The 288,358-nt window shown below is 46.0% G+C and overlaps 1 protein-coding gene across 1 annotated transcript; it reads right to left on the bottom strand.

Annotated features, from left to right (window-relative positions):
- Positions 1 to 172,146: 172,146 nt before the first annotated feature.
- On the bottom strand, positions 172,147 to 284,009 carry CMPK1 (cytidine/uridine monophosphate kinase 1). Its single transcript, XM_086952398.1, has 6 exons — positions 283,720 to 284,009; positions 261,876 to 262,022; positions 227,820 to 227,972; positions 204,859 to 204,935; positions 204,684 to 204,780; positions 172,147 to 173,478 (listed from the first exon to the last, which is right to left on the bottom strand). The coding sequence occupies exons 1-6, from the start codon at positions 283,861 to 283,863 to the stop codon at positions 173,437 to 173,439; spliced, it is 660 nt and encodes a 219-aa protein (XP_086808524.1). The 5' UTR covers positions 283,864 to 284,009; the 3' UTR covers positions 172,147 to 173,436.
- Positions 284,010 to 288,358: the final 4,349 nt, after the last annotated feature.

The following is a 288,358-nucleotide window of genomic DNA, read 5'->3' as shown; positions in this document are numbered from 1 at the left end:
TGCACCATCAGGATTCAAGCAAACCGGGCCGAAGACGGCTGTAATGCCAGAAACCGGTCCCCGGGAGCTTGTTTCCTTCCCAGTGTAAGAATTGGCTTTTGTAGTTTGGTTTGCCCTGTTCCCATCATGCACTGGGACAGGAACAGACTAATTTGCCTACAGCCAGGTTCTGAAACTGGGATGGTGCAGTGAGCTAAAAAACGGTGTTGGATCTAGCCCTGATCTCTTGACTGGGTGAGAGCTTTCTGCTTAATTCAGAGACTCTGTCCCTCACCACCCCTTGTTGTAAATATTTTTGTCCACCCTAAGCGTGGAAGGGTATTCTCAGATGTGAGACCCTTGCTCATTGCACCATCAGGATTCAAACAAACCGGGCCGAAGACGGCTGTAATGCCAGAAACCGGTCCCCGGGAGCTTGTTTCCTTCCCAGTGTAAGAATTGGCTTTTGTAGTTTGGTTTGCCCTGTTCCCATCATGCACTGGGACAGGAACAGACTAATTTGCATAGAGCCAGGTTCTGAAACTGGGATGGTGCAGTGAGCTAAAAAACGGTGTTGGATCTAGCCCTGATCTCTTGACTGGGTGAGAGCTTTCTGCTTAATTCAGAGACTCTGTCCCTCACCACCCCTTGTTGTAAATATTTTTGTCCACCCTAAGCGTGGAAGGGTATTCTCAGATGTGAGACCCTTGCTCATTGCACCATCAGGATTCAAGCAAACCGGGCCGAAGACGGCTGTAATGCCAGAAACCGGTCCCCGGGAGCTTGTTTCCTTCCCAGTGTAAGAATTGGCTTTTGTAGTTTGGTTTGCCCTGTTCCCATCATGCACTGGGACAGGAACAGACTAATTTGCATACAGCCAGGTTCTGAAACTGGGATGGTGCAGTGAGCTAAAAAACGGTGTTGGATCTAGCCCTGATCTCTTGACTGGGTGAGAGCTTTCTGCTTAATTCAGAGACTCTGTCCCTCACCACCCCTTGTTGTAAATATTGCTGTACCTTTTTTCAGCATCTTTGAGTTCTCTTGATTTGAATGCAATATTATTCTCTGATTGACCCAGTCTTTGGCATAAAACTGCACCACTGCCTATGGCACCAGCAGCAACAGTAACAATATACTTATGTCCAGAAGCATATGTTGTAAGTGCAGGAACAGTAGAAAGAATAGACTTAGGGCCTAATTATGAGTGACTTGTTGACTGGTTACATTTTGTCCCGTGCGTACAAGCTTGGTTTTATTTAACGCATACAATAACTATCGGATGTGTTAAAAGTTAACAACATTTGTTAAAGTTTGGTAGGTGATACCTGCCGAAATGTAACAGAGAAACTGTCACAAACAAAGTTGGGTTGACTAACCTTGAAAAGCCGGGTACAGCAAAAGCAATGCTAGTTCTCTCCTTCCCTATATGTGGCGCCTCCTGTGAGTCATATATATATATATATATATATATATATATATATATATATATATATATATATATATATATATATATATATATATATATATATATATATATATATATATATATATATATATATATATATATATATATATATATATATATATATATATATATATATATATATATATATATATATATATATATATATATATATATATATATATATATATATATATATATATATATATATATATATATATATACTCTACAGATAGGACCTCACAAGGGGAAGGGGAAAAAGGGATAAATAAAATATAACGTCTGGCAGCCAGAAACCATCTACAGCCCGTGTTCAGAGAGAGTAGAGGATCACACTCTATGTCTGCATTCAGTTTCCTGCATTGAAGACACAAGGACATGCATGAGAATTCCATCTACCCTATAAGCAAAGTGTATTATGCAATGTATATCAATACCCACTCACTTTTATGGCTGCCACAAGCATCCTGAATATCAAAGGCACAAAATGAAAAAATAAATCAAAGAAAAAAGAAAAGTACTGGTAATCAGGGTCTGGATAGCTCTAGCCTTGGCTATCGGACGCTAATAGATAAAGTTATAGCAGGAGGCTACTTATCTGCAGACGTCTTCTCTTCGAATCCATGAAGCTGTTCGGGCCTAATATCAAAAAAGGTAAATGTCACCTCCAATCCTCTTGCCAATCTAGCTACAGAAAGTAATCCGAGCCTCTCAACAGCTCCGACTCGTTTTCCCAAACAGCGTGTGCTCCTCCTTATCTCATAATCGTCGAGCACACCGTAAAGTCATAAATAATAAATGCGCACTCTAGTTGGCTTCACTAGCGTGCACCAAAAGGTCTTTACGAATTTCCTAATGAAATTAAATAGACACAGAAGTATTACCGCGCCTACACAGCACTTCAGCGAGACTCGCGCTGCGTGTCCAAAGCTGTATTTTTAGTTTAAAGTGCACGGAAACGCTCCGGCGCGTTTCATGAACTTTTTCAAGTAGCTGTAAAGTTCGGAAACAACCCGCGGCTTCTGCCAATGCCAGGGGATGGTTTTGCTTCAATCTAAGGAATCCAAAAAGGGGGGGCGAAGGAAGGAAGGCAATTCGGCTTCTCTTCAAATCCACTGGGACTGCATCAATACACAGGTGACAAGCACCGAACAAATCCCAGGGAGGAGCATAAGTAGGAAGTAGAAACAGCAGAGGGTGGGAGAGATAGAAGACAGACCATTCTCCAGGCATTCTGGGATACGTAGTCATGTATCCTTCACATGTATCCCTATGTGGCTGTGAGTGTGACAGAACCCCCTCTTAATGACCGACGTCTCGGCAGTCCACCAGGCTTAGAAGGGAACAAAGCGTGGAATCGCCTTAGAAGCCCTGGACAATGCAAATTGGTGCGTGGTTCTCAGGAGCGTTCTTCGGGCCCATACCCCTTCCAACCAATCAGGTAATGTTACCTACCCCGCACCTGTTTGGAATCAAGGATAGACTGGACCTCATATTGAACATCGCCCTCAACTTCCACAGGCTGAGGTCTCACAGAAGCCCTAGTTCCTAGTAGATATGGTTTCAGCAGAGACACATGGAACACAGGGTGTTTGTGCCAGGAGGAGGGGAGTTTCAACTTCATGTCCACTGGGTTGATAACCGCAACAATGGGATAGGGACCTACAAATTTAGGTTGCAGCTGTGTATTCCCCTTAAATTTTAGATGTTTGGTACTCAACCACACCTTATCACCGACTTTGAATCTCGGTTCAGGGGTTCTCTTTTTATCTGCTTGTAACTTGTCACGGTTTCTGGCTGCCTCCAAATGTACCTTAGCATTTTGTAACATTGTTGTGAGGTGAGCATGGTGTTCCTGAATTGTGGGAAGGTTAGAAATTCTGAATAGTTACCAAATAAAGAGACGGGCGCTGGAAGCAGGAATCACAAGAACAGGATTTATTACTCATGAGGAGAGCCTGTCATTTCGGACACGAAACACAGTGTCTTTCGGGAGGTGCTCTGACAAGTTCTCAGAGGCATCGCCTTTTATTCCTTACCAAACATTCCTTATTGCAACAACGGCATTGCGAACAAGAAAACGACATCCCCCTAATCCTCATGTCAATCCCACCCCACATGCATCCACAATAGAAGCCCTTGACCTGCTGATAAGAGGAGGGGGTAATCAAACAGCTGAGTGTTCCGCCGATTCTTGGGATATGTGCGCCTGATCGTATCCCAGGGGGTGGGGAGGCCAGGATCAATAGTGGGTCCTTTGAGGAGGAGCGATTTCATACAATAAGGGGCAGTAAACAGTGTCTTCCGGCTTAGGCGATGGCCTTGGACACGTGTGGACAGTCCATTGCGGAGGGAGGGTTCACTAACAGAGGGGTTATTCATGAAAGGAAAGGAGGTGTTGGTCAGGCGCGGCCGTGACTCCCAAGGACAGGGTCTTGCAGAAGAAGGAGGTTTATGACTTGTCTATGTGAGGGAGGAGGGGAGAGCCAGGGCGCGCACAGGGACAGAGTCGCACAGAGAGAGAGGTCTTATGACCCGCACATGAGAGAACGGGGGCAGTCAGATACAGCTGGAGGGGGTGTTATGTCAGCTGAGGCGAGGGATGCTTCTTCAAGAGGGAATGGGGGACTTTGCGTGGGTCAAGCAGGAGGGTTGCTTTTCGTAGCAGGGTCGCGCAGAGGGAGAGGGTTTCATGTTCTATGTATGTGAGAGGGGGGGGTTCAAATACGCGCAGGAGGGAAGCCGGGGATTCCGATGAGCGGGCAAAAGGCCATGGTGCCTAAAAGTGGCTATCAGGTACATGTGGGCACAGGCTTTTACTGGCAGAGTGGTGTGGTTAACGTACAGGGAAGGGAATGGGAAAGGGCAAATGAACGCTGCTTATGTACATCAATTTCGTTATTTTCCACAGTCGCCGCTTTTTACATAACAAAGTTCATTTTCCGTGTAGCCATTTTTGGGGACTTCAACTACTGGTATTCACATCAGGACGCTGGCCCTCAGGCCACTGAGCTCTTCGAGGCCCTTTCGTCCCTCACCCTAAAACAACACATTGACGTCCCCACACACACCGGAGGTCACATTCTCGACCACATCTGGACCCATGGGGTCAAGCTCTCCCATCCGGTGATCACTCCCTGTATCTGGTCCGACCATTTTCTGGTCGACGTCACCCTCACCATTACTGGCCATATCAGGGCCCCTCCCTCAGAGGGCGGCATGGCACGAAAATGGAGGGCTGTAGACTCTCAGGTCCTTCTTGACCTCCTCTCGAAATCCCGCCCTTCCCTCACGTCCGACCTCAGCACTGACAAGCTAGCTCATGATATCTCTCACTGGCTTGTCTCGGCTAGCGACATCTTAGCCCCCCTCACCAAATTCCCTCGGTCACGGCACAATCACTCCCATAAGTGGTATAACCCCGATCTTAAAAAGCAACACCTTGAACTTCGCCAACTGGAGCGCAGGTGGAGAAGGGACTATCACACCTCAAGCAGGGAGTCTTACCTGGTCGCGCGCAACAAGTATAAGAAAGCCATCATTGCGGCCAAATCTGCATATATCGCGGAAAGAATTCTCTCTGCACCCATTCAATCCAAAGAAATCTTCAAAGTGATTGGGGAACTCACTACTGACACCAGGACTCTCCCTACCCAGGCCCCTACCCAGGAATCTTGCAATGCCCTTAGCTCCTTTTTTGTTGAAAAAATTGTTATGATTAAGGACTCTATCACCACCCCCTCTCCTGACGCTGTCACTACTCCGGTCCCTCATAACTCTTCCTCACTTTTGCACTTCCCTATTCTTGACTCGACCACCCTAGCAAAACTAGCCACCCGGGTCAAGTCTGGTTCCCCGGACGACTGTTGCCCCCCGTCTATACTGCGAGACATCTGTCTCTCTCTTCCTGAAAGCATTCTTCCATTGCTGAACTCGTCTCTCTCTTCGGGCACGGTGCCTGGCTCTTTTAAGGAGGCCGTTCTAGTTCCTCTCTTGAAGAAGCCGGGGGCCGACCCATCGGTCCCAGCCAATTACCGACCCATTTCCCTCCTTCCCTACCTCTCCAAAATCCTGGAAGCCCATGTCACGGCTAGCCTCTCACAGGTCGTCGAAAACTCGAACTTCCTGGAGCCTAACCAAGCCGGTTTCCGACCCGGCCACTCCACGGAGGCAGTCATCTTAGCCGTGCTCGACACTCTGAGAGGTAATGCTGACAAGGGCATTCCCCAGGCCCTGGTCTTGTTAGATCTGTCGGCCGCGTTCGACACGGTGGATCATGACATTCTTATCCGCCGTGTCGAGCAGGCCGGCCTCCAGGGCCCGGCGCTGGCCTGGATCCACTCCTTTCTATCCGGTAGGTCTCAGACGGTTAGTCTGGGGACCTTTCGCGGACCCAAAGTCTCCTCCACTTGCGGTGTCCCCCAGGGTTCTTCTCTGTCCCCCCTCCTTTTCAATCTCTATCTTCGCCCCCTTCTTCTTTCTCTGAGGCAGTGGGACGTCACCGTCTTTAACTACGCTGACGACCTACAACTCATCTTTCCTCTCTCCACCCCTTCTGCTGTCTCTAATTTCCACTCTGTTATGTCTCATATTCTTCTCTGGATGAGCCAAAATCAGCTTAAGCTGAATCCCGGAAAGACAGAGCTACTTCTCCCTGGCAGGAGCTCCGTCTATTGGGGTCCACACTTTTGGCCTTCTGGACTCGGCCCTCCCCCTGTCCCTGTGACATCTGTGAAGAGCTTGGGTGTCATCATTGACTCCGAACTCTCTCTCAAGGCCCAGGTGGGGGCAGTGGTCTCTTCCTGCATGTATCAGATCCGCAGGATCAGGAAGGCTGCTTACCTCCTGTCCCCCACAGTCCTACTTCAAGTCACTCTGGCCTTAGTCCTCTCCCGGTTGGACTTTTCCAATTCTCTTTATCATGGCCTGCCAAAAACCCTGCTCTACAGGCTACAGGTCGTGCAGAACCAAGCGGCGCGTCTTGTATTTAGGACCCCTAAATGGCAGTCGGCCAAGCCCCTCCTTGCTAAACTGCATTGGCTCCCTATCAATCTTAGGGCAGCCTTCAAGATCGGCTGCCTAGTATTCAAGTCCCTCACTGGCCCTTCACCTAGTTTTCTGAAATCTCTTACCACCCCTTACCGCCCCCCGCACTCTCAGATCCTCTCATCTTCACCTCCTGGTCATCCCACCCTTTAAGCTTACAAGGATGGGAGGCCGTAGCTTCTCATATCTTGCCCCTACATTCTGGAATTCTCTTCCCTTTTCTCTCAAATCTGTCACATCACTCATCCTGTTCCGTAAGTCCCTTAAAACCTGGCTTTTCCCCCAATCTGGATAAACTCTAATCTGCCTTTTTCAGTATCCCAATCAGCGCCAGGAAACCTACGGTGATAGTGCGCTTTACAAAAACCTCCTAACATAGCATATTCTTCCTAGTAAATGGGCGTACATATAAACATGTGTGGTTGACGAAACGGCATTTGTCAATACTAACATATTGCATATAATCATGAACAGTTGGTGTGATTGGCAGAATGCAGCACATAGGAAATTTCACTTGTTGGGTTCCTAACGTTCAAACGTACTACATAGCATAAATGCTTCTGACTTTCTCAAAAATGTGACCAATGAACATTTTGACCAAGTAATTGAGGGAGGAATTCAGTCCAAATAAGATCTCTTCGTCACAGTGTCTTTTTAACAGTGAGCCATCACTGGTAGGCTCTAGTCCGTGTCCTTTCGTTGGCGCTGTTGAGCACCGGCGGTGGAGCTATAGGTCCAGCTCGGATCCATCCTTACGCGTTGCAGGGTGCGGTCAGTCCTCTGCTGTTAGACCACAGTCCTGTTCCCTAACCAATCCTTTTAGTGGTGCCTTATGCTCGGCACCTATTTCCTGTGGCGTAACCCCATTTTCACCTAAATGCTGTTCTTCCTTTCGACAAAAAGTCACGTGGAAAAGGGGGTATGGTTCAGTAGTCGACGAGAGAGAGAGAGCGGAATGGGGTCAGATTTCCTGGGACACACCAAAGGGACCAAGGGAGCAATGGATAACAAGCGGGCAGGCCCATCAACCGGGCTTGAAAAGGGGGGCGGAGGCTTCAGGCACGTGTGGGTAGGCGGACAGAAGGCTTCAGGACAGCCTTTCATCCTTTCGTTTACCACATTGGAGAGTGCTGCCTCGTCCCGTATTCCTGCTGTGCTCTGGCTCCACCTTTGGTCGAGGTCGCATGTGTCCCATGATCTGCAGCCAGGCTGTGTGTCACGTCCGACCCTTCTCCTCCGATGGTCGTATATCTTTGAAGGGGTAAAAACAAGTTTTAGGGAACTGACAGGAGAAGAGATTTTTACATTCGAATTTCACCCGCAATCCTAGCACCTGGGTGTTATGCTCATTGGTCAAAATCAGAAGTCTATTACCATGAAGTAAGTATGTGGGTATTTCTACTGTGTTTGTACCAAGTCTAATCGGCGTTCATTCATGACACATATGGACAGAGGTCAGACTCCTATCACTTGCGTATTTCATCAAAAATAAACATTCAGGGGAGACTGGTCCTTCCAACCCGAGCCTTAGCAGTCTTACTTTACTTACTTCCTTAAATTTCCCTTTTTAGAGCCGGCTAACCCTTTAAGCAGAGCGGGGGTGCAATAATCAAAGGGCAGTGTTAGCGCATTTTTCTCGAGGGGCAACAGTTGGTCATGGTCATTAGTTATGTATCGGGGACAGCAGCTGGGGTCAATCAGGTGGGGCGAGGACGCTTCGGGCATTCGCGCTTTGAGTGAAAAAGGGGTGGGGCAATTTGGGCATTGGGGTCAATCTGGACATTGGCGCTTGTTTCTAATGAACGAAGAAATAGGGTGCCATTGACATATAGTTCCCCTTTTAAGAAGGCCAGATTAGGGGACCTTAGTCGTCTCACCTGTCCTTTCTTTCTTGGCCAATTCGAGTTCCTTCATTTTGCAGAAAGGAGGGGTAGTAATATGGCAAGTTACAATCGTTTAAGTTTCTGTCAATTTCGCTGAACACCTTCGCGTTCAATAAGTATCCAATCAGACTGGTGCCAGCGGGGCACAATTTTACCACAAAAAGGAAGATGGAACAGGGGGACTCTCACAGAGAGTGAGAGTCGTTCGCAACCTAAACGAGCCATTCAGTACACGTATGACATGTAGAGAGAGAGAGAGAGAGAGAGAGAGAGAGAGAGAGAGAGAGAGAGAGAGAGGGGAGATAGATAGAGGGGGAGAAAGAGAGAGAGAGAGAGACGTGTACGAAAATAGGTCATTTAGTGTGCTCACAACACAGGACAGCAGGGATTAGGTAGCACAGAGACGCGAACAGAGGGGAGACATAAACTCATACAGTACATACACACAAAACTTCAGACGAAGGAAGACAGTACATGTATTACATACAAAGAAATTCATGACAAGACATAGAACAGTTATTGGCCAAAAAGATCTCTTTTTGTATGCTGCGCATCTCTAATATCCTATTTATCTACAGGCTGAGTTCTTCTTACCTATTCCTCCTTGTTCCTCTCGCTTGCTATTTTTGCGAGCGCTCTCAATTACTAATACTTACACCTCGGTCAGCCGGTCGGAAATTAACCTGGTCAGGCTATTGCCCACGGTTGGATCTTAAACCACTTTTGAGTTTCTTCTTTTGGTGGGAAGTTCTCCAGGCTGAGGCAACAGAGGGTATTGATCAGGAGTATAGTCGGATAGCTTGGTTATATCTATAAGAGTGTGAGAAGGAGGTGGTACATTTCGAACATCAACAACATTTCTACCTTCCCAGACGGGTGGTGCCTAGGTAACCCTTACTCCGGGACTTTTCCTTTGTCCTTTCCCTATCTAGTTAAACGTCATAGTTGTATTATCTAACGTGCTAATTTCGAGTCAATTTCCGTCATACAGTACCCGTCAAGTTTCTATGTCAGTCCATCCTCCCAGTCGCTATGTTCTAAGGAGGAACAGTCATATCTAAGTCTAGCATAAGTACTATGCTCAAATCCCCTCCTTCCCTTATCGTTGGTCGTTCGATCATCGCTCTTCCATTCTTCAGCCGACGTTCCGACGCGACCTGCAGAAAGGAGGAGAAGAAGGGGGTGGGGGCAGCATTCAAAACACACCAACGAGCATAGATCCGAAATTTTTTTTACCTACCACATACTCGACCTATCTCCACGGGGTGCATTCTCTACCATCTCGGCGTTTAAGCCCAGAGGGACCAGTAGTGTTAGATAGATAATCATCGATGGTCTGCGTATCTACATGAATCACTTGATCGTGGCTTTTTAGGTCATGTGCAAGGGTGGTGGTCAAGCGGCATTTCTTTGGTATCGTTTTAAGGGCGTCTGGAACACTTTTCCGGCCGTCTGTGACACATAATGTAGCTGCTAAGTATCGGGCCTTTTTAACCTTCAACCTTAATCGTACTGCATGTATTTTACTTATGTCAGTGACAGTAGCCATACATTTCAATAACACTCATAAATACAAACGCTACGATAATATTTGCGTGTTCAAAAATTTTAATGAAAAGGTTGGCGCACAAATACGGGCCTACAACCCAGTGGGCCGGCTACGGAGCAGACTGGAACTGTGCATAAGAGGAACAAAGTCGGTGGCCATTTATTTCATAAAGTGCAGCAGTGCAATGAAAATCATATCGAACTTTCTTAAGGGGCAAGTATAATGCGTGTCAAGCTTTCAATAATATCATCTCATTATCCTACTATTTTACTCAAGACTTAACGTATATCAATTCATTGTTCAAATGCCCAATCGGTGCCTATTTCATACCAATTCATTGCTTCCAACACATAATCAATATCCATCTTATATCGCCTTCTTTTCCAAGCACATACTCAATATCCATCTTATCTACTTTCATTGTCCAAAAACTGCATACATATCTTGGGGCATCAAAGCTGAGCAATCAGGGTGCAACAAGGATTTTTTAAAAGTCTCATTTTGTATCGGCGCCATTTTGGGCGAGGTCAGGCAAGTCCCAGTATAGTCAGATTGCCTCCACTGACTCGTAGTAGGACCAGAACCTTCCGTTGGTAGTTCAGAAGTTTTTCGCAATGGGGTAACAGTCTAGCAATATGGACCATCAGTCAAAGAGTGGGGAGGGCGGCAACAATCTTTCCTACCGGGTCATTCTGGTGTTCCACCGGAACTGAACAAGTCTGTATCTTTGCTGTATTTTAGCCATTTCCAAACTGAGGCTGGTGCCGGCAGGAGTGCGCCGACATCTCGTGGCTCCATCGGAGGACGGGGGCGGGGGGACGCCTCGTGGAGAGGTCGGCCCCCTGGCTCTTTTAGAATCTTCAAGGTTGAGGAGCACAGGGCGTGTGCCCGTCCCGGGCAAAGAACCGCTTTTTGATATGGACCCTCTTTAAGCAGGAGCGTTGGGGTGTCGCTGGAAGCCTCCACCTGGAGGGAGGTGGGGGAGGCTCGTTCGCGCCGCCTCCCCCTTCCAGCGACCCCGTGCCGTTCTTCGGCTCCAGCACTTCGGTATCGGCCGTGCCAGGTAATGAAGATGGGGGGGGGGGGTCGGTGGCTGAGGCAAGACATCCCCCCCTTCATGTGGCGGGACTACCTGCAACTTTCAGGGGTTGCCGCTGTGGCGGGACTACCTGCAACTCTCCAGAGTCGTCCAAGACATAATTGAAAAACGCTGCCGACCTCGCCTTTTGCTCCGGTCTTCGATGATGGCCGGATCAGGCAAGAGAGGGGGGGGGGGGTCGGTGGCTGAGGCAAGACATCCCCCCCCCGTGGCCTGCAGGGCGGCAGAAGAGGGGAAAAGGAGAGACCTTTACGATTTTTCGGGCCGTCCGCCCTACATCCTCCCCTTCCGATGGTGGCCAGCCAGGCCCTGCTCTGCACGCGCTGAGGCCTCGCCTTCCGGATGGGCGTAACCGCGGACCTGTTGCACTTCGGGAGCTTCCGGAATGGGGGTAGGTGTTTTATTGATTTGTATCTATTTCATGTTACCGTTATTTGGGCGTGGCAGACAATGAGGCAGACATGTTGGGAGCAGGAATAGGCAGTGGAGCCTAGCTACCTCGTGGCTGTCTTGTTGTCGAGTTTTCGCCATTTTATATTTCTTATTACGAACTATTTCTAATGTTTCTTATTTTTGGTGAAGTCGAAAGCTCATCAGGGGGTTACTGACTTAGCCCGATTTCTTTTATTTTTCCTTCCTTTCCTTAGCGTGTTTCGAGCTAAAGTTTTCTGTTAATAGGGTACGGTGATCACTTCATTTTTATATGTCCTTTCATTAGGGGTACTCCTGGACGGACCAGATGAGTTACCTCCAATAAATGGTCCGGGTGGAACTAGATTATCGATCAGTGGGGAACACATGTCCCTTCATTATGGTATCATCCTGGACGGACCGAATGATGTACCTCCAATCACTAGGGTAGCCTCCTGGACGGACCAGATGGCCTACCTCCAATAAAAGGGTCAATGAGTGGGGAGCATATGTCCCTCCAGTAGGGCAGCCTCCTGGGCGGACCAGGTGAGCTACCCCCAATAAATAGTCAATCAGTGGGGAGTGGGTAGGCCTGACAAATCATAAAGGGGCATAACCTACCCTTTACTACTTGCAAAGACTAGACAGAATATTTCTATTCCACGTTGTTTGCAAACAGAAAATACCTCAAACGAACAATTCCTTGGACAACAATGTCCAGTCAATCAATCAATCAGTGGGGAGAAAAACAGGCATGACGGATTACAACGGGGACAAACGTCTGCATTACCTGCCCTTCGCTATCTGCAAAGGGAGACAGAATATTTCTATTCGTCTCTGTTTGAGGACAGGGAAGATCTCAAAGAGCAACAATCGATTATTAATCGATATCAAACAATCAGTGGGGAGAAAGGTAGGCATGACGGATTACAACGGGGACAAAAGTCTGCATTACCTACCCTTCTCTATCTGCAAAGAGAGACGAACGTTCCTATTCGCCGCTGTTTGCAAACAGAGAATGTCTCGTTCTCAAGAAGAGAACCAATATTTCAAGTAGCATCCAAAGCTAAATGAACCAATAACCAAACAATATCAGTATTTAAATACCGATTCCAATACAATCAATCAAACAATCAGATGGATAAAACCATCCTACCAATCAGGCGTAAAAACGCCCTACTTAATCTTACCCGGACCGGACCATACGGACAGTTCTTTGTCTTCCTCCTCCAGCGCCCGATCGTTCTCTTACTCTATGCAGCATTCCTGTGGGATTCCAGTCAGGACAGTAGGTCACTCGAGAGAGGTCCGTTCAGAATCGGTGAAGTTCATTCGATCGGCAGCCGGACGAGGGCCCTCTCAAGGGAGGTATACTCCAATCATTTAGATGTTCGCCTCATCGTCTGGATCTCTCTTACTGGACCTTATGTCACTGATGGACCCCGCGTTGGGACGCCAATTGTGGAAAGTGAGCCCATATTACTATCGATGCCTGGGCTGCTGGCGCAAGTCGCCTCTCAGTTCCCATTCTGAATAGTTACCAAATAAAGAGACGGGCGCTGGAAGCAGGAATCACAAGAACAGGATTTATTACTCATGAGGAGAGCCTGTCATTTCGGACACGAAACACAGTGTCTTTCCGGAGGTGCTCTGACAAGTTCTCAGAGGCATCGCCTTTTATACCTTACCAAACATTCCTTATTGCAACAACGGCATTGCGAAACAAGAAAACGACATCCCCCTAATCCTCGTGTCAATCCCACCCCACATGCATCCACAATAGAAGCCCTTGACCTGCTGATAAGAGGAGGGGGTAATCAAACAGCTGAGTGTTCCGCCGATTCTTGGGATATGTGCGCCTGATCATATCCCAGTGGGTGGGGAGGCCAGGATCAATAGTGGGTCCTTTGAGGAGGAGCGATTTCATACAATAAGGGGCAGTAAACAGTGTCTTCCGGCTTAGGCGATGGCCTCGGACACGTGTGGACAGTCCATTGCGGAGGGAGGGTTCACTAACAGAGGGGTTATTCATGAAAGGAAAGGAGGTGTTGGTCAGGCGCGGCCGTGACTCCCAAGGACAGGGTCTTGCAGAAGAAGGAGGTTTATGACTTGTCTATGTGAGGGAGGAGGGGAGAGCCAGGGCGCGCACAGGGACAGAGTCGCACAGAGAGAGAGGTCTTATGACCCGCACATGAGAGAACGGGGGCAGTCAGATACAGCTGGAGGGGGTGTTATGTCAGCTGAGGCGAGGGATGCTTCTTCAAGAGGGAATGGGGGACTTTGCGTGGGTCAAGCAGGAGGGTTGCTTTTCGTAGCAGGGTCGCGCAGAGGGAGAGGGTTTTATGTTCTATGTATGTGAGAGGGGGGGGGTTCAAATACGCGCAGGAGGGAAGCCGGGGATTCCGATGAGCGGGCAAAAGGCCATGGTGCCTAAAAGTGGCTATCAGGTACATGTGGGCACGGGCTTTTACTGGCGGAGTGGTGTGGTTAACGTACAGGGAAGGGAATGGGAAAGGGCAAATGAACGCTGCTTATGTACATCAATTTCGTTATTTTCCACACTTTGTTCTGAGCATCGCTGAATGTGTAGGTTTATGCATCATGTGTTTCCCTTGTCTTACTCCTCTGAATGTATATTTATGCATCATGGGTAATGTGTTCCTTCTTAGACCCCTAAACGATGTGTGATACTTAGGTGGTTGTCCTTACTACTCCTCTGAATGTATATTCATGCATCATGGGTAATGTGTTCCTTCTTAGACCCCTAAACGCTGTGTGATACTTAGGTGGTGGTCTTTACACCTCTGAATGTTTTAGGCATCATGTGTTTCTCTTTATTACTCCTCTGAATGTGTTTCATGCATCATGGGTAAGGTGTTCTTGTTTATACCCCTAAATGTATTTTATTCTTAGGTGGTTGTTCTTTTGTAGTACAGGTGGTCCTAGTGAGGTCCTGGTTCCTGTTACCAGTGGATACTGGTTGTGATCTTTTGATTACCATTTTATTCTTCATTATTCTAAGTTCTAGAAGTGCTATATCTGATTCTGACAGGCGCCCACGTGGCCTTGTCCTGTGTAAATAATCCCATGTGAATATTGCCCGTGCCAGTTGGCACAATGTATATGTGTGATTTTATCTGATGTGTTTTTACAATACAAAAGTTATTTTTATATAACCTTGTGTGGAGTTCCTTTTGTGGTGTGCCTAGTATGTTGTTGCTGTTGTGTGCTGGCGCAAATGCTTTACACATTGCCTCCAAGTTTAGCCTTACTGCTTGTGCCAAGCTACCAAGGGGGTGAGCAGGGGTTATCTTGGCGTGTGACTTCCTTGCCCTGACTAGAATGGTGGTTTCTGCCTAGCTTTGGCGTCAGCCTTAGCCTACCAGAAATAGCCAGTTCTAACAAATGTATACCATTACCACGCATACCATTACAACGCATAATACTTTTGGGGCAACAGTGGGGTAAGTGTTGGATAGTGCAGGGGTAAAAATTCCTATTCCTATTCCCCCTCCATTGAGTGCAACAGTAGGGTAAGTGTTGGATAGTGTAGGGGTAACATTTACTATTCCCACTCCAGTGAGTGCAACATTAGGGTAAGGGCTGGATAGTGTAGGGGTAAAAATACTATTCCCATGTACCCCAAAACCCATATGACCCTAAAATTAAACAATCCCCATTACTTACTTCATAATACGTTGTAATGGCATGCGTTGTAATAGTATGCATTGTAATACCATGCATTGTAATGGCATGCGAAGTAAAGGCAGTTGCGTTGTAACAGCTGCGATGTAAAGGTAGCGCGTTGTAATGACTGTGTTGTAATGATTGTTTCCCACCCCATAGGCATATTTTTGATTTCTTAATACCCCAAGCACATGCTAAGGATTCTCTCTTGATGCTGCTGTACCTTTTTTCAACATCTTTGAGTTCTCTTGATTTGAATGCAATATTATTCTCTGATTGACCCAGTCTTTGGCATAAAACTGCACCACTGCCTATGGCATCAGCAGCAACAGTAACAATATACTTATGTCCAGAAGCATATGTTGTAAGTGCAGGAACAGTAGAAAGAATAGACTTAGGGCCTAATTATGAGTGACTTGTTGACTGGTGACATTTTGTCCCGTGCGTACAAGCTTGGTTTTATTTAACGCATACAATAACTATCGGATGTGTTACAAGTTAACAACATTTGTTAAAGTTTGGTAGGTGATACCTGCCGAAATGTAACAGAGAAACTGTCACAAACAAAGTTGGGTTGACTAACCTTGAAAAGCCGGGTACAGCAAAAGCAATGCTAGTTCTCTCCTTCCCTATATGTGGCGTCTCCTGCGAGTCATATATATATATATATATATATATATATATATATATATATTGAAAGTACTGGATCCCCTCAAATGGAAGGAAGCAGAGACGGCACACCAGGAAACCTTGCACAAAATCCCTTTATTGTGCACTCGTTAACCCAAGACGACGCGTTTCGGCGTAAGCCTTTTTCAAGTAACCGCCATTTTGTTTTTTGCCACATTTATAGTCCCACAACTATTTTTGTAAACAATAGACATAAAAGAAATACTTAAGGTAAACCATTTACGATGAACGATTAAATTTAACAGAATAATTTCATTATGCTCATAATTCAACATTCAATGTATGTCCGTTGATGTTTATGTACGTTGTGTGGGAAGTGGACGATGTTTGCCTACCCCACTGCCAAAATTAAACAGTGGTCGTAATCATAGTAGACTGTGTGCCCTGCCGGTAACATTGACAATTAAATGTTTTAAGCAATAAAACTCGCATGTACCAGTGTCACGGTAAATATTACTCGTAAGGTGGTGCTAGCGCCGGCTTAAAGGCCGCTCAGTATCCTGGGAAGTGTAGTTTGGTACAGCGGATCGGGACCATAGTCCCGTGATCAATAAATGGGAGCTCCCTGATTTGAATGCGTGGTAAATGTCAACCGGCGGGGCTGTGTCAAGTAGAGGAGAGCTCCCCTCATAATTTGACCATCATATAAGATTTGACAGGGGGTGATGGGCGGTAAAAGTCAAGGTATGAGTGCTTTAATTAAGGATGAGTGTAACGTGAGAAATTTCGATCCAAATGCATGTGTATATACAGTGAAAATTCAAAGAAAAACATAAAATTAAGTGACATCCAACTCATATTTAAATCCATTATCCTGAGTATGGGGTCATCTTCCTACGTTCAGCTGTTAATGCCTTACATACAATTCAAGCTGTGGGGATAATGCCATGCAGTCTCCCAATTCCTAGAGGCTGAGCCACCCCACTCATTGTCTTACGCATATCTAAACATAGGAAAAAATTTTATACAAATAAAACGTGCAAAAGTGTAACATACAGATCATTCATCACAACGCGGGTCTACTTCTGCTTAGTCCTGAACAGTTTTAAGAGCCTATATGAGATGCTAATTCCTCCCCATAGTTAAGTCCTTTTGGGGCCTTACTCTCCATATCAATGATTCTTCTGGACTCTCTCATCCTAAGCTGCGTTTCACGGTCCCCACCTCTGATGGTTCTAGGTATCTTATCTATTCCATAGAATCTGAGGCTGCCATTATTACTTTCATGTTTTTCTTCATAATGGCGAGCCATGGGATAATTATGGTCTTTATTCGAAATGGCACGGAGGTGCTGCAGGATCCTGATTTTAAGTGGATGCTTGGTGCTTCCCACGTACTGGAGCCCACATGGGCATTCCAGTACGTAGATGGCAAAATCGGTATTGCAGTTAATGGGGTGAGTGATGGTGCGTATTTGACCTGTTCCTGTTTTATAATTTTTACAGGATTTCCCATTGCGGTCACATTTACAGCTCCCACATGTAGTGAAACCATTGGGAATTGGGGGCCATTTCGTATTCTTTTCCTCGCCGGGATAGCTTCGAACTAGTTTGTCTTTTAGGGATAGTGCCCTTCGGTACGTTATCTGTGGTCTGTTCCCCACTAGTTCCCCCACTATGGGGTCAGATGTTACTATATTCCAGTTAGCTCGCATTACTCTTTCCAAAGCCCAGGCTCCCCTACTGTAGTTAGTAATCATTCTGGGTGGATTGGGTCGGGTACTGTTCTCCAATTCTTTCCTTCTAGAGTCACTTCTAGATGTACTGAAAAGGACTTCCTCCTGTTTTAGACCTTGGACTTTGGTCCGAGCACTGGTTAGTACTGCCTCATCATAACCCCTTTGGCTGAACCGTTCTATCATGGCCTTTTGTTCCAGCTGAAAATCTGCCTCGGTGCTGCAATTGCGTCGAGCCCTCAGAAGCTCCCCGTAGGGAATACTTCTCTTCAGGGGAGTCGGATGGTGGCTCGACGCATGCAGGACCGCATTCCCAGCTGTAGCCTTCCTGAAAAGGCGTGTTGTCAAATCCCCTTCCTTTACCTCTACTGCCACATCCAAAAATTCACAGTATGTTTTACTGATTACGTAAGTGAATTTCAGATTGAGGGTGTTGCTTCCTAGATGACTAATATACTGTCTCGCTAGTGTTTCCGGGCCGTTCCAGATTAAAAATAGGTCGTCGATGTACCTGACCCACATAAGAATGTGGTCAGTGTACATCTCAGATCCTTCAGCCCAGACAACCTGTTCCTCCCACCATCCTAGGAAAAGATTCGCTAGGCTGGGGGCAAAACAAGTCCCCATTGCGGTCCCGGAGAGTTGCCGGTATACCGCCTTTTCAAACAGAAAAATATTTTCTTGGAGACAGAATAGCATCATTTTCTGTAGCATGTTGTTATGTCTCCAACAATCCACATGGCGGCTCCTTAGGTAGTGCATGCAGGTTTCCACACCCTTCACCTGATTAATACAAGTATACAGAGAGCATACATCCATACTGATCATATAGTATCCCTCCTCCCATTTCACATCATGCAATCTTCTAAGAAAGTCTGTACTGTCTTTGCAAAATGAGTTCAGATTTTGTACATATTGGTTCAAATACAGATCCAGGAATATGGATGTGTTCTCCAATAACCCTCCATTGGATGAAACAATAGGACGCCCTGGTGGTCTAATGGGGTCCTTATGGATCTTGGGGAGGAAGTATATACAGGGGATGCGTGGATTCTCTGTCTTTAAAAATTTATACTCGTCAGTGTCTAATAGGCCAGTGTGGTACCATTCCCCCATATATATATATATATATATATATATATATATACTCTACAGATAGGACCTCACAAGGGGAAGGGGAAAAAGGGATAAATAAAATATAACGTCTGGCAGCCAGAAACCATCTACAGCCCGTGTTCAGAGAGAGTAGAGGATCACACTCTATGTCTGCATTCAGTTTCCTGCATTGAAGACACAAGGACATGCATGAGAATTCCATCTACCCTATAAGCAAAGTGTATTATGCAATGTATATCAATACCCACTCACTTTTATGGCTGCCACAAGCATCCTGAATATCAAAGGCACAAAATGAAAAAATAAATCAAAGAAAAAAGAAAAGTACTGGTAATCAGGGTCTGGATAGCTCTAGCCTTGGCTATCGGACGCTAATAGATAAAGTTATAGCAGGAGGCTACTTATCTGCAGACGTCTTCTCTTCAAATCCATGAAGCTGTTCGGGCCTAATATCAAAAAAGGTAAATGTCACCTCCAATCCTCCTGCCAATCTAGCTACAGAAAGTAATCCGAGCCTCTCAACAGCTCCGACTCGTTTTCCCAAACAGCGTGTGCTCCTCCTTATCTCATAATCGTCGAGCACACCGTAAAGTCATAAATAATAAATGCGAACTCTAGTTGGCTTCACTAGCGTGCACCAAAAGGTCTTTACGAATTTCCTAATGAAATTAAATAGACACAGAAGTATTACCGCGCCTACACAGCACTTCAGCGAGACTCGCGCTGCGTGCCCAAAGCTGTATTTTTAGTTTAAAGTGCACGGAAACGCTCCGGCGCGTTTCATGAACTTTTTCAAGTAGCTGTAAAGTTCGGAAACAACCCGCGGCTTCTGCCAATGCCAGGGGATGGTTTTGCTTCAATCCAAGGAATCCAAAAAGGGGGGGCGAAGGAAGGAAGGCAATTCGGCTTCTCTTCAAATCCACTGGGACTGCATCAATACACAGGTGACAATCACCGAACAAATCCCAGGGAGGAGCATAAATAGGAAGTAGAAACAGCAGAGGGTGGGAGAGATAGAAGACAGACCATTCTCCAGGCATTCTGGGATACGTAGTCATGTATCCTTCACATGTATCCCTATGTGGCTGTGAGTGTGACAGAACCCCCTCTTAATGACCGACGTCTCGGCAGTCCACCAGGCTTAGAAGGGAACAAAGCGTGGAATCGCCTTAGAAGCCCTGGACAATGCAAATTGGTGCGTGGTTCTCAGGAGCGTTCTTCGGGCCCATACCCCTTCCAACCAATCAGGTAATGTTACCTACCCCGCACCTGTTTGGAATCAAGGATAGACTGGACCTCATATTGAACATCGCCCTCAACTTCCACAGGCTGAGGTCTCACAGAAGCCCTAGTTCCTAGTAGATATGGTTTCAGCAGAGACACATGGAACACAGGGTGTTTGTGCCAGGAGAAGGGGAGTTTCAACTTCATGTCCACTGGGTTGATAACCGCAACAATGGGATAGGGACCTACAAATTTAGGTTGCAGCTGTGTATTCCCCTTAAATTTTAGATGTTTGGTACTCAACCACACCTTATCACCGACTTTGAATCTCGGTTCAGGGGTTCTCTTTTTATCTGCTTGTAACTTGTCACGGTTTCTGGCTGCCTCCAAATGTACCTTAGCATTTTGTAACATTGTTGTGAGGTGAGCATGGTGTTCCTGAATTGTGGGAAGGTTAGAAATCCCAGGTTGCTCGAATGGTAGTAAGTTGGGATAAAACCCATTGAGACAAAAGAAGGGCGAACAACCCAAAGAAGAATGGGTAGTGTTGTTGTAGGCGAACTCAGCCGTCCACAAAAGCGTTCTCCACTCCTCACCCTGTTGCAGAGTAAAACACCTTAGGTACTGCTCTAAAGTCTGATTGAGCCTCTCTGTTTTGCCATCTGTCTGAGGATGGTAACTTGTTGACAGACGAGCATCAATCTTCATGATCTCACACAGACCTTTCCAGAACCTGGAAGTAAATCGAGTTCCCCTATCTGTGATAAGGATGGAGGGAATACCATGTAAGCGGACCACATGTTGCAGGAAGATTGTGGCCAATTCCCCGGATGTAGGCAGCTTGGTCAGTGCTATGAAGTGACCCATCTTGGTCAGATGGTCTATTACTACAAGAATAGTGTTGTTACTAAAACTGAGAGGCATTTCTACTATAAAATCCATAGACACGTTGTGCCAATGAGCAGGAGGTTCAGGTATGGGCCGTAGCAGTCCACTACTCCGTTAATGCTGTACTTTAGCCTGCGCACAGATGGGACATATGGAAACGTATTCCTCTGTGTCTTTTCGTAATCTTTCCCACCAAAAGTATCTGGATACAGCCTGTAGTGTTTTCTGGACACCCATGTGAGCTCTTAAGGAGGAATCATGAGTCCATTGCAAAGCTTGCTCTGTAAAGACTCATCAGGTACATACAGCTGCTTGTCTTGGAATAGTAACTTGTTTTTTATCGTTCTCTGTAATGTTTCCTTCGCGATCCAGGCTTGTTCGTCCAAAGATTTCGTTTTCCTCTCTACTTGCTTCAAGAAATCAGATGAGTTTGTTATAGCCATAACGTTTGAAGCAAAAGAAGCCTTGTGGAGAATGATAGGAGGTTCTTCCGTGATGGAGGGACTGTTCTTGAGTATAGACTCTGGTCTTGAAAGGGCGTCAGCTTTGCCGTTTTGGGGCCCTGGATTTGATCACAAAATGAAAATCCGAAAAGAACAAGGACCACCGTAGTTGCCGAGGAGTTAAGGCCTTTGCACTCTTTAAAACAGGAAGATTACGGTGATCAGTGTATATTTCCACTGTATGTCTGGTCCCTAGAAGATGATGCCTCCATTCCTCACATGCCCTCTTTATTGCCAATAGTTCCTTGTCCGTTATGCTGTAGTTGATTTCACAGGCTGACAATTTTCTAGAAAAGTAGGCAACAGGATGGAGTTGTCCTGTTTCAGGGTTTCTTTTCGAGAGAATGCCTCCTATGGTGTAGTAGGAAGCATATGTTTCCATCACAAAGGGCTGACTGGCATCAGGATGTCGTAAGATGGGAGCTGTTGTGAAACAAGCTTTCAGAGCTTGGAAGGCTTGTTCGGCAGGGTCAGTCCACTGGAAAACATCTCCTTTCTTGAGGAGGTGGGTTAACGGCTGTATAATCTTGGAGAACTCCTTAATGAACTGTCTGTAAAAGTTTGCAAAGCCTAGAAAACTCTGCAATGCTTTCACACAAGAAGGGGATTCCCACTGGATGATGGCTTGTATTTTCTTCTTATCCATGCGTAATCCATTCGGGCCGATAACATAATGCAGAAACTCTGCCTCCTTCGCATGGAACAGACACTTCTCTAATTTGGCATATAATTCATGCTTCTGTAGGCGTTCCAAAACTTCCACCGCATGCCTGACGTGTTCTTCTTGTGTGGTGGAATATATCAATATGTCATCTATATAAACGATACATGATACATCCAACAAGCCCCTCAACACCTCATCCATAAAAAACTGAAACGCGGCGGGCGTTACAGAGGCCAAAGGGCATGACCTGATATTCGTATAGCCCAAATTTTGTTTGAAAGGAAGTTTTCCCCTCGTCTCCTCTTTTTACTCTCACAAGATGATACTCTCCCCTCAAATCCAACTTGGTAAAGATCTTAGCATCTTTCAACTGATCCAGCAGTACCGGTATCATGGGAAGAGGGTACCTGTTCTTTCTAGTTACTCTGTTGATTGCTCTGTAGTCTATACAAGGTCGTAAACCCCCTTCCCGCTTTGGGATAAAAAACAGAGGCGAAGATGCAGAGGAGGTAGAGGGTCGAATGAATCCAGACTCTAATAGTTTCTTCAGATATTGCTGTAAGTAGATAGTCTCGGCTTCTGTGAGGGCATATATCCTACTACAGGGAATGCTAGCACCAGGTCCCAGCTCAATTACACAATCATATTCCCTGTGTGGGGGCAACTTATTGGCTTCTTTCTCGCTGAATACATCCTGGTATTGTATGTAGGTCTCTGGAAGTGTGGAGACAGCACAAATGCTCATTTCCCTTCCTCCACTGGCTAGCAAACCGCAGAAGACTCCTCCTTGAATTGTTTGTGTACTCGACTCTGAGTACAGTGATCCAAACAATAAGCAGAGCAGAGGGTAATAGTACGAGCTGCCCATTTGACGTCAGGATCATGTTGCGTCAACCACGGCATTCCCAGGATCAACTTCAATTGTGGAGCGTCTATTAAGTCAAAGTATATATGCTCGTAATTATTCTGTCCTACTTGCATGATGAGTTGACGCGTATGAAAGCATACCAGCCCAGACGTCAGGTCAGAGCCATCACAGCTTTCACAGGTTCAGACATCTCTTTCTTTATGCACGGAACTCCCAGCCTCTGTGCCTATTGCTGGTCAATAAAGTTGCCAGTAGCCCCGGAATCCACCATGGCGTGCACCAATACAGGCGTTACACCTGGCCAAGTAATCGTGACAAACAAATTCATGTGGGTTGCATGTTGTTAGCTACTGCGTGACAGACCTCTTCTATATCCAACACTCACACAAGGGGTCTCTAACTTGTCTGAGCAAAATCGTTTCCTGATGCATTAGAGGGTATTTCACCACTGGAATGTTTCTAACACTCTTGTCATTCTTATATGCAACCTTGGTTTTGGATTTACAGTCTTTGAATAAAATGACCTGCTTTTCCACAGTACATGCAGAGTTTTTGAATGCTTCTTCTATTTCTTTCCTCAGAACTCAAAGGACCCCTGAATCCTCCTATTTGCATAGGTTCCGAGCCGTCGGTTGATGATGAGGCTCCTTCCACGACAGCTCTTGGTCTGGATGTCGATAACCGTACTTTATAAAGTTATTTATCTCCCTTCCGTTCCTGTAACCGATGATCCAACTGCACCGTAAGATCTATTAGCTCTTCGCATGTGGTAGGCATATGTACCACCTGGGCCAGGACGTCCTTCAATTCTCCTCTCAAACCTTGATAATACAAGGAGACTCTTTTTTCAGTAGGCCAATCAGTTTCGATAACAAGGTGATTAAAATTAGTGATGTAAGACAAAAGGTCTTGTGAGCCTTGTTTGAGTGTGATAAGTTCTTTATCTAAGGAGAGCATATGTGCCTTGCGCTCGAATAATTTGCGCATTTCATCACAAAAATTCGCAAAATTATTTAGCACAGGATCATTTCTCTCTATTAGAGGTAAAGACCAGCTCGCTGCGTTGCCTCCTAGGTAGGACAACATGAAAGCTGTCTTTGCCTGGTCATCATGAAAGACGGTGGGTTTGCACATGTAATGCAGTTTACACTGTCCTACAAATGTGGCAAACTTTTTAGGATCCCCTAAAAACTTCTCTGGAGGTGCCAAAGGCAATTGCACTGGCTGAATCACATAAATGGTAGCAGGTCCTTGACCACCCTGGAAGGAGGTGGAGCTAGACTGTCCAGGTGGAGGTAATATAGGATCCCTAATATAATGAGCCCCTCTAGACCCAGTCGGACTGGTTCGGGATAAACCTGCTACCTCACGGCGAAGGGAACCCAATTCATTCCTCATATCCTGGTTCTCTCCTCTAAATGCATCTACTTCCATTCTTAATGCTGTAAGGGTTTCTAATACAGAAGTTACGACTGTATTCGTATCCATCGCTCGGGCTGTAGTTAACCGTGGGCTTGTCACTCTGTCACAAACAAAGTTGGGTTGACTAACCTTGAACAGCCGGATACAGCAGAAACGATGCTAGTTCTCTTCTTCCCTATATGAGGCGCCTCCTGTGAGTCATATATATATATATATATATATATATATATATATATATATATATATATATATATATATATATATATATATATATATATATATATACTCTACAGATAGGACCTCACAAGGGGAAGGGGAAAAAAGGGATAAATAAAATATAACGGTCTGGGATCAAGAAACCATCTACAGCCCGTGTTCAGAGAGAGTAGAAGATCACACTCTATGTCTGCATTCAGTTTCCTGCATAGAAGGCACAAGGACATGCATGATAATTCCCCCCTACCCCTATAAGGAGGCTACTTATCTGCAGACGTCTTCTCTTCAAATCCATGAAGCAGTTCTGGCCTAATATCAATAAAGGTAAATGTGTAGAGATAGAGACCACTTTGGTTGATGATAGGGGGCGGTACGCCGCCGTGGCTGGGAGGTGGGAAGGGCGTTCCCTTACGTTGTTGTCTGTGTACGTCCCCCCAGGGCTCCAGTCTAGTACCTTTCAGGACCTTGGTGGTGCCATCTTGTCTATGCCGGCTGGTCGTTTGATAGTGGGGGGTGATTTTAATTCAGTTTGCTCTGGTCTGCTTGATCGTCAACCGCCCCGCGACCTACGTGGACCACAGACGTGGCTGCCGTCTTTCCTTGAGTCTACTGGGCTGGTGGACGGGTGGCGGCTTTTGCACCCCACGCTCCGCCAATTTTCTTTCCTATCGGGCGCGCATGGGAGTCTCTCGCGTATTGACTATGCCCTCACGTTGGCTTCGGACGCACTTGCCGTCTCCGAGGCCCGCTTTCTCGCGCGGGGCATCTCCGACCACTCCCCGCTATGGGTCTCCTTTGACTTTGGAGTGACTCTGTCGGAACGCCCGGCAGCGGTCAATCCCTGGTATTTCCGCGATTTCAAGACCCGCTCCCTCCTGGCCAAATCTATTGATCTTTACTTCTCCGAGAATGTGGGCTCGGTGGAGTCGGCCGTTACACTGTGGGAAGCCTTTAAGACGGTGCTCCGTGGCGAGGCCCAGGCGATCATCGCTGATACCCGTCGTACCAGAGACTCAGACATGCTGACTATTGAGCAGGAAGTGTTACGCCTTGAGGCCCAATTGGGGTCTGATCCGGACCCCTCGGTCATCCACGCACTCTCGCTGAAACAGGCGGAGTACCACGACCTGGCCACTAATGCCGCTCTTGTCCTGGCCAAGGAACAGCAAGGTCGCATCTATGATGTGGGCGATAAGGCCGGGAAGTTGTTGGCTTGGCTAGACAGAAGGGAGATGGCCAGCCGTGTGGTGCCAGAGCTTGTTGGCGACGACGGTGCGATCCTAACGGATCCTAGCGCCATTGTTGATTCTTTCGAAGATTACTTTCGGGGGGTCTATGGGTCTGCCACCGGCTTTTCGGAGGCGGACTCGTCGGCCTTCCTCTCTGATATCGACTTGCCCAGCCTTTCCGAGGAGGAAAGAGAGGACCTGGATAGGGACATCACTGCGGACGAGGTCGACCTTGCGATCCGCTCACTTAATACCGGAAAGGCCTCCGGGCCTAACGGTATACCGGTGGAACTGTATAAAATCCGCTCGTACGCATCTCCGTAAGATGTTCCTGGAGTCCTTTGAGAGAGGCTCTCTCCCCCCAGACCAACGACTGGCCACCATCGTGGTCATCCACAAGGAGGGTAAACCACGGGACGTTTGTCGTTCCTATCGTCCTATTTCCCTCCTGAACGTGGAGCCCAAGGTCCTTGCCAAACTACTGGCCAATCGTTTGATTGGAGTCATTAGCGAACTTGTGCACCCCGATCAATCTGGATTCATTCCCCACCGTAACACTGCCCTTAACCTGCGCCGCCTCCATGGGGTCATGGCCCGGGCCCACACTCTTGAAGAGCCGGCCGTGTTGGCGTCCTTGGATGCCACTATGGCCTTCGATTCGCTCGAATGGCCTTACCTGTGGGCGGTTCTGACCAAACTCGGGTTTGGCCCCGTCTTCGTGAGCTGGGTGAAGCTCCTGTATGCGGACCCGATGGCCAATGTCACAGTCAATGGCCGCCTTTCGGCGCCATTCCCCCTCCGTCGTGGTACCAGACAGGGTTGCCCCCTGTCCCCTCTATTGTTTGCCTTGGCCCTTGAACCCCTGGCAGCAATGTTGCGTTCACATCCTGACTTGAGAGGCATTACATGGGCCCCTGGATTTGAGGACAGGGTCTCCTTGTATGCTGACGATATACTGTTGTACCTGTCTTCACCTGGCAGATCCCTTATCGTAGCCTGTGATGTCATCAAACTTTTTGGGCGGTACTCTGGCCTGGTTATTAATTGGGCCAAGTCCTCTTTATACGTCCTCAAGGGGGACACTCCGCGTCTCCCTAGAGGCTGCGGTATTCAGATTGCCTCACGCGGTTTTAAATACCTAGCCATTTACATCTCTGGTAATGCCAAGCTTCGGTATGACAACAACCTGCTCCCTCCTCTTCAGAGGTTGCGACGTGACATCGACAGCTGGCGCCACTTGCCAATCTCCCTTCTTGGCCGCGCCGCTCTGTTCAAGATGATGGCCCTGCCCAGATTCCTGTACGCACTTCAGAACGCACAAGACCCTGTCCCAGCCCGCTACTTTCGTGAGCTTGAAGGCCTTCTCCGTAACCTCCTTTGGGAGGGTCGCCCTCGCGTCGCCCTCCACAAACTCACGCTCCCCTGGTACGATGGGGGCATCGCCCTCCCCGACGTGCGCCGTTATTACTGGTCTTCGCAGCTGGCTGCCCTAAACCATGGGTTTTACGGCCAAGTGGTGAGCCCCGGCTATGCCATGGATAGGTGGCTGGTGGGCGACGGTAATTACTACCGGGCCCTATATTCCAAGTCTATTGATCGTAAGTTAACGGGCCCCACCCGCACGGCAGTCCGCACCTGGAAAGCGGTTACTAAGGCACAAGGATGGCAGGGCAGACTCACGAGGTTCACCCCCCTCTTTGATTCCGACATCCTGGGTAGACTCTGGCACACCAAGGGTTTTGATAGGTGGGACCTCATTGGCATCAGCAGGGTTGATGACATGCTCTCCAAGGGTCTGATTAAGACCTTCCCCCAGTTACAAGCTGAGTACCAGCTGGGCGCGACGGAGTTCTTCCGCTATGCGCAGCTGCAACATGCGCTGATTTCGGCCTCTCCGCCGGACGGCGTCATCCCCGAAAGTTCCCCACTGGAAGATAGGATCCTGGATGGGCATATGCCAGACAGTGCGATTTCACTCTCGTATAAGAAGTTGGTCAATACACGCACGGACCTCCTACTTAGCTTGAGAGACCAGTGGGTAGCAGATGGCCTTGAATTGGACGACGAAGATTGGCAGGGTGCGGTTTCCTCTCCTAAGGTGGTTGCCATTTCTTCCCGCCTTCGCCTTGTACAGTTTAAGGTCTTACACCGGGTATATGTGACGGGGCCCCGATTGATGCGTATGGGTTTCTCACCTGACGGTCTCTGCCGCAGGGGCTGTGGAGCTCCTGCCACTTTCCTACATATCATCTGGGAATGCCCGGTGATCGCCTCCTACTGGAGAAGGGTCCACCGCGTTATGGAGGAGGTAACTGGCGTGGCCTCCCAGGCGGAGGCCCGTCGATGCCTCTTGAATGTATGGGAGCCTTCCGACCACAACGTTGCACAGACTAGGTGGGTCACCCTGGGAATCATGGTGGCGAAGAGGGACATAGCCCAGAGATGGGGTGCGACCGAGGCCCCCCTATTGGTACAGTGGAAGGCCAACATGGACTGGTGCATGTTTAGGGAAAAGACAGTCTATGTGGCCAGGGGGAAACCTCGGACTTGGACGAAAATTTGGGGAGCATGGAACGAATACAGGGGGGATGTGTGTTTACCGCCTGAGCCAATTGATCAACATGACACCGCCTTTCCCTAACCTGTGACGCCAACTGAGCTCTAATGTAACTTACTCTCCTGATACCTTCCCCCTCCTGCCTCCTTCCCATTCTGCAATTTGCTTTTAATAAGTGTTTCCCTGCCTTATTCCCTACCCCTCCCTGACACCCGGCGTCACGTTTTCTACACTGCCACTTTCGCGCCCACGGGCGCTTGTTGTTGTATTTATATTATAAAATTAACCTTCGGTGAATATGCCTCAACTGTTTGACACTATTTTTCTCCTTTATTCCTGCTGCCTTGCCTCCGGGATGTCAGGCTGAATAGCTGTGTGTCCTGGTATCAATAAAGGTTTTCAAAAATTTTTAAAAAATAAAAATAAAGGTAAATGTCACCTCCAATCCTCTTGCCAATCCAGCTACAGAAAGTAATCCGAGCCTCTCAACCGCTCCGACTCGTTTTCCCAAACATCGTGTGCTCCTCCTTATCTCATAATCTTCGAGCACACTGTAAAGTCATAAATAATAAATGCGCACGCTAGTTGGCTTCACTAGCATGCACCAAAATTAAATGAAATAGACACTGAAGTATTACCGCGCCCACACAGCACTTCAGCGAGACTCGCGCTGCATGCCCAAAGCTGTATTTCCAGTTTAAAGTGCACGGAAACGCTCCAGCGCGTTTGGTGAACTTTTTCAAGTAGCTGTAAAGTTCGGAAACAACCCGCGGCTTCTGCCAATGCCAGCGGATGTTTTAGCTTCAATCCAAGGAATCTAAAAAGGGGGGGCCAAGGGAGGAAGGTGATTCGGCTTCTCCTCAAATCCACTGGGGCTGCATCAATACACAGGTGATAAGCACCGAACAACTCCCAGGGAGGAGTATAAGTAGGAAGTAGAAACAGCAGAGGGTGAGAGAGATAGAATACAGACCATTCTCCAGGCATTCTGGGATACGTAGTCATGTATCCTTCACATGTATCCCTATGTGGCTGTGAGTGTGACAGAAACACATACGGTATTTACTGCATCATGCAGATTTTTGTGCTTTAAACACCAAAATCTGCATGTAATTCTCCCTAAACTCATTATATGCGTTCTTAATTGCATCCAATAAACAATGTACCCTGTGGTATTGTTATTTATCAGGGACTATGAATAACGCCTCAACTCTTAATTAGGCCTTAAACGTTCTCAAACACATGTTCCCTGTCAGTCCATAAATAGTTCTGGGCGTCATTTATGTTTTTTTTGCCGTAGGGCAGCACAGCCGGCCTTGCTGCTGCGCTGCCCTATAGCAAAAGAAAAGGGCAGGAATGCGCTGTATCTATTAGATACTGCACATTCCTGTCCGTTTCCCCTGTGTCGGTGCACAATGGGCTGCCGTGTGCCAACGCAGGCACCTTTCCTCCATGGTACAGGGTGCCTGCATTGCCGGGATGATGGTTGTCGTGCAGGAAGGGAAACCTTCCTGTAGAAAAACAATCACAAGAAGCTTTTTCCTCTTTCTATGTGTGCTGCATTCTGCAGTACACATAGAAAGAGGAAAAGAGAGGAGAAATAAATACATTTCTCCTCGTTGTGTCACCCCTAGGCCTCCGCTGGGGAGGCATCAGTTTTTGTTGCTGCTTCAGACTTACGATTTCTCGTAAATTTGGGGCAATGTCAAAAAGCCATGGATGATGCTGGGAACTTCCCCAGCAACACCCATGGAATGTCCCTTTCACACAGTTTTCTGTGTGAATGGGGCACATATTTATAAGGCCATGGAAAACTATGTAACATGGTTTTACATGGCCTTATAAATATGCCAGTAGCACATTGCACCATGGAATGTAAAAGAAGTGATGTTCTGGCAGCACGAAAGTGCCAGTGCAGCCTTAAAAATGAGAAGGTTAACCTACACTTGCCACCGCTAGGGTCCACCTGCTGGTGCTAAGACACCAGGGCTGCTAAGGTCTAGCTGGGCTTTCTAAGGTCTTGCATGGGAATCTGCTCCCTCAGGAGAGTGGTCTGGTCGACCAGTCATGAAGGCTAAACCTGGCTCCCAGTTCCAAATTCGGCAGCACTGGCCATAGTGCAACATCCTCTCGCACACTGAACATGTTACTACCCCACTGAGAGAAACTCTCACTGTCTTAAGCTACAACCCAATTGTACCCGCTATAAAAACATTAATACGACTCAATTCAAACTATGCACTAGAAAAGAGTAATATGCTGCCTGAAAAAAAAAGTAATAACATCCTTGTAAAAGCAAACACTCATAGGTAATGCAAGACTAAGTAAAGCATGTGAAATGTAAGCAGGAACAACATAGTTACCTTAATGATTTTACACTCATTATACAGAAGTCAATTATTGTTTTTGCCTGAAAAGTTAAGGACATGACTACAGGGCCTGGAAAGGACCGTTTCAATGTCCATTGCTTATATCCTTTCAAAATGTAAGCAGTATGGTTTAAAAAGACCACTTCCGTAAACAGAGAGGCACAGTACACATTTTTGATTTCCAATCCACCCATCATCCAGGTATTGCAGTACCTCCAAGAATGGTGCACTTACCCACCTGGGGAAAACAATGTTGTTCTGGCCACTTTGTGACCGCTCTGTCTTGCTTTATTTAGTTATTTTTTATATATTAAACCTTTTATTCCTCTTCATCCCGAGGCTGCACTTTTAAATAGAACGACATCTCAAGTAAAAGTATTTTTCTTTTTTTTGGATCCATTTCACAGAGGAACAAATAAACGAAAGAAGAGGAAGAAGAGGGTAGGAAGAGTTTCTTGAAGTCACGTTTTTCAGCAAAACAGAAAGATAGGGAAAAAGAGGAAGAAAGAGACGGGCCGCTGCCAGCAGCAGAGCAGGAGAAGTGGACACTGTCCTTGTCTTCTCTGGGCAAGAATGTAAAGACACAGGGGCATATTAACAAGGCAGGCAATTTGAAATTATCACCGTTTTTGCAGCTGTTTTCGGCCGAAACGCTATTGCATGTTTTGCTGATTTTGCTCCCTTGTTAATAACGCCCAGTTTTGCATCTCTAATGAGATGCAAAGAGGGCGTTCCAGGGCAAAATAATAGGAGAAATGTCGCTAAGCGAAATTTCTCCTATTAACAAGCTGCTCGCTAATAAGCTGAGCGTTTGGAAAAGTAGCGCTAACCACAGTTAACGCTACTTTCCTAACGCCTGCTTGTGACCTGTTCTTAGCCATGTAATCCAACGGGAGGAGGATTACATGGCTAAGATTGTCCTGCCCTATCAGCACGGTTATCGCCATTTTCAATGGAATATCGCTGCAAAACCAGCGATATTCCATTGAAAACGGTGATAATCCCCGCTATCGCTGGGATATTTATCTCCCTGGCATTAAGCGTTGTTAATACAACGCTAACATGGAGATTATCGCCAGCGATAGCTGGCAATAGATTTCCTCACTCTAGCAGCAGTCAGCGATAATTATCGCTGCCGCTTGCTAATATTCCCCAGAGTTCTCTTCCTTCTCTGCCATCCCGCCTGTCCTCGAATGTCCATGATTCCTAAAAATAAAAAGAAGAGGAATGGATTCCACTAAATTAAAGTAGGGGCACGCCATGCCCTGCCGATTCCGCCCACTTCGACCACTGGGTTTGGAGGTTTTTAGCAAGGAGTTGAGGCCCTATTTTTCCTAGGTCTGCACTGCCATTATTCGGAGGAAACTTGTAATTTAATGTAAGTGAATGGAAAAGTCTATATGCAAGTGCTCTTGGCAGGTAACCGGCCCGAGATCCCATGTCAGGTGCGGCACTGCACTGTAAGGTACCAGGCGCTAACTCACCCATGTGCGTGGTAGACAATTTTTTTTTTTTTAACTTTATGTGTCTCTTGTTTGTCCTTTTTTCCTTTACAGGTACAAACTGAGAGGAAATACCTCTTATATATATATATATCAGCACCTTAGCACGTGCTTCACATACAGGGCACTGATAATCACATAGCTCCCTATAACACTCCCACACATAGGTCCTGAAGAAAGCCAGTTTAATAAAAAGGCCTGGCTGAAACTAGTCAACCACACTGGACGTGGGCGACCATAAGTCAACCCCTACACGTCCCAAGCCTTTGTTTTTAACCTCTGCCTGGGGGCCACCAATAAAGTAACCGTTAGGGACCCCAAGGATAGAATTTTAAATCTCACGCAACACACCTGCACAGCACACTCACCTTCCAAAAAACCTGCTCCACAGTAATCTGGCGTCGCAGCACACCTGAGGCACACTCGGTGCCTCGGGTGGGGCCCGATGATGAAGCATGTCACCAACTAGGTTGGTGGGTGAGGACCTACATACTAAACCAAACGGTTTCCCATGTAGACACATAGCACATAGACATAGCTAGTTCTCTTTGATTAACCACTTTATCCCAGGGGAAACGAACTAGCTACTCTAGTTCCTCTCTCTCTCCTTGATTAACAGAACTGCACTGTAAGCAACATATCTTCACAAGGCCAATCAGAAACTAAAATCAGTGGCAAACAAGATGGCCGGCTAACGCTAGAGCTCTGCATCGCGGGTGAAATGTTGCAGTGATTTTCATGTCTCTAAACTCTATTTGGGCATTGAAGTAGAGAGTTTCATGCATCAGAACTGCTCCTGAACACCCTCATATGTCTGCTATGGGTGTATTCGCTGTTTTTTTTAGGTAAAACCTCCTTTACTTGTATTCACTCCTTTGTGGCCGCCATTTTGTTTTTCTCTGTAAGGCTTTCCCTGCTTCTCACCGCAGACATTATGCTGCATTCCTGATTTTTGATGACAATTACTATTTTCCTGCTATTCTTTGCCAGATCAGACCTATTTTTTAATTTTATTAAGAGGTTTCCTTGTGTTTTGAGCTGCTTGCGCAATCAACTGTGGAACCTACCTCACACACTGTGAGACATTGCAGCTTTTTGCTGGTGTTTTTCTTTGCTCTCACACAGTTTTTCCTTCCCTGCTCTATGGGCAGGAGCAAGAAATTATTACTTACACAAAAGAGATCTACAGCTAATTCTCCAGTGTTAGTATCTTCTTCCTCTGCTCCTGTATCTAGAGACACTGCCATTATGGTGCAATCCAGCTCCTCTAAATCAACTATTTTCATGCCCTCATCAATTAAATCGCAAACTCCAGCTTCTGCTAATAAACGCCTCAAACAGGACCATTCCTCCTCCACCAAAGTCTGTTTCTCTGATATCGCTGGATACCATCTTTGAAGAAATGTGCGCTGTGCGCCCTTTTATTGATGAGACTGATTCCCACTTACAGACTATGGACACCAAATGGGCCTCTATGGATCTCGCGTTTCCACAGTGGAACAGCAAGTTGATGAACTTCAAAATGTCTCCACAAAATTAGTTGCCCCATAGATGGAGTTCCTTTGGTTGAGGAAATCGGAGGACCTTGAAAACAGGAATAGGCGCAATAACCTATGCTTATATGGTCTTCCAGAGAATTTAGAAGGTGATAATCAGTTCTGTTTTCTCATAAAACTTCTGGACCTTCCTGCATCTACAAATTTGAATATTCAGAGAGCCCACAGGTAGGGTTCACGTCTGTCTTCATCAACTGCTCCCACCAAGCCACGAGGTGTGATTTTTCTGTTTTTGAAATTTACAGACTCGCCACTGGTTTTAAATGAGGCTAAACACAAAAAACAACTTGTCTGGTCAGGCACGAAGTTATTTCTCTCTCAGGATGTCTCCTCTGCAATGAATAAACGGCTGAAAGAATTTTTGGATCTTCGACATTCTTTGCGCACTCTTGGAGCTTGATAAGGACTTTTTCACCCGTGTTTATTCAAGGTTACTTACCAGAACAAGACTTCTACCTTTGAGGAATCTGCAGAACTGAGGAAATCCATTCATTCGCACTCTTCGTCGTCGATGGATGTCTCTGGTTCTCTCTCTTCCACATCTTCCATACCTTGACTCTTTTCTCTTCTGCTTCAGATTTAATTCACCTGGTTTTTAGTTAATGCTTTTTATCTCTGCAGGTTATTGTTCATAATTGTATTGTATCACTGTGTTGTAGAATTTTGTTTTCATCTCATTTCTTCTCTTCTATCCTTCTATTTTTCTTGGTAATTTCTTATCTTTTAACGCATCTCTCTCTTTATTTCCTATTTATCGCATATTTTACCCGCTGTGGTGCTCCTCTCCCGGTCGGTTGTACCGTCTTCCTTGTGTCGCCATTCCCCGCACTTCTTTCTTGTCTTCCTGTAAAAGGCACGTATCACAGTCGCCACCCCCTTTATTTTCCTAATTTGAATTCCTATATTGCATTCAGTGGTGTCATGTGCTGTCTTCTCCTATTATCTTTTTTTCCTCTCCTTTCCTTTTTCAGTCCTTCTCCCCTTTCTTCCTCCTTCCTCCCTCTTACCTCCTTTTCTCTAATGGTGTACTTATGTATGGCTTGTAAGTTTGATTGTAGTATTCATTGCATCTTTGTTAAAACTACATGTTTTGTTTTTGTTCTTTATGTATTTTTTACGTTTTTACATTCAGAGTTATCTCTTGGAATGTGAAAGGTTTCATTAACCCTATTAAGAGACAGAAAATTCTATCACATCTTGCCTCTTATAATCCTGACTTGGTCCTTCTACAAGAGGGGTTGGGTGGGTTCTGTTTTGTTCTCTCCCACTTCTAAAAATGGTGTTATAATTCTATACCATAAGAAACTAAAATGTAAAATTATTTTGCAAGAAATTGATACAGAAGGTAGATGGTTGTTAGCTAAGTTGTTAATTATTAATATTTCCTTGACAGTTTTTAATGTTTATGGTCCCACTCACCCGGATTATTCCTTTTGGCCTTTGATCACACACAAATGTATTCAATTTAGAGATGATTATTTTATTCTGGGAGGTGACTGCAACCAAATTGTTGACCCTTTTCTAGATCGCCAATCACAGACACGCTTCACCCCTCATAAGTCTTATAAACATTTTCTTGACACTATTTCCCACCTTGTTGACTCTTGGAGACTCACTCATCCTGATTTTCTTGACTTTTCTTTCTTCTCTCCTCCTCACAATTCCCTCACTCATTTAGACATTATTTTTTTTCCTCAGTCTTTATCTCAGAACTTGTTATCCTCCTCTATTGAACCTATCTTTATCTCTGACCATGCCCCAATTATAACTGACCTTGACTTACTTCAACCACATCCCAGGTACTCCCGTTGGCATTTCAACAACTCTCTCTTACTTGACCTACTTTTCTCTTCTTCTTTCGTCACCTTTGCTAATGAATTTTTTGACCTAAATAATCATACTAGCTCCTCACCCTACATAGTTTGGGATTCCTTTAAAGCCACTGCAAGGGGTTTCATTTAGAAATGTTTTCTTCAACAAAATAAAGCTACCCCGGCCCACATCAAAGCTTTAGAGCACAAATTCTAAACTTCATCAGATAAGAAGGTCCTGCTGGCTCTAATTCGCGCTAAACTGGAATTCAATAAAACCTCAACTGATAATGCCTCTTTCATACTTCTCCATAGTAGTGCTCGGTATTACTGAGGCCGTAATAAAGTTTGAAAACTTTTACCAAATTACCTTAAATCCCATAAAGATCACAAGGTTATTGATTCCATTTATTCTTTGGATGGTTCTCTTCTTCATTAGGATCAAGATATTCTTAACAAATTTAAACTATTCTATAAGGATCTTTATACCCCGGAGTCCCCTCCCTCTAGCTCCCTTATTCAAACATATCTGATATTTTACCATCCCCATCCAACTCTCTCCTTAATCTTTCTGATCTTGAGGATGGCCTATCCCTTAATGAACTTTCCTCTGCTTTAACCGCTTTAAAGAAAGGGAAAACTCATGGCCTGGATGGTTTTTCAAATGAATTTTATCTGAATTTTTCCAACTTACTCCTTTCTAAACTCTTAAATCTTTTTTACTCCTTCTTCCTCTCTGGTAAAACAGAAGGTACTTTTCAAGAAGCCACAATTTGCCTCATCCACAAAGAGAGACGAGTTCCTATGTTTTGCAGAAGTTAATGACTGATTTCCCTGGTTAATGTTGATTATAAACTTTTCGCCAAAGCACTTGCTTTACGTTTAGATCCCATTTTACCTCATTTAGTTGGTAAGGAGCAATGTGGTTTTGTCAGAGGCAGATTGACCTCGGATAACTCTTGTCTCTTTCTTAATGTTTTAAACAAAATTCCTTCCTTTTCCACATCCTTAGTGGCCATTTCTGTTGATGCTGAAAAAGCATTTGATAGAGTAGATTGGTCCTTTTTATTTGCATCGTTGAAATGGCATGGTTTTGGTCCCAAATGTATTTCTCTCATATCTTTATTATATTCTGCCCCCAGAGCTTCAGTATTAGTTAACGGCGGTATTTCATCCTATTTTCACCTCCTACGTGGAGTCCGTCTAAGTTGCCCTCTCTCTCCTCTTCTTGTTGTTCTTGCTCTTGAACCCTTCCTAACCTCAATCCGTAATAATGTTTCCAGCTCTGGTTTCCCGCAGATGACATCCTACTCTTCATTTCTGATCCAGAAACATCCATTCCCCCTTTATTACATTAATTTACTTCCTTTTCCCTTGTCTCTGTCTATAAAATCAATTCTGATGAAACAGAAATCCTCCCTTTCACGAAATGTTGTCTTCCACATTCCTTTTCTTCCACTGGGTTTGCATGGAATAGCTCTTAAATCAAATATCTAGGTCTATGGTTCGCCAACTCTACTATCAAATTAAGTATGGCGACGATCTTGTCTCGAATTGACAAATTATTTTCCTCTTGGAATTCTCTCTTTCTCTCATGGTGGGGTCGATTGGACTCAATTAAGATGATGATTACTCCTATTTTGATTTATACTTTCTCTATGCTTTCTATCCACATTCCCGCCTGCTATTTCAAACAAATTGATTCTCGTCTTTCTAAATTTCTTTGGCAAAATACAAAACCTAGGATATCCCTCTCTTCTCTTCGAAGGACACAACCTAAAGGGGGGGGGGGCACATTTCCCTAATTTTCACTTGTACCATCAATCATTTTGTCTTCGTCAGGCCTCCAAATGGCTCTTCTCTGACCTTTCCCCTTTTACTCCCCTGTGGCTTTCCATTGAGCGTACCTTATCATTACCTTTCTCTTCAAAAGAAATGTTAGCCTTTTCTGCCAAAACACTCCTTACCTCCCTACCTTTGTTCAAACACACTTGTTCCCTACTGAAACCTTTGATACACCCCAAACCTTTATCTAGAGAATTCTTCTTAGAATCCCCTTTCTGGCATAACTCCCTTATTATCATTAGTGGCAGAACCATTTTTTGGAACTCTTGGAGATCACAAGGTATAATCTGGGTCAAAAACCTCTTTGATGGTCTCTCTCCTTACCTATTTCCCCAATTTCAGAACACTTTCAAATGCCCCGCTCCTTCCTACAGAAATTTACCACTCTAATGGCGGTCATTCTTGATATTTTCTACTCTCTCCCATCCTCAACTCTTCCCCCTGTTTCTAACTCTCTTCTCAAGATTCTTTGCTGCCTAAAGCATCTCCTATATATATTTACTTCTCAGCTCCTAATCCAGAGCATCCTAAAACTAAGTTGGAACTATCATGGGAATCTGACCTGGGATGTGAGTGGTCTATTACCTTCTACGACAAATTTTAGTCCCATTCTCTCAAAATCTCTCACTCTGCTTCTTTTGCTCAATCTATGTTCTTTCTCTATCATCAACTTTATCTTACTCCCACCTCTATCACTAAATATTCTCACTCCACAAACCCAAATTGTGGGACCTGTGGCTCCTCTAATGCCGACCTTCTTCATCTTCTCTTCCTTTGCCCCTCGGTCTCTTCTTTGTGGGAGAATGTGTGGTCCTATATTTCTCGTCTATTTAATATTTCCATTCTCCATTCCATTCCCCTTCTTTTCTCTGGAAGTCTCTCTGATTCTTTATGACCTTCTTTCTCACAAAAATGGTCTTTTTGACCTTAAGCTTGCTTTAGCTTTCCAACACATCACTTTCAATTGGAAAAAACTCACGAAGCTCTTCATCCAACACTGGTGGAACAGTCTTTGTAATTTCCTTTTTTTCCCCTCCCTCCCCTCACTTCCTTAAAATATAAAAATAGCTTTCTCTTCTTCTTTACATTAACCTCTCATTTGATATGTTTATGTATCCTGTATTGCATTATTTTATATGACTGTTTTTCTGCATTACTTAATATTCAAATAAAGCTTTCAAACTTTAAAAAAAAAAAAAAAAAAAAATCAGCCTTGCCAAAAATGTCTTGAGTAGCCCCACGTTGAAGGAACTGCTTCTAGAATACGGCAAGAGGGACGTGATTTGGTCATGGCAGCCAAGCCTTTTCTGAAAGACGACCCTTTGCCTGCAGCCTACCGGGAAATGCCAGAGTGGCACAATTACCAGCCCAGCCCTGGCTCCTTACATTCTGAGACCCTTCCCATTATAGGTGTTGGTTCAAAATTCCAACCAGGTAAAATGTTGTTGGATGCATAGGGCTGGCTGAAGGTGTCACGTATAACATGGGACCACTTGGTAGCAATACAGACAATGAGGAACAGGGAGACCTGGCATTGCCCAATCCACCCTTTTTCAGTAGAAACACCATGCTCCTAAAAAAAGCCTTAGCAAAGCCAATAGACCTACTTATAAGAGGTTAAAGCTTGAAGACCTTATTTGTGCATGTCTAGCTTTTCTTGTTATATATGGATACTACACATCGTCTTCCCCTAGAATTTGTTATTTTTCTTAGCATTTGCATTGTTTAAATGGCAGCAGTTGATGACCCACACCAATCTGAGTAGATTTATCTTAAAGATATTATAATTAAATACATCAGAGCCACAAGCTGTTGTTGGCTGCAGTGGCCAGCGGCTTTGGCAGAGGAATTCTGCCCCCCGCCAGCACTTAAATGTTTGAAAAAAGAAGCGATAATAAAAAAGGTTTATAACCCATTTTTATTTTCTTGTGCTGAGTCTTGGTGGTAGGGCTAGGGTGGTGACAGGCTGGAGGGAAAGTGGTAGGCACCGCCTTCACAGCACATGTGGGTTTGGCCGGCCATCTCAGATCAGCCAAACCCACATGCGCAGTGACACTCCCGCCAGCCCTTGCTGCATTGCTGGGGTTGGAGAGAGCAGGCATAGGCTCCCAGCAGGCGCAGCCGGCACAGGAAAGAGCAGTAGATTGGTGGGGTGGTGGGTGGTGGCAGGTGGTGGCGGGGTGCGGTGGGGGGAAGTCAACAGATGACAGGGTAGGTCAAATGAAATTAAAAAATGAATAAAACCATTTACCTTGAGCTTACCGCATCGCTGAGCCAGTGATGCGGAGAGTGCAAGGTAAGAGGTTTTATTTTTTTATTTAATTTTAAATACCCCGTCATCTATCGACTTCCCTCATCCCACCGGGCCTCGCCCCCACCCCGCCCCACCGCTCTTATTTGTGCCGGCTGCGCCTGGCTCCCAGTCTGTCCTGAAGCACAAAATTATTCACAAGAGCAGCTTCAGGATTGGCCACAGGGCAGGCTGGGAGCCTGTAGCAGCAGAGAGGAGAGGAATAGAAGAGCGCAATGCGATGCTGGAGGGCATCATGTAAGTTCTTCATTATGTCAAGATTTACCTCCATTGTACCTCCAAGGCTTTTAAAATCAATCACTCAATCAATCAAGAACTTGTAGAGCGCACTACTTACCCGTGAGGGTCTCAAGGCGCTGGGGAAAAAGGGGGGGGGGAGCCGCTAGTGGTCGAACACCCAGGTCTTGAGTAGCCTCCTGAAGGTCAGCAGGTCTTGGGTCTGTCGTAGGCTCAGTGGGAGGGTGTTCCAGGTCTCGGTGGCAAGGTGGGAGAAGGATCTGCCACCGGTGGGTATTCTTCGGATGCGAGGGACTGTGGCGAGGGCGAGGGGGGCGGAGTGGAGCTGGCGGTTGGGGATGTAGAAGAAAAGTCATCTGTTGAGGTAGGCTGGGCCGGTCTTGTGGAGTGCCTTGTGTGTGTGGATGAGGAGCTTGAAGGAAATCCTCTTGTTGACGGGGAGCCAGTGCAGGTTTCTCAGGTGCGGGGTGATGTAATTGTGGCATGGTACGTCGAGGGTCAGGCCTGCGGAGGGGTTTTTAATGCGTTGCAGTTGTTGGATGAGCTTGGCCGGGGCTTTGGCATAGAGAGCATTTCCATAGTCTAGTCTGCTACTGATGAGGGCCTGGGTGACTATTCTTCTTGTATCTGTCGGGATCCACCTGTAGATTTTGCGGAGCATGCGGAGGGTGTTGAAGCAGGAGGAGGAGATTGCGTTGACTTGCTTGGTCATGGAGAGTGTTGAGTTGAGAATGACTCCCAGGTTGCGTGCATGGTCGGTGGTTGTCGTGGCTGCACCCAGTGCCAGGGGCCACCAGGAATCGTCCCAAGCTGAAGGGTTGGAGCCGAGGAGGAGGACCTCCGTCTCGTCTGTGTTCAGCTTCAGTCGGCTGATCTTCATCCAGTCAGCGATGGCCTTCATTTCTTCGTGGAGGTTGGCTTTGGTGGTGAGGGAGAGGATCAGTTGAGTGTCGTTGGCGTAGGCAATTATGTTGAGGTCGTGCTGTCATGCAACTTGTGTGAGCAGGGCCAAGTAGATGTTGAACAGTGTCGGGCTGAGGGATGATCCCTGGGCTTGCGATGGCGGGATGTCGTTGGTGTTGGAGCTGGGGATGGAGAGTTCTTTTACGATGTTGAAGTGCATTGTTGTCGAGGCGGTCTTTGAAGGAGGTCCTCTTGGCTGACCTGAACAATCAATCATATAATTTGTAAAGCGCACTACTCACCCATGAGGGTCTCAAGGCTCTGGGGTGCGGAATGCTGCTACTGCTCAAAAAGCCAGGTCTTGAGGAGTTTTATGAAGGTCAGCAGGTCCTGGGTCTGCTGTAGGTGGATGGGGTGATGGTGTTTGCGGATGGCGTCTTTGTGGGCTGCGAGGCTGTCCGATGTCTTTTCATTGTGCCGTTTTTTCTCTAGTTATCGGCATGTTCATTTGGAGGCTAGGAGTTCTGGGGTAAACCAGCTGGCTCTCTCGCTGGTGTCTCTGTGGGTGGGTTTCTTCAGCGAGGGTGTTGGAGCAGTCGTTGATCCAGTGTCTGAGGATGCGGGCAGCGTCATTGATTTAGGAGGGGTGGGTGGGTGGGCTGAGAGCGAGGTTTGGGCGTAGTTGGTCTTCGGTGATTTTGCTCCAGCAACGGCAGGGAATCTGTTGGGTACGGTGGTGCGTGGTGGTTTTCTGGAAGGTGATATGGATGCACCCACCAGTGGTCGGTCCAGTGGAGTTCGGTGGTGTTACTGAAGGAGCCGTGGGAGCTTGAGGAGAAGACGGGGTCGAGCATGTGGCCGGCAGAATGGGTTGGCGTTGTGACGAACGGCCTCAGTCCGAGGTTGGCTAGGTTGTCGATCAGGGTGGTGGAGATGCTGTTGTTGTTCTCAAGGTGAAAGTTCATGTCTCCGAGGAGGGTGTAATTGGTGGAGGTCAGGGCGTGTGTGCTGATGAAGTCGGCGATGGAGTCGCTGAACTGGGGTTGTGGTCCTGGGGGTCTGTGGACGAGGGTGCCCTTGGGGTCTGTGTGGATCTGGAAATGCATGTGTTCGGAGGTGCTGAGAGTGTCGTCGGTGCTGGTGTAGATTCTGATGCTGTTCTTGTGGACAACAGGTGCCCACTATGCTGAAAATCTATGCAAATATGCCAGGGCTAGCATTTTTCCATGGGTCGCCAATAAAACCAAAACCTATCTCTAGAACACCAGTTCTGATATTTTACCATGGATTCTCATTATGCCAAAAATTACCTCTAGCATGTCATTCACAATATTTTTTCACAGGTGCCTATTATACTAATAATTGCTTCCAAAATGCCAGCACCACAGTTTTGCAATAGGTGCTTCTATAAGACAAGAAGTACCTTAAATATATCAGTGTCATTTGGTAGACTCACAAGCAGATCACTGTAGTAGCATTCAGTTCTTACTCCGTAATTCTTATGCAGTCTCACTCGCTCATTCTTTCACTCACTCTCAGCCACATTCACTCTTACTCATAGATTCTCACTGGCTCTCACTAGCAGTAACTCTTACTCTCACTCATTCTCACTTATTTTCACTCACTCACACTAACAATCACTCACTGCCACTCACTCTTACTAATTCTCACACTCTCTAACACTCCCTCAGACTCCTTTTTATTCATACTGACCCACTCTCATTTGCAGTCTTCTTTCATTCATTGTCACTCACGCTGACTCACATACAGCGAGTCGCCTCACTCACTGTTACTCGCTACCCATCTCTTATTCTCACTATCTCACTTTCACATGATCAGGCTTAAAGACACAGGGGCTTACATATACTCATGCTTTCTCTCCTACAAACCCACTCTCACCTGCAAGGACACCCACAACATACATTTAAAAGCATCATTTACTTACCTAAGTTTCCTTCAAAGGTTTAATTCTACCTCCTGATGCTCCATTATTTAGCACACTAATAGTGAATGATAGATTATTACTCACTATTACTGTAACAAAATAGGCTGGAAACAGGGAGAGTGGTGCCCTGACGCCCACAAGGACGAGCCTTCTCTGTGTTCATGGCACTGTTTTTGCCACCTCTGAGGCCAGTGTCACAATGGGAATTCCAAGAGTTATAATGTTTCACACAGGGGTCCCAGATGTGACTCCTGTTGACCTCTAAATGATGTCCATTGTTCTATTCACAAATGTTGTATATTTACTCATGCATAGTAACTTTTTTTTTTTTTTTCATGCTACAAAGGACATAATCTATCCAACTTTGGTTACGACCGTTGTCGAATGTGCAGGCACCTTCCCTATCACTCTTCGTTCTCCCATTTAAGGCTCTTAATCCTTGTGCCAGACAAATGGCATTCAGTTGTAATATATCTTTTGTCCACCGCTTAACCGGAGCAAGATTTAATATTGGAACACCCCATTGCATATCCTCCTCTTGCCCCAAGGGATCGTCCGAGCTGTCCAACGGCTCGAAAGTCCTATTTAGGTCGCCAGCTACTACAACTTTATTTCCCAAGGACTGTATTTCCAAAAAAGTGGACAAAGCCTCTAAGATGGGTGAATTCCCTATGGTACTACCCCTGGCATAGATGTTATAAATATCTATCCCTCCCCCATTGTCTGATGCTATTCTTAACATTTGGATGTCCTTGTAACCCAGATCCACTACTTTGATTGTTACTTGTAAACGTTGCCGTATCCAAATTGTAAGGCCTCCCATCGGTCGACCCCTGCCACCTCTACTAGCCGGGATTGAAAAATTTAGATAACCAGGAAGAAATATAGGGTCTCAGGCCCATGTCTCCTGGAATAGACATACATCAAAACCGTTAATGAAGTCTATCCAGTTTTGGGTTGCCAGCTTGCTACTCAACCCCGCGATGTTCCATGAAACCAACTTCCCTAAACAGGAGCCATCCATAGGTACTGCTCCTACAGAGGACATACCAGAGTGGCTTGTTGGGATTCCTTCGTACCCCTCCTTATCTCGGTTTTTACCTTCATTATTGTGCTCAACCTCCTGGGTTCCAACAGTGCTAAATGTAATTAGATCCTCGTTATCAAATTCCCCAGAAATTGAAGTAAACTCCCCACATGTTGCCTCCACATTCACAGTTTCCCAACTAGTTCTTATTTCATTTGAATCCACATTTTCAGTCAAAGGGGTCAATACAGGCTCCCCCACGTGTATCCCAGAGATTCATATTTTCCCAGTTGTTCATGGAATAATCAAAATTTGGTCAATAGACCCACCCCGGATCTGTCAACACTTCAAAACGATTATACGTTGGTACATTACAATAGTTTCCCCGTTGTAAGGGTACAGCGAAAGGAACAAATCCTGGGGAGGGGAGATTGTTATAACAACCTACTTCAGTGATTGTGCCAAATTGGATACCTGTTGGTCTTGGATAGAAAAATGTGAGATCACCAACACCAATTCCCCCACTGCTTATGCCCCAGTTTTGCCTCGTAATCGAGCGTACCACCCTGGGATCTTGGAAATTGACAACTATACAGTCCCCCTCCAGGCGCTTAGGAGTACAGCCTATCCAGTTTGTCCTTCTTACTCCAATAATCAACCCATCCACTTCCCTGGGCAATGGTCTGTTTGTCTTTAACCAGTGCATTGCCTTGTTTTTTAGCATCTGGAAAGATTCTCTTTGCCCAGCCTGCAAAGGCGGTACGTTGGTAAGGATAGCTACGAAAGGGTAAGAATCTGGGGGGAGATTCATAGGAGGTATCCTACGGGGTGCCCTCATAGGGAGTGTATCAGGCAGACTAGGGGCAGAAACAACAGGACGGGATGTTGGATTGCTTGGAGGGGGTTGGGAACTATTCAATACAGGATTGCCAGTTTTGGAGCTATCTTTGGTACCCTTAACTACAGCATCGGGTTGCTTTTTATGTTTAGGAGTATTGCTACTTGGTTGGTCCGATAAATGTAAATTAGTCTTGGGGATTTGTCCCGTTGGTCGAGGCCTATTTGTAATAGTAACTAGGGGGACGCAAGCCTCTTCCAATTTTCCTTATTTTTTTGGGATGTTTGGGAAGATAGCATTTCTTCGGGGCAGCACTTCTTTTCCTTTTGGTACACGGTTTATTAATAACCACGGGAGGTGACGCACTCGATTGAGCAGTGTTTACCTCACCAGTGGATAAATCCGTTGGTATAGTAGGCGAGGTAGGGAACAGAATGGTCCTATCATCTCCCACAAAGGAGTCAGCCGATAGGCCGGATGACTGGGAAAAAGCATAAGGCGTTTCTAATACAGCTGGCAGGGTTAGGGATGATAAAGGAGGAACCAGTGCCGGGAAACCCAGAGGTGGACGTTTCTCCAAGGAAATTTTAAGGAGTTCAATAGATAACCTACGCTCGGCGCGTTTCTCCGCCAAAGCGATCCCTTTATCAATATCTTGGGTAGCCCGACTAAAGTATTTATCTAAAGGAACCAAAATTGCTGACCCCGCCACGGGCTGGGGGGAGCTTTGGGCAGTGGTATTCGGAGGGGAAGGCATACTTAGCAAACAGTATACTTTAAGAGAGATAGTACTATGTAAGCCAAAAAAACAGCAATCTCTAAACACAGGAACAAATTATGACAATAAAGCAAAAGACACAATGTCAGAGAGTGGGTCCAGCCCAGCCTCCTTCGGCCCCTGATGGCCACAGACGGTCCTGCCCTTGTCCCGGGCTTCTCCCGGCACACTCCTGCGTGCTCTCGCGTCACGGATAGTGGCTGATTCTTATAGAGTGTGGTCAATACAGGGGGCGGGGCTAGCAGGGAGAGCGGGCCAGGTGGATCCAATCGGCCAAGCAGGGACTCCTGGGAGATGGAGTCCCCGCACACACGCTCGCAGCCCTGCCCTGCCCCTGATCACCCCTGAAGCGACGGTGAATTCCTCCTCAGCAGCGCGGGACCCGCGAAGCGGGTACCGCTAGCAGTGACTGAAGATGAGCACAGCAACCAGCCCAGCAGGACGGACAGGGAATCAGCAAACTTCCAAGGCACAGAACGCAGTGAGAATCCCGCCGGTCAACAGCAGAGTAAAGGTTCTTATGGCCCTGTGTGCAGGGGGCGGGGCTAGCAGGGAGAGCGGGCCAGGTGGATCCAATCGGCCAAGCAGGGACTCCTGGGAGATGGAGTCCCCGCACACACCCTCGCAGCCCTGCCCTGCCCCTGATCACCCCTAAAGCGACGGTGAATTCCTCCTCAGCGACGCGGGACCCGCGAAGCGGGTACCGCTAGCAGTGACTGAAGATGAGCACAGCAACCAGCCCAGCAGGACGGACAAGGAATCAGCAAACTTCCAAGGCACAGAACGCAGTGAGAATCCCGCCGGTCAACAGCAAAGTAAAGGTTCTTATGGCCCTGTGTGCAGGGGGCGGGGCTAGCAGGGAGAGCGGGCCAGGTGGATCCAATCGGCCAAGCAGGGACTCCTGGGAGATGGAGTCCCCGCACACACGCTCGCAGCCCTGCCCTGCCCCTGATCACCCCTGAAGCGACGGTGAATTCCTCCTCAGCGAAGCGGGTACCGCTAGCAGTGACTGAAGATGAGCACAGCAACCAGCCCAGCAGGACGGACAGGGAATCAGCAAAACTTCCAAGGCACAGAACGCAGTGAGAATCCCTATAGTAACTACTATAACTAGCTGTAACTCTGCACTTTTATGATGTTCACCATTTCAAGGTGTAGAGATATGGCTCCACCCCCTCAAGTCAAGAGCCTCCTATAACAGGATTTAAGAGTATAATGTTACAATGAGTAACTTTGCACATATAGTTGGGGATCTCTGCCACTGTGACAAGGATCTCGCTTAGAGAAAGTATTGGAATAAGTGTTAACGTTTATTAATATTATAAAACAATACAAATACAGTAATGCTAAATATACATGTATATTAATTTAAAATATTTATCTTTAGCCTATGACTAATAAAATCAAACGTGACAGCACATTAACTCATCATACTAAATATATATCGAAAATGTAATTGGTTTAAATATAGTAATTTAATGCATAAATTCGAGATGCCTGACTCTCTGGTCAATTCTTGTTTGTTTATTGTAGAATGCTAGCTATCCAAACATTTTTTCAAGCTAAATCCCAAATCATGAACTCTCCTGACGAACATCGAGCACGTCAGACAGATTCTGGTTTCTCACTGGAAGCTGAAAGCTTCTTTTATGATTGGAAACTGAGAAACTTCTGTCGTACTTATCCATCTCCCATCAGGTCACTGCTGTAAAGGCATTGGGCCCGATTCACAGAACTAACTTAAGACAAAGTCCTAAACTTACTACTTTTGGTATTCACAGAAGTTAGGATTTTGTCTTAAGACAGACTTAAGACAGAATCCTAACTTAAGTCTGTCTTAAGTCTGTCTTAAGACAAAATCCTAACTTCTGTGAATACCAAAAGTAGTAAGTTTAGGATTTTGTCTTAAGTTAGTTCTTTGAATCGTGCCCATTGTTTCCAGCACGTGTTGGTTAAAGTACCATCACTTATTTGGTGTACAAAGCTTGAATACAATTGATCCTAAAATAGTAAAGGTCTGATACTTATGTATTACAAGTTTTAATATAGCACTATGTGTCTCCTATTGGTGACACCAGAGTCTTTGGTGGCTTGTGTGCATGCAAGGTAAACCATTGGGGTGTCCAGTCAATGAAGGGAAGGCCCTGAACCAACATTGTTCACTTGCTACCCCCAAGGAGGTGGAGTTTAGTGTAAGATTCTCAGAAAACGTCAGAGTTCAGTGTTTGGTCCTTTCATGAAACTAATGTAGTTTCATTCTGCCTTGAGGTTCAGTAAGGGCAACGGCCTGGGTTTATGCATGTCCGCTGGAAGGCTTTCTGGGAAACATAGAATTTGCTTCTGCAGATTACAGGCTTCTGCCGGGCAATCAGGGAGGACGCCACCCCACGAATATTCTCTACTCCAGTAGAAGCCTTGGGTATCCAAGAACTTTAAACTGCATTCTGCCCTGCACTTGGAGGTTGAGCTGTGATTTTCAAGCTGGTATCATGTGGTGTAGCCTATGCAGGCTCAGATATGTAGAGTCCACTTGACTTTGGTGTTGTTGATGTTAGCCAAAGTGCTTCTTTGGGAGCACGGTGTAAAGGATCTTACAACACTACAGAAGACATCACCAAACCTCTCCACCCAGAGGACAGGTCCCCGGGTCCTCCATAGTAGGGTGGGATACAAGTTGCCACTCTTTGACCACTGCGGTGACCTGGATAAGAAAACAAGCTCAGAGTGAAATACGCTTTCAGGCTTAAAGTATGGATCAGCCCAGACAATGGCGGAGCTTCTAGGCTGGAGGCTACTCTCAAATGCCTAACAAATGGATCCTGATTTTGCCACAGTCAAGATTTATGTCCAGGCTCAATTCATGGACATGGAACACGCTTTGCCAGAAAACCTAGGTGATCCAGGCAGGTAAAGATCACCCACTGATTCGACAACCTGTTCCAGAACTAGGAGTGGATTTGGGAGTCATCAGCATTCATTCTAGGTCCAAGGTGTGAACACTTGGAGATACACAACCCTCACCATGTGCAGGGAAAAGTGCCAAAGAAAGCTTGAGGCAAAGCTAGGCTCACTGACTGGGCACATTTTAAGATGCATGCAGGGCTTTGGAATGACCCACACACGTGAAGCAGACAAACATTACACCTGCATGTATTTAATATATAATCTTTAAGGGTATCCTGAAAACAAGACTATGTTTTTCTATTTAGTGGGTTGGAATGCCCTACCCCACCTTAAAGATTTGAGTTTAACTAATACGACGCGTTTATTCTCTAGGCACAAATCTACCCCCATTAGTATCAAGAAACCGAAAGTAAAGACCCGCGTGCAGCTTTAAAGAAAACGTACAAGCAAACCAACCATGGGAACAAGCTGCAGCAATAGCAAGAAGCCAGTAGGTATTGGACGACTAGTAAAATGGTTGAAGCAAAGGCGCCCGGCTGGTTGCTGTAAATATTCAATAACAAAATTAAAATGTATGCTATGACGAAATGTACAAGACACACCACACAAGAGCAAACACGTTTTGAAAATATAAACTGTTATGTGAAGACAAGTGCCTAGATGCATCAACCTTTTTAGGAAGTGCAAACGGTGCGAATCGCAAAAATCGGCCGTTTGCACTTCCTAAATTGGTTTCTGGGATGCATCAAGCATTTTTGGAAATTCGCTATTTTTTGCGAGTTCCAAAAATGCGATTGCTTTTAAGGAATCGCAAATTTGCGATTCCTTAAATGCAATGCATCATCCTCACAACATTTGCGATTTTACAAATTGCAAATGCAAATTACCACGAAGTTGAACTTCGTGGTAATTTGCAAAAATGTGTAAAAACGCATAAAAATGCATTTTTTAAACGTCTACGTTACAGACACACATGTCCTTAGGACATGTGTGTATGTAACTCACATGTAAAAGTGCATTTCATGGGTGCAGGGGGGGTCCTTTGGACCCCCCTCTCCACCCTTGAAAGGCTTTGCTGCATTCCGATTTCAAATTGCGAATTCGCAATTCCCATTCATTCCTATGGGCATTTCAGCCCATAGGAATGAATGGGAATTGCGAATTCGCTATTTGAAACTCGCGATTTTATTGGGATTCGGTAAAAATTGCGATTTTTACCGAATCTCAATAAAATTGCGAAATTATTGATGCATTGCCATTTGCGATTCCTTATTTGCGATTCCTTATTTTTCGCAAATAAGGAATCGCAAATGACAACTTTGATGCATCTACCGGAAGATGTATAGAAGGAAAAAAACTATCAGCCAGATTCATGAAGGAAAATCGACTGGCAAAGGGCCAGATTCTGCAAATCTGGCCCTTAGCGAGCTCTTTTATTGCATTTGGGATTCTTCATCCCAAATGCAATATTCGCAAAATCTGAAATCGCTAAATTGCGAAGAATTGAATTTAAGGAATCTCTATTGGAGACTCCTTAAATGCAATTCATGAAACCATTTTAGAATTCGCAATTTGTGGCCGCTATTTACCGCGAAGTCTGACTTCGTGGTAAATAGAGAAAACTTCGAAAAATGCTCTTTAGTGCATTTTTCTAAGTTGGATGTTACATACACACACATGTCCTTCGGACATGTGTGTGCGCAACACCAGTGTAAATCACCATTTCCTTTGGGCTTTGGCCCATAGGAATGAATGGGGAGTCAATCCTTATTTGCGATTTGCAATTAGCGAATCGCAAATAAGGAAGATGTAGAAATCGCTATAAATTTTGCGATTTCTACATGCATCCCGTTTTGCGAGTCTTTAATAGCGATTCCTTAATGATCGCTATTAGGACTCGCAAAAGAGGAGCATGATGAATCTGGGGGTAAGTTCCTTAAATAAAATAAATAAAAAAAGAAAATGTATGTATCGCAGCCTACAACATTTATGTGATCGCGTCTTATAGATTATAACACAAGTGCACAGACTCAACCCTTTTTGTTTGATAACGTATCCTTTATCAGAAGGACAATGGCGTTAACTCCAATTAAAATGCTTTCTTGGTGCATGAACCGTGTTTGCCCTCTACTGGCCGAATTTAAGATTGAACTTTTCTTTCCAGGACGTGCAACTAAAATACTAGAATGGCTTTTGTTTGGGCGGTGTCAAGGAACCTTTATACGACTGTGGATTTGTGCAGTTTACTGAAGTAAACACACGTTATCCCCAGTCAAAGTAAAATGGGAAGATAGTTTTTAAGTCGTGTTTTAAACAAAGTAGAACACACACTGAAGTGATCATAAATGGTCATCTCTTCAACGGTCTTGGATAAAATCCTAACAGCGAATACTTAGCAGATGCTCGAGGAATGTATCACCGACTCCAAGTAGGAGAGACCGACGGGGTCACCTCTTTACTTTGGCAACACAACACCTGTGACTTGTGGTACAGTAGAGGGTCTGAAGACAATATGGAGTTGCAAGTTCTGGATTACCTAATAGGCAAAGTAGGCACCGGCCTATGGGCCGCACTCCTTTTAGGGACCCTGTGAGAATGGATGAAAATAATATTGACTTGATCTGCAAAGAAAATTACAATTAAGCTTTCTTAAATTGTTTCCAAAAGATAGAAAAACATAAATCAACTCAAAGAAACGAAAACTTTACCTTAAAAACTCTATAGAGAAAATACTGTATTCCTTTAAGGTACCCAATGACAAAATAAAACACATGAATCTGAGCCATCAGATTTACATAAGTTTGTCTCTTAAAAGCTCATCTTCTGCCAGCTGTCATTTTGTAAAAAAAAAAATCCAGTGCAAACTATGCACGTGTTAATTATTAAAATAGTTGTTGGTAAAATTAAAAACGTATTAGGAGATAATTTGTGAGGGGGGTTCAGAAATTTCGACTGCCCAGTGGCTTCCACAGAGTTTAATCCGGTGCTGTGGAACACTGCGCTCCACATAAAACACCCTGCAAAAAAACACAATTTGAATCACTAGCAGATTCACTCGGGGGCATATTTACCAGGGCCTTATCTCCGCTTTTTTGGCTTTTAAAGCCAAAAAGCGGAGATAATCTTTTCGCCCTATTTGCAAGCTGGTGTTAACATGCATTAGGGCAGGTTAGCAGCCGTTTAGCCGACGCCTCGCTGTGCATCTCTAATGAGATGCAAAGTCGGCGTCACTGGGCGTACCCCTGACGGACTACCTTTTAAATTATCGCTAAATGCACATAGCAATATTTACAAGGTAGCCCTCAGGATTTTAGCAGAGGTTAGTTTTTGTCGAAAACCACTGTTTTTGCCGAAAACTAACGTCCGATAAACTCCTGACTAATGTATGTTGACAATGGAAGGTGGATTGATGTGTTACGACCACAGGGGTCGTATCATCATGCATATCGACGTTTTGCAGGGAACATCGCTGGAAAACCAGCGATGTTCCCTGCAAAACTGAGATTTCCCAGCTATCGCTGGATTATATATCGCCCATGAGTTATGCGTTGATGATAACGCCGTAACTCAGAGATTTAATTCAGCGATAGCCGGTGTTTGGGGGAAATCAGCGCTAGGGGCGCTAGGCGATAATTATCGCCGCTCGTTGTTGATATGCCCCAAAGGCATCCAAACATTTCCCCGGGTGCAGTTTACGCATATTTGCTTGACGGTAGTTTATTGTGGCACGCCAGGTAAAACACATTTTTTAAGCAGATGTATCGACTACACCTGCTGACGCAGGACTATGACATTCACGTCCATTGCTGGTTAGACCTGGCATCCTACATGCCCGCGTGCTGGTGTGTGCATTCGTGCATATTCCTGTCAATTAGGGCGCGCATACTTTATGCAGGCATTAGGAATAGGACACTTGTTGAATTTCCTAATATTTTCATGATCTAGTTTTCACTCACGGAAATTATTTTTTTCACTTGAACGTCTTTCCTCCCTACAAACATTGCGACGGTGGAGCACGTGCCTATATATTTTGGAACGCATGTTCCTTGCCATTCCGATACTAGTTATATGTGCACATAGTTCTCTGAAATGCATAGGAAAATGTTCCAGCACCACCAAAGAGTCACGAGTATATGTGTGTGTTCACCCAGTTAGGAATGTGATTTTCTGCCCCCTCCTCTGATTATACCATGCACAGGGGAATATCTCTCAACAAAGCTGCAGATGTGAGGGGCCCTCTGGTGTCAGGGGCCCTCTGCAGGCCATCTTTCTTCCCTTTCTATACCTAACCAGGGAATAAGAAGGTCCATTACCTATCTTCTCCGTCTTCGTCACCACAGGTCTACATTGAGTAAAGATTGTGGTGATGAAGACTATGTCTCAGAGTAATGAAGATTACTGGTAAGTAAATGAATCATTACCTACCTCGTCTATTACCTCGCCACAGTCTTTACTCAATGTAAGACTGTGCTGAGGAAGACTAGGGCTCGGAGTAGTGAAGATTACCAGTAAATAACCAAGAAATGTCCGCACTTGTGATAGAACTAGTGGTAGGCCGTGACCCTCGACACCAGACAGAAGGCCGATAGACAACCCCAGTGGGGAGGGGGCAAAGAGAGAATTTGTTTCTGATAGATACATCTGCCGTGTGGATTCCTCACCTTGTGAATATCCCCCTTGCGTCAGCAACATTCGGAAATTCTTTTCGTAGCCTCGCGCCGACGTGGACTTGGACGTCATAGAGACACGGCCTCACACGTGACTCCGCTGACGTCACCGACGCCTATAATAGGCCCACGCCGGCATGATGACATCAGTTCCCTTTTTTCCGCGTCGTCGGCGTCGTCGTCGTTGTTTTAAGTACTTACCAGCATTTCGCTCAGCATTTTCTTCTTTCTTCTGGGGTCAGCTCGAAGGCATCTCGTGGAGACTAAGGTGACCCCCTTATCCAAATCCCAACACTGCTCTCATGCTGCAGACGAGCAGCATGAGAGCAGCACCAGGATTGGCTGGAGAAAGCTGCCGTGACGCTCCAGCAGGCACAGGCTGTCCGTCGCAAGACAGCTGGCCAAAGTTGCTTGCGCAGTGTAAACTGGTGGAGTGAGCACCACTCCCCTGCTGCCAGTCAGCAGCATCCCGCCAACAAACACTGCTCGGGCTGGGAGCAGCGTAAAATAAGACAGTCATTCATTTTATTACCGTTTTATTTTTCACTTTTTCTGCACTGGCAGGAAGGGGGCGATGCTCCTCTGCCCTAATGGGGGGGGGGGGGGGGGCAGCCACTGAATAAAACCCATGTCACTCTTGCTATACTACAGCCCATGGGAACGTACACTTAAAAAATGTGTGCTCAGTGTGCACTTGCGTGGCTGGCTGACTGGCAGCATTGACATAGCACTTAAGGCTTAAACTAGCACTGGTATGACAACAGGTGGCATGGTCACTATGTAGGTCTGCTGGAGTGGCAGTGTCTTTTAATTCAATTCATATTTGAGAGATGAATATAAAGAGGAGTTTTAGAGAATGGAAGTAGCCAGTGATATTGAAATGCTAGGTAATAAATCACAGACTCTTATTTTATTTACTCATAAGGTGCGTACATGTCAGAAACCTAGCTGGAAAGCTTAAACAAGCTAATGGTATGACCATGGCCTGAATGTCTCTCTTAAGTTTCCTCCCACTTCCATCTGGATCAGAAACGTGCTTCCGGTGATTTTGAATGTCAGCAAACCAAATACCAAGGCTGAAAAGTCTTGAATTGACCTCACAGCCCTTCCCCCCCACCCCTAAGCCCCCCCCCCCACCCCCCACTATCAGACCCTCCCGGCCCCTTAATCTCACTCCTGCAGATTCCTGCTTTCTCTATTTGCAACGGTTTTTCTTCCTTACTCGTCCTACTTCTTTACCCTTTATGTGCTATTCCATCACTTACTTGGGGTTAATATCTGGTGAGGAAAAATAAGGGCTGGTCCCCAGAAATGAGTGCCGGTGGCCCCCGCCAGCAGCAACCGGCTCAAATTAAAACTGATCTGGACCAGGAAATAATTCTTGCTTTCTTTTTCACTAACCCTTCCACAGAGATAGAGTTCCCTTGGCACATTGTGGCTATGCGTCCATTAGCAGGAGTGCATCTAGAGAGAACGCAGGGAGTTATTTAGAATTTGGTAGAGAGGATTCTCTGCCACAGACATGTTGGACTACCCTGTTCACCGAACTGATGGCCCATCCATTCCATTTACTGTCAGGTAAACCATCATTTTCTGCAGGCAGAGCACCTACTGGCTCAGTCGACAGAAACTTTACAGAGATGGCCCCATGGACATTGGGCTGGCTGCGCAAGTACCTCATTCCATCTGTAGCCTTACTGATGTATTTTATTCCTGGTCCTGACCACCAGAAAATCCCTGGCAGTCCCGATCAGATAAAAAAGTTACCCCCACGCACCCTAGGACAGAATTCTTAGGGTGCCAGGCTCATTAATATTTTGTTTTTCAAAAACATTCTCCCAGTTTGGGATCTTGTTTTTGAAAAACAATTTTTTTTTCTCGAGCGGCTTTATGAAACATGGGGGCCACTCAGCAAAAGTAGAGTGCCTTGAGAGGAGCCAATGGCGCTGCAGCTCCTCTGATGGCTTAGAAATCACTGCCAAACAGGCATGAATGCCTAAATATGGCTGGCTGTCAGGTCAGTAGAGTACATGCCTGTGCTGCCCTAGCAGCACAGTGAACAGAGAACAGTCTGCCAAACTTACAATAATCCTCTTAGTTATTTTACCAGGCATAGCCTCCTATATGATCCACAGGATAGTGGGAGAGGGTAAGAAGACAAACACTCACACCCCAACCCCTTGCGGCTGGGCTCTTTCTGCCCTTTGCAAGATACCCAAGGTGGTAGGTTAGGTGATTCCTCAGGGAATCCCAGGTAGATCAACGATAAAGAAGTCTGCTCCCTTGGCAGCTGCCACCATCGAGTTCCCCCCCCCCCCCCCCCGCAATATAATGCTGTTTTGTTATAACACTTTGTGCTATGCGACTAAATATGCCCGCAGAAGCGACCTGCTGCGTTCGCTCATGCCCCTCTGTGTTGAGATGGGTTGGGGCGGCTGGCATCCTACAGGTACGTGTTCAGTTCTCACCCCATTCCTCCAACTCCCTCCTGGCATGGAAGTCGGCGTTTATGACAGGTGGGGGGCGTTGCCGGTATCACAGTTGGCATTGCAGGGCTGTTGCTGCAGAGGATGTAGGATTCAGAATGAAGATGGTGCCGGTTTGGCTAGCAGGCTGAGGGTTGAGTCTGAGAAGCAACTGCAAGGTTCTGGGGGTGCTGAGAAGTGGAAACTTCAGAAGCATATTGGCTCAACCTTTGGATAACCGTATAGAGCTGCAGAAGGTGAGGAAGCAGAAGTTCAGGGGCTCCCCAGTAGGTGTCACAAAGGAGCATCCGGTTGTGAGTAAAAGTGTCAACGTGGACAACAAAGATGAATAACTCCATTCTCAGCATAGACTGCCTGGCAGCTTACACGTGCACGTAAAATATGAGTAACTGCAGGCAGAGGATGCAAATTTAGTCCATTCGCATTGGTGTTGGTGCTGTTAGGTTCTGACACGAAACTCTGGTAATCACAGAAAAACCTTTGTGAGCTTCGTAGTAAATAAACAAACTTAGGAAAGAAACACATCTGGGGATGTTGGAGACAGACTTTTTAGTTCTACTAGGAAATCATGATGTCACGGCCTTGGCGAAAGCTACATTTTCAATCAAAAACATGCTTACACCGTCACTAAACCAGCCAACATGAAAGAAATTATCAGCAGAAGAAAGATGCTAACGTCACAGCTAAGGCCCACGACCTTCATTATAAGGTGTCCCCGTGACAAACGCTTCAAGTGACAAACGCTTCAAGTGACAAACGCTTCAAACAACAAACAATACAAGCTAGTTTCCCCGGTAGCTAGTACTGGGAATCTGTCTTATTCATGGAATTAATTAAAATCACATACTCCAATCACCACTGTATCCCAAATGAATATCCCTGGTGCCTCTTGACCAACAATGGGCTCCAAGACACACTCTATTTATGGCATAGATGATTTGGGCGACTCGACTAATGCAGCTCAATCAGAAAGAGGAGATGCCAGGTCTGTTTTGAATGATACCAGAGATGTACCAGACACCATCACTGAACTGGACTCAATACCAATTAATCAAGAGACCATTGGTACACAATTAACTGACAAACTACACACTTCTGCAATACAGTGTTCTATTATTCAAGCTCATTCCCCACATTCGGACAAGGACGAAGCACCGCCACATTTTCCGATCCTGACCGCAATGGGTGCTATCAGTAGGAGGCTAACAAAAATGTCAGAAACCCTCCTCAGTCAATCTACTTTACTATCTGAACTGGTGTCTTTATCAAAAACTTCCTCCATGGAACAAAAGTCTATCAAAGATGTTCAACAAAAAAAAAAAGATGCCCAGTGATCTACTGTGACCTTTTACACTTATTTTCAATCTTCGTTTCATATTGATGATTTAATCGATCAAATACTACTCCTAGCAAAATGAGCATATCAGCTACAAACAGACAGGGCGAGCGCAAGGTAAGTTGTTTAATTTATTTATTTATTTATTTTCCCAATCCCATCTCTGTCGACTCCCACACAAGTCCTCCTCACCCCCCACCCTGCCCACCGCTCTTACCCGTACCCACCGTGCCCAACCATAAATAACCTAAAAACAATGAAATATCCAACAAGGAATCTCAATCTATAGCATCAGCGTATAATCTCCCTAATAGCAATGCTAGCATGGGGTCTACGGGCAACAGCTATACCAGAAACCAAAGTACAGAATTTTACTCTTTTACACACAACTAGGAGATTTCAGTTGCTGAACTTAGGAAGTCATAGGCATCAGTAAGTGAGCATCACAAAGGGGGATATTCACAAGGAAGTGGCTGAGAGAGGCGTTGGCCTTCTTGGCTTAAAACCTCTCTCTGGCACTTTGGAAAAGCAAGGCTGCACAATATTCACAAGGACATGGTGCAACCTTGCTTTTCCCTCTGCGATGGCGCTAAGTTTCACAACTTAGCGCCAATGCAGGCACCCTTGCACCAGAGTGCAAGGGTGTCTTTAAGCAGTGAGGTTTGTTTAGGTAGCCCGGACACCCACCAACCACGAAAGCAACCTGGGAATCATCCTCGACTCAACTATCTCAATGACCAAGCATATCAACGCCGTCTCCTCCTGCTTCAACACTCTCCGCATGCTCCGCAAGATCTACAGATGGATCCCGACAGATACAAGAAAGACAGTCACCCAGGCCCTCATCAGCTGCAGACTCAACTACGGAAACGCCCTCTATGCGGGAGCCCCGACCATGCTCATCAAACGACTACATTGCGTCCAAAACGCCTCGGCACGACTGATCCTCGACGTACCACGCCAGAGCCACATCACCCCCCACCTGACAAACCTGCACTGGCTCCCCGTCAACACGAGGATATTCTTCAAGCTCCTCACCCATGCACACAAGGCACTCCACAAGACCGGCCCAGCCTGCCTCAACAGAGGCTCTCCTTCTACATCCCCAACCGCAAGCTACCCTCCGCCGACCTCTCACTCTCCACCGTCCCGCGCATCCAAAGAACAACCACCGGTGGGAGATCCTTCTTCCACCTCGCCGCCAAGACATGGAACACCCTCCCACTGAGCCTACGACAGACGCAAGACCTGCTGACCTTCAGGAGGATACTTAAGACCTGGCTGTTTGATCTGTACCGCCCCCCTCCCCCCAGTTCCTTGAGGGTATGTAGCGCGCTTTACAAATGATTGATTGATTCATTGAGACACAGGAAAGTGTCCCTTCCTGCACATAAACAAACCTAAAATGCCAGTTTGTAACTTACATGTGTGCTGCTTCATGCAGCCCACATGTAAGTTACAAAACTGCATTTTTAAACAAAGGTTTGTTTATGTACAGGAAGGGACACCTTCCTGTACATAAACAAACCATGGCATTTTGCATTTTCCATGTGTGCTACACAAGGCAGCACAAATGGAAAAAGCATAAACGAGGAGAAATAAAGCATTTCTCCTCGTATCGCCAACTTAAGACCAGGGTTTTCCTGGTCTTAAGTTTGGCGTTAGCACCTATTTACGCTGTCCTTGTGAATAGGGAGCAGCGTAAATATCAATGGGTGTTGCGGTGGAACGCCTACACAACCCCACTGCACGCCTAAACACAGCGTGAAAGGGGGCCTATTCACAAGGCAGCATAGCGCTGCCTTGTGAATAAGGCAAGGCCCCTATCGCCACCACAACGTCACTGAAAGTGACGTTGTGGTGGCAATAGGGGCTTGTGAATATGCCCCAAAGCATTTACAACCAACAACTCTGTCGAGCCATTTTTACAAAAGCCTCGCTGCTCTAGTAACAGTAACTCTGATTGATTTAATGCATGACAACCTCTCTACAAAAAAGATCAAGGACTTTCAAAAACACTAGACAAGAATGCAGAATTTTCCACAATACATAAGTAAATGCATTCTTAAAAAAAACTAAGAAAGTTAAACAAAAATGTTGTTTTTCAAAAAGTTGAAAGAAAGACACAAAAGTATGTTCATCAAAAGCCACAAGTAGTTCCAATCTTCCAACACAAGGTAAACCAAAGCAAACATCAGCAAGGCACTGTTTTGGAGAAGAAACAAATGAAGACAAAATTAGACAGTCATAAGGAAATCCCAAAAAGACAAACATTTTTACAGCAGTCAATAAGGATTGTGGAAGGTCCAAGTGTATTATTAAGAGAATCAACAGAAATATCCCCCATTTCAACTGGAGGCAATTACGTCGCTCATAGTGTTTTTAGCACATGTAGGTCTGATGAACACACAAACAAATCAAATATTTAAAGGGATTGCAGAATGTATTGTAACAGTAAGATTAATCAGTAAACCAACGGAAAAAGCCGTCTTAGTTAAATCACAATAAAAGAGTATGAGTTGCAACTGACAGCAGAAAGAGGTAATATTGGTAGGACGGACCAGTGCACAGACACTGGCATTTTGACTAAATCCAGCACCTAAATATAGAAAATAAGGACAAAACTATTTCTTTACAATGTGATACCAATGATCCAGCCTTAAACTGTAGGACTCCACAGTCTCATCCTACTACTATTTAAAGAAAATCAGAAACATATCACATCGGTTACACTTTATCTGCATCTTGGGGTCCACATGATTTATTCAACAGGCAAAACGTCTTGAAATTAGGACAATCATTCAAAGACTTCAGTAACATCAAATTACAGGAACTAATAGGAGTGAACTTTATCATGGACAATAAAGAAGGAAGAATATTTATCCCGACAACTTGGACCTCTTGAGGTTCCGTGACAATTGTAAGCGGTGTTTTCGACTCGCACGAATATGTTCGAGTCTGGTATCTATGAACCGCAAATGACGAGTTTAGTAAGTGTGCACAGTTTCGCTGTGCTAACTTAAACCGTTCGTTTGTTATGCGGGTTTTTCATCTGTACCCACGGGTTCCATCTTAGATACGGCATCCATTTTGTCTCTTGCCCTCAAGTAGCCAGCGAACGGACGCTGTCCGCTTCGCGACCCTGGGACTCCCAAGATATTTGCGGAAGACACATGTCTTTTGTAAGTGTCTTTATGATGAGGGGGATGATACTGTAAGGCAGATGGCCCCGCTCGAGGCTCATCTTGCCGTGCCGGTTTATTGTCTCAGCCGTGCATCTCATTAGGCACGTCCCTTTGATGCCTGCATCTCGTGTTTCCCGATACCTCCCCTTTTACACCCTTTCCGATCTCCCCACTGTCTCCATCTTCCTCTGCACCTGTCTTTGTTCCTATTTCGATCTGTTTTACTGCCGATTGGAATGCACTAATGTTGGGAAGATGGGTTTTTACAGTTGGGAACCGCCAAATGTTTCCGCACTTATGTTCCGGACCTTGTGTGTATCAAAGTGACCAAAGCGACCCCTCTGGGGGATGATTGTGGGAACCGGGTTGTAAGCCTTTGTGTATCATGTTGTCCTATGGGTAAATTCTGTATAAAAGGAGCGATCCACAGAACCAATTTGAAGCAGTCTCCCCAAGTTGCACGTGTTGTACTTGTCGTGACTTCTGTGTTCCCTGCAGTAAATAAACCTTGAATCTTTGACGCCGAAGGAAGTGTCCTGTGTCTCTGTCATTCGTACGCCGGAGCAGGTTACCCACGAAGGTTTCAGGTGTTGTGCCCTGGCACCGCTGGGTTCTAAATAACCCAGTCCTTCAGTTGGCGCCCAACGTGGAGCTGCATCAGTGGTACCGGTCCAAGCCCGACGATCGTGAGGAACTTCGTGTGAAATCTCCGAGGGAAGGTGCACTCCGCTTCATCGATCCTGTTGTCGAAATAAGTGGCCCGAAGACTTTTCCCGCGAAGATTCCCGCCTCCTGACGGCTGCGACGGACTGCTGCCCTGACTGTAGACCTGTTTTGGCGCCTGGCGTAGACCTTGGTATAGCGAGACGATTGACGGGCCTTCCTGGTGACGCCATCGATCTTTGAGTTAAGTATTTGTGGGTCGCTCCCAGAGTCCTTAGTTGTTGACACTTTAGCGAGTGTTTTTGTTGTTGACGCTGTGTGAGTGTTTTTGTCGGTGACACTTTGCTAGCGTACTTTGTTGTGTTATTTGACGACTGCAGCCGCCAAAAACCGAGGGTTTTTGCTCTTTGCTGGGACTTGGTAAATCCCGTAACCCTTGAAGTTTGTGAAACTCGGCTAGTGTGCAAGATGCCTGGTCGTAGTACTTTGTTTAGTTGTTTCAGACCTTGTGGTGCGGATTCCCGACTGGAGGACTCATGTCCGATACCTCCGGTTGGAACTCCGACTTATGAACTGTACAGTAAACATGGGCTAGGCCCGATTACCTTTAACGATTACTGGATTCGCTATACAAGGAAGGATGGTGTCCTTAGTTGGCCACCTCATGGTAGCTTTGAGACCCCGATCCTAGATAACCTAGAGGCGAAATTGTTCGAGAAAATGTCAAGGCCGGCCATGTTTGATGCCTTTCGGTTGTGGCGTAAAGAAGCCCGACAGAAAGAAATCAGACAGACTAAACGAAATCAGAGAGATAATGTTGCTACTATTGTAAAGAAAGCAGAGCAATTTCAGCATGATAAGGAGGTTAAGGAGAAGGAAGTGTTTGATAGATTACAGCGTATGACTATAGATAAATGCTATCCTACTTTGCCTACGGAGTCGGAAAAGAAGGAAGAGGCAGTTGAGGATCCTTTAATGTCCTATCTTATGAAATCGCCACCTCCGTATGTACAGGGTGTCGCAGCTCCTGTGATTCCCCCTGTACCTGTTCCTGCACCTATTCCTCCAGTGCCTGTTCCTCAACCTGCACCCGTTCTTCCAACTGTTCCTGCTCCTTTGCCTGTTGCTATCCCTACTGCTCCTCCGCTTCCACATACTCCCGCCCTTTTAACTCCTGCTGTTGCTTCTGTTTCTACTCCTTCACTTGTTAGTCCTGTGTCCTATACTTCTCCCTCTATTCGTAGTCATAATTCTCCTCTTGCGGCTAGCTTCTTTCATTCGCTCGGACCTGTTCTTGGGTCTGCTGGTTCAGATGGTCCTCAGAGACGTAGTCAGCTTCCTGGTAACAGGGAACGCACTTCGCTATATAATATGGCGATGGGTTGGATGACGCATCCCCTTAGAAATCCACCACGTATTGTACTCGATACGTTTTGTCAATTCAATATACCAACCCAAAGGTTTGTGTTCGAGGAAATGTGTAAGGTCCTTCGCGATCAGATATCGGCCGACGCACCTGACGAGGTGCTGACCGCTTTGTCTGATTTACAACTTCAGTTTTCGGCTGGACTGATAGTGGATACCAATGTTCGACGTGCTGTCGAACGGTTGCTATCTTTCCGTCCCACTCCCATACCTCAAGCTTTGTTTGTTGAGGATATTGAAAGACAGCCAGATGAGTCTGGTCAATTTCCTATGCGTGAAGTTCCACCAGTATGGATGCCAGCTGATCCTAATGCTCAACCTCCGACATTGGCACATTTCCAGAGAGTGTGGATACATCTCCCATGGAAACGTTCAGAAGTGTTACAGGTGAAGCAATCTTTGCCTGACCCTCGCAAAAATCCTGCAGGGTACTATAAAGAATTATCGCAGCTCGTAGACGCTACGATAATGAATCTTGCCGATATCGACATGTTGTTCGGCAATGTTGTGCCTCAACCGGTATGGGCTAAGAATCGTCAGGAAAATCATCCGAATGAATTAGGTGGTGCTTGGGCTGCCATTGTTGCGGCCGATACGCGACAAGTTGGTGGGGCTAAGCCTGAACAATTGATTGCTGATCTTCCTCAAAGAATAATAACGTTGATGAAAACTCTTATGCCAGCTATGAGGGTAAATTGGGACAAATTGTCAGCTTGTAAACAGAAAAAGGACGAGAGGGTCTCCGACTTCTTTACGAGGTTTGAGGAGGCATTCATTGATCATAGTGGTCAGGATATGAGCACTGAGGGTGGTCAAAGGCTGTTTGTGGATAAATTTGTTTCGAACTTATTGCCCGATTTGAGCAACAAATTGAAGAATTCAGAAAGTGCGTGGGCCGTTTCTACTTCAGCTCAGATATTGGCCACGGCACAATATTATGAGAACAGAGAGAAAGAAGAGAACGACCGTGCTGATAAAAAGACGAAAGAGCTTAAAACTAAAGTGTTGCTTCAGCAAGCGTATCCTCCACGTTCGAATCAGAATACTTCGCAACAAAATAGATCGCAGCCGCAATCGAACCGATCACAATCTCGTAAAGATTCCTCTTTCCAAAGATCGTCATTAGGATGCAATCAATGTGCTTATTGTAGACAGGAGGGACATATCAAATTCAATTGTCCTGTTCTAAACGAACGTAATAGTGGTAATTCATCTAGAGGAGGTCGTGGTGGTTCGCAGCAGGCACCACGTGGTAGAGGTCGTGGTGCTCAGAATGATCGTTCAGATAACTCATCAAATTCCGATAACTGTTTTGATCAACGTGGATCGTCGCAAGGACGCTCTGCGCAGTACAATGTAGACGATTATTACGTCGATCAGGGAACTGATGACAGTAATTACTAGGACAGCCATAGACAAGGAGAGGGAGTGGTATCAGTTCCGGTTGATCAGAGAGGGCCTTACGTCGCAGTTGCTACATCGGGCGTCGTTGAGCCTTTTCTGTTGGACACTGGTGCAGCGAAAAGTTCCATTAAGCATTCGAAACTCCCTGGCGCACCTTTGTCTGGCTTAACAAATGTTTCCGTTGGAGTTTCTGGCGCCCCCGTTAGCAATCCAGTTTCGCGCCCTTTGCCCCTTATAATTGGGCCTCGTGAACTAGAAGCTCCGTTGATTTTGACTACTGGCTGTGGTGAAAATCTTTTGGGCCTGGATTTGCTTAAACGTTTGTATGCTACTCTGTATTGTTCTCCTGCGGGTGTAAAGCTTACTCTAGGAGAGAGGGTTGTCTCTCCTATGTACTTGTCTCTCGATAAGCTTCCACCGGAATTGAGTTCTCTTCCTGCATCTTTGTGGGCAACAGGTCCCAATGATGTGGGCCTGCTTGATATCTCACCTTATGTTGTTCAGTTGAAATCCAATGTGCGACGTATTCCCCAGTATTGTATCTCTCTTGATGGTGAACGAGCGTTGTTAGCGATCGTCTATGATTTGATCGAGAAAGACGTTATTGAGGAAACACGGGGAAACGTGTGCAACAGCCCTGTACTGCCCATTCTAAAACGTACTGATCCTTCGAAACCACCTGTTTATCGTTTTGTTATCGATTTACGGGAGGTGAATAAAATTGTGATTCCTCAGTTCCCCGTTGTGCCTGACATCACGGCACTACTGACTCTGATTCCAGCTTCTGCATCGTGGTTTTCAGTGATTGATTTGAAGAATGCGTTCTTCAGCATTCCCATTGCAGAGGAGAGTAGAGACCTCTTCGGTTTCTCTCTTGGTGGACGCAGCTTCCGGTTTAAACGCGCTCCTCAGGGCTACTGTGAAAGTCCATCGATTTACAGTCAAGCCTTGAAGGGTCAACTGGATCCGTTTAGGTTGCCGGCTGGTGCGGCCTTAATCCAGTACGTCGATGACCTATTGGTGGCTGCTGATACTCAGGACATTTGCAAAATTGCTACGGTGTCGTTGCTGCAACATCTCTGCGAATTAAATCACAAGGTGCCACCTTCTAAACTCCAATATTGTTGTCAAGAAGTAACCTATCTAGGTCACTTATTGTCAAAGGAGGGAAGGCGGTTGACCCCAGAGAGAATTGCAGCGATTGCGCGAATGGCTGTGCCAACAACCCAAAGAGATGTGCGTGCCTTTTTAGGTATTACGTCGTACTGCAGGCAATGGATTCCTAATTTTTCATTGCTAGCGAAACCATTAGTGGCTCTTACGTGCAAGGATGTTTCGACTCCTTTACCATGGACGGAAGAATGTCAGAAAAGTTTTTCTGAATTACGTGATTCATTGTGTTCGGCTCCTGTGTTAGGTACTCCTGACTATAGCAAGCCGTTTACATTATATGTTCACGAGAGAGAAGGTTGTGCGTTGAGTGTCTTAACGCAACCTTTTGGTGGTAAGCAACGTCCATGTGCATATTTTTCCTCGACCTTGGACCCGGTAGCTAGAGCATTGCCGAGTTGTTTAAGAGCAACAGCGGCAGCCGCGGTCTCCATCCGACAATCAGCAGGATTGGTCATGGATAATATGCTTACGGTGATGGTTCCGCATGCAGTCGACACTCTTTTGAATCGTACGAAAACTCAGCACTTGACGAGTGCGAGGTTGTCTGGGTACGAGTTGACGCTGTTGGCAAGCCACATTCAAATAAAACGTTGTAATGTTCTGAACCCGGCAAGTTTGTTACCAATTAGCTCAGAGTCAGATGAAATAACAGAACACGATTGTTATTTGAGGACAGAGGAGGAAACAAAAGGTCGAGTGGACCTTAAAAACACCCCATTGGAAGACCCAGATGGAACACTGTATGTGGATGGTTTATGTTTTAAGTTGCCGAATGGCGATGTGACTACTGCTTATGCTGTTGTAACATTGAATACTGTTGTTGAGACTGCGAGAATAAATCAGAATTCTGCCCAAGCCGCAGAGCTGATCGCTCTCACTAGAGCGTGTGTGTTAGCGAAAGGGAAACGTGTGAATGTGTTTACCGACAGCCAATATGCCTTTGGCGTCGCACATAGTTTTGGACGGTTGTGGAGAGAGAGAGGTTTTTTAACATCGCATGGTACGAAGATTCAGCATGGCCAGCTTGTGAATGATCTTTTGGATGCACTTACGTTGCCTAAGCAAGTGGCGATTGTCAAATGTAGTGCGCATCGTAAGGTGACGGATGATGTTGGTCGTGGTAATGCGTTTGCAGATGAGACTGCTAAGGAGACTGCCCGAAACCTTAGCACTCGAATGTATGTGACGAGTTCGGTTAGGTGGCCTACAGAATCGAGTATGTGTGAGGACACTATTGAGAGTGTGAAAGCAATTCAGAATGAGGCCACCGAGACTGAAAAGACGAAGTGGAAAGAAAGTACGGGAAAGTTGGATGCAAATGGTTGTTGGATTGATTTATCGGATCAGAAAAGGTGGATGTTGCCCGATGCGTATGTGCTGGCCGTTGTGACAATGGCGCATGGGTTAGCACATATTAGTGCGAAAGGTATTTGTAAGTTGCTGTCCCCTGTGTGGAAGAATGATGGTATTACGAAATGTGCTGAACGCTTGGTTAAGAATTGTATGGTGTGTATGTTGTACAATCCTGGTAAGGGAACCCCAACTCCTCCTGGTAGTTTTGCTCCCCCTTCATGTCCCTTTGAGGTGATTCAATTGGACTTCATTCATATGGAGCGATGCAATAACCTGAAATACGTTTTAGTTGTGGTTTGCGCATTCTCCCGATGGATCGAGGCCTATCCTCTCAAAGACAATACTGCTTTGTCTACTGCGAAAATCCTACTGAAGGAATACTTTCCTCGGTACGGAATGCCTAGAGTTGTGTGGTCAGATAACGGAAGTGAGTTTGTGGGGAGTGTGATGAAGAGTGTGTGTAAGGGCCTTGGAATTAATCAGAAATTCCATAGCGCCAACCATCCCCAGTCAGCTGGTTTGGTTGAAGGGTATAACGGCACCCTTAAACTAAAGTTAGCAAAGATTCAGGCTACGACTGGTCTCTCGTGGCCTGACGCTTTACCCTTAGCATTACTGTCAACTAGGGCGACTGTAAACTCCCGAGTAGGGCTTAGCCCCTACGAAATAGTGTTCGGTCGTCCTGCGAATGTTTGGGGGGTTCCTAGGCCAGGTGCTTTCTGTGATCTTGAGTATCCAATGTTGATCGATTATCTTCATGACTTGACTGCTAAATTGAGGTTAATTCACCAACAGGTTCACGAAGCACTGCCGACGCAGACGGAGGGTCCAGGCCACCAGCTCCAGCCCGGAGATTGGGTGGTAACGCGAAACCTTTCGCGCAAGAACAATTTGGATCCCAGGTTCACTGGACCCTACCAGGTCCTCCTTGCCACGAGAACTGCAGTTCGTCTTGAGGGACGGAAGAATTGGGTGCACGCCACCCACACCAAAAAGGTCCCTATTCCGTTGCCGGCAGACTCGTGGGTGAGGAGAGGCATTGCATCAACTGAAACCGAAGGATTGCCGGCGTTTGTACCTTTCAGCGACGCACAACCTGTCGGAGAATCCTCAGTGCAGCAAAAAGACATTGTTGAACATTTGTCATCAAAAGACTCAAGACCTGAACATTCAGCTGATCAACAGGACGCTGTCCTTTCAACGGATCCTTTGTTTGACGAACAGACACGTCCTGGGAAAACCCGATACTTTTTGCGATCCAGCACTAAAGACTAATAAAAGATCTTGTTCTGTCCCTTGACAATTGCATTATCCCGTTTTCCACGATCAGTTTGAACATTTGTATCGTTATGATTATTTTTGTATATATTCATTGAGTTTCGTTCCTTACACTTTTTGCTTCCACAGCTGAGAAATATTGTTTTCGCATATATATATATTTGTGAAATAAAGGCCGTAGGGCCGCGCGCGTACTTCCTTCTGGTTAGTAGGTCTTGACACTAGGTTAAAGACCGTCGGTTCCTGGGAACTCCTAGGGATTGACTACTGCTACACAGAACGAAGTGCGTCAAGAAACGTTGCGGACGGTCGTAGGGGATGGCATTTTCTAAGCTGATGGACTTGGAAGGAGCTCAAGCGCAAAGATTCAAGCTGCAGCAACTTAGTCGTACCAAATGTTTTATGTTCCAAATATTCGTATTGTTTTTGACTGTTTCTGCATTATTGGCGGGTGGGGTGTATTACACGATGTCTTACTTCTTACCTTCTGCCATACCTACTCCTACCCCTGACCCTAAACTCACCTCCACTGTTTCTCCTCATTCTTTTCATATCTTACCTGAACACGAACAGGCTAGACGTGCAGAATTCCGCAACAATTCCTTTATTCAGCTCCTTCATCAGCATCAGTTAGTGGTTAACACTACTAATTGTTGGGTGTGTGGGTTGATGCCACATACTACGGATAAGGGAATTCCATATCTGGTGTTACCGTATAGTTCCCAAGGGTCTGCTCGAGCATTTCAAACAATGTTTCGAAGCGCACTGGGTTTCCACCCCATTCGAGAACCACGTTCCCCCTACTCTGGTCCTACCTCGTACCAGAAACCTTTGTCTATAGCAATTGAAGATTTAGATAGCGATATCTATGATCCCTCGCTTATTCCTGAAGAAGAGGTACAAGCCTATAGGGTCCTGAGTAGAGGCGAGTATAGTGTGTTCACTAGTGAAAAACAGCTTAAAAGCTCGCCTCCGATATGGGTCGTACCCCACATTGGTAATTTTTGTCTAATAGGTCGTGGCCGAAGATCGAAAGCCCGACTTGGAGAGAGTGCTTGCACTGAAAATTACATTCTGCCGATGGTCTCGTCCCCTGTGTTCCTGGCTGCCAAGGGTACATACTTTATCTGTCATGATCGTGCGTATGCATGGTTGCCCTCTGACTTTATGGGCTCATGTTTTATCGCAAACTTGTTGCCTCCGACGTTTACTGTAGATGCAGATTATCACAAGACTAGAGTTGTGAGAGGCGTAATTAGCGAAGAGGATACTGCCGGTCAAGAGGCAGGAGACTTTTTCAAGGGTTTCCTCCCGTTTTGGGGACCTATGGTTAATAGTAGGAACCTGAGACAGTTGACTCGAGTGGTAGAATCGACAGCTAATATTACTGCCAGTGCCCTTGGTAATATCACCACTGAACTTCAGGCGGATAGACTTATGACGTTACAAAACCGTATGGTTTTAGACGTGATCTTAGCAGATCGAGGTGGGGTATGTAAGGTGATCCATTCGAGCTGCTGTATTTTCATTCCTGATAACGCTCCGACTGTCTATCAAGCCATCTCGAAGTTGCATAAGATCTCCGAATCCATACACGTGGATGTAGGGGATTGGACGCTACTTGGATGGTTTTGGGGCCTGATGTCGACTTGGGGTTGGAAGATTCTGATGATCATCGGAGTCGTTGTGGCGTTCCTGTTCACGTGTTGCCTTTGTGTGCAGTGCGGTCCTGCCTTATGTGGCCTCTGTGCTACAACGTGTATGAGACAGCCACCTGTTACCAAGGGGACTCGGTTGGACAGAGCTATGCTACAACAACATCTAGATGGTCTGATGAATATCGAATATGATTCCGACTAGTGCTTGCCTACACGAGGGCAAAAGGAGCGTCTGAGGTTCCGTGACAATTGTAAGCAGTGTTTTCGACTCGCACGAATATGGTCGAGTCTGGTATCTATGAACCGCAAATGACGAGTTTAGTAAGTGTGCGCAGTTTCGCTGTGCTAACTTAAACCGTTTGTTTGTTATGCGGGTTTTTCATCTGTACCCACGGGTTCCATCTTAGATACGGCATCCATTTTGTCTCTTGCCCTCAAGTAGCCAGCGAACGGACGCTGTCCGCTTCGCGACCCTGGGACTCCCAAGATATTTGCGGAAGACACATGTCTTTTGTAAGTGTCTTTATGATAAGGGGGATGATACTGTAAGGCAGATGGCCCCGCTCGAGGCTCATCTTGCCGTGCCGGTTTATTGTCTCAGCCGTGCATCTCATTAGGCACGTCCCTTTGATGCCTGCATCTCGTGTTTCCCGATACCTCCCCTTTTACACCCTTTCCGATCTCCCCACTGTCTCCATCTTCCTCTGCACCTGTCTTTGTTCCTATTTCGATCTGTTTTACTGCCGATTGGAATGCACTAATGTTGGGAAGATGGGTTTTTATAGTTGGGAACCGCCAAATGTTTCCGCACTTATGTTCCGGACCTTGTGTGTATCAAAGTGACCAAAGCGACCCCTCTGGGGGATGATTGTGGGAACCGGGTTGTAAACCTTTGTGTATCATGTTGTCCTATGGGTAAATTCTGTATAAAAGGAGCGATCCACAGAACCAATTTGAAGCAGTCTCCCCAAGTTGCACGTGTTGTACTTGTCGTGACTTCTGTGTTCCCTGCAGTAAATAAACCTTGAATCTTTGACGCCGAAGGAAGTGTCCCGTGTCTCTGTCATTCGTACGCCGGAGCAGGTTACCCACGAAGGTTTCAGGTGTTGTGCCCTGGCACCGCTGGGTTCTAAATAACTCAGTCCTTCACTCTAATAGTTGCTTAATTCTTCTACAGAACAGGGAATCGGAATTAGCCGATTAGGGCATATTGCTTTAAAATCAGTCCCTAAAATCAACTGTCCTAACACCCGTAGACAAGCCAGAGAGTACTGTAACCACTTTAGTCTACTCTGAGCAGGACAAAGCTAAAAATGTACTTCACATCAACAAAGCAGATAACTTAATTATCACATTAGCCCGATTTCTTTCTATTAGAGAAATAATCTATTTAGAAACTGAAGACTTACAGGCAGGGAACTCCTTGGAAAGCGGAACAATGGTTAAGGGACCATTAATAGTAAAACGTATGCAGGATTCCTGACATACAAACTCATCTTTTTTTAACAAAATGCCAATCTGCTCTTGGAACACTGCAGGAATAGAAAAAAAGTTAAGGTTAAGTTGCACTGATGTAATAACATATTTTATTAGATATCATAATAGGTTGTATGCTGTGAGCACCTATGTGTTTAGCATGCATGACTTTACAATGCCGGCATTAGTTCCTTTAGCATGCAAGTCGTGACAGCGATTCACCTTAGGGGGCGCTGGACTTCAGAATAGTATCATTTACTATTCTAACTCCAGTCTGCACAACAGTAGGGAAGGCGTTGGATTTATAATCCAACACCACTCCACAAATGAGCCATCTAAAGCAAGTTGTTGTAACAAGTTGCGAGCTAAATGAATGCTTGGGAACGACACATTTGTTCTATTGCCGGCGTTGTAAAGGTGAAGCGTGATTCCGGCTTCATTATAAAGAATTTTTTCTATCATAATAACAGTCTCCAAGAAACATGGAAAACTGAATGTTTTACTTCTCCAACCTTGGGGTTCAGGAAATACAAGCAATCAAATTCATAATGGAAAGATAGTGAGAAGCTAGCAGTTTTAACTATCAACAGTCACATAGTCGATTCCACAGCTATTTCAAAACACTTATGCTTAGCATTTCCTAATAAAAGGCAGCTTCTACTTAACATTCATATATAACTAATTAACATTACACATACACTAGTAGTCTATTCTCTGCTAGGAGAAATTAAGGCTATATCTGAAATAATTGTAGATGTCAAAATACACATGATTAGCGACTTTAACACCAACTGGCTTTACACAACAAGATGGCTACCTTCGTATCATTCAGTAGAGCTACTTTATTCTATTTTATCCTCAACCTTTATCTAGCACGATACCAACAAAAACTGATTGGGAAGACTTTCAGATCCCTGCTTCATAACCTAGGTTTTCATTCTCTGGATGACAGGTTGGAGAGTGGTCGACCCACTCAATATAATACCTACCAGACCTTGAAATTCAATAATATTACTGAGTGCACTTTAATTCTTGCCGGTGATTTCTGCTCACTTGACGACTTCAAAATCTTGCACAGGACCGAGAGTGGCCATCAGCCTCAAGATTTTATTTTGAAATGGATTCAACACCAGCTCAATAAATGAAGAATAATTATTATAGAAGACACTACAGTAATTGGTGCAAAGAAAATGGTTTGGAATTTTGCCTTTAACGAGAAACCTAACCATTAATGGGATCAAAACATTATGCATGGATTTATCTAATTTCTTATGTAAAAGAGACAGTTCATACATTGTTTTTTCTTTTTACAGCGTTTTATATAGCGCAAACTGGACCTGAATCGGGTATCAGAGCGCTTTACAAAGCACCACGTGCATCACACGAGGACACAACTGGATTCCAGGAATGGGAAATTATTTTAGAAATTTTTTTTAACTCCTTACCTCTACATGTATTCAAAAAGGAACAACACAGATGAATTAAATATTTCAACAACTAATATGACATTTGAATATTCTCTGAGAAAATTAACTAAAGAAAACAACTAAGACAACTACTGAAAGTCTACCCATCGGCTGACAGGGACCGAGAAACTAACAGCCTGATTCATGAAGTGAAATTGCGCCCGCAATCGCTGCGAAAACGCAAATGCGGGCGCTATTTCCGTAATCGGCATTCAACAACAAAATAGCGAATTCGCTAACACATATTTGCGAAGTCGCTAATATAATCGCAGAATCCCTGCTGCTGAGCATTAGCGATTCGGAAATTGCGACACACCACGGAATCTTCGAAAATAATAGCGAATTCGCAATAGAAAATCGCTATCGGCATTCAAGAACAATCGCAATGTGCGAAAAACCCAAAAATCGCTATTTGCACGGCGCAAAATAAGGACAACTCAAAGCAGGTGGTAACCATGAAAGGCATTGAAAAAAAATTTCAAAAAACCGTTGACCTATCACCAACAGGGCCAGGCCTGACCAATCACACATAAGGACATTCAGCAGCAGCATTAGGCTTTCCACAATGCCAGGGATGTACATGGTGGTGAGGCGGCGAAGGCTACAGCGAGCAGCACGGAGGAGACGCATGAGGCAGGCAAGGATTTACCGGCTGCGGGTCACCTTGCTGGGCCAAACCAGAGAACAGATTTATGCTAAATACAGGCTGAATGGGGAAATGATCACCTGGCTGATACAAGAACTCGACCCCATCATGCAGCACCCAACAAGGCGAAACAATTCTGTGCCCACACATGTGCAGGTATTGTGCAGCCTGCACCTCCTGGCCTCCGGCAGTTTCCAGGGCATAGTAGCCGCTGCTGGGGGGATATCCCAGCCCACCATGTCACGCTGCCTCCACACTTTTGTTGACGCCATGCTCAGCCAGCTCCACCGGTACATCACATTTCCCACGAGCCAACAGGAATTGGACCTGACTAAACTACAATTTTATAATGTTGCCCATTTACCCCATGTCCTCGGCTGCATAGACTGTACCCACGTCGCCATCTGCCCACCAGCTGGCACGGAGTATATGTACCGCAACAGAAAGTGCTACCACTCCCTCAACATACAGATGGTCTGCAATGCCAAGAGCATCATCACTGACATTGTGGCCCAGTACCCAGGGAGTACCCATGACTCCTTCATCTTCAGGCACAGCGGACTCCACACACGACTGATCAGGGGAGAGTTTGGGGAAGGACACCTACTTGGTAAGTACACTTTGCCGACAATGTCACATTGCTATGAAGTAACTGCGCTGCACAGGCAATCAACATCTGCTCCTCTCATTCAGGTGACAGTGGCTACGCCCTACGGGAATACCTCCTGACCCCTTACCTCAACCCTGCCACACCTCAGCAACGGCGCTACAATGTTGCGCACATCCGGACAAGGAACTGTATTGAAAGGACATTTGGCCTGCTCAAGAGCAGGTTCCGTATACTGCACAAGACAGGTGGGGCCATGTATTACAGTCCTGCAGCGTGCTGCCGCATTGTGGCTGTCTGTGCAATGCTTCATAACATTGCTACCAAGCGGCGGATACCAGTTGACATCTCAGGCAGTGAATCTGAGGGGGACGACCGGCCACCAGCAAATGCGCACCATGCACGCGGGGAGAACCCAGCTGAAGGCCACAGACGTCGCAACCACATCACAGATAACTATTTCTAGCCCACCCCCTTCCCCCACCCCACATATCACAATTGCATGCTAAATATAATGATAACACAAGGCAGATGTATGCTCCAAAATAAATGTATTTCTTTGATTCACAACAGAAAAGGGACATGGAAATAACTATTTACAAAAAAAAGTACAGTATTCCAGCATACTGCATGTTATTTTGCTTGGCAGGCTTATCCTCAGCCTGTGCCTGTGTCCCTGACACAATGTCAATGCTGCTTCCTGCGCACATTTCCCAGCCGCCTTTGTGGCTCCTCATCCTCATCCTGGGCAGATGGACCAGGCGTAGCCCTGGTGCTGCGCCTAGGTGGGGGGGCCTGCGTGGCAGAGTTGCTGCTCACGCTGGAGGCAGCCTCACTCCCATCGTCTCCCCCAACGACAGCCGGTACCACAGGTTGGAGCAGTGGGACCACGGCGGTGGTCAGGTGCTCTAGCACTCGGGTGATCTCTTCGCAGCACTGGACCAGCTGGTGCTGCTGGGTCATTGAGCGTCGGGAGAGCTGTGTGGTGGCATTGGCTGCCACATAATTGGAGCGACTATAGGTTGCCATCTGGCTCACCAGATGGTGGTGGCGCCTGCGTGCAGCACTGCGCTGCTTCCCCAGCGCAGCAGTGTTGGCCTCCATAGCCACCGCCATGCGCTCAATGGCCGCCGTCATGCGGTCCACCCGCTGGCCCACTCCTGCCACATTGCGGCCGATCTTCTGCAGCTGGAGCTGGATGGCTCCTTGCTGCTGCGACTGCCTCTGGTGGAGACGGAGCATTCTCCTCTCCACGGACATGCAGGCATGGAGATGCCCTTTGCCCCTCCTGCTCTTTTGCCGCTGTGCTGCGGATGTGGCTGGGCCAGATCTTGGAGGACGAGCTGCAGGTGTTGTGGCAGCTGGCGTCGCAGGTGCGGCAGGCACTGGAGGCACATTGGTGGGGGGCCTGACCTTGGCTGGCGGTGGTCCTGCAGATTTGGCTGCAGGTAAGGTGGTGGGCCTGGCTGCTGGTGTTGCCGCAGCGGCAGGGGATGGTGGCAGGGTGGCGGGTAGGGATACCTCCTCCTGGGCCTCCTCGACGATCACCAGCCTCTCACTGTCACTGCTATCGTCTGCACCTGTGAGGGTAAGTGGATACTCATTAGGTGCATGTGACTGTCAGACGTGCAGATGTTACATGCATGCTGGGTGACATTCCCTGGATGGCTGTGGATATGTGCGCTTAGGAACCTTTCAGGCCGCATAGTGGTACAACTACATTGTGGACATACTACGTGGCAGATTTATGAAGGGCTTGCGCCACGTTTACGCCGCCGTTGCGTGACGCAACGGCACGGAAACATGGCGCATCCCTGCACCCTATTTACAACGTGACGCATCTAGGAGATGCGTCACGTTGTACAGCACTGCGCCATGAGGAGGCGTTCCTGCGCAGGGGGGGCGTTCCTGCGCAGGAACGTCTCCTGAAAGTGGCTGAGTGAAATCTATAAGATTTCACTCAGTCACTTTCAGGGCAATGCTGCGTCAAAACCCTGCGCCTGCTTGAAGCAGGCGTAAGGCTTGAGGCAGCATTGAAAGAATAGGCCCCCCCAGAGCATTGCTGGAGCTGCGTCGCGCTTGCGACGCAACTCCAGCAATGCGCCACATTTCCGGCACAGATGCGTCACGCATCTGTGCCGTTTTTGCCCCATGGTGCGCCGCATCATAAATGCGGCGCACCATGGGTGGCGTAGCTGTGGCGCACTGTGGCGCATGTTAACTGGCGCATCCCTCGGGATGCGCCAGTTAACATAAATCTGCCCCTACGTCTCCCACAATGCACAACATAGGCATGATTAGGGGCCAATGAGTGAGCCTATTTGGGCAGGGACGGTCATAAGGGACAGGGTCGCAGTCGCATGCCACTTACCTTGGGTGTTGTGGGTTGGGCGGGAGGAGTCCAGGGTGGTCACACCAACACAGGCCTCCATCTCAAGGGTGTCCTCAATCCTGTCCTCCAGGGGGGTGTTGGGTGGGACAGTCGGTCCACCACCTCCGGTGCCTGATGACTCTCCGAGACGCGCCGCCACCCTCTCCTTGGCACGCCCTCGGAGGTCGTACCAGCGCTTCTTTATCTCTTCCGCCGACCTTGCCGCAACGCCAACTGCGTTCACGCTGGAGGCAATCCCAACCCAGATCCTCCTCTTCTCTTGTTCGGGGACCCTCCTTGAGTTTGCACCGAACAGCTGGGCGTGGTGGGCCACCACCCCTTCAATCAGATTCTCCAACTCCGACTCGGAGAATTTCAGCTTGCGCTTTCGGCTAGCGCTGTTGCTGGGGCCGGGCAGTGGTTCTTCAGCCATGGCGGGCGCAATTTCTGCCGGGTCGGGAGTCGCTGTCGGCGGTTTGGCGGCTGCTTTCCGTCGTGTCGAGTCGGATGTTTGCGTCACTGTGGTGTTTGCAGGTGGGATTTGGCAGCTTCCTGGTTGTGATGTCATCACGGTGCTCGGAATGCGTAATCCCGTATTTCCGGATCCCGCGATAATGCGACACGCAATCCCGATCGCACGGGATTGCGAGTCGCTATCCCGTGCGATCGGGATTGCGTGTCGCAATCCCGATCGCTGGTGGGCGGAAATTGCGATTTTTCTGCGTTTTTTGTAGGTCGCTAACGGCTTTTGCGCCCGCGTGCGAGTCGCTATTTTTTCCCGGAAAAATACATGAATGCCGTTTTGCGTTTTCTCAATAGCGAGTCGCTATTATTCGCTATTAGGGACACGCAAAACGGCCCGTACATGAATCAGGCTGTAGATACCTGCAACATTGCCTAAAAAAGAGTATGTAAAATTTACTGGAGCAAAGCAAGATGAATTCTGGATCAGACCTAAAGGCTCCCTGAAATCCAATGTCAACCCCAACATCTGTTCAATAGATAGTTGAGGAACATTTTGTTATTTAAAGAAATGCGTGACTACAACATCAGAGACAACAAATCGAGGGCAGGAAAATGTAAAGCATTCCACAAGTCGATGGCATACACATGGTGAAAGGGTGTAGATCACCTCACTCTGTATTCAAAGAGTTCCCATAATAAAAAGATCCAAACAGCTGGAGCTTCATACTAACTTCACAATTTACAGATATTTTTCTTAAGGGACACATTTCAACCTCTTAGAAAGGTTATGTTCTATAACCCATATACAAACTTTGTCCAAAAACTGAAGCGAACAGCTATGGATGAATTGCCCTGATAGATGAAGATGGAAAAGACACGGGCGTCTGATGCTCATTTAGGGCCTAGAGATGCAGGTGAGAACCCCCCCAAAGCCTACCACTCAAAGATTCGTTTTTGAAATCACAGTTTAAGAAGTCGGTGGGAAAGGGCAGTGAAGAGAATTTACGCCCTGTAGTAACTTTGGGCAAGACTTGGCATACTGGAGAAATTAAAGCTATTCCATATCTGCTAACCTCTGAAGGCTGTATGGTACCCTTAGGTATCCATAGTCACTCCCTCCCTCTCATCCGTCAACCGTCAACCAGCATGGGGAAATGAGAGGCAAGTCTTGGAAGAAGTTCCAACTGCCCAACTGCCCTTACTTGGCATCAGATAAGGAATAACTGCCAACTCACATGGTGCCACCGTGTGACACACAATATCGGCTCCCTTCATACGGTCTCCCAGAGAGGAGCTGATATCACATGGTGGCAGGGAAAACGAGCTGAAAACAACTGAAAATAGTGTTTTCCAGCTTGTTTTCTGAGGCTTTGAACTACGGATGTCCATTAAGGGGTGTAAAGACACCTCAGGATATCAGCACCAGCCTCAGCAAGCTTTGTTTTTTCTTTGGAGGAGGATGCTCACTTAGGATTTGTTTGCTAGGTGATGTGTAAGATTGGAAAAATTAATTATCTGGTCATTTTTTTTGTTTAGGCAGTTAGTTACAGGACCCAACCCTTTGTTTCAGATTGTGGGTACTTTTCAGCAAGAGGTCCTGCCCCTTCAAAGCTCCGCACCCTCTCCTCACATGGTGAGATTCTTCTTCAAGGTGGCAGGTATGTAAGGCAAGACTAGTTCTATCCATGCTAAAAATCAACCTGGGAAATATTGAGAACTTGGACAAACTTGACTCAATCCTCCAACCCATAGTCGATATGAAAACTGTGAAATTGGCTCGGTGGCAATAGACTTACGTCTTTTATGAGTGGATCAATGTAACTTGTCAGAGGGAATTACTCAAACTGGGGCAAATTTTGCTGATATTTCCCCGGAAAGAGCAGATTTCAAGACACAAATGATTGACATACTGGTAAGGCTGTGTTGCTTGAATACTGCACAAAAGGAGCCAAAGGGAGATCTCAATGAAACATTCTCAAGATTGTAGGCTGACCTGAGGGTAAAGAGAAGAAGAATATGTAATTGTTCCTTGCGGACTGGCTTAAAGAACAAACATTGATAAAACATTAGGTTTCTCCTATATGGTTAATATTAAGCTGTTTTTGTTGCAAGTTGTAGCTTGGTGAGCAGTTGTGCAATATAAGTTACTGAAACTTTGTTAAAGTGTGAATACCGGTGCAGCCACACCAGGCACTTACTTTGGTGCGGAGCACCTTGTATAAAAATAATTATGGTTTAAAAACTTCCTTGTGCATACAGCATTATTTAGACAATAATAAAAAGGCAAAGATAACTCTGGTGACTGGTGAGAGATCAGAATTTTGTCTAGTGGCAGTTTTGACTCTTCCTGGAGTAGTGCAGAGGGTTAATGTGCCTGCTGCAAAGAACAGGTACCATGATGTTCAGAGAACTGAGTGCAAGTGAAATATGAGTAGCGCTATAAAACAAGCATTGGCCATGCCAATTGGTCTCGGCATGTTAATGAGCTTAGTGGTGTAGTTGCTATTATAAATATATTAATATACTGTGTTTATTAGCAGATGAATAAGTTAGCAGGTTAGCAATGACTTCAGAAGTAGTAGAATAGTAATGCAGCAGTTTTACTAGTGAAGCAGTAAGCATGAGCAATAGAGTAGTGATAGCAGTTAAGTTACCAGGAGAGCAGTGATAAACGTTAGCAAGACAGCATTAATAGTAGTGTTAGTAAAACAGCAGTGATAGTAGTGTGAGGAGTACAACAGTAACAGAAGTGTGAGTAGGACAGCGGTAACAGAAGTGCCAGGAATAGCAAACACAGCAGTATTAGCAGTTAACAGGATAGCAGTAACAGTAATAAAGGAGAAGAACAGAATAGCAGCAGGAGAGCAGTAATAGGGGCGTGAGTAGCTTTGTGACAGCAGCATTAGTACATTAGTAGTAACAGTATAATTTGTAAAAAAAAGTAGTAAGAGCAGTAACATAACATTAGTGTTAGTAGTATGAGAAGCAACAGAGTAATCACAGCAGTGACTGCAGAGCTAGGAGGATAGCCGTAATAAACTCCAAACGAGTTTAAGATACTGGCATTGCAAATGGCAAAGCCTTTTATTTAGGTTTCAAAACCAAAAACAATAATAAAAGGCATTGTCATTTGTAAGCTGTGAGACCATAGTACAATGCCAATGCCTCTGGGCTGCAAATGTAGAAGCCAGGAGGGGAAACAAGAGCTCCTCCTGTAGACGAAACAGCGTACACATGCATAGTAAAGCACATATGGAAGGATATGGAAGGCTATGCAGAGCCTGCAATCTCCTCGGATGTATGACGGTACCACGCGTACTTTGACAACGCGTACCGTTACAACGCTACTTTTACCACGCAAGTCGTTACAACGACTTGCGTGGAGGGGCGCTGGATAGTAAATTATTTAATTTACTATTCCAACTCCAGTCCCCGTGGACTCTAGGGAAAGGAGTTGGATAGTAAATTAAAGTATTTACTATCCTGGAGCGCCCCCCAGCGCATTTCGTTGTAACGACCTGCGTGGTAAAAGTAGCGTTCTAACGGTACCGCGTTGTAAAATATGCGTGGTAACCGTTGCATACCATCTCCTCTGACCTAAGATGGTACATGAGAAACAACATATGTTGTAGTCTAGATTAAAACATTTGGGCCCACTCAAAAAAGATCAACGTAGAGTGGATGATAGTACGAAATCAATGTCTTAAGCAAAGTACATTAGAAGTATGGCAGGAAATGTACAGCTTCCGTTGTAGGCACAATACGGCATGTACACATGCCATGGTGATGTGCAAACGACAGGGCTGAAAAACTCTGCACACCCTGAAAGCTTCTTCGGTTGGGAGAAAGTGGATGAAATAATGCACAGTTTTATCCTAGACTCAAACATGAGTAATGTAGAGCTGCCATGTGCTTCGCTAATGTCTCAACCAATGAACCACAAGAGAGGAAAAGAGGGCTCCTTTTGCAGAGTGAGTAGCAAAACAAGTCCACCTGCCCAGTCACAGCAGCTGAGAGGATCTGCACAGTTCTGCACCTCCTGCCATCTGCTATTGACAGAGAAAGTAAATGAAATAGGACGCATTTATAATCTAGATTGGACAGCTTAGGCAAGAACATATATAACTAATGGAAAGCCAACCACCATGGAGTCTCAACCGACGTATTTCATAAGCAGAAGATACAGAGGGAAATACATAGCTCCCTTGTAGATGGAGCAGTGAAAAGCAGAACACACGCCATGCCCCACTATGCATGGGTGAGATGATCCATAAAGCTTTGCGCTGCCTGGAATCAGCTCCAACTGGCGAATGTAAAAGTAATTAGACACATTTTTAATCCTCACTAATAGATTTGGCTCAGATCATATTACTGTAACTGATCATAGGGCACTGCACAAAGCGTCCAAAGCTCACGTCTTCTGTTAGTCTGCCTTTCTGTGTTTCCTTCCAGGTTTCTCTTGTCGAGTGTCACTGTGTGCCTCCCAATGTTTTCCTTCTTATCTTTGTCCTTGTATTAGGATCTATCTGTTTTGTTTAGGGCCATGATCAGTGTAACCCAAAGTTAGAAGTACAGTGTACTCAATGGACGTAAGAAGACATACTGCAGGATGAATCAGAAAACAGTAGCGTGTGCCCCGTAATATGCAGCACTGAGGGTTTGCAAAGATTTGCAGACCCTGCGGTCAGCTCCGCTAAGGAAAAAGTAAATTAAATGTGAATGCTGTGCAGGCCAACTCAGCGAATACCAATGAAGAGGGGCTCGAAACAATAGGCTGGTGTTTCTAACTAATGGGCCTCCAAATTAGCAGCTTGCAAAGGAAACAAAGAGCGGATGATACAGACTATTGGAAAATGGAGTAAATAGGTCTAGTAACATCTAGAGAGCACAGGGGATTCACACACCTGCCTATCGAACTGCGGGGAACGGGATTTTGATATCAATTTATGATTATGATAAATTTAATAAAGAATCCCATTCATCTGTTTTGGACCGCTATTATCTGTCATTGAGGAAAGGACCACCCCCGCATTGGTTAGACAAACCCCATTAACTGACGCCACTCTGAAGAACCACTTACAACTGATGAAGTTTCAAAAAGTTTATATAGAGATTAAGTTGAATGCGATACAATCCACTCAGGATAAAATCTCAAAGAATACAAAATACAAAATCAATTAATATCTCAGCTGCTTAAGCTTCGCTGTGAAGTGGTTCCTTCTGCGTCATCTGCAGTAAGACAAAACAATAATCAAGTTAAAACTGTCCCTACTCTATGCTATGTGACGACCCTACTTCGCAAGTTTCTCTTCCCTAAAAAAGGTGTCAGCAGTTTGACTCCCTAAGAAGTTCAAACTCTCTTTAGCCTCTAAAGGAAAACTTAAGTTTCAGAAGCAGTACCCTATCTGCCTACCCATCCGCTCTCTAAGGGTCCTCGGCCTACTGCTCCCTTGCGCTTCTGATGTCTCAGCGCATCTGCTCAAGGCATCTACCCTTCGCCCTTGCTCTGAGCAATTCGTCTCGCTGTTCCTAATCTCCCAATTGCTACCTCCTCCCCGGGGTGCTGTCCCTAAAATACACAATCACCGTGTGAATGGAACGCCCCTTGACGCCCACCACGGACTTTCCCCGATGATGTCAACTTCCTGCTTCTTCCATTGGTCACTCCTCGCGTCGTCCGTTAAGTTGACCCTTCTCCTTTGGATGTCATCTTCATCATTTCATCGTCGACATTTATCGATTCTTTCAGATCATGTAACATGTGAATTTTAGACAAGGCCTTAACTTTATGTCTCTTAACTTGACCCTGCTAGGTCCTGTGAATGGTCTTGTCAAAACATAGTCCACCTAAAAGTGTCTCTACTCACGTTCGAGCAATAAGCTCCGTCCGGCATTGTCACCTTAAATCTAACAAGTGCTAGACTTCTCGGCTCTCATGTCCACATCAAGCTATTTACGACCTTCACAAGACCACTAAATTACATTTCATGTGACTATGCTCCTTCGAGCTCTTGACCAGTTAGGTTATGTATACAAATGACCTAAAACTCTTCTAACAATCCTACAGAAACCCTCTACACAGTATAACCTTTGGCATACATTTATATGTTCGTATTTTAGCAAATCCTTAGTTATACTTAAACATTTTACAAAATATATACTACATTGAATACGACTGCATAGAATACAACTTATGCATTTTCGTTGGTTACATCTTTATATGAGTTTTCTTATACATTTATCCACGTTTCTCCACGTTTACGCCTTTCCATGTTACATTTCTCTCGCCGCTTTTCCCAATGCAAAGTTACACATTTAAAGTTGCACACGTACACGAATTCTACTGTGCACGTTCTATATTTCATGGGCATTTATACACATTTCTATACATTTACCCTTCATGTATGCGGGTCTTCTGACTCTAATGCATTTTAACGTGTGAATACATTTACATTTCCTATATCATGTTATCACATCCATTGGCCTTTATGCTATAGTCGCCAACTTTACATTACGATACACGTTTCATTCCTACGTTTATAACATACACGTCTAAATATGGTTACTATATACTTCCTATTCAAATTGCGCTCTCTCAGTTCCCCCCTTTGATGACTTTTAGGAGTCATCACTAAAAGCAATTTGAATACATCACTTATACTGAACTAGTTACATCTGTTCCTCTTCTTATCGATTCAAGCGTTCTCAAACTTTTATACTGTTGATCTTGTAGAACAGCTAGTCTCCTTTCTTGTTCTCTCATCGATCTTTGTAACTGGTTCGACCTATACCATTTATACAATTTTACTAATCCTAATAATGTAATTATACAAATTAATACTATTAGTACAGGCTTTAATATGTACCAAACTATACCTTTGCCTATATTAGCAAACCAACTTCCAACCTTTCCCACTCCATTTCCTACTTTTTCCCAGACATTTATTTTTGATAAATCTTCAATTTCTTGATGAATCCGTGTAATGTTCTGTATGACTTTCTCAAGTGGTTTTGAATTATCAGGAATATAAGTACAACATTCCTGAACTTTTAAAGCTTTACAAACTCCGCCTTCTTTTGCTAATATTACATCTAAAGCAAGTCTGTTCTGTAAAACCATTGCTCTAATCGACTGCATCTCACCCTCTACTAACATTAATGATCTTGCAGTGCTGGCAGACAATCTATCCACGACTGTCGCTAACCTTCTAATCTTAACATCGTTAAGAATCAAACCTAACAATGGAAACATCGCTCCAAATACATCTCCTACTACTTCTGCATCTCCTACTTCCCTTTTCGTTCTCCTCGAAGCCTTTCCTTCTATTATCGCCAAATCCTTTGCATGATATATTTTGGGGAAGACAATTGCCAAGTAACACGAACCATACCAATTATCTGGAAGTTTTACATAGGCATTTCTTCCACATACAAAATACACATTCGGAATAGCTTGCATCCCTTTCATAAAATCCTTCGTGTAGTGCTCTAACCTAAAAGAGTGCTCACAACTAACTTCACCTACAAATTCGCTCTCGTAATACGTTTTGCTTCGAGTTAAACATAGCTTTCCTTTCTGCGTTCTATCCAATGCTATTGGACCATTGCTACCTTTCTTTTTGTGTGCTTTCTCTTCTTCGGTCCAATCTGTTTTCCATTGCCCTGACATTTTTAGAATCTTCTGCCGTCTGCATCGATCATCTACTTGTGCTATAAACCTTTTCTCTACTTCTGATACTTTGCAAGTCAGATTATTTCTACGTGCATATGATGTATCTAATGTGTCCCAAGGAAGAAAGAATTTAGCTAGTCTATCTTCCTTTTTGTAATAGTCCCACTTATTCATTTGTTTATAATTCGGAACTTCAGGCAGTACCGAATCATAATTTGAAAAGTAGTACTCAAACCCTTCTCTACCGTAAAATATACTAAGCAGTAAACTACATGTTATCCCATAAGTCAATGGGAGATGGTGATATCTAATGCCTTCGTCTACAGAAGCCGGCAATTGCATACAAACGTAGCAATCTTTGGCCTCCATGGCATCGATATACTCGTACAATAATTTGGCATATGCATTTGACCTAAAGTTTCCCTGTGACTCGTCTATGTGCAATCTACGAGTTTCCTCTGCAAGTAACGCCTTTTCACGTGTAACAGTGCTCTCCTCCTTCTTTCCCACAAGAGCAGGTTTCAAGGTCGTTACAATTTTTACATTTGCTATTCTTCTATCGTTTTCATGTCCTGTCATGTAAGATATCGTTACTACTATGATTATGAGGAATATCACTATTGCTATAAGTGTACCTACTATACATCTAGCTTTTCTGTTTGGGTTGCCGTTCTCCATGTTATCAAAGCAGCGTACCTCGTTTTCCAGCGAAAGTTCTCTTTCCGGTCTTTGGTTGCTTGTTTGCTTTCACAGTCTTTTAAAGTGCTTTTTATCAACAGGTATCTTTTCACCACAATGTCTTTTTCTCTCCTTAGCAGCAGACAACCCTAGCCCTTCTCCGTCCTCTAAATGTAATCCCTAATTTTATTCTTCTTTCCACTCGGCGCTAGGTTATCTTCTTCTTTATAACATAAGTACAAAAAGTCTTTTATGCATCAACAATTATTGTCGGACCTGCAGCTTTCACAACAATGATCAATAGTTCAAAACGAATAACTTTTTCTTCTTCTTCTGTCATTTGCCGACCAACTGTTGGAAATTGTAGTCTTTTTAGCACTAGATCTTGAATTTTACTCAAACGTGGGGGTCGGGGAAGTGTGAAAGTCAGTAACCCCTCAGTCTCAAGCCCAGGCGCCACCATCCATATCTCCACTGTCACGACTGGATCGAGAGTGGTTACTTTCACACTCTTCACTCTCCCAGATTTCTGTCCCCAATACATCTGCTAGATAAGTCCACTCTGGGGTGGCGTACCTTCTGCAGGGCACACGTACCCTTCTCGATCTTCGTGGACTCTCAGTTCCTGAATCTGTCGTCTCTTCCTCCTGATCCGATTCTTCAGCGATCGGGGCAAGAGTTCTTTCCTTCTTCCTTTCCGAACTTGGCCTTTTCCTTCTTTCCGGCCAACTGGCTTCTTTGCTTTCCGTCTTTCCGCTCTTTGTTCCAGGACCTGTCTCTTGGTCCCTCTCAGTTTGCTCGATATCTGTGTCGGATTCCCAATTACTTTCTTCTCCTGAGGCAACTTCGGTCCCACTCGTGTCCTGACCTTCGTCGCCCTGTTCCAACACAGTTTCGGCTTCTTCGATCACCTCCACAGCTTGGCTTTCCCCCTCTATGGCTTCTCCGCTTCCCGTCGGATTCTCATCCGAGAGAGGAGCTGTGTCTCCTGGAGGTGTTGGCACTCTTCGGGTGTGTGAGGCATGTATCCAGTTTGGCAGCCCTCCACACTTCACTGCAGTATTCGTTACAAGTATGACTTGAAACGGTCCTCGCCAACGCACGTCTAAGCAGTTCTTCCTGACGTGTTTCTTCACCAGGACCCAGTCTCCTGGACTCAGATCATGGCACAAGTCTTGTACTGATGGAACCTCTGCAGCCTGGACCTGGAGGGACACAGAATTTACGGCATCAGATAGTCCCTTGCAGTAGTCCAAGATCAAATCGTCTGTGATGTTCACTAACGCTGCAGTCGGAACCGATGGCAATCTCATAGCTCTCCCCATTAGCACTTCATGTGGAGAGAGGCCTGTTCTTCTATCAGGGGTGCTACGTATACTCATGAGAACTACTGGAAGTGCGTCTGGCCAACTCAGGGATGTCGATGAACAAACTTTAGCCAGTCTGGACTTGATAGTACTGTTAATTTGCTCTACGATCCCTGAAGCTTCTGGTCGATAGCTGCAGTGTAACTTCTGATCGATGTTTAAAGCTGAACACAGCATCTTCACCACTTCGCTATTGAAATGAGTTCCTCTGTCCGATTCCAAAGAGGATGGCACCCCAAACCTCGGTATCAACTCTCTAAGTAACAATTTTGCTACTGTAAGTGTATCGCACCTACGTGTAGGGTAAGCCTCAACCCATCTAGAAAATATACAGACAATCACTAGCACGTATCTGAGTCTGTTGCATGGAGGCATTTCTATGAAGTCAATCTGCATCCTATTGAAAGGCCCCCCAGACCTTCCTATGTGACTCAAGGTAACTGGTGTTCTTTTACCCACATTTAGTTGCTGACAGATTGTACATCGCTGACACACTGCTTCTGCCGCTACTCTAAATTTAGGGTTAAACCACGTTTGTCTGAATACTCTCACCATAGCATCTCTTCCTATGTGTGCTGATCCATGCAATTTCCTTGCCATGGGACTAATGAGTTCATTTGGTAATACTGCCCTTCCGTCGGCAGACACCCAAAAATTCATTTCACTTTTCTCGCACCCAGCTGTTTCCCAGCCCTTTTTCTCCTCATCTGGTGCGTTTTCCTGTACTGCTCTCAATTCATCCCACGTATCTACAGTGTCTAATAACATGGTCAATTCAGTCATTTCCTGGATTCCCCCCACTTTTGCATCAGTGTGAGAATATCCCTGCTCTGCGCAATAACGCGCTACCTCATCGGCATATTTATTTCCTAGTGATACAAAATCCGTGTTCTTTGTATGAGCTGCACATTTGACCACAGCTATGGCCAAAGGTTTTTGCAAAGCCTCTAACAGTAGTTTCACGAATTCTCCATTCCTAATAGGAGAACCCGAGGAAGTCATGTAACCTCTTTGAGACCACAACTGCCCGTAATCATGAACTACGCCAAATCCATACTGACTATCGGTGTATATGGTGACTCGAAGTCTTTCGCCTGCTAAGCAAGCACGAGTCAAAGCCACAATTTCAGCTACCTGAGCGGAGTGTACTCCTTCCAGGCAAGCGGCTTCTATAGCTCTGGTAATCGTGCATACTGCATAAGCTGCTCTCAGCTGACCGACATCGTTTCTTACACATGAACCATCAACGAAGAAAATTTCGTCTGGGTCTGTCAATGGTTCATCTACGATATCAGGTCTCGGTTTGGTACATAGTTCAGTCACATCGAGGCAGTCATGTTCTGTACAGTCATCATCATCCACTTCATTCGGAAGTGGCATCAAGGTTGCAGGATTCAAGACAGAGCATCTCTTTAGGGTCACATTCTCGGCAGCCAGTATGACCTGCTCGTAGCGTGTGAGCCTGCTATTCGTCAGATGCTGAGTCTTAGTCCTTGTCATTAACAGTTCTACAGAATGTGGTACATACACCTCTAACGGATGACCCATAACTACACTTTCAGACCTTTCAATGCTGACACCCGTTGCAGCTACGGATTTGAGACATCCGGGCAACGCTGCGGCTACTGGATCTAATGTAGCCGAAAAGTACGCCACTGGCCTGCGCGCATCTCCATGGACCTGTGCTAATACCGCTAAAGCGCATCCCTCTCTCTCGCAGCAGTAAAGCAAAAAAGGTTTCTTATAATCTGGCATTCCTAAGGCCGGGGCACGACATAAGTCCTCCCTCAGCTGCAAAAACGCCATCAAACAATCTTTGTCCCATGGTACCGGATCACTTACTCCTTTGTGCGTCAGCTGTAATAACGGTTTTGCCTTCAGTGAAAAGTTGGCTATCCACTGTCGACAGTAACCGACCATGCCTAGAAACATCCTGACTTCTCTTTGTGTCGTAGGCGCGTTCATTTTCATAATCGCCTCTATTCTGTCTGGAGACACCTTCCGCTTTCCCTTTTCGATCCTATGGCCCAAGTATTGCACCTCGGTCTTACAATATTGCAATTTACTTGGAGACACCTTGTGTCCGTTTTCAGCCAAGTGATTTAACAAGGCGATGGTGTCTTCTCTGCAAGCTTCCTCAGTTTCTGACGCAACAAGGAGGTCGTCTATGTACTGGACTAGAACTGAATTCTTGGGCAGTACCAGACTCTCAAGATTTCGTTTCAATAACTGGTTAAAGATCGATGGGCTTTCTGTATACCCCTGAGGGATACGACACCATGTTAGGACGCGATCTTCCAGCTTGAAAGCGAAAAGATATTGGCTCTCCTCATCTAACGGTATCGAAAAGAAGGCCTGACACAAATCTATCACTGTGAACCATTCAGCTTGGAACGGTATCTGAAACAATATCACTGATGGATTCGGTACCACTGGACAACATGAGACAACAATGTTATTAATCTTTCGAAGATCCTGCACTATTCTGTATTTTCCACTAGGTTTCTGCAAACCCATGATCGGGGAGTTACATGGACTACCCACGATCTCCTTCAGTATTCCCTGCTTAATCATGGATTCGATCACAGGCTTTATTCCCGCAATCGTCTCTGGCGTTAGCTTATACTGTGGTGTTCTTGGATACTCAGCATGGGGTCTTACCAAGATTTTTACCGGTTCCACTCCTTTGATCAACCCTATTTCTTCCCCAGTAAAATCCCATACCTCAGCTGAGACTTTCTCCCTCAAATCTTGTGGAAGCTCCTCCACTGTCAAAGTAGGATAAAGTTCCACACATTCTCTTGAGTTCACAACTTTGAAATCTGCGTCCTCATCATTTGTCTGCACTTCTACTCCTTCAGGTGTGCAATGTATCGTGCAATTCAGTTTGCACAGCAAATCTCTCCCTAATAAGCACACAGGACTAGAATCGCAGATCACGAACTGGTGTTCGTCACTGTAATTCCCTATTCTCACTAACACTGGTTCGGTCAGAGGATTCGTCATCCTCTTGTTTGCAACTCCTACCACCTGGACCATTTCTCCTGATATTGGTAGACCCGGGACTACTGCAGATCTCAACGTGGATCGAGTGGCCCCTGTATCCACCAAAAAGGTTGTGGGACATCCCGCTATTTCAGCCTCTACGTATGGTCCTCTCTGATCTACCTCCAAGGCGGCTCCTAGAGTACAGTCTTCGTCCCTACTCGCCCGCTGCCCTGTAAGAGGATCAACGTAGTAACATTCCTCTCCTCCTACAAACAACGGCATCTGTCTGTAGGTTTTCCCTCCGTTTGAGATGCGAGGTGGTTGAGGAAACGGGGCTCGAGGAGTCTGAGTCCCCCCTTTGACAAATTTGCCCTTCGAGACTGTGGCTCCCTTAACCACGTTGTTCTGAACCTCTTCCTCCTCCTGCTCTAATTCCCCTGTCTCAACATTGTAAGGGCACTCGCGTCGCCAGTGTCCCACCTCATTACACTGATGGCATCTCGTCGTCTTTTTCAGTGTCGCGATATCCATTCTCGGTCTCGGTCTTTCTTCCTCGTCTCTGCTCTGATTATTCTGTTTCTTTGCCTGCGTTCCTGTTCCCTGCTGTCGCTGTTTATCCTTACCAGCAGCTTGCATTTGTACTAGCATTAATTTTTCTTTAAGCTTCTTTGCTTTAGAGTCTATCTCGTCACTACAGTACCTTGCATACCTCAGAATCTCGTCTAAAGGTTTGTTCTGCCAACAGATCAGATGCTGTTGGATCATTAGGCATATTTCTGGTCTTAATCCTAAGACAAACTTTGAAACAAACTGTCCTATGTCCTTGGGATCCATCACATCTAACCCGCTGTATTGCTTGAATGCTTTCAGCAATCGCTCGTAAAACTCATGCACTGTCTCTTTCGGCTCTTGGGTAGTTCGATCTATCTTTACCCAGTCTATGTCTTGTACCGGCACTTTCTCTTTTAGCCACGCTATTACCCTCTCGTACTTTTCCATGACTCTATGAGATGGACCATTCGTCCTGGCTTCTCTCGTTGGCTCACAAGTGGGCCAGTCAACACTGAGCTTGCACGCCGTCCACAAATCTCCGGGTACTACGATGTCGAACAGTGTATTCAAATCGACCCACAGTACCTTTGAGATCTTCACAAATCTTTCTACCTGTTTATACCATTCGACAGGATTATCTCTAAGCTTTGGGAAGGAATTGGTGAATGCCGCCAAATCCCCCCTAGTCCAAGGCACATGGACGTAGCTTCCATTCGCGATCTCTCGCAAAGGGAAGGCTTCCATTCTCATCAAGTCTGTGTCCTGGGAGCCCTCCAGTACACTCCGTCTAACAGAGCCCTTTCTGGACCATCTTTCCTCCCATCTATCTAGATCTCTCCATATTCTGATACTTACGATCAGTTCCCTTATGTGTACTTTCAGCGCGATCGTTCTGCGATCGTCCAAATCCTGATCTGTGCAAGTCAGCCTGTGGTTACTCTGCAAAGCCTTAGTTCGTGACAGGTCTACCATGTACCTGTTTGCTAAATTCGATAAGTTCTCATGAACTGACCTCGCTCTTCGAGTGATATCTTTGGATAGAAACAATATCTCATCTGGTGTATATGAGTTTAATCTCTCTAGTTGCACTGTACCGTCAATCAATTCATCCAGATCCGCCTTCAAACTCATCACATCAAGCCGTTTCGCTTTTATTTCAGCTTTCAGCATTTCAGTTCTATGTTCTTCTCTCATGTCCCTCTCTCCTCCACTATGCGCCCTACGCCTGAACACAGGTGAGTTATGAGGAGTTTTACTTCCATCTTTTCGTTCCCACCCTTCGAGATCCCAAGCCTTTCCATCTCCACGTGGGGTATGGTGGAATAATGCTCCGTCCCCCAACCCTACGTTCCGATTTCTAAGCTCGGTTTCTCCAGATGTGAGATAGGATCCACCGTTCTGTTCTAACCCATTATAGCTTGCCTGCTGTCTGGTGTCGCTTAATAAACGATAGGGTCCGTCACGACCCTCCATGTTCCCGTGATCTCTTTCGCGATCACCGGAAGAATGGCGAGACGTTTCGCGACTCCCTATGTTTTCGTGACTCCGACTACTATCACCGGACGCATGTCGAGACGCTTCGCGACTCTCCATATTTCCGTGACTCCAATGTCTCGCATTCTCACCTGGGGCATGGTGTGTGCACCTAAAGGTATTCCGGTACTCCTGTGTCCTATGTTCCCCTTCACTAAAGGTGACACGAGGCACTTCGCCACACCCTGTACTCCTGTCTTCGCACATTAGCCTATTGCTATTATTTGTAGGACAAATATCTCTTCTGCTTTCTTGGCTTCCTCCCTCCCACTCGGGGCTGCTTTCGCCAGCTCCACAATGAGAGAGAATCCTGTTATCCTGCTCTCTCCACTCGGATCCCGTTTCTAAACTTTTATTCCGAGCTTCTTCGGCAGCGTCCCATTCTCTCAGGTATTCCCTTAATTCCTTATGGGTTTTTGGTTTAGGACCCCTCAAATCCATTGGCCCTCTTCGGTCTCCCTGTTCTACTCTGGGACCTGTTGCAGAATCTAATGGGGTACTCCGACTTATTGGTGCTCGTATTTGCCTGTGGGAATTCATTGTAGCATTCCTATTCTCCTCTTCTGCTCTTTCATTATCCCACCGTGCCTGTTCCTCCCGCTGGACCCCTTCCGGGTTGTAGATTGACACAATAGGGCCTATGGTAACCGGAACCTGCAAGGCGTCCGGCAATTGATACGACCTAGCGCATTGCGTCTCTGGCACGTTCTGGACCACAAATCTTCCCACTACTCTCTGTTCAGGACTAACTTGGGGTATTTCTACGGTCTTAGTAGCGTCCCATTCTGATACCGGGATCGACTTATACTCTCCCCACCTAGTTCCGTCTACTTGCGGTAATATGGGACTCGCGAGTTCACCGCTATATGGAGGTGGTTTATCTGTTAACAACCTATCTATCAGATCCTCCTCCGTCTCACTTTCCTCATCTACTTGTTCTAGAGGTTTCCTTTCTCCCGTAGCCTCTATCATGGTGAACAGTTTGTCCGCTTCTACCTTCTGCACCCTCCATTTCTTAGCTTCCTCGTCCCATTTAGCATCCTGCACTGCCTTTACTGTTCTTCTCACTCTTTCTTGGCGCCTCTTTACGCCCCTCTCGTGTGCTGTTCTAAACCACACACCAAGAGCTTCAAATTGTGTTGGCCTCGGTAGAGGTCTCATTGAAAGCATCGTCGCCTTCAGTTGGTTCAACACTTCTAATTTAAACGTGCCAAATCTTGGAAACGCTAGTTCTTTTTGCCCTTCAGTTAGCCTATGCCACTCGGAAATCCACAATATGGAATGTAAGCCTACATTTATTGCCATATGATGTGCTGGTGTGCCTTCCGGTGGAGCTTCTTCTCCGGCATATAAATTTCTCCTTTTCTTTTTAAAGATTTTCCCTAAACCCTTGAAGCACTTCATTTTGATAACGTACGGTATTTCTTACTTATTTGCGTCTAGATGACAACCGCCAATCCCTGTGCGACTCTCGCTAATCAGCCTATCCCAGCACGGTTCTACACTGACGTCACTTGTCTCTTCTAAAGCAGCTTCCCTCGTTTCTCGACTCGTCTCACGATTTCACATGCGTTTTCATTCATACATTGAAAAATGACTACTTCCGTCCAAGCGATCACTTTTCTCTGACTGTACGGCCACAGTCTAACTGTAATTGTCACCTCAACTGGCACAGCGTCTTTCCTCTTACGGTCGGACACTTGCCTCAACTGATAGGTTACTTACACGCAGTAAACGTACGACCAGCGTCCGCTACTCATTCACTCACACATACGCTCCCCCTATCATCGGTCTGTCGGGAAATCAATGGTACCTCATGACCCCCTTTCAATGGTAGACAAATTACTCTAGGTGTTCGATACACCCGAACCACTTAAGTCCTCTGGACATAAGATTTCATCCAGTTGCGCGCGCTCACAACTTTCCCTCAATCACACTACAGGCATTCAACTCCGCTTGACATTACAACACAGGAACAACATAAAACACCGCAATCTTACAACGCATGACCCTTATACTCACTCTCGACCGACTCTGCTGCTTTTCTCTCGACGCACCATCAGCACCGTCTTCGGCTGCAATTCTTCTTCTGGTCGACGATGACTAGGGACCTTGGGGTAAACTAACCTGGCCTAGGTCGTCTTCCTCAAGAAGATAACCATCATTACTCTGCTACCAACTGCGGGGAACGGGATTTTGATATCAATTTATGATTATGATAAATTTAATAAAGAATCCCATTCATCTGTTTTGGACCGCTATTATCTGTCATTGAGGAAAGGACCACCCCCGCATTGGTTAGACAAACCCCATTAACTGACGCCACTCTGAAGAACCACTTACAACTGATGAAGTTTCAAAAAGTTTATATAGAGATTAAGTTGAATGCGATACAATCCACTCAGGATAAAATCTCAAAGAATACAAAATACAAAATCAATTAATATCTCAGCTGCTTAAGCTTCGCTGTGAAGTGGTTCCTTCTGCGTCATCTGCAGTAAGACAAAACAATAATCAAGTTAAAACTGTCCCTACTCTATGCTATGTGACGACCCTACTTCGCAAGTTTCTCTTCCCTAAAAAAGGTGTCAGCAGTTTGACTCCCTAAGAAGTTCAAACTCTCTTTAGCCTCTAAAGGAAAACTTAAGTTTCAGAAGCAGTACCCTATCTGCCTACCCATCCGCTCTCTAAGGGTCCTCGGCCTACTGCTCCCTTGCGCTTCTGATGTCTCAGCGCATCTGCTCAAGGCATCTACCCTTCGCCCTTGCTCTGAGCAATTCGTCTCGCTGTTCCTAATCTCCCAATTGCTACCTCCTCCCCGGGGTGCTGTCCCTAAAATACACAATCACCGTGTGAATGGAACGCCCCTTGACGCCCACCACGGACTTTCCCCGATGATGTCAACTTCCTGCTTCTTCCATTGGTCACTCCTCGCGTCGTCCGTTAAGTTGACCCTTCTCCTTTGGATGTCATCTTCATCATTTCATCGTCGACATTTATCGATTCTTTCAGATCATGTAACATGTGAATTTTAGACAAGGCCTTAACTTTATGTCTCTTAACTTGACCCTGCTAGGTCCTGTGAATGGTCTTGTCAAAACATAGTCCACCTAAAAGTGTCTCTACTCACGTTCGAGCAATAAGCTCCGTCCGGCATTGTCACCTTAAATCTAACAAGTGCTAGACTTCTCGGCTCTCATGTCCACATCAAGCTATTTACGACCTTCACAAGACCACTAAATTACATTTCATGTGACTATGCTCCTTCGAGCTCTTGACCAGTTAGGTTATGTATACAAATGACCTAAAACTCTTCTAACAATCCTACAGAAACCCTCTACACAGTATAACCTTTGGCATACATTTATATGTTCGTATTTTAGCAAATCCTTAGTTATACTTAAACATTTTACAAAATATATACTACATTGAATACGACTGCATAGAATACAACTTATGCATTTTCGTTGGTTACATCTTTATATGAGTTTTCTTATACATTTATCCACGTTTCTCCACGTTTACGCCTTTCCATGTTACATTTCTCTCGCCGCTTTTCCCAATGCAAAGTTACACATTTAAAGTTGCACACGTACACGAATTCTACTGTGCACGTTCTATATTTCATGGGCATTTATACACATTTCTATACATTTACCCTTCATGTATGCGGGTCTTCTGACTCTAATGCATTTTAACGTGTGAATACATTTACATTTCCTATATCATGTTATCACATCCATTGGCCTTTATGCTATAGTCGCCAACTTTACATTACGATACACGTTTCATTCCTACGTTTATAACATACACGTCTAAATATGGTTACTATATACTTCCTATTCAAATTGCGCTCTCTCAGAACAATGTATCCGGCTATTTGATTAGGGGTTTGCAAGAAAGAAGTAGGAAGGAAGGTCAACTCTGCTCTCTAACAGCTCTTCTGGACATCTTAAGCAATTGGAAAAACACTGTGGCGACTATAAAGAAGCGCATCTTTAGTCCCATCTGATGTGAAACCAATGAAGCATTTAAGAAAAAGTTCATGTTTTATTTCCAATAAAATTCTAGGACCTCATTTATGAAAAGTGACGCATCGCTGTGTGAAAACAGCGATGCGTCACTTTTCACTGCGCCCTCCTTTCGACACCAATGATGCGTCATATTTAAAGTATGACGCATCATGGCGCAAGGAGTTACAGATGCGTCAGTATTTCTGACGTATCTGTAAGCGCAAAAGTGACACATTGCTGGAGTGTGTCACAAAAGTGACGCAACTCCAGCAATGCGTCCTTTCACATGGGGCAAGCCCCATGTGAAAGGGCCTGCGTCAGTCTTACGCCTGCTGTGAGGCAGGTGCAAGATTTTGACGCAACGGAGTCCTAAAAGTGACGCTGTGAAATCTCATAGATTTCACTGCGTCACTTCTACGACCTTTCCTTGCGTCAAAACGCCCCCCTTGCAAACATTATACCTGGCACAGGTATAATGTGACGCAGGGGTTTACAAAGTGACGCATCTACCTAGATGCGTCACTTTGTAAATATGGTGCAACAAGGCACATTTTTTACGTTGCTGGTGCGTCACAAAAAGTGACGCACCGGCGGCGTAAGAGTGACGCACGGCCTCATAAATGAGGCCCCTAGAGTGCAATTCCTTTTAACATAAGTATTTGTAAAGAACACGCTCACCCAAGGTCAGGTGTTGGTGCTGAATAACAGATGTTTATTGTTACCCAACTCAATGGCACTCATTTTATCGACCTCCGAAGGATGAAAGGCCGAGTGGACCGACCAGGATTTGAACCTGTGACCATGAGGTAGAACACAGGTTCCTACAGGTGACTCATTAGTCCACTAAGCCATCACACCCGGATGAAAAAATAAAAAACACATTTACAAACAATGGGTAAACTCTTGCTGCCCCCTCGGGATGTCCCCTGCAGTGCGGTTTTCTAGTCTGTTAGAGCTCCCAACTAATGTAGGTGCTGGCTGTCCGCTGTCGGGTGTGTCTTGAGCATCAGAGTCCCCTACTCATTCTTTGGACATTCCACAGAAAGTTTTGGCATTAAATGTGGTTTATAGTGAGCCACATCTGGACGGGAAAGCTGGAGACATACATCAACAACAACATGTATGGGAGACAGTGCTTACGTAATCACTTTAAAACATGATTGTTGCTTTACAATTTTAATAGATGCAAACTAGTAAAATAAAATAAAGTAAAAAAGAGACGAACAATATCTGATCGCTGTCAATTTCAATTCAAAAACTTTATTCGATCATTTTTTTAAAATAATCATAAAAGTGCATACAGTACATCACATAACTTACAATTAACAAATTACATTTTATAGACAATAAGTTACAAAAGACATACTTTTCCTGGCAGATACAGATTTTAAAATATATACAGCAGTAAAAAAGCACACATCAGGTTCATCAAGTGCAAATAAAAGGCTCATGGCTAATTTCATAGAAAATACCTTATATTTTTTAAAAAGTGGTTTCAAATAGATAATTTGAAATTGTAGGTAATAAGGGCAAATCAATAGAAAGTGCTCAGTGCTCTGCTTTGAGGTCCCATCACACGGGCATGGGGCTACAGTATGTAACTTGATGTGCGGGCAAGCAACAAGCATGTGAACAGTCCCCATTCGTAGTCTAGTAAGGACATACTGGTGTGAGTGTATAGTTACCATTCTTAGATATTCTGCAAAACCAGATTCAGCCAGATTATATGTATTATAAAAACGGTGTGTGGAGTACTGGCTGGTGGCAGCACTACGCGTTTGTGCCTTAGCCCTCATATACACGTGCTTTAGCTCTTTTTTTGGGATGTCCGAGGCACTGGAAGGATTTTCACGGACATTCAACTTAAAAACATCTTTAAATGAAGAAAAAATGTAATTGAGCCAGGGAATCAGGTTACACTTGTCCAAGTGGAGACAGTCATTAATGATTTTCCTCGCGAAACTGGTTTGTTCTTTAAGCCAGATAGACATCCATACCAGTAGGGGTCTAAGGCCAATAAGATCTGATAGATGCTCCAAACCAACCTCCTGGAGAATCAAGCTGGTAGAGGCTGAGGATGGTAGACAGAGGAGTTTCTTAATGAATTTATTTTCTTCAACTTGGAGCAAGTTATGATTACAGTGTCCCCATACCCCTGACCCGTAAAGGGCCAAAGCTACACATCTATGGCGATATATGTACAACATATCGAAAATGTGCCTTGAGCCCAATTTAGATGCAAATTTAAAAATACCAAATGCACATTTGCCCATTTTTGCCCTGACGTTGGTCATCTCATGAGACCAAATACCCCCGCTATTAAAAGTAATACCTATATAGCAGAATTTGTCAACCACTTGGATCGTTTGATCCTTAAACGAAAATGATCTTAGTTTTTTAACTTTCTTTCCACAAGCCAAGATGAAAGTTTTTGAATTGTTAATCTTAAGTTTTCTCCCATTGGTAAAATCCAGAAATTTATCCATGAGTCTCTGCAGCCCGACAGGGGTTCTGGATAAGAGGACCGTATTGTCCGCGTAAAGCAGTACCGGGATTAATAAACCATCAGCGGACGGGGCATCGGCACTAACTGAACGCAGTTCCGACTCTATGGCATTAATAAAAAGAGAGAAAAGAAAGGGGGCAAGAACACATCCTTTCCTAATGCCGGACCCTACTCGGATACTAGAGGTACATTCACCCATTTGCCCAAAACGGATTTTAGCAGACAGACTGCTATACAAACGTGCCAAAAAATGAATATTTCGGGTGGGGCCCCGATATTCAATAAGGTTGTCCATAGTAAACCGTGGTCAACCAAGTCGAATGCACTTGAAAGGTCCGCAAAACAGAGAAACAGCAAACCCTGTTTGGCACGCGTATAGTTGCCTATAATAAGGTCTAGGTTGATGCACTGTTCTATAGTGCCTAACCCCTTGCGGAACCCAAACTGGGAGTCCGCAGGGATACCATTGTCTTCAACCCATTCCTCCAGGCGGATCAATAACACCCTGCTAATTATTTTCAGGGAGGAGTCGAGGAGAGAAATAGGGGGATAGTTCTTGGCCTTGCCCCTATCTCCCTTTTTATAAATAGGAATAATAATCGACTCTCCCCAGGTCTGTGGTGCAGAGACCATAGCAACAGCGTTAAAGACCTTGGTCAGCAGGGGGCTCCATAGCAATACATCAGCATTATATAGGTCGATAGAGACCCCATCAGGGCCGGGTGCCTTCCCTCCCTTACTACACCGGATGGCATTATCCACCTCAACGATTGCAATATTAAGCGGTGTAGTGGGACCAGAGTCAGCAACTGTGTCTCTCTCTGGGGATGTCCCTCCTGGATTAAATATACTAGTAAAGTGGGATACCCAATTTTCCTCGCTTACTTGGGCAGAGAGTACAGGGTATACCTCGTTATGTAGGAGTGGGCTATTAACAGTATTCCAAAATAACTTGGTGTCCCAGAGTTCCACGACCTTTGACATGTTGTCCCACGCTTCCTCCCTTAATTCCTGCTTCCTTAAATTAAGGTGCATTTCATAAGTGTGCCTTAGGGAACTCACCACTTTCCTGTCTCTCGGTTTACTAGCAAGGGCATTTTTTAAATTTTGTAAGGATTTTGTACATGCCCTGTTAAACCACCCTCTAGGAGCCCCTAGTCCCTTTGCCTTGTTGCTAGTCAGAATCTTTTTCGTAATCACGTTAATTGTATCAAACCCAGCTAGTATACCTATCAGGCCTGTATTGGGCTTGAGACAACACTCCACCTGGAGGCATGCAGACACGATTTTGACCAACAGCTGTTCCTCATTATGCCTCCCCCATTTAATCCTAGGACCATTCGGTCTATGCGGGATTAAATCCGCCACTGTTCCGTGAGACATACCAGCCTTCTCCCCCCACATAAACAACTGCGTTGTAAGACAATTGTGATCACTAAGAGCCAGATCTAGTACTTCCGGGGTGCTACACAAGGTGTTTATACTTGCAGAGGCTATAATGTAATCTATGATAGTGGCGGAGTTCCTTCCCACAAAGGTTGGTACCAAATTGCCCTCGTTATCTTTCCTGGGCGACAATATCAGCAAATCCAATTTAAGCAGAAGAGTATTAAGTGAATCACCATAGGTTGTATGTAGGAAATGAGCCTGGTCCTCCCCATCCTCCCCTCCAAAACCACACACCCTCAAGAAAGAATAAGGGCACATATGAATATGTCTATTTATGTACAAGATCAGAGCAAAAATGTATTTTTACCTCGCAGGAAAATGTTCCAGTTTGAGCTCTTACGTGTATGGCAGGGGGAGTCGCAGGCAGTGAGAAGGGGTATTTAGGATACAAGTTCTAGGGGCATTTTGTGTTGTTCTTATAATAAGGCTGTGCTTTTGACTAACATATGCGAACATTGACAATAAAAAACAAGCACTGGCAATACCCCGAGATCACCGCCGTGGCCCGAGCTAAGATAATGCCCCCAAAGCAAGCTCCTACGAGCCGGCTCTCACTGCCAATGTCCGAGAGCTGACTCACCCACACTCTTGCCCCCACCCCAGGCGATCACACACTGTCGCTCCCTGGACTCTGGGTGTTGCGGTCTCTTCCGTACCTTCTGGCAGTAGAACGGGAGAGGAGGTCAGGTTGCTTGGTGATGCCTTGCACTTCCTGGTATTCACCGGAGCTCCTCTCCAGGACGAGCCCCTTGTTGCCGAGCAACCCGCTTGCCGGCACCAATCCTAGCGTGGCAATTCCCTGACGTCAGCGGTGCAACCACAGGGTTCCCGAGGCCCCTGAGCTGGTGGCGGTGATCCCCAGGGCGATTGGAGTAACGATTTTGCTTGGGGCCGCAGCGGTGATCTGGGGCAGGTTTAAATGGCGTGAACACAAGCCTGCAGTGATAACACACACTGTCACAAGCAGAGATGGGGGGGGAGGGGTCGGGACAGAAGGCTCGGACAGCTGGAGCGGTGGCACGGGACCAAAGTAGTGCTCAGCAAACACGCGGTAAAAGGGTAAATAGCTGTGGAAGGAGGCATGGCAGTCATAAGGCGGGACTAGCAGTGCTTAAACCAATCAGAAGGAAGCATTTAGGTAGCATGCAGTAAGGACAAAGCCACAAGCCAATGAAAAAGTGGGGGGGGGGGAGTGGGCGGAGCTTCCCCACTATACTGTGTACAGCATCTCTCTGTCGAGACAGCGAATGCGCTGCCTAGTCCGAGACCTAAAAATTACATGCAAGTCCGAGAGGGGCTATGGAGAGATGACGTGCGCTGTTGGAAGGTAGTAGTGAGGGAAATCATGGAAAGGGGGAGTTGGGGAACCAGGTTTGAGTCCCAGCACCAGTTCAACATCTTGCAATCCTGTGCACATGAATTAATATCCATGTACCTAACAAAAAATAATGTGGGCTGGTGTAATATAACTGGTGCTCATGTAAAGCGCTCTAATACCTTTTGAAGGACTGGGTTCTTTAAGACCCAGCGGTGCCAGGGCACAACACCTGAAACCTTCGTGGGTAACCTGCTCCGGCGTACGAATCACAGAGACACGGGACACTTCCTTCGGCGTCAAAGATTCAAGGTTTATTTGCTGCAGGGAACACAGATGTCACGACAAGTACACCACGTGCAACTTGGGGAGACTGCTTCAAATTGGTTCTGTGGATCGCTCCTTTTATACAGTTTTTACCCATAGGACAACATGACACACAAAAGTTTACAACCCGGTTCTCATCATTATCCCCCAGAGGGGTCGCTTTGGTCACTTTGAAACACATGAGGTCCGGAACATGAGTGCGGAAACATTTGGCGGTTCCCAACTGTAAAAACCCATCTTCCCACCATTAGCAAATTCCAATCAGCAGTAAAACAGATCGAAATAGGAACAAGGACAGGTGCAGAGGAAGACGGAGACAGTGGGGAGATCGGAAAGGGTGTAAAAGGGGAGGTATCGGGAAACACGAGATACAGGCATCAAAGGGACGTGCCTAATGAGATGCACGGCTGAGACAATAAGTCCGTGCGGCTAGATGAGCCTCGAGCGGCGCCATCTGCCTTACAGTAGCAACCCCCTCGTCATAAAGACACTCACAAAGAACATGTGTCTTCCACAAATATCTTGGGAGTCCCAGGGTCGCGAAGCGGACAGCGTCCGTTCGCTGACTACTTGGGGGCAAGAGACAAAATGGATGCCGTATCTAAGATGGAACCCGTGGGTACAGATGAAAAGCCCACATAACAAACGAACGGTTTAAGTTAGCACAGCGAAACTGCGCACACTTACTAAACTCGTCATTTGCGGTTCATAGATACCAGACTCGACTATATTCGTGCGAGTCGAAAACACCACTTACAATTGTCACGGAACCTCAGACGCTCCTTTTGCCCTCATGTAGGCAAGCACTAGTCGGAATCATATTCGATATTCATCAAACCATCGAGATGTTGCTGTAGCATAGCTCTGTCCAACCGAGTCCCCTTGGTAACAGGTGGTTGTCTTATACACGTTGTAGCACAGAGGCCACATAAGGCAGGACCACACTGCACACAAAGGCAACACGTGAACAGGAACACTACAACGACTCTGATGATCATCAGAATCTTCCAACCCCAAGTCGACATCAGGCCCCAAAACCATCCAAGTAGCGTCCAATCCCCTACATCCACGTGTATGGATTCGGAGATCTTATGCAACCTCGAGATGGCTTGATAAACAGTAGGAGCATTATCTGGGATGAAAATGCAGCAGCTCGAATGGATCACCTTACATACCCCACCTCGATCTGCTAAGATGACATCTAAAACCATACGGTTTTGCAACGTCATAAGTCTCTCCGCCTGAAGTTCTGTGGTGATATTACCAAGGGCACTGGCAGTAATATTAGCTGTCGATTCTACCACTCGAGTCAACTGTCTCAGGTTCCTACTATTGACCATAGGTCCCCAAAACGGGAGGAAACCCTTGAAAAAGTCTCCTGCCTCTTGACCGGCAGTATCCTCTTCGCTAATTACGCCTCGCACAACTCTAGTCTTATGATAATCGGCATCTACGGTAAACGTCGGAGGCAACAGATTTGCAATGAAACATGAGCCCATGAAGTCAGCGGGCAACCATGTGTATGCACGATCATAGCAGATAAAGTATGTACCCTTGGCAGCCAGAAACACAGGGGACGAGGACATCGGCAGAATGTAATTTTCAGTGCAAGCACTTGCTCCGAGTCGGGCTTGCGATCTTCGGCCACGACCCATGAGACAAAAATTACCAGTGTGGGGTACGACCCATATCGGAGGCGAGCTTTTAAGCTGCTTTTCGCTAGTGAACACACTATATTCACCTCTACTTAGGACCCTATAGGCCTGTACCTCTTCTTCGGGAATAAGCGAAGGGTCATAGATATCACTATCTAAATCCTCTATTGCTATCGACAAAGGTTTTTGATACGAGGTAGGACCAGAGTAGGGGGAACGTGGTTCTCGAATGGGGTGGAAACCCAGTGCGCTTCGAAACATTGTTTGAAATGCTCGAGCCGACCCTTGGGAACTAAACGGTAACACCAGATATGGAATTCCCTTATCCGTAGTATGTGGCATCAACCCACACACCCAACAATTAGTAGTGTTCACCACTAACTGATGCTGATGAAGGAGCTGAATAAAGGAATTGTTGCGGAATTCCACACGTCTAGCCTGCTCGTGTTCGGGTAACATATGAAAGGAATGAGGAGAAACAGTAGAGGTAAGATTAGGGTAAGGAGTAGGAGTAGGTGTGGCAGGTAAGAAGTAAGACATCGTGTAATACACCCCACCCGCCAATAATGCAGAAGCAGTCAAAAACAATACAAACAGTTGGAATATAAAACATTTGGTACGACTGAGTTGCTGCAGCTTGAATCTGTAGACTTGAGCTCCCTCCAAATCATTCAGCTTCGAGAATGCCATTCCCTACGACCGTCCGCAACGTTTCTTGACGCACTTCGTTCTGTGCAGTAATAGTCAATCCCTAGGAGTTCCCAGGAACCGACGGCCTTTAACCTAGCGTCAAGACCTACTATCCAGAAGGAAGTACGCGCGCGGCCCTACGGCCTTCAATGCACAATATATATGTATGCAAAAGCAAAGTCTCTCAGCTGTGGAAGCAAAAAGGTACAAGGAATGAAGCTCAAAATATATGTACAAAAATAATTACAGTAACACGAAAGTTCAAAACTGATCACGGAAAACGGGGTAATGCAATCGTCAATACAGCAAAGCAAGATTTTTTATTTGTCCTTAGTGCGAGATCGCAAAAAGTATCGGGTTTTCCCAGGACGTGTCTGCTCGTCAAACAAAGGATCCGTTGAAGAGACAGCGTCCTGCTGATCAGTTGAGTGTTCTGGTCTTGAGTCTTTTGATGCTAATTGTTCAACAGTGTCTTTCTGCTGCGCCGAGGGTTCTCCAACAAGCTGTGCGTCGCTAAAAGGCACAAACGCCGGCAATGTTTCTGTTTCAGATGACGCAATGCCTCTCCTTACCCACGGGTCTGCTGGCAAAGGGATGGGGACTCTTTTGGTGTGCGTGGCATGCACCCAATTCTTACGTCCCTCGAGACGAACAGCAGTCCTCGTGGCCAGGAGCACCTGATAGGGTCCGGTAAACCTCGGGTCCAGGTTATTCTTGCGTGAAAAGTTTCTTGTCACCACCCAGTCTCCGGGCTGGAGCTGGTGGCCTGGACCCTCCGTCTGCGTCGGCAATGCGTCGTGAACCTGTTGGTGAATTAACCTCAGTTTAGCAGTCAAGTCATGTAGATAATCGATCAACATTGGGTACTCAAGATCAGAAAACATTCCTGGCCTAGGAACCCCCCACACATTCGCAGGACGGCCGAACACTATTTCATAGGGACTAAGCCCTACTCGGGAGTGTACAGTCGCCCTAGTTGACAGTAATGCTAAAGGTAAAGCGTCAGGCCACGAAAGACCAGTCGTAGCCTGAATCTTCGCTAGCTTTAGTTTAAGGGTACCGTTGTACCCCTCAACCAATCCAGCTGACTGGGGATGATTGGCGCTGTGGAATTTTTGATTAATTCCAAGGCCCTTACACACACTCTTCATCACACTTCCAACAAACTCACTTCCGTTATCTGACCACACGACTCTAGGCATTCCATACCGAGGAAAATATTCCTTCAGTAGTATTTTCGCAGTAGACAAAGCAGTATTGTCTTTGAGGGGATAGGCCTCGATCCATCGGGAGAATGCGCAAACCACAACTAAAACGTATTTCAGGTTATTGCATCGCTCCATATGGATGAAGTCCAATTGAATCACCTCAAAGGGATACGAAGGGGGAGCAAAACTGCCAGGAGGAGTTGGGGTTCCTTTGCCAGGATTGTACATAATACACACCATACAATTCTTCACCAGACGTTCAGCACATTTCATAATGCCATCATTCTTCCACACAGGAGCCAGCAATTTACAAATACCTTTCACGCTGATATGTGCTAACCCATGTGCCATTGTCACAACGGCCAGCACATACGCATCAGGCAACAACCATCTTTTCTGATCAGACAAATCAATCCAACAACCATTCGCATCCAACTTTCCCGTGCTTTCTTTCCACTTCGTCTTTTCAGTGTCGGTAGCCTCATTCTGAATTGCTTTCACACTTTCGATAGTGTCCTCACACATACTCGATTCTGTAGGCCACCTAACTGAACTCGTCACATACATCCGAGTGCTAAGGTTCCGGGCAGTCTCCTTAGCAATCTCATCCGCAAACGCATTACCACGACCAACATCATCCGTCACCTTACGATGCGCACTACATTTAACAATCGCAACTTGCGTAGGCAACGTCAATGCATCCAAAAGATCATTCACAAGCTGGCCATGCTGAATCTTCGTACCGTGCGACGTCAAGAAACCTCTCTCTCTCCACAATCGTCCAAAGCTGTGAGCAACACCGAACGCATATTGGCTATCAGTAAACACATTCACACGTTTCCCTTTCGCTAACACACATGCTCTAGTAAGAGCAATCAGCTCCGCAGCTTGGGCAGAATTCTGATTCAACCTTGCAGTCTCAACAACAGTATTCAATGTTACAACAGCATAAGCAGTAGTCACATCGCCATTCGGCAGCTTAAAACATGACCCATCCACATACAAAGTACCATCCGGATCTTCCAATGGGGTGTTTTTAAGGTCCACTCGACCTTTTGTTTCCTCTTCCGTCCTCAAGTAGCAATCATGTTCTGCTACTTCATCTGACTCTGTGCTAATTGGTAACAAAGTTGCCGGGTTCAAAACGTTACAACGTTTTATCTGAATGTGGCTTGCCAACAGCGTCAACTCGTACCCAGACAACCTCGCACTCGTCAAGTGCTGGGTTTTCGTTCGATTCAAAAGAGTATCGACTGCATGCGGAACCATCACCGTAAGCATATTATCCATAACCAATCCTGCTGATTGTCGGATGGAGACCGCAGCTGCCGCTGTTGCTCATAAACAACTCGGCAATGCTCTAGCTACTGGGTCCAAGGTCGAGGAAAAATATGCACATGGACGCTGTTTACCACCAAAAGGTTGCGTTAAGACACTCAAAGCACAACCTTCCCTCTCGTGAACATATAACGTAAACGGCTTACTGTAGTCAGGGGTACCTAACACAGGAGCCGAACACAATGAATCACGCAATTCAGAAAAACTTTTCTGACATTCTTCCGTCCATGGTAAAGGAGTCGAAACATCCTTGCACGTAAGAGCCACCAATGGTTTCGCTAGCAATGAAAAATTAGGAATCCATTGCCTGCAGTACGACGTGATACCTAGAAAGGCACGCACATCTCTTTGGGTTTTTGGCACAGCCATTCGCGCAATTGCTTCAATTCTCTCTGGGGTCAACCTCCTTCCCTCCTTTGACAATAAGTGACCTAGATAGGTTACTTCTTGACAACAATATTGGAGTTTAGAAGGGGACACCTTATGATTCAACTCACAGAGATGTTGCAGCAACGACACCGTAGCAATTTTGCAAATGTCCTGAGTATCAGCAGCCACCAATAAGTCGTCGACGTATTGGATCAAGGCCGCACCGACCGGCAACCTAAACGCATCCAGTTGACCCTTCAAGGCTTGGCTGTAAATAGATGGACTTTCACAGTAGCCCTGAGGAGCGCGTTTGAACCGGAAGCTACGTCCACCGAGAGAGAAACCGAAAAGGTCCCTGCTCTCCTCGGCAATCGGGATGCTGAAAAACGCATTTTTCAAGTCAATCACCGAAAACCACGATGCAGAAGCTGGAATCAGAGTCAGTAGCGCCGTGATGTCAGGCACAACAGGAAATTGAGGAACCACAATTTTATTCACCTCCCGTAAATCGATAACAAAACGATAAACAGGCGGTTTTGAAGGATCTGTACGTTTAAGAATGGGCAGCACAGGGCTGTTGCACACGTTTCCCCGAGTCTCTTCGATAACATCTTTCTCGATCAGATCATAAATGATCGCTAACAGTGCTCGTTCACCATCAAGGGAGATACGATATTGGGGAATACGTGGCAATCGCACATTAGATTTCAACTGTACAACATAAGGGGAGATATCAAGTAGGCCCACGTCATTTGGACCCGTTGCCCACAGAGATGCAGGAAGAGAACTCAATTCCGGTGGGAGCTTATCGAGGGACAAATACATAGGAGAGACAACCCTCTCTCCTAACGTAAGCTTTACACCCGCAGGAGAACAATACAAAGTTGCGTACAAACGTTTAAGCAAATCCAGGCCCAAAAGATTTTCACCACAACCCGTAGTCAAAATCAACGGAGCTTCTAGCTCACGTGGCCCAATTTTAAGGGGCAAAGGGCGGGAAACTGGATTGCTAACAGGGGCGCCAGAGAATCCAACGGAAACATTTGTTAAGCCAGACAAAGGTGCGCCAGGGAGTTTCGAATGCATGATAGAACTTTTCGCTGCACCAGTGTCCAACAGAAAAGGCTCAACGACGCCCGATGTAGCAACTGCGACGTAAGGCCCTCTCTGATCAACCGGAACTGATACCACTCCCTCTCCTTGTCTATGGCTGTCCTAGTAATTACTGTCGTCAGTTCCCTGATCGAAGTAATAATCGTCTACATTGTACTGCGCAGATCGTCCTTGCGATGATCCGCGTTGATCGAAACAATTATTAGAATTGGATGAGTTATCTGAGCGATCGTTCTGAGCACCACGACCTCTACCACGTGATGCTGGCTGCGAACCACCACGACCTCCTCTAGATGAGTTACCATTGTTACGTTCATTCAAAACAGGGCAATTGAATTTAATGTGTCCCTCCTGTCTACAATAAGCACATTGATTGTACCCTAACGAGGATCTCTGGGAAGAGGAGTCATTACGCGGCTGCGATCGATTCGATTGCGACTGCGATCTATTCTGTTGGGACGCATTCTGATTTGAACGCGGAGGATACGCTTGTTGCAGCAACACTTTAGTTTTGAGCTCTTTCGTCTTTTTATCAGCACGGTCGTTCTCTTCTTTCTCTCTATTCTCATAGTATTGTGCCGTAGCCAATATCTGAGCCGAAGTAGAAACGGCCCATGCACTTTCCGAATTCTTTAATTTATTGCTCAAATCGGGCAATAAATTCGAAACAAATTTATCCACAAACAATCTCTGACCACCCTCGGTACCCATATCCTGTCCACTATGGTCAATGAATGCTTCCTCGAACCTCGTAAAGAAGTCGGACACACTCTCGTCCTTCTTTTGCTTACAAGCTGACAATTTGTCCCAATTCACTCTCATAGCTGGCATAAGAGTTTTCATTAATGTTATTATTCTTTGGGGAAGAGCAGTGATCAACTGGTCAGGTTTAGTAGCAGCCACTTGTCCGGCATCTGCCGCTACAATGGCAGCCCAATCTCCGCCTAATTCAGCCGGATGATTTTCCTGCCGAATCTTAGCCCATACCGGTTGCGGTACGACATTGCCGAACAACATATCGATATCGGCAAGGTTCATTACCGTAGCATCTACGAGCTGCGATAATTCTTTGTAATACCCTGTAGGATTTTTGCGTGGATCAGGCAAAGACTGCTTCACCTGCAGCACTTCCGATCGTTTCCATGGGAGGTGAATCCACACTCTCTGGAAATGCGCCACTGTCGCAGGGTTAGCAGCAGGATCAGCTGGTATCCAAACCGGCGGAACCTCACGCATAGGATACTGGCCAGACTCATCTGGTTGTTTTTCAATATCCTCAACGAACAATGCATGAGGGATGGGAGCGGGACGAAGAGATAGCAACCGCTCAACAGCACATCGAACGTTGGTATCCACAATCAGTCCATTTGCGAACTGAAGCTGAAGATCAGACAGGGCGGTCAGCACCTCGTCAGGCGCATCGGCCGCTATTTGATCATGAAGGAACTTACACATTTCATTAAACACATATCTCTGGGTTGGTATATTGAATTGACAAAATGTATCAAGAACAACACGGGGTGGACACCTAAGAGGGTTTACCATCCAACCCTTCGCCATATTATATAACGCAACGCGTTCTCTGTTTCCAGGAAGCTGACTACGTCTCTGAGGACCATCAGAACCAGCGGACCCATGAACAGGTCCGAGCGAATGAAAAAAACTAGCCGCAAGAGGAGAATTGCGACTACGAATAGAGGGAGAAGAATAAGACACAGGACTAACAAGAGAAGGAGTAGGAACAGAAACAACAGCAGGGGTTAACAAAACAGGAGCAGTAGTAGGAGCAATAGCGGGAGCAGGAGTATGTGGAAGGGGAGGAGCAGTAGGGATAGCAACAGGCAAAGGAGCAGGAACAGTCGGAAGAACGGGTGCAGGTTGAGGAACAGGCGGAGGAGGAATAGGCGGAAGAATAGGCACGGCAGGGACCACAGGAGCTGCAGCACCCTGTACGTACGGAGGTGGCGACTTCATGAGATAAGACATTAAAGAATCCTCAACTGCCTCTTCCTTCTTTTCCGACTCCGTAGGCAAAGCAGGATAACATTTATCTACAGTCATACGCTGTAGTCTATCAAACACTTCCTTATCCTTAACCTCCTTATCACGCTGAAATTGCTCTGCTTTCTTCACTATGGTAGCAACATTATCTCGCTGATTACGTTTAGTCTGTCTGATTTCTTTCTGTCGGGCTTCTTTGCGCCACAACCGAAAGGCATCAAACATGGCCGGCCTTGACTTTCTTTCGAACAATTTAATCTCTAGATTATCTAAGATCGGGGCCTCGAAGCTACCATGAGGTGGCCAGCGAAGGTCGCCGTCCTTTTTCGTGTATTTAATCCAGTAATCGTTAAAGGTAACTGGGCCTAGCCCATGCTTACTATAGAGCTCATAAGTGGGAGTTCCAACCGGAGGTATCGGACACGAGTCCTCCAGTCGGGAATCCGTACCACAAGGTCTGAAACAACTAAACAAAGTACTACGACCAGGCATCTTGCACACTAGCCGAGTTTCACAAACTTCAAGGGTTACGGGATTTACCAAGTCCCAGCAAAGAACAAAACCCTCGGTTTTTGGCGGCTGCAGTCGTCAAACAACACAACAAAGTACGCTAGCAAAGTGTCACCGACAAAAACACTCACACAGCGTTAACAACAAAAACACTCGCTAAAGTGTCAACAACCAAGAACTCTGGGAGCGACCCACAAATACTTAACTCAAAGATCGATGGCGTCACCAGGAAGGCCCGTCAATCGTCTCGCTCTACCAAGGTCTACGCCAGGCGCCAAAACAGGTCTACAGTCAGGGCAGTAGTCCGTCGCAGCCGTCCGGAGGCGGGAATCTTCGCGGGAAAAGTCTTCGGGCCACTTATTTCGACAACAGGATCGATGAAGCGGAGTGCACCTTCCCTCGGAGATTTCACACGAAGTTCCTCACGATCGTCGGGCTTGGACCGGTACCACTGATGCAGCCCCACGTTGGGCGCCAACTGAAGGACTGGGTTCTTTAAGACCCAGCGGTGCCAGGGCACAACACCTGAAACCTTCGTGGGTAACCTGCTCCGGCGTACGAATCACAGAGACACGGGACACTTCCTTCGGCGTCAAAGATTCAAGGTTTATTTGCTGCAGGGAACACAGATGTCACGACAAGTACACCACGTGCAACTTGGGGAGACTGCTTCAAATTGGTTCTGTGGATCGCTCCTTTTATACAGTTTTTACCCATAGGACAACATGACACACAAAAGTTTACAACCCGGTTCTCATCATTATCCCCCAGAGGGGTCGCTTTGGTCACTTTGAAACACATGAGGTCCGGAACATAAGTGCGGAAACATTTGGCGGTTCCCAACTGTAAAAACCCATCTTCCCACCATTAGCAAATTCCAATCAGCAGTAAAACAGATCGAAATAGGAACAAGGACAGGTGCAGAGGAAGACGGAGACAGTGGGGAGATCGGAAAGGGTGTAAAAGGGGAGGTATCGGGAAACACGAGATACAGGCATCAAAGGGACGTGCCTAATGAGATGCACGGCTGAGACAATAAGTCCGTGCGGCTAGATGAGCCTCGAGCGGCGCCATCTGCCTTACAGTAGCAACCCCCTCGTCATAAAGACACTCACAAAGAACATGTGTCTTCCACAAATATCTTGGGAGTCCCAGGGTCGCGAAGCGGACAGCGTCCGTTCGCTGACTACTTGAGGGCAAGAGACAAAATGGATGCCGTATCTAAGATGGAACCCGTGGGTACAGATGAAAAGCCCACATAACAAACGAACGGTTTAAGTTAGCACAGCGAAACTGCGCACACTTACTAAACTCGTCATTTGCGGTTCATAGATACCAGACTCGACTATATTCGTGCGAGTCGAAAACACCACTTACAATTGTCACGGAACCTCACTTTGGTTTGAGTTCGCACTTTTTTCATACTACAAAAAACATATGGTCTCAATTCCACCCAAACCCGATTGTCGCTGTGTAATAATAAACAAACACTACAAACAAAATAGCACCCCTAACTGTATATTGTTTATTTCTGAAGGCAAAGAAAATAAGAGTTTGCTCATTCTAAACAAGAAGCATTGACACCAGAGTGTTTTTGAAACGACCAAAACCTTTAATAGAAGAGTATAATATGAGCTGTAGTTGAAATAGTTTTAGCTGAAGGACCTGAGATGGAGTTTTTTTTCGTTAGAGCGGTTCTGTTTTAAGGTGAGGCATTAGAGTTGCAACGTTTTATGGTCGCCCTTAGCAGAGAAATGTCCAAAAAAGAAGCATTTCACTGTATACTGGAGGACAGCCACGGAAGGTATTTACAGCTTTACTGAACTGTGTGCTGCTGCAGCCATGTGGGTGTATGTAATACAGTTTACAGTCTAGTAGCTGGGGTGGGCGGAGCTAGGTGGGCTGAGGGGAAGAGGAGGGGTCAAGGCAGGATGAGGGCAGTTAGGATAGGGACAGGGACGGAGTAAGAAGTAGATAATAAAGCTCCAGTTTAAAGATCTAAGAGTGTCTGTGTTTATTTGTAGCACGATGCTACAACTGGCGACGAGGGTGGGATCAGCGTGAATGCAGCCCACAAGATCGTGTAAAGGCACCCTGTCCCCGCAGCGTCGAGAGAAGAGCTCCGCTGCCGAGTGAAGCTGATACCGGGCGAAGGAGGTCAGCAGTGAGTGACTCCGATCCTCAGAGACGCTGGGGAGCCCCGAGAGAGTCACGACAGCGAGCGCTGAAACGCTCGGCAACAGTAACCATTTCGCGCCGAAAGCGCGAGTCCCGGCGGATGCGTGGTGCCCAGCATCGTTGAAGAAACAGGAGTCGGGAGCCCACCCGACCCTGTCCAGCACCCCAAAGTGAAGAAAAGGTGCCCTGGTGAAGAGGACGCTGTCCCCGAGAGCCTGCTGCCAAGCGCGGCTGAACGCGCCGGAACCGGAGCCTGGGTGCCGTCGGAAAACCTCACGCCCGATGCGTGAGGTTTGGCATGCTGTCGGCGCAAGAGAGCGGGAACTGCGAAAGTGAGCTGGGAGCCCACCCCAATCTCACCTGATGACTGCAGTGGCCGAATTGGAGTGAATCCTGGCGTAGACTGCCCCCTGAAGCCAATCGCTGGTGAGTCCTGAGTGACCTGGAGTGAATGAGCCTGGAGAGCAAGCCTCGTGTATGCCTGCAGTGACGGCGGCCACCTTGAACTCAGGCGCCTTTGCAGGACAAGACCCTTGACTGTTGCAGAGCGGCCATTTTGAGGTCAGGCACCCAGCAGAAACAAGCATTGATGAGAGCAAATAAACAAGCATTGGCTCAGTGAAAGTAACAAACAAGCATTGATAAGAACAAATAAACAAGCATTGGTGAATAGAAGGAAACAAGCACTGTCAAGAGCAAATAAACAAGCATTGGCGTAAAGAAATAAACAAGCATTGAAAAAGCAAATAAACAAGCATTGGCGAACTGAAAACAAAAATAATACGCAAGCAGTGGTGAGGATACCTAAGGACACAGCGACACAATGTCGAACCACGGGACCCCAGCCAATTCACCACCGCGAAACGAAATCAAGGGAGGAACACACCTGCGAGCACCAGAACCCCTGACTGTGACCCCCGGAGGGAGCATGGGTCCCAAGTGGCAAGAATGGCTGGAAGACTTTGAAGACTACATTGAGGGGTCCAAAGTAACAGTAGATAAGGAAAAGCTAATTGCCCTCTGTAACCTAGCAGGTCGAGAAGTGAGCAAAATAATTAAAGACATTCCACCTGTGGATGCTGACACGTATGTCAAAGTACGCGAGGCATTAAATAAAAAGTTTCTCCACAAAAGAAACGTGGACTATGAGCGCCATATATTCCATCAGGCACGTCAGGGAAAAGAGGAGGCGATGAGCACGTTCATCACTCGTCTACGACGGCTGTCAAGATACTGCGAGTTTGAAACTTTCTCGCCTGACGCTGCCATCAAGACGCAAATCATAGCCGGATGTCACTCAGAAACGCTCAGAAGGCGGCTGCTACGAAAACCACATGAGATAGAAGAGATCGAGGAAATGACTCGCCTGTATGACCAGGCAGAAGAACACGCCGCCACCATTGAAACGGGACACAGTGTGAGTCATGAGAAAATTCACCGTGTTCAGGAGCAACGCAATAGCGGACGAAAGTATTCACAAGAGAAGCAATGGAGACCAAGACAATCATCACACCAACAACGCCGGGAATATAGAAAAAAAGAACCAGGACGAAGGGATCGGAAACCAGAAAGGCCCAGACGATGTTATCGATGCGGATATGATTATCCTCACATAGACTCCTGTCCAGCTATGGGTCAACGGTGCCGGAAATGTGGACGATCAAATCACTTTGAGGCGATGTGTGGGGACTACCACAAGGAAAGGCGAGGTGAAACAACGAGATCATCTCGATCAGACACAAGAAGACACCACATCTGAGCTGTTCACGGAGAGCCCGTGCGGTCCCCAAACTCATCGCATTCCAGCCGACAATCACGCAGATCGCATTGGGAGCGCAGATCTCCATCCCGGGAGTCGAGATCGTCATCCTCCAGAGACTCAGTTTACATGGTGGAATACGTAAACATGATCGCTGACCCTGACCAACTCAAAAGGTATCCACGCCTAGACATAAAAGTGGGGAACCATGACACCAAATTTGTAATGGACAGCGGGGCTTCGCTGAACTACATTCCAGTCACGGAACATGAGAAAATGATCCCGAAACCTCCATTGACTTATGCACCAGTTTGTGTCTTCACGTGGATGTCCAAAAAACCACTTCCCTGTCTGGGCAAATTCCACACAACTCTCACGCATGACAACATCTCCATACCGGCAGTGATACACGTCATTAAGGGCCCTGAAGCCGACTGCTTACTCAGTCTCCCAACTGCAGAGCGCCTTCGCCTAGTGGAAATCCTGTTCAAAGTCAATGACAATCCAGACTGCATCAGCAAGTTTCCCAAGCTATTTCAAGGCCTAGGCAAACTGAAAGGGTGTCAAATCCGTCTGCACATCAACAAACGGATCAAACCTTTTGCGCAGCACCCACGACGTGTTCCATTTCATCTGCAAAGTGCCGTTGAAGACGAATTGCAAGAACTCTTGTCTGCGGACATCATAGAGCGGACAGATGGCCCGACTCCCTGGGTGTCCCCGGTGGTCATTGTACCCAAGAAAGGAACTCCCAACAAAGTAAGACTATGCGTTGACATGCGCCTACCAAATACTGCAATTGAGAGGGAGCGACACCCTGGACCGCATCTTAGTGACATGATTGCTGCGCTGAATGGCGCTAAAGTATTCTAAAAGTTAGACCTGAATAAGGGCTATCACCAACTTGAGTTAGACGTCAACTCTCGCTATATCACCACGTTTGCTACCCACCTGGGACTTTACAGGTACAAACGGTTGAGTTTTGGTGTCTCTTCTGCTGCCGAGATCTTTCAAGAAGCAATCCGGCAAATTATCCAACATATCCCCAACACCTTGAACTATAGTGACGACATCCTGGTCTACGGATCCGATGTTCGCGAGCACGACATTGCTCTTGACCGTGTCTGTCATGCCCTGTTGGAGGCAAACCTGACGTTGAACAAGGAGAAATGCGAATTTCACCAAGCAACTCTGAAATTCTTTAGCCACATCTTCTCAGATGAGGGCATGAAGCGGACCCAGACAAAATTGCAACTCTGAACAACACCAAGAACCCGCAGGACGTCAATGACTTGAGATCATTCTTGGGGATGGCCAGCTACTGTGCCCGCTACATTCGTGACTACGCGACCATCAGTCACCCCCTTCGGGCCCTCACCAAACAGGGTAAACCATTTGACTGGACTCCTGAGTGTGAGCGAGCATTCAAAGACATCAAGCGTGCTGTGGAATCAGCTGGCAGCCTCTCGTACTTCAACCCACAGCGGAAGACTGAGATCACAGTTGACGCCAGCCCCGTTGGCTTAGGGGCCATCCTGGCTCAGTATGATCACGACTCCGACCAAAGGCGGATGGTTGCCTATGCCAGCCGCAGCCTCTCCGATCCTGAGAAGAAGTACTCCCAGCCAGAGAAGGAGAGTCTTGCCGTGGTGTGGGCGTGCGAACACTTTCATGTTTTCATTTATGGCAAACATTTTACCCTGATCATGGATCATCAGGTGCTAGTCACCATTTATGGCAACCCGAAATCTAAGATGCCTCCGCGAATTGAGAGATGGGGTCTCAGGCTTCAGGAGTACACTTTCACAATTGTTCACAAACCGGGGAAGGCGGAGAACCGGGCCGATTACATGTCCCGCCACCCGCAACCGTCTTCAGAATCCAAACCATCGATCGCTGAGGAATACATCCACTTTGTGGCTGACCAGGCATTGCCACCTGCCATCCCCATGGATGTTATCCGGGAAGCCACAGCCCAAGACACCATCCTGCAAATGGTACTCCACAGGATCCAAACTAACAGATGGAGATATAACCCGCAGGAAGAGGACACCGACCCCACAATCCAGAAAGAGATACAAGCATTCCGGCATGTTTGCGATGAACTGTCAGTCACCACTGACGGAATCATTTTACGAGATCATAGACTCGTCATTCCAAGTCAACTAAGGCAGGGGGTTATCAATCTGGCCCATGAAGGCCACAGAGGAGTAGTATCCACTAAGCGCGCATTGAGAGAACGTGTTTGGTTTCCTTCTCTTGACCAAATGGTAGAGGATACATTGAAAGACTGTCACCTCTGTCAGCTGACCAGCAAATGCAATCCCCCGGCACCACTGCAAATGACCACCCTGCCCAGCGGAGTGTGGCAAGAAGTTGCCATGGACTTCTATGGACCACTTCAATCTGGGAAGTATGTGGTTGCTATAATTGACGAGTACTCCAGATTTCCTATCGCCCAAATAGTACCGTCCACCAGCGCCTCCTGCACACTCAAGGTGCTTGATGAAGTATTTGCAACCTGGGGTGTTCCCAGAGAAGTTAAAACGGACAATGGGCCCCCATTTAATGGACACGAATTTAGTGCATTCGCGAAGCACATGGACTTCAAGCACAGAAAAGTCACACCACTCTGGCCACAAGCCAATGGCACTGTTGAAAGGTTCATGGCTACCATCAAAAGGACATTCCACTCCAGCAAGCAACAGCTGAGAAGAAGGATCTGCAGGCTGCCCTGATTGAAGTTCTCAGGGCTTACAGGACAACTCCTCACTCAACTACCGGGCAATGTCCCGCGACTCTCATGCTGGGGCGGACAATGAGAAATCGCATCCCGACATGGGGAGGAGCCCTGCAAGAGATATTGCAGAGCCACAGTCACCACGAAATGGCCGTGATTGACAGACACAACAAAGACAAAATGAAGACATATGCCGACGCCAAAAGGAGAGCGAGGTCGCCATCTCTGCATGAGGGAGATCATGTCCTCGTCAAACAGGAGCAACAGAAAAAGACTGATTGTCGTTTCCGTAATGAACCGCTGCTGGTTACCAAACAAAAAGGCACCATGCTAACTGCGGAATCTGAACACCGTCGGATTACCCGAAATGTCTCTCACTTTAAGAGATGTCCTCAAGACACGGAGGAGCCGGTGACAAGCGCAACCAGCAATCCTGCACCTGTAGAATCTGATCATGGTCACCCGGAAAACACAGGCCAGCCGGATGGGCCTTCGCCAGGTACGTCCACTGGGACCATGTTGCTGCGACCCCGTTGTGACATGCAGCCACCAACGAGACTCATCGTAGAGATGGACTAAAGTTAGTTTGTCCGTTTGCTTTATTAAGAAAGGGGGAGATGTAATACAGTTTACAGTCTAGTAGCTGGGGTGGGCAGAGCTAGGTGGGCTGAGGGGAAGAGGAGGGGTCAAGGCAGGATGAGGGCAGTTAGGATAGGGACAGGGACGGAGTAAGAAGTAGATAATAAAGCTCCAGTTTAAAGATCTAAGAGTGTCTGTGTTTATTTGTAGCACGATGCTACAGTGTAGATTAATGAGGGGAGAGGTCTGTGTTGTCCTGTTTACACATGTAAATTGGAAATGAGATGCACTTGTAATAAAAATAACAAATCTAAACTTTAAAAAAAAGTACTTGTTTTTGCGGAAATGCTCCTTGAGTTGAGATGGTATCTGTGAGCGAGTGGTGTCTCCTTTAATGTCATCTTTATGGCATTTAGAAATAAAAACTATAGAATTGAGAGTTCGTCGCCACTATGGATAGTACACATTCTATGGATGTGTGCCACATGCCCTTTAAGTACAGGAACACAGAGCTCAAAACTTTCAGATGTAAAAGAACAAATCAAGTACACTCTGCAATAAAATACAAACACTCAACACGTGCATCAATAAACAAATACAAACATTCAAACATTGGCAGTGCGTACAACACTTGTACAGAAGCACATGAATGCCACACAATGTGATACATACATCATTATACAAATAACATTATCCCAAGTTAACTTCACAGCCTCACTCTTTCTCTTCTGCAAGCAAGAAGCATCAGCAGTTTCCTATCCACTCATGAGCTCGGAGCTTCTCTTCCCTTACAAAACAGTTATCGTTCCATGTTTTTAACTGATTTCATAGTTTCCTTGCCGCGCTTCGCCTTGCAGGTCTCTAATAAAACTCGAAAGTGACCATGATAGTCTCCTTCACCACTTGTCTCTGGACTCATGCCTAATTAAGGCACCTGTTTTCACAAATACAGGAAAGAATGAAGAGGTAATCGTAGGAAGCTGGCTCTGTATATACTATACCAAAATGAGGTATGGTGTGCACAGAGTTCAGTGGATACCCAAAGGTGGTCAGAGGTAAAGTTAGATAGAACATACTCTCTATTTGTGGTAGTGTGATTGAACAGTAAGGCAGTACCAGAGGACAATGTTAAGCATTTGTTGTACACACTCAGTCAGCAAATGAATTCACACACTCAAAGACTGAACTTCAGACCAATTGTTTTTGTATAAAAATATTATTTTAGTTATTTTATTGCAGTAGTAAATGCTGATTGTTGAACAGTTCAATTGCAAATATACTATGGTTTGACTTACAGCATTGTTTCAGAGAAATGCAATCACTTGTAAATACAGTACATAGACTTGAATTGGATTTTCAGTAAAATAGCAGGTAAGTTACTTTTGGATTACTTTTCTTACTCAGTGCTGTATGCCTGGATGCAGCACTAGAAAATTTCCTGTAAACAGGTGAGTACAAGCATTTTTGTTAAATTGTACAATTTTAAAGAATTTCTTTAGGTTTCAAAACTCTACAGTTTGAAACTTTTTCACAGAAAAACAGTCAATATTATCCTACGGAGGAAAGGATGGTTATTAAGGCTCGGCAGAGCTGGCGGAGCGGCACTACGCGGAGGTCCATGGAGTTAGGGACCAACTCCGCTCTGCTCTGCCACCCGCCTCCACCCCACATATAAAAAAAAATTACAAGTACAATAAGGAGTAAATAGTAAAGACTTACCTTCACTGCAGCGTCCCAAGGCTGCCGTCCTACTCTTCCACAGCCTGGGGACGTCGCATTGAAGGTAGGTATTTTTTAATTTTTCTCCTTGATGTGCTTTTAATGAATTTTTATTAAGGGGGTGGAGGCGGGCGGCAGGCCAACTCCGCTCAGCCGTGGAGTGTGCGGCGTTTTGCCTGCTCAACGTTCTCCGCAAAACGCGGAGTAGGCAAAACTCCCCACACTCCGCTGGTTTTAGGTAAGTAATCGGTCTTTGGAGTTGAGGTTTTGGGGTTAGAACAAGGGTTCCCCCGGGTCAAGATTGCACGCTTGTTACACCCTCAGCAGCACGAGGGTGGCCGGGTGCAGAGTGCTGAGGCTCAATGTTATCCGATTGGGAATAGGGGGCCTCCGGTTGGTGGCTGCTGGTAAGCAGGCCACTGGGTTGTGGGAGCAAAGCTCCTGGACTTTAGCTCAGGGCAAATGGGAAACAAATTAGCACCAAAGGTGCACCCTCAGCAGCAGTAGGGCGGCTGGGTGCAGGGTGCTTTTTTGAGGTCAGATGCCCTGTTTCCAATTGAGAACCTCCGGCTTCCAAAAGCACTGCAGGTAGGGAGACGAAGGACTTCTGGGTGCGACCACCACTTTCAGAGTTAAGTTGGGAAGTTAGGGGTTGGTTAGGCACCGTTGGTTTGGGCACACAAGGCTTTATATTAAATACAGTAGATTCCACAAGCACAGCACAAGCGCTGTGCAGGTGAAACCTAAAAAGTAGCACCTGATTGAATATTAGTTGGTATCTATAGATGATCTCTCTGCAAAGGATGAAACACATACAATGTACTAATTAAAAAGAGCATAAAATATATCACTACCCTAAAGAAAAATATTCTTCAATCTCAAACCTATAAAATTGGATCTAAGTACAATCCATAAAAGCCAAAATTATCTGGACTCTCATTTAGAGACAAATGTAAAACTAGCATTGTCAATGTTTTGGTATATATATATTCAGGTAATGCAATTTGAAGGTTCCTAGAATTACACAGACAGCAAATGGAATTTCTTTCAACTTTGTCTTGAACAGGAAGAAACTATCAAACACATAATTTGCTTATGTTCCAGCCTGTTAGACCTGTGCAAGAAGTATCTTTCTTGTTTTGGTCATATGGTTTAAGATCGATTAAAGACACTGTACTGTTTAGCCTAATGGGACTAAGTCAAAGATTTAAAGGTTATATAATGAAGTATTTTTTTCTAGCATATGTATATGTTAAAATCAATGACTCAATGAGTCCTTAACTTGAAACTGGTCTTATCATGCTGTACTAGTCTAGCCGTTCTTTTTTACTTGTATTTCTTGATATTTACTGGTATCTGTTGGGATGTCTTACATCATGTGTTTTTAAGTTTTAGAATTCAATTTTATTGAAAAAGATTTTTTTTTAAATCGATACAATAAAGAAATATAAATACTGTTATAGGGGTTCCTTTGCAGGACATCTATAGACCATTCACTGCAGTATCTTCCAACTCTTTCTTGCAAGATAACAAACTGGTCCTATATATGTAATGTATTTATGTACATAGGTTTGTGAATCACTTATTTTGTCACAGAGACTCTTTTTGAACTTACATTTCATAATTGTCAGTCCTTCTAACATGTGAAACTATGAATTGGCATCAAGGAGCTGCATGGGGGCGTGGTCTCATTTCGCAACATGCGGCCGCTTGAGCAAGGTGCTCCAGGCTGCCTTATCGGCCTCCATGATCTGCCCATCAGCGGCTCTGACCCTCAGCATTTGTGAAGGGGAGTCCATGGTGACAGCTGGGTGCATTTCCGTGGGAACCCTGAACTTTGGAAGGCCACACGCCATCTTCACAAGAACTTCTCACGGACTTGGAAAGTGCGGATTGGACTCACCGGAGGCAGGCACTGCCTTCGTAGGGCCCCGTATCAGCAGCTCTCGGGACCCCCAGAAAGCAGGAGTCTGGCAGGTGGTGAGGGGTCCCCGCAGCATTGTGGGCCCCACTAAGGAGCGCTGCTGGCTGCCGCATCTGGGGACCGGGAGTTTGGAGGGTTCAGCATGCGGGCAGGAACAGCCTAGCGCCCTGGTGGTTGCAGCATAGAGCGTATACGGGGTGCTTGGGCCCCTGCCCTGTGGATTTTGCCCTCCTTGTTCAACCAGGGCAAGGGCGGCCGCAGACCATTTGGGGCCTGATTTGGGGGCCATGATCTGGCAGACGTTGTGCCTCATGATCTCAAGGCTCTTTACTGGACAGCTGAGGCGCCCCCCACCCTCCCAGGGCCATTGTGAGGTTGGGAGGCCCTATAGAGAGTGGCCGGCCCCTTAACTTTTTGTGTGACTGATTGGACCCCAGACCTCCTAGCCTGTGGACCAGACGAAGCCTGCCTGGATTGCCATTGAAAGCCACTCCCAACTCTTTTCCCCCATGCTTCACTTGCGCCCACAAGGGCTGCTGGTGCTGCCCTGCCCCTCTAGGGCACTCAGGTGGTGGGGAAAGCAGGCCCTCTTCAGGGGATCTTCACTGACTGGTTGGGGGTCTCTGCCTTGTGCACCCCTGTCCCCTCAGGAGTGGGGGGGGGGGGTGACAAGCAGGCGATGGGTGCTTCGGCACAGCCAAGAAATGCACCATGGAGTGCATAAGAACAGTGAAGAAGCTGCAGCCATCGATGCGGTCCCTGACCCGGTCCGCATGCTGGGACGGGGCGCTCCTGGTTCATCCTTGCATTCGGAGAATCTGAATGTCATCATAGCAGCAATTGAGACCTCTCGACTGGAGACAAAAGTGGACGAGGTGCCGAAGACATCAGTCTCCTCCAGCAGGATCATAGAAAGTTGGTTGAACGTGTCATCCACCAGCCTCAGGCATCAGATCTTCAGAAGCAGGAGTGTGACCTCATGACCGGGTACAGGACAGTGAGGGTCCCAAAATGGTCGTTTTCCAGGAGCAGTAGTTTAATGAGCTGACCCCAGCAGAGGATCTCACCTTGTTCATTTCTATCGAGTTGATACACTAAGATCCTTGTATGGTGCCCCCCTCTGGGAGCCCCCTGTGCCAATCATTGCTTAAATGCTTCATTTCAATGATAGAGACACTGTTCTGCAAGCGCCCACCAGCCCTCTCCACATCTCAGAGACAATTATCGAATTCTTCTTACGGACATTACATTTTAAGTTAAGCAGCAGCCGGCCTCCTTCCTGGGCGGTATGCACAAACTCTGAGATTTTTGCTTCAAATACACGTTGCTTTTCCCCTCTAGGCTCAGGGGTCTTGAAAGTAACTCCTTTTTTTCTTTCAGGATCCGTCAGAGGCTTGGGACTGGATTGAAGCTTTGACACTACACCAACTGTTCTTCGGGATCCGGTAATTGAGGGAGATTGCAGGTTTCCAGTGGGTGCCTGGCGTCGAGGGCGGTGTGCCGAATACACCACCACCTAAGCATGGGCGGAAAATCTGTTTCGCTCGCGGATTTTGCGGATTTTCGGTAAATTCGCAATCCGCGAGATTCGCGAATCTCCCGCAAAATCCGCAAATCTGCGAGCAGCGGATTTTATGGCTTGCTCGCACTGTTCGCGTGAGTTCGCGGCTTCCCAGTACAACTTCGCGCCCCGCGAATAAGTGCTAAATTGCAGAAATACGATCTTAGCAAAACTGAAACTACTTACCAGGTTCAAAAGTTCAGGCTCATCATTAGTAGCCATTTCCTGTAGTGCTTCCTGAGGGGCCCCTCCAGAGTTCAGTTGCCTACTTGCAACTATTATGTGACCCTGCTCTGAACCTCAGAATAGTTACACATATGCCACAAAGGTCCTGAATTACAGCTAAGGGAGACAAGCAGGAGCCAGGCTGGAAGTTCAAATCCATTAATCAGCCCCTAATTCATTATTGTCAGTTGGGGCAGGGCAGGTGTTGTAACTAATTTTGCAACAATGAAAGCACTTAGCAAGTGTAAAAGATCACTAATCTGGAAGCACTAAGGAAGCAGGTGCCAGCTAAAAAAATATTCTGTGACACATTAATCAGCCCCAAATTAATTCAGGTCACTTGAGGCAGGGAAGGTGTGCTTTGCTTTGCCACAATAATGTACACTGACTGGACAACCAGAGGGTACTGTGATGAAACAGAGGGTGGCATGGGTGGGCCAGAGGGTGGCATGAGTAGTCAGAGAGTGGCAGTGGTGACAGAGAGTGGCAGTGATGAAGAAGAGTGTCCCAAACAGGCTGGACACGTAGAAACAACAAGTTCGCAAAACTTGCGACCCGACAGGTAAGTTTGCGTTTGCAAAATTGTACAAAACCCTCGCGAACTGGCAGAAACCCGCGCAAACACAAAAAAAAAAATCCGCAAATTCGCGAGAATTCGCGGATTTTGCGAATTGCGAGTTCGCAAATCCGCAAAATTCGCGAACGCGAGATTCGCAAAATTCGCCCATGCTTACCACCACCCCCCTCCCGAGATCCATGGTGTAATCGTTTCTCACCACCCAAGTGCATTTTAATTTTTCGGTCTCTTTAATCCAAAGTACCAAGAGGGAATTTTCCTTGTTTTGCACTTTTTTTTAAAAAATGTTCACTTTCACGTCCCTATTTTAGGGTGGGCCTTAGCGTGCTCATACCGCCGAGGTTTAGTCCACACATGGTCCTGACGAAGGCCTGGTAAACTTACACCGACTATGGCAGAAACATGTTGACCCACTTCTAAGTTATCGGAAATAGCCGAACAATCTATTTGGCTTATTTTCCTACATATTGTTTTTAATATGTCCAATTGATCAAACAATAAATAATTTTTGATACAACTTAGACATTTTTAAACTTCACCATCACTACCATCACTTAGCACTCATCATCTCACAATACCTGCTCCACAGTAAATCTGGGGTTGTAGCACACTGGGGAGGCATTCGGCCTACCCCAGTGGGGCCCTATGATAAAGCATGTCACCAACCATGTTGGTGAGTGAGGGCTTTCTATACAAACCAAATTGGCGTTGTATATCCATACTTTCCCTGCTCTGGTTGTAATATTTAGAGTCTTTACACTCTTTTTTTTGTTAGAAACAGTATAGTTGGGGACTAAGAGTGTATTGTTACGTTCTCCCTGCCTCTCTTTTTGTTGAATTGTACTACACCAACTGCATCAGCGGGCCCGCGGATCAATCCAGGAAGCGGCCTGGTCGCTGTCGTTGTACAGGATGGGGCCCGCCTGGCTGGCTGCAGGTCCAGGCCGCGCCCTCTCCTAATCAAGCACGGGACAGCTGCCTCTCTGCACTGGAGGCGACCTTTTGGGATACCCCGGCAGGTATCTCAGCCACCTCCTTGGCCCTCTCGGACACTGGTAGTTCTGTTTCCCCTTAGGTCTCCAATAGAGGTTCACCCCGATGATCTCATCTAACTGGATGCTCTTCAGTCGGTGTATCTTATCCCTTTTCTTACAGGACTCTCCTCGTCTACTGATCCTGTGTACAGGAGGGTCCGACACAAGTGCTGCACTGGGCTGGGGCCTCCCCTTGTTACCTGGGTTGCTCCCCACTGGACTTATACTGAGAGCGGCCCCGTGCAGCTCTGATCTCGACCTGCCTTCCACCTAGGATGGCTTGGTACTTCCGTTTGGGTGACAGGCCATTGACTCACTGCCCCCAGTATTCTTGTTATGTTTCACATTGTTCAGTTATTGCATGTTGGTAGATTAATCAGGTGTGATCTGTCTCAAATCCCTTTCCCAGCTGGATCCCCCCATGCCATATACCCCTATCTGATTGTCTACTGGCTCCCCATGGGATGTGGAGGGGGCGGATTTCTTTAGGGACCCATGACAAAACAGAAATATAAATTTCTAACCTGGAATATCCATGGCATGCATACCCAGGGACCCATGACACCTCAGAAATATAATGTCCTTTCCTGGAACATCCGTGGCATGTATACCCTGGCTAAATGCTATTGCATGCACAATATCCGTAAACTGAAGGGAATACACATAGCCTTGCTGCAGCAGTCTCACATCACTCTGGTAGAGGGGGGCAAACTACAGAAGAGATAGTCTTCACCACTAATTTCTCAGCTTATGCGAGGAGGGGCTCTCTTCTGGGTGAGCACAGGCATCTCGCTTGAGATTGATCAGAAGGGCAGGTTTGTCCTTCAGGAGGCATGCTGGAAGGTAACAATGTACTCATAGACTGAAGATATGCCCCCTACATTGACCATCCTAAGTTTTTGCAACACCTCTCTCTCTCACTCTGTTTAGGTGAACCCACCTGCCATGGCTGATCGGGGGTGACCTCAATGCAGTCCTGGACGTGGTGTTGGTTCACTCTCATCCATTGTTGTCCTCCACCCTCACAGTTGCTAACACAGTGAGATTCCAGGCCTGGCTGCAGCAATGGGAACTCTTGGATGTCTTTTACTCCCCCAGTGCATAGGGTCAATACACAACTAGGTCACATATTTTGCTCGGGGCTCTTCATGATCATGGGGGCGATGCAGGGTCATTGGTTTAGAGCTGCAGTGCTGGTGTTGGACATCCATAAAGCCTTTAATTCCCTCAGCTGGGACTACCTTTTTGCAGTTCTGAAGAAGTTCGATCTTGGTCCTTACATCAACAAAATTATCCAGCATTTATACATATCCCCCATGGCTAGGACCTGTTTTGGGGGGGAACCATATCTGTGCCCTTCACTCTTGGAAGTGGCACCAGGCAGAGATGCCCTGGCCCGCCCTTGCTGTTCGCCATGGCTATGGAGCCTTTGGCATCTCGGAAGCAGGCAGACAGAATGGGATGGGGCATATCCCTGTCTGGTGGAACCCTTGTGGCTTTCTTACATGCAGGCAATATCCTGCAATATTTGCAGGACTTCGACTCCAATCTCTTTGCAGTTGCTCGGTCGCTGGCCGACTTTGGCAGGATGTTCAGGCTGGTAGTCAACTAGGATAAATCCTGCTTATTTCTGTTGGTGCAGAGGTGGAGCCGAGAGCCATAGACTAGGGGTAAGAAGGCCTCGGGGCACCCAACTTTGAACACTATTACTTGGTGGCCCAGCTGCAGTGGCTCTCCTGCTGGTTGGTGGGCCAGTACTTAGAGGACACCCGGACGATCAGTCCCTACCTTCTTCGCCACAACCACTCCTGAGAGTGGAGGTACCTGGTGTTTGCCTCTTCTACCTCGGGTGGCCCTCACATGCCTAAAAAGCACACTTTACCTCACTAGGGACGTTAACTCATATGTCCCAGAGATTCTGCTACTTGGATTCCCAACTCCAGAGGGGGGGGATAGAATGGGCACCCCACCAGTGGACACTTCCGCAATGGGAGGATGCTGGTATCTCCTTTATGGGCGATCTTCACGCAGATGGGTACCGTCTATCATTTGAGGCACTGGTTGAGCAGTATGCACACCCTGAGGGCCAATTCCTCCTCTATGCTTCCCTGAGGGGGGTGCTGGCTGGAGGAGACCTCAGGGATGTGGGGTCCAAGCCAGTCACACACCAACTCCTACACATACTCCACACTTTGGGTGCAGATCGCAGATTAATTGCCTTGTTTAACAAGGCCATACTGACACACACAGATATCACTTCAGCCCTTATGGAAGGTTTGGGTGGAGGAGTTTGGCAGATCACTTCACAACAGGGAATAGGTTACCCCTGGAGGGTGTCTCGCAATGCCCGCCTCAGACATATTCAATTTTATATCCTGCACTGAGCATACTTCTCCCCGAAACAAATCACACGTGCCTTTCCTGGTGCCTCCAACGCTTGTCCCAGATATAGCTCCCAGGGGGCTCATCTGAAACATATCCTATGGGGCTGCACATATATACACATGCATTGGCCCTCTGTTGTCATTCTACTGGAGCACCACACGGGCACCCAAATCTTTCTACCTAGGAGATGGGCGCCCTGGGAATATACGCTGGGATGTGTAACTGCAAGGCCGCTGCCCGATACCTTGACTTGGTCCTCATATTGGCTAAGAAAACAATCACATCTCGCTGGAAATCCCCCATCCCTGCTTAGTGATTGACGTTATTTACTCGATGGGTTAAGGCCATGGCACTGCATAGGAAGGCCAATGGTGCCCATTTGCTCCTAGCTGGTAGGCACTATCTCTAAATCGATCGACCCACAACCGGGACCTTCCTTGATAATATGCCCCATAGTTATTTGTGTAGTTACTGAGACAGATAGATCTGGCCTTGTGACAGTGCATGCCTATCTCTTACATGCAGGGGTAGAACAGAGTCAAACCTTGCGTCCGAATAGTTTCTCTTAGGTACTTGTGAAGTGATAACAAGATATAGGGACATATTATCAAGCCCCAGCGATTATTATCGCTGAGCGTGGTTAGCGTGCTTTTAATTATCGGCGGCTATCGCTGGGATATATCGCCAAGCTTGCGATGTATTATCAACGCTTAGCGCTATGGCAATTATTATTCCAGCGATAGCAGTGTTTTCCATGGAACATCGCTGGTTTTCCAGCGATGTTCCATGGAAAACGGCGATAAGCTTGATGATAGGCCCAGTGGCCTTAGTCCCACAATTCACCACCCATGTTAGGTATGCCTTAGTCAGTAATATAACAGATGTTAAATTCCTGAGTTAAGGCAGATTCAATTATCGCTATGCCTCGTTGTTAATATCGCAAAGCTGCCTTCGCAATATTTTCCCATGTTGTTTTCACAGCCATGCCTACTTTGCATCTCATTATCGATGCGAGGCGTGTGCAAAACGGGAGCTAATGAAGGAAGCACGCGCTACGGTGTTTGGAAATAATGCGATATAATTATCGACGCTTTGCGCCTGAAAAACGGACGCTAATGAGGCGATAATTGTATCGCCGGCCCTTGGTAATATGCCCCCAGACTTTTGTTTCACTCCATTGCATTGCCATTTAGCTGCTAGGCTAAAGATAGCACCCAGCCAGGATAATACTTTAACAAAAGAAGGGCTGATGGCACTTTAAATCAGCCTTTGTTTTGAGGGCAACTGGAAGCGAAAATAAGAAAGTTCCCTCGCCTCCTGCAATTTGCTGCTCTAAACGGAAAGCAGACATTGTTTGGGCGCTGTTGAATGTGTCATGTATGTCAATAAATCATACAGGTAGACATTCATTATATTTCACTGTGTTCCGCCAGACGGCAGATCTGGCTAAATAAAGCTGCGGGGTAGGGAATCCAACAAAAGTATTGAGGGAAATAAAACTGTTGAAAACAAATTGTAAATGGGTCCAAGCAAGTAGGATTGAACTTATGACGGTGGATCAAAGTTACAAAATGTTGATTTTAGTAAACGTATACATGCAGTGGGAAAATGGGGAGGAGTATGTAAGGGAAATGAGATTTTTTAAAAAGGATATAGATAGTATTTTAGAAAATTATCCAGCAGATACAGTAATGATTCTGGGGGACTTCAACCACAAACTGAACCCAAAAAAGGTTGACATTTGGAATAGGGAACAGTTAGAGGCATGCGGTATAAACCCAGCAAGGTTTCCATCTGGGGAATTAGCGAGACAAGACCACGACTTAATAAATAGCCTAGGAGGCAGGGGGTTCCACTGTGTAAACGGAAGAACTGAGTCTGATACACCAGCGGGAAAAACATTTATTCCAGGGCAACAGAAGTGCCCAATTGATTATATTTTTCTACAGGCTTGGAACTTCCACCAGATTAGGCATTTCAAGGTAGAACAGAAAGAGGTGAGTGACCACAAAACCCTATACTTAGTAATAGCGGGGGGCAAGAAATTACAGCGAGAAACAGTGTCCACCCAGGAGGTTGAGTATCATAAACGAGTGACTACACGTTTAACAGAGGAATTCGTAGAAAAATTGAAGGCCATGCAAATAAAAATGGCCCCTGAAAACTATGAGAATAAAAAACTGGTATGGTTTATGGTAAAACTAGAAGAATTAGTTCAATGCCTGGAGATAAAATTAAAAGGGGACAAGCCGATAAGGGCAAAACAATCAAATCGTGGTAAAAGGTTCTCTGTGGAGTGCCAAAATAAAAAAAAAGGGAGATAAGAGCCGAACAAAGGAAACAAAAAAAGAAGTTTACACAAGAGAGATATGAGTACCTATCTAAGCTGAAAAAAGAATTCAAGCAAATGGCTCTGGAAGCAAAATGGTCACACAAAGAAGAATGCTGGCAAGAACTCTTAATTGCCATAGAGAATAAAAACCTAAGGCAATTCTGGCAGCTAGTAAAGGCAGCAGCTGGATCATCAGAGGGCGAATTAAGCTGTGTGGTGAGCGAGGCAGCATGGGATTCCTATATAAGAGAATTGTACGGGGTGAGGGGTCCTAGAGAGGAGATGAAGGCCAAAACTTGGCAAGGAATCTCAGAAGATTTTCTAGGTAACTTTAATGAAGAACAAGTCGAGTATATAATAAAAGATCTAAAGTTAACCCGGGCTGCAGGCCCAGACAATTTACCTGCAATAATCCTGAAGACTGAGGTCAAATGGTGGGCAAGATTCCTCGCAAAGATGTTCCAGGTAGTGCTAAAAGAAGGAGTAATTCCCCCAACCTGGAAAGGGGCCATAATCAGGCCGATCCATAAAAAGGGGAGCAAAGATGCACCAGGAAATTATCGGCTGATTAATCTCCTGGACATTGGAGAAAAAGTATTCACTAAGATTGTCCTAAAACAACTGATTACGTGGGTTGAGGCGTACCAAATAATCCCCATAGAACAGGGCGGTTTTAGACCGGGCCACTCGACAATAGACCACGGGTTTGCCCTATGGGCGATGGCGAGGAAGTCGACGGAACAAAATGGCAAGTTATGCTGTTGTTTCGTCGACTTTAAAGCAGCCTTTGACTCTGTGGATCGAGTTAGCCTATGGGATACATTAAAGAGGCTAAATATCCCAAAAGACCTTCTCACTATAATTGTAGAACTCCATAGGGAAAATTGGGGGCAAGTAATTAAAGACACTGGGGGCTCCCTAACTCCCAAAATACCCATCGCCAACGGGCTAAGACAGGGCTGTGTGCTGGCCCCCCAATTATTTTCGATTTTCCTGTCAGACCTTCCGGCACACCTTGAGGTGGAGGGTAGTGCCAGCCCCAAAATGGACGGAAACAAGATACCCTGCCTATTGTACGCGGATGACCTGGTGATAGTAGACCAGACCGAGAGAGGCCTCCAAAGGAAGCTAAATGCTTTCAATACCTACTGTGCCAACAAATTCTTAACCATCAATCTGGACAAAACAAAAACCCTATGCTTTGGGAAAAAGCCTAACAGATTTAGTTGGTTCATAGGGAACCTTAAACTTGAGACAGTAGATGAGTACCGATATTTGGGTATCTGGTTCGACAGGGCCCTGAACTGGTCTACACACATGGAATCGCAAAAAGCAAAGGCACTTTCCTCTATATGCGGCCTAAAAAGGTTCAATAAGGACTATGGCGAGAAATCACACCGACCATTACTCAGAGCCTTTGACGCAATGATCCCCCCGCAAGTTTTATATGGCGCAGAGATCCTTTATTTGAGCGGTAAGGGATCTTGGGACACGACGGAGGGTAACTGCATAAAAAGGCTCCTATCTCTTCCTCAATCTGCAATGATACAAGCCATCAGAACTGAATTAGGTACAAAGTCTTGGGTAACTTTAACCCAGTTGGCTGTGATCAGATTTTGGAAGAGACTAGACGACCCCGAAAGTAAAAAAGTAGCATATTGGTGTCGTAAAGAAATTCAGAAAAGCGAGTTAAAATGGGCAAAGTCCAGTAGGGAAAAATTGAAGGGAATCTGCAACGCACTAGAGATCGATTTAGATTTGAGCTCATATCAAATACCTATCTCCAAAGGCGATCTGAAGCAAAGGGGGAAAGAGATCTCGAAATTAACTGATATGGGTTACCTAACTAAGAAAAAATCTGTGGCACACATGCTAAATGCGTGGCCCCAGGAAAACTGGTTCCCATATCTCGATAGATTACCCAATCGTGGACTCAGGCAAGAGATACTGAGGCTTCGAATAGGTATCAACCCATGGGTAATAAACAGAGACCTCAATATAAGAATGCTAGATGAGGAAGGTCACTGTAGGTGCTATTTGGGAACCAAGGGGGACCTGATGCATTTCCTGCTAGACTGTGCGGTACTCTTAGAACATAGGAAAAGGTGGCTGCGCCCAGTATTCCTAAAATATGAGGTAAAAACAAGGTTTCAGGCGGCCAGACTCCTTTCCGAAATCCCATACTTGGATATTGTAATAGCCCTCGGGAAGTTCTTAAAGGAGGCCCTGGGTGCGCTGAGGGCCAAAGAATAACCTGCATTACTGTATTTTTATCTTAGCAGAAGAGACTCTAGGAGGGATAAGAAAGTGTATAGGTTTTAACATTTGTATATAAATTATGTAGTTTTAATAATGGCGTGTATGATATTTTAATGGACACGTTTTTAAAAATAAGTGTACAATTTTATGTTGCATACTCGAATCGGCGTTACTCACTGTACTGTTTAAAGACTAAGGTCATAATAAACATATTTTTGAACTTGAACTTGAATCCAACTATATCCCCCGCATTTCCTACACAGAGTGAGGCACTTTCCATGGCCAGTGGATAAAGGGCGTTGACAAAATACAGTAGACACCTGCATCCCCCAACCCCTCTCATGAAGCTGCTCCCCCAACCCCTCCATGTGATCAGAGCCGAGGGCGGCTGAGTAAATCTATGTACTAAAGTCACTTCAGCATTACCAAGGTGTCACAAGATATCTGATGAACAGAAAAATGAAAGCCAGAATATAAATCACAAACCCATTGTAAAGCACAATCAGATTAATATAAACGTATTTTATAACAAATACTGGCTTTAATTTTAGCAGCTCGATAATAGCTACTTTTTATGGCAGGACCAGACCAGACATTAATGAATAAACTCTAAAATGGTTCAAACAGAGGCCTCTTGGGTTGCTTTTCCTCACATAGGAAGGTACCAGTGTAACATATATTCGCGCTCTACGCTCTTTCGTGGATTTATTCGCCCTTCTTAAAATCTTACTACCTACCATACTACACCCCTCCTATACGATTATTATGGACTTTTTGTCTCATAGAGAATAATGTATATTTTTAACCTGTGCTTACCCGAAACGCTATCTAACGCTACGATACAATGCAATGCTTTACTGAGAATCCATTTTAGTGCCTTCATCCACTTGATCCCGGAGGTAGATACGCTCAGTTTGCGTTTATCGGTGCAGTACCTCTGGTTACTGCTGTTCAAAACATTCACCAGCAGAGGGCAAGCAAGGACCGTTTTTAATCATCAGAGGCTGACTACAACAAACGGACCCGAACAGTGACAGAAAACAAGCTAGATTCCAGGCGGTCTCCCAGAGGCCAAAGAAACTGAAGGACCAGACAGACGCTCACTTAAGGTCTTCTGAGGGGAGAGTGCATAACGGGTGTCACAACAAGGAGGGTCAGCCGCCATAATTTTCCAGAATGCACTTTGGTAGTTGTATGCATTCAAATCATCCCAATGCATTTTGGCTAGGAAGCCTTCATCTGGGGATGTTCTGTAATAACAAACGTCTTATGTGAGTATATTTCAGAAAGAACATACCGCGCATTATGCACTTTACTACTTGTGATTATTTGCTCGCCGTTTTCACCACTTCACCACCACGTATCCACAGGTCTTCACACCATAGCTCTTTACCGAGACCACGCGAAGCCCCGTGTAAACACTCCGGGCCCGATTCACAGAACTAAGACAAAATCCTAAACTTACTACTTTTGGTATATACAGAAGTTAGGATTTTGTCTTAAGTTTGTCTTAAGACAGACTTAAGTTAGTGTTTTGTCTTAAGTCTGTCTTAAGACAAACTTAAGACAAAATCCTAACTTCTGTGAATACCAAAAGTAAGTTTAGGATTTTGTCTTAAGTTAGTTCTGTGAATTGGGCCCTCCCTATTTTTCCCGCATGTTCACCTCATTAACTTTTTCACCTTCATGGCATCACCAAAGGATAGCACGACGAGCACTTAATCGCCTTGAATATCGGAAGCTTTATTGTTCACCGCTAAGCACTCATTTATCTTTCACCAGTGGGTTAAGGTTTTAGAGCCACTCCGTGGCATTCCTTATGTTCTTTCTGAAATATACTCATAGAAGACATTTGTTATTACAGAACATCCCCAGATGATGGCTTCCTAGCCGAAATGCATTGGGATGATTTGAATGCAAACAACTACCATAGTGCATTCAGGGAAATTATGTTTCATGTTTGAATAAATATACTACATAATTGTGATATAACAATACAATTAAAAAGCAAACTCTAGGGACAAAGAGTGGTTCTTTACAACTTAAGCTATCAACCATTGAAACATCCATTCAAGGACTTTGTAACAAGTGCCCGGGGGACATATCTCACTTGTTTGGGAATGCACCCAGTTTGATATACTTCACATTCCAGTTCAGAGAGTGTTACCCTGGAGCTCGGCACACCAGTTGAAACTTGGTTACTTTAGGTAGTGCGCACACTAAACCCTTTGGATTGTGAGTTCATAGTAGCCAGAAAGGTTTGGGATGAGTCAGAGTAAGACGAGAAGGGAAATGGACGTTTTTTTCTATCTATATAAATAAAAATGTAACTGTTCGTTTGTTCAAAATCTCAAATCTCTGAAAGTTCTTCGCCAATTGCTTTGAAATTTTGACACAATGTTGCATTCGAATACGCAAGTGTTTTTATATACACAACGTTGGATTTGAATACGCGTGTGTCGAATACACACGTGTTTTTAATCGAAAGCACAAACAGACACATAAAAATGTTAATGTGCGTTTGATAAAAATCTTAAATCTACGAAAGTTCTTTACCGATTGATTTTAAATTTTGACACAACGCTGAATTCGAATATGCGTATGTTTATATGTACACAACCTTGGATTAGAATACGCGTGTGTCAAATACACGCGTGTTTTTAATCTAAAGGACAAACAGACCCTATCGATTGGGTTGCTGCGCAACAACTACAATAGACGCATAGAGACAATAGTCTACATAGATTAGGATGGACAGTTGGTGTCAGGATGGCAGACCAGGAAGTGGGTGGAGGGAGGGGAGAGGAGTTGATTCACTTGGCAACATTAAGAAAGGATGCATATAGACAATAGTCTACATATATTAGGATGGACAGTTGGTGTCAGGATGGCAGACCGGGAAGTGGGTGGAGGGAGGTGGGAGGAGTTGGTTCACTTTGCAACATTAACCCCTTCGAAGCTAATGACGAGCTGGGCTCGTCATGGCGCTTACCTGCCGTGCGCGGATGACAAGGCCAGCTCGTCATGAAATAAAGTAAAACAGCAATTCCCAGCACAGGAGGGGAAAACGCCTAGCAGCCATGTGGTTAAGAAAGGACGCATAGAGACAATATTCTAAATAGATTAGGATGGAGATTTGGTATCAGGATGGCAGACTGGGAAGTGGGTGGAGGGGGGAGGAGTTGGTTCACTTTGCAACATCAGCGCGTCAGACCGGAAATTGTGTGGAAGGTAGGGGGGAGGAGTTGTTTCACTTGGCAACATTAAGAAAGGACGCATAGAGACAATAGTCTAAATAGATTAGGATGGACAGTTGGTGTCAGGATGGCAGACCGGGAAGTGGGTGGAGGGAGGGGGGGAGGAGTTGGTTCACTTTGCAACATTAGCGCATGTTTATATATACACAACGTTGGATTCGAATACGCGCGTGTTCAATACACGCTTGTTTTTATTCGAAAGGCCAGACAGATCCTATCAATTTGGTTGCTGCGCAACAAATACAAGGGACGCATATAGACAATAGTCTACATATATTAGGATGGACAGTTGGTGTCAGGATGGCAGACCGGGAAGTGGGTGGAGGGAGGGGCGAGGAATTGGTTCACTTTGCAACCCGAACAGACCCTATCTATTTGGTTGCTGCGCAACAAATACAAGAGACGCACATAGACAATAGCCTACATATATTAGGATGGACAAAAACATATTGTATACCCACAAGCATTGTGAAATAAACATTTTAGAATCGTGCGCTTACTCTTTTCTTTCTCTTCCATTTAACCAGAATGAGCCACAGCAATGTGGGGCCGGGTACAGCTAGTAGCAAATAAAAAGAAAGTATTGTTTGTTTGATGAAACCCTTCTATATAAATGCCCATATGTACATTGAGTGAAACCAAAAAAGGCTTGGGTCCGTGTGCTAACTGGCCTAGACCACTCTAATGTAGAACAACAAAACAGAAGGCCAGTAAGATTATTTAGAATGCAATTATACCTCACTTAGCCAAAACAATCCTAAGCGGGCACACTTCTCATTTAGTGATTTTTACTTATTTCATGATTTTTTGAAAAAACATTTACATCTGTCCAAACGTCAAGAATACTCAAATAGCAAAATTCACATGGAGTACGATACTGCAAACACACATTTTACAAACCGTATAAGTGAGACCTATTTACAAAAACACCATATACATAAAAAAGAAACAATGCCTCTATTCATTCAATGCATGGGGCACCAGTCCGGATAAAATAGAAACAAACAAGGGGCTGTTCTCTTCTTTTTTGCTGGCCTGCTTGTTTGATTGTGCTGGAAACTTTTTAGTTCAAAGGTCAAATCTCAGGTAGACAATGTCTCGAATTAAAGTTCTGAAACGCCCTTCCTGAATCCTGTTTCAACACAGAGTCAACGCGTTTCGAACCCAGGCATTATTCGGGGGTTCTCCTCAGGACATGGACTGGAAAGTGGCCTGTACTGTGGAACATACAAATAAATACATGATTGATGTAAGAAGACGGATATGTTTGTTGTCTCGATCTGACTCGCACACCCTTAAACTTGAGCTGAATGTACCTGATAGAAAGTCTTGCTGGGGCGACTGTGTAGCTTCTTGTGAAGGCAAATGAGATTCTGCAAGTGTACAAAGAAACGAATGCCAAAAGTCGTTACAGTGTTTTCTTAAGTGACTCAGCTAACAAGGATACATATACGTGATTAATAGTCCTACCTCACGGTAGTTTTCGTGGTCTATTCTCGATCTGTCGTGATTTGTTATGGTACCCGGTGCTGTGGACAACAGTTAGACATGGATTTAGTCACCCTTCCTGAAGATGTATTTCCAACGCTCAACTCTACTAGAGAGCGGAGAGGTTTTTTGCACATACCTTAAACTTCTAAAGGGAGTCTATCCGTGTTTAGGCAGAATTGTCCAGGGAAGTGTCCGTTAAAGATCATGTCCACCGGGTCTGTAAACATGACAAAATGAAGGTGTTTAGAAAACGTTTCTTCCCAGCTTCCTCATGTTGCAACCTGGGTCTTAAAAGCTAGTTGTTTGCTTTCTTGCGCTCCATCAGTTTTCACTCGATTCACCGAACCGCTTGCAGCTTCTGCGTGGGACGTCAGCGTAAGTCTCAATGCGTACACCTTTTTTGAAATCTTTAAAGGAGCCCATCCATCGTTGGCAAGTCGCTGGGGCACTTGGTACTTGTAGTGCATTTCCTGTATCTGCCCAGATCTTCTTCATCTCAGTGTTCTCAACCGGTTTGTTTTGAGCAATTTGGAATTGGCACCATGACCTGTACGCGTACTTTTCCAAAACAATGATCCCAATTAGCAAGACGCAGTTATCTTAGGTTACTCAATTCGGAAAGTTTGTTCAATTCATTGAGTGTTGTGTTGAATTTCATAATCAAGAATGCCTCCCTCTGTGACAATTGCAGATCAGGGCCTCCTCCGGCACCTATGGCAATTTTAATAGATGACAGAATTGTCCATTTGAACTCATTGGGGCCGTTATTCTTTTCCAATAAATGAGTCACTAGCGGGGCGGTCAGGACTTTGTTCTTCAGCCTGGAACGATGTTGGATGATCCGTTGGCGCACTTCCTGTGTTGTTTTGCCGATATAGATTAGCTGGCAAGGGCATACAATGGCGTATACAACGTATTTTGATTTACAATTTTAAATTGGTCATGCCTCCAAAATCTTTTGCCATCAGTACTCAGTGTACCTTCTACAGTAGTGTCGCATACCGAACAGGTTCCACATTTGTGGTGTCCTGATGTCCCACGCAGAAGCTGCAAGCGGTTCAGTGAACAAAACAAGAAGCTGATTTTTTTGACAGTTTCAGAGGGTAAAATTCCATATTTTTACACCCTCCCCAAGACGCACAAGGGAATACTACCACCACCTGGGAGACCCATCGTTTCGGGGCTGGGTTCTCTACTTGAACCCCTGTCGAAGTATTGTGACTTCTTTTTAAGACCCATAGTTGAGGCAACAAGCACCTACATAAAGGATGCAAAACGCGTACTCGCAATGTTGGAGACTGTGGTGTTACCGGAGGGGCAATGTCTGTTAGCAACATTAGACATTGAGAGTCTCTACAGTTGTATTCCCCAAGATGCAACAATCTATGTGATCTCCCAAACTTTGGAGGCCAATCCCTGGGATTACAATACATCTAAATCTTTTGTGGTGGATTGTGCCACCTTAGCCCTAAAACGAAACTTTTTCCAGTATGAGAATCGGCTGTACCTACAAGCCACTGGTACTTCTATGGGCAGTACATTTGCCCCTAGTTTGGCCCGGTTATATGTGTTTTCTTTTGAATCCATTCATATTCTGCCATCCAATAACCCGTACTTTGCCAATATCATTCTATGGCAAAGATACATAGATGACGTGCTGCTGGTTTGGAAGGGGAGTGAGGAGGCACTGTGTTCCTTTTTTGTCTGGGTGAATGAGCGGGACCCACACCTTAAGTTCACCCATGAATATTATGAGTCGACAGTAGTGTTTTTGGACGTCACCATTACACGTGCAGGCAATCAACTGAAAACTAAGACCTACTATAAACCTACCACCAAGAATAACCCTCTACACTACACCAGCTTCCATCCTCAACCACTCAGGGAAAACCTTCTGTTTGGTCAGTACCTCCGTATTAGGAGGAACTGCAGCGATATCAGAGATTATAAGGAACAATCCAGTAACCTGACTGATAAAGTGCACAACCGAGGCTATCCCAAACATCTTCTCACAAAAAGTTATAAAAGGGCTTGTAATCAAAATCGTGATTCCCTTTTAGAAGAGATTCCGAAGAATAACGTCAATGAAGTTCCACTGACATGTGTCACTACATATAACACAGCATCAAATATAGTGAGCCGCAGTATTAAAAAAAAAAAAAAAGAGGGTCCTTACATCCAACAATTGCAAATGGGAGAAACCTTTGTTCTCTTTTAAGAGAGCGCGGAGTCTTAAGGATGTTCTGGTTCACACACGCCCAAAAAATTGCATGAAACCCCGAGAAGTGTTCCGAATGCCTGGGGTTTACCACCTGTGGTGGGCCACTACCCTTGTGGTAGTTGCAGATCGTGTCCATTCACCTCAAGCTCGAAAACATTGGAGTTGGAACCCAACAAAACTTGGGAACAAAGAAGCCACACGAATTGCAATACACGCAATGTCGTATATTTAATAACCTGTCCTTGCGAGTTAAGATATGTGGGGATGACTAAAAGGATGGTCAAACTCCGCATACGTGAGCCTAGAAGTAGCATAAGATGTGGTAAGAACAATACTAAAATGACCACACACTTCTTAGAGCACAGACATTCCCCCAAGGAGATCCATTGGACAGTGATCGAGCATTTGCAACATGGCACCGAGAACAAACTATTTGAAAAAGAACAGAGGTGGGTGCACCGCCTATCGTCTCACCTCAATGGTCTGAATGACAACATACCGTGGGGTAGTGTTCTGAGACATTGATCAGCTTGAAACGTTCTTTGGTGCAGCATGATCCCCAAATGAAACCTAGAATATGATTACAAATATTATTTTGAATTATGTAAATATGACCTCTAGAGCAATTGGGATATATATTTTACCTGGTCCTTAATGCTCTATCGGGCTTTTACTGTCCCCTCTCTTTTTAGAGTAATTACAGATAGTATTAGATACCAGAGATAAGTGCCCAATGGGTACCTAGCTATTAACCGATTTAATGATGGTTCACAGTAACTGTCTGGATATAATTTGGCTAACAAAGAAAGAAACATTTTTTTTTTACATCAGCAGTGAGCGGTAATTTCTATCATAATCTTTGATCGGAATACAGGAATGGGCTTTTGTCTCCATCAAGACATCGATATAACAACCATTGTTGTTTCATGATTGCCGACTATATAAAGCTTCGTGATCTTGATTACGATGGTGGAGTTGACGGTCTAGCCTTCTTGGAACAGTCACCAAAAGTGCACGCATACCGGAAGTGGGCTTTTTTCGCTTGACCGGTTTTGTTAGCGAGTGCACAAATTAAGTTTTCTATTTGTGACCGATCTTACCCTGAACAGTAATTCTGGTCTATAAGTTGTAAATCCATATGTAGCAAAGATTTATGGTTGAATTATTTGTACACAACCGCCAACTTTTCGGAGATCCCCATCGCGTGACACGTGGCGTGGTCACGTGCATGGGACGCCGGGTGAAATACTGGGGCGGCTGTAGTGTAAGCAAGATCCGGACTACAGTGGACCTGAAGCTAGGTTCCAGGCGGCGAATCGTTGTGTTTCAAGTAAGTGCACGCTTTACAGCCGCATTGAAGGGGTTTCATGTGATGGTATCTAGTAGCACTTTGGTACTGATACTGGCTACTTGTTTTGCTTTCTTTTCAGAACGAGCATAACGTGAAGAAATTGCCACACTGATAGTCCATGTGGCTTACTTGCTTTACGATCTTTGTAAGTGAACTAATGTCTGACAAAGTTTCTTTATGATCTGTCTGGTTCTACTGATCATACAACCCTGTAACCAGGATTTTGATTGTTTTTTTATGGAGTACTGCACTGGTTTTTAATTGTGGGATACGATTCCTAGGGAGGGACATGAGCAAGTTGCAATCATGGCTCAAGGACATACTATTCCATCAGACCGTTAAAATACAACGAGGTGCATTTGTAGAGAGTGGCTGAAATTTATTCAACTATAGCATATGCACGAAGTAAAAAGGTGACCCAGAAAGGATCCGGTAAACCTTAGATTTAACATGGTTTATACATGTCAGGTCCTTGAGACTGGTTATCATACACACGATAATCATGTGTTTTTTTGTATTGTTTCACAGATTGTCTCCGGGCTAATTGCAGGAGTACTGGTTGCGGGTAAAACCATGAGTTAATTAAGGAAAGAATTATATCCTTGTTTTTACCCTGGTGTCCCCATGGATTGGACACGCCTTAGCGAGCGTGGACCCCCGGAGGACAATATTTCTTTTATTTCACTGGTCCTGAAGAAAGCTGAGCATAACACGCATTAGACAGCAGAAACATGTTGACCACCTACACCAGGACACTGGAGTTCTAATACAAACCACCATGTGGCCTCACTGTTTTTAATGTGATCAGCTGGTCCATTAATAAAGTTGTTTGAGTCCAGCTGTGATCTTATAACAATCAACTGCATCACTGCATCACTGATCACTTACTTCACTATACACATTCTTAACAACAAAAAAACCCGCTCCGCAGCAATTGCAGGCGTTGAAGCACACAGGGAGGACATTCGGTCCCTCTTGTGGGAACCCCAGGATGAAGCATGTCACCACTAGGGTGAGTGAGGGTTCTTTTAAGAAAATAGTTTTTTCTTCCTTTTTTTCAGTCTGTTGACCGCACATGTTAGTTTAGTTTTTTGATACTGTTTTCTTTTAGGTAGGGACACTGTCACTGCGAATTCACAGCATCAGGCACTCTTTTGTTGTGGTAATCTGATAGCCCCCACATGCCAATTAAAGGCCAGGGTTAATATTTTAGAAGAAGAAAAAACATAAGAACATGCATGCGGCCATCCTGTCCTGGTATCGGGCCACCATCCATCCACATGTCTTGGAAAGTCTTTTTGAAAAACTGAGGGGTGGTTCCGAGAGTTAGACACCAGGGACTATAATAATATATTGGTTTACTATGTTCGGGGTATGGGTACCAGGCCGCATCCCAACGCCTAGGTTTATCCCTCAGTAAGCACCGCTAGACACCAAAGACAAAAGAAAATCCGATACGGGGTAGGCAGGCAGCCTGTGTTGACACTGGGTTCACCCCTCCACTCAAGAGGAACACACATTGCTTCTACTTTCGTGAAGGCAGATCATCATGGAGTTTACCCCGATCTGCCCACCAGGTAGGACAGAAAACACCATTCCTTTTTTACACTGTATGTTAAGCGGGTAGCCACCCAACATCACCCTAGGGGACAACACAATATTTTTGCCCCCTATTGGAGGGACAGATTGTGTTTATCCTCATTTCACCGACTTGAGGGTGTTAGTGGAGATCACATATGACCTCTTATTATATTATATATATGGGGACCGGCCCATATTGGTATCAGGTCACACCCCACCAGCCCTGTGGTCCACACGGTCTTTCTGCCCCCTCCATGCCCACAGGGCAGATTAGATAGGGTGGAAAGCACCATTAGACACCAGGGACTAAAAACATTTGGGCACTGGCTCAACTGGCACCAGAATGCACTCGTCCACCCCAGTAGCCCCCATTGTGGTCTTTCTACCCCTGTGGGTGAGGGCAGTATATTGGGTTTACACGTGTCTGCCCGTGTCAAGGGAGAGAATGCATCACCACAGATTACTTCTTTTTAGGTCTCGCCTAGTGTTGCAGTGAGATCTATTGTGAATGAGGACTACCAGAAGGGGGCTTGAAACCCCTCATTTTGATTGGCTGGCATCATAGTTTATGGTGAACTGTGTGCTGCTATTGGAAATGAGCTTTTTGGGTTGCCTCCCTTTCGCCTTTCGGTCCGGCCCATCCGGACTGGCACGTCTGCTTTCCGTCTGTCATAAAGGGATTTCTTATCTTTAGTAGGCGTGTTTCTGTGTTTTTCTGTTTTTTTTGTGTTCACCGGACCACTGCGGGCGCCCAGCTATTTGCCGATGCCAGCATAGAAGAGTGAGGAGCGCTTGCACAACAAGATAAGGCTAGTGTTTTTTATTTGTATTATACGTGCGTTTCTTTTGCTTTTTTAAATGTGTGTTTATTTTTTGCAGGCTCATTGTACCCCCAGCCCCTTTTCGACGAGCAGAGAGCAGGAAGGAGTGCGTGTTTACCGGCGTGATGTTATGTTGTTTACAGAGGCGCAGCCGGCAGTAGTGGTTTAAGCCTAGTAAGGCGGAGGCCAAAGACCCAGAGGAAGGAGCGGGGTCAGGTTGAGGGGTGCTCAGGGCTGTTGATCTGAGGCTCCCAGACAGTTTGTGCCAGCAGCCTTCCCCAGCTCTGCGTGCCCTGCTTGGGGTGACATCTCAGCCCAACCCGAGCTGTCCTCTGCACCCCGTGTAGATAAGATCCAGGGGCCGGGGAATCACGATCCCAGAGGCCCAAGCCTGCCGCAGGGGCATCTCAGGGGTCACGGGATGCGCCTTGGAGGTGAAGCATGGGGGGGGCGGGCCAAGGGCAGCTCTCAGCAAGGGCTCCCTCTGTGTGAGGATGAGGAAGGAGAATAGATGCATTGCGAGCCGTTCAAAAAGTGAAACTAAAAGGGTCAGGGAGGTAATCCAGGACAGCGATGAGAGCAGGTGCAAGGCGGCTACTGCCCCTGCCGCCTCATTGTGCCGGGCACCCTATGAGCTTTCGGCAGGTGATACAGTGTGTGGGGGTGCTGTCCCTCACACTGCACTGCCCGCGGAATGAAGTAGCACATAATAAGCACCCCTGTCTCCTCTCCGCGCAGTGCATGCAAGGTGGGCCAGCAGATACAGGCAGAGTGCTCCCGGGTCATCGCCTTGCAGTGCACCCGGGATGAGGCAGGGGTAAGCACTGCTCTCTCCTCACCGTGCAGTGCACCCGGAGTGAGGCAGGGGTATGCACTGTAGTGTCTTGGGGCCCTAGACCCTCATGCTGCTAGAATGAAGGACGCAGACACAGTTTAGATGGTTAGACAACTGGCCCTGAGCACGTGCGCTCAGCCCCTTTTATTTGCAGGGTCATCTGACTGATGACGCCTGTGGTGGATGGGTGTTCAGTGTGTGATAACATGCTGGAACACTAGAATGCTGACTCTACGCCATTACATCCCTCCCAAACTTAGTGAAAAGTCAAGCCAAAGAAAAGTCCGAAACCTGTGGGAGGAAATACAGTTCCCAAATAAAATTACGACTCAATAACGACTCCTATGTAGTCTTTTTGCGCTGCTGGTCAATCATTGACGATGGTGTCTTTTCTTGTCTTTGCAGACTTGCAGCTCGGAGGTGGGCTGTACAGTCTCTCTTTTCCTGTTCCACATCCTGTGAAAGTGTAGATGGAATGATAGGGGGCATTTGTGTGTTACCTTCCTCTGTATCATCCTGGTTGAGGTGTTCTGTCCAACTGGTGTCTGTTTCTGACAGGATCTGCAGTTGCAGGGTATCACTCTCACTGATACCTCTCTCTCGTGGGTGTCCACTTTCACCGGACGACCCGGAGGCCCTTTGCTGCTAGGCTTCCACTGGACCGGTGGGCAGCCGCCTTGTCGCTCTAAGCGTGTTGGAGGAGTCGCTAGGGGTCCCTTCTCTGTGTCCGAAGCTCCACCTGAAAAGGGTGTGGTTGGCCGTCGCGCGCTACCCTTTGTTCTCCCTGGATCTCCAGAGCAAGCTTCAACGGTCCATCTCTCGTTTTGGGATCCGCTGCCACCGGCGTCCCTGAGGCCTCTGCCCCTAGGATATCCACGGACCTGTGTCCATTCCATCCCAGAGGTGGTTGTTGCCAACAGACTGGCTTGCTCACTTCTGTCGTTCCCTGGTGATCTTCGGGTTGCACAATAGATGTGTGCTCCCAGTGGTGCTGATACTTTCCAGGTGCTGTGTCCGGATGTCCACGGATGTTCATGCATCTCTTCTTTCCCCATCGAGTGTTCCCCTTCAGGTGTGCGTAGTGGTGTTCCATCACGCACCCTTCTGTGTTCTTCTCCTTTCCTCTTCGGGTGTTTTCCTTCTGATGTGTGTTGTGTTGAACTGTCACGCGCACCTCTTTGCTCTTCCCCTTTTCCTCCTTTCTTTGTCGTGGCGCCGTGCCACTCAGGATTGGTCTTCTCATCCTTTCTTACGCTTCTCTTGTCTTCATGGCGCCGTTCCACTCACTCGCCATCGTTTCTCTCCTTCCCTTTTGCGACGCTGTCCGGTCTCCTCGCTTTCTTTCTCATCCTGACCAGGCTTCTCCAAGCAACGGGCCCTCTGCTGGTTTCCCTCTGGTCTTTTCCCAGCACTAGGACACAGTCTCTACTTCGCTCTGTGACTTATACGTCTGATTTCAAAGTGATGTTGTGGAACTTCGTGTCCGTCACCTTCTGGTCCTCTTCGCGGGTCTTTTCTTTTGTCGACGTCCCTAGGATCTTCATCTTCACATTTGTTCTGACCTCTGGGTGTGTCGGCACCCTCCGTTGCGACCGACTGATGTGTCGGCTTCATTGTTGCGACCAACTGGGTGGTCAGAATCTTCCTTGCGACCAACGGGGTGGTCGGCTTCTCCCTCCGTGCAACCAGATTGGGTGGTCGGCTTCCTTTTCCATGCGACCAAACTGGGTGGTCGGCTTCTTCCTGTGAGTTTTCATGCTTCGGGTGATCTGCATGATCACTGTTCTTTTCTGTTGCAATGCTTTTGCTTTGGTACGCTTTTGTCTGCGCTCTTCGGGTGCTTCTCTGTGTCCGGAGGATTACGCCACCGCTCCTGTGACTTTCGCTGGCATTGTCGCACCATCCAACGTGCGTACTGCACTTCCTCAGGAATTCACTGCGTTTCTATTTGGTGGCATGGGCTCTGGTGTGTTTGCCGCTGTGGTGACCACCTGTGGCCATCAGGCGTCACCTCCTCTTGTTTCCGCAGGTTCTGGCGGTGTCTTGCTTCATGTCGCTCTTTTGGTTCTTTGCAGCTGTGTGGTGCCCCTGCACCAATCTTGCGCTGCTCACTTCTTGCAGTGGAATGGCGCTGTCCTCACACTTCTATTTGAAATCCCCAGGCGTCTCCGGTTTTCTTTTGCCCAAGGGGGGGGGGGGGGTGGGAGGGGGGGGCTTACTTCCTTACCAGTGGAAGGACAAAGTCTGAGGGGTCTGCGTGCCCCTTTGGTGAAATCCTGTTTGAATGTCCTTCTGCACTTTGGGTAGCGTACCCACACTGCCTCTGTGTGAATTTCCTGCACTGCTGGCACGTTCCTGCCGCACCAGCATGGCAAGTCTCTTGCGCAGTCTTTTGCCATACTTGGCAGTCCTTACTGTCCAGTGTTGCCTTTTCAGTTACACTGTCCCTAGTTCCTTTTGTTTAAACTGCAGCAGGTACATTTATCTATCTTCCCAGGTGAATCGTGAACCACAGCAGTGTAGTCCTTGCTTAGGTCTGTTCGCACCTACATTACTTTTATTCGTAAGTGCAGTGTCGTAAAATGGCCACCAGTTGGCGCTGCTGCTTTTTGCATTTTTTTTTTCTTGCAATGCTCCGATCGTCCCAAGGAACCTCACACTCGCTGCGGGCCTCGCTCAGGGGGCTCTGGTGGTCTTGCACGCACTGTGTGGATGGGCAGGGTATTTCATCTCACTGCTACCCCATGGATACTCTTGCAGGCTGCCATAGAGCTTCTCATTTGCCCCGTAAGTGTCTCCGTCTTCTTGTTTTTCATTGGGGCTGTGCTGCCACATGTACTTCGAGGGGGGGCGGAGGGGAGACACTCGTACCGAGTTCCAGCACTTCCTCCCTTGATTGTCTCTGCTGGGCACTAGCCGCATACAGTCACTTAAGTTCTCTGCCCCTCCGCAGCGGCCTCAATCCTTTTCCACGCTGCAGTGGGGGGCCGAAGCTGTCGCTGGGGGAACTCTCCTTTGTCCCTCGGTCTGTGCAGGACACTCGCACCTTTGCCGCTTCAGCTAGCTGTTGACCAGACGGTATTTCCCCTCAACTTCCCCTGCTGCCGCCGCCTCTCAAGGCTCATACGATGTGCGGGGAGGAGTAGGAGATGCAATGGGGCATTGTTCACCATCAGTCCACTCCTACTGTGTCACTCGGCCTCACGGACGGCGTTCTGCGGCGTCGGCCGGCATCAGTTTAGTCCGGCCTCGCTCCTTAGTGCCTCATCAGGGTTCAGCGGGGAGTTTATTGGTGCCGCTTCGCTCGGCCACGGGCCTCATGCCTTCTTCTCAGTCGGCTCCCCTCCTACCCGCAGCAGCCTCATTCACTTCTTACGCTGCCCGGGTTGGGGGTTAGAGCCGCTGGTTGTTCACTGCAGTGCCTCACAACGGGTCAGTGATCACTTTCGGCCGTCGATGCGGGGTGGGCTCCCGCTGGCCTCATATCTCTCGGGGGTCACTTCTTTTGATCACAGCCTCTCACACTCACTCACGGGCTTGTCGCCTGGCTGGTGGGTAGTCGCAGCCCGGGGTGGGCTCCGATCGGCTCGCTCACAGTGGGGGCCACTTCACAGGTGCTTCGCAGCCCAGCAATACCTTCCGCTTTCACGGGCTCACCTCCTGCCCGGCTGATGATCGCCTCAACGCGGGTGGGCTCTGCTTGTCTCTCCCGTCCCCCAGGGAGGGGCAGCTCACGGCGGGCTCATGAGGTGCGGGGTCAGCTCCTGGTCACCTCCTTTTCAGCATACAGGCCCAGGGCTCGGCACACGCCCCGCGGGCCTCTCACCGGCCAGCGCCTTTCACAGGGGGTGCCCTCTAGGCAGGCAGCTCTCTCCCCCTTCTCCCGCGATTTTCAGCCGTGGCGCGCTGGGCACAGCTTCCACCTCGTCGCCATTGTAGTGTCTTCGGGCCAGAGGCCCTCATGCTGCTAGAATGTTTAAATGGTTAGACAACTGGCCCTGAGCACGTGTGCTGAGACCCTTTTATTTGCACGGTCATCTCACTGAGGACGCCTATGGTGGGTGGGTGTTCAGTGTGTAATAACACGCTGGAACACTAGAATGCTGACTCTACGTCATTAGACGCACTGCTCTCTCCTCACCGTGCAGTGCACCCGGGGTGAGGCAGGGGTACGCACTGCTCTCTCCTCACCGTGCAGTGCACCCGGGGTGAGGCAGGGGTACGCAATGCTCTCTCCTCACCGTGCAGTGCACCCGGGGTGAGACAGGGGTAACCACTGCTCTCTCCACACCGTGCAGTGCACCCGGGGTGATCCAGGGGACAAGCAGAGCTCCTTTTCGCTTCTTCGCAGTGCTCCGGGGTGAAGCAGGGCTTGAACCGGGAACTAGAGCTTCCTCATTGTGCAGTGCATTCTGGGCATAGCAGGGGGAAGGTAGAGTGTTTTCAGTTCCTCGCTGTTCTGTGCCCCAGGGGGTGCAGGGATGTTCCTGTGCTCATCGTGAAGCAGGGGATAAGCACAGTACCGTGCAGTGCTTTCAGGTGAAGCAGGGGGGGGTGGGGGGGTCACCTGGTCCTTGTTTGCTCTTCATTGGGAAGTTCTACGCTGATGGTGGGAGCTGCAGTCGCTACCTCGGAGTGCAGGGGTCTCCTGTCGAGGCATAGTGCTGTTTCCTCCACTTTGAGTGCGCATGGGTGAGAATCGAATGCCCGTGCCTTCCTGCTGAGCTGTGCCAGTGCTCCCCATTGGAGACAGTGCCAGGGACATGCACCGAGTGCCGCTGACACTATGAATCAGCGGTGCCTCTCATTGCCAAGTGCACCATGAACAGTCCAGAAGGCACGAGACATGGGTGATATTCGCCAAGTGCCGCCTTCTGTGCAGTAAGCAGGGAACCAGGACTTCCTGGGCCGTCATTCGATGGATGAGAAAAGGGCCCTGCTTCACCTGCGCTGTGTGCCATGGCTGCACCGCACACCGTCGTCGCCACACTCTCCCAAGATCGCCAGAAATGCTCGAATCAAATGTTGTGTGTCTGAGTACCCTGCTTGCACTCTTACATACCCTATGGTTGTTGGGCTTCCCGACAAAGGTGCGAGATCTGTGCTGCCCACGTCACTTGGGCTGTGAAAAAGTGCTGCAAAAACTGTCCCAGGTGTGCCAGGGTAGACATTGGGCGACTGCCTTTACTGTATGCGTGCTGAGAGAGAGTTTGGCATGCCAGGTTATAAAGTGGGCAGTACTCCTTGTTGTGTTTTGTGGAAGGCTGGTGTGCAGTGATACGGGTATTCCCCCAGTTCATCGTAGGTGAAAGTCCTCTTTGTATGATGGACTAGGGTTGCTTAGACTGTATTAAAGTGCGGAGTGAGGGATGCTCATTGGGGTCTTTGATGCACTATAGGCAGCCAGGGGGTGTATAGTGGATGATACCAGTAGCGGAGCCAGTATGTTCTGGGCCGTAGCGCAAGGAAGAAAAGGGACCCACAGGCTCCTGTTTGAATGATAACATACAGCAAAAATCGGGGTTCAGTGGGTGGCTCTAGATCTGGTGGTAGAGACGCTTCTCTGCCTAGCTGCCTCGAGGGCGCAAGAGTATAACAAACCTCTGTGATACTCGTCATTGTACTGTGTCAGCGGTGCTCAAGGCCTTAGGCTGTGCCAATGTGTAGGCAGACTGGTTGATACTTTGATCAGGTCATGTGCCAAGCTAAGGCAGGACCAGGTTGTGATAGGGCATATAATGGGCGAAGTTCCTCATTTGTGTTATGTGGCAGAATATACTGTGGTTCACACGCGCATCCCCTGATCGTGAGGCGTGCCAGGCCTACTTACTATGGAGAAACAGCGTTTACTGCGACTTATTCACCACGTTGTGACTTAACCACGCATTTTTAAGCATGCATGTTTTTAGTGTGTATGTTTTACAACAAATGCATTTAAGGTAAGCTGGGGGCTCCCCACAAACACATTGTTTTTAAATAAATAAACAAACAATGCCCACTAATGGCATCCATTGTAAAAACATACACATTAAACAAGCATGGCAAAGCAAATGGCTTTAACTTAATGAAAGGTAAGACCTATTGCATTTTCAATGCTTATTTCTAACTATGTGCAGTGGCGTATTGGGCTGCATCTTTCCTTCCAGAAGGCTCCAGCAGTCTTTCTTTCCCACTGGGTGCCTAATAGTAAACGTCAAACTATACTTCGCCAGAGGTGATCACAAAGACCACTAATACAGGAATTCGTTTTTATTGGCGGTGGAGGGTTGGTAAGGAGTAGTTTCTGTCCTGTAACTCCAGTTCTGTAGTAGGGGATCTCTGTGTATAGTCATAATCTAGTGCAGGGGTCTCCAAACCGGTCCTGGAGGGCCGGATCCATGCCAGATTTTTAAAATTACTACATGTATCTCAATGGGGATATCCAAAAAATCTGGCATGGATCCGGCCCTCCAGGACCGGTTTGGAGACCCCTGATCTAGTGAATAGAATGGCAAGCCCATCCCCACACCAAAGCGGCGGTGGAGAAACGAGAAATAACACCACTATTGTGCAAACAGATTCCGCAGCGAAGCCTGCCCAACCTGAGCGTCTGCCCTGGCATCCGTGTCCAGACAGTAATGCTTAGCAAAGGTATGGACCGACTTCTAAGTGGCGGCCTCGCAGATTTCTGCAATAGGAACATTACGGAGCAAAGCCGTCGTGGCAGCTTTGCCCCTGGTGGAATGAGCCTTAGGTTTACCCCTTAAGGTCTTATTAGCTTTCTGGTAACACAGTTGTATGCAGGACACAATCCACCTAGAGATGGACTGCATAGAGGTAGCAAGACCCGTCCTGACTGATCCATAATTGATGAACAATTGGTCTGACCTACGAATATCTTTGGTCTTATCCAGATAAAATTTCAACACCCTCCTAACATACAGAGAATGTAAGGACCTTTCCGCTGGAGATGAAGGATTCTGAAAAAACATAGGCAAAGTTATAGTCTGGTAGACCTGAAAATCAGAAATAACCTTGGGAAGAAATTTAGGGCGAGTACGCATAACAACCTTAGCAGCATGAAATACAGTATACGGTTCATTACAACACAGCGCCTGAATTTCACTCACCCTGCGGGCCGATGTAATGGCCACGAGGAACGCCGCCTTCCAGGACAGGTCCTGCAATGAAGCCTTATGAATAGGTTCAAAAGGCTCCTTCATCAATCTGGACAGCACCACATTCAATCCCATGAAGGCGATGGAAGACAGACAGGAGGGAATACTTTCTTCAAGCCTTCCAAGAAATCTTTGATCACAGGGATCTGGAAAAAGGAAGTCTGTGAAGGGCATGTCCTGTAGGCAGTCAATGCAGCGAGATGAACCTTAATGGAATGAACATTAAGGCCAGACCGCGCTAAATGTAGAAGGTAAGGAAGGATGACTTCTTCCTTGCACGTCGTCGGGTCATAGTTCTTGGACTCATACCAGATACAAAACCTCTTCCACTTGTAAGCATAGGACGTCCGAGTGGAAGGTCGCTTAGACTCCTTCAGAATGTCCATGCAATCTTCGGGCAGATTCAGATGGCCAGGAGCCAAGCTGCCGAACTCAAAGACGAGAGGTTGGGGTGCAACATCTGCCCCCCGAACTTCGTGAGAAGGTCCGGCCTGCACGGCAGCCGTATGTGCGGAAGGAGAGACCGGTGAAGCAGGTCCGTGAACCACCACTGCCTTGGCCATTCCGGGGCAATCAGGATCATCCGTGCCCTGGACTGGGACAGCTTGATGAGCACCGCTGGAATCAGGGGAATGGGTGAAAAAGCGTACAGAAAGCTGTTCGACCAGTTGATCCATAGCGCATTCCCCAGCGTCCCTTGCTGGTAGTACCTGGAGGTGAAGTCTCGGCATTTGCTCTTTTCGGCGGTGGCGAACAGATCTACGTCTGGAGTCCCCCACCTTTCGAAGACTTCTCCTAGTACTTCTTCGTTTATGACCCATTTGTGGTTTTCCTGAATCAGTCTGCTCAGTGCGTCTGCCTGAACATTCGCAACACCTGGTAGATGGGTAGCCGTTATCGTCAATCCTCTGGCCAGGAGCCAGTGCCAGATCGTCTTTGCCTCCTGTGACAGGGTGCGTGATCTCGAGCCCCCCTGCTTGTTGAGGTAATACATCATGGTCGTATTGTCCGTCTGTACAAGCAGAGAGTGGTCTGGAAGGACGGATGAAAGGCTTTCAGTTCCAAGTGAACAGCTCTGAGTTCCAGGAAGTTGATAAGGTGAGTGGACTCCATCGGGGACCACGTTCCTTGAATATGTAAGTCTCCCGAATCCGCTCCCCAGCCGTGGAGAGAAGCATCCGTCACGATAGTCTGAGTGGGAATGTCCTTGTGGAAGGGAACCCCTCTGAGGAGATTCTCCGCTGAACACCACCACTTCAGAGACTGAAGAGCATGCAGAGACAGTCGTATCTTGTCATCCCAAGATCCTTTCCTCTGGTCCCACTGGTCCTCCAAGCACTCCTGCAGAGGTCTCATGTGCAGCCGTGCATGAGGAGTGAGGAAGATACAAGAGGCCATCAACCCCAGTAGAGAAGACACCGTCCTCACAGTTGTAGATGGAGCGGTCATAAGAGTCTGAGCCTTCCGAAGGATCGATTGCCGTCGCTCCTCCGAAGGAGACACGCTTGCTGACAGCGTATTGATGGTGGCTCCCATGTACTGAATGCACTGGACCGGAATCGGGACAGACTTGGGACATGTTGATGTGCAACCCCAACTTGTTCAAGAGAACGCACGTCTTCTGGAAGTGTGCTTGAGCTTCCGAGGAGGAGGCCTTGATCAACCAACCGTCCAGGTACGGGTAGACAAACATCTTGTTCTTCCTTAGGTGTGCCGCTACCACTGCCATACACTTCGAGAATGTTCTGGGCGCAGATTTCAGCCCAAATGGCAGTACTGAGTACTGATAATGATTGGTGCCGACTTGAAATCGCAGAAACTTCCTGTGTTTGCATGTAATGGACACATGGAAGTACGCATCCTGTAGGTCTATTGCACAAAGCCAGTCTCCCTGTTGCACCTGAGGATAAATCTGATGCAAGGACAGCATGCAAAACTTTTCTCTGCGAATCCACTTGTTTGCCTGTCGCAAGTCCAGAATGGGCCTGAACTCGTTCTTGTCCTTCTTGCGAACCAGGAAGAAACGGGAGTACAGACCTCTTCCTCTTTGAGACAGAGGTACGTCTTCTATCACCCTTGTCCTTAACAGGATATCAGCCTCCGCCTGGAGCTCGCGCAGTTGATACTGTGAGCTGACCGGAGGGATCGCTGGAGGCGGGCTGATGAACCGAAGACTGTATCCATTGCAAACAATATTCAGCACCCACTTGTCCTGAGTAATTTTTCTCCACTCTGCCATAAAAAATTGAACGCTTCCCCCCACCGGAGCGGGTAACGGATGAAGGGGAAGTACCAGCTCAGGGTCGCGACCCGGCCGGGCCCTTGTTCGCTGTAGAGGACTGCTGTCCCCCTCTACCCTTCTGGCACTTCTGGAAGGGTCTCCGGAACTGCTGCTGCTGTCCCGAAGACTGCCCTCGTCCTCTCCCCTGTGCACCGAACCGTCTTTGGAACGGGCGGTAGGACTTCTTTTCTTTTGGCTTCTCCAAGCCCACAGCCGTAAGGGTCTCCGCCTCCGCCTCCATGCGGGCCATCTCGTCATCTGCGTGTTTTCCGAACAAGGTCTCCCCGGAAAAAAGCAGATTGGCCACCGCTGCTGGGCCTCCGGCTTGAGTGACGTGAGCCTGAGCCAACCATGGCGCCGCTGATTGATCCCATGACAGTAACCATGGGCAGCCAACAGGGAGACATCCGCCGCTGTGCTGATGACCTTGTTTGACACCAGCATTCCTTCTTTGAGGATCTCTTGGAAGTCCTCCCTCTTGTCTCTTGGTAGAAGTTCCACGAACTGTTGCAGGGAGTCCCACAGAGCCTGGTCATAGCGGCCTAGCAGCGCCGCATCGCTGGACGCCTTCATGGCCGTGGACGCAGACGCACAAGCCTTCCTTCTAGCCGAGTCGATCCATCGACTTTCTTTATCTGGAGGCACAGTGGAGGACGGGGAGGTAGAGTGTAACTTCCTGGCCGCCGTCACTATCACCGAGTCAGGGACCGGATCTATCCTCAAAAAGGCCGGGTCCGAATCCGGGGCCCTGTACTTCTTCAAAAGCCGGGAGGGAGCGGCCTTCACCACCACTGGTGTGAGGAATAGCTCCTCTGCAGGTTCTACCAGTCCAGGTACTAGTGGTAGAAAAGGGCGAGACAAATGCTTCTTGTGAAGCGTTTCGAATATCACGGACGTCGTAGGTGTTGGAGCCGTCACCGTGATACCCAATTTCGCAGCCCCCTTCAGGAGAACCTCCTGGAATGTGCTCATGTCGTCCACCGGAGACACTCTGGTCCCTGGGGATCCCGACAAAGTCGGTGAGTAGGAGCGGGTCCTGGAGGAGTCCGTGTGGGACCTAGATCCCCTTCTCCTATGGAGACACCTTGATCTGGTGGAGGATCTGAGTCGACTCCTCGATCTTCCTCTCCGTCCGGAGTGTGACCGCGACCTCCTCTGCCTTGGGCGATCCGCCGGAGCAGGTGACTTAGGCTTGGCCGGGGCCTTTGGCCTAGGTTTTACCTTTGGGAGGGGTCGGAAGATTAGGCAGTGAGACCGACCTCTGAGGAGGCTTTTCTGGCAACCAAGGTCCAGGCTGAGGTGGTGGTAACGGAGGAGGCGTAGGGTTCCTCGGAGGGGGACCCCTCGGCAATGGAGGCGGTGGAGTCACCTTCCGTGACTGGGTATACACCTCAGAATACACCGAGCCCGGTGAACCGCCTTCTTTACCAGCCTGGGATATTGGCGAACCTCCCATGGCGTCAGGTTTCCTTCCACTTCTCTTCGACGTCAAAGAACAGCGACCAGACGGCGAGCGTCAGTCCCTTGACGTCGAGCGTCTTCTCCTCGGCGTCGAACGCCTTCGCCTCGACGGCGACCGCCTCGACGGCGACCTTCTGCGCCTCGACGGCGATCTTCTGTGTCTCGACGGCGACCTGCGCCTCGACGGCGACCTGCGCCTCGACGGCGACCTGCGCCTCGACGGCGACCTGCGCCTCGACGGCGACCTGCGCCTCGAAGGCGACCTGTGCCTCGAAGGCGACCTGTGCCTCGACGGCGACCTGTGCCTCGACGGCGACCTGTGCCTCGAAGGCGACCTGTGCCTCGGCGGCGACCTGTGCCTCGACGGCGACCTCTGCCTCGACGGCGACCTCTGCCTCGACGGCGACCTGTGCCTCGACGGCGATACACTCCTCGACGACGAGGATCTCCTAGATGACGATAGTCTCCTCTTCGCCAACGGCGGTGCCGCCTCGACGGCGAGTGCCGACGTCGGGCCTTTCGACGCCGATGACTCGACGTCAACGACGAAATAGTCACCGGAGACTTCGATGGTGGCCTTTTAAGGTCCTTAGACGCCGAGCGTCGACGTAGTTTCGCCCCCGACGACGGGGAACAGACCGTAGTCATCCCTCTCGACGCCGTAGTCTGAGCAATCGACCCAGACGGAGAATGGGGACGCTTGCTGGTCTTCCTGCCCCTGGGGAGCCCCCAAGAGGCCTCAGCATGGGCAAATGAAGCCCCTCCAGACCCACCTTGTGCCTTCATCCTTCTTTCTTCAAGCCCCTTTCTTCTTTCTGTCCTTCAGGGTCCTGCCAGAGAAGCCTTGACAGATCACACACTCATCAGGGACATGGGAAGAAGGAAGGCAGTGGATACACACCTCATGGGGATCCGATTTGGCCTTCCTCCTGGAGCACTCCGGCCATTTGTCGAATAATGCAGGCATATTCAACATAAAACCGAGTGCACAAACCAAGGAGAAAGGCACCAAAGTACTTTGAAAGCACTTAGCTTTTAAAAAGCAGTGAAAAAACACCAAAAACCCTTGAAAAGGGAGAGCTCAATGCTCCAGGGTCCTGCTTGCAGGAGCCAGAAAAAAGAACTGAAAGTAAAAGGGACTTGCAGGGCATTCTGGGATACTGTGAAGTTCTGGAAAGTTCTCTTAAAGGCACAGTATCCTGCTTTGAGCCACATAATGGCAGCCTATGGGGCTTGTCTGTCCATGTCTTCCCCTCTATCATTCCAGAGGGTTTTTGCTGGTGAGGCAAGGGAAATCTGGACAGACTTTGCTGTTTGTGGATTTTTGGTGGAATTTCTAGTTTAAGTACTGGACAGTGTAGCCTGGTTATAGGCTGCATTATCTGTCTTTAAATTCTCTCTTAAGTGTCTGCGCAGTTCTGCATCTTTTCGACACTTTAAGAGATTATTTTTGATTGCTCCGGGGTCCACGCACATGGGTGGGACTATTCACTAGATTATGACTATAACAGAGATCCCCCTACTTCAGAACAGGGCCATAACACTTTTTAGCTCAACACAGGGGAGCTCGTCCATTTGTTCAACTACTCTTTATCTCCACCACCTCATGGACATCGTCCATTTGTTGCCTGCTGTGACAGGCTAATTGGGAGGAATGTTCAACAAGTGGCAAAACTATTATTACCACCCTCAATTTCTTATCAGTTTCCATGAGGGATAACTGCAATATTTCGGCCTGGGGTCAACCAGCACAAAGGAAACCCTACCCACCCTGGCATGTCTGACAACTAGAACCCAGGTGAATGCAGGGTGGTGTGTCTTGCAAGGTCCCACAAAGTCTGCATAGCCAGAATGTACTCAAGTCTCTCAGGATTGGTCAAAAAATTAAATGTCCCCATATTTATACGAATATCTTCCAGCTAACAGATAGGGTTATACCATCCTGTATTCCTATCTTTTAGCCAAAGATAATGGCACAACACACGTGTCAAAGCTGTAACCATGTGAATAACACAAAGACTTCACACGATCCCAGTTTAGATCTGTTCGTGTCCGGTCACATAAATATGTTGAAAGGTTTCCTGTGTAAGAAAAAGTTGGTAGGATTCACGCATGCCACATGATTCTAGATTCCAAAACTGCCCCCGGTTGGTAGGTTAGCCTGGTTGCAGCTGATTCCAAGTCCAAATTCTGCAGAGATGCACAAACCAAAAATGATTAAACCTTGACATTTCCAGGTTGTATTTACCTGTCCAGGGTAATAGACCACCCATACAAGTCGAGGATTTTTTTGTTTTTATTTTTTTTATTAGTGCATTTCAGAAATGCATACATTTTCTTTTATACAGTTTATATTCATTATATTTTACCCTTCTAACTGATGCGTGGTCAAAACACAATGAAAAATCCTTATGAGCCACAACTTGGTTGATGTCCCGACATAGGTTTTGGAAAACCAAAAACCACTATATTTATGCCATCGCAAGTATCTGATGGATGTAACTGTATATTACGTTTGTAGACTGGGCTTCTGTAAAAAAAAAAACCTTACAAAAGGAACTATCACAAGTTTTACATTTTTCCTACTTTCATGATTTCAATTATTAGTCTGAGTAAACGTGTGATCTAAAAATGACCCATTCCTGAATTAATAATTTGGCCTAGTTTCCAGAAATGAATTGGTTTCAAAAATCCACCATGGGGATAATTCCACTTTCCCCCACTACATGCAAGCAGATTGGAACCACAAAAAATAGGAAATATTGACCACCACTTAAAAGATTACAAAAGCTGTGGTGATATGTTTTTCCTGCTCTTTCTGAGAGCTGGAAAGAGGTCAATCTTAGCACAGCAAATATGTTGTTGATACCATTTGTAGAGAAAGAAAGCATTCTTTTTTGCAAAGCACTTTTTTCTATCAAAACAAAACAATCCACACTTTAATTGTTTTCCAGCAGATGCTTCTGGAGGGAACCACAAATTATGGGTACCTTTATAATCCACAACATGTGTCAAAAAAGAGAACACAAATCTGGCCTTGATCTCCTTTGTGGAATATAGTTATTAAGTCTTAAGTGCAACACTTTAAATATATATTTTTAAAACATTGCTCCATAACTATGGGAAAACCATCAGCAAGGTGTTAATCTAAGGCCAGAGATCACTGGGAAGACAACAAGGAAATCAGAACCTCCATTCTTGATTCTTCTGAGACAATTTTGAAAAGAGCAGGCAGTGATCAAAGAAGGAAGGACTGAGAAACACAGAAAGTTTGAGGTCCTCTGCTCTGTAATCCTACGCAGCTTCCCATTAGCATACCATTCCTAACCCCCCCCCCCCACACACATAACTGTCCCAATAAGGAAATTTAGGTTGCCCTAAGACGGACCACGGCTAATGGGTAGGACAGCCAGCTAGGGAAATAGAACCTCACTAGTATGTCTGATTCTTCTAAGATTTTCTGAACTAAGCAACTGAAAGGAAAGTAGGAATCGCCAGTCTTTTATTCTACTTAACCATTCTGGAAATAACAAGCTGTGATTAAAACAGGAGGGATCCAGAAAACCCAGAATGGGAGTGATCCTTTGTTCCATAATTCTAGACGGTCCCCTGTGGTGTTTCTCTCCGTAACACCACCCTGTGAGAGGCTCTACTTTAGAGACCTTCCACATCCAGCTCCATCTTCGGAAACACCATTGCAAGCTTCATCCCTCTACTGGTGCTTGACTCCAGCTTTCATCCTCGTCAGCGACATCAACTTTCACCTAGAGAGCCACACCGACCCAAACACCAAAAGCCTTCTGGAAGACCGGAACACACTCCAATTCACCCTAATGAAGGCCCCCACTCACATTGCTGGACATCTCTGACTTTGCTTCCACAAACTTTTCCAATATCACTGTGGACAAGCTCGCCCTACCCAGGAACGACCTGTGACTCACAATTCGACCTACACCTACCATACCATACCATACCATTAAAGAACTGCATCCACCAAAACCATCCAATGTAACTTTAACAAGATCCCTGAAGAATCCCGGACAACAGCTTTTCAAAGCTGCCACTCACTGCACTTAGACAACTTCTCCCGATTTATCACCAACTTCAACTGCTAGATCACCTCCTGCCTAGACACCCTTGCCATACTCATAAGCACTGCTACCTCATGGACTGGGCCACAAGCAAGCTGGTATACAGATAACCTACAACTCTTCTAGTGCCACTGCAAACGCATGTAACGCCGTTTGTCACACCCATGACAACAATGGCAGAAGCACCTACATGTTAACCTTTCTGGTTCCACCACCAGTGACTCGGATCCACCCAATGCTCAGCTCTGACCGAAAGGATTGAAAACAGCACCAACACCACTAAAGAAATCTTCATAGTGAAGGAATTCACCTCCTCCAAAGCTAGCACCACAGCAGTCACTCTTTCACAGGAGCTCTGCACTCAGCTCACTGACTACTTCTGCAACAAAATCAGCACCATACAGAACAACTTTACATCCCAACCAACCTCTGCACCTTCACCGCCTTTCAACCTAATGAGACGAACACTAAGGAAAGAGTCCTGACCTGCTGGCCCATCATTACTCCTCTGTAATCAACCACCATCATGTAGGAACCCCATCAGCCCCTTGTCCACACTTCCTTTTCAATAAAGGACTCAGCCTCATCTGCACTGCCCTCTTTCCAATACTAAATGACTCATCACTGGCACCATCCCAGATGCCTGGAAACATGTCACCGTTTTACCTCTACTGAAAAAACCTTCAGCTGACCCAAAGGCAGCTGCAAACTAAAGAACCCCTGAAAAACTTGTCAACTAACAACTTGCTGACCTCCTTAATAACCTCCTCTTAGACCCTTCTCAGTCTGTATTTCGGCCCAAACAAAGTACTGAGATCTCCGTCACTGCCGATATGCATCTTAATGAACAAGGAAGACACTAAGCACCCATCCTCCTCGACCTCACTGTTGCTTTCAGCAGTCTCCTAGCCCATCCTCATCAAACACCTCCACGAGTTTGGAATGTGAGGGCCCACACTTGTATCGATCAGCTCCTTTCTTACAGAGTGAAAACACAGTAGGCTTAGTCCCATACATCATCTCTGCCTCCAGCTTGATCTATGCATCCACCAAGCCTCCTCACTAAGCCCTATGCTCTTCAAAGTCCATGTGGCCCCACTCATCCAAACCCAGACTACGCATTATCTAGTACATTGAAGACACTTGGCTCATCCGCTCCCTCCCTGATGACACCCCCAACACTCAAAGTTGATCGACTGCATGTGCGAACGTGCAACCTAGATGAAGACTAACTGCTTGAAGCACAACTTAGATAGGATGTCTGCGGTACTCTTTTGAAAAGACACCTGAATGGTCCTCGGCCTGCTGGCCCTCAGAACTAGGACCAACACCCAACCTGTCAAACCAAGCCAGGAGCCTAGAAATAGAGACCTACAATCAAATCTAAACGACGTCAGGTTAAAATAGTCACCTGCTATATCCGAAAACCTAAAAGACCTCCACTGGCTTCTCATTCACAAATGTGCCCTCTTTAGGCTCCTCAGTCAAATAAACAAAGTTCTGCATCATTAAGGTCCTGAATAATTCCACACACCCACCAGACACCGCCACTCTGCCGGCCTCGTGTTCACCCATGTTCCCCACCTCCGAATAATCATTGCCAGTTTTTGTACCTGGCCCCTAAAGCCAGGCACAACCTACCCTGGGCATCAGAGCCATCAGCTCAGTCCTAGAATTCTGTAAAAAAACTGGAAAAATGGCTATTCAAATAGGCCTCAGTAAGGGCCGCACCCTTACTCAACCCCACACAGATTAAGCCAGTTGAGAATCATATTGACACACTCTACAGCATCCAATAAGCCAAACCCACCGGAGGAAAATAAATAAAGGGCTAGAATGTGAATTACAGCGCACAACAAAACAATAATGGCCACCAAATCAGACCTCAAACCCCTCAATTGGGGCCTGAGCTTTGACACAACTTTTAGTTTAATTGCAAGCATATAAAGCAGAAAAAATATAAGAACTAAACGTTTAAGCATAAAAAGAAGGTGGCTGTAACAAAGACAGGCTAATAATTGTCAGGAAAATCCCCCAAAAACATTTGGGAGATTGTTGTTATCAGTATCATGCTTCAAAAATGTCTGCCCTAGAATAATTTAAAAGGGTGACTGAAAAAAATCAAGTGATTTCATATTGCTGGATGAAATTGGACTGAAGACTGCACCATTTCTGAAGGAAGGGGAGAAGCCTGGTAGATAATCTAATGAGCAGTGTAAAATTGCTAAAAAATTTAAGGTACAACAACTGATTCATTATCCCCAACATTCTAAATAATTAAACAATGAAACAAAATCACAAATACTTCATCTAGATCAGGGGTCTCCAACATTTACTGTAGTGAGGGCCACTTCTGATCAGTGAAAGTCATTGTGAGCTAGTCAAGGCTAAGCAACTTGCGCGTTGTTACCAGACACCAGGACGCCTTGCTTCACTGACTTTAAACCGGATGTCTACAAACCCAGATAGTATGGTTTAAAGAAAATACTTTGACTAGGGGAAATATGACAAGCCTGCAATGTGCGTCAGTGAGAGCCTGTTTCTTTGGGGAGGTATGAACATGAGTGTGTATCAATGGGATATATGTGTCTGGGTGACTGAAAGCCTGTGCTCTAAGTACTAGCGGCAAAGGGCAAACCTTTCACCATATGTGGCATTGTTACATGTATAACACAAACATACAACCATTTTTTTAAAATGGGCGAAATTTATAGTGCTGAAGATTATTCATAATACTGAAACATTTTCTGCACCTTAAATGTATCCAACTTAAAATAATGGCTGCATTTTTCAGTTATAAATATGGCACTGTGCCACTGGAAGCAAGATGCCTGCTGTGTGTAAAGGGGACACTTGGAAATGAAGAGTTAAGTTTGCTTATTTGAATTCCAAACAACTCATCATTTCAATTTTTTCCATTTGCAAGTGTCACATTTACTAACAGCAGGTATCTTGCTCCCAGTGTCCTGTAGGGATCTTGCTCCAGAGTGCCTTATTTACAACACAAAAAGAGTGAGCCATTTGTTTAAGTGGGAGGAATTTAAAGTGAAGAAGCATACTTCATCAATCATTAAGACGCAACGGGCTTGACTTAAAGTGGAGAAAAACATTAAGACAATGTTTCATGTATCATTAACTTTTCTGCACAACCTGACCTTGATTGAGAGCACACTCAGGGGAAAGGGGTTACACCTTCTACTCTGGAGCACCGCAGTCTTTATCTAGGCTAGTTGGCATGTCATGAGGGACGCCTGAATAGTTGGAGCCTTCAAAATGAGGATAGGAAGACGTGTCAGAACGTGTGGCAATGCTTCCTCACCGAAAACAAAGGTTCGGTGACCACACAGGGTGCGATGTGGGAGGCTCAGAAAGCCAAAAGCCAAATAAATCATGCCCAGCGGAAGGTAAAGACGTTGAGGAGGCAGTGCTCCACCTTGAAAGTCACTACATGGCGTAGATGGAGAAGTGCCTCTTGCGGGATTTGCTGCACATGCAAACACTGCTTCGTCAGGAACTCACACAGGAGGCATTGAAGGCCACTGTAACAACAAGTAGAAAAGGGTCCAAGGGAAATTTATAGACCTGCGCGGACAAGTCCCCATACCATATGTAACAACAACCAAAACATCTGCGGGTCCCTGAAAGAGATGTGTAGACAAACGTGTCAGCAGTACAACCAACAGGGGAGAAGTCTCATTTAGGAGGACGGATTCCCATCAACCATCGAGGTGGCATGCTTCATCATTTGGGGATCTCCTCTTGGCTGCACACCAGTGCAACCAAGGAGCTACTACTCCTTGCTAGTGTAAAGGAGGAGCTCGCGGATGGTTTTTAGTGTAATCCGAAACTAGATCTCCTAAGATCAAAGTGAAGCATAACGCAATGTGATGAGTATGTGGTGCAGTGTGAAAGAGAGAGACACATTTGTATACACACCTCGTTTAGAGACCTGCAGATTTTTTGGCATGGAAGGCCACCTACAGTAGAATATCCCAATGGGGCAATTAGGCCAGTAAGACCTTGCATTGACTGGTGCCTGATGACTTACCTGCCAAGAACGGTTTGCAGGAGACTAGCAGCAAGCCCATTGCACAGGCTTTAGCATCCTATTACCAAGAACTGTATAGCTCAGACCCTCAGAGTCCCCAAGAAGACGTATGTTAATTTGTGATGGATCTGCTGATGCCTCCTTTGCCCCCCACACAGCACGAATCTCTGGAGGCTGATATCACCTGTGACGAACTGTGCGCGGCCAAGACGCAGCTACAGGAGGGCAAGATACTGGGGCCCAATGCCATTCTGGTGGACTTTAGGTGCTTAGTGAGGCGCCAGACGTTGCTGGAGGCCTTCAAGGAGGCTGCAATGTGAGGCAAGCTACCACCAGATTTAAGAGCAGCGAAAATTGCTGCAATACCGAATTTGGGGTCGGACGGTACACACTGCGAGGTCTATAGGCTGATTTCATTATTGAATTCAGAGGTAAAAATATGGGCCAAGATGTTGGCCATCAGATTGTGGGCGTCAACAGCCCACGTGGTCCACCAAGTCCAATCCGGGCTTATGCCCATTGCACTACTCGGTATAATCCAAGAAGAGTACACAGCGCCAATAAACTGAGCAACGGTCACCCTGGATGTAGGGCTTTGCTCTTGGTTGACTTTAAGATGGCTTTGACTCAGTGGACTGGGAATACTTAGTTGCCCTTTTGCCCTGTCTGGGGATCGGGTCGAAGTTAACTGGATGCCAGTGCTTGCTCTACACCAATCATAAGGCCAAGGTACACATTGGTGGGGGAGGGGCGAAGTTAGATTGGTTCCCGATAGAAAAATGCACCCACCAGACTAGCCCATTATCCCCCTTGCTGTTCGCTCAAGCGATTGAGTCCCTAGCAGCATGGATGTGGGTAGCCACGCTGTTATGGGCTTCCACTTGTTGCCCGAGATGAGCTATCATATTTTGTTGGATGCCAACGGCGTCCTGAGGTTCCTAGACGACCCGGAGAAATTGGGCCCTGGGCTTTCCAAATCCTGCAGATCTTCGGATCATATACTGCCCTGCATATGAACACTAGTAAGTCCTCGATCTACTCCATTACCCCTGTGCTTTAAGCATACCGTGGGCAACAGAGATACAGTTGCTTCTACTGGGGTTTAAATACTTGGGGGGGGTCTACATTACAGGTAACATTCCACAGACCTATGAACTCAACCTTCTAGCCTAGTTGGAAGGCCTTGCGCAAGATGTGAAATTCTGGTCCAATCTTCCTTTGTCCCTAATGGAGCACACTGCCATCTTAACATGCTTTTTCTTCCGTGTCTCATGTACCAACTAGAAAATCACCCTTTCCTGGTGGATCAGGCCTTCTTCAACAAAGTAAATACATTGATTAGAACGCTATTGTGGAGAGGAGGTCCAACTGAAATAGCTTAGGGGGAATGCTGTCAGGCGGTCTTTGAGGGAGAGATATTCTCCTGTACTACAGGGTGGCACACTTAAAGTGAATGAGTGGTGGGTTGAGGCCTCCAGCATATGCGTCCGAGGGATGGGCAATAGGGTCTCGGCAACCTTCCATATTTGCACTACAATGGCGCCATTCCACAAGCCCTGCCATCCACCACAAGAGTGGCCCTAGTGGTCTACGATGCGGCTATGAAATCCATGAGATGGGTGGGTAGGCTGACTCTGGAGACTCCACTGTGGCGTGGTAATAGAGTCCCATAAGTCGTAGACTTTCGTGGTTTCTGTGCTGGAGATACCATAGGCATATCCACCTTGGGGATGTGATGCACAAAGGGCCGTTTAAGTACTTTCAAAATTTACAAGTGGAATATGATATTCACCACACACAGTTCTAACGTTACCTCCAGCTATACTATGAGCTCCTACCGATTATAGGCTGAGGAGGTCAACCCCGAATACTCCCCACTTGAACCAAAAATTTCCCCTACAACCATCAAGGATAATAAATTGCCTGAGATTTACAAAATGCTTCTCTGAAACTTTCCGGATTCAATAGTGTTATGTTATGTTAATTTCGATTTATATAGCGCCAAATCACCGATAGGTCTCTTAGCGATTGCTTTGGGAACCCGTCCTGGCTTTCCCTGCGAGATAACCCCTACTGGGAATCCCCAAGGTGAAGACCAGGCATCCCATCGCGGTAGGGCCGTAGTGGAGATTAAGCAAGCTATTGCCCAGAGTTGCAGAGTGTGAACCCATGATTCGAGTAGGCACCGCGGCTAGAATTATCCAGTCCGTGGACATTTTGAGCTCAAGACCCTGCCGCGTCGGGAATTGAACCCTGGTCCCGGGTCGGACATCTGCATCAGGGTCTGCCTCCTCTAACCAGTGAGCCACACTTCTCCAAGTGGGGGTGAGGGTGGCGTGGGAAGGGAAGCTGGGACCGATGTATTACAAGGATTGGCAGGAAGCGGTAGAAGCCTCTACAGAGGTGGTAATAGCACGCCAATTTCGACTGATACTGCTCAAGCTGCTGCACCGTGTATACCTCACTACAGCGAGACTGCACCGCATGGTACTAATAACCGCAGGGAAGTGTCTGAAGTGCGACGACCAACAAGGGGACATACTCTATACATTTTGGCATTGCCCCACACAGTTTCACTTTTGGGTTGGGGTCTAGGGATGTCTGGAGGGAGTGTTGGCCTGGAACATACTCAGGGATCCCACTTATCCTCTTGCATGTCACGGACGATTTAGGAGGAAATAGATATCAAAGGGCACTGCTCTGGCTGGGTCTGATCATCGCTAACCAAGATATTGTGCGAGCCTGGAGGGACACGGTTGCTCCCCCAGAGAGACGTGGGGCAAGGGGATGGACTGTTGAATGGGTTTGGGACATCTGATCTACTTGGCAAGGGAGTGCCCCCAGAAACACCACGTTTAGAAAGATTGGGCTGGGTACAGGGGTATACAGTTAAGAGCCCAGTCAAGCTAAAGGATGGTCCATTATTGAGGATACACACTCACTAAACCATCTAGTACAAAGCTCACATATGAGGGTGAGGGGCCCATAGCTTGCCATGAAGCCCAGTGCTGTTGTATCATGTTTTCTAAAATATTACTTCACTATTTGGCTGTATTGCTGCAAATGATGCTGCCTCTTGTGCCCTTATGCTACTTGCCGAGTACCACATCTGTGAACTGATTGTTAAAATCAATAAAAACGTTAAAAATAAACAATATATCACTGGACAATGCACATTAACAAGCCCTGCTATCTGCAACCTCGTGATGATAATGTAAAATAAACACAGCCTTTCCTTAACTTTAAAAAGAAGAGGGGACCCTGTGCTTATTTACTCATGGCTGTGAGCTACTATGACTGTCTGCGAGCTACTAGTAGCTCACGATCCAGACACCAGATCGAGATATTTGTTTTAAATTACCAATATCAACAGTTGTGCCATCGCTTTCCCTTACCATTCCTATCATTATCAACATGCTATTGCTTTCAGGGGATTCCTTCAGAAAGTATAATTTTTCCCAATTTTCTTTTTTTTTTGTAAGAACATGCCCTCCTTTTTTTTTTTTTACTTGTTTTAGTTTTTCATTTGCAAAGCTGTAACTCAGTCGTCTAAATAAATCTGATGCAGCATAGGTATTTGGCTAAGCACTAAAAATAAAAACATTTGGAAGTTTTCAGGATGTCATACGTGATATGCACTTATAGGTGGGGTTTAATGGCTACCTTAAATAATACACAAGTTAGTTTGAATACAATTTTGCCTCAGATTCAGTATTTAAAGAATCACTTTTTTTTCCTGGTGCTCTGCAAAATATTCGGCGCGTCTAACTTTGTGTAATTTTCTCCTCTCCAGGCAGTAGTAATCAAGGACTGACACCCGAAAAAAAACACCTGAACAAAGAACATCAGCCAGATTGTCTAGCACCATCCAGGTCTGGACATCTAAGTCATATTAAAATTCAACACACATGAGACCGTACCCACGCTGCTTATCTCTTCGCTCCGCCCTCTTGGAGGTTAGTGGTGTAGCACTACCTTTCTCTACGCCTATATATGGCCAACAACAGTGCAGACAGTTGCAGCGGCAAGCCGCTGACGTGCCAGCCGTCTGCACCCAGACGTCGCAGGACCCCTGCCTCCCAGGTTATAAATATTACCTCTGCGAACAGAGTAAGCTACACTGCAGCAACCCTTTTTTTTTTATTATCGGCAACCACTATGCTCAACTAGACCGGTGTGGGTCCTCCAGCGGCCACTTCCCCTACAAGCGCTTGGACGTTCCAGTTGCATGCATAGCTTGTATGTTTTCATACCTGTCCCCTTTGACAATAGCCCATGCCCTAAAAGTTCGCTCTCGCATGGATTCGTGACTAAAGGGGCGGGTGCCAGTCCCACGCAGGGACCCCTCCATCAGCCCGACGTGCCTTGCCCTCAGACAACACTGTAAAAGTCACACCCAGCACCATACTGCCTCTCAGAGGCATTTATTGTAACGATAAGTCACTTCCTAAACATGCCACCAAAATCTGGGATCTTTTATCATAGCTGGCCCCAGAATTCCGTTTTCTCACAGAAGCATGGCTTAATGCCTCTGCTCTCCTGTGTATTCCCTTCACTCTACCGGTTAAGTATAAGCTAGTTAGGATGGATAGAGGATCCAGACCAGGAGGTGAAGTAGCCATCGTGTTGAGAGACACTGTTAAGGTTCAACTTATAAAATCATTGCTAGTGGACTGGGTGGAAATGTGCATCTTTAAATTTGAGCTGCAGGCCAAAGTCCATTTGAAGGGTGTTCTTATTGCCTGCCAGACACTAAAAAAGACTTTAGTCTACTCCTAGCTGAAAGTATAGCTCCTTTCACAATGTCGTTCAAAAACATCCTCATATAGGAAACTTTCATGGAAAAGAGGTTTAGAAGCCAGAGGTTGCCAAACTCCTCTCGGACATGGAGATGCTTGGCCTATGCCATATTGTAGTTGGCCGCACGCATGGGGCGCGTCATACCTTGGACTTACTTTTCATAAATTCCACACTCCTGAAGAGTGAAGGTCCTTTACCCTTGAACTGGACAGACCACCACTTAAGTGGCGTATTGAAAAGGCTGACGTGATGACCCAGTCGGCTAATAGAGTGAAAAAAACACCTATTGAGTCTGGAACTCCATCTCAACAGAACTATTCTTGAAAAAAAAAAAATTCACCACATAGATGCCATCCAGTGTTCAGATGTAAACACTGCACTTAACCCCAACCACCACGCTTTCATTGTAGATTTGACAGAATGGTACCTCCTAAACAAGTCCAATCTATTTTTTTCAGGCCTCGGGTCCCTTGGTGCTACACAGACCTTACTTTGATGAAAGCTGCCTGTAAAAGGCTGGAAAAACTATGGTGATGTTCTAATCACAGGAAGACAGAGAAGCCTATAAAATGTCACTAGCATGTCATCACTTACACATTTTAAAAAAACAGGAGAAACTACATCACTAGCAACAATGATTCTGCTGGCAATTCATCTAAAGAGCTCTACAAAGTGATCAATGACTTTACAGAGTGTCAAGATCACTATGGCCAGTGCTAGCTTAGGTAAGGTAAGAATGAATAAGGGTAATCGTCTAAAAAGGGCAGTGAAATACCCACGTTGGAGAAGACTTTATTTAACCTCCAGGAAGGCTTTAAAACACTTCCTGAGAATGCTGCAAGATTCGTTTGAAAAGAATCCAGGAACGGAGGTTCCTTTTCAAGTGCAGGGTCAGTGGTCTAGCGTTTCTAGACATGCGGGTAGCAAGGAGAGTAAAGAGCATGTTTCAACTAGGAACGACGCACTGCAACTGTAGCCGTGAGGCGAACGTAGCGTCTCACCTCAGCACAGGATTCCTGAGGAGAATTTTGTGGAGTTTTTCTGCTCCTGCCATCTATTTTGGATTTAGTATTAGTTTCGCTTTCCTTAAGAGGAAGTTAACATTATTCGAGTCATTTGCAAAACGCATGGGCAACAAAAGTTAAACGAAAACAAATTTGAACTAAGGCAGTAGAATTCTTAGCGCTAAGAATAAGTTAGTTTAAGTAAAGGTTAAGTCTAAACTTAAATATTGAAGAATTGTCCTATTGAGAAATACATCTTAGTATTCTACCATTGCGTCTGTAAATTTTTCAGCAACGGAGCATTCAGTGTGAAGATAGAGATATCGTCTTAACCCTGCAATATTCTTACCAGCTCCTAGCTTCTTAGTAAGAAGGATTACTATTAATTTAAAAGAAGGAAAAGACTTAAAAAGACATTCAAAGCATCTCTCGTTGTGCTGTCAAGGGAACAATTTCGCATTATGTCCACTGTATTTTATGACTGCACAGAACTGAACATTCAATAGTACAGTGATATTCCAAAAGAATTACATTATTTCACTGTTAGACCTGACATCATTGGCTTGAGTCTCTCCTCCATTTTTCCTGTTTGCCTCTACTGTTTTACGATGTTTTGCTGGTATATGCTTTGGGCGCCGTGTCACTGCTGATCAGTGCCATAGCGCAAGTGCTCCCTATGTTAAAATGATGTATCTCTTGTATCCATGTTTGGCTTATTTGGTTTACTGTCAGTCCCTAGTCTAGTGCACCAGGAGTGCCGGGGCTTGTAAATGCAAATGCCGCTTGTGGGCTTGCAGCACGTGTTGTGCCACCCACAGGAGCGGCCTTGTAAAAGAATGTCTACGGGTCGGTCATTGCGAGACCCACGTGCAGTCTTGCACTGTCACGTCGGCTGCGCAGGTATACCTACCTGCCAGCCCCTCCAACCTTCCCTTAACTTCATGTTAGTCACCCCTATGGTAGGCCCATGGGCAGGGTGCATTGTAAGTGTAAGGTAGGACAAGCCTGACCAAGTTGGTCTGTCCTGGTAGTGAAGTGCCGCCATCTTAGGGCTTCACTATTGCAAGGTAGCCTGCTCTCCGTTGTGTAGAATGGGCCGCCGGGATTATTAACGCTATAATCCTAGCTGGCTCGGGGAGCATGGTGCAATGTCGAGTTTGGTATCCCTGAACTCGGGGTTTAATTACGCATCCGTTGGTGTGGATGGTTTTTGGACTCTGGGTTCGAAAATAGCACTTTTAGAAAGTGTCTATTTTCTTGTCTAACCATATCTGGTCTCTGCTGGTCTTACGTGTGTGTGACAGGAGCTGGGTGGCTCCAAGAGGTCTGGATGAGTCAGTGTGGGATGAGTGGGACATTACGTTGAGAGTAGGGGGAGAGTAGTTGTTGATAGCCTGCCTTGCCTGATACAATGCTGGCTCCGCCTCCTGCCGAGCGACTGATGGCTCTGTACCTGCCATGGACGCTCCTGGCCCCACCTCCTGCCAGGAGGGCGATAGCTCTGCTCCTGCCTGATACAATGCTGGCTCCACCTCCTGCGGGGCGTCTGAGGACCCGGCCCGGCTCAATGAATAGGCCAGGTGCTACTGCCTAGCTCCACCCACCGCAGACCCAGGGTGTTGGGAAACCCCCGGCATAGACAAAGGGATCAAAGACGAAAAGGGGTATAAGAGAAGGACCCCTGAACCAAGAATTTAGATCACTTCTGACAAGGAACCCTGTAACCAAGGACAAGAAGCCTGCTGATCTAAAGGACTGTCTACCCCTTCTGCCGGTGTGCTGTTGTTGGGGGAATCCTGCAGTGCTTCTTTATTTTTGCCAAGGAATCAGGAGAGAGGAACTGTGTGTGTACTCTCACGCTTGCTAAGAAAATCTCCAAGGACTGGAAGAGTGCCAGTCTCCTGCCGAAGTCACAGGGCTAAAGGACTTCACCTGCTAAAAAGTGCTATCCGCTGGAAGTGTGAATCCAGCACCTCTGAAAGAACCAGCGACCACGACAATCGGACGCTGGGCCCAACCGACGCCAGCAGCAACGCCAGTGAGTAGGAGTGCGGCTCTAACTCCAGAGGACCTCGTGTCTGCCCCGCTGCTGATCGCATCAACCGTGTGCCCTTCGACGCCGTGAGCGCTGCTCACTCTGTGCAACTGCATCATCGACAACGCCTGCTGAGGCCTGATCGACACCGAAGACGCGACGCCGGATTGCTCGACGCCGCTGATCATCGTGTGCTTCATTTTCCTAAGGTACTGTGTTGTTGGGGGTCCGTGTGACTCCAGGCCCGACGCAGCGCTCCTCGCGGTCGACGCCGAACCTGTGGATTACCTTTGCCCCAGCGTTGTGTAGCTCCCGTGTGAGTTACCCTGTTGCTAAGAACTGTGTTTCCAAGAAGAAGATTTGCTTGATACTAAAAGACTTTTGTGCTAAAGAAGAAACTACCTTTGAACTATCCCTTTTTCCTTCCTGAACGTATTTATTCCGATTGTGTACAGTTTTGCCGTTATTTGGTCTTGTGCTAAGTCTTATATAAAAATACTTATTTTTATAATACTACGGTGTCGTGTCCATTTGTAGTGTATTCACTGTATTACTGTACGTGGTCATAATTGCTTAACACACAGCCTCTGAGATAAGCCTGTTCTGCTCTGCCAAGCTACCAAGGGGGTGAGCAGGGGTTATCGAAGGGTGTGATCCCCTTGCCCTAACTAGAAAAGGAGTGTCCCTATTTGTCAGAAGTGCATACCTCTGCCAACTAGAGACAGCCGGTTCTAACATTCACCAAGAGAGAAACAATTGCCTTTAGCCTTGGAATGCAGAGATACCAGCCCCAAGCAAAATAGACTGATACGCAGCAGAGGACTTCGGATACCTGTTACAAGGCTGTCTCTCTTTAATCCACTTCCCCTTTCCCCCCCATTATTGCTCCCACCAAGAGAAATAGCTGTTGGTGGTGGCACTGGTGGAGGGGCTTTGGGACCATCTTCGGCTCCTGTGTAATCTGACTAGGTGCTTGACACCAATCCATGCGCTTGTTCTATGGTGATTCTTGCCTCACAGCACCTACGCAATTCTTTGGTTGACTTTTTTATCTACCAGAAATTCTCAGTCAGTCACACTAACCGTACTGCTCCGATGGCACTGCCATCTGATTCCTCCCCTCTCCTAGATAGGCTTGAACCTTTTACGTTAGATCAAATTTGAGGCTTGTGGCTAAAGTTATATCTGGTTCAGCTCTGGATGTATGTCCACTTATGGTCACAGCTAATCTCGCATCTCTAGTATCACCTACCATCCTCTCACTTTTTAATTTATCCTTGGACAGGCCAAAAAACCACTTGCCTGGAAGGCCGATTTGGTCTCTCTATATGAAAAAAAACAAATGCAGATCCAAAGAGCTTGCATAATTACCGCCCCATTACAACAAACTGCTCATGGCGTTTCTTGAGAACTTTAAAACTCTAGACCCTTCACAATCAGGATTCAGTTCTGGCCACAGCACTGGTGGCAGTTACTGGCACAATCCGCCTGTCTTTAGAGCTGGGCTCATTCTAGTGCTGCTGGACTCGTCAGCGGCCTTTGACACAGTTTATCATGACATACTGTTGTGCACACTGTGTGAGGTCAGTGTCGGGGGCAATGCCTTACTATGGCTTGCAGACTTCTTAGTCAGCACACTCAAATGATCATGCTGGGTCCGTTTAAGTCCCGCTCCATCTCAATAACCAAATGGGTGCATCAGGGCTCTTCTTTGAGCCAGACGTTTAACATTTATGTAGCCCCCCCCCCTGCGCAGATTGTTAAATCGCACCGGCTTTGAAGCGATATCATATACAGATGACACACAGATGATCATCTCGTTTAGTCAGGCTTGTGCTGAAAAATCTTGGCGTTAAATTAGACCAGGCCCTATCCATGAGGGATCATATCTCTGCTACCTGCGGGGCATACTTCACAATCATTCAGCTAAAGTCTCCCCTTGGTTATTATCCTCTGCAAGGCAGACTCTGGGTCAGGCCCTATACATAAGCCACCTTCACTATGGCAAACGTTGCTCATGGCAGCGAATACCTTATTGGCCAAACTCCAAAACACGGCTGCACTCCTGATCTGTAATCTCCCAGCAGGCTCACCATTGATACCCATACTGAAAACCTTATACGGACTTAAGCTCGGTAAGCACACTATGTTCAAATCTGCTCCTTCATCCACAAGGTTCTGATGGGCGGAGCCCTCAGTTACCCAAAGGACAAACTGTGGTATTACTGTCCTGCAAAAACACATAGATGGTGCTCCTGACCGTTCACCGCATTCATACTTCCAGATTTAGTGGGAGACCTTTTCCTTTAGCACCACATCTACATGGGATCAACTTCCGTAGAATCTCCATTGCTGCGCAGACCTGGCAAATAAAAAAAAGAACTTCTGAAGACCTGGCTGTTTTAGGCTGATGAGGTGTTCCTGTGCTGGCACAGAGCCAAGATTTACCATGGGGTAGGATTTGTGCGCTATATCAAGTAGAAATAACATAACATGCCGACTGTCAGGCAGACCTTACAGGAACAGTGTAGGAATGTGTAAGAGAGTGACCTTTTCGTATGGCCATCCCACACTTTTTGAACCCACCCTCAAAGAACACACATCTCCCTCCACAACCTTGTTGGATTCTAAGAACTTAGTGCAGGAGCCTAGAGAGAAAGAAATGTAGTAATAATATACAGTATCAGGCTTCCTCGTGATCCGAAAACAACCTTTGCCCCTGCATGTCTAGAGGAAAATCAAGGCCATCTTTTGTCAGGGACACGTTGCCCATATGTGATCCACTAGATGAAAGGTCCCAGTTGGGAAACCACCTTACACTGCTAATAACCTTACCTTCATCAGCCTACTCTGTATTCATCCATTTTTACCTCATCCTTTGTACACAGCAATGCGGTACCAATTTGCTAGTTTCATGGTAAATAAATTCACTGTGAAACATTATAAACAACCCACACATTTAAAAAAATAACACAGGCAAAAGAGAACTTTTACTCTACTGGGCAGTTGAATTAACCAGCTTTACAGATTCCGAAAAGGTGTTTTTTTCCTGAACTTACGAAGCTCTGTAAACATCTTTGAGGAAAGGTGCACTGATGCAAATCTGAAAGTAACACGGTGGCAAAAAAATCCCATAATTGAGTAATGATAGCTCTAACTGCAATGTCAGAACATGGATCATCTCACAGTAGTCTGGACATTGAGGTTATTTTTTTCCTGTGCTTTTAACAAAGTAGACCTCATTATAACAGTAGTACAGTACACAATCCTACTGAAGAAAGTAGTGTTAAGCGGAAGCAATGCTTTTTTTGTGCAAAAACCTTTACTTAAAATATGGGTGAAGTTGGTCCCCAAAATACCCAACATTTTAAAAACAGAGGCTATACACAGTAGAGGGTACAAGTACACCATCTGCATCGGTTACAAGGGAGGACAGCCGTAAAAAAAAAAAACAGAGAAGACGATCAGATACAGCATAAAAAGTAAAGTATTTCAAAGCAATGCCTCTTGAACACAAAAAAACAATGATTTAATATCTGCTTTGTCACCCAAGTCAAACTAGGACCCTGACGTGGAGTTTATCTCAACAAAATAAGTTAAATACAAGCAGTGTAACCACTTCGTATATGTTATCTGAGCAGAGAAAAACAAGAGAAAGTTAGACGTCAAATATTGTATTTAAATACAAGTGCTTTCTTTTTTTACCAAACCTACAAGTGCTCTATGCCACTCCCCTCCCCGCAAAATGAAGGATAATGACATGGGCAGGGCTGAGGCTGAAATGAGCAGGGGAGGGGCCATGATAAACAAGGAGAGGCACCGTGAATAGAGCCATGTACAGATTATGCTTACTTTAAGTAGGACCTTGTTTTGACTGGGCTGCTGGCTTCAACTAAAGAAAAATATATTGTAAACAATGCAACCTATATTCATCGGACTCTCCATACCCACTACATATAAGATACAGATGCTTCAATTTAAGAGGTACACCCATCATGACCCTGCTGATACACAGGAAGCCATCAGTAGAGCCTATGACATTTAAAGGACAGAACACCAACAGCTGACCTGTGCGGATCATACATTTTTTGTGTTTAATGCACAGACAGGACAACTGCAGTAGACCACAAAGCTTGATAATGCAGTCTTTCCTATGTATACCTTGTGATTATATGAATAATAAGTTCAGGGCACCGATGCCAGGCTTGCCTGATTAAGAAAGAGACCAGCTATTTCATATGACAAACTTTACAGCCTTTGATTCCCCTTTCTGAACCACCGACAAGCCTCGTGCTACAGGGGACCTATGGATATTTCGATGCACTCACCGAGTTTCATCAAATTAAAAGTTTGCTGCCAAATTCTGTAAAACTATGCACAGTTGATTAGGACAAAATAATTTCATAGCAACATGTGTTGTACAAACTTGACAATCAGCTAACATACACTGCTGTCTCTAATAAGTCACATTGATACGTATTAAAAGTTTTAAAAAAAAATAATAATTTGACAGTTCAGAAAATTAATTGAAGAGTTCTAGTTGCAGCTTTCGGAGATTTCAGCACAATTCCTAGGTAATGTTCCAGTGTGGAGTTAACCTTCTTTGTCGAAAACAATCTGCACTGCAGCAAACACCTGAAAACAAGAGCAATAATTAAATGTTTGCAAGTAGCAATAAGCATTGGCAAAGCCAAAAACTGACTAATTTTAGGCGTATGTGTTCCTGTAGTAACGGGTCCATGTTGTTTTGTTTGGATCCACTAAGATAACACACGCATTCAGACAATACCCTGGGATTCAAGGGAAACATTCTACATCCAGCCAGTGTATAGCTTGAACTGAAATGTTTTATAATTTACACACTTTTTTATAATATGTGAGAGTAGTTCTCCTTTAAGTAGATTCAGTTTCCGTTTGAATACCATGCTCAGCATTGGAATAAAGAACAAACATGTTTATTCTATATTTAAAACTTTGCAATAATAACAGTTTTTTTCTAAACTTTTTGATTAAATATCACAGCTTTGTTGAGGAGAAGTGCAAACTGGTACTTTTAATAAAAACACCCTCTTTTACTTTTCGATGGGGTTCTTAGTATGCTTGATGCCAAAAAGTGTCAATGCTTGTTGCTTACACTTCACACTAAGGATAAGAAACAAATCCAGTCACGTAGGAAAATAAAAACAATGATTTAAAAAAAAAAAGCGCTTGTGATTCTTGTTACTTCTAACAGAAAGGACTACTTTGCTAAACAGGGCGATAGGTGTAAAGATATGTGTTTTATTGGCAGGCTAAAGAATTTAATCAGCACAATTTATTTGCCGGACTCACCATATCCAAGTATGAAACCAGCAAGAAAAGCTGTGTTCCACATCAATGAACCATATTGGGATGTGTTAAGTTTGTGTCTGAAACTTTGACATGTGGTTTATTGCCTATCTTCTATAATTAGCCTGCAAACATACATTGATAGTAACAGAGAACAGCAGTAGGGATACACAGTTCACTTGCCCTGATGAAAGACGGTGACCCTCGGAGGTCTATTAGTCAGTGTGAATAGGTCTGGTTCTCTTGCATCTCTCCGATTTACTGGTTTTAAACTTATCATTGGGCCAGGAGACCAATATATAACGTTACATTGTCTGTAGTAATCCCCACTATGATCTTTTGCAACAGTCTAGCTCCCTTAATGTCAGATGGAGCCCATCGTTGGTGTGTAGATTGCACACCTAGATGTTGGACCACACCCAATGACAAAGCATGCCACCTGCAGTGGGTGAAAGATCCTCTATCCAAAATATAAGATAGACTACGACAATCCGAATGGTGAATTGCCATTTTTGGCTCTGCTATTCTTATATGGTTTGTTTCAGAATGTCCCAGAAGAACATTTAGAACTTGACCAGAAAAAAAATCCACTCTCTCCCTTTAGGTGTTTATATGCATAAGGACATGCCTGAAAAGGCTGCTAATCCGGTTACAGCCCAAGTGTAGATATGCATCTTCCCGAGTGCAGAGGAAGACCCTGCAAGGAGTGGTTCTCAACAATGTATGCAACTATCCAATGTGTGATGAGATCAGATAAGGGATTTATAGTGACATGTTTAACTCCTAGAGTATCTATGCTGTGTTGGGGGCCTGGGGTTTGGAAAAGGAAAAAAGGATGGCAACATTCCTAATTTTATAAAAATCTGATAATACCTTTCATGAAATGAGATAGCATAAGGCAGCGTCTCGTCCTAGTTGGAAACCATACACTGTAACATTGAAGAAATTCTCCTTGCTTACTTCTGCAACCGGGCAGCAGATTCAATAATCAGCAATTATGATAACAGGCCAATATTATCCAAATTCTGAAATTGCCTACCTACTTAAGATTTCAAAACATCATTCCTTATTATTTTTTTTTTAATAGATAAGGTGGGACGTTTGGACCTTTAGTCGAAATTGTCGAACTTGAACTTCAAGACACTTCAACAAATATTACCTGTTTGTAATATTTCTAAGCACAGACTACCCTCTGGCAAAACACTGCCATTTGCTCCTCTACAGTTCTCGAGAGCGGTTTCCTGGCAACTTGAGTGACGGCAGAATTTACCATGTAGCGGCCAAACCACTTGAAAGCTTGCTACTTAACTACATAATTAAGCTCTTGGTTTTCAGGGGGAGGAACCTGCATTCCTTGTGAATCAAGGAGATGATTTTAGAAAAGGATGGGCAAACTACCATCTTATTCAGGGCCAGTAGATGCGAAAACCAGACAATGTGGTCCCAGTACAGAGCCACCAATATCATCCTGCATTAATGGCTACTGCACAATTTGATGATTGAAGTTTACAGCTAACAAACATTCAACAGCATATAACATGCATGTTCTCATCAAGGGAGAAGACTGCCTCCAACAGAGAAAGACAATCTTTACTATCCACGACAAATTCCCGTAGCCATCTTTTAATGATCCACCAACAGAATATTTTATTTTTATTTTAGAGGTTTTATATAGCGCTGGCTGGACCCAGAGGTATCAGAGCGCTTTACAATTGTAACAGAAAGGTGTTTAAATACAGGTACAGTGTGTACAAGTATCGAAAGTTGATTAAAAAATAAGCAGTCCACATAGGATAAAGGTTACACTAGATGAAAAGTAAAAAACAATTGCTAAACACAACAATATATACAATATAGAGGTCGCAGTTTGGTGGGAAGGTTCGATAAAATCTACCTAGGAGCAAGAAGGACAAAAAATGTGCAAGAAAAACTGAAGGTCATAAGGTGTAGTAAGAAACGGGAGGTAAAGGAGAGGCAAGGAGGAGGGGGAAGGTGATAGGATTGAAGGGGAAGGGAAGGAGAGGGGGGCAGGAGTGAGTTCACTAGCCGTAGGCGGAGCAGCTGAGTGGGGGGATGCTGAGGAAGGAGAGGCCACTCGGGAGGTAGTTAGAAGCCCCAGTATTTATTAAGGGGAAGAAGTTTGAGTTCTTTTTTGAAGTTGGGGTAGGACGGGTTACAACGGAGGTCTGGTGGGAGGGCATTCCAAATAAGAGGGGCATTGCCTGAAAAGGAGCGTGACTGAGTGGAATTCTTTTTCTGAAGGGGGGGATAAGTAGGAGGGTGTTAAAGCTTCTCAGGGATCGCGTGCAGCCTGCTTCGGTCAATTTGATAGCAAGGTAAGTCGGAGTGTTTTGGTGGAGGATTTTGTGCGTAATTCAGGCCGTTTTATAAGTGGATCTGCCTTCAATTGGGAGCCATTTGAGGGCTTTGAGGGCGGGAGAGATGTGGTCAAATCGTTTGCAGTCTGTGATAAGCCTGGCCGCGAGGTTGAGCACTGATTTTAGAGGTGCCAGGTGTGTTTTGGGAATTCCGGTGAGGATGGCATTTCCGTAATCAATGCACGATAGAACAAGAGATTGAACTGCTAGTTTAAAATCATCAATTGGGATGAAGGGCTTAATTCTCTTAAAGGTTACGGAGGGTAAGGAGGGCTCCTTTGGCAGAGTTTTTGATGTGTACGTTGAGAGATAGGCGGTTGTCAAGGGAGATGCCCAAGGATTTGACTGAGGTGGCTAGGGATAAGGGGCAGTTGAGGGCATTAAGGTCTGTGATCCAATTTTGAATGGGGAGCTGGTTGTTTTTTGGGGAGAAAAGAATAATTTTTTTAGGGTTAAGTTTGAGGTGGTTAGGGTGGAACCAGGCTTGAATTTTGATGAGGGTGTTGTTGAGGTGGAGGATGTCAGCATGGGTTTTTATCTTATGGTAGAGTTGAGTATCGTCAGCGTAAAGATGGTAGTTGATCCCTGCTTGTTTGAGAATGAGGGGGAGTGGTTCCATGAAGAGGTTAAAGAGAGAGGGAGAGAGTATGGATCCTAGCGGAACTCCTAGAGAAATGGGGGAGGGGTTCGATCAGCAGTTTTGGATTTTAATTTGTTGAGCACGGTGTTGCAGGTATGAGACAAACCAATTATGAGCCATATGGTATTATGAGCCATACCATTAAGGCCGAATCGTTCTCTAAGGACTTTGAGTAGAACAGAGTGGTTAACGGTATCGAACGCTGCAGAGAGATCGAGGAGGATCAATAGGCTAGATTCGCCATTGTCGAGGGAGTGGTAAAGTCATCAACAATGTTAAGCATGGCGGTTTCAGTGCTGCAACCTTTCCTGAAGCCTGATTGGAGGGGGTCAAGTAAGTTAAAAAGTTCAATGTGTCTGTCAAGCTGAAGGACACATTTTTCCAGGGCTTTCGAGAGAAGGGGCAGATTGGAAATAGGACGGAGGTTGTTGAGGTCATTAGGGTCGGCAGTAGGGTTTTTGAGAATGGGGGTGATTTGGCCCAGTTGTAGGGAGGAAGGGACACAGCCGGTAGCTAGGGAAGTGTTCATGATCGAGGTCCAGGAAGGGGTAATGATGTGTTTGAGATTTTGGACAAGTTTAGAGGGGAGGGGGTCTTGTGTGGGAGGAGGGTTTAAGTTTCGCAATGATGTCAAAGACATCTATTTCAGAAACTGGCTGGTAATTATGCCAGGCGGCGTTATTTTTAAGGAGAGTGTTAGGGGGATTGGAATCGTGGAGGGAATGGAGGGGATCGGGAGATCAATGTTATGTAGTATCATGGAGGGAGCAGGGGGTGGTGGGAGGGATGCAGGTGAGTTAGGGGACATGTCCAAAATGGAGGTAGGGGTCGGAGTCTGGAGGAAGGATTGTTCTATTCTAGCAATTTTTTCAGAGAAAAAGAGGGCTATTTCTTCGCATCTAGTGGTCGAGGCCAGAAGTATAGGAGGAGTGGATGAGGTTTGATTGCGAACAATGTTAACAGTTCTCTGGGTCTATTTTTGGCTCGGACCAGTTGTGCTCAGAAAAAGGATGCTTTTTGTTTAAAGATGTGTTTTTTATAAGATGATCTTGCAAGTCTGAGGCGAGCTAGGTGCAAAGGGGTAGGATGTTGTCTCCACGTTCTTTCCGTCCGTCTAAGTGAGCGTCTTTCATTATTAAGCTCAGAATTGAACCATGATTTGGTAGGAATAGTTCTTTGGTTTTTAAGCTTCAGCGGGGCCAGGAGGTCCAGGGTATCCACGACTGCTTTGTTGTAGTGTTCTGTAAGCTCATTCGCATTCAGTGACGGAGGGATGGCGAGAAGTTGGGCATGGAGTTTGGATTCCAGTAAATCAGGGGGGATATTAAGATTTCTGGACAGTTTCATGGGTTTAATGATTTTCGTGGGAGGAGGGAACGCAGAGATCGCTATAGAGAACAGAATGAGATGATGGTCGGACCAGTCGATGGGAACGATGTTGGATAGGAGGGCTAGATCTTTGCTTGTAATGATGGCATCTAGGATTGCTCCTTTGGAATGGGTCGAAGATTTACAAAGTTGCTCGAGGTTATTGATCTCGAGAAGGTTAGATAGGAGGGTGATAGAGGGGTTATTGGTCTCATTCCAATGGAGGTTGAGGTCTCCCAGAAAAATGTTTTGGGAGTTGGAAAGTGACGATTGTGTAAGAAGGTCGGATAGCTCATCAACGAAGGGATGCCAGGTTTCCGTTAGGATCGCGATGTCGATGGATTCACTAAGAATAGTTTCAGAGATTTCAATGGCATGTCGAACAGCGGACCGACAATTGACAAGCATGCAGGAAAGAGATTTAGGGGGAGTTTTGGGGAGTGGAAGGGAGTGGATTGAGGTGAGTTGGGGGGTGGCCTAGGTGAGCTAGGGGAGCGGGGGGTTCGGCTAGTCCCCAATATGACGGGGATGCTAGAGACAGGGGGAGGCTGGATATTGGTGGGTGAGCAGGGAGGGTAGGATTTGCAGAGGTCTAGGATCTCCATAGGTGAGAGGGGGCAGGCGGTGCGGAGAGGTCTGTGTGCGCGACGGTGTAGAGGAGTTGTGCAAAATGGTTTGGGGGTAGTGGGATTATGTCTGGTGTGAGTAGTGTTTATCCGGAGTGGGGGGCTCCGTTTTTGCGGGAATAGAAATCAGATCTAAGATGAGTGAGATCTCTAGAGAGAGTGGCGAGAATGCGTTCAATGTTGCCAAGAGAGTTAGATATAAGACTAAGGTGGGAAATTGGAGAAGGTGGACGGAGCGGCACGGGGTGTTCATAGTAGGGCAAGAGGAGAGGCATGGAGGGGGAAGGTGGGTATATGGCCGTAGAGGGTGAAGGAGGTGAAGAAGGAGGGGCAGGATTGTTCGGAAGTAGGGAGAAGGGCGGGTCGGGATGGTGGGAGAGATGTGAGTTTCAAAGGGAGAGAGGAAGGAGGTGTAGGGGCTATTCCGGAATAGAGTGCGAGACGGTTTGGGGTAGTGGGTGCAATGAGTTTTGGGGGGGGGGGGGGGGGGGGGGGGTTAGAAGAGGAGGAAAAGGGTGGGGTCAGAGGAGGAGGGGAAGGGCACGGAGAGTCCGTAAGGTGGTGGGGGTTAGCACATGTGGCGTGGGGAGTGAGGTGTGAGGGAGGGCAGGACGCGTGTGTGGGGGATTAGGAGCTGCGGGAAGTAGGGAGGTCCTGGGGAAGAGGGCCAGAGGGCTGAGAGTGGGGGTGGGGTCAACAATTGTATGGTATTGTTGGACGTGGACATGTTCAGCACTTGAATGGCATTGTTGGACGTGGGCATATTTGCTGAGGGGAGGATAGGATGAGAGGGAAGGGTTAAAGAGGAGGGCAAAGGATGAGAGGGGGGAAGGTTATTGGTGGAATTGTGAAGTTGGTTGGTCAACAATTGTAAGGCATTGTTGGACGTGGGCATATCTGCTGAGGGGAGTATAGGATGAGCGAGAGGGGATAAAGAGGAGGGCAAAGGATGAGAGAGGGGAAGGTTATTGGCGGACTTGTAAAGATGGATTGTCAGTGATCTGAAGTGATATTCAAAGGTGTTGAGGTGGGGACCGGCAGCTTGGATGAGGATGTTACCGGTTTTAAAAATGGAGATGTCGATTTCCCTAGGAGAGGGAGTCGTGGATATTTTGTGGCCATGGGGGATTTTGAGGCCCTTCGTGACTGGGAGAGATTGTAGGAAAGTGCTTTTCCATTTAGAGGGGCGTTTGGAATAGAAAATGTAGTTGGTAGTAATAGGGGCAGTGAGGCTGTAGTAGTTGTCAACGATGAGTGTTTCAGGGTTAAGGATGAGAAGGTTGTGTTTGAATTTTTTTTTTGCGTATTAAGAGAGATTAGGGGTGTAGAGAATGGACCAAGAGTTTGGGCCGTGTTTGGATAGATGCAGGGGAGGCATTGTAGGGTTGTGAGGAGGAGGCACTAAGAGGGAAGAGAGGGAGGTAAAAGGGGGTGTGGCAGGCTGAGGAAGGAGAGGGAGGTAAAGGGGGGTGAAGCCGGCGGTAGTGGGAGGAGAGGAGGGGAAAAGGGAAGGGAGGAGTGGAGGACGAGAGAGGAGGGTATGAGGAGGCTAGGGCAAAAAGTAAGAAAGGACAAAGGAATCAGGCTGGTAAGGGGGGGGGGGCTAGGGTGAGGGAGTCTACGCAGATTGAGAGGCAGCAGTCGGAGTTTCCACGGCTAAAAAACACGGCAGTCAGGGTAAGCACCAGCGTAAGGGAAGGTAGGGAGAAAAAATCCACAAACTCGGATGCAACAGCCTTGCCAGTGAATATCAAAGAGGACAAGAAAAACTAGCTAGGCACACGATGTAGCCCAGTAAGTGTTTGCTTCTCTGTTTTTGGCAATTTTTACAAGGGTTGTCACAGGAAATGTTCAAGTATTTTATTGATGTAAATTAGAGCTCTTCTTTTGGAGGGAAGTGAAAAGAGGAAATCCCAGCCACAAAAAAAGAATTTAGTTCCAATGAATTTAGACCATCAATTCTAAATATTTCTACTTCTGTGGACTCAACAAATCAGTAATGAAAAATGAGGGTCACCACTACCGCCGAACACCTGCACTTCCAGATCCACACGGACCCCAAAACCACCCTCAGAGGCACCCTCATCTACCGACCCCCGGTACCACGCACACAATTCAGCGAAGACATCGCCGACTTCATCAGCCCGCACGCCCTCCCCTCCGCCGACTACATCCTCCTGGGGGACATCAACTTCCACCTGGAGAACAACAATGACCGCAACACCACCACCCTACTTGACAACCTCGCCAACCTCGGACTCAAGCAGCTGGTGACCACCCCCACCCACCTCGCCGGACACACTCGACGCTGTCTTCTCATCCAGCAAGGACATCGTCTTCAGCCACGCCACCGGACTCCACTGGACGGACCACAGTTGCGTCCACTTCTCCTTCAGAAGATCCACGATCCACCACCACCAGCAACAGGTTGCTCGAAGAAACTGGAACAAGATCACAGCAGACCAGCTCGCCGCTTCCCTGAGCCAGCACCCTCCCGCCAGCTCAGCGAACCCCAGCCAGGCCGCCGACAACCTCACGAAGTGGATCAGCAACTGCGCAGACGACCTCGCCCCACTGAGGACTCCGCCTAGCAGACCCGGCAGCAAGAAGGCTCCATGGTTCACCGACGAACTCAAGAGCTCCAAGAAGAACTGCCGAGCCCTCGAGAAAGCCTGGAGAAGGGAGCCAACACCGGACAAAATGACCACCCTCAAGCTCGCCACCCGGAAGCACCATCAACTGATCCACGCCACCAAGAAAACAGCATTCAAGGACCGCCTGGACAACAACGCACACAACTGCAAGAAACTTTTCAACATCGTGAAAGAGCTCTCCAACCCCAACGCCGGAAACCACGACATCACCCCGTCGCAAGACCTCTGCAACTCCCTCGCCTCCTACTTCCACAACAAGATCGCGGACATACACAACAGCTTCAGCCCACAAACAACGCTCCCAACGACCGCACCAACGCCCCCCACCACCACCCTCAGCGCCTGGACCCAGATCAACACAGAAGACACCATCCGCACGATGAACTCTATCCACTCCGGATCTCCGACCGACCCCTGCCCCCACCACGTCTTCAACAAGGCCGACGCCGTCATCGCACCCCACCTGCGGGACATCATCAACACCTCCTTCGACATCGCCTCCTTCCCTGAGAGCTGGAAGCACACCGAACTCAGCGCTCTACTAAAGAAACCAACAGCGGACCCCACCGAACTCAAGAATTACCGCCCCATCTCGCTCCTCCCGTTCCCAGCCAAAGTCATCGAGAAGACCGTCAACAAGTGGCTGGCCGCCTTCCTTGAGACGAATGGATCCCTCTACCCCTCACAGTCTGGCTTCCGAGCCAACCATAGCACCGAAACAGCCCTCATCGCTGCCACCGACGACATCCGAGCCCTGCTGGACAACGGTGAGACAGCGGCCCTCATCCTCCTAGACCTCTCCGCGGCGTTCGACACCGTTTGCCACCGCACCCTAGTGCAGCGCCTCAGCAACATCGGAATCCAGGAGAAGGCACTGGAGTGGATCATCTCCTTCCTCGCTGGAAGGACACAGAGTTCGCCTACCACCGTTCAGATCTGCAGTCACGGAAGTCATCTGCGGCGTTCCTCAGGGCTCCTCGCTCAGCCCCACCCTCTTCAACGTCTACATGAGCCCCCTTGCGGCCATCGCACGCCAACACAACCTCAACATCATCTTCTACGCCGACGACACCCAGCTGATCCTCTCCCTGACCAACGACCCAGCCGCCGCCAGAACCAACCTCCACGAAGGGATGAAAGACGTAGCCGAGTACATGACGACCAGCCGCCTGAAACTGAACTCAGACAAGATGGAAGTCCTCTTCCTGGGCTCCTCGCCCTCCGCCTGGGACGACTCATGGTGGCCCCCAGCCCTGGGCACCGCACCCAAACCGACAGACCACGCACGCAACCTGGGCTTCATCCTGGACTCCTCCCTCTCCATGACCAGACAAGTCAAGGCCGTCTCCGCGTCCTGCTTTAACATCCTGCGCATGCTACGGAAGATCTTCCGGTGGATCCCCACCGAGACCAGGAAGACGGTCACCCAGGCCCTCGTCACCAGCCGACTGGACTACAGCAACGTCCTCTACGCCGGAACCACCGCCAAGCTTCAGAAGAGACTCCAGCGGATCCAGAACGCCTCAGCCAGACTCATCCTCGACATCCCCAGACACAGCCACATCTCCGGACATCTAAGAGACCTGCACTGGCTCCCCGTCAACAAGAGAATCACCTTCCATCTCCTCACCCACGCACACAAAGCCCTACACGACCAAGGCCCGAGCTACCTCAACAACCGCTTCAACTTCTACGCTCCCAAACGCCACCTTCGATCGACCAACCACGCCCTAGCCGCCGTCCCCCGCATCCTAAGAGCGACAACAGGAGGAAGGTCCTTCTCCTACCTGGCCGCCAAGACCTGGAACACCCTCCCGACCGACCTTCGCCTGACCCAAGACCACCTCTCCTTCAGGAAAAAACTCAAGACCTGGCTGTTCGAGCAGTAGCGACACCCCACCCACCCCAAGCGCCTTGAGACTCTCCGGGTGAGTAGTGCGCTCTATAAATGCCTTGATTGATTGATTGATAAATCTTTGCTGGAATCCAGGAATCCTCACTGAGTCATTTTAAAAGCAGAGTGCCACAGTCAAAGCAATTTCTACTGTTTCAACTTCGAAAAATACAGAAAGAAGTTAACATCAAACAAATACACAAATGATTAAGTATTTTATTTAATGCACAAATATAGAAAAACTGAATTTTTTAATGGGAAGTTCGGAGCTTTACTAAATCTTGTTTTTAATCCTTAAAGAGGAAGCGATATGTTAAACTCTAGAATATCACTTCCGCCAGCGCTTCAATTGAGACCACTGATCGTCCTTACTATACTGTGCTTGCTGCTCCAAACAAGTGAAGGATACCAACTTAATTGTTTGTCTCCGATTTTAATTCATAGAACAGGTTTAAAATTTCACTTTTACATTTTGTTTCTTTATGTACACTTTATTAGTCTGCTCATATAATAACATTTTCAATATAGTCGCTGTCCTCCTCTAGACCGCCCCCGCCAAGTGGGAGTGCAGACTACTAGGGTTCTGTGAACCACAGGTTACCAACAACTGCTTTAGACCATGTGAACTGCATGAACTCTACTGCAGCTGCGTAGTTTGTAAACAACAGAGTTGTGTTTAGATACAAAGGACCTACTCTATTAGTTTTCAAAACCCTGTTCATGCCACCAAAGAATCCTATACCACCACCATTGCAGTGTTTCAGGCTTTGCTTGTGGTCATCAGTCAGGTCTTGAGAAATCTACTTGCCCACTTGCTAAAGCCAGTCAGATTTTATCAGGGTGACCTATTTTTAGGATCTACTGTCTCACTCTGAAGAGAGCTGGAACTGGCAAAGAACAGGCGTTCTGCTCACTCAAAAAATGAATATGCAATGTGTGTGTTCAAAGACAGACGTCAAATGTCAGCTTATGTCGTCAAATTGCTGCTTATTTTATCCAGGAAAATGGCATTTACAAAATCCTTTAACTTTGCAGTGAGATTAAGAGAAGCAAAGTCAACCATCTGATCTGACAGTTGTGCTGGGGTACAGGCTGTGTGAAAGGAAAGGGTGTAGGATGTCCGCTTTTACCCAACAGTCAACATTTAAATAGCTTGTATATGAACTGTACACATATTTAAAGGATAAGGTTACTTAGCCAGTAAGCACCTGTTATTGGCATGTAAAGCTGTAGATTCACATGTTTTGCATACTCCTGCCAACTAGTGTTGGGTCTGGATGTTTGCAAGTTGTTTTTCTTCAAAAAAGTTGTTCCTAGTCACGAGGTAAGGTGAAGCCTCCTTTTGGTGATAGTGTGCATGGTCATCGACTCCACTGTTAGATAGTTTTCCCGCTAGAGTGAGAATGGAGTAAGTAAGTGTAGTATAGAGATGTCCAGGAGTATAATGTATAAAGAAGAATTGCAACAACTACAGGTACCCGGGGAGGCGGGTGGGCGCATGTGAATCTGCAGATCTACATACCAAGAACAGATGCTTACTGGGTAAGTAACATTAACCATTTGAGGCATGTGTGCTGTAAATACACATGCTTTGCATAGACTATAAAGCAGTATACTCCCAAAGCGTTGGCTGGCCTTTAGATGTTGCAGTTCAGAATAGTGTTTTATGTACTGCTTGGCCAACATTAGCTTGTTGTCGTGCTAATACATCTACACAATAGTGTTTAGTAAATGTGTGTTGTGTAGACCATGTAGCTGCTTTAGATATGTCAACTAGTGGGATGTTACCTAAAAAGGCTACAGAAGCCCCTATTTTGCAAGTGGAATGCGCTCTAGTGGGTATAGTCAAAGTCCTTTTGGCTTTAGTATAGCATGTTTGAATGCAATTGACAATCCATCTAGCAAAACCAGATTTAGAGATAGGATTGACTTTATGAGGTGGAGCAAATTCTACAAAAAGTTGTTTTGTTTTCCAAAAGTCCTTTGTTCCACCTATGTAGTACAATAAAGCTCTTTTAACGTCAAGCGAGTGACGAGCACGTTCTACTACAGAATCAGGTTGAGGAAAGAAAACTGGCAACTCAACCAAGTGATTTATATGAAGAAAAAAAATATTACTTGGGGAAAGAATTTGGGATTGGTCTGGAGAACTATCCTGTCTTTGTGTAGCTGAAAGAAAGGTTCTTCTAGCGTTAATGCCTGTACCAACTCTCCTCAGTGATGTGATAGCAATGAGGAAAGCAACATTCCATGAGAGGAACAGTGAAGGGCATTTGTGGAATGGTTCAAAATGTGGGGCCATGAGCCTTGTGAGGACAATGTTTAGATTCCATTCTGGGGCAGGAGGAATCCTTGGTGGGATTACCCTTTTTAAACCTTCCATAAAGGCTTTAATTACTGGAACTCTGAATAGGGATAGACAATGCCTATTTTGTAAGTAAGCAGCTATAGCTGCAGGGTGTAAACGAATAGACATGTAAGCCAGTTCTATTTGTTGTAAATGTAACAAATAACAGATATTTTGTATAGAAGAGTCTAAAAGATCGATTTTGTTGTTGTTGCAATATACCGCAAATCTTTTCCATTTTGCAGCATAGCAAGCTCTGGTGGTAGGCTTTCTTGCTTCTTTTAAAATATTCATACAGTCTGGTGGTAAATTTAAGTACCCAAACTCTATGGCTTCAGGAGCCAGATCGCTAAATTCAGTTCTTTGGGATTTGGATGTCTGATTTCTCCATGGTTCTGTATGGAAAGACTGGAGTTCAGGCGTAGTTTTTGATGTGGAACTAGTGACAGCTCCTACAGGGTGCTGTACCATGGTTGATGAGCCCATGTGGGAGCTACTAGAATTAGTGTGAGGGATGTTTGCCTGAGTTTCCGAACCATCCATGGAATGAGAGGAAGTGGCGGAAAAGCGTAGGCAAATTTCCCTGACCAATTCATCCATAGAGCATTGCCCTTTGATTGCGTGTGTGGGTACCTGGAGCCGAAGTTTGGGCATTTTGCGTTTTCAGCTGTGGCGAATAGGTCTATTTGTGGAAATTTCCACTGTTGGAAGTACAGAAGGAGAACCTGGGGTGAAGTTCCCACTCGTGAATTTGTTGCTTTAGTCTTCTGAGGAGATTGGTAATTTGATGGTTTACTCCTGGGAGATAATCTGCCAGGAGAAAAATGTGATGGATCGCCCAATTCCAAATGGCTTGAGCGAGTGTTGACAGTGGGGAGAGTTTGTCCCCCCCTTGCATCTTCACATAATACATTGCTGTCATGTTGACCGTCAGTTTTGTCTTGGAGAGGAGTCTGAAAAGCGTTTAGTGCTAGGAAGACAACTAATAGCTCCAGAGAGTTGATGTGGAGGGTCTTGTGCTTGTTGCTCCACAAGCCTTGTATTATGTCATCTTTAAGATGAGCTCCCCAACCAGGTAGAGAAGCGTCTGCTGAGAGTACAATCTGTGGAACAGGGTCTATGAAAGGCCGGCCTGCTGATAAGTTTTGTGGGTTCCACCATTGCAGAGAGCGATGTGTACGGCAGTCTACCAACACTAGATAGGTTAATAGACTCTGTGATTGATTCCACTGGCATGCTAAGCACTCTTGTAGGGGGCGCATGTGAAGGCTTGCATGGGGTACAATTGCTATGCAAGACGCAATCATTCTCAGTAGTTGCATGAACACTTGGGCTGAAACTGTTGAATGGTAGCTTGAATTGTATATTCTGGCTACATTGGGAGAGGGATCTTTGACTGTGTCTAGAGTGGTCATAGGTAAGACTGCATCTGTGAGGGATTCAGGTGAGACTTTTGATCATTGATGGTAAATCCCAGTGGATGAAATAGATCTATTGTGATCTGTGTGTGGTGCAGACAGTTTTGGTGAGTGCTGGTTTTGATGAGCCAGTCATCTAGGTAGGGTAAGACAGGAATTTGTTGTCTCCTGAGATGAGGAGAGACTACAGCGCCCAGAGTTTTTACAAAGTGCCTCGCATTAGTCACTACGAAGGGAAGTACCTTGAACTGGTAGTGCTTTCCTGCTATAACAAATCGGAGGTATTTGCAATGAGCTGGATGAATTGGAACATGAAAATATGCGTTTTTTAAATCTAGAGCAGAAAAAGTGTTTGTGAAAGTGGGAGTGACAATGCTCTGACAGTACGTAATGGTTTACCTCTCCGATCTAAAATATGCCTTAGGGAACCGTCCTTTTTGGGGATGAGAAAGTAGAGAGAGTAAACACCTGAGCACTGGTACTGTAATGGAACTGGCTCTATTGCTCCTTTTAGTAAAAGAGACAGGACCTCTTGTTTTAGCAAGTGTATATGTTCTGTAGATAACTTGTGAGATCAAGGTGGAATGTTTGGGGGATTGCTGGTAAGCTCTAGGCAATAACCATGTTGGATAATTCCAACCACCCATTTGTCTGATGTTATAGACTGCCAAATGGGGAGGAACTGTTGAAGTCTTCCCCCGACAGGTGTGCTATAATCGGGGGGGAAGCGTGGTTAAGACACTGTTGGTTGGGGGAAGGAGAGTTAGGGGGTGCGTTACCCTTACCCCCTACCTTTGAAATTGTTGCCACTATAACCTCCTCCGAAAATACCTCTTGAGGGAGGAGACTAGTTGTTACCTCTGTAAGCTGAGGTATTTTGATCTGAGGGTGTAGTTTCTGTCCCACCTCTGTACGAGGAGCGACGAAAGAATCCTCTGTTGGATGCGGTTTTATCAACGCATGGTCAACGCTAGGGCTGAATAAGTGTTCCTTATCAAATGGTGTGCTAAGGATGGATGGTTGGACCTCAGGTTTAAAACCTGAAATCCTTAACCAAGCATGTCTCCTGAGTAGGATGCTGGTGTTAACCTCTCTAGCTGCGGCATCTAGAGCACAACAACTACAGGAATTGAAAATGAGCTTACCCTCATTCACTAAATCTTGTGTTTTAGCCTTATGCTCATCTGGGAGATATTGGAGCAATTGCTCTATTGCGTCCCAGTGTGCTCGGTCATATCTAGTTAAAAGGCCTTGGCTATTTGCAATGCGCCATTGATTTGCTGCCCGAGCGGCTATGCGCTTTGCCAGGAGCATCAATTAGTTTGGACTCTATCTGGCAGAGGAGCATTCCCTGATGTTTGAGAATTTGCTCTCTTAAGAGCATTGGATACGACTAGGGAATCTAATGGCACTTGTCCCTTGATAAAAATGGGGTCTGTAGGAGAGACCTTATATTTTTTCTCCGCTCTAGGTGTTAAGATGCGTGCTCTGACTGGATCATTAAAAAAATCTCATCAGCATGTTGCATCATGCCTTTAAGCATTGGAAGTGATTGTGATGACTTGTGTGTGAATGCTAAGGTCTCAAACAAAAAAATCTTCCTCTAGGGATTCTTTGTGGAGCTCTACCGCATGTTCATGTGCAGCCCTGGCAGAGTTCTTGGTGTGATGCATTGTCGTCTGGAGGAGATGGTTTGGCTGGGTGAAGATCTGGATCAGTATCACCTGGAGAATCCACTGTGTAATCTGTCCATGGATCTGTTGGAATATCCATTCCCCCATCATCTGCATCATCATGATGAGACTGGGGAGAACCTGAGGTGTAATTTGCAAAGGATTCTCAGGTGGTGACAGAGCTGCTGGAAGTGGAGGCGATGGTATATGAAAAGGACTTGTAGCCACAGACTTTCTCTTCAAGGGGATTTTGTAAGTGTCCTCTTCTTGAATCATGCATTTCTGAGGTGGTTTTACGTAAATATGGCCAGTGTCAGGGTGAATTTGGAGCCTCTTTTGCTTCAGATCCGGTGGTAATGGAATAGTGTCCAATTTTGGATCCGAAGGGGTATCTTTGTGTTTTGGCGCCGAAGTCTTTGGCGTCAACAGAGGCAGACCTTTCGGCATGGGAGGGTTCGGCTCCTAAGGCTGCTTGGCTTTCGGCGCAGAGGATTTCGGCTCAGAGCCAGACTTGTGCTTGGAATTGGAGGCTTTTTGTGGCCTCGGGACCGAGCCGAAAGGCTTGACTGCTAGTTTCTGTGCCGGGCCTGAAGGCGGGACAACAGAAACGTTGTCTCGGTGCCAACCTTGGCCAGAAAGCAGAGGTGGTGCCGAAGCCTTGTGCTTTTTCGGAATTTGTGGGTGCAAGGGGTCTTTGGTACTCGTGTCACCTTGTCCCTGCGGCAGTTCTTCGGCACCTAGGTCTCTGTCGATCTCAGAGTCTGAGTCTTGCTCAGAGAAGGCAGCGTCCTCCTCCGCCACTGATGCCTCCATGTCTTCTTGGTCGGAGTCTTCACCGAAGATGTCCGGCATATCTTCGATGTTTTGATGCTGCATCTCACGTCGTTGAGCCCGACGACCGCAAAGAGTCGTTTCAATCGGTAATATCTGCATGCATCGCAGACTTCTTCCTTGTGCTCCGGAGACAAACACAAGTTGCACACTTTGTGTGAGTCAGTGCGCGGATACTTAGGGTGGCACGGAGGACATAATTTAAACAGAGACTGATCCATCGACGGAGAGCTGACCGGGCGCAGTTAGGCCTCAAAGCCGGTCCACGATGATTTCCGATCGAAAGTCGATCCAGGTGTTGAAACGATACACGGAGAAGCGGGAAACGCATACAGAAACAATACCCGCAAGATTAGATAGGATTGCACGTCAAAGGGAAACCAAAGAACGATTTCGAACAAGAGCGCAGCAATACTCGTCCGAACCTGATGGAGGAAAAAAACAATCTAACAATGGAGTCGATGACCATGCGCACTATCACCGAAAGGAGGAGTCGCCTTACCTCGTGACTAGGGAAGACTTCTTTGAAGAAAAACAACTTGCAAACATCCAGAACCAACACTAGATGGCAGGAGTATGCAAAACATGTGTATCTACAGCACACAAGCCTCGAACATATATTTTAGTAGTTAGGAAAGCACTTTTGTTGTAATTCCGAAATGTGATGGAAGCAAAGATTTTTGTAAAATCAAAACAAATAAAAGCACTTTAGTGATGTTCAAATGAGAAATGTTTGCTGAAACCAAATTTCTACACATTGCAGGCTATATAGTTTTATCAATGAAACTGCATGTCAGTGGGAAGGTTTGGGGCCATTTCAATGGAAATGTGCGGTCTAAAAATGACAGCGCACTAGATTAGTATTTAGTTTATTAAAAGTGAGAGCTTTTAAACATGAACTATGAAACACTGCTGCATGCCTTGATGACAATGCTATTATTCTGGCAAGCCTGGGTCCGTGTGCACCCGATTTGTGGGCTACATGAAATGAAATCTTTTTTAATTTGTTTTTACAACAGACGAGAAAAAAGCGACTTAGTGAAATAAAATATTTGCCTAGGATCACACAATTTGAGACCAGTTTATGGGTCAAGCGCTTTTCAATTAAGTAGAGTAGATTATCAGGTCACTAGACCTGCAGGCCTGAAAACATTTTTATGATGTTTCAAGGCCTGCCTGTACTCTTAAAAAAAAAAAAAAATAGCAACTCACAAATTTGCTAATGTTTAGACTAAAGGCGAACAAAGGTTGCAATTAATAGAGAAGGATTGCTGGGCTTCTTAAGCAGCTACTGTTAATAGATATTCTGCTAGACATTTGTAGTCAGTATCAATTATTTGACTATTTTGTTTTTAATGTAAATTGATCCATCATGATGTTTTTCAGTCAAATCAAGAAGATGTTGTGAATACAACCTTCTTCGGTTTGTAACTACATAAAACCCGAAACCAAACCTTTACAGCAACGACTCACCTCTGAAGGATACTCACATCATGGTATCATATATGAGCATCTAAATACATTTTGCAAAGCAAGCTCCAGACTTGATATCATGGTGGACGCAGAGGAGAGAACTTTGAGAGGAAATTAGCAATCTAAATTCATGCCCCCAAACAAAGAACCTATCATTATTGGTGACTCAAATCCAGTGGGACACACTGCCTGTCTGGTGCTACTCAACTTTGGGATTTAATTTTGCTTTTTGGAAGTCACTGCTGTAAAACACAAGTAACCTCGATAATGAAATTTAGCATTCTTATGCCGCTGTTTACTGGCTCACAGCTTGTGATTAAACTCATTTTCGCCATTAACAAAACTGATGTCTTCAGAATGGAAAACAGAGAGCACTGGAACTTCACGTGGTTTAGTAAAGAATATGAGTTTATCATGCAATTATTTAATCTGCAATAAAATAGATTTCCACTACCTTATCCTGCACTTCCATAGAGAGACAACTTGAGCCATATCTGGAACCACTTAGAATTAGATTAAAAGCTGCTATTTTAGTCTCACTGCAGGCAGCGCTGCAGATCTGGCACATGATGGGAAGATTACATGAAAACATGTGGACAAGCGCACAAACTCAGAGGAAGATATTTCAGGTTTGCAACATCATCCCAGAATAGCCTTAATGTTAATGTGAAGCAAAGAGGCTGCCAAATCCTGGAGTAACACTGTACCCAAGACATTGATGTAACTGCCCTCTTTATCTGGTGGGCCAAAAATTGAAGGAAAATAACTACTGCCTTTACACTGCAACACTTACAATGCAATGGTTTCTCAATTGTTCTTTCACACTCAGTGAATTGTATGAAAGGACAAAAATGTTCATTTGCATTTTCCCATTTCCTACAAGAAGTGCTTCAATTAGCAGTGACTTAGATACAGCATATATAATTATTTCATTTGATTCACGCAACACATTCATTTTTTTTCTAACTCTCGAGTTATATTTTCATTAAGGCGGTCGGTCTGCCTATATCATTTGTGTGCACTAGTACATAGCTTTCGGTGGTGTCACGTTAAAATGCATAGGCCATGCAATGATGCGAGCCAGCATAGAAAATCTGTAATTTAACACATTTATTTGGTGCTTACTTTAAACACATGTTCTTTTCAACAAACCACATAGCCAGGACATAATGGTAGTCTAATATGAAACCAATCAAACTGTAATTCTATGTCAGGACCGGAGGCGAGGATAAAGCTCTACTTTCTTTATTTCCCTTTCCAGCAGTGTTTAACTTTAACTTTATTAAACAAAAAACTACCTTTCCAGTTGTATACAGGGGAAAGGTCAACAAAGGTGTACCTTTAAACAGCTCAGGGAGACCACAAAGGTAGGAGGCTTCTGGGTAACTTCCTTTTTCATTGCCTGCTCGTCAAGCAGTTAAGTCACCCATGTTTAAGCTATGTTTGATTCTTGTGGTGAAATTTTATAACGAATAGTTTCTTACCTGTCGGTGTAGTTTTGCAGCTTGAAGATCTTTCTAGATTCACTATGCTGTGCATTATTCCGCGGTCTAGTGGTTGGGTCCGGAATCGTAGTCTTTTCTTTGTTTTTTGTAGCCCAGGTGGGCGTCGATGTCCCACCTTTTGGTGTCCTTCCTGTGACGTCGGCATGCTTCCTGCGGAAGCTCCCACCCTTGGGCGCCATCTTCAGATTCTTTTTTCTTTTTCCGTTTGTGTTCTGTTTCCGAATTGTATGGCAATGTTTTGATCTTTTCTTTTAACGCTCTTTTTCCTTGAAGTTCCATTAAAGTCTTTTTTTTTGTTTACCACCTCTTTTCTCCAGCCTCATCTTTCTGGCGGAGGTGGGTGGTTCGCTAGTGAATCCAGAAAGATATCCAAGCTGCAAAACTACACCGACAGGCAAGAAACTATTCGTTTTGCAGCGTGAATCTTTCTGGATTCACTATGCTGTGCATTGACTTTGTAGCGGTTTGTTGTTATTGTGGCGGCTGGGTGGAAGATGAGCTTGGGTTCTTGAATATGTGCTGAAGCACTTTCTGTCCCACTTGTGCTTCCTTGTTCATTTTTATGTCCACACAGTAGTGTTTTGTAAACGTGTGCACAGAAGCCCATGTTGCCGCCAGGCATATGTCCTGAATGGGAGCGTTTGCCAAAAAGGCTATTGTAGCTCCCTTTTTCCTTGTTGAATGGGCCCGTGGCCCCTCTGTTAGTTCTTGTCCAGCTTGTTTGTGGCAGAATTGTATAGCTTGCGCGATCCATCATGCAATTGTCCCTTTAGTAACAGCTTTGCCCATGAAACTTTTAGCAAATGACACAAAAAACTGTTTAGTTTTCCTGTGGTCTTTAGTTCTTTCTATGTAATGCATGAAGGCACGTCTCGCATCCAGATTGTGCAGAGCCCTTTCAGCTTTTGTAGTTGGTTTCTGGAAGAAACTCGGTATTTGAATTGCCTGGTAGATGTGGAACTTGGACACCACCTTTTGCATAAAGTGTGGGTCCGTTCTCATCACCACCCTATCGTTGTGAATTTGTACGTAAGGTTCCTGTAGCGTCAACGCCTGTAGCTCGCTTACTCTGCGCAGCGAGGTGATTGCCACTAGGAATGCTGTTTTTAACGTTAGCATCTGTAGTGAGGCTTTATGCATTGGTTCAAAGGGTGTCTTCTTGAGTTCTGTTAGCACTATATTGAGGTTCCATGCAGGTGCTGGTAACCTTTTAGGCGGTGCTATCCTTTTTGCGCCTTCCAAGAATCTTTTTACAATTATAGAAGTAAAGAAGCTTTTGCCTGTTTCTCCTCTAGTGTAAGCGACAATGGCTGCTAGGTGTACCCTTAGCGATGATGAGCTCAGGGTAGTCTCGAGCAGGTGCGTGAGGTACTTAAGCACTGTAGAGTCTCTTGTCATTTTGTTGTGCAGTCCCTCCTTTCTGCGCCATAGTGTGAACCTCTTCCATCTTGCCTCTCGAAGTACCCTCAGGGTGCTCTCAGGTAGCTTTAGGTGTGCGAACTCTAAGTCCTCAGGAGCCAGGCTGCTAGGCTGAGACTTTCTGGCTCTGGATGCAACACCTCTCCGTTTTGCATGGAGTGTAGGTCTTTCCTTCTCCCAAATTTGTGTGGTGCACTCTGTGTCATTTCCATAATCTGCGAGTACCATGTCTGCCTGGCCCACTGGGGTGCGACCAGTATCAGGGTCATGTTGCTTGTCCTGCACTTGCTGAGTACCTTGTGTATCAGGGGAATCGGCGGAAAGGCGTAGGCAAATGTCTTTGACCAGCTTATCCATAGGGCATTCCCCAGGGACCCTTCCCCTGGTTGCCTCAATGCGAAGTGTTGGCATTTTGCATTAGTGTGTGTTGCAAACAGGTCTATTGACTGCGTTCCCCACCTGTCGAACAGTTTTTGTTTCCTGTGCATTTAGCTCCCATTCGTGTGAGGCCGATGTCTGTCTGCTGAGCCAGTCCACTTCCACGTTGTCCTTTCCTGGCAGATGTATCGCCAGTAGATCTATCTTCAGGGGTATTGCCCATTTCCATATTTCCTGCGCTAGTTCTGACAGCGGGCTGATTGTGTTCCTCCCTGTTTGTTTATGTAGAACATCGCTGTTGTGTTGTCTGTCTGGCTCAACACGGTTTTGTTGTACAACTTCGTCTGGAAAGCTTTCATAGCTAGGAGAACGATCTTTAGTTCTAGGTAGTTGATGTGTTTGACCGCATCAGCTTGTGTCCACAGGCCCCTCACTCGGAGTTTTTCCATGTGGGCTCCCCATCCCTTTTGGGATGAGTCTGTGGTGATGGTCACTGTTGGTGTTGGTGGTGTTAGAAGCTTCCCATTTGTTAGGTTTCCTTTGTTCCACCATGATATCTCCTCGTGCACTGCGTGCGTTACAACCACTAGGTCCTCCCAACACCCTGTCGCTTGTGACCATTGGTTCTGCAGCCACTCCTGGAGTGGTCTCATGTGTAGTCGTACATTTGGTACTATGTGGATGCATGAGGCCATCATGCCCATCATTTTGCTCACTGTCCTCACTGTCAGAGCTTGCCCCTTCTGGTAGAGGCACGCCTCCTTCAACAGTGCCATTGTTCTCTTCTCGCTGGGGAACACCTTCCCCTGCACTGTGTTGATCTTTGCCCCCAGAAATATCTTGACCTGTTCTGGGTTTATCGAGGATTTCTTCCAGTGGATGGAGAAACCCAGGGCCATCAGTGTGTCTGCCACTATTTGAGCGTGCTTTATGCACATGTTGTATGACTTTGCCTTTATTAGCCAGTCGTCTAGGTACGGGTATACGTGTATCCCTTTCCTCCTTAAGTGCGCTGCGACTGCTGCCAGACACTTTGTGAATACCCTCGGCGCTGATTTTGGTCCGAAGGCCAAAGCTGTGAATTGATAGTGATTTGAGTTGATTGCAAATCGTAGCAGATGTTTGTGCCGTCTGTTTATTGGAATGTGCAGGTAGGCATCTTTTAGGTCTATGGTGACCATGAAGTCCCCTGTTTGAATCTGTGGAAGTACTTCTTGCAGGGATGTCATTTTTAATTTTTGTGTCTTTATGAATTTGTTGAGGAACCTTAGGTCCAGGATGGGTCTCATTGTTTCGTCTACCTTGGGTACTAGGAAGTACGGAGAGTACACCCCCTTGCTCCTTTCAATCGGAGATACAGGCTCGATAGCCTCCTTTAGTAGGAGTTCCCTCTGAAGAAGCTCTAGTTCCTTGTTTGCTAGTGCTCTTTTCTTCGGTTTTCTGCTTGGTGGTGTCTTTTCTAACTCTATGCAGTACCCGTACTGTATTGTGTTGATGATCCATTTGTCTGTTGTTACTTTCTTCCACTCCTGGAGAAAACGGTTTAATCTTCCTCCCACTGGTGTTACGTGGTTGTGGTCTTTTGGTGCGGGACACTCCTGTTTCTTGTTTTTGTGCTCCACCCTTGGAGTTTTTGGAAGGGTGTGCACTATCAATGTGGCAGAGTCACTTGGAGGTGGTTTGCTGTCCACCCCTCCTGTTTCCACGTCCACTTGCCCTCCCGCGAAAGGACTGGCCCCTATGTTGATATTGACAGTGCTGTTTCTGCTGGCCTTGTTACGTATGGGTGTCGCTTTGGTGGGAATGTTGGAAGGACTGATGCGACGTTCCCGGCTGGTTCCCCCCCTCTCCCGTGTGGTCTCTGTGACGGGGTCACTCTCTTTGCTCCCCTGAATTGCAAGGCCTCCATGGATCTTGCGGTGTCATTATCCTTTTTGAGCTGTGAGAGCTTGTCGGCCACTGGTGCTCCGAACAGTGTTTCACCGTTGAACGGAGTGTTCAGGATGATGTGTTGCACCTCTGGTTTGAAGCCTGATATTCTGAGCCAGGCTTGTCTTCTTTCTGTGATGCCCAGCATCATAAGCCTGCTGGCAGTGTCTGCACCGTCCAGTGCTGTTTTTAGGCAAGAGTTTGCCAAGTTCTTCCCCTCCTCCACCAGGTGCGAAGCCCTTTGTTGGTATTCCTGAGGGAGGTGTTTCACCAACTGTCCCAGTTCGTCCATGATTTGGTAATGGTGTCTGTTGAGCAGTGCGTTGGAATTAGCCATGCGCCAGTGCATAGCGGCATTCCTTTCAATTCTTCTTCCTGTTAGGTCCATCCTTCTGCTCTCCTTGTCTGGGGGTGGACCTGAAGTAGTTGGGACATTGGCCCTTTTCCTTGCTGTTGCAGTGATGATGGAGTCGGCAGTGACCTTCCCCTGAATGTAGGGTGGGTCCTTTCAGGAGTGCTTGTTTTTCTCCGTCCTTGGCGTGACGGGTTTACTAGTAGCAGGCTCCTTGAATGCCTATCTTCCTTGTCCTTTGATGCTTTCAAGCATTGGCAGGTACTGGCTCCTAGTGTGCATTGGGAGTAGTGTTTCTACTAGGAAATCCCCTTTCGGCACCTCCTCCCCGAGCTTGACTTTGAACGATGTTGCTGCGTTCTTGATGCATTCATTGGAAAGTCCAATGTCGTCAGGCGGCGAGGGCCTCGCTGGATATGTGTCCACTCCCTCTTCTGGACTCTCTGCTTTGATGTCCTGCCACTCTACCTCCTGTGTATCAGAGTATGTTGATTCTTGGTACTCCCTCTGGCCATCATCGGCCTCCTGTTCGTAATAGGGGGTATCATCATCCTGATATGCCAGATCTTCCAAGCTCTCCGACACTGCTTCGACCTCGAATTATTCCTCTTCTTCCTCGACCAACTGGGCTACCGGTGACTTGGGCCTCGACGGAATTGTGTAAGATTTCATTTTTTCTTCGAAATCTTTTTTTCGCTTCAGGATGTTCTCCATCTCTGCCTCAAGTCTCCTTCTTTCTTTCCATCTCCGCCGCCTGTTCGGCATAGAGTGGTTGTGCCGTCCTCTTTGGCATGCAAGATGGCGTCGAGATGGGTTTCGGCGGCGAGACTGTTTTCGGCGTCGAGACTGGTCTTGCGTATTTCGTCGACTTCGAAGTGGTTTTCTGAGTCGAGTACTCCTTTTCTTGGACGCTTTTCGACGACGTTGGCTGGTCGCCGTCCCTCGGCGCCAGGGAGTCCTTCTGTGAGGATCCGCTGGGCCTGGATGTTGCTGCGGACGCCGAAGTTCTCAGCGTTGGTGCTTTCGGGGTCTTGCCCTCGTTTTTTTCGAGAGTCTTGGGTAGACTGTCGAGAGTCTTTCGGGCCTTTTCAGGGCATCGAGTCTCCTACCTTTTCTGTAGTCTTCTTATTATCGGTCTCTGCGACCGTGTAGCCGATGTCTTCTTTGGCGGCGTAATCCTCCTCGTCGGTCGAGAGTCCCAGGTCTCGAAGGGACGGTGGTTGGCCCTTGCCCTGCATGGTGTAGTTTGCTATTCTTTGCCTCTCTCTCACTCGAAGGGTCTTCGGCGTGAATGCGGAGCAGGCGTTGCATTCCTTGCTTCCGTGGTCGATCGGCAGGCAGAGGTTACAGACTGGGTGCTGGTCCTTCGCGTACTTATGGTGGCAGTTGCGACAGAATTTGAATGGTGTGTTGTCCATGTCTTGCGTTCAGGGTGCCCCCTGGTTGCGCATTCTCCTCTGGACGTCGAATTGTGTTGAAGTTTTTCCTTTCTTCGTCGTCCTTTCGATGGTGTAGTCTTCCTTCGTCTTCCCAAGTGTTTTTCTCCAAAAAATCTCGAGTTTTGCTTCTCTTCTCTCCTAATCTCTGGAGCCCTCTCGGGGACTATCCAGACCCAACGGCGGAAAAAATTATCTGAAGATGGCGCCCAAGGGTGGGAGCTTCCGCAGGAAGCATGCCGACGTCACAGGAAGGACACCAAAAGGCGGGACGTCGACGCCCACATGGGCTACAAAAAAAAAAAAAAGTAAAGACTACGATTCCGGACCCAACCACTAGACCGCGGAATAATGCACAGCATAGTGAATCCAGAAAGATTCACGCTGCAAAACTGTGCTATTTTGGCTTGTTGATACGTGTGGGTCTTTGCGGCGCCTCTTCCGTAGCTAGATGAGACTGTGGAGTGTCTTCATCGATACAGTCGCAGTAATGAATATTTGCCTCGGCAGCGTTGATGCAGTAGCCGCCAGACGGCGCACTAACAAGCCTCTCGTCTTGTTACTCCACAGGGGACACGCTATAGTTAGTCTCATGATTCCACCAGCCGTGTCTCCCCACGGAGCCTGTGCCCAAGCCACCTAGAAGCTGTGACGCCCGTATATACACAAGTCTGTAAACATATTTTAACTGCCTGACGGCCGCTGTTACACAGATCAGTATCCTCTAAGTTTATTACCAGACTTTAGCACAAGGCTCACGCTGTATCCCAGAGCCCCCCAACCCAGTGCTTTAGAGGCTATTTTTGGGACCCAGCCCAGGCGAGCGACAGGGTGAATCCTCCCCAGGGCGTCAGCCCTTGTATAGAGCTTAGCGCTGTAAAAACCTAGACTGTTGCAGTGGCCAAACCACAGAGCCGTAGGTTCGTCAAAATTGTTTCTCCCATACTATAGGTGTATATTTCTGCCCTGAGGCTTGTAATACTTTTTTCTCGGTTCCCCCTCACACATCAACCCTCTGATTTAAGCCATTAACTTACTTACAGGTCCTCCCCCTCAACAATGAATTTTGAGAGGCAGTGACTGCCTCCATCCATCAGGCGGTTGCAGCAGCCATGAGCCCCTTTGAATGCCGCCTCATGGAAATTGCCTACGCTTATGCTGAACCATACTCTTAAAGGGGACAATCCCCCCTCTCCCTTAACCGTGCACCTAAGCGCAAGTCTGACCCTGCCATTGATCTTGGGGCTTTTGAGCACCTTAAAGTGCCCCCCCCCCCCCCCCCCCCCCCCGGTTCTACTGAAACAGCAGAGGATGCAGAAGCCCTGTCTCCCCAGGGTGGTCTGGAAGCGGGGATGATGAGTCACCTAATGAATCTAATGACTAAGACAGTTCTTCCAGGCCTTGGCGCAGCCCCTTGAGTGGCGCGGAGGACCCTTCTGATATGCTGGGCCACTACCAGTAAGGTTGCCCAGTTTGTCACAAGTCACCTTAAGAAGCCCTTGGAAAACGAGGTTAGGGCATGGCTTAGGGCTGAGTGTCCCCACCCCTCTCCCTTGATCAAGGTGACAGTCACTTCAGAGATAGATGCTGGGATGGCCTCGTTTTTACAGAAATATGTCTGTGACCTTCAGAAAGAGATAGATAGGTCCTGGGAGGCCTGCCATGGCAAGCTCCTGGACGTCTGTGGCCCCATCAACATAATCTAAGACCTGGCTGAGAAGGCTAAGGCCTCAAATACCCTTTCTCCCCCGAATCGGTTTTGGGTTGGACACAATGCGCCATATAGTGTTCCTAGCAGTACAAAAGGGGGTGGTGATGGACGGAGCATCTGAATCAATCAAACACTCACACCCAGTCAAAAGATCTGGGTTTAATCCATCACCGTTCTTTAGCCCACTCTGCCACTCCAGTTCAGACATGGCTATATGCAAATCAGTCTGACCCTGTGCCTCTTGGGAACAGTCCAGCCCGAACTGCCAAGCCATGTCTTCCCTGGACCGGAAACAAGCTTCCGAGGACCGGTTTCTGGCATTCCAGCCGTCTTCAGCCCGGCTTCCTTGAATCCAGTGGCAAAGTGAGCAAGGGACTCACGTCTGAGCATACCCTGCCACACTTATGGCAGCCAAAAGCGGTACAAAAGGGGGTGTGATGGACGGAGCATCTGAATCAATCAAACACTCACACCCAGTCAAAAGATCTAGGTTTAATCCATCACCGTTCTTTAGCCCACTCTGCCACCCCAGTTCAGACATGGCTATATGCAAATCAGTCTGACCCTGTGCCTCATGGGAACAGTCCAGCCCGAACTGCCTAGTGTTCCTAAGCAACGCAAATTGCGCCCGCTCAACCGAGAGACTGCATTCACTCCTCCTAAAGGTTGACCCAAAACTCAGGGAGCCTGCTTCCTCAGGGGCAGGCGCTGAGGCACAAGGCAGGCTCTTTGGGAGCCATTTTTGAAGGAGTTGACAAGTTTGTTGCTACGTTCACCTACCTGCAAAAGGCACAAGCTTTGATTAAGACGATTTTTCATCAAGATTTTTGTTGGGCCGGCTGTGGCAGGGGGGTTCTCGGCTGCCTGCTTTCACACCCATGGTTTACCCAGAAGCTTCAAGATGACGCAAGATCAGCCAAGGCAGGGAGAAGTCTTCCAGTATAGGAGAGGTCGGGTCTCCAGAGGCGCTTCAAGGAGACATGTCCAGGCCGAAGCAGGTGAGATTCACCTATTTCCCCCAATTACAAGTGGGGGCAGGCTGGCACGCAATTGCAAGCGTATTACCTCCGGTCCATGGGCCCTCAGACCATCAGGATCTTCCACATAGAGTTTTAGGGGTGCCCGGCTCAAGCATCTTGCCCTCGAATGCTGGTTTTCGCCGAAGCTCAGGCGATTTGGTAGACAAGGAGGAGGCAGATCTGCTCCTCAAACTGCAATATCTCGCTCCTCTCTCCACCCACAGCGTTTCCTAAGCAACATTATTTTGGTGGACAAGTCCAAAGGAGAACAGCACCCGGTCATCAATTTAAAGAGTTCAACGGCTGGTTAGTTTACCACCAATTTTACCTGCTGCACGATCTCCTGCATCCAGAGGAATGGCTGGAGCACTTGGACGTGAAGGATGCCTACCTGGCAGCTGCCATGTTCTCTCCCCTATCTGCAGGTTTCTCCAGTTCTAATGGAGGGATCAGGTGTACGAGTTCACAACCATTCCTTTCAGTATCTCCTCAGCTCCTTGGTGCTTCATCAAGGTCCTCAAGCCAGTGACTGAGTACCTAAGGTCTCGAGGGTTCCGCCTTATCATATACTTCAACGACCTCCTCCTGTTGGGACAGTTTCCGGCTTGGTTGATGGAACAACTCCAGTCGGCAGTGGACCTACTGTAGAGCTTGGGATTTGTCATAAAATGACAAAAGGTCTCTGTTGACCCGGGTTCATCATAGACGCAGTGAAAAAGACCTTGTGCCTGCAGACCGGAAAGGTATACATAATTTGCAGGGTGTTACAGAGAACTCTATCCAGGCCCAAGACGTCTCTACGGCAGATTGCCAGTGTGGTAGGTCTTCTGTCATCCTCCATACAGGCGATCTTCCCGGGCCATCTCCAATACAGAGCCCTTCAGCACCTCAAGGCCTTCCACCTGTGAAAGGGTCTGCAATATTCTGAGCAGGTCCCGCTCACAGAGGAAGTGAGAATGGAGAGGAGGTGGTGGTTGGATCCCATGGAGGGGTGGGCCATGTTTGGTTCCGATCCATATATGGTTATAGAATCGGACACTAGCAAGTCAGGCTGGGGAGCGCGCGCTGCGGGGACTCCTTTACAGGAGAGAAATGATCTGCAGACGAACAACTCCAGATCAACTGTTTGTGGCAGATGGCAGGTTTCTTCACCATCAAGTGTTGGATGAAGGACATGGTCAGGTGCAGTCTCCTCCTGAAGATGGACAAGGTGTCAGCAGTTCGCAACATAAACCATCTGGGGGTACCAAATCGAAAGTTCTGGCGGACCTGGCCAGAGAGTTATGGACATTCTGTCTCCACCACAGTGTCTCAGTAACAGTGGAGTACCTTCTGAGGGCATCCAATGTGATTGCGGATTGGTGCTCCAGGGCATGGTCTGACATGAGCCTTTGGCAGTTAGAGCCTCGAGTCTTTCAGAGAATGCAATCCCTTTTGGGATCTTTTCGCTTCCCGCCTGAATCATCAACTCCCCAAATATTTCACCTAAAAGCCAGACCCTAGGGCGGCAGCGACTGATGCCTTCCTCCAAGGCAAGTTGCCAAAGAAGGTTACACCTTCCCCTCATTCGCCATGATAATGCACCTCTCAGCGCAGATCCGCAAACAGCAGTTGAGGGTGGTTTTGATCACGCCTTATTGGATCTCTCAAGTGTGGTTTCCAGTTCGTCTGGAACTTTCCTGGGATTCTCCAATCCTTCTACCACCAAATCAGGGTATCCTCTGGGACCCCCAGGTTGGTCCCCATCCCCTGGTCCTTCAGTGTCGGATGCCCTTCATGGCCTGGTGGATTTCAGGCAACGTTGGAGACTGCAACGCCTTTCACATGATGGTGAAAGAATCTTGGCAGAAGCGTGGGCAGACACCACAAATAAGCGGTACAGGTCAGTTTGGTCACGATGGGCTGGTTAATGTCTTCGGAACGATCAGGATCCCATGGGGTGCAAGATGGTCTACATCATGAATTTTCTGGCTTCTTTGGCATACAAGGCGTTGGTCTACCGTACAATAAACTCTTATAGGTCAGCAATCTCTGCGGCCCATGCCCCCACCCAAGGAGCTGCAGTGGACGAACACCCTTTCATATGTAAGCTGATAAGAGGGATTTGCCTGTCACTCCCCCCACAACTCAGATTTTCCAAATTGTGGGATGTTAATAAGGCTTTATCTCTTTTTAAGAGGTGGCAATCATACAAGTGTTTGTCTCAAAAGACATTGTCAGCAAAGCTCGCACATGTCTAGTTTCGTGTAGGAGAGTGTCCAATGTACGAGCTTTGGAAGTCTCTGGACGTGTCTTTACCCCCGTTGGATCAGATGGGTCATGCAAGAAGCGGGAATTGATGTCTCGTACTCTGGGGCTCACTCGGTCAGAGGTGCAATGGCCTCTAAAACGTTCTCCCTGGGGGCTCACCTAGAGAACATTATTAATGCTGCAGACTGGTCTTCGGATTCCATGTTCAAGAGACTATTTTTTTTTCGTGGACATGGCTTTCCTGGTGGTGGACAAGCTTTGAACGAACATAATCCTCCCATAGAATGACATAGAATGAAAAATGTCCTAGTAGACATGAGGAAAGTTTAAGTTCTATTAAGGACACGGAGGCGAGGATTATTCCCGCCTGGAGTTCCTAAGACTCTGCCACATTCCCAACCCAGGATCAAAGGGTGCTCATGGTTGTGGTGTTCCAGCTCCTTGTACAGCCGAAGTATAGCCTTAAAGGTCCTTTGTTGGTTTTTCATAAGAGTTCTTTATTGATTCATGTTTTCTCTGCTGAAGCAGCATAGTAATACACCTTCGTTTACATGTGCTCTGTTTTGCTTGCCCAGTTATATTTTGGCTGCACAGCTTTCACAAGTTCAGGTTTATCCGTCTTCATCTGAATTCTTGTAGGTTCAGAAGCATCTAAAGCAGACTAAAGGAGTTATGTGCTATGGAAAAGGGTCACAGTCAAGAAAGAGGAAGTTACCCAGAAGCTTCCTGCCTTTGTGGTCTCCCTGAATTGTTGATTGGTTCACCTTTCTGACCTTTCCCCTGTTGACTATGGGAAAGATATTTTTTTTTATTTAGTAACGTGGAACACTGTTGGAAAGGAAAATAAATAAAGTAGAGCATAATCATTGCCACCGTGTCCTTAATAGAACTGAAACTTTCCTTCATGTCAACTAAAATTTTCATTCTCCTGTTAATACATTTGTGTTCTTTTTTAGTGTGGCATGAGTAAAAGAACATTTAACAGAAAATGAGGGTCACATTTAGTGTGATCCAGACTTCTAACAGTAAATCAAAAAACAAACTCCACAAAACTGACTGCACAAGTCTGTGGGAGTACTCCAGTATCAGTAAAATGGCTTTAGACTAACATATTTTTTGCAGTTTTGTTTAATTTTTGTTTAATTTAAAAAAAAAAAAAAAAAAAAAAAACAGCCCCAAATGCTGTCAAGGAGTTAAAACACCAAACTTGCCTCATCCACTGATTTGGAAGCATCCACCTTCTTGACTTTACCGTTCTTTTCATATTGGTCAATTATGGGCTTTGTTGACCGCAGATAGGTTTGGATTCTATGGACAAAATAACATTTCATTAGAAAATGAAGAAAAATTGGATGCTTCTACTAGGCATTTAAGCTACTGGTTTACCTTTTTTCTAGGCTCTCTCGATTGTCGTCAGTCCTTCCGCTGCTCTTTCCTCGCTCCAGACAACGATCAATACAGGTCTAGCAACAAACAAGGAATGTTTTGTAAAAGACAATTCATGTCATAACAGTACAAAGTCCTACTTGCAAAGTCACTAAATAATATCGCCTTTAAATTTGAAATCAGCTGGATTTATAGTTTTTAGATGGGATACTGCTATTTCGTCACAAGTCACCCAAGACAAACTCAATTCTAGCGCAGACAAAGAATATTGGCAATAAGTGAACACATTACATATTTAGATGCAAGTTAGAAATGCATACTTTGGGCACCAGGGTATTTTTTTTTACTATTGAAGCAACATTTTATAATTTGGCTTTAACCATGCAAAGATTAACATCTACATTAATGACATACAATTTAGATAATAAAGAAAATGCTGAAGACCATGTACGAGTTAGAGAAGGATCTCTGTGGCCCTACAATTCCTCACTGCATACCAGTTCTAGTTCCCCAACCAAAACACCACTACAGCGTTATAATGCTTTTCATTGCACAATTCACTTAAAATCAGTTTAAATGTCTTTGTTCATCTCTAAAGACATGCTATTTCGTTAAGTTCTAAGCTTTAGATACCATTTGTATTACTATACAATAAGACCAGCATAATGTTGTATATTTTTTCCTCAATTCAACACTTCAAGTCCTTTATGTCAGAACCTCACATTATGATCCGAATATAGGCTGATTCATGTTAGATGGAATTTGAATTCTACACATGATACTGGCTGTTTAAATCCATACGCTGCTCGATGAGAGGAACATTTTTCCAGCAAGTGGATCAGTACAATTATCTTAAGTTTGAATTCAGAGATTAACAGGTTGATCTTCAGTCCTTTTCAGAAGTTAATGTTTGGATTTAAGACATAAATAGGGGGGGCAGAAAGGAACATCAGCAGGGAAGATACACTAGCAAAAATACTTATACGGGTATGAGCCCCAACTTACCCCAATATAGGCCTAAGTGGATGCACAACCTTTTACCTATATTTGTCCTACCTACTGTACATAACGGCTCCGGTGCGGACCGTTTACCTAGTTTGGTGCAGAATAAATGTGTGATTTTCTTCGAAAACTAGCCTCATTTATTATGCATGAGGATTCTTAGTATCACAGCAGGTTTAGCATCTTCTGTATGACAACCCTGTACAAAAGTAACCACTATCATCATCCTTTGCAGACAGGCCCACGGTACCATGACACATCTAGGTAGAACCAGAGGGTACCTTTCTGGTATACAAGTACCACATCTTCACTGGGAAAACCAGAGGAGAAGCTTCCACCCGGACAAAAGACGCTAAAGTCCATGCATGCAGACACTCCAGCACACAGTGGTCTGACATCCCTTGCGGGGTGTCCAACTCGAGACCAAGACAGGGTCCTTCGTTCTTTACCATCAGGTAATGAGGTTGGCTCTTTCCTAAGAAGATTCTTGGCTATACACCTACATACATGCTAGGTACACTTCGGTACATTTAGTTAGGGTTTTCAATACTCATGATTACTGCCATGTATCTATATTCCTGCATATATTCACTGCTTTAGCACCATGATAGAATTCTAATTTTCATTTACTCTGTTGGTGCTTATAATCGTATACATCTGTTTCTGTCTAATGGTTGTTGCAGCACACGTATTTTATACTAGAATGACACTGGTTCAATAAATACTTATTAAAAATGTCCCCATCAATTATTCTGTGCATCTCTTTGAGACGAAGTGAGCAAGAGTGATTAAGCTAAACGTACTGTACGGTTTCCACTATCCCTGAGGGGTCAGAGTTATGATGTTCGATAGTTCCCAAAAACTTTTCGCTCTTTGGTAAGGTTGAGGGGGCTTATAGTGAGCTAGCTGGTCTACAGACTAACATATCCTTTGGGAGTGCCAGGAATCAGTCTGGACACTAAACTCTCGGTCGGTAACATATCTTTAGCCTGGTTAGCCCTCTGGGACCAAGCTATCTATATAGTTGTTTCATTGGCAACTATAGAGTCTTGAAGGCCATGGAGACTAGGTTTGAACTCCAAGGTACGGTGGGGTGGGGGGGGCTGTTTGGTTACATAACATATGCGGTTTGACCAGAACTGCAGCATAGATATCAGCATATTTTGGAATCAATGCAACGATTAGAGTGCGTCAAGATTACTGTGATAGTTATGGTGCTCCTGCGGTTAACCGTGGCCGGGGGATGGGGGGGTTGGCTCAGAGTGTAAGAGAGACTCCCATTCAGAGGTCTTAATTGGTAGATGGACAGACAGCTAAGTGACCACATTGATTTAGGGGAAAATCATTAAATCAACTTTAACTCCAAGACCCTGGACCTACTTAAAGACAGGTGGTGAATCCTGAGCAGAAGAAAATGTGAATGGGAGAGCCAGAAAACATTACTTTGGCCTAAATGGCTATGTATTAAAACGAAGACTGAATTTCAATCCACCTAACATGTTACAGAAGCAGCATGGTTTGAGAAGCAATTCTTAAAAACACAAAATATGTGACTTCAGGGAAATTAACATGATCTAAAAACATAAGTAGTTACTAGATCACATGCACATTTGGCCTCATTCACTTCAGATGTCTCCGATCTGCAGCAGTAGGTTAAAGCTGTGGAAGAACCTATTGCTTCTGCTGCTGGATCTCTTAAAAATTAAGAGGCGCTGATAATGGTCTTATGAGCTATGGTTGAGAAAATGGAGAACCGGCAGCGGCAAAACTACTTAAATGTAGAGAGGGAGAGGAGTTAAAACCCCAGGGCCCACATATAGTCAGCTTTCCCTGACTTGAGCAACTGGGATATGGACTCTCAGGTACAGCGGGCGCACCATTGGAAAGTGAGAGAATGATTTTGAAGAGTGTCAGGAAGATTGGCGCTCAGCGAGTTCCCAGTGTGTATGGGGCGGTAGGGTAGTTCTATGTTCGGTGCAAGACAGGTCAGGGGAAAAAAAACATCAAAAAACAACCCCTGCATAAACAGAGATACGGATCCCTGGTCAAATGAAAGGCAACAAGGTTCCTGTGCACATGACAATCTCACAAAGTTCTCAGGTGAGAACCAAATTATAGTAATCCTTCAAGAAATTATTCTGCAATCCAACAGTGTGGAATGAAAGAAAATGTTTTAATGGTTCTGAATCAATAATCAGTACAAACAAGAGCAAAAAGCCGACACGTGTTTCGTCACACCGTGTGCGGATAATGACTCATCAGGGCTGCAGCTAAAAGGCAGCCTCGTGTGTAATGCAGTGCTTAATTTGTGCCGGTGCTTTCCGGTGCTTAGCACCGGCACTTTCTTGACAGGGCCGGGTCTACACTCTTGCACTGTGCGCACCAGGCGTACGTCACATTTTTCAATGCAAGTTAATTCTGTATGAACTCAACTGTCAGACTCTCGTGCCGTGCCAGCCCGCAGGTTGTTTTTCGCATCTCCCGGCGAGGAGTGAGTCACACACATTAACACTGGCTGTATTCTTTCAAACTTAAATAAACGTAACTGTGTTGTTGGGCGGCAAATGCGCGTAGCATCATCGCACAGCGCGCCGTGGAGGCCTTCACCACTTACTGGCTGCTGTGGGCGGGCCGGAGGTTTGGGCGTATTTTGAGTTGTTGGTTATGTGAAGGGGTAGGGTCTGTGCGGCAACATGCGCAGATTTTAACACATTGTCACGCCCAGCCCCCTTTCACCCCCCCCCCCCCCCCCCCCCCCGCATAACCACCACGTGACCGTCCGCAGCGTGCAACAGGCAGCTGAGCTCTCTCAAGTCGAGCTGAGCATCGCGCCTAAAAATTGCCCCCCCCCCTTCCCCCGCCACCCGAGGCCCGACCCTAGTTTGTCTGGTGGTGGGGGTACTACAAACAATTAGCAGCAGCAGTAGCACCAGGCCGTCCGGACCAGGCCTAATTGAAGCCGATGCAGGGTGTGTCTGGCTGGCTGTTCAGTGTCCCGAGTGCGGAGTCCCTCAGGCCGGCCCACCCACCACCACAGCAGGTAACGGGTAGACTACGACGACATTAACAGCACATGTATTTCTCATCGTACTGCATTGGTGTCTTTATTCTGGGGGTGCTGTCTCTCGGTGTTCATTTGCATGTATACAGACACCTATCCGTTTCAACCAACATTCTTGTCTATGTGTGCTTGCAGTGCCTTTGAATATCTTGTAGCACGGGCGCAGACAGCCCAGTTCCCATGAAATGAGGCAACGGGATTATCAGCAGGAGGTAGCCAATGAAATGAGGCAGCATTTCCAGCCCCATGAGGCCCCCTTCCAGGGTCGCTATTCCCGGATACGATTCACTCGCATGGTGGACATGTGCCGGTAAATTTGTGACAAAAGTTGGCAAACGATGTTAAAGCCTGGGACATTAAAAGAATTCCTGACGTGGAAGTAGGTCTGAAAGGCCAGGAAGCGTCATCCAGAGTCATTCACATGCCCGGCAGTAGAATGGGACTACCACGCAAAGTATAATTAATGTTGCAGGCTGGCATATAAAGAATTTAAATCGGTATTAAACTTTAAGAAACTATTTTTTTTTCTTATCACAACTCATTATTTTATCAAGTAATAGCAGCACATCTTCAGTAGATCCATTTACCTAAATCCTACTAAAATGTAAAGGCAATTTCGTGGACATAACAAGGAGTAAACATTTCGTGACTACAAAAGCAACATTAATATTAAAAATATACTTTTTTTTTTTTAAAGAATTTAAAAAGTACATAAAACATTGTTGATCAGTTCAGGTGACAGTGCAGCCGACCACGCACCTAAAGATTCAAATAAAGAAACATATCCAGAGCAAATGAGAATAACAAATGCCAACCTTTTTGTTTCTGAATTACATTTTACACAGATTTTAGAAGAGACATTTAAAAATGCAGCCTAAATGTCCCCACCACGGACTAATCCTGAACTCCTATGCGAATTATGATGGCACTGTGGACTCTGGCCAGTGTGTCTTAGCTCATCCATGAACCCCCTTCTGAATGCGAAGGGTCGAGCATGGTTACTCTGCCATTCATGGCTTTATAAGTGTACAACACTCCTTGCCTCCCAAACAGTTGTAGTGGCATGCTGCAGTGGGGAGTCTGTGGGTGGTCTTATTCACCGTGCCAACGCGCTACAGTAGTGGGTCTTTGTCTTGTATCTACGGTGCAGTAACTAACTTCAGCATTGCTGATTGTGGGGTCTCTCTGCTTGTCCATCATCACCCTGTTCTGCAGGGCCTCTCTATTGCAGCTTCAGTGTGGTAGTATTGGTACCGCAAGGCGGACCCAACTTTAGCTAGGAGAGCCGGGCAAGGTTTCCTAGTAGTTGCCACACTGAATTTGAACACCTGGTGCGAAGTGTTAGTATGAGCTGTGTGAAGATGCCCGCCTCTGCCTGCAGAAGGGTTTGAGTGGCTGCTCTGTGTTTCCATGCGAAGTATAATTAAGTAGTCATACCCCATACTAGTGCCATGATTTGTGGTGCTCCCAGCGGCTTCTGGGGCCCATGTGTTGAAATATGGTATTAAAAGTTGGTGAAAATTATATAAACATCACCAGAGAGGGGCTTTCGATCTGCCCACCTGTTGGTAGCCAGTAGTACATGGTATGATTGGGCAGAAGTTGTCTGCTTCCACAAAAAATTGCTTGCATTCTAGTTCCAGGCAGCTGTGATCATTTTGCCTATTTATCCAGCTGCCCAAGCCTGAACTTTCAGGGACACATACACATGACATTAGAATGCCATTGAAGTACCTTAGTAAACTAGATGATTTATGTTGTTTTCCTCTGGCAGCAGCGTAAATGGGGAGAGGGCTGTCATTAACTTACATGGATGTTTAGGTCTGGCTTGACAGTGTAACTCACCCGACCTTTTACCCTCCACCAATATTCTACAGTTCTTTGCTACCACACGAATACATATCTATTCCCGTGCTATTTACTTGTAATGCTACACACTGCAAGTAAATAGCTTTTAAGCCAGACCTATTGGCATTGCCAGTGCTTGCTGAGTTGTGTGGTCAGTATAGTGAGCATGCTACAACTGAACCTAGTACAAACCATTTGAAACTAGTCAGTAAGAAATTTCCACTAAGCAAGTCACATGGAAGACGCCAATCACCAAAAGACCTGCCAGAAAACAGAGTTGTCTGCTGGCCAAACTTTGGTAATGGTTGAAGTAGCGAAGCGATGTGGAGATGATATGGGATAGGGAGTTTTAGCGTAAAAGCGAGGGTAGAGAGCTAGACCTCACATATACGGAATTACTTATGGAGTGATATTGCCCAAGCTACACTGCTTAAGAGGCACGACTGCAGGACATCTGAGAAGCCATAACACACCAACACCAACAAAATAAAATAGCACACATGGACACTATTGCATAATACTTTCCATCACAAACTAGAAATATACACCCACTCCCACCCTCCTAACTACACATCTAATACACATCCTAAACCCTCTTTACTGCCAATATTTCTCTCTTCCTCAACACCTAACACAAATACACTAACACAAAAATTGTCATCTCATTATAACGCCTCTCATCCATTGCACAATTCAGATCCTTACAACATGACATGACCATGTGCTGCACCACCACCCCTAACTCATACACCTTCCACCTTAAACAAACAAAATGAACAACTCCATGTCTGTTACACTACAAGACTACTCCACAACAAAAACACAGCTCACCAACTCACTCTCAAACACCATCTACCCTTGCACATGCAGACCCATCACAATGCCTTCTAAGCCTGCTGGACGGGAATTAAATATAGAAAAGCAACACGATTGCTATCTTCATACAGGCAAACTGCATCATGTATCACTTTTGCGCGCCCGGAAGTGGGACGAGGCTGCGACTAGGAGTTGTCTTTGAGTGGTGTTCCACCTTGGGGAGTTGAACAGATCAACAGCATCAGCGCTGTCAGGCGTGTGATCCGGATGAGTTTATTTTGTTTCTCTGCTGGCGGTGTGTGTCACGCCGGCAGCTGCAGGAAGCAGAGCATGTCTGCACTATGAAGCAGGAGCATGAAACCACCACACGCCTGCACAGTGCGTGTTCCTGGTCAAAGCTCTGAGCTACAGTCGCTAATACATAATATCATCTCTCACCCACATGCAAAATGCTCTCAGGTATGTGCATCACTCTCCGACCAGTGAACAGCAACTTCATTATTGAACACATGCAGAGCTCCGTACCACGTGCTGTAAGGTTCTAAATGAACCTTTGCCACCATGTGATAGTTTTTTGGTACTTGAGTCAGCAGTGCCAGTTGAGGATGTGGGGTAGCAACTAGAGTAAGTGGGAGGAGTCACTGATAAAAGAGGGTGGAGCCGAGGGAAGTGGGTGTGGCCTCCCCAAAAAATTTGAGCACCTGCACTTCATATTTTACAAATTAAGCACTGGTGTAATGGCGCACCAAACGTGGAGCGGAGGTGTAATGAAACAGATGGAAAGAATCCTTGGTGAGGGCAAAATAGAGGTGATGGATGCACGGGTACGTCGAAGGACGGGTGTGTCCTAGTCGGTGTGCTGAAATCCAACGTGAGCACGGATAAGTGCAGTCTGCAATCTCGTCATCCGGGTAGTGGATGAGGAACCACCTATTGCCTACCCTCACACCCAGACATCTCTAGGGCATGCTACCGCATCCTCGCCCTATATTAGTACACATTGGCAAATTTTTGCTCCGACAAGCAATATGTCTTAAAGCCGGTCCCCCTAACTCCATCAAATTGAACTCATTGTCTATATTTTGTAGGTCGGTTCTCTGCAAGGCCACTATGGACCGGCGTTGGCAGCCTATTGACCCACTTAAATTAGTGTGTACACAGGTATTCTTGCAAGAACCTGCTCAACTAAAGGCACTTAAAGATGGCTGGTCGCACTTTTCACAGAGATGAATGCAAAGCAGGCTCTTACTAGATGGAAGTCTTGCGGGCCGACCTAGGGGTGGGGACGGGGGGTTTTCGGTTTTCTGACAAGGAAGCAATGAAGAGGACTTTTTGAGTGGGCATTTTGGTGGACTGCACGAATTTGAATGGACTCTTTTTCACGTCCTGTTTCTCTCTTGAATGCAAAATTTCTCTCTTCTTTCTTTGCATGGCAGTGGTTTAATTGCGGGGTCTGGGCAGTGGGGGGAGAGGAGTGGGAGGGGTTGGGGGTTCGGGCAGTAGCTCTCCGCAGCCTGTCAGTCAACAATAGCAGGGGAAGGGGAGGATTTCTTTCTGTACATCATCAGAGTTTAGTACTCAGTAATGTCTTTGGTATGCACAGGGGATGGGTTGTTAGGAGTAAATCGCCACAGAATATTAGGAATGTTATATTTAGTTGAAACATGGCAAAGGGCAGAGTAAAGGGGAGAGAGTAGATGGAAGATCAAGGTATGTCTCAGTTAAAGTTTATGTGCTGGAACGTTGCAGGACTTAACCAAGGGAGGAAGTGGCAAATAATCTGTGTGGAATTACTGGCCTTTACGTCACAAATACTCTGCTTAACTGAAAGTCACCAGGCCTATAAAGGTAGGTCTATGTTGAACCAATTAGAGTTTGATGTCTTAGTTTGTTCCTCCAAGTCTGTTTCGATACGCGGGTTGCTTCATTGAAGTCTAAATCTGCATGCTACTGTATTGCGAACCATGGCAGATTCCAACTAGAGATGGGAAATAGTGCAGTTGCTGACCTTTGGGCATACATTCACTGTATTTTTGGTGTATGGTCTCAACATCGATAGCCCCGACATATTTTATTTTTTGAGTACAGAAAATTGGGGTGGGATGGCGATCTGATTGTCATGGGGGACTTTAACTACTTTATGGATCAGAAGATAAACATTACCAATAGAAAAACACTGGTTAAAATGTGTAAAACTCTAGCAGATATTCTCGATCTTATTCATCAACTAGATGTTTGGAGGACGCTCTGTCCTGCGCTGCCAGGATTTACGTTTTACTCCAATACGCATAAACAATATTTATGCATTGATATAATACTTGTCAAGAGATCCATTTTGGAGAATGCACATTTTGAAATCTGTCCTAAAGTAACATCTGATCACAATCCCCTTGCGTTAACAATACGGAAACAGCTGACTGTAAGGGGTCCTTTACGGCCTTCCTCATTTCCTCAGCACTTAATAAATAACAGAGTATCGTATCCATCTTAGAGCAGCGTTGGGGGAATATTTAGGTAATATAAAAAAGGGCACTGCACCAGCCCACATAGTCTGGGACTGTATGAAAGCTTTCAAAAGAGGGACAACCCTGCAGTTTATTTTGGCCCAGAACAGGCGTTTATCCCAAGAGTCGGAACAAAATCGTCATGACTGTCTCGAATTAGAAGGGCTGCATGCACAGGCAGTCATGGCTGGGGATACAACAGAACACAAGATCTACTTGCAGCTTTTAGAACAAGCATTTGCAATGCAATAGGTCTCAAATTTGCGAGAGTTTGAGCTTTTGGCATTGTAAATGACAATGCCTTTTATTTATGTGTTGGTTTTCAAAACAGATAAATAAAAGGCATTGTCATTTAAATTGCCAATAAAAAAACTGTAGAAAACGTGGGACCTATTGCATTGCAAATGCTTGTTCTCTTTTTTACATAAACAGATAGAAAAGTATCTGTGGCAGTGGTAATTGTTTTGCGCAAAGCGATAATGTGATGCGCTGCTTTGGATGAAAAGGTAGTAAGTTTCCTGAAGTTTGTAAAGGGAGCTGCATAACAGGATAATAGCCGGACTCAGTAAGACAATTTGACAGTCCAATTTCTCATACAAGAACACGCTAGCCAGCAAAATAGCAACATAGACAAAACAATGCAAAGCATCAATACAAGTATAAAAAATAAGAACACAAAATAATATCACACAGCTGCTGAAAACTGTTTGTTGTTGTGTAGTACTGGTGTATCGTGTTCTGCGGCGGATTTGTGTTTTTGTGTTGTATTTTGTTGTTTTGCTAGGTTGTTATAGTAGTTTTTTGTTGTGTTAGTGTGATGTGGTGATCTGTTTAGTTCTTGCTGTAATTCAACTGAGGCCAGTCTGCTTAGACATACAAACACCCTTGTCACACTATTCCACTGCCACAAAGTGGTACAATCTCTGCATACCAAAAGCTCCACTATTTAAAAGCTCTGATGTAAAAGTGTTCCTTGAACCCACAGGTTATCATTAAAATAAGTTTAAAAATTCGCAATAAAACCTTTGGTTTAAAACTGGAGCATCACTAATCAGCATATACAACCAGATCCTAAAAGTGTCTGCGGTGTCTGCCTATGATATAAGCCTCAGTGCAATGTATATGTGGTCTTCATTGTGGATGCTTCTTGTCCATCATTGGTTTACAGGCATAGAGATAATTTACCCGTAATTCTCTCTGCGCCGATGCCCGCACGGCGCTGGTGTTGTGATTTCGGTAATTAACAACGCACTCTTGTGCACTGTTTTGACAGTTCTACTTCTATAGCACCAGATACCCTGCACGGGCTCCGAAGCACTATTCTGTGGACAGCTAGCACGCATGTCGGAGCACAGAAATAATCTCAGCCCACACCTAATGTTAGACACCAGCCCTTGGTCCTGTGAAGGCCAGAAAAGGGTTCTATTCCAAACTGAAGCACTGCAGGTGCTCAGTACCTAATTCAACGTTTAAGCATTGTGTTCTGGAGGGAGAGCTCCCATGAGGAAGCAAACCTCACCCTGAAAGTATCACACCAGCAGTACCTTTGAATACAGAATCGGAAACCGAAACCAGAAAGGCAGATGTTGTATTGAACGAGAGGATGTTTTCTCTCATGTGCAGTTGCTGGCAGATTAGCCATTATATTGTATGGTATTCAAATGAATCTGTATATATAGAGTTGTGCTGGTTACAGAATGCCACACATTGTTAATAGGATTCAGAAAAATGCTGCTGTTCATAAAAGGTAAACTTGATTGTTTTTGCTGCCTTTTGTAGCTAAAAATACGCTGCTCTACAGCATTGTAATCTCAGCCTGCTTCAGGCCGCAAATCAATTGCGTTAAACACCACGTTTGTTTCTCCCTTGCAAGAGCGTGGGGTGTTGTGGCTGTGTTTGGTTACCTATTGGAGCAGACAGATTTATTGTAACCTAGGGAGGCTTGCCTACAGACATTTAGCGAGGACATGTGCGTTCCCTACTCGGATTTCACCATGCTAGACCTGTGTGTTGTGTTAAGGCCCTGTTTTTGGTTACAAATGCCTTCGGGGAGCCCTAAGTTGATCTGAATAGCATTGATCTGATGGGACTGCCTCACGCCGCGGTTACAAGGCGGACATTCGAAGCCGTGAGCGCGTGTGACGTGTAGGCGGTGTGTTTTCGTGAAAGGCGGTGTTTGAGTTGCCACAGAGGTGAAGATTGGAGTTAGGTCATTTTAGATTAGCTAAACCTGACAAAGGGGATTATTGCGCATTAGTGACGGGATATGAACAGCGTGGGCTAAGCCAAGACATCTCAGTGCTGTCGGTTCAGCAATGGCGCTGAGGAGTAAATGTAGAAATAACCAGACTTAGAAAAAGTATAGCGTGCCATGCATGCGCTGTGGTCACGCAGGGACAGGAGATGTGCACGCGTACTGAGTGCACATCTCTTGTCCGCCTTCAGAGGAGATGCCATGGGCGCGCACATCGACTGTCCGTGCGCGCACATAGTTTGTCTCCCTTCGTGAAGGAAAGCAACGACAATAGAGTCTCGCAAGGCGAAGCAGCGCATGCGCTGCGTTCGCTAATGAGACCTAAAAACGGTCTATGCTGAATAGAAGGCTTACTGAGAAAAAAACTGCTAATTTTCACAAATTTAAAGCAATAGAGTAGGAGTATGGAGAGAGGATTGGTCGGCTATTGACTTCACACAGATTTCAGAAAGGAAGTCCAAATTAAAGATTAAAACAATAAAGGGGGAGTGCGAACTGCTTTACACTCATTCTTCCGAGATATCAGAGCAATTTGGAGCATTTTATGGTAACCTCTATAGACTCCAAGACTATTTGCAAGAGAGTCATCTTCCACAACTATGTCGATGAATTTGCTATACTACAAGACAACATATTGTCGGTGGAAGGTGCAATTAAGGCCCTGTCTTCGGGTAAAGCTGCAGATGAGGATGCTATCCCATTAGAATTCTATAAAGCTTTTGGTGATATCTTGGTATCAGAGTTTACGGATTGAATCACATATTTCTAATGGCCCCCAATATTCATCAGCTTGTTTCTGTGCAACAACACAAGTTTGTTCACCGGTGGAGACACTTCATCTCACATTTATACTGGTATAGCAGCCTTTGACGTATTCAACAAATTAAACACACAGATCGGTATGATCATGCTGGATGCCGAAAAGGCTTTTGACAGGGTGGCCTGGGAGGCACTCTGGGGGACAATGTCGGATACGGACTGGGGGCCCAGTTCATCTCTCCTGTTCAGAAATTGTACAATAAACCGGTTGCTGTCGTTAAGGTGAACAGCCTTTTATCTAATCAATTCCCTGTCCAGAGGGGCACTCGCCAGGGCTGCCCACTCTCCCCCTTGCTTTTTTCACTTTAGATTGAGCCCTTTATAGGACATCTTACGCAGAATACTGAGATTACCCCTGTCAAGCCGAATAATATACAATTAAAGCTTACTGCATATGCGGACGATATTGCTGTCTCCACCGTTAATCCTGTTGCAGCGTTAATCTATATAACAGACTAGGCTGAACATTTCGGCTCGTTCTCCAGCTATAAGCTGGATTTAGCTAAGACGCAGGCATTCTCAATTTTCATTCTGATATACTGCCAGCATCTCTGGAGGTTACTAATAAGGCGATATATTTAGGTATTTGTCTTACCAGTCGGGTAGAGGAGCTCATTGCCCTTAATTATGAACCACTCCCTAAATCTGTCACGGCCAAACTGCGCAAAATGCTCCCTCTTCGCATTCTTGGCTGGTGTAATTTAATTAAGATGAATATTTTGCCTACGTTTTTATACCTCTTTCTCTCAATTCCTCTCCGTGTCCCAAATTCTTTTTTTAAGCGCCTCGAAATTACAATAGGCAGTCGTATTTGGGGTTACAAATGCACCAGCAGGGCTATTAGCCTAATCAGATTATCTAATCAACAAGGTGGCTTAAGGCTTCCAGACTTTAAATTCTATTTTTGGGCTGCATTCGCTGGGCAGATGCAGAGTTTGCTGAATGGGCTAGAAGCAGGACTATCTTCATTGGCCTATCAATTAGCTTATGGGCCGATAGGATTCACCCTCTAGAAGACCTCTGACCTTAACTACTACAAGCTAGTCAAATTCAAGGTGATTAGGGAAACAACTCGGATCTGCCATGATATCTGCAAGAAATGTTCTTGGCCTCTACTGCATTGTCATACTGTTTTATGGGGAAACCCTATTCTGCCGGATATATTTCAGGATTCTGTTGGATGAATCTGGTTGTCCGCTGCCATCAACAGGCTGGGACATTTATATGATAATCAGGGTTTTAGTTCTTTCACAGCACTCAAAGACAAGTTCATGCTTCCATACTGCTCCTTCTTTAAATATTTGCAGATTAGAGATTATTTCTTAAATAGGCAAAGAGTATTAACCACACCATATACGTCAGAAATTTTGGTGGGCATATATGGGAATTCTGATAGAGGTGTTATTGGTGCACTTTATCAGAAACTCATCGCATCAGCTAATCAAGATAACCTGCGCATCTCTAAAATTAAGTCAGCTCTTGAATACTAATGTCACTGCAGTAGAAGCTCAGGAGTCAATAGACATCTTAAATAGAGCAGTAGCCTCCATTAACCTAAAGCTGCAACACCACAAGATGGTGTTTATGCTGTACTATACATCTAAGCTCATTCTAAAGTGGGCAACACCCCGATCTCTTTGTAAGTCGCACTGTCCCAAATGTAATCCCTATGCTGCCGATCTAAAGCACATGCTTTTGGATTGTCCTTTGCTTAGGCTATTTAGGAAAGACTTGTGCACAACATTATCAACACAAATTGGTCACCAGTTGGCAGGGTATGCCCAGACGTAGGTCCCTTGCTCACTTTGCCACTGGATTCAAGATAGCATGGCTGATGAGGGTTATGAACCCAAAACCGGTCCGAGGAAGCTTGTTTCCGGTCCAGGGAAGACATGGCTTGGCAGTTCAGGTTGGACTGTTCCCATGAGGCACAGGGTCAGACTGATTTGCATATGGCCATGTCTGAACTGGGGTGGCAGAGTGGGCTAAAGAATGGTGATGGATTATACCCAGATCTGTTGACTGGGGGTGAGTGTTTGATTTGCTCATTCGCTCCGTCCATCATCCCCTTTGGTATCCCTTGGAATTTAAGCTCAAGGTCATTAACTCTGAGAGGGCATTACTCTCTATTATCATAGTTTGTGCTCGTCTGTGTATCGCTAGATCATGGATAAACTCTGTCAGTCTAAATGTTAAGGAGTTTTACGCATTACTCAGACAGGTCTTTGGCTCAGAGTTAGCTTTAGCTAAAGTCAGTGGCCCTTTCGCTCGCCGCAGGTTCAACAGGGTTTGGTGTAGTCTGCAATGGGTTTAGTCATAAACCTATTTTCATGTTATCAGTATTAGATTGTGCAATATTATGAGTTGTTGTAATCCTTCAATGTCATGTGCCCTTAGTTTCTTTTTCTCCCTCATGGAGTATTATATCAATGTTATTATGTGTTAAGAAAAACCTCTTTTTTTCTTTTAATGTTCTGTACGGTATCATAGTAATTGCTTAAAACTTTTTTTTTTTTAAAGAATGAACTTCAATCCACCTAGCGTGTTTTTACAGCAGCATCATGGTTTGAGAAGCAATTCTTAAAAACACAAAATAAGTAACTTCAGGGACATTAACACAATCTAAAAAGATAAGCGGTTGCTAGATCACATACACATTTTCCTTGTTTCTTTTACAGTTTTACATTTTTTTTATTATAAGCGAGTAGTTCCAATATTATAGGACCCAGATAAGTATCGATCTACTAACAAGATTGTGAATAAACTATCCAATCTGCTGAGAAAGCAGCTAGGTCTACAGAGACAACCCTTCAACTTGTTACATGAAAAACTCTACAGGAGAAATCCAGCCAACATACAAGTTAACAAGCTAACTCAAAATACGTAGTCAGTGGCCAGCTAAGTAAAAAACAAAAGAAAACCTGTGACTTCTTTACGTAATGAGGACAAAAGCATATAAGAAAATAAGTTAAACACTGGAATGTCTGAGCATCCCTGCAATACTCCCACATCCACCATGGATTCTGTTTTATACCCTAATTTTTTGTGTCGTTATTCTCCCAGAAATAATCTTGTCGTTTAGGAAAGAATGGCAGGTAGGGGTAGTGTAAAGGGGGTTGGGTTGTGCAGCGGTAGGTGGCCTCCATGTTGTAAACCTTCTCCTTCTACATGATATATACATATATATTTTGGTAACATGTTTACACTTTTTTTCAAATACTAATGGGAGGTGCTTCCATAAGACTCCTCTAGTCAGAGATGCGAGGTGCCGGAAGTGAAAAAGACCTATACCAGGATTTTTTTTTTTTTTTAAATTTCTAAAGCGCGCAAATGCCTTGCGGCGTCTCGGCGCTAAAATTAGCATATTTCAGATTACGAGGGTTATAGGATGTTACTGGTTAAAGAGCCAGGTTTTAAGATGTTTTCGAAAGGAAAGCAGCGAAGTGTGTTCCTTAATCTGGGAGGGAACCTGATTCCATAATTTGGAGGGAGCCACTACAAAACGTCTGTCTCCCCATGTCACCTTTTTTGTTGGGGGGATTTGGAGCTGTTGGGCCGTAGATGAACGCAGTGTTCGGCTGGGTTTGTAGATTTTAAAAGCGTTTTTGAAGAAGTCAGGCCCATTATTTTTCAGCGCCTTGTAGGTGATACACATGGCCTTAAACTTTATCCTGGTTCTTATGGGCAGCCAGTGAAGCTCTCGAATTGTGGGAGAGATAGAGGCATGTTTTGGAATCCCCATGAGGATCCTTGCAGCGGCATTTTGGACAAGCTGTAACTTGTTCACCACTTGTTCTTGTGCGTTGAGCAGAAGGCCATTGCAGTAATCCACCTTGGATAATACCAAGGAGGACATTAAAGTTTTGCCAGCAGTAGGGGGAAGAAAAGGGAGCAGTTTCTTCACCATTCTCAGAGTGTAAAAGGAGGCCGAAACCACGGCATTGGCGTGACTAAGGAATGTGAGCTTTCTATCGAAAAGCACGCCCAAGTTTTTCACCTTGGCTACTGGCAATGGAGGTATACCCAGTTCCGAGGGCCACCAGACTGGAGACCAAGACGGGGTTAGTTCGCCAAAAAACAATACCTCCGTCTTGTCGGAGTTTAGCTTTAAGCAGTTCTGGTTCATCCAGGTACTGATGGCTTTCATGCCTGCCTGAAAATTCGCTGCCACAGCTTCTCCATTATTGTGTATTTCCAGGACCAGTTGTGTGTCATCGGCGTATGATGTTAGCCCTATGCCAAATGACTTAATTACCCTCGCTAAGTCCGACACATAGATGTTGAAAAGTGTCGGACTTAGCGAGGAGCCCTGGGGAACACCGCACGGGAGAGAGAAATCAGGGGAGCTGAAATTTCCCATTTTTACGGACTGTATCCTGTTGGCCAGAAAGGATGCTAACGTTGCTCTGGCCCTGCCCTGAATACCAAGGGTGGCGACACGGTCGATCATAGTAGAATGATCGACCGTGTCGAAGGCCGCGGATAGGTCCAGAAGTATCAGGACAGCGGCACCGCCCTTGTCCATGATAATCCTGACCTCTTCTGACGCTTTTATTAGAGCTGTCTCTGTCCCGTGGCCCTTCCTAAACCCGAACTGCGTGTTGTCGAGCAGAATCGTTCTGGTCGATAAAGGTTGACAGCTGTTGGTTTATTACCTTTTCGATTATTTTTGAGGGGTAGGGAAGGGAGGCAATTGGACGGTAGTTTTTGGGCTCTAAAGGATTTAGTGCAGGTTTTTTCAGGAGTGGTGTTACAATTGCCCTTTTCCAAATAGCGGGAAATGTACCTGTCTGGAATATAGCTTGGCAGATATTGGTAAGTACTGGGGCAATTACGTCAGAAACTGATTTAATGATACATGGGGGGCAGGGGTCCAGTGGGGATCCTGACTTAACAGTATTTATAAATTCCGTCATAGATACAGGTGGCGTAAACGCCTCTAAGATTGGTTTTGATGACCGAGGAAGAGTTGCCAGAGAGACTCCGTCTGCCATCGGTATTGTGGTGAATTTATCGAAGATATCGTTAACCTTAGCCTGAAAGAAGTCTGCCACCTTGTTGCAAAATGATTGTGATGGTTCGGTGGAGGGAGGAGCTGGGGGATTAGCTAGGTCTTTTACTACCTTGTAGAGCTGTCTGTTTGAATTGATAGCATTTTCTATTTGTGTACTATAAAAGGTACATTTTTCGGCAGTGATCAGCTTTCTATAGCTAGTCAACGCGTTCTTGTAGGTCTCTCGGTCGGGGGCTGGCATAGTTCCTACGCCAACGCCGCTCCAGGTTTCGGCAGCGTTGTCTCTCGAGCCGTAATGACTCCGAGAACCAAGCCGCAGAAGGTTTAACGCGGTTTGGCTGCTTTTTTTTTAAGGGAGCTAGGTAGTCTAGTGCCTTAAGTAGCCAGCGTTGGTAGTTCTGAGAGGCTTCGTGGGGATCAGATCGATCTTCGGGTATCGATGATTCCAGTGTGTTACGTAGGGCCGTGAAATCAATGTTTTTCCAGTCACGACATAGGATCGAGGGGCAGGTGCTAGAGGGAAGATTCTTGTAAGATTTAAGTGCAATTAAGAATTTGACGGCTAGGTGATCTGTCCAGGTAAGGGGGAGTACTGTGGAAATGGTGATGTGGGCATTGTTGGTAGATAAGGCATCCAAAGTGTGCCCCGCTTGATGGGTAGCTGTAGTGATCTGCTGTTCTAAACCAGCGGCCTGAAAGTCCGAGATCAGCGTGTGCGAGTCCTTATCATTTGCATTCTCCAAATGGAAATTAAAATCACCCAATATGGTGTAGTCCTGATTAGCGGCTACTGGTTCTAATAAAGAATTAAGAGATTTTAGGAAAAGCGTGCGTGAGGTGGGTGGTCGATAAAGAAGGGTTCCTTTAAAAGTTTGTATGGGAGAAAGAGAGATAGTGAAGGCAAGGGCTTCCGCACAGTAGTAATCCAGCGGTTCAGTTTTTAAGGCTAGGTTAGCTCGATGTATAATGGCCAGCCCTCCTCCTCTTTTCCCTGATGCCCTATCTAGGATCTAGGATTGGCCCATGAATGGTCTAACACTGGTCTGAAAAATTCTCTCTGGGATGACAATAATCCCATTCATTACCAGTATGTAGTCTCACCCATGAAGGTGAAACTGGTGTACAAAACGCATCCTAACCATATAAAAGCTCTTGTAGAAACTCAGTATGAACAAGCCTTTATTTGGCGGTTAGGTAGTGTGCAGATGTTTTAATGTTAGTAACACTACACAGAAGATCTCTTTCACATGGTGCAGAAGGGACATTTCATGGTGTGTGTGAGAAGAGAGAGCATGAAACTAGTGGGCAACAAAGAAAACATAAAAAAGTATAAAACACATGAATGATTGGGGTGTTAGGCAGTGGTGTAACACAAAATGATGGGCCTGCTCTGTAGAAGGTGTAGGACCCCCGTCTAATTTCTCACATCTCCTAAATATTCATTAGCTTTGGGCTGAATTGGGGCCAACGAAGGGTTGGAAGGGATATGCTGTATGGGCTGCAGGGGCCTATGTTACACTCTTGGTGCTAGGGTAATGTCAGAATCAAAGCAGGTTTTAAAGGTGGGGGGCAGCAAAGAAGCTACATAGAAACTCTCAAAGGACCTCGATAGCTGGGGGTGGTAGGGTAATTCCAGACTCCAAGAAAGGTGGAAAATGCTGACAACAATAACAAGCATTGGAAATGCAATAGGTCTCGCATTAGAAAAGTTGGAGCTATTGGTCTTGTAAATGACTTTTTTATTTATGTGTTGTTTTTGAAAATAGCTACATTAATAGCTTTGTCATTTACAATGGCAATAGTTATAACTTTTGCAAATGTGACACCTATAGCATTTGTAATGCAACATGTTTTGTATTTACGTGACTTAGATGTATTGATATTACAAATAACAATGGCTTTTAATTTTTGTAAATAATTAATACTTAAATAATTTATTTAATTTATAACGGCAATAGCTTAAACGTTTGTAAATAACTTTTGTGAAGATTATGTTCAGTGTATTTTATTGTGACAAAAATCCAAGAACATTGCATTTGCACCTACACACACACAGAGCCACACACATATAGATATGGTGGTGGTGGATGCGGTGGTGGATGAGGTGGCGGATGTGCTGGCGGATGTGGTGGTGGTGGATGCGGTGGTGGTGGATGTGGTGGTGGTGGTGGATGTGGTGGTGGTGGTGGATGTGGTGGTGGTGGTGGATGTGGTGGTGGTGGTGGATGCGGTGGATGTGGATGCGGTGGATGTGGATGTGGCGGTGGTGGATGGGGTGGTGGTGGATGTGGCGGATGTGGTGGTGGTGGATGTGGTGGTGGTGGATGCGGTGGTGGTGGTGGTGGTGGATGCGGTGGTGGATGTGGCGGTGGATATCATGGTGGATGTGGATGCGGTGGTGGATGTGGTGGTGGATATCATGGTGGATGTGGATGTGATGGTGGATGTGGTGGTGGTGGATGCGGTGGTGAAGTGGTGGTGGATGTGGTGGTGGTGGATGTGGTGGTGATGGTGGATGTGGTGGTGGTGGTGATGGTGGATGTGGTGGTGGTGGATGTGGTGGTGGTGGATGTGGTGGTGGATGCGGTGGTGGTGGATGTGGTGGTGGTGGTGGATGTGGTGGTGGGGAGAGAGTGGGCAGGGCTTCAAGTCCATACTCCAATACAGCACACCTTGCATAGCAGTGCATGGGCTGACCAGGCTCGACCTATTACATGAAATTAGAAGAGAGAAGTACGTTGGGAGTAGATAACAAAGGAGTAAAGGGAAGAAAAGTCAGGAGAAAGAATGAGTTACGGAGAAGGAGGGCAACATAATGATTCAAAATTAAAAGTACGGAGGATATGGAATGTGGAGGTGACAGCTGGCAAAAACGAGAGGAAAGTGAGAGATGTCTCTTTCTTTATAAATAACTTTTCGAGCTGTGGATAGAAGCATCACAGAATTTGAGTGAACGCGAACGTTGTCCCATTTTTTCAGCTCTTAGAGCGTGCACTCTCTCGACATTAAAGCCTTGCGGACCCTAGTGAGAGTGACTTGTTTTGAGTTTCGTTCAAAGCCACTTTGCCGCTGTCTGCATTGGCTTCACAGTACATATAGTTCAACTTTAACAACTCTGGCTAGTCCCCCAAAAATATGGCTGGTGTGCTGAAGAGTGAAGAAGGTGACGTTGTTCGTGTGCCAGCAGGAGAGGTCCGCAGTTGTGCGTCTCCTCCCTCATCGTGATGTCCTCGGGCAAAGGGAGGAGGGTGGGAAGAAGCCGGGGGGAGGGAAGGAAGGGGGAGGAGAGGCGGGATGTATTTTCAAGCTTTAAACAAGGGGCGGAGCGAGGGGGAGGTGTGCTGGGAGAGAGAGTGGGGAGGGGAAGAGCTGCTGGCGTAGCATCCTTGTTATGGGCGATGTGTTGCTGTAAAGTGGATTATAGGCTGATCGACTAAGAGTCAGCAGGCTGGGGAACAGATGCTGCTGGGGAACGGATGAGGGGAGGTGCTGGCGGCTGGGGAGGCAGGTGGCGGAGAGCAAGGGGCGGAGCGGGAAGAGCTGCAGAACAAAATAGTGTGCAACTTTCTTTCTTTACCGAGCAGTTTATGCAATCTCTACAAGTTGCGCTATAAGAATCTGGGCAATTTTTCGCATGTCCAGCTGATGCCTGAATTCCGTGCTGTATGCTAGAGTGCTGGGAGAGAGAGTGGGGAGGGGGCGGAGCGGGAAGAGCGTCGTGAGGGGAGAGAGAGTGGGGAGAGGGCGGAGCAGGAAGATCTGCTCTCGGCAGGCTGTGTCAGTGTGGAATGCTGGCGGCTGGGGAGGCAGGGGGCGGAGAGCAAGGGGCGGAGCGAGGGGAAGGTGTGCTGGGAGAGAGAGTGGGGAGGGGAAGAGCTGCTGGCGGAGCATCCTTGTTATGGGTGCCCTCGGAAACATGCCCCGTTCTGTGAGAGGAATCGGTGTGGAGAGCAGAGGCTTCCGCCAACAGATGGGTAGGAGAGACTCAAAGCTATCGGGCAGGGGCTGTGCTGGAGGCGACTTGCAACCAAAGAAGCCGCACTGTAAGCGGTGATGCATAGGTGTATGACACAAGAGGCAAGCTGCGTCTTGAGCCTCCTTCCGCTCGAGGCAGAACAGACAGTTTCACGGAAGACAAGCAGTAAAGTGGATTATAGGCTGATCGACTAAGAGTCGGCAGGCTGGGGAACAGATGCTGCTGGGGAACGGATGAGGGGAGGTGCTGGCGGCTGGGGAGGCAGGGGGCGGAGAGCAAAGGGCGGAGCGGGAAGAGCTGCAGAACAAAATAGTGTGTAACTTTCTTTCTTTACCGAGCAGTTTATGCAATCTCTACAAGTTGCGCTATAAGAATCTGGGAAATTTTCTGCATGTCCAGCTGATGCCTGAATTCCGTGCTGTATGCTGGAGGGGGAGGTGTGTTGGGAGAGAGAGTGGGGAGGGGGCGGAGCGGGAAGAGCGTCGTGAGGGGAGAGAGTAGGGAGAGGGCGGAGCGTGAAGAGCTGCTCTCGGCAGGCTGTGTCAGTGTGGAATGCTGGCGGCTGGGGAGGCAGGGGGTGGAGAGCAAGGGGCGGAGCGAGGGGGAGGTGTGCTGGGAGAGAGAGTGGGGAGGAGGAAGAGCCGCTGGCGGAGCATCCTTGTTATGGGCGATGTGTTGCTGTAAAGTGGATTGTAGGCTGTTCGAGTAAGAGTAGACCAAGGTCTATGTGTCAGTGTGAGTGATCTCAACATCACAGAACAAAATAGTGTTGAGCAGTTTATGCAATCTGTACAAGTTGCGCTATAAGAATCTGGGAAATTTTCCGCATGTCCAGCTGATGCCTGAATTCCGTGCTGTATGCTAGAGTGCTGGGAGAGAGAGTGGGGAGGGGGCGGAGCGGGAAGAGCGTCGTGAGGGGAGAGAGAGTGGGGAAAGGGCGGAGCAGGAAGAGCTGCTCTCGGCAGGCTGGGGAACAGATGCTGCTGGGGAACTGATGAGGGGAGGTGCCCTGAAGAAATGCGACACGGCAGGCAGGGGAGGGGGCGGAGCGGGGGTGTGGGAGGAGTGCGGCTGAGGGAAAAGACGGCGATTTCAGGCTGTGATGAGGGTGTGAAGCAGCAGGGGCTGCGGGAGGGAGGCTGGGCTGCCTTTGATGTGTAATGCAAGGCAGGCGGCTGGGGGCATGTGCACGCGCTTTTAACGTCAATGCGCATGCGCATTGAGCTTGAATTTCACGGGCACTGCAAGGAATCGCCATCGACAAGCAAGTTGATTAAAGTCTGTTTAAGCCCCCATAGTCTCGCAAGCTCAATGCGCATGCGCATTGACAGGCGACACCTAATAAAACAGCAGGCTAGAGGGCCCTGGCAGACTGTTACCGCTGTCACCTGGTATTAATGTAGGTAAATTAGGAATCGGAGTTTTCTTAAGCCTCTGCGGGACTAATGACAGAGGCACACATGGCTTCCTCGGATGACCCCATATCGTAAATTCCACTATGTTTTCTGCAACGTTTGTATGGTTACTGTACTTCAAAACAGTTTGGCGCCCCACAATGTGGCATTTTGAGACTGCATAAACCATCTATACAAACATAACACCCACTGGGGTTTCAGGTAGCAGTATACAAACTGGCACGTAATCCATACGACTCATTTGTGCAGTACCTCATTATCGCAGTCAAAAAAGAGCACAAATGACACAACTGCCTTGTCTTCCATTTGCTTATTCCAGCCCTGTAGGTTGTCTTCATTTCGAGGAAAGCCATCAATCAAAAACTTATTCTTCTGGGAATTGCACGCCATAGTCTCATTCATTGCCTGAAAGAAAAAAGACCTGTGGTCAGGTAAGAAACTATTGGAATCCTAGTATTCTATTATTGCAGTTTTTATTTATCTGTAAATATCCCCTTTGAGGGCATGACCCACCGCCCAACCCTCATAAAAATGGGTCTTCTCCAAATGATTTAGTAAATCGGGGATAATTCCATTATATTTCAAAGTAAGGCTGGGGTTTTTTTCAAGGCTGGAAAGGCCCTAGGTCGGCGCGATGCGATGGGGCGAAACACATCTTGGCTGTTCTGCTTCAGGCTGCTATTATTGTGAAGAACCGAGCATTAAATATTTACCATCACTAAGTCATCGCTCTTACACAACTTTCTTTACTTTGATACAAATGTAAATAATTAAGTTGGTTCTGTAGTTTAAAGTAAAAACGATATGAATGTTCGCTTACTTTGAACTCTAGTGTAATTATATCTGACTTACTAAACAAAATCTACGCTGCTGGTTTCAGATTTCCGATAAATGACAAAAGTAAACTATTCAAAGATTTCAAGTGCCCAGCGAATACCCTTATTTGAAGCATGCTTCGTGTTTGCAGTGTAATGTGGAAATTACCGTTTGATCTATAGCATGTATTTTTCATCGAGACAGCTTTTATAATCTTCCCCACTTTCTGGCTTATGCTTTGTTCAATAGGGTGATAGCTTTGTGGTGTTGAAGAACAGCGTGGCCATCACATGAGTGAGACTACAAGCCTCATCAGCATTAGCAGAGATTACGAGCTGCAGATTATAAAAATACAACTCTATGTCAAAGCTGTCAGGAAAAAAATAATGCTAGTAACCAAAAGTTAACAAATGATTGCAGTCACATAACGGACTACCATACAGCCGCTAGATGTTGTAAAGAAAGCCAGAGAGAATGAAATGAAAGATCAACTTCACTCTATGAAAAGTGGGAGGACATCAAACAGCTGCGACTATTATCAGTAACGAGTAGATGTATATGTGCTGCTGAAAAGTGAACAATATCCATCAAATATCTGCAGAAGAGTGCCCTACTTCGGGTAATTAACACTGAAGTAGATAGGTCTTTAAAATATACATTTTCAGAAGACTGTCACATAGCTGCCAAGGTTTCAGATTGCTTATGTGTGACGTTTTCATAATTTCAGTGTAATTATGAGTAGGGCTCCCGGTTTTATGGTATTTATTTTTTTGCCATTTCCGTCTGTATTTATCCATATTTATTTTTTGGGCATTTTTTCTGTATTTATCCACATTTATTTTTGCCGCAAGCAAAATACAATGCTACAGCTAGTATTTTTCCGCATTTATTTAAGTTGACAATGCACACCAGCGCCCAGTTGTTATTGATCAACACAATACATTCATCTGAAAACTATGAATGTAGAAGTGCCTTCCCAGTGGGTTCTTGTGTTTGGAGTGACATACACTTATTGAAGTATTATACCTCTATTTGTATCCAGTATGCTTATGTAACATGCACACTTGTCACTCTTTCCTCTTGTAACGTATCGTTTGCTACCTCATCTTGTATCTTGTTTGCTGTTGTTACTTGCACAATTGTCACTTTTTTCTCATGTAACGTAACGTTTGCTCTTGTAATACGCACACTTGTAACTTTCTCCTCATGTCATGTTACTGTTCCTATTCTGAAGTGCTCTGACACCTTCGGATAAAGTCTGCGCAGTATAATAACGCATACATAAATAAATGCCTTCCAGGGGGCCTAAACGCAACAATCTGGAAAGCCTGTGCCCCTCCTAGCACACACGCAGGCACACAAGCAGACCCTGGCAGGTGCACCTACTTCTTCACTTCTGGGCAATGGGGGCAATTTTCTGAGCACCAGTTACGTTACAAAAGGACACACCTATATAGTGATGGGGCAGTTAAGTGATATGCCCAGGATCCCAGGATGTTTAGCCGATGCACGAACTCGGTTCCCCAGACCAGGAAACGTAAAAAAAAAACCTTTCCAGGAACAAAACAACACCTTTTGAGGCAGAGGTCAGGGGGCATTGGACCGTGTGCCATCTGCCGGGGCCCATTAATGACTCCGATGTCACCCGCAGGGAATGTGCGGTTTGGTGGCAAGCCTGTGCCCCTCCTAGCACACAAGCAGGCACACAAGCAGACCCTGCACACAAGCAGACCCTGGCAGAGACACAAGCACGCACGCAGGCACACAAGCAGACCCTGCACACAAGCAGACCCTGGCAGAGACACAAGCACGCACGCATGCACACAAGCAGACCCTGCACGCACACAAGCAGACCCTGGCAGAGACACAAGCACACACGCACGCACACAAGCAGACCCTGCACGCTCACAAGCAGACCCTGGCAGAGACACAAGCACACACGCATGCACACAAGCACACACGCAGACCCTGCACGCTCACAAGCAGACCCTGGCAGAGACACAAGCACACACGCACGCAAGCAAGCAGACCCTGCACGCTCACAAGCAGACCCTGGCAGAGACACAAGCACACACGCACGCACACAAGCAGACCCTGCACGCTCACAAGCAGACCCTGGCAGAGACACAAGCAAGCACGCACACAAGCAGACCCTGCACCCATGCACAAAAACAGACCCTGGCAGAGACACGGAGGTGGATGGAATTTATCTCCCTGTTGAGAATCCACGGAACCCAGACCCCTAAGAATTATGGAAGTGCATCTTTCATATACCAAAATGGAAACACGGCTGGGAATGTTTCTGAATACTCTACTTACGCGATTTTGGAAGTTCCATGCATTTTGTTTGAAAACCCGTCTACATCTTCTTCCCTTCTCCTCCCCTCCCCCTTCTCACATCCCTTTTGAAACCACGCTCGCACACAAGCAGACCCTGGCAGAGACACAAGCACACACGCAGGCACACAAGCAGACCCTGGCAGGTGCACCTACTTCTTCACTTCTGGGCAATGGGGGCAATTTTATGAGCACAAGTTACTTTACAAAAAGACACACATATATAGTAATGGGACAGTTAAGTGATATGCCCAGGATCCCAGGATGTTTAGCCGATGCACGAACTCGGTTCCCCAGACCAGTAGACAGGATTAAAAATACAAGGAAAATTAAAATGAACAGTGTGAACACCGGGGGTGCAACAGCCGGTGCTGCGCACGTGGGGTGGGGAGGGAGGGCAGGGGCCTAAGGCTGCAGAGGGACAGAGAGAGGCAGGAACGACTTTTAACGCGTATCGATCTGTCCCGAGGCCACATATGTAGGGCACATACACCTCCCTTGAAATTCAAATGGTGGTGGGCTGGCGCAGGCTAACTCCAGCGGTGGGCTGGCGCAGGCTGACTTGAGTGGCGTAAGTCCTGGATTCCTGGAAGGCGTCTTTTAACGTTGTGGAGGCAAATAGGAACAACAGGCAGGTGAGCCCCCAAAATGTAGGGCAGATGTTACCAGGGCGGGGCTGGAGGTATTAGCACGCCCACACTATGACGCTTTGAAACAACCAGGATTGGCTCAGGGTCACTTGAAGACCCTGAGCCAATCGGTCCACAGTATGTCCAAGTACGTCACTGGAAGGAACTCCCAGCATCGGAGCAGGGCACGGCAACTCTAAACCAAGGCAGCAGCGTGCCAAAATGTCCTCGTTTACTCGTATTTTTCCGTTTCTACATATAAATACAGACAAAGGAAAAATACTTTTCCGTCTGTATTTATATGTAAAAATCCGTAAAAACGGAAAACCGGGAGCCCTAATTATGAGTGACATTTCAACTACTATGAGTGACACTTTCACACAAGTAAAATCAAGTAACGAAGATGAGGGACACATATCAATATCAGAAGTTACACCCATTTGAGCAACAAGAAACTCTAATTAATATCTTAAAACTGCTGCAAAGCACCAGAAATAGAAGGGCAGTAACCGGAGACAAACTGCTTGACTGCAGTCCATAGTAACAGAGGGAACACAGGCAGGCACTACTGATGTTGCTGAGAAATGCCAAGCCTTTTCTGTGTAAAATGAAAAGGATGCCACCTTGGTTTGAGCCATATTAACATACCTCTGTACTGGACTTTTGAGCTCTTCCATATCTGCTTCTGGTGTCTGCATGCAGCCGTATACATTCACCACGTGGCCCAAGACACTGTACCTACAGAGGTGTCACCCCTACCTTAGATGCAGAGTCGAGAATCATGGCCGTACTAGCTCGGGACCTACAGGTGTTTTGACCAAAGCAAGGGGATACAAATACAGTGATGTGTGACTGTTTAGTATTGCGGGCATGGAAACCATGAGCCTGCAGTGGACTCTGGGAGGCAGATTCAGGCCGGGACCCTCTGCAGGCGCCCGCTTCCTTAGTCCAGGACTATCTTCGGTGAGTCTGCTGCTGTCCAGTGAATGTCCCTGCAAACTCACAAGCAGAACACCACGAATAACCCGTCAAATCAGACTCCGTCATTGGACAGGCCATAACACCACCGCATAATTCGGGCAACCTCAAAACCGTCACACTGACTGTCGCGCTTCATACCCTCACTCTACAGTTGAACCATCAGGGTGTATTTAATGTTCAAAGTCATCTTTCTGGCATCCCGACACCCTTCGACATCCCGAAGACTCTGCCCGCTGAGCCCCACAATGGAACAGCACCAACAAAGGCAGCAGTTAGGGGATTCAGAAGCAAAAACTTAAATTAGGGGCACAGTTCACAAGTAATCCACATGAAGCACAGTTACCTCTTTCTTTGCGTTGTGTTTCTGTGCGGGTGCTGCCATCGCAGTGACTTGAGGCTCGGCTGTAACTTTATTAGGAGGAGCAGCGCCGGTCACATTATATTTTTGCCTGCCGTGGCAGCTAGGTACAGTGCGAAAAGCAGTAGTAGTAGCGCTGCACGCGCCATGATTAAAGTGCCACCACTTTCTCCCATAAAAAGTTTTCCGCCTTCGGCTGACGTGACGGGACGTCTCCCCCCAGCGCAAGACGTTATAAAATCAATCAACTTCACTTGATCTGACTGGTCTGTCCCACCCTGGCTGTGAAGGTAGAAGCCATTTGGCCAGACAATGAAGTCAAGCGGAGAGCGGCGCCACAGGAAATGACTAATACAATGCAGCAGTGAGCTGCCTGCCAGCAGCAGTCTTAGCTCAGCTACAATCACCAAACCAGCAAGAGCAGCGCCCGCAATGCAAGTATGGTGCGCTGCCAGCTACCAGTAACCACACTACGGGCCCGATTCACAGAATGAACTTAAGACTCAATCCTAAACTTACTACTGTTTTGGTATTCATAGAATGACCTTACTACTTTTGGCATTCACAGAATGCACTTACTACTTTTGGTATTCACAGAATAAACTTACTCATTTCGGTATTCACAGAAGTTAGGACTCCTAACTTTAGGACTCCTAAATGCCTTCTGTGAATACCAAAAGTCTTAAAATTAGGATTTTTCTCAATTTAGTAGTAGTAAAGTTAGGACTACTAACTTTAGGACGCCTAAATGCCTTCTGTGAATACCAAAAGTCTTAAAATTAGGATTTTTCTCAATTTAGTAGTAGTAAAGTTAGGACTACTAACTTTAGGACGCCTAAATGACTTCTGTGAATACCAAAAGTCTTAAAATTAGGATTTTTTTCAATTTAGTAGTAGTAAAGTTAGGAGTCCTAACTGTAATACTACTAAATTGAGAAAAATCCTAATTTTAAGACTTTCGGTATTCACAGAAGGCATTTAGGAGTCCTAAAGTTAGGAGTCCGAACTTCTGTGAATACCAAAAGTAGTAAGTTCATTCTGTGAATACCAAAAGTAGTAAATGCAATCTGTGAATACCAAAACAGTAGTAAGTTTAGGATTGAGTCTTAAATTCATTCTGTGAATCGGGCCCTACAATTTTAGTTTTAGGCAGTTCTTCATGAGGCTTTAGACACTGCAAATTATGCGTGACAATGTATTTCAGTGCGGTGATGCTGAGCACCACACTGATGCGTGACACTTTGCAGGACTGCTGTCACTGCACGTTAAGGAAAGACAAACGTTTCCCATTACACTGAAGGTGAAGGTATCAGAAGTTTTTCGAACGAGCCAAATTTTTCTAGGACGTTAAAATGAGTATTTGAGTTTGCTTTTCAGTGCATAATGACATTCTCCATGAATTTTCAGTCGTAAGTGTGGCTGTTAAATACATTTTTCTATAAAGATTTGGTCTCAAACAGACTTATGATCTGAAGGTGTGCAGCTGGATCGTTGCATGATAGCGGTGTGCATTTAATCTGGTAGTTCAATCCCTCCATTACCTAGGAAGACGAGCCCCCAGGATACTGCGGAAAAAGTTAGCAAATTTTGTGGTACAAAATGGAAAATTTGTGGCATTATTGCAGCACTTCACTCAATCATCCCCTTTTAGGCTTAAATCAATGGAGACCGTTATAGCAGACTATTCCACTTTGAAATAGGCATGTTTAAAGTGTCGGAGTGTTTTTTTGCTAAACACTACTTTGTGGTAGCATTCTGGAACAAAAACAAACGCCAAGCACAATAGTACAGGATTGCTAGTCATCATGTTTTCTGTGGCATTGTGCTGCAATCAGAGACGACAAAGCACAGAAAGGCATAGGAGCAGGAGAGATATGATGTGTGGAGCGGTTGGGCAAGATGCCTATAGCAAACTGGGAAGGTGTCCCTGGGTCATCTTTCAGTCCCTTATAATGTGATCATCATGAGCTGTGAAGGGCTGCTTTTCAGAAGCCGGCGTTTATTTACAGAATGGCTAGTGGGAGTAGCTGAAGCAGTACGTGTCTTTCACAAAGCTAATTCCTGATGTTGTTTGCACGCATTTCTTTGCCTGAAGAGTCGCAATTTCAACATCAGTCTAATAATTTTGCGGCAATTAACTTTTATGTATTTTGATTATGTAGCTGGCAGTATCTGTTTTTGATAATCCTACTGGTTGTATGTGTTTTGCAAATTTTTAATACTGGTAAGTAGTAGAGGAAATACATGCAGCAAGGATATTTTCACTATACATGTCTCAAGGATATTTAGATCACTTGAGTGAAAAGCATGAAAAAAAAAAAAAACAATCATGGGGGAGGTTCACAATTTGTGGTGAAAGGTTTCAATATAGGAAGAACGTATCTGAAGCAAGAGGACAGAATGCGATTAAGTATATTTGTTAAGGGGTGGGGGGGTAGGAGCTTGCTCGAGACCAAGATGTCTGCTTGAGTCTCGAGCTCCACAAAGCCGACCAAATAACCTGCATGAATCAGACAACCTACGGCGTTGAAACGACTAGTTGAGCGTTCTTTGGCCATTGGAATGCGACTGCATCGCTGAAACCCGCCGCCGGCCTCTCCCACCCTATAGATCCCGAAGATATAGCCTCATCCAGCGAGCGAAACACACGGCCGCCAAACCCCGGGCTCGAGTGCACAGAGGAGCGGAGCAGCGTTCCCGTGCGTGCAGTAGGGACGGAAGACTTCGACTCGTCCCTTGAGTCTTGAGATCCCAGCTCCTGCTGTGATACGCGCGGACCCCGAGATACGCTGAATGAGAGTGACAGCGTCCAGGATCGGCGCTCGTACGGAGGCTGGTACGGTGGTATGCGGTAACAGGCTTGGAATGCAAGACGCGGTGGCTAGCAGCGGTGACACCCGATGAAAGACCTCAGGGTGGTGTCTGTTGGTGCCTAGTACTGGGTCACTGTGCTTCCCTTTGGAACTGAGAGGCAACGTCACTTGAGAGGAGCTGAGAGCGCCTCAGTAGGCTGAGGAGAACTGAGCCGGGTATTCACACCAGAGTTCTTACGGTGCGTGGTGGTTGTTAAGGAGTGTGTAGTATTCTAGATTATAGAATGATGGGATGTCATGGGGAATGTTGGGGATAGAAAGACGGTTTACGAGCTGGCTGGTTGTGTTTCCCAGTCGCTCCCTTGTGGTTGTAAAGCTGTACTTATTCTGGAATAAATCTTATGATCTGGACCTGCGTCATCATACTCATTTACTACAGAGTGCAGGGAGGAGCAGATCTGTACGAGCTTGGAGGTGCACACCTGGTGACATTTGACCCGTGCAAGCGCTGCATTGTGGGCTTGACCTGCCCATATTGTGGTTACTGTGAAAGGGGTGCACATTCCTGAGCAGAGCACTCCGCCATGGAGAATGCCAGGATCGACTATTGAATAAGACATTACACATATCAATAGCTGCGCAGCCCTGCGGCACAGAGTGGCAACGCCATTTGAGGGGCGCTGGGAGCGCAGCAGTCTGCCGAGAATTACCGAGTCGGAGTCTGATCCAGAGTCTGGCGCTGAGTTTGGGGGGGGGCACCACTGGAGACAGATGACCTGTATGTACGCCGCATTGCGGAATTAGTCTGTTCACATGGTGGTAACCACGGAAGAGGGGCACGTTCCTGAGCAGATCTCACCGCCACAGATACTGCCAGGCTTGGCAGGTGAACATTAAATAGAACAAAAAACAGCAGCGCAGAGTGGACCGTGCATAGAGAGGCTCGGGAAGATTAATACCCGTATGTACGCGGTGACCTAAGCCGGGGCGGGAGGTGGTACTGCAAGGCGGGACGCATGCAGGAATTTGGGCGGTGTGAAGGTCAGTGGCAATACATGTTATGTTATGTTATGTTAGTATGAATTTGTAGAGCGCACGTTCACCCCAGGGTTTCTTGGCGCGGTGTGCCGCTGGGGAACCCGTCCTGGCTTTCCCTGTGAGATGGTCCCTATTGGGCATCCCCAAGGTGAAGCCAGGCATCCCCGGCAGCGAGGGGGCCGTTGTGGAGATTAAGCAAGCTATTGCCCAGAGTTGCAGCGTGGGACCCATGGTTAGAGAGGCACCGAGGCAAGATTTATCGAGCCCGCTGACATTGGTTCCGTACCCTGCCGCGTCTGGAATTAAACCCTGGTCCCAGGCCGACCTCTGCTTCTGGGTCTGCCGCCTCTAACCGGTGAGCCACACTTCTCCACATGTAGGGACAAGTGGAGCACCACGCAGTTGGTATATACTACTGGGCTGGAGCAGTGGGCTCCTATACCAATACCGCTTCTAGGAGCTGCAGATCACACTTTTAATGCTTGCCCACAGTACGAACCTTACCGGATTGCCACCTGCAGGAGTGTAGACGTTAGCTCTTGGAGAACAGCCCTATCTGGAGAAGTTAATGGGCAGAACGGACAAGGCACAGTCCAAGCTTAACTTAGAGAAAAAACGCTCCAAGTCACATGATACAGCGTCTGAGGAGGCCGACCGACCTACTACTCCTAGGGATGAAGACTCTGACATCAGGAGCATGCTGTTGTCAACGGAGAAGGGCTTGCAAAACGGCATTGCCTCCTTGGGTACGAAAATTGATGCCCTCTCATACCGGATGGATACAATGGGGGAAAGGCTGGACAAACATGCAGAGAGGTTAGATATGTCCGAGCGACGATTCACGGAGGTGGAGGTGGCACAGACTACACTGAACACAGACCACAAGCAACTCAGGAGGGTGCAAGACAAGGCAGAGGACTTGGAAGCCCGCTCGAGACGCTGCAATCTACGAATTAAGGGCCTACCGGTGACGACGCAAACAGGTAATTCCACTTTGTGGAGAAGCTGCTGGTGGACCTTCTGGGAGCTGAGGTGTTCTCGAACATGTTTGTCGTGGAGAGAGCGCACAGTTCCTTGGGACCCCGCCCGCCGCCGGGAGCACCGCCGCGTCCAATCATAGCAAAACTGTTAAATTACCGAGACAGAGACGCTGCCTAACGGGAGGCGAGAGACAAACACGTGCTGGCATATGAAGGATCAACTATTTCACTACCCGGATTTTACCGCCCGAGAGCAGGAGGCTCGTAGACAATTTGTTCCCATGAAAAAACAGCTGCATAAGCTGGGTCTGGACTATGCAATGTTATACCAGACCAAACTACGGGTGAACAAACATGGGCAATCTCACATCTTTACTGATCCCAAGGCTCTGCAGAAAGCGCTTAAAGACTGGACCAAGGAACAGCGTAAGAGCCCGGCACGAAAGCTTTTGGACGAGGCGGCTGGAGGGTCGGTAGAGGAACAGGATTGAGACTTGCTCCTTCACGTATAACCGATAAGTATCAGGAGTGCTGTGGGGAGGATGGGGAGGAGGGAGCTGTACCTGGACTGTTTAGATTGACTTGGTGAGGTAGCCACCCACCTATTTATTTTTTTACATAACTGCCTATGATGTGGTTAACTGCTAATGACTAGGACACTTATATTAGATGATAACGCAGGGACACGAACCTTGACACAGCATTAGACACAGGTGCTGCCCTTCGGGATCGCAGATGTTGGTGAAGGGAGTAGGTTGGAAAGAGGTGTGGTACTTTAGCACGCAGGACTATGAAACGCTCTACAGCCGGGTTGTTTAACTACTAGTCGGTGAGTGGGGATCGGGTTGAAAGAATGCTTGCATTTCACTTACAGCTGTACACAGAGCAACCTCTGCCCCACGAGCGACAAACGCCACCAACTGAGGATGCTGCGCGACCGAGTTGTGGGTGGTCTGCTGTGGGCGGGGGGTGGAGGGGTGGGGTAGAGATAAGGTTATTTTTGATGTTTTAAATGTCAGCAAAGTTGTTGCATGATGTATGTTATACATAGGCTGTCCGGAATTTGGTTAAACCCGAATCTGCCCGACAATACACTACCGGTGTGAAAATCAGCTGACCCGGTTTAACCAGATTGTCACTGATTTTCATTGCTAAAGCATTAGAAGCAAAGCTCCAATTTAGGCCGAGAGCAAAGCAGTTTGGAATGTCTGTCACCCCCATTAAATTTGGGGAGACACATTGGTTGGCAAGGTTGGTGGGGGGGCCAGGTCCCATTGAAAATGCTGTCCGCACTTTGTCTAGCCCCACACACCGCAGCACACTAGTCCCGCACGACGACAAGAAGACAATTGGACGACCGCCAGTGCTGCAAGTGCCTTAAGGCCCTGCCGGTAAGTGGAAGTGTGTGTTTTGTCGCACTTTAAATTTGTTACAGAATCGTCAGCTTTGATGCCCCCTGTACCTTACAAGCAGGGGTAGAATAGTGGAGGACAGGGTTGGCCTTTTTGTTATAGTACAGATGAAAATTACGGCGCTTCTGCAGGCTCACCTCCTCGTTTTTAACATTTGTATTTTATGGGTTCAGCAGGGCCCTGCAGTCCCTCTCACCCTGCGCTCAGCATACCAATCCGCACGCCGATGCAGCAGTCACAAGCGTCACACCAGCGAGTCCACAACAGTTTGCCCCAGGTAGGCCTCGAGCACCAGGCAGAGCCCTGCGCCCCCGCGAGTACACACTGCCAGCTCACCTTCCACAATCATTGGTGAGCAGGACCCCACATGCCGCCTCAGATCCGTATTATACATTTTTTAAGGGGGAGGGTTTTATATAGCGCACACAAAACCCGTAGGTATCACAGTGCTTTACATGAGCGCCAAAGTGCAGGGGGTGAAGAAAGACCAGAGAATGGGGAGCCCTGGTGTGAAAGGCTTTCTCGTTTTTCACCCCTTCTTAGAGTGGGAACTTAGTACCATCGGACAGAGTCAGTTTTGCACAGTTTACACGTGCCTAGGTGTAAATTACAGCGCCTCTGCAGGCTCAGCTCCTCATTTAAAATGTGTTATTTTATGGGTTCAGCAGGACCCTGCCGCCCCTCTCACCCCGCGCTGAGCATACCAACCCACGTGCCGATGCAGCCATCACCAGCGCCACACCAGCGAGTGTTTGTTGCAGGAACTTGGCAACTATGTGTAGAGGCGTCATTGTTCTTTTTATTTCAGTGCCATGTCCTTGCAGTAAAAAAAAAAATGGCTCGTTTGCCACATCTGGAGCGCTTATTGCGGCCATATGTAGTCTTTGTCAAAAGGAAGCCACTCCGGTGGCTTACAACCCAAACGATGATTTAAAATGGCCATGCGCGTACTCTTCATTTGCTCGAATTATCCGCTCGTGTGGCTTGGGCATTCATTTACGGGGCGTGCAGTTGACTATGTGTGAGGGTGGGTCCTTATTCTTTCTGGCCAATTGTTAGATATGGCTTCTTTAGCACCGCCAGCAGCATGCCAGTGGGTTTACTTGCGTTCAGAAATCTCCCTCCTGCTTCATGAGAGTTGTGAGCCTTGGTTGAAGCAGTGGTGATGATTGTGTGCAGTGCACTCTGACCAATCTATTCTGTATCGTTTTCCTTTATTTCCTATTTTGCTGATGTTCGCACTTTCTTTGTGCATTTGCACTCGCATTAAGGGGTATGATTGCTGGCATGCGGGGACACTCTAAAGAAGTTTGATTTATTGCTGAACGCTTTCAGTGTCAGGGTTTCACAGCACTTGAGGATTATCAGCACATTCTTATACAAGTCTAACAAATCAGTGGCGGATTATTAAACATTTTTTAGGAGAGGGTTTTGTATAGCTCACACAAACCGCGGAGGTATCAGAGCGCTTTATATGAGCTCCAGAGTGCAGGGGGCGAAGAAAGACAAGAGAATGGGGAGCCGAGGTGTGAAAGGCCAATGGGCCAGAGAAACACCAGGCCCCCTGCCTGGTTCACGTGGGGGGGGGGGGAGAGAAGCTATTGTGCTATGGCGTCTGTCTTACTGCAGTCGCACCTGAGTACTTCACAGGTCTGTACAAGAACATTTTACTTAACAAGGCTTTCTTGTTTTCACCCCTTCCTAGAACCCCTGCATCTCCATACTGCCGATTGCTGGAAGAATCTACCCCCACCCCGAAATTTGACTGTAGTTGCGCATCTGGGAGCTATGTAAGTATATTTACGCCACTGGTCCTTATTACTATTGAACTTTATTTGAATGTTTCATACTGGACACATATGGATTCAACATTCCCCTTTCATTAAACTGAACATTCTCCTGACAATAGGTTACCTGACCTGCATCTGTATATACATCGCATTCCTTTGCAATTTTATAAAGCGTGAAATTGGCCTGAGGGCTTTTAATCACTTTTAAGCAAGCTGGAGGTTAGCTAATTTGCATACATCCAGAAACAAATTCTTTTGTTTAAAAGCATGATGGTTAAAAAGCATTTAGGGTACCGAGGATACAGATTTTTAAAGTTTTAAATCAAAAGCACTTAGAAACTGCAATTCAGTTTTCGTGAATGTTCCTGTTAGCGCCCTGATGGCTGAAGGTTTTGCTTCAAGGTCTGCTATTGGAACAAACATATTTTCAAGACTTTTCCAATCCCTAGTCAATTCAAGGCCAAGAGGACAAGGGAGAAAGTCTCATAGCGAGGAATCTGAGCCACATTGTGCCCATCGTTGAAACACATTCTTCATGTGTGATTGGACTGAGAGTCTCATTTGGGTGGCTGGGTAGACTTTTTGTTTGGTGTCATCAGGCTTTAAAGATAACATGGATCCTTATGCTATGCCTCAAATATGTGTTCTTCAATTTCACCAGTTGGTTGGCAGCCTGTTCAGTGGCATCATTTTCTCAACAGTACACAACCGGTTTCTAAGTGTCTTTTTTTATGATCTACTTTGAGCAGAACAGAATGCCCCGCAGAATAAAGACAGCAGAAGATTATGTGCTGGAAAACAAAGATTTCATGGTTGAAGAAGTGCGTGGGCATAATATGATAATTTGCAGGTTTTGCAGAGTGACTGTCCCAATAGTAACTGGGAAGACTGCAAGCCGAATTGCTGAACATCTTGTCATCAAGACCCACTTGAAATTGTAAGAGCCACCTAATAGCGACAGCCTATGCCAGATGTCTCTTGCTGAGACAATGACAAGATTCAATAGAAAACGTGAGGAAGAAAAGGATGTGGCACATGAAATATGCGTGCCCTAGTGCAATCTGGAACCAGCTTACACCAAGCCGATGGATCGATTGGGAATGTGTTCCGCAAGCGTGCACCAGCATGCAAAACATTACCAAAGGCAACACAAATGTATGACAAATACCTACCAGAGGTGTTCCTTGCAGATGTTGAACATATTTCAGAGTTACTCCAAGGTGATGTAAAAATCTGTTACCCTGGACGAAACTCCAGAGATGCGTGGCGACCCAGCAGTGGCAGTGCTAATCATATTTTGTGATGCAAAAAATGGATGGTACAGACATACCATCATGGCAGATCTAGATGTACTGGAAACATGCAACGCAGTATTACTTGGAATGCTGCTGCAGAGAGTTCTTACCAAGTTTAACAGAGATTGGAGTGACATTGTTTGTATTTGCAGCGATTCAGCCACATATGTGAAAAGGTTATGCGATGACCTGTCAAAAGCAATACCTGAGCTGAAGTGTTTCCCTGTAAGAGATCCGTGCCACTTGCTAGATGGTATGTTGAAAGCATCTCTGCAATCTTCTGAGCTAATGAAGAATGCTATTGATTTTGTAGTCCATTCAGGAGCACTGTTTCGTTATGCGTGGGAACTCAAATGCAAATATTTCTCGTTTTGTGTGTCGGCAAAGAAAGAGTCATCCCAACTGTGTCATTTAGTCGGTGGTTCTCAGTACTAGAGGCCGTGAATGCAATATTATCTATGTGGCGACCATTAACTGATTTTTTGCTTAGTGATGATGCAAAAGGCAAGAAATGTGAGGATCTTCGGGTGCATATTGATAGTGATGTCAAAAAAGTACACTGTACTGCACTCTTAGATTATTACAGGAAAACATGACTGCGGTGGTGGGCATAATAATAAAACTCGAGTCGGAAAACACCCTTGTCTACCAAGTGTTCAGCATAATTGGTGTAGATGTGAAACATCTCCTCGAGAGTAGGCTAGGCGACACTTTCAGTGACTTTGGCACTGCAACTTGTTCCCTGTTAGAATGTTTGCCACTTGGCAAGCAAAGAAGTGTTGAGGACCAATTCAGGAAACGCATGAGAAATAGCTAGCTATGATGCATAGAAATGTCCCTTCACCAACCATGGCGTTTGAAGCCAATGAAGCCTCACTTTGGTACTCTGCGCAAGTGTTAGACCCCTTCCGTAAACGGGGAATTTTCTCCAGACTTTGAAAAGTACTGCTTCATTTTTGACCGCTTTAACACCGATGAGGGCATACGCACCCAGTTCAACGCATATGTTTCAGAACCGGGCCCAGAGAAAGTTAACCTTGAGGTGCAACAGTATTGGCATGGAAAGCTAGGTCAGTGGCCAGAGTTGGCAAATTGTGTACTGTCTGTTTTGGCGTTGCCAGTCTCAAGTGCCAATGTCGAGAGGGGCTTTTCACAAATAAAAAGTGTACGTGGGAAGGAAAGAGAGCGCAAATGACCAAAGATTCACTGAAGAAATATTGTATGGTGTAGTACAATAAATTTGACTTGTAAAAATGTATTTGGACCTCATATACACTGTACATAGACTGTCTATATACCATGCACCAATTAAGAAAGCAACCACTAATAAAAGCAAAGCGTCCCATAAACACCGGTAAAACACCGTTTCAGTTGTTTTTTATGGCGCGAAAATGAGTAACCACTAAAAAGCACAGTTTTTTTAGAGGTATTGAAATCACTGGAAAACACTGAAAAAACACCACCAGAACTTACCAAAAATAGAAACTGAAAACAGGAAAGCCTAGTTATACATATACGCCGCATGTGCCAGGACAAACCGTGATACTGGAAGGACAGGATGGCTATGGCTAGCGGAGCTGCTGTTCTGAAAACTATAGATTCCCTCCGAGCACTGTTGTGGAATGTGAGAGGACTAAACGACCATCGCAAACTACAAAAAGTGCTGAATTCTTTAACTAGACATAATATAGACGTGGCCTTACTTCAGGAGATGCATCTTCCACTGAATAGCCCTCTGATGCGTAGCAGGGGTCTCCTGGGCAATGTTAACGCGGCAGGCAGGCTCTAGTACACACGCTAGAGGGGTAATGAATTGGGTTAACCCCAGATCTGACTATACAATATGGCAGTGGATAGCAGATGCAGGGGGCCGGTTTGTAATCTCCAAATGCCAGGGTAGGGGGTTGGACCTGCTGGTGGTTAATGTTTATGGCCCCAACTATGATTGCCCGAAGTTCTTTGCCACAGTGGCCGACACGATAAGTGGCTGCGAGACGGAACAAATACTCAGGGGGGGTTGGGGGTGGGGGGGGGGACTTTAACCTCGTTAGGAATACCGCGCAGGATAGATCAGGGGGCCCGATGAGAAGGCCGGCCACGGCGGCCAGAACAATAGACAGTGTCATGATAAGCAAGATCTTGCCGATGTATGGAGGGACATGCTCCCACAAGGAGGTGGTTTCACGCATTATTCAGCTTACTACAACCTATACATGCACATAGACTACTGGCTGGCATCAACGTCCCTCATGTCACAGATTCGTACTAGTCTGATTTTGCTATGCACTTTGTCCGATCACTCGCAACTTTTGAGTTGTTCAGTGGCTACAAAATTAACAAAAGAAAAACAGAAATAATCCTGTGTGAGTTTCCATCTAGGGTTTTACACACTGACATTCTTCTGTGCTTGAATTTGAATCCCAAGAGGTATTTAGGGGTCTATTCTTCGCCATTTATTTCGGAGCTGTATGATTTGAATTTCGTCCCATTGCTACGAAAAGTTCAGGACTTATTCCACGATGGAATTCTCTCTTTAGCCATTTTAGGAAGGGTCTCTCTGATTAAAATGTTGGTGCTTCCACTGTTCAATTTCTTTTTTTCAACAATTCCGTGTGTTAGTTAATTCTTTTTTCACGAAAATAGAGTCAATGTTTACATTGTTCCTGTGGGATAGGAAGATTCACAGAATCGCACTTAGCACTTTATGTGAGAAATTGGAAGATGGAGGCTTAACCCTCCCCAATTTGAGGGAACACTATTTTGCTTATTTTGCACAATACATGTCTAAGTTTAAGCAGGGTTACAGTCGGGTCTTTTTATCAACTTTTTTATTAATTTAATATGTAAAGAAAATCAGATTCATTGCCTATTATCAATATTCAGATCGCCTAAATTAGTAAGATACAAGTGTTGACATTGTTTTTTTCATAAACGCCAGGCATTTTTTAGACGGTACTGCATCCCAGTTAATAATGTTACAACCCCAATAGCTGATCTTTTTGTCTCAACAGGTATTAGAGATCCTTTTTAAATTACACAAAATTGGTCCAAGGCTGGCTTTTATCGGCTCTCCGATCTTCTCCGGAATGATAGATGGATGAATGTTAGTGAAATGACTCAATTAATCCCCGTTGATTTCCTCCTCCTAGGGTCATATAATGTTCTTAGTAAATTCTTCAGCAAACTTGATCTGCTTCAGATTTGTGGCCAGAAACAGTTAGCCTATGACTTGCTGGAAGATAGGGCAGTGAAAAAGCTGGGGGATTGGAAAAAATGTCCAGCCATACTTAAAGGAGTAGATCTGGAGGCCAAGGCTATAACAAAATGGGGTAAACCTGAAGATTTGGAAATTACAGCAAAAATGTGGTCCACAATCAATAATCTAAATTTCAGCTCAGTCAGTCAGAGGGGCTAACTGGAGAAGGATGTTATATTTTCGCAAGTGGGTATTATATAGAACCCCCTGTTTTGTAGCCAAGGCTTATCCTAATCAATCGGGGCAGTGATTCCGGTGCCATATTCATCCTGCAGCTAACTGAACACACAATTTTACAGTGCCCCCCGATCCAGAAGCTCTGGAATAATATTTTAGTATCTGGCAACAGAATGCTAGATACCAATCAGGTTTAACGATCGACTGATACTGTGGGGTTATGACCCCGATCTGCAGTTACCCGAGAAGTTGACTAAACTTAAATATTGGCATGGCTGTCGCCAGATCACTTCTACTCCAAAGATGGCGAACCGATTTAATTCCATCTAAAATTGAATGGGTTCAGAAAATGGGTCAGGTTAAAAGAAGCAAACAAACTTACGGAGGGAGGACTATTCTTCAGAGATCAGGTTTGATGCATCCGCGCATTGGGCATGATCAAGTAGCCTTGTCAGAGGTGGCAGCCAATCGGAGTAAGGTGGGGCAGGGCCTACCACTAAAGCGAGTGTCACCCAGCAGTGGTGAACGAGGGTCTCTCGGAGGCAGAGGTCGTCAGAGTGGTAAGGCAGAAAAGGGTAAAAGAGGGGAGCCAGGCACCTCCCAAGCACCTTAGGTACGATAAGGAAATAAACACTCCAGAACGATTGAGATAAACACTCCTGCAGGAGTGGGATTAGAACTCCAGAACGGAGTGCAGACTATTCTTCCTACATCACAAGATGTACTGAAAAAATAGAAGGCAGTGCCTAAAAACAATGTTGGCACGAAGAAGCCAAACCATTTCTAATGAACTTGAAACAGAAAGCATAACATAAAAAGCATAAAAAGCCTGCCAGGATAATTCGTTAAGGATGTAGTCTGAATCAAGTATGCGGAGGAAAGTTTAAAAATACAATTTATTAAGATTTAAGACAAGGTACCCGCTTCTAGAACCTCACGGGCTAGGTAAGTAAAATATAGTTTACTCGATATTGCCCGCTGCCCCCTTGAACATACTCTCAGCCCACTTGAGACGTATGGACTGCAAAGATCACATAATAAATTCATATTTCATGGCAAGACTACTTCATACTAATGAAGTATATTGGCATAAATCCCCTAACTTACCTCAATGTTCCAGCAGAACATCTGAAAAACATCAATTCCATAGACTGCCACGAAGAAATTGGCTGATAGTATTCTAACAGGAGTAACAAAGAAGAACAATAGTTACTTACCTGTAATCTGTGGTTCTCCAGGATTGGTGTCTTTCATAGATTCACATGCCTGAATCATTCCCCGTCGGAGTGGGAGTCCCACGGTACATAAAAAAGCAATAATATGCCATAAATATATAGTAAATAACAATAAAAACAAACCAGGAAGTAAAGTAGCCAAAGCTACAGCATAAAAAACTTCCACACCTATGACTATCCTAGTCATTTTGTATAGTCCAAACTACAGCCAATCAGGCGCCAGCACCCAACAGAAGGTTCTCCCCAGAGGCTCAGGCTCTCAGATTTTCTCGCAAGGAGTGAAGGTAAACCAATATAGCCTAAAGGCCTCTGAGGGGAGGTGGGCGGGTCGCATGTGAATCTATGAAAGACACCAATACTGGAGAACCACAGATTACAGGTAAGTAACTATTGTTCTTCTCTAGTATTAGGGGTGTCTTTCATAGATTCACATGCCTGAATCAGAATAGATAGCAGTACATATCCTTGCTAGGCAGACACTATTAGTAGCCAAGCTTGAAACCTGTGATGCACATAATCACGAAATATATACATACATATATATATATATATATATATATATAACATAGCCCAAAGCATGATAAAATGCAATTATTGAAGCATGTGCACAATGAAACAGCATAATAAGAGTCTGACAGCAGCAAAAGGAGGTGGGAAACAGAGGCTCACCTTAGTCGAAAAGGTTACCTAGAACTGCTTGACCCCACTGAAGCATCGGTCTCGCTGGCTGCATCCAAACTGTAGTGTTTGGTGAAAGTATGCCTGCAAGCTCAGGTTGCCGCACTGCCGATGTGCTGGAGAGGGACTCCTGCGAACAAAGCAGTTGTGAAAGACCCTGCCCTCGTAGAGTGCACTCTAGGGGCTGCTTACAAAGGTCCTCCTGCTTGTGCATGACAAAAAGCGATCACAGCAGAGATCCATATTGCAATTGTTTGCTTAGATACTGCTTGACCTTACGAATTGGACCATAGGTGATTACCAGTTGAACGGATTTGCGTAACGGAACTGTCCTCTGCAAATAGAACTTTAAACATCTCCTAATATCTAGTGTAAGCAATGTCCTTTCTGGATAGTGGAGGAGGAAGAATGTCTTTAAATTGACAGGCTCGTACCGGTGGAAGTCCAGAGGCACTTTAGGTATGAATCTTGGATTAATGAGAAGTACCACCGAGTCATTTGTGAAACTTTAAGAAAAGGCTGATGACCCGTGCGAACCTGGATATAACTGACTCTTCTAGAGGAAGTCAAAGCCCATAAAAGTGACACCTTCCACGTAAGGAATTACAGATCAGTTCTGTGGAAGGTCCAAAAGGAGCGCACATGAGTTGTGCTAATACCACATTGAGATGCCACGATGGTGGTGGACGACCTACCGGAGGGAAACATTCTGAAAATTCCTTGAATAATTGTTGTATAGTTCTTGAAAAGTAAAGAGAAGTGGTCCCATCTTGTCGGTATCTGGAAATTGCTGCCAGAAAAACCGTTAGGATTGCATGAGACAATCCCTAACTTGCCAGTTGCACGAAAAAACTGGAAAGATTTGCTCTGTTTTTACAGAAAAAAGGATGAAGTCCAGCCGAACGACACCAGATATAAAAAATCATTTTCATTTGAGAGTCTAGATGGGTGAACTGAAGGTACTCAGGCGCCAGGCCGCTAAACTTAGAGAAGTCGGATCCGGGTGGTAAACCTGACCGCCCTGGATGAAGAGTAAGTCCGGAATTGGACGCAACAGAATTTGTTCGCACTCCGACAGGAAAAAAGAAGCTCGGTGAACCAGTAGTGGCGAAACCATCTGAAAGGTCATGAGAATCAGCCGACAATGCTCCTTCCTCATCTTCCGCAGGACCTTGGGAACCAACGGTATCGGTGGAAAAGCGTAAGCAGATAATTGAGACCATTAGATCGAAAACGCATTCCCCTGAAAGTCTTTGTGGGGATGGCAACTTGCAAAGAACCGGCATTTGCTGTTCTTCTTGGTCGCAAAAAAGAAAAGGTCCAAATCGGATGACCCCACTGCCAAAAGATTGAAACCACCGTCCGTTAAATAAGCTTCCACTCGAGAGTGGAAATTGTCGTCCTGCTGAGAGTGTCTACTAGAATGTCCCTGTACCCGGGACATGAACCGTCAGAAGATTGAGTATGTGTCGCATTGCCCTTGCCAAAATCCAGGGCTTCCTGAGGCAACAGAACTGATCTTGTCCCTCTCTGTTTGTTGACATAGTGCATTTGTATGGTCTGTGCGCACCAATACAGTGGCTCCTTGAAGTACTGCGCGAAAAGATTTGAGGGCAAGGAAGATGGCACTTCGCTCAACAGATTGATGTGCCAGGCCTTTTCTTGCGGGCTCCACGTCCCGCTGACATTCAGCCCTTGAAGATGCGCTCCCCAACTCTCGAGGGATGCGTTTGTGTTGATTGTGTAATTTGACGCCTCCTGAAGGAAAAACACACTCCTATAAATTTCTTTCTTGGATTCACCAAATAAGAAAAACTTCTCGCATCCGAGGAGTGATTAGGAATGAGATTTTCGAATTAACCGGAGACTTGCAACCACTGCTTGTCTAATTCCTCTAGCATCTTTCTCATGTGTAATCTGTTGTAGGAAAAAAACACCAGGATGCAGGTGGAGGCAGTGGTCAGGAATGACCTTGAGGATCTACTGAAAACGGACCGTAATGTACGTAGAAGAAACACCAAGTGGGAGCTGCAGGCCAGTCGTTCATCTGAGACAAACACCCTTGCTGGGTTTGTATTGATTGCTGCTCCGAGAAATGTTCATATCAGAGCTAGGACTAGTTGAGACTGGTGTTGATGTGTTGAAAAAAAACAGGCTTTAAAACAGTGACTGCCAAGTCTGGGTGTGCTGGATTGCTGGTTAAGAAGAGCGAGCCCTGATTATGTATTTGTCCCAGCAAAGATGAATCTGTATGCTTTGCAGACGTAGATAGGCTGCCACTGGTGCCAGGATCTAGATAAAAACACGTGGAGCGGACCATAGTCCAAAGGTTGGTTTTTAATTGAAAATACTTTAAAGCTATTGAAAAACGTAGCTACCTCCTGTGCTTTTGAAAAAATTGACACATGAACATCGACACCCTGGAGGTCGAGTGCAATTATTAAGTCGTCTTGGCAGTAGTACTTCAAGACCTTCTTGAGGTACAACCTTTGAATAGTTTGCGCATAGATCTAAAATCTGGTGCTACTTTTTGACTTGCTTGTCGATGAGGAACTGAGAGTAAACTAACTCTGTTGTAGATTCAGAACCACTCCGACGGGCCCTTTGTGTATCAATATAGACAATTGTGCAAACGACTCGCGATGATGCTGAGGAAGCAGTCCCTTTAAAGGTGTAGCAAAAGGGAATTTGCCAAATTCTAGAGCGTGTCCTTTTGACATAACTATTAGAACCCCCAACAGACAACTGGATCGTTGACCAAATGAAATAAAAAAGATATTCCACCGCCATCCCTTTTGGGATGAACTAAGGGTGGGTTCTAAGGTAAGTCGTTGCTTCCTTGAAGAAGTACCTCCTGCATACGATTTAGAGTCGAATAATACAGTTGTAAAAATGATACGGGGTGGAACTCCTTGGAAAAAAGGATGTAGAACTGCCCTCGGGCACCACGAAAGGGTTGCTCTCTGTCCTGGAGAAAAAACACGAAGGCGCAGGTAGTGAGTGCTCTACATGTTGGCCAAGAAGGAATCTCTTATAACGGTACGACCATTATCTTAGAGTGAACCTCTGGGCGAAGAACCGAGAGTTCTGTCAACCCTATCTCTGCACTACTGCCGCCTCTACGGGTTGTCTAAAACTTGGAGATGCAATGTGCACTGCACGGTCTATTGTTGTTGATGCACTCCTATTTTTCCGTAAAATCCTTGAAACGTCAGCTGAGGAGTATTCGGGAATAGGGGCTACCTGTGCCAATATATTAGACTATCTGTGGTAGTGGAACCTGCTAAAAATAGCGAAAGGGTTGCCTGCTGAACTGTGGTTGCAGCCATTGTGGAAAACTTCTTCTCCCTTATAATATGAAGTATCGACCTTGCCGGTCGTGATAAAAAAAGTCAAAGGAGAAGCGGAGTCGCGAGGACGTGTCTGGACCGCCCGAGCAAAAGATGGGTCAGGTTGAAGTTGAGACAAGCGGGTTGCATTGTCTGGCGTTTAAAATTTGTGCTCGAGGCGTGACAGAAACACCACGGCAGATCTTTGGCTCATGAAGAGGACAGGACCTCTGCCAAATCGTAAAATGAAAGGGAAAAAGCGGTCTGTTTCTGACCTTGTGACGAGGGTTTGATGAAAACGATCCACCGTTCCCTTCATGAGGAGGTTTAATCCTCCAACAGCTGCCGGAGGGTAAAGTAATAGAAGTTCAGGTGTAAGATTTCGCCAAGGAACAGGACATGGCAGCCTAGTCGTCAGTTAAAAAAACATAGCGCTGGTTCTATGGAAACCCGAGAGTCTGGCTAAGTTCTTACCCAGTCCAAGAAATATGGCGTTGAGTAAAGAGCCATCACGCCGTCACGTGGATGCAGCGGAAAACAGTTTACGGCTCATTATTAGGCTAAAAGAGCACTGTGCATCAACCCAACTGGATTAACCGTCGACGAATGTAAACATTGACTGGGTTTAAGCATCAATGAGGCCAACACGAAAAATCGAGGCCATTTGTGTCAACCTAACAAACTGCTGAAGCCTAAAGTCAATGGAGCCGACCCTCGACGTGGCCACAGTCGACGAGCCCTCCATCTACGCAGTTTTGTCAACGAAACTAGTTCTTGACTATGCCAATGCTCGACAAAGCTCACACTCAATGAGGATGATTGTCAACGGAGTACACTGTTGACAAAGGATACGGTCGACCAGCCCCAATGGGTCAACTGTCGATGGGTCAACTGTCGATGGGCCACCTGTCCAATGGGCCACCTGTCCAATGGGCCACCTGTCCAATGGGCCATACTGTTGGCGGGCCACCTGTCACTGTATGTATTATATATATATATATATATATATATATATATATATTATAACTGTCGCTGGGCCAACTGTTGATGGGCCAACCGTCGACGAGGCTCTCCGTCGACGAGGCTCACCTCACCGGCGACGAGGTTCCTCGTCGGCGAGGCTCACCTCACCGGCGACGAGGTTCCTCGTCGGCGAGGCTCACCTCACCGTCGACGCTCTCCGTCGACGAGGCTATATCCCCGTCGACGAGGCTTTCCGTCGACGAGGCTTTCCGTCGACGAGGCTTTCCGTCGACGAGGCTTTCCGTCGAGGCTCTTCGTCAATTTCGCAATTCCGTGCAATTACAATCAGTCCACAAGTGGGCACTGTCTCCATTGCCATCAACGGAATCCTGGAGCCATTGCTGATGCAGAGCACCAGTGACGCAGAGATTGTCGTCAAAGAATACTTCGACCGTATCGTCGACAAGCTGGCACATTTTGAATCAGAAAAGTGCGCAGAGTGAGTCTAGACGCCGGAGAGTAAATCTTGTGGGCGTAAATGTGGGAGGCAGACTCAAAGAAGGCCAGAGACCCCTTAATTTCAATGTTACTTCAACTGATGAAGTAGAGGAGAAACATCATTTCAAACCATTAAGGTGCAGTACAAATAAATAAAAAATCCTCCCACATCAGAAGGGGGTATAGCCTATGCACAAGACATCCCCTTCATCTCCTACCCTGTCAGAGACAGGCAGAGTGCTGGTCTATATACTCTCCAAGAGGGTTCACAGGAAAAAGGTTTCAGCTTTCCACAAGCGACGCAGGGTCTGCAGATAGACTTCGTGTAATAAGACATTACAAAAACTGTGAGATATGAAGTAAAATCTTAAGACAAATGAAGAAAATTGAAGAAAACTGAGCAGAGCTCAGGGAGACTCCCTTCACACGACGCGCGGTAGAAAATCTGAGAGCCTGAGCCTCTGGGGAGAACCTTCTGGTGGGTGCTGGCGCCTGATTGGCTGTAGTTTGGACTATACAAAATGACTAGGATAGTCATAGGTGTGGAAGATTTTTATGTTGTAGCTTTGGCTACTTTACTTCCTGGTTTGTTTTTATTGTTATTTACTATATATTTATGGCATATTATTGCTTTTTTATGTACCGTGGGACTCCCACTCCGACGACGGGGAATGATTCAGGCATGTGAATCTATGAAAGACACCCGTAATACTGGAGAAATGTTTGTTTCAATGTACATTTAAGGCAGTCGTGAAATAAGACTCTGTTAGAAAGTCTTAAACAAACAGCTCATGTTCTTGACAAAAAGCAATTTTACTTAAAGGAGAAACACACTGCCTTCAAATCTTTGTATAAATCGACTGGACCGCTGTGAGAATGTGGTTTGCTAGTTGGCAGTAATAAAGTCAATATCCTGTTGGGTCCTCTCATAGGACTCAGTAATTTAAACCTGTGTTCAACCCCCTCTGGCTAGAACCCAAAGCAGATAGGTGGCGTAACTAGACGATGAGGAGTAAAGCATTTAAAAGTAACAAATCAGTTAAAAAGATGAACAGAACAATCAAAATCCCACTTCATTTTATAAAGAGAGAAGATTTGAATAACTGGGAGCATAGATATGGATTTTGAAAGATTTAAGTGGGAAAAGTAGCAAGAAAAAGTAAAGTGTCAATCACAGTCAAAGGTCGAAGTATACGAGGACCAAGGTGCAAGTCCAGGCTGACTGCGATAGACCTCAGTTCGCATACACCAAGTGGTATAGCCCCAGTGAAAACCTGGAAGCCAAAAAGATTGAATACGTTTCAAAGCCCACACTGGTCTGGAAGAAGTGTTTTCAAAAGTTTCCAAACTTTCTTCTAGTGCTCAAGCAATCACTGCAATACACGGCTAAAACCCCCAAGGTACTTAGAGACTTGCAGAGGTCACCAGTAGTTTCCAGTTGCTACTTGTCAGCTGGGCACTTTAGGAAAAGCACTCTTGCAGCACATTGTGTAGCTGTAGCCACAAGTAAGGTCAGCCAACTAACCCTTGGAGTCCACTTTATTCTCCTTGGTACTAGTGGGTGATGGTGAATCCTAAGTACTCCCTAGCCAATGGGATATAATTTCCAAGGGAGGCAACATTACCCAATTTTTCAGTAGTTCCTGCTTGGTTTACAGCAAACAGTCCCAAAATGCAATTTGCCAGGGCAATTCCAAGATGGCCGAAGTCTTCAGACAAACTATACGTGGTCTCTAAAGCTGGGGGTGCGTAGGCGAGTAGACTATGGCAATCACCACTGTCCACCCACAAATAACACTACAATCCACATTAAAGCCTGACTGTACCCACAACTAACCAGGACATATCTAGTGGGACAAAAGCAGGGTCAAGCAGCAAATAGACGGGATACACAAACAAAGTCCTGGCAGCTTGTTTGTGCCATTACAAGTGCATGAGTTACACAAGGCTCAGAAAAATGAGTTTTTTATTTTACACGCAGGAATGTACCCCATGACGCTAGGAATCTATGGAAAAATGTCTAAATAAATATTAGTTTTTGCATGTCAAATATTGTCCATCTTGAATTACATGAATGATAATACACTAAGATTATCGTGAACAGCCCGGGATGACCAAACCCTCCCTAAAAGCGATGTTTTCGCGCTTGTGCATATTCACTGTTAACGCGGAGTGAGCGTGCTTGCACCAGGTTGCTTGGCAACCGTTCACGCCATGTACAACGTCCTCGCAGCTGATAGACCAGAACAAACTGGTTTCGCTAGCAGCCTTCATTCAGATTGACTGCGTCCTGTCAACGAGAAGGAGACTAGCCGTGACAGCGAGAATTACAAGAATTTTGAAACCGAAGGCGAGTGCTCCTCCGCTATGAGTTTTTATAGACTAATAGAAGGGTGAATCATTCCCTCCCACGAGCGCATAACATTAAGTCTGTGGGTTTTTACAAACGCGTGTATAATCCCTCTCATACGCGCATGAGATCTTAGGCACTCCGTAATTGATTACTAAAGAGGGTAGTTTCCCTGATGACACAGTAGAAAGTTTTGTGCGTACGGTGCCATCACAGGCACTTTGAGAATAAATACCAAGAGGGCTTAATAATATCGTTGCCTGCACATTGAAATGGCGTAAATAATACCGCTTACACGCGCCTTTAATCGCAGGAACGTGAATAAATACCAAGAGGGCATTGTTTATTACTGATTACACTATCTAGACCCAGTGCCATAGTGGAGCATAACGCGTATTATCAGGGCAAATTTGGTTAATTACAGTGCCACATACTACAAAGAATGTTTGCACGCCTTAGAAAATACCCTAATGGGTGGACTGCACTAATGGATCCCCTATCTCTTTCCTTCTTCGAGCAGAGGAGAAGCTTTAGAAGAAATTGAATGAGCTGCCTACCCTGGGATCAGGGTAAGTGGAGCATAATTTATTCTTACGACTGTTTAACCTGTTTTGAATGGGTCATTAATTGATATACCCACATATATTTTCAGAAATCCGGTCCCCATTGGAGATCAAAGCAATTTGCCTGTAAGATTCAGCACAAGTCATGTCTGGGTGCGACCCCGCTGGGTCCCCAGAGGTGAGTCCTGAGTCACCAAACCATTAATCCTTTGACTTAGATTAAGTGCAAATCCATACCCGATGCCTTTTTAATTAATTTGACAGGCGACATCACCCTTTTCCGCAACCCCGTCCTGATGAAGACCCGCTCTGACCCGTGAATCGGGCTGCACAAGGGTCGAAACGTCGACAAAACCCCTCGACCAACAGAGAGTATTCCATAGAACCCGTCAACAATTGTGACACAGAGGAATAACTCCAATTTAATATCACTTTGGCCAACATTCTGCCCCCATTTTTCTTCTCCCTGGTTCTCTCACTTGTATATAAGTCACTGGTCAAACCTGCATGATAGATCACTGCACTTAATGTCACAATCACCTTGTTCTGATACGCCGTTTTATATGATACTCTGTTTCGATATATACATTACAAATTAGATGTATCTATGAATGCAACAAAAATTCATGAAAATAATTTGGCCATACCCTATTTTCTGGTCTTGTTTTGGATTCGCATTGGGTTTATACAGAGCAATTAACATTGCAAGTTAAGAAATTATCTTGTGAATTAAGATTGTACGCTTAAACCCGACAGAACTATTGTTTATATAAAAACGCTCTGCCCAGGTTCTGAGGGACACTGAGTTACCCCATAGTAACTTACTGCAAAAAGAACTGTAAGGTAGAATTTGACATTGGGGTGTCAACGGCATGGAAGACCCCAGCTCATCTACTGAGCTCAATGCATCACCTCGGCCCATTCAGGTCGACCTGTCAATCACAGTGACCTATGATGCAGCTCCTGGGACGAATTTCACACATCATTCACACATTCAGGTCACGTACAAGCTGAGAGATGCTGGAGAGTGAAGGCAAGTTAGCCCCCCGGAACTTCATGCAGGAAAAAGGTACCATTTTTAAGTTACTTTTGGTTAAAAATGTATCAAAAATCAGGACTTCACATTTAATAGGATTTTAATCGCTATTAAAAATAGTAGTTTATTTTTCCAGCTGGTCCCATTTCTGAGATAAAGTATTAGTATTTTTAATCTGTAGGGACATGATCAGAATACACTTTCTATTAGGTATATATTTAAATACCACGCACCCTACCTTACATGCTACAAGACATATAGGCTGACGTACTAATATTTAACAGGGAGGTTTCTACCTGTCAATAGGGTTATTTTAAAAGGTAGCACCGCGGGTTTAAATAGGAGGAGTCAAGCTACAATGGTAGGCCTGAAGCCATGTTTTCCTTATCACAGTTTATGGCACAATAAGTGCTGCAGTCCCTAGGTGACATTTAACTTTCAATGCAACGGTAATAGTTCCTACACAATATTCTATAGCCGTATAGGAGAGTTTAATAAGGGCATTAGCCAAGTTCTACATGTTTAGGCGTCACAGCACGTACAAGAGTGCCCCAGTGTACAAAAACCAGCAATACAATTCAGAAAAAATTGGGTGTGACCACGCAAAAACTGGCATTTTCTCACAAACTCCGTTTGCTTACCAGCACAAGACTATTGTGACATCTTCATAATAAACAACTAATTCAACAACGCCGCTGTTTTAACAGGACTTCTCAGGTCTGTTGTGACCAGGACCTTGAAATGTATCGAGGGACATGCCAGTCCAAGACCTTAAGTGAGCATGGAGTATAACTTCAAAACTGGATGGTGCCCCAGAATAAAATTGAGGAAGTTCTCAGAGTGGTGGCATTGATGAGGTTTATGGTCATTCCTGTGTTTTGTAAATAGGATGAAAAATTCTATCAGACTTCTTTATCTATGGACAAGTGGATTTTGCTCCAGAAGAGACTGCTCACAGCTAGGCTCCTGGACACATTCGAACTGCATGGTTTGAAACTTGAAGGCATCTAGTGAAGCAGGTTGTAAAGAGACCTCCCAATTGGGAGTGTGAAGATCACGGGTCACTCACAGATGGGTCCATGTTGCCCCACATGAACCTTGTGAGGTTAGGCCCCCATTAAGGTTGAGTCTCACTTGCCATTGGGGGCCTCTTACATTTATGTCCATTTGAAGTCATGATTATATTGATCTCCCCGGTCTGCCATTTTAGAGGTCGACTTTATGGGAGGTCAAGGCTGATTCAGCCTTGGGGTTGTCGAACAGCTGTTCACTTCGAGCTAGAGATGCACTTGCTATTGGTGATCTTGCACCACTTTGATCGATTCTATGCAAAGTCTTCTCAATGTCTACAGAGGTGTATCTAAGGGGCAGAGTCTAAAGTCTAGGGGCCACTCAAGGATGTCAGGGGGGTTTGCATGACTGAATTAGAAACAAATGGCCCTCTAGCAACGTTTTTTCATGGACCCTTTCCAGTTATGGGCCAAAAACATTAAATTCTCTCTCAACCATAAAAAAACCTATTTCTTAACCCCTACGACGCTCATGACCTAATGGATCCGTCATGAGCATCGGTGCTCCTGTGCTCATGACAGAGCCATTCGTCATGAGCACAGGGGCACAAAATCCCTCTGCTACAGACAGCAGAGGGATTTATTTCTCTCCCCAAAGCCTCAGGGGCTGGAGAAGAGCTTCCCCAGCTCCCGAGGGACCCCCCCAGTTTGTGTGCAATGACTATCAGCGCGCACGTTGCGCTGTCGTCATTGCACAGAAACCGAAACTGAAATGAGCCTCTCACTTTCTATGTGCTCAGGGGGCTATCTCAGCCCCCCGGGCACGTATAAAGACGGGAGAGGTATCATTGGAAAGGGGAGAATCTCCCAGGAGGGCGATCCCCAAGCAGGGATCCACCAAGTAGACACAAGGGAGGGGGAGCAGCACCCTGGGCAAGGGCCTTTGCTCCCCCAAATAAATTTGGTGTAATTTTGTCTTTTTGCCCCCCCCCCCTGGGGGCACTACCCCCCATCGGCCCTGCCGGAGAGGGGGGGGGGCAAAAAGCCCACTAGATGCCAGACACTTTTTTTGGCGCATAAATTATTAGGGTGGGGGCTGCCTATTAAGGGCATGTCCATGCCCCCAACCCCGCAAAACTTACAGCCTTCCTGCCCCCCCCCCCCCCCCCCCCGGGGGCAGATGGGGACAGTAGCCCGCAATCTGCCCCCCGCGGGGACAAAAAATCCACTATACGCCTGGGATTTTTTATTGTCAAATTGAATTAGGGTGGGGCTGCCCAAAACGGGAATGCCGATGCCCACAACCCCCGGCCGCAAAAATGAGTCTTTCGGCCACCCCTAGCAGAAAGCCAAGTAGATACCAGGGATTTTTTTTTTACATTATAATCAGTGGTAGGGGCTGCGAAAAATGACAGCCTTTCTGGACACACCAAATGTTCACAGGTAAAACTGACTTTAGAGGTAGGGTTAAAAAAATACAGTTAGGCACTTTGCCAAAAAAGGGTCATTTTTCACTGTGAAATTGTGGTGTGCATGTTGCGTTTTGTGCCATTTCCTGTTGCGGGGACTAGGCCTACCCACACAAGTGAGGTACCGGTTTTCTCGGAAGACTTTGGGGAACGAGAGGTGGGTGGAAATGTTTGGATCCACGTAGATTCCAGAACATTCCACCACAGAAATGTGAGGAGAATGTATTTTTTTGGGACAATTATTTAGGTTTGCAAGGGATTCTGGGTAACAGAGCCTGGTGTGAGCAGTCAAGTCACCCCATCCTGCATTCCCCTGATGGTCTAGTTTTCAAAAATGTATAGGTTTGCTAGGTTTCCCTAGGTGCCTGCAGAGCTAGGGTTCAGAATCTACAGCTAGGCACTTTGCAAAAAAAGAGCAATTTTTCATTGTAAAAATGTGGTGTGTTCACGTTGCGCTGTGAGCCGTTTCCGGTCTTGGGCACTATGCCTACCCACACAAGTGAAGTACCATTTTTATCAGGAGTCTTAGGGTAATTCAGATTTGTAAAGGAACTGTTATTACACCTATTGACTTTCAATGCATTTCTGCCTTCCAAATGAAAGACTAAGTGTAAAAAAGAGGCAATTTTGAAAAATGATTGATAATTCTCATGCTAGTGTGAGTATTTCCAATTTCTGAAATGTGCAAATATCTATGGCTTCTAAACTCTATATTTTGTTCCCATTTCAGAAATACATAGGTGTCTTTCATACCGATTTTTCCATGTATACATGTTCCCAGAATAATTGCAATAATAAAAAAACCATTGCAAGTCGCTGCTCGGTTTTTTGGATCTGGGTTCGTCGGGTTCTTGGTGAACCTACAAGTCCAATATATCCCCACAACCAATAAGGTCCAGCGGATGTAGGTATATTGCTTTCAAAGAGCTGCCAAAATTAGAAGTTACAAGTGAAAACGCCGACACAAAAGGCTGTTTTTTTCAACTAATTTTCAATTTAACTGTTAGTTTCTATAAGGAAACCTTGAAGGATCTACACAAATGACCCCTTGCTGAATTCAGAATTTGGTCTACTTTTCCAAAATGTATAGCTTTCCAGGATCCATTATTGCTTTCATACCCATTTCCACAATAAACGGGAAGGAGGTTGAAAGCCAAAAAAATTGCAAAAATAGGCAATGTCCCAGAAAAAAAAAAAAACTGTAAAAAATGTTGATTTCTTGACAAAGGTCTGCTTGTCCCTGAAAGCTGGGAAGATGGCGAGTTTAGCACCACAATCCCTTTTTTGATAGCATTTGCAGGGAAAAAAAACAGACTCTTTCATCTGTAGTCCTTTTTTTGCATTTTTCCCCCCCAAAAATGTTGCTGTATTTTGGCTAATTTCTGGGTCCCCTCCAGGGGACCCACCCTTGAGAGTACTGTATCACCACTCAATTTAGCCTGAACATCAACTATAAGGACTGGAGAGTGTCATTCACCAGACAGCTGTAACCAGGGTCACCAAGACATCACTATTAGAACACGGAGTGCAACAGACACTTCACTGGGGGGCCTACTAGTAGGTTTTTATATCTTTTGGGGGCTCCCTTTTATTTTGGCCCTCACCAACTTTTTAGGGCTAACACCATAGTACCAGAGTAGTACCCAAGTACCACAGACTGGTCCGGAGGTCCCACTTTTACTACCACTGACTACCTTTCATAAGGGATTAGCACCTTCTAATAAATAAAGATTCCAGATTTTAAAGAGCTTTCCAAGTCACCCCAAAACAAACCTCATACGAGAACACTGGGCCAAGGAACAATAATAAAGCATGCAGCTGTATCTCAGCCTCAGAACAGGTGGAAAAGCTTCTTTGTGCCACAATATTCTTTATTGGTTTTCACGAAGTTCAAAAAAACATACTGCGTCACCTGTGCATGGGTATTAACATGTAGCATCCTAAACTAAAACATTTTTCCACAGCAATAATCAAGGACAAAAAGGGAATAGAACAAAAGATTTTATCTATCAAAACCAAGTTCAAAGCTCACAACTACCAAACCTCATCAAGGGTACCAACAGGGAGTAGAAAAAGTAACAAATACGGAGCATAGTAGATGTCAAAAGTAGTAAACAATTGATCATTTACTCAATTACCGACTCCCTCATTGATTCCCCGATTCTTTGGGTGACATGAATATCATGCGAATTACAGTACCCGTTCCATTGTCCCAATGCAGTCCTAAGTATGCCAGCGTAACTCTAAATATGCAGTCAGTGGGCAATGAGTGCTGCACTGAGTTTGTAGTCAGTTTGTTATGTCAGTCAGATTGACGTAGGAGTAGTATCAGCCTATCATGGAGGCGGTTACCACCGAAACAATGACCCAACTACAGATGTTTATAAATGTAGGAATGATCCCCACAGTTGCTCAAATTTCTGCAGTTGATCAATGGGTTTGTAGATAATTGTTTCATACGAGGTTATAGCTTTCATGTCTGCCAACAATGAGCAGTCGGAGGGTGGAGTAACGCATTTTCAGTGATGCAGGATCTCCACCTTCGCCAATGAGAGCCATCAATTAGCAGACAGGTCAACTGGTGGAAGAGTGGATTTGTCAAGCAGCAAGGCTAAGATTCCGCTAGTATAGAAATATTTTAGATGGGAGAGAAAGTACACAATTCTGAAAACAAACGCATTCTCACTGAAACATAAGTGACACGAGAATGACAAGCTGACTAAACTTTAAAATAATCCCAATGTGTTCGTCAGCACACTCATGCATTCTAACTCGTAGAATTAAATGATTGTGCAATTCAATGCACTTGAACAAAATAAGTCTCAGCAAATTCTCTTTGCGTGTGGAAGCACCAGAGAACGAAGTCAAATGCCCTTTGCTCAGTGTCTTAGGTGGGTGTACGTAGGATTGTAATTTCACTGATGCTTTATCAATGTTATTTAATCATGTTGAATAGCAGCCCGAGTTGCTGTGCAGTGGCATGAAGTCAAAGCAGGAGTGTGTGGGGGTAGAGAGAAATAGTACCTTGATCAGGTCTGAAGCAGCTGAAGGGCACAGATCAAGTTGAATCAATTAGTGCTAGGGCCATGCTACACAAAATGATTGAAAATGACATTTGGCCCGCACTGGCCAATTAAAGAGACTGGAAAGAATGACAGCGATGGCAATATATGGTAAGCAATGGGTGGGCTCCAAGCACTTATGTATATAACAGTGTCTCCCAAGCGGGGTGAATAGTGAGGGCAGGCCCGACCCTAAAAAGTACTATTCAAGATACAAACAGTCGCTTCCTTACCCTTTGCAGCAAAGAGATTGTTATTTCAACTGGGACAATTTGCCCATCCTTAATGTAGGTCTGGATGAGTTCACCAAACTCGGAATCTGGCTTCTTTTGTTCGTTACGAAGCAGATCTCCTGCTGACAGGTGGGTGTAGCCATACTTCTGTAAAGAACAAAGTGAAAAACAGGTAATCAAACCAGAAAAACAACTATGGTTGAGTTTGTCTACAAACACCTATACACGCTGAATATTTTGCACACTTCAAGGTATATTTTAAAAGTGTAAAATCGGTGCTATAGTTTGGTGGAAATACACAATGTTCACTTCATGGAGAAGGCACCCTCTTATACAGGAAGCAAGGAGGTTTCTGATTTGATTTTTGTTCATTATCAATATCGCATTCTAAAATCTAGACTTAAGTGTAAACTGTAGTAAGAATCCTTAAACTGATTTGGTGTTCCAGAAAAATAGACTACAAAATGAGTGATTTGAAGAACTTGAAGTAGAAAATTCACTGAGCGGACGCAGCCACCGGCAGTTTGAACTCAAAAACAACCTACAGACCGATAAACGAAGACTGTGCAGAGAACAGAGGTCAGATAAGAAACAAACTTGAAGTGGGGAGAGGTGGACGAAGCAATTTAATAACTTCCCTCGGGTTAACTTTGAGCAAAGATTCTGGGTGCACCCAGCACTCAGTAGAGGGAACAGCGTTTGAAGCGAATCCAAGAACTGCTGTCATGTTCCACATGCCCTTTAAACTTACAAGCGTTGAGCTGAAGGCACGCTGCTCACACTGAAAGCTGGCAGGCATATTCACTGGTTTTCAAGTAGTGTGTTAAGATCTTAATGCTGCAAAAATAACAATTGATGGACAGAATGCAGAACAATGTCAATCATTCACCCCAGTACAGAGATCTGGGCCTAAATCTATCGTTCAGAGCGGACCTGGCTTGGCAGGTCGGGGGATGGAGAGTTCCCACGGAACAGGGTCAGGATTGATTTGCATATGGTTGGGTCCAAACTGGGGTGGTGCGGTGAGCAAACGAATGATGGATTAAACCCAGATCTTTGTGACTGGGGGTGAATGTTTGCATTGTCCAGCATTCCGTCAATCAATTGTTTCTTTTGCATATGTCGCCCTAAGTGGGAAGGGTATGCCCAGACGTGGGTCCTGTGCTCAATACACCACTGGATTCAAGCTAGCCTGGATGATGAAGGGTGATGCCCTGAAACCGGTCCAAGGAAGCTGGTTTCCGGTCCAGAGAGGACCCGGCTTAGCGGTTCGGGCTGGATTGTTGCCACAAGGAACAGGGTCAAGACTGATTTGCATATGGTTGGGTCCAAACTGGTGTGATGTGGTGAGAAAAAGAATGATGGATTAAACCCAGATCTTTGTGACTGGGGGTGAATGTTTGCATTGTCCAGCATTCCGTCCATCAATTGTTTCTTTTGCAAAGATCTTAATGCTGGCAAAAAAACCAATGCGAGTGACGCTTCCCCTTGTGAGCAGCGCACATTCCAGGTTAAAATCATCAAATGTGGTGAGGTTTTGCTTTGGTTTGGGAGTGAATGACGTAAAACACCAAAACAAAGACAGCCAACCAGGTGCACTGCTCTGTGGATGTGACATCTGTGTTAAGGGTCTAAATGTAGCAAACACTGGGGAAGTGGACTCCTACCTTTGTTTCTGCTCACAATGTACCAGAGGAAAATGTCAAGGTGGATAGTTTGCCATATTGAGGTTAGAAAGGAGTCTTATGAACACAGAAGCAGGTGAGCTTAGTCAGGAGAATCACTTTGAATTCTGGTGAAGGGGCATTCCAAATTATTAACTGGGACTTTACAACAGCAGGGAAATGCCAAGAAATGATACAGAATTCTACACAAAAGTATTATTTACTTATTAATTTTTTCATTTCCCACATACAATTTAGCATACAAACATCAGCCATTTGTCGGTACCACTGTACAGTCATTAATACCAGGTTGAGCAGTGCAAAGACTTGTGGCAGCGGGTAGAAGTGGTGCATATTCAAGTGCAACAGGGTAAAAGAGCATACCATTCCATAAGTAATAAAAAGATAGACATTGCATAACTACAAGAGTTAAAACTAGCCCGCACCTACATAATATACAAGGAGAAACAACATGACAACAGAAGACGAAAATATAGAGGACAGGGGCAGGAAACGATAGTACTCATTACATAATGCTCCTATCTGGTGGAATTGACATTCATCCTTGGGTAGCAAGCGAAAGACCGTTGGTTGAGGGAGGAGCCGGTGGCTGTGGGGGCATCGCCTATAGCTCGGCCAACAGAGCATCCCAACTGGCAGAGGTAGGGTATTTGGGCAGACCCCGTAATATCTTCCCGGTGCAAGGTTGAGCTCCAAGCTTAGCCCAGGCATTCATGAAGAGCACGCAAGCAGACAGCAAGGGGGGTTGGGTGACCTCCATCTGCAGGTGATCAAGACCTTAGCAAAAAGAGGAGCCAGGTCTACGAACCATACAGCTACTCGGTTCTTTTTGGTCCGGTGCAGCATTCCTAGCAGGCACACCTATGTCTGTAACATGAAATTTCCAGTGTAGCGTGCGGGCCTGTGACTCCTAGCCAGTACTGGAAGAGCTATAGATTAGCCCAGAACATGTGGAAGAAATCAGTGTCAGGTAGATGGTATTGTGAGCAGGCAGCATCCGTGCGATGGAAGTAGCACTTCATTTTGTCTAGAGTGAGGTAAGCTGTATGTAGTATAGTATTAATTTAAAGTAAGCGTGGGAAACCAGAGCAGGGTAAGACAGGATTTTCTGCCACTCTCTCTCTCTGTCAGGACGACCCAGCTCACGGCACAAGTGATGACAATGTAGTAAGGGGCACTACAAGGTGTGCGCGCATAGTGAACTGGCAAGCCATCTTATTAGATGACGGCCCATCGCCATGACATGTCAATATTGGATTGTCAGGTGCATGGCATGGTCCTGACACATGATGCCCCAGTGTCTTCCTGACACCCGAATAAGAGAATTGAACAACAGGATTTGGCCACAAGGGAGCCCAACATCTGCAATTAGTTCTGCCATTGATAGTAGAACCTTGTCCCTATACATATCTCCCAGGCAATGGAACCACAGCTCATGCCAAAGGCCTACCTCCGCCAGGGACGTCGCCACAGTGCCCAGCAGTGTGTCAAGCTATGGTAGCACCAGAGGATAAGGCGTCACCGACGGAGTGAGGAAAACGCTTCTTTGAAAGCAGTGGCACGCCACCTGCATGGGGGGTGGGGCTGCTTCTGTAAAGAGATGGAATAGGTGTGCAGTATTTGAATGGGGGGGGGTGAGGGGACTATCACAGTATCCTCCAGCTGGCAGCCCAATAGCCACGAGGCTATCCACTGTAATTAGTAGGCCAAATAGTGGTGCTCGAAATTTGGTACTTCCACACATCCCTATTCGGTCGGATAGAACTAAGACCCACCCTGCGGCGCATAGGGCGTTATATAAAAAAACACCTATCAGGTGCTCAAGAGAGCAGATGAAGGGCTTAGTGACAAAGGGGAAGATTGGCAAAATAGTATAGAGGACGTGGCAGCATTACCATTTTCTTGAATGCTATTTGGTCCGCCACTGAAAGTAGGAGGGTCCTCCAGAATGATATCTACGCTAGCAGGGAGATCACCGCTCTTGTAAGATTTCTGTCCAAAAGATCAGCCGATGTATGATGTATTTTTAGGCCCAGATTGCGGAATGTCATGGGCTGCCATGATAAAGGGACACTGTTTATCTGAATAACAGGGTCAAGCGTTGTAGAAGTAAATAAAAATAAAAAAGATTTAGTCCAATTAACTCTGAGGCCCAATAACTCAGCAGTCCTGTTTAGTGTGTGAGCTGTGCATGCTGGGACACTGTTTGTCTATGAGATAGAGGAGCTTATTCTCCTCAAAAAGCGAGTGAGGAAAGGCCATCACTGAGCGGTATACCCCAGAGTAGCCCCTGAGACTTAAAGACGTAGGTTAACAGTTCAATAGCCAAAGAGATGAGCACTGGGGACAGTGTGCATGCTTGGCTGGTGCCCCTGCGGACCTGGTCAGATATGCGGCATCTCTTTTTCATCCCGTCAGAGGGGGGCAGGTATAGATGAGTTTAATGAAGCGGGGGAAGCAGGTTAGCATTGAAAACACTGTTAAAGTCACCGCCCAACCACAAGGTAAGCCCGCTCCAATGCAATGCAACAGAACCCCAGTCAGGGCATCCAAGAATACCGCTTGCTCAGACTTAGGAGCATGGATCGTTCCACATTGGATATGGAGACCCTTCAGCTGGCCCTCCACGAAGACCTAACGACCCTCCGCATCTGTAACTATGGCGAATACAACAAAGAGGACCCAGGCCTTTAGCCACACCAAGACCACACAAGCATATGTAGAAAGGTTAGTAGAGTATACTTGGTCCCTCTCACGTTCCTGGAACATCATGCCATCTACTTGGGTGAGGTGAGATAACTGCAGACGTTCTGAGACGCAAGTAAGAATAAACTACATATTGACAGGAGGGAGCGTGCATGCCTCTATCGTTCCACGTAAGTATATTAGTGTCAACCATCATAATAGCCGTATGAGTAGAAGAACCTGGCTCCAGCCAAGAAGAACGCTGGCGTTCCATGTAAGTAAATTTGTGTCAGCCATCATAATAACCGTATGAGGAGTGGAACCCGGCTCAGCCAGCAGGGTGATGCTATGTCTACCCTAAGTGCCCAATCCGGTAAGAAGCAAGCAACAACACAAAACAAACTGGAAATAACCAAAGTAAACATATGATACCATAAAGAGCAGAGGCACAATAGGTTATCACTCAAACATGTTAATATTGAGTGCCAGAGTCGTCAAACTGACAGAGTGGTGGGCAACAGCATGTAGGATGTACAAGTGCACTGAACTCCCAGTACCAGTTGTTTAAACGGAAGCCAGCACTCTTTGTGACACCTGCAGAGGTGCTGGGACTATGGAGTCTGGCTTAAGTAAGTTGATGGGGAGGTTAGCGCATGGCCTTTGCCACGAGTAATATACAAAAATCACACAGTAGCAGCCAGAGCCACCTCAAAAGTCTCTAGAGCCAGCTGCATGAGTACAGTCTGTAAGGGAGGGCACCAGATATCAGTCACCCCAAGAGTGGCGCCCAGGGGCAGGTAAGAATTTGGTGCAAAGGCCAGGCAGGGAGGAAACCCACAATCTCAAGGGCACCGAGCAGGAGTGATCTCCATCACCACAGTCAGACAGTGAAGGACAATGGAGGGTGCCCCCATGCCCATTGGGCCTGCCAGGCATGTCCTGCACGGCGCAGGTGGTGCGTCAGCAACAGCCCACATACACCACAATAAAGTCGAAGAGGAGAGGAGTTCCTTGGTGACCACATTGATTGTGAAATATCCATGATTGTGTCATACAATAGCACACCCATCCCCTAAGCCTTTTGGCGCAGTGAGACAAAAATGCAGCCAAGGCTGCGATCACCAAGTACATTTCAATACACTGGCTGTTCCAAGGGCCAAGGTGCCAAACAACAACACCCTCTATGCCGCCGAAGGCTCCGGCCAGAGGGCCCCAAGGTAGTAGTCCATGGTTGCACTTGGGCAGCGCTCCCAGTCCAGCGCTGCTCTGCCCAGTCCCAGGCCTCTATAGGACCCGTGAAGAAGTGTAACGTGCCGTCTGCCAGAACCCAAAGCCGAGCTAGAAAGAGGAGGGAGTATGTAATGTTGGATTCCCTCAGTCTGCGTTAAAAGCAAGGAAAGCGCTCCATTCTTGTTGGACTGCCACGTGTAATCCGGGAAGATTATTACTCCCACACTGTCCATTACCAGGTTGTCTAGCTTCCAAGCCTCTCGCAGGACAAGGTCACGATCTTTGCAGAAATCAGAACACAAACACCGGGGAGGGGGCCTCTGCACCGGCACCCGGTGTGTTTCTTTAATCAAGAAGAAGGGCAAGAGAATGGAAGAGGTGAGGAAGCTGCTGAACCATGTCTCCAGGTAGAACACGGCATCTTGGCCTTCAGCATTATCAGGCAGGCCCACTACTCGAACATTATTTCGGCGGTACCGGCTGTCAGCACCCGTTGATTTCTCCTCCAATATACAGATCCCCAGTGTGCACAGCTGAGACTGCATCTTGGATCTGCGGTTGGAGAGTTGTCAAAAATTGTTCCCCAGTGTGAACTCTGTCTGTGAGCTCACAATAGTTGACACACAGTAGAGCGAGGTCAGTCGCCATGGTGTCAATTTTGTTTTCCAGTGACACTCAAGACTTTTCTATGGCTACCAAGACTGTCTAGTTTGTTCTCTACAGAAATGGGCCCAGCAGAGCGTACCAATTGATCCATTTCACTTGGAGCAAGCGAAGGCAGCGCAGAAGGACGAGACGGTGTAGACCGAACTCTAGATCGAAGACGCACCCTGGCCGCTGGAGGACCATTATTACCGTCCACATGGGAAGAAGAAGCACGGCAACAGGAAAGGGCCGTCTTGCGCATGCCAAGTGGTCATGCAGCCCAGCAGATAGGTTAGGGCGTAAGTAAACTGCCGACCGATGCAGTCGCCAATCCAGGAGCTCCAGGTCGACCAGAACTCTCCAAGCAGTGGGAGAGGTAGGTCAGGGTCGCAATCCCCAGCGAGATTACCTGCAGCAGGACAGCCACTTGTCAGCAAGGAGCTCTGAGGCAGGTGCGGACAGTATGGTGGGGCTCAAAGGTACATTAAGATTGCGTCATGGTGTAAGGAAACGAGATGGCAGAGCCGCCGGGTACCGCAGACTATGCAAGACAGACCTGTCATTGAAGGTGGGTGGAGGGTTGGGGCTCAGGATTCGCACAGTAGAGGTCTCTAAATAAGTGAACCCCACTGGAGGGGGACCAGGCCTCTCCAAGCCAGGTCCGTTAGGGTATAGACCTAGACCAACCATCACACCTCCTTGCTGGGCAGCTGCAAGTCGGGCTGAGCAAGGCTGCGGGCTTCTTCTATCGCCACGGCCACCTAGGACTTTGCTTCTGCTCCCCCATCACCCCAAGAATGGCTGCTGGGGTCAAGGGACGAAGGCAGCTAGCATCAGGAGAATTCTGCTGGATAACGGTATTATAGCGCAAAGCTCCATTAGAGATCGTCCGTCATCTTGGCATCACAAGCCACTCGCCCATTATAATTGAACGCAATATACTTGAACATTCTACAATTCGCAAAAGATAGCTGGCTTTCACCCTTGCTTAGGCAAGAATTTGAAGCTTACATTTATAAACGAGGTAGGTGGTTCTAAGTGACATCAACTAGTTGAAGAGAGCAATGTTGAAAGTATCTATGATCTTACATGAAATTCTGGAGTTAAAACTCCCTATCACTGGCAGGTATATACCTCGGTATACCCTCCATAGGCACCCCTTACTCTTTACCTACTACAACCCTCTCAAAAAATAGTTATTTAAAAAAACTGGCATCCAGCTTCCCTGATAACTTGGCTTTTCCACACCCTGTCCAAATAGTTGTATTATTATTTAAGAAAAATCTAATATCTGGTGCCCTAGAACCATCCTCTCTCTGGGCCATCCATCCCCCTTTCCAGCTCTTGTGTCACACTCACTGCTCTTAAATTGAACAGTAGCTTTGAGTGAGTCGCTGCAGATGGAGACCTATTACTTGTTAGTGCAATGAAAATGGTGATTGGCAGCACCAAAGTGCCACCTCCATTCCCTTGCCCATCACGAGTCGGCAGAGACCCGGAGGCAGGACACAGCCGGCGAGAAAGCAGATCATCCACCATTCCACTGCTTTGCTCTGGCCTCTGGAGGTCCAGACGCAGCGGCAAAAGCCCAGGGCAGCTACCACTCTCTTAAGATTATACGTCAGCAGTGAAAGGAACAAGTTACTTACCTTAGGAGACATTTTGTTTTTACTGTCTGGTGCGGAAGTGAACGTAACAGATGTTCATAACCAAATTTAGAATCTGGTGCTTACGCTACGCAAAAGATTCATGCAAAGTTGGAAAGGCAAAAGGTTCATGTAAAGTTGGAAACGCACAGTAAGGTAGCAGTCTTTATCTTCTAGACACAACTCGATTAAACAAGGCGAGATGACAGCAACTTGACCAGTTCACGCTCAAGTGGAACTAGAGTACTGAAACCTGGTGGTACATCCCAAACGCAGATTTTTGCCACTTATGTAGCACTAGCTTACCCGTCGCAAGTTGCTGCAATCTCAGAATAAAGGAAATTCAAGGAAACTCGTTATGATAACATTACATTTACATTGTGTCATTGTTATTGAAAGTTATTAATTTGTGACTTGAGCAGTGCGTCCTCGATTGGCTTCCAATCTTGATTCTGATTGCTCTGCTGTTTCATTCGAGCGGGCTTGACCAGTGCGTAATTGATCGTTTTCCAATCTTGATTCTCGTTGCTTGTTCGTTTGAGAAGAACGGGCTTGAGCAGTGCGTACTCGATATGCTTCCAATCTTGATTCTCTTTGCTCGTTCGTTTGAGAATTACGGGCTTGAGCAGTTTGTATTCGAGCAGCTTCTAATCTTGCTTCCCGTTGCTCGTCTGTTTCTGAAGCTCGTTGCTCTTCTGTTTCTGAAGCTTGTAATGCTTTTTTCTTTCGTGCTTCTGATGTAGATTGACAAATCTATTTCGGTTTGTGGGTCATAACTGTCGACGATGCTCACAAATTTGCTGTCTATTTCAGTATTCAAATGATTATGAGTGCCCTGGGGGGCCTATTAAAAAAAAAAAATGACAGAAACCATCGCGGGAGTGCACTCAACAACTTCCCAAAGTTTCATAATGATAGGATGAATGGTGTAGTAATGCATAAAGGACAAACAGACAGACAGATATACTTTCGTTTTTATATATATAGACTAGCAGCCCGCCCGACGTTGTCCAGGGCAGAAGGGGGCTGGGGGCAGCACCGCTGCAGGAGACGCGCAGCAGAGCGTACTTACCAGCATCACGTGCGCAGGTTGTTGTTTCCTTGCCCCCGTTTCCTTGCTCCTGGCCACTTCTGCCCAAGCTCCTGTCCGGACTCCGGAGGCTGTCGGTTTGGCGCTCCTGCCCACGCTCCTGTCCGCTCTTGGCATGTCGGAATCCGGAGTCTGTCGGTTCGGCGCTCCTGTCCTGCCCGCTTCTGGCCACGCTCCTGTCCGCTCTCCGAGCACTTTACTACTTTACTAAAATGGCGGACCCGTGATTGTGATGTCAGCGCGCATAAAACGCACACGCCCACCTCAGACATGGCGCTACTTCCAAGGGGCTACTTTCTGAAAGAACGTACTTTGCCCTTCTAAGGTATATTTTTGTATGGTATATAGCCTATGTCCATCTGCTCACCCTAACGTTTCCTATGATGTATTGGGTGTTTTGATTGGCGCTGTGGTTCCAGAGTTTACCTGGCTCAAAGGATTGTGTTCTCTCTTTATAATAGTAGTATAGATTACCACATTCAAATAGGGTCCTTTTTCAATGCTGTAAGAAAGCATAAGTAATTTGTACTTCGCTTTTTATTTTACAGATCTTGCCATCCAACAATTACGAAGGAAACACTAAAAACCAACACTCCAACACTTGGTAAACTTCTCTCTAAGTAATTAATGATTCAAAAAGAATAATGTATACTATAAACTGTCGAATACACAAGTGCACAAACACCCCTTGGTAGTTTGAACCACGATACCCACATGCATTCAGTGGCTCACAAAACCTGTACTTTCAAGTGGTTCTAATCTGAAGCTGTAAAAACGTAAGAGATTCCAGGAATGTCCCCAGAAAGATATCCTATTGTTAAGGAGCTATTAACGTCCCGGAGAAGCACTGCAGGTGCACCTGTGCAGTTAGCTTAGTTGTACAAACAACAGGCAGCACACAGAAGCAATACAAGCAGGTGAAAGTGCGAGGCCAAAGTGCACGCACAGCTAAATCAATACTCTCCACGCCAGAGCCAGCCACTGCACAGTACCCACATAACCTCACCAAATGTCACAGCTTTAGTTTGCTACAGAAAATATAATTTATCCTCTTTCTGGGATGCTTTTTTCCTCTTTTGAGAACTTTAAAACGAGTAATTTAACTGTGTCACCGTAAATGTGCACGTTGACAGGTACGGCCATGCAGATTTCCAGAGTGCAGTACTGGATAATGAATGGACACTTCCCCAGCAAGGGCAACCGCCTGCTCACGCATGTCAGGTCTGGAAGGGACAGCTGGTCAACGACAGTCAGAATTAGGGTTAGGAGATGCTGAGGGTCTAGGCCTGGAACCTAAAGGACACAATCAGCAAGGAAGAGTCAAATGGTCACTCAAGAAACAAATGTGGCCATTAGTCTGAGGACAGGTGATGGAAAAAGATCACTTCACCCTAAGGCTGCAAAAATGCTTGCACCTGTGTGGCTTAGGGTCAAACGCCCAGTATTCAGTTAAATAGGACTTGAAGGCTGGGAGATTCCCTCCGGAGGATGCCTCTTCTACTGTACCGAGCAAGCTGCCGGCAAGTGGGGTCTGACCCTTCCACTGCTTTATTAGGTCACCTTGGGTTACCGGCCCCCAGAGACACCATTCTTTAAACCAAATGACTCTTCTGCAATCCCCCATACAATGAAAGCCTCCAGAATGAAGCTCATACTCTCGACTGGCACACCTAGCAATGTAACATGTCCCTGTTTTAACAGCACAGGCTTCCTGCCCTCTCTCAGCCAAAAAGTTCCTGGAGTCAGCTCTGGCAGGCGGTCACAATGCACCTATGTGCGATCTGCTCAAATAAAAACTAAATAAGATGGCACAGAATCGTCAGGATTTCCATAAAAGAGCATTTCTGCATATCCCGATTGCTGGGATCATGGTAAAACAAAAAAAAACACAACTAGTACTCACTAACTCCCAGGGGCCCAAGATCAAAGGACTACTGATCCATAGCTCAGCAGCCAATATATGTAAGGGCAGCAGGCGCTCACGTCAAATTAAGGCATTTAAAGCAGCATCAAATGTCTGCACTTAAAAAAAATGGATACAATATCAGGGGGCGTCACCAAATCTTACATTCGCATCCGAGGCACAAATGTTATTTAATTTGTTTTTTTTTATAGTTAATGCAATGCACAGTTAATGTGGTCTTGATGAATTACTTTGCTTTTCCAAACGGGACCCGCTGGGCCGATCACATAATGCTGACAGTTATATAGGCTGCAAAAAGTAATTAGGCTGCAAAAAATAATTTAAACAGTTAGAACCACCAAAGAAACCATGTCCCATCTGAAGCGCATTCACCAGAAGCCCACAGGTAGGGAAGCAGTCCGATTTAGAACACCCAGGGTCGTATTACAGAAAGAAAATGAGTGAGACTGCAACCACAAGTACCGTAGCTGGAGCCGCTCCCAACATGTGTGTTTGGGTGTGGCCACCTAAAACGCCCTCATTCTGGGCGACATACACTAAAGGATTTAAAGTGGCCATTTTCCCAACACAGATTACAAGTGAAGCTTAATCGGGAATAAAAAGTAAAAGACTAAATTGTGACTGTCACAGCCGTGGCTTAAAGCCTCTGAACAGGCACCTAACTATTAACTGCACGGAATATGTTGAATTGCACGACATTTCAACCAGGAATTCGTATGATGTTTTAGGTTGTGCACGCCTTGCCTGCTCTGTGGTCTAGCACAGACTGGCAGCAACCCGCGTCTACATCCAGTACTATGGCAATCAGATGACATGTGCATACCCTTAAACCTCATAACTGCAATCCGTGACTTAGACCCAGGGTCGTAGTGGGACAGTAATAGTCCCTAGCATCAAACTAAATGTGGCCCCTATTCGTGAATTAGATAGGTAAAAAATGGTCCATGTTTACAAATTGGGGCAGTTTTGAACTAATACAGACACCACGCAGAATAAGTGTTTTACCAGTTATGGAAGACTACTTTAACTTCAGCTTCATTCAAACAATGTTTGCTTTTAGATCAAGAAAATCAATAGTACAAACCAGTGCAGCAGACTCTAAAATAGGCCCACAAACAGCCGTATAACCGGCAGACACACTGCCCGGTCAAACCAGTCCATCGCCCTATAGTAGGCCGTACGTCGTTGCGCACCCAACAAACACACACGACAGGACAGAGCATAGCCTTCAGCATTGAAGTGTAGTATGGATTTTCCCGAACAAGTTGAAACATAACCTGCATGTGGCATCAGCATGACAAAGGTACTACACCCCATTCCTGAAGCATTAGAATACATACCTCTCTTACTCAACCAACTGAAAAGTCAGCAGTTGTGTACAGCACACTGATACCAATTGGGTTGGTTCGCACTATTAAAATACCATATACATATGTATCAATCACTTACTCTTGTGCCTCAATTTGAAGGTAGAGCACATTCATTAACGCTTTATTGGATGATGTATGGTGCGTAACTGATCAGAAGGCATACAGCGGTCAAGCTTAGGCTTTCAAAGCAATATCAATCTAAACACACGGCGAGTATGTCAATGAAAATGTAGCGACTTAAAAACAGATGCACTATGGGTCTGCTGTTAAATGCTGCAATCATCACATACATGGCATCACCCAAGACACGTGGATGATCATTAACAATCTGGGACATGAAGCAGGTCAGTCATACTTCTAACCGTTGATAAAATGTGATAATCCTGCTTGCGAGTATAAAAGCAACTTTTCACATCTCATGGAAAGTGCAAGAGGACTCTGTAAAGTAGGAAGTAGATGCTTGCTAGTTTAAAACGATGAAATGCACAGACCCTACACTTGCATGCATTTAGGTCTACCTGCAGTCAACCAAAAACAAGCTCATGTACCAAACTTACTCAGAGAGGTGGGCATGGATAAGAACTGTATACAATCTTGAGTGTAGAAAAGAGTTTCAGGCTGTGTCAACTAATAAGCATTCACATCTATTTTCTTATTCGGGAATCCTAAACCCCGTTAAGTTGATAATGCACAGCCATCCGTAAGAGCAGACAGTCTGTGGCCATGTGGGATAACAAGTGTTTTACAAAACAAAAACGGTCACACAACGTCAAACTATGTAATCAGCAGACCAATACAATGCCTTTCATACAAATTTCTAAATCTTCCTTGACAAGGTCAGATTTAATTAAGCGGTAATTGACATGCGATGGAATAAGACTCCAAAAGCATTGCAGAAGTATGTACCCCATATTTAATGGTTATATATAGTTTCATTGTGACTCTACAGAAAGAAAGGAAAGATGTAATCATATTGCCAAAGCAAAACAAAAATGCACTACTAACAAAAAATGGGGCAGGTAGGCATTAGAATAAATGGCATGGTTGAAGGGGTAGTTCTACTGAAAGGGCATAATCGATTGGAGAAGGGAACAGCTTTCTTCCCTCATGTGAAGATCAGAGGGGGTCACAAACCTCTGGAGGCCTTCACGGATCTTCCCAGTGGCAAGACTAAATGAACTAAAGGGCAGAGGCAGCCAAGAGGGAAAAGGCGAACTAAAAGATCAGCAGAGTCAACCAGTAAACCGAAATTAAGAGAGGTGCGTATGGTAAGTGGAGGAATCTAAAAGTGGTTTAATAACAGAGATGACCATGCGGAGATATAAAGAGAAATAAATTAAAGTATGCAACTGTCGTAAACGGGGCTTTTTGAGTGATGTAGTATGGATTACATTGGCATCTCAAACATGAATCGAAAAGCAGTACTAGGAAAAATCGATGTCTCCTATATACATTACAGCAACAGCAATAAACTTATTTTTGCAGGTTGGAGGCATGGCATTAAATGATATGCTCACAGATACAGTCATAGGAAATATCAAGAGGTATAACTAGTAAACTCAAATTCTGAATAGTTATAGGATAATAGGATAGAATCGAAATGTTTTACAAGTCAAACCACGGTTCAAAATGACCTTGTAACACGACCTGGGCCTCTCAAATGTTCTTTAATGTCACCCATTCAAATAAGCTAACCGCATGGGATCATTCAACATGTGCTAGTCATTCAGTGTTTCATATACTGCTCTAACCCTAAATTACACTCTGCGGCTGCACAAACATGAGCAGTGACTAATACAAAATTACACAGTGCTCTATTTGTAGCTCATAGTTCTTCTCCTCCCCAACGGTTGCCATCTAAAATAAGAAACTCTTGCTTTAAAGCACATTTAGATACACCCAAGAAAATGAAAATGGAGCTGCACTGTAATGACTGGGAGCCATCTTTCCATTTCTATTATCTTCATGCCCTAATGATGATGAATTTAAACACGTATCGACAGAGTCACTTACAGCATTGGATTGGCAATGATTTAAGAATACTTTAAATCCGAGGTGTGCATTGATGAGGCTGTCCGCACAGGCTTCCAATGGAAGAGGTCCTGCATCCTAACTAATCCGAGCTTCAAATTTACAGCATCTCTTCACTGAAATGCAACGCCTCTGCACACTCAGTACTCAAGAGTTATCTGCACTTTGGATTGCCCGAGGAATCTAAACAAGAATATATGTCCTGCTTACTTCTTTACTAATCCAGACCATACCTTCAGTCTCCCATAACTTGACAATATCTACAATGCACCACACCTTGACAATATCTGCAATGGCTCCTTTAGGGCCACTTATTCATTCAGCTCCAGAAGAGTGGTGGGATCATGCGACCCACTGCCTTACTTATTTTATTATGTATTTGGTGCATTAAAAACCAAACTCTTGGGTTCTGAAGCGCACATTTTATTCACTGCAGTGACTTTGGTCACTAGAATACTAGGGCATCAAAATCACGTTTCCGTAGCTGCAGCATTATCACATTTCAAACTCTTTGCTTTAAGAATTCTGAATGAATTTCAATGGATATTTCAATATCTTTTTTTCCCAGACGGAGCACAAAATGTCCTCCTTGTGCAAAGACAATGCCCCTTGCTCAACCAGTTACTAAACACAGGTCTATTTCTTAACTCTGCAGTCGACAGCCTTTTGAGGAAATTAACAGCATTAGTATGTGCCGGAAGGCCACATTGGTTGGCTCAGGGACAGGGAATAACTACAATCTGAAAGGTATTCCAGTCAGGCAAAGCGTCAGGTAAAAGCTCAGCTCCATAATGAAAGAGGGCCAACAGCCAGTATGGTGGTTTTCGAATAAACATGGGGAATCAGGGAAGCAATGATGCCAAGAGGAATGACTAGTGCAAACAGGGTATGAGCCTTAAAGAACAGAGTGCTGCAAGACAAAGAATTGTGTCCCAAGAGAACAGTGGTGTCATCAAGCAAAGCCAAAAAGAAGAAAGGCCAAAGGTTTATGACTGGACAGAGAACACAGAAGGGCCTAGGCACAAAGTAAAGAAGATCTTGCAGCAAAGAAGTATCAACGCAAACAAAGAGAAATCTGAAAAGGCACACAAGTAAAGGATAGTGAAGGACTTAGTCACAAGATAAAGATAGTCCAGGAGTGCGGACAGTCTCAGGTGTAGAGCAAAACCTACAGTAGAAAGTACAGCTTTAATTTTCTCAGTCAAGGCAACTCGCTAGATGCTTGGATAAGTCATGTGATTGCGATAGTGCTAAATTTGGGAAAACTCGTTTTTCTAGTGAGCTTCCTTCCTTGGTATTAAGTCATTACTCCATCGCCTTGAAACGAGTTTTGGCAAAAATTAGACTTTCATAGCACAAACAACTTCTTCAAGCACTGCCTGTATACTGGGATTGTTTTTGTAAAGGAATAAACCTTACTCCCTCTGCATCAAACCTCAATGTCCGTGTGAACGGGACACGCCCCCTACCACGCCTAGTCCGCCGTATCACTCAAGGTCCCGGACATTTCTGAGTGATCCTCCGGTCTCTCAAGCATCTCGGACTCCACCCATCTCTCCTTCTTTGCAGGACCCAATCACGACGAGCGGAAAACAGGAAGCATTCCCAAGTAACCCCGGAAGTGCATCCCCCTACTCGGAAGCGGGGACGGCAGTTTGTTCAAGGAGTTGGACTCGTGGCAGGAGACAGCCGACGGTGAACCTGAGAAGAGAGTCGGTGTCGGTGAAGACGACGGTGTCGGTGAAGACGAGGAAGACGACAAAGTCTGGACCGAGGACTGGTGGAGTCCGGTGGAGGACGCTGGAGAGCGGCCGCAACTCACGGGAGAGTTGCGGCGGGGCACGTGAGTAACGAACCCTTTGTATATTGAAGAGTGTAAATAGCCGTAGCTTAAAAGCATGACCGCACGTTTGCACTTATCACTGTATACATTGTATAGTACCCGTTCCGTCACGGACGTCACTGTACAGACTCCCCGCATTTGTTCACGACAGCACCAACCCCTCTTTTTCCCTGATACTCTGTTTCCTTTCCCTCTTGACCCGTTCCCTACCCTTCTCGCGGTCCGTTCTTATCCCACACCCCTGGTGACGGTATTCGGTATAAAGACAACGTACCACAGTCAAACTAACGGCCCTCTCTCTTTCTCTCCTTCCCATACCTCCGAGGAACCACCATCCTGTGGACCTGCTGGACGACCCCAGTCAACGCCTATCCCAAGAACCAGCCCTTCCGAAGAACTACTGCGACGACTGACGACCAAGCATCACCCCGAAGCCATCCATGTTCTTTTCTTTTGTCACGAACTGAAACCTCTGTGCATTAAGAATAAAAACCGGCTCAGAAATAGCTCACTATATACGGCCTCCACGCCTGTTAGTCTGGTCCGCACACAGCGCACGATCACAGTCCGTAAGTGTTGAGTCCATGTTTCTCAGCATTAAATGTATTTAACTAAGTGAACTCTTGTAGTAAGTAGCTTTTTAGGTCTCTTTCGGCCTGGAACTATACGCACGCAGCACAGGCCATTACATCGTATGCTTAATTTGCCCCCTTCTACCTCTGTATTCACTGCACCACAACAAATATCTCCCACACAGTTTTCAACTCCGTAAATGCAAACTTGCATCTACATCAACAGGACCCTAACCATACAGTGACCCACTAGCTTCCTCTCATGCTTCTAAACTCCCACTCCACCCACCAGCGCAATTTACTTTTCACCATTGAAGAGATACTGTAATTGTAACGCAGGCTTTTCTCTCCCCCACATCCAAACCCATCTTTGATGACTAGATGGCTGCAAAACCAATCAATCCAGTCTACATGAAATTTGTGACAGCACTGTCAACATACATCATTAATGTCACAGGCTTCACATCCTAATTCTTGAATATCTCTTGGGCTAGCGATTGCTGTCACTCACTCTAACATCTTTTATATCCTCCATCATCCCAGAATCATGACAATTTTATTCTTGATGATTTATTCGGTCTCCCCTCCTTAACTACCATCCCCAAAATTGACAACACCTTCCTTGGTAGCTTCATATTGGCTGATTCACAACACAAATTCAGAGAATCCATTTTCGAGCTGTTCTAATTTAACCTCACTTTTCATGTGACAATATCCACCCACAACCTTCTTTACCTCTGATAAACTATTGCCCGGCTACAACTTTTCCTCCCAGACTGGACTCACTACCTCAACTTAACCTTTCCCATTTAACTGCATAGCCCTATACGAAGGACAGCCCAAACCTATGACAGTCACCCAAGTCTTTAAAAAATTAACCTATTTACAGACCTCGGAACATCCACCACAACACCCAACAAACATTGCTGATCCTTGATGACCTTCACATCAATGTCTAGGTTGTTACCGATATTAGATATACATAGGTACCATCAAACCAAAATATGTTACCAAGAAGATGCTCTAACTGAACCAACACACACATTGGTACACATTAAACACCACATCAACAGACATATATCCAACCCAGAACTTATATCCCAGAAAGTCTCCTATCAATTGGATCTCAGCACCCATTCAATAGAGTACATTAGACACAACATTTTACATTCGCCAACACAACTCGAAGAATCCAACAGGCTCAAGGATACCAGGTAGCCAACAAAACTCAGGACTAGAATATCCCCAGCTGCTAAGAGCATGGTAAAGTTAGACCTGAGATTGACAAAACACCCACAGTAAGGATAAGATACACCACAGACTGCCAAAAAAGACCATGTGTTATATAAAGACTGGCTGAAGACTACTGCAGAACTCTGGCACAAAGAAAAGATTTAGACATGAAGAGTCCAGGTAAGTACGATGCAATAGGGCTGGCGGCCCATGGCACAAAGTAGACCCAAAGGAATAGAAGTATCCTAATAAAAAGTATGCCAGAACAGTGAGAACTAAAGTGTGTGGTTCACAATAGAGATAATCCGAAAATAACAAAAGGGCTCAGGCACAAGATTAAGCTAGTCCCTGTAGGACAGGATGATCAGGGCACAAGGTTAAGATAGGCAATCATAGAGGATCTTCTGAGAGTAGGCACAAAAGAAAGATGGACTCCCAGAAAACAGAAGATGTCATGACCAAAGTAAAGATAGCCATGGAAACAGAGAAGCTGATGGGCAGGGCAGAGAAGATAGTACACAAAACGGGCAAATCCAGCGTAGAACATCTTTGAAAGAACAAACAGGTCCACTCCGATTGCATGGACAGAACAGACAGAGAGAAAAAATGTTGACCAGAGAAATGAGGAGTCCTAGAATCATGGTAGTACCAGCCCCAGGGTGTAGACTGCTAAGAACAAATACAAGTTTAGACTCAACGTAGTGGGTTCGATTGAGATTGATGTACACGAAACAACAGGAACTATTGTAAAGTGAGTACAGCAAGAACATGCTTGTCCATTCCTTGGATCAAAGGGCATGTTAATTAATTTAGCCCTAATGTATGTCAGCTTAGTCTCCTTGGAAATAACTGGTATGACTAACAGAAGTTAATAACTCAAGGAGGATTATTGCACGTTCCAGTATGATTTGCAGAGACCTTAAAAATAATAATTGACTAGTATAAAGAAAATTCCAATACACAACATGCACAAGAAAAGTGAAACACTGGGCATGCTGTATATTATAAAGCCGATGAATTTGACACATACATCATAACTAATACATCTTTTTCATGATTTCAGAAATAAAATGTGTGATTTGCATGCAGAGTGAGAATCTAAATCAACCTTTAAAAAAACGTTGAATCCCTGTTAAAATTGTTCATTTTACCAAGACAGGAGTGCCAACAATTTATGTTATCATAAAAGCAGTGTCTCCTGTCTTACTCTACGCTTATTATATATTAAAAAATAGACCCCAAGTAATTGCATTAATTAGAACAGTGAGGTGAGACAGCCTATGTAGAAATTTTACTTTTTCCAAATATAAAGTGTTTAAGAAAGACAGGGGATGAAATTTGTATGCGAATGTTACAGTTAGCTCTTCTGGCTTGAAAAACAATTTTAAGAGTGGTTCAACACCTTCATGATCACTATTAAATAATTAGGAAAAGTAAGTAATCTTGGAGCCCCAGAAAGTTAACTCCTTGAGTTACAGCACTTCAGTGGTACACATGGGATGTGCAGCATGGATTAAAATAAGCGTGTTGTGCCACTGAGGCTGATTTTCAGTTTCTGTGGAAACAATTGAAACAGAAAAGCATACATTTATGCTTTAGTGACTATGAAAAATGTGTGTGTATAAGGCTAGTTTGATTTAACCTCATAGGAGCGTCGAATGTTCAGCGCCCAGTGCTGAACGTTCGAAGAACGAATGCTGACCCGTCGGCCAACGGTCATGCGCAGCACTGGCAAGGTAGTGCTCGCGACGACCGTTGGCCGACGGCAGTGCTTAAGGGGTTATGGTATGGTAAATATATTTATTGAACTCCATTTGTCAATACTATTTTTGGAAATATCGAATTACAAAACATTGACATTTGGTGACAAATGAAAGAAAGATCTAACTTTAAATAAATTAATTGCGCACTTTACAACCAGGAAACTTTGGCTCAAATTCAAGCTTACAAATAGATTTACCATAAATGTCAAATCAGTGATATAACTGTACAAACTTAAGATTTATAAATGTTGAACAAATGCATTGTTTTCCATTGATAAGAGTCTTTATCATATATTTTCAGTGGATTAGTTGCCTCTATCTTTTGATGGCTCTGCTCGTCCTTGGCTCATAGAGCAAAGTCTAACCTATGGCTCAGTTCTGGCTTGGCTCTCATGAATGCCCATATTCCACCAAGAAACATAGGCCCAGATTTACTAACATTTTGCATTTAGTGGTTACGCCACGTTTGCACTGCAAAAACACAAAATGGCTGAGATTCACAAAGCCAACCAATTCAGATTTGCATGGCTTTGGGTGGTAGCTTTAAGAAAAGGTAGCGCAAGGCAATGCTGCCTTGCATCACAGAGGCATTCCATCAGTGGAGCATGGACGTTCCCATGGATATGGATACAACTCCAGATTTATTAAGGTGAGTAAAACTGGGTTTATGTCAAAATGCTATGTCTTCCTGAACCAAGCCTAACAAGAATCAATATGAGTGCTATCTTTCTACAGCACGCATGGAAAGAGGAAAATACCTTTAAGGATTGTTTTGTGTAGGAATGTATGCCTTCCTGCACAAAAACATTCCGCCCTATAACACAAGGCAAGGAATAGAGCAAGGGTGCCTTTGTTGGCCTAGGCAGGACACTGTGCCAGTGCTGGGAGACAGCTGAAATGTGCCATATCTTTGAACACATGGCATACATCTGCTGTCTCCTTTTCATGCAGCTTTTTTACTCCCCTACATCGTGTGAAAAACTAGTAAATATGCCCTTTAGTGTCTCCTGTGCTCATTGTCTGCCTTTGCTTGGATAGCTCCCTCAATGGAAAGGAAGTTGACACTGTCACAGCTGAACTAAATATGTGTACATATCAATTCCTCACAATGTGACTGCTCCTGAATACAAACATCTCAGCATCACACCCAAATCATCTGACTAACCCTACCTTAGCTCCATTACGCTATTGCTAAGTGTTGGTTGGCGGGGTGCTGGTGAGCGATAGAAGGGAAGTAAAGTCGAGGACAAGGAATGGAGCTGATTGGGTGTTAATAATAGCACCCATAGTGTTTTTATACATTATTTAAAGCACTTTAAACTGTCAATGATGCCATGTACGAAGGATCCTGTCGTTTTCATGACCTTGGCTTAGGGGAGATAGCTCAGGGTCCACCACTGAACATCTGCGACCTGGGCCCGGGTAACTAATGCAAAAGCCAGCCCTTCGACTAAAATAACAGAAAAACACAGGACAAATCTCTCACGAGAAGCCTTTGTGCTTTTTTGTGTTGGATATGGGTGAGCCGGAGTGCCGAAAGGCAGACAATCTGATAAGAGAACTTAAAAAAATATCAAAGAATGAACACCAAATAACATACTAGAAACGGAAGTAGGCGGGTATCTCGTGAAAACATGCATTAGACGGTGTGGGTTAAACCCGAGAATAAAGGCGATGGTAATCGAGGCGCGTCTCGGAGAGGGGATGGGCTGAAATAATACGTGTCTGAAGAGAGATGGAGTCCTTGGTCTTACTCCATAGAAAATTAAATAAAATGAATGAAAGAGTTGCCGGGTATGGTTGCTCTTCGTGTAATAGAGGGGTAGTGGGCGAGGTATGGACTGGATAGCGAGGTGGGGTGCGATGTCCAATTTTTTTATCTTTTTATTTAATGCGATTTTATATAGCACGAATTTTACCCGAAGGTGTCAGAGCGCTTTACATACGAACCAGTTGCGATACATAAGGCTTTCAATAAAAAGTCCGCCTGCTGTATGTAGTAGCTACAGCGGTTAGTAGGTGGGAAAGAGGCACTCGGCCCAGTGATGTGCCTTTATGCTGCTCGACTGGGTGCCACAGCATGGCACTGTACTAGGATGCCGTGGAAAATGTAACTCTCAGACTCACCTCCACTATCTTCTCGCACTGTGTGCCTTTGCCGGCACCGGGCCCGCCGAGGACGAACACCACCAAAGGCTTCATGACTGAGCTTAGGACACAGCGAAGACTGGGAGGAATGCGGGTCAGCGAGCCGAGGATACTGTACAACATGCAGAGGCTGGTGAAAGGCGGCACAGGACACACCCGAGGCAGGGGCGGTACACCCGGCCTCCGAAGAGCCAGGAAACCAGAACAGAAACCGACAGGGAGGGAGGAGGGCTGCTAACACAGAAGAGAGACTACCACTGATATCCTCCTTCGAGCCTAACACCAGGATGGAACTATGCAAAATTAAAGTAGGAAGTCTGATGCGAATATGTTATACTCCCACCTGTTACTATTTGTCAATACACAGTACAATTAAATGTAATCAATACATTCAAAATTAAAATCAGTCACTTGAAGATGGCCGCCGCCTTTCAAGTGTTCCTTAGAGAACATTTCACGGCGTCCTTCGAGTCAGCCATGTTGGGAAGTGGCGATTTCTAAGTCATTCCAATAGAGCAATATGTTGCAAGGGAATACTAGCATTTAGTCATAGCGAATAGAGCAATAATTTTACGTTACAAATCGAACTGGGGTTTCGTAATCAATATTAGAGAATACATATGAGATTTCCAGCTGTTTTTAACGTGAGCGATAGCTATTAAAAGCTCTTACACTGGAGATAGAGCTCGATTTTACATCTTTCGTCAAATGATAATTGGAAAGGGACTCTTTCCCCAATGGAATTCGCTTTGCTAAATATAAAACAAATCAAATATATTGTTTTCATCTTTCACGCAGCCATAGCACCATCGGCCTGAGCCACGTGGAGAGACTAACACGTCACCATCCTAAGCCGCGAAGTTCTAAATAAATAATAAGAAAATAGACCGCTAACTTTCTAATTTGAATGTGACGGCCGGGGCTTCAGTTTTGGATCAGATGTCTCTGCAAAGGAGTGTATGAATCAGAAAGGAAATGTACTATCCTTCTTTAAATGAACAGTACACGTATGCTCCAAGTGTAACTTCTTTATTATCAACCCCACAGCAATCATATAACAGCATCAGCTACCAGCAACAGAATGCTCCCAACATTCCATGTTCCCCAACTTATACTGAAAACTTGGAATGCAAGCTTGTGATCTAATACATTCTACATATAACTAATAATTATACCTACCACGTACACTACACAATCCTTTTTTTTAAACAACTTAAAAAGATCCAAGGAATGGCAGTAACATCTACCACAAATGTACAAGAGGATGAAAGTATTACAAGTAAATTGCACAAAATTTCATCAAAACTATTTGGTTTCTGTACAACCCTTCGTCCAGAAAATTAAAAATCAACTTTTTTCAACAGAGCCATAAGACGTCACTCTATATGCCCAAATCATTTTTTTAGTTCATTCTCCCATATTCGCCTGGAAAGCTGCAAAATGCCTTTGATAACTCTATCTAGAAGCTTTAAGATATATATATATATATTTTTACAATACAATACAATACGTTATTATTGTTGAATTACTAAAAATCCTTACAATATGAAAAGTAAAATTAGCCAAAATTTACATCACAAATTACAAAAAACAACACAAAAAATATCAAAATTAAAACATGTTAAAACTGGAGCTCTACTCGGAATTCACTCCGTCTTACAACATAATAATAATAATAATAATAATCCACATTTGTAAAGCACAAACAATCACCCGTAAGGGTCTCCAGGCGCTGGGGGCCATCGGGAAGATTAAGCAAGCTATTGCCCAGAGTCACATGGTGCTGGGCTAATCTGCCACCGTCGCCGGTAATCGAACCGTGATCTCCAGATTCCAGCATCAGTTGCCCTGGCCGCGGCGCCACACCTCTTTAGAAAGTGTGCTTGGGATCAGCGGCTAAAAGGATAGGGACAGGGCAATATATTGGATAATCATTGGGAGACCTCTAACTGCTTTCTAATTTCCTTCATAAATTTGAGACCCCGACAAGTCAGGATTGGGGATGAACCTCCCTGCCAGAAAATAACGGCCTGGCGACATGATCTTATATTCAAACTGTTCAATATGTCCCGTATAAGCCGTCTTCTAGATACCATGAGAGCTGGGCATACACAAAACAATGAACTAAAGATTCAGTTTGATATCCGCAGATTCTGCATTTTGGGCAATCGTCTTGGGGTTTCCAGGAAGGTCTTAAATCCTTGGATTCATGAAGGCCCATACGAAGATTGATAAGGTTTTTTTTTAAATGCTGGCTGAAATGAATTGCCAAGTAAGCCTGAGGTTGCTGGAGTGAATAGGAAGAAATAACTGTCCAGGCATGACGTTGATGGGACAATGTTTGTTTATCTTCCAGTAACGACTTCCTTTTGGCGTTAGAATTTACAATTTTACAGAAACTGGCTTGATCAATTTTTTTATTCCATGTTGCTGACAAATCGAGGTCCGTAAGGCATTTCTCCAAATGAATGGCCCAGGGCTGAGTTGGTTCTGTATTAATTGCCTGCCAACAAAGGTTATTTAAAGAGTCTGGGTCGGCTGCACGAAGTTTATGGCAAAATGTAACAAATGTTGACTTGGACCTAAAGATTTGATTTTGAAGTCCGATTTCTAATCTCACCTGGGCTGGTGAGGAGCATTTAGGCAGTTTGAATACTTCTTTGTAAATGTTGTTTTGTAGAGTGTTTAGTAGACCAGCCTCCCCTCCAAGCCATGTTACCAGCCCGTACGATAGTGTAGGTAGAACCTGAGCGGCCATTACTTTTAAAAGATGGATGTAATTTGGACCATCCAGTTTTTGCAAGAGTTTTTCGCCTGTATCTGTAAATTAGCATCTGGGACTTGGCTTTTAACACCGCAGAGTGTTTTTTTTTAAATTTTCTTTGCCGATGGTGACCCCCAGATACCGATAATGCGGCTGATCCCCTATTGCAAGATGGTTACATGTCCAATTGTATTTGATTGATTTACGCTCTATAAGACGTATTACGTTTGTCTTTTCTCTATTCAGTTCCAGATGTTCTACATCTAAATAGAGTTCAAGAGCGTTTATCAGACTTTGCAGCCCGATTGGAGTTTGGCTCAAGAGGACAATGCCGTCTGCAAACTGAATGATTGGCGTTTCGGTGTTGCAGAGATTCGGGGTGTGACTTACAACTTGGCCAAGTTTTTTCCCTAGATCGGCGAGGTATATATTAAAAAGGCAAGGAGCCAGGACGCAGCCCTGTTTCAGTCCGTCCTCAGTTGGAATTTTTGACGTGAGGCTTGAGCCCTGTCCTTGTTTGACCCTTGCCCAAGTATCCGTGTAGAGGAGCATTAGTGAGTTGAGAAGGTTTGGAGACAGCCCCCACTCCTTGAGTTTTGCCCAAAGCTTTAAGATATTGATCCATTTCATTGGATTTAAATTGAACACCATTGTCGGTGAGAAGGATGCAAAATATACTGTCTAAAATGTAATAACTGCTCTGGTGTCAAGTTTCTCCACAATACTCAACTCAAACCATCTAGAGAACATGTCAGACACCACCATAATATACTTGATACTACCATCCTGCCAACTGATAGGTGCCATAATATCTCAAGCGACATCCACCCATAGCATGTTTGGGCAACATAAAGCACCTAATGGGGATTTTTTTTTTTTTTAGATTTTATATTTGTAAGCTACCTCACATACTTTCTTGTATACCTTTCAACAGCATTGTCAACACCATGCCACCAATACATAGCTTTGCTCCTTTGTTTTGTACTAGTGATACCTGAATGCCCATCCCATCATGGCAGACATGTATAATTCTCTCTGTTAAGGTCCTTGGGAATACAACTTTTATTCTCCTTAAAAGAAAACGATCAAACAAACTTAATTCTTCTCTGACCTCCCAAAATCCTTTTAAATTATCATGTAACGTCTTTTTTTCCACATTATACCTTCCATTAATTACCTTGAACTTCACATCAACCAATATAGCATTTTCCTTTTCAGCATCTAGCTATTCATTCTGATCTATGCTACCTTACAACATGTTAACTTATGAAACACTTGCTCCAGAATATTCATTCCATGGATCCTTATCAATCTCCGTCAAGGGTAATGCCAGGTCTGCTCAAAAAGTCTGCTGAGAAGTTTTTTACTCCAGGAACATGCTGAACTTCATACCTGAAGCCCTTCAATCTCATTAAAAATCTAGCTATTCTAGCAGTTGCTCTGAACAATCCTTCTGTAGTCAACAACTTTGTTAGGGGGTTATGGTCACATTCAAAGTGAACTGCCTGCTCCACAACAATTCCCTAAAGAGCTAAAAAAAAAACACACACCATAAGGCAGAGTTCCTCAATCTGTGGGGCACGCCCCCCCTGGGGGGGCGCGACACCATCCCAGCGGGGGCGCCACTCCACTCCAGTCTTCTCTTTGTTTCCTGCGTCCGTCGCAAGCCTTATTAGAGTTTACTCCGGGATAGTTGGAAGGGGGAGGGAGGGGAAATCGACCCATTCTTTTGACTTGATGACTCTCCCAGGAGGGGGTTAATTCGTCGCTGAGTGCTCGAGCTGCAGTGGGAGGCAAGGGGGAGGCAAGGGGTCTCCTCTGCTAAAACCGAAAGAAAACCAACAGACACGCTTT

The sequence above is a fragment of the Lissotriton vulgaris genome, chromosome 1_1 (genome assembly GCF_964263255.1).
Source record: "Lissotriton vulgaris chromosome 1_1, aLisVul1.2, whole genome shotgun sequence".
Lineage (NCBI taxonomy): Eukaryota > Metazoa > Chordata > Amphibia > Caudata > Salamandridae > Lissotriton > Lissotriton vulgaris.
This window is presented reverse-complemented; position numbering and strand designations above follow the sequence as displayed.

What these genes read in the sequence shown, in the direction of transcription:
- CMPK1 (XM_086952398.1), bottom strand. Translation starts at nt 283,863, where the DNA reads ATGTTGTACAGTATCCTCGGCTCGCTGACCCGCATTCCTCCCAGTCTT. An exon ending in AGTGCGAGAAGATAGTGGAG is followed by an intron (nt 262,023 to 283,719) that starts GTGAGTCTGAGA and finishes TGTTCTTTACAG; the next exon opens with AAGTATGGCTACACCCACCT. An exon ending in CTTCCAAATCAGTGGATGAG is followed by an intron (nt 173,479 to 204,683) that starts GCAAGTTTGGTG and finishes TCTTGTTTTCAG; the next exon opens with GTGTTTGCTGCAGTGCAGAT.